At 44.2% G+C, this 254,998-nt stretch overlaps 2 protein-coding genes and 2 long non-coding RNA genes across 4 annotated transcripts; all 4 read left to right on the top strand.

The window, feature by feature from the left end:
- Window positions 1–37,010: 37,010 nt before the first annotated feature.
- Window positions 37,011–49,402, top strand: LOC132576586 (uncharacterized). The gene is made up of 3 exons (XR_009555761.1): window positions 37,011–37,195; window positions 37,586–37,726; window positions 49,252–49,402. It is a non-coding gene; the product is annotated as an uncharacterized LOC132576586 (long non-coding RNA).
- A 30,624-nt stretch (window positions 49,403–80,026) lies between these two features.
- On the top strand, window positions 80,027–89,476 carry LOC132576593 (uncharacterized). The gene is made up of 3 exons (XR_009555763.1): window positions 80,027–80,118; window positions 83,761–83,958; window positions 89,370–89,476. It is a non-coding gene; the product is annotated as an uncharacterized LOC132576593 (long non-coding RNA).
- A 7,605-nt stretch (window positions 89,477–97,081) lies between these two features.
- LOC132576335 (dynein axonemal heavy chain 14-like) lies at window positions 97,082–173,019 on the top strand. Its single transcript, XM_060245435.1, has 15 exons — window positions 97,082–97,102; window positions 100,080–100,205; window positions 108,293–108,387; window positions 112,049–112,208; window positions 113,194–113,325; window positions 115,033–115,128; window positions 120,573–120,713; window positions 130,532–130,747; window positions 135,372–135,602; window positions 136,717–136,838; window positions 147,985–148,229; window positions 157,779–158,215; window positions 158,318–158,513; window positions 170,203–170,403; window positions 172,988–173,019. Exons 1-15 carry the CDS (start codon window positions 97,082–97,084, stop codon window positions 173,017–173,019), a joined length of 2,451 nt encoding a protein of 816 aa, XP_060101418.1.
- Window positions 171,580–254,094, top strand: LOC132576570 (dynein axonemal heavy chain 6-like). Its single transcript, XM_060245865.1, has 14 exons — window positions 171,580–171,673; window positions 183,857–184,013; window positions 184,523–184,733; window positions 194,584–194,686; window positions 198,379–198,606; window positions 199,330–199,527; window positions 216,697–216,896; window positions 237,779–237,948; window positions 238,662–238,858; window positions 240,792–240,904; window positions 242,064–242,197; window positions 244,531–244,688; window positions 245,774–245,920; window positions 253,770–254,094. The coding sequence occupies exons 2-14, from the start codon at window positions 183,962–183,964 to the stop codon at window positions 253,980–253,982; spliced, it is 2,124 nt and encodes a 707-aa protein (XP_060101848.1). The 5' UTR covers window positions 171,580–171,673; window positions 183,857–183,961; the 3' UTR covers window positions 253,983–254,094.
- Window positions 254,095–254,998: the final 904 nt, after the last annotated feature.

Below are 254,998 nucleotides of genomic sequence, written 5' to 3'. Positions count from 1 at the left end.
ACCTGTCGTGGATGATAATGTCTTTGACATTATGCAAAGGGACACATCCACAGCAGTCACTTTGCCGGTCACCCAAGTGATTCTGCAGGCAGTCAAGGAGCCCTGGAAGAAACCAGCTTCGACTCTGGTGTCATCCAGAAGGCTGGACCACATGTACAGGGTCCAGGAGACGGGGGCTGAGTTCCTTTTCACCCATCCGAAACCGAACTCAGTGGTCGTCTCGTCTTCCTCCAAGGCACGAAAGGTCCACTCATCCCCACCTGACAAGGAGGGGGGAAAGCTGGACAATATGGGAAGAAAGGTCTACTCCGCAGGTATCTAACTATGCGGCTTGCATGGCTAGATACCAGAACTCCGTATGGGAACAACTCACCCCTCTCCTTTCTTCCCTGAGTGAGGACAAAAAGGCTGCTGCTAGGAAGCTGCAGAAAGAAGGCTTTGCTGTGGCCAAGCAACAATTGGCTGCAGCAAAGCACATGGTGGACATGTCGGCAAAGGCCATCACGTCCGCTGTGTGCATTCGTCGGCACTCCTGGCTAAGGTCAACATCCCTGCAGCAGGACACTAGGGCTTTTGTTGAGGACTTGCCCTTTGAGGGGGATGGCCTTTTTAGCACTACCACGGACAATGCACTGCAAGAAATAGACAAGAGCCTGAAGACCTCCAGGAACCTGGGTGTGCAGGCCACCTCCAGGGCTCCCAAGGCGAAGCAGTGGCACAAACCATGGGCCAAGAAGCCTTACCAAAAGTTCTCGCCCGAACAGCAATAGCGACCTCGTTCCACCCAGCCTGACAGACCATCATACTCAGGCAACAACAGGAACCACTATGGCTCTCAGGCCACTGGCAAATCCAAGGGTGCTCGCCCTCAGAAGCAGGGCCTTTGACTTTCCTGTGGCACGTGTCATCACCCCTACTGGCTCAACAGCTATCCGCCTCCGCCCCTTCCTGCCTGCCTGGGAGTTGATCTCTACAGACAGGTGGGCTTTGTCCATCATATAAGAGGGCTACAAAATAGAGTTTGCTCAGATTCCGAACCAATCTGTGGTGATCACCACTCCCCCTTCCCCACCTCTGCTGGCGGAGGTGAACAACCTCCTACAGAAACAAGCCATAGAGAGAGTTCCAATAGAGGCAAGGACAGGAGGTTTTTACTCTCGCTACTTCCTGGTCCCCAAGAAGTTCCAATGGAGGAAAGGATGGGAGGTTTTTACTCTCGCTACTTCCTGGTCCCAAGAGGGATGAGGGCTTAAGACCAATTATGGATCTTCGGAATCTGAACAAATTTATTCTGTACCAGAAGTTCAGAATGTCCACGCTGCAAACAATCCTGCCCCTCATCAATCAAGGGGACTGGATGGCGACCCTGGACCTCAAGGATGCCTACATCCACGTCAGCATCCATCTGGCATTCAGGCATTTCCTCCGGTTTGCACTGGGTTCCCAACACTTCCAGTTCAAAGCCCTTCCGTTCGGCCTGTCCACTGCACCTCGGGTGTTTACAAAGATGATGAGCGTTGTGGCTGCCCATCTCCATTCTAGGGAGTTGTCGTTTTTCCATACATCGACGACTGGCTCCTTGTGGCAAAGTCGAGGGAAAATTTGTCAACACACATTGCCATCACTCTACGTCTTCTCGATACCTTGGGGTTGCAGGTCAATTTGGAGAAATCTCACCTTACTCTGTCAAGGACAGTGCAGTTCATAGGGGCTTTGCTGGATATAAATCGAATAAAATAAATACGAACCAGCATCGTGCATACCTGCCTCTGCAGAGAGCAAAGGACATTGTCGGTCTGGTACGGCTGCTACAGAGGCGAAAGTGGGGCACAGCAGCTTCAACGGATGCTGGGGCTGATGGCAGCGACGACAAGCGTGCTACTTTTCGCGAAACTGAGGATGAGAGGCCTATAGTTGTGGTTTCTTTGCCAGTTTCGCCCACTCAGAGACTCACCTCGAAAGAGGTTCATCATCCCATCCGGGACTCTCCAGACGAGGGGTCAGAGAACAACATCTGCCAGGGAGCTCCCTTCCATCTCCCACCTTCTGCTGTGACTATCTCCACAGATGCTTCCTTGTGGGGTTGGGGGGCTGAACTATCTAGAACTGCTGGCGGTTCACTTTGCCCTACGCTCTTTCCGTCCCTTAATGGCGGGGAAGACTGTAGCGCTACTTACGGACAATACCACTGCCCTGTGCTACATCAACAGGCAGGGTAGGACAGTGTCTCGTCAGCTCTGCGCATTGGCGATGGATCTCTGGTTGGAGTGTCTCCAATACGACATCTCCGTGAAGGTGTCAAACCTTCCAGGGGTCAACATTCAGGCAGACTCCCTCAGCAGGGGTGGGGCTTCCCCGCATGAGTGGGAACTGCAGTGGCATTTTCTAAAGCCTGTATTCCAGCTTTGGGGGTACCCGCAGCTGGATGTCTTCGCCACGGCCAAGAACAAGAAATGCCCCATGTTCTGTTCCAGAGGGGGAGCGGATCCAGCCTCTCTGGGAGATGGGCTCCTTGGGAGGGCCAGTTCCTCTACATGTTCCCGCCTCTGCCGTTGTTGACTAAGGTTGTCAACAAAATAACAAGGGAGAGACCATGCTGCATCCTGGTGACTCCCTGGTGGCCTTGCCAGAACTGGTTCTCTGCTCCAACTGTCGAGGGCGGTCTTCTATCAGTTCCTAGCAGAACCGGACCTTCTGTCAGCTCAGGGCGGGCATGTATTCCATCACAACGTGCCCCATCTGAAGCTGACAGCGTGGTTCATTGACCAGTAGGGTTCTCTGTCAGGGTCCAGCATGTCCTTATGAACAGCAGAAAACTGTCCACCCGCGCTTCCTATGACGGGAAGTGGCGGAGATTCACTAAGTTCTTAGTTGACCCTTCAGTCTCACCTAGCTGGGTGGGGTTGTCGGCAGTTTTTGATTTTTTGTTATCCCTAGTGGATGTGGGCCTGGTTTTCTCCTCCATCAAGATGTATTTGGCAGCAATATCTGCCTTCCATGATCAGGTGGAGGGGTACTCTGTTTTCGCACACCCTCAGTCCAAGAAGTTTTTGAAGGGGTTGTTTAGGCTGCATCCACCATTAAGATCGCCCCCACAGTTGTGGGACTTGACGTTAGTGCTGGACAAACTAACTCGTCGCCCTTTTGAGCCGATGGCCACATGCTCTTTGCAGCTCTTGTCATGGAAGACTGCATTTTTGGTTGCCATCACATCAGCACGTTGTGTTGGGGAGCTCATGGTGATGCATTGTGATTATCCTTATCTTGTTTTTCGAGAGGCTGGGGTTCCCTGGCTCTGGACATTAGTTTTCTTCCGAAGGTGGTCTCTCAGTTCCACCTCAATTTGGAAGTTTGGTTGCCCACTTTTTACCCTAGCCCTTCCTTGGATGAGGAACGTAGGTTGCATGCTTTGGACGTTAAGCGTGCTTTGCTGTTTTATTTGAACTGTTCAAAGAATTTTCGCAATGACAAGCAGCTTTTTGTTTTATATGCTGCTCCCAAGCTAGGTTCCAGGATTTCGTCTCAGAGGCTCTCAAAATGGCTCACTGAGATGATTAAACTCTGTTATTTGTTGGCAAAGAAGCCGTTACCTGGACCTGTTCATGGACACTCCACAAGAGTGATGGCCACGTCAGTGGCATTCCTGAGAGGTGTGTCCCTTACTGATGTCTGCAAGGCTGCCACCTGGTCTTCTCCGCATGCCTTCATGAAGCACTATGCGCTGGACGTGCATGCTCAGCAGAAGACTCGGTTGGGAACTGCGGTGTTGCAAGCTGTTTCTTCCGGTTGACCGTCTTCCCACCTCCAGGTATGTCTTGCTTGCTGGTCTCCCATGAGTGTGAAGCACAGAGACCACGAAGAAGATAGACAGGTTGCTTACCTGTAACTGTAGATTTTCGAGTGGTCATCTGTGCATTCACAATACCCGCCCTCCTTCCCCACTGCTGACGGTCTCCCTCCAGTAGGAGCTTCCAGCGGTCAGGAAGGAACTGGCGGGATCCCCGTGCTGGCGCCGGTGAGCAGGCATACTGGGAAGCCTGCGCATGCCCATTGGTGCCGAGCACTGAAAAATCCCGGGCTTTTCAGGTACCGATTCGGGGATCGGCGCAGGCGCTCTATCCCATGAGTGTGAATGCACAGATGACCACTCGAAGATCTACAGTTACAGGTAAGCAACCTGTCTTTCCTCCTCCTCCTCTGTCCAGCTGCACTCAGTTCAGCCCGGCTGGCAGCCACTGCTGCTGCTGCTGCCTGGGCCAGCCAGGGAGGCCATGGTGCATGCACGCTCCACCCTGGGGCTAGCGTCACAAGCAGGGACGAGAAGGCAAGGCATCAAGGGCAAGTGGCCCCAATGCCAAAAAGGGTGTACGTCCACCCGGCTGGCTGGGTGGCACTTATGCTGCTACTGCAACCCCTGCCCTCAGTGGTGAAAGGCTCCACAGCTGCAACCCACTATTTCAGCTGGCAGCTGGCCTGCTGCTTAAAGGAGGGGGAGCTGGAAGATAAAGGTGACAAGTGAAGGCAGAGTCAAGTAGGGGGTGCCCAATTTGGTGCCCCTGAGGGCTGGTGCACACTAGGCAATGGCCTAAAGTCACCTAATGGGTCCACTGGCCCTGTTAATTCCTTCTTGTTTTATTGAAGCTTTCCAGTTCTCTCCTGGCATTCATGAATTAATACTTCATTATCACTTTTGTTGGGAAGAAATTTCATTTAGTTTGCATCAGTAAGACCATATCATTACTTTGTAATAGTGTTACAATAAATTAAAGAATGGTAGTTTTGGCTTGCTAAAAAAGGAAAAAAAGGCCTACATTCCCTGCCCCCCCACCCCACACACCCAGTGAATAGCATTCAAGCATTTTTCGTGAGTACTGGGAAAGAACCAGCAAACCCAAATTAATTATCTTGAAATAAATATAATACATTCCAGACAGAAGTAGAAGCTTTGCTGAAAGGGATTTGCTTACAGTGATATATATAATAAAATCCTTTCTGTGGGAGCTGGATTTTTATGGGGAATCAGTGCTTTAATTAAACATAGCAAATACCTAAATTATACCTGCCTCAAATCACTTCCTCTAACCTAGAAATTATCCTCTAATACCAGGTGAGGGGGAAGCATATGTATTGCATGTTTGCATTCTGTGAATTCAGAGAATTATTTTGGACACAACTTTATTTAGCTCCTCTCAAATACCTAATTTATCTGAATTGAGAGGTGTTGGGAGTTTAAAAATATGTGGAAAATGGCTCCTAAAACATTTGCTTTTTAAACACATCCCTCAGTATGATTCTTCTTTAGTCCTCTAGTTCTAACCCCAGTGGGTGGGTTTTTTCGGGGGGGGGGGGCAAGAGGCAATCTCAGAATATTATAAATCTCACTCCAGTTCCCTTCTAGTTATCACTATGGACAATAAAGAGAACAGAAAGAAAAAAAGAAAGAAGCAAGGGATCCATGGAGAAATAGTAAAGGGGCAAGGTGGATGAGAATTAATTTAGTCAGGAATGCATTAATTGACTCATCTCCAGAGTCTTGCAGCTGTCCCTCACCCATTTGTTTCCAAATAACTGGGACAAAAATAGCTTGTATATTAGCAGGAATACTCCCTCTAAGCTGTGGAGTCTTGTGAGCAAAAATTCTACTCTTTGAGCTGCTGGCATTAAAGTTGTGAGCAAGTGATTTGGCTGCTGCATAAATTAATTTGCTCTAGGGCCATCCTTCCTGAAAAGTGTGAGCTGGAGGCTAAAAATCTGTGAGCCAGCTCATGTTAACTTAGCTTAAAAAGAACACTGGCAGGAACATTAGCTAGACATGTATTTTGTTAAAATGAAAGCTAGGAATTCAGAAGTGAAACATGACATATTTAGGAGAGTGCTGCCTTCAGTACTTCTGTCAGCTATAATGTATCAGTTTTTCTCAGTGGAGTTCAGGGCACTACAAAGAACTTAATGCAATTCTTTCCTTGTTAATTTTAGTGGAGAACAGTTGTGGTTTTGGCAGAAGCAACCAAGTAAACTATTTGTATTGTTGGGGAAACTTTTCATATTTGCATTTACTTGGGCCTTTGGAGGGATTTTAAAGCGAGAAGATGAACATGAGGGTGAAACTCTAATTGGTATAAACACTACAAATGAAGATCTTGCAAATCTGACCCAAGACTTCAATTTCCTCATTCGTGATATATTTGAAAATCATCCCCCTGCAAGTAAGTTCTATAATGTTCTTTTCACAGTATGTAATTGTATTCATTGTGTTAATACAGAATTAATTTTAAACAGTGAACAAAGTTAGAACAGTCCAAGAACCTTCTAATCCTAAAACATCCAACATGCAGCCTGTGGGCCAAATGCTGCCTACCTGACAAAGCGTGCAGCCTACTGGGGTTTTAAACTTTTTTTAAAAAACTAATACATGAGTTGGAATGCCAGTAGAGCCTAACCACCTGCATGTTGCAACCATTATGACTAAAGGAAAGTAGACATGAACAAGTGGAGAGCCTGCAAGGACTTCTGGAGGGAGAATCTCTTTCCCTCCACCATTACTTCCTCTACTCCTTCCTTGAGTCAAAACCCCTCATAGCCTCTCCCCTTTTACTGCTTCCTCCTTTGTTTTCCTCCCACCAGCAAATTTACCTTTCATCTTTAGTCTTCTGTGCAGTCCCATATTGGGGACTACAAATGCCAGCAGCAGAGAGGAACTTTTTTAATAATGAAAGTTGGACATCTGAGTTAATTATAGAATCATAGAGTTACAAGAGATCTCCAGGCAATGTAGTCCAAACCCCTGGATAATGCAGGAAATTCACAAATACTTCCCACACACACACTGACCCCTACTCCATGCACAGAAGATGACAAAAAAAAAAAAACCCTTCCAGGATCCCTGGCAAAACTGACCTGGAGAGAAATTGCTGATTGACCCCAAAGTGGCAATCAGCATTTCCCTGGGCATGTAAGAGGGGGCCACAAGAACTAAGCACTGATGCAATCCTTCCTGCCCTCCTTATGATCTGCCTAATTCACAGAATCAGTATTGCTGTCAGATGGCCATCTAGCCTCTGTTTAAAAACCTCCAAAGGAGGCTAGACCACCACTTCACGAGAAAGCCTGTTCCACTGAGGAACTGCTCTAATTGTAAGGAAGTTCTTCCTAATGTAGCTGGAAACTCTTTTGATTTAATTTCAAATTGCTGGTTCTGGTCCAACCTTCCAGGGCAACAATTCCGCACCATCCTCTATATGACACCCCTTCAAGCACTTGATAATGGCAATCATATCACCTCTAAGTCATCACTTCTCTAGGCTGAACATACACAGCTCCCTCAACCTCTCCTCATAGGACTTGGTCTCCAGACCCCTCACCTGTTCTCCAAGAATTCTCAGAAATAATGGACAGAGGCCCAGAAATTACATCCACATGTTCTTTTAGTACCCTTGGATGCAGTTCTTCTGATCCTGAAGACTTAGTTTCATTTCTGTAAACTGCTGTGCTGATCTTAGGCTGCAACTCCCTCATGATGTGTTCTGTTTTTGCCATGTTGAACACTGTTTCCCATGCAAGAGAAGACTTAGGAAAGGTAAGAATTGAGCAGTTCTGCTCTATCTTTGCCTGTTACAATTTCAATTTCTTGTCCCCACAAGGGGCCTGCTATATCCTTGATCTTTTTCAAACTGTGAACATAATAAAAGAACCTTTTTTGTTGTTTTTAGCATTTCTCACTAGCCTAAGCTCATACTGAGCTTTAGCTTTTCTAACTCTCTCTGCAAGCACTGGTTATTTGTTTATAAGGCCTTCCTTCCACTTCCAGAGTTAATGTGTAGTGGGTGACATGCCCAGATTCTGGATGAAACCCAGTCAACCAGGTCATTTTGCCACTGTTCAGGTTTTCATGATCTGAAAATAGGGAGGAAGTGGGGACTGAAAATGTGAAAAGGGTGTGGGGGAAGGGTTTTGTTTTTTTTAACACACCTCACATACTGCAGCCTTGAATTTGGGACTCCTATTATTGCTGATTGTAGTTTAAGAACATCTCCTATCATCACATTTAAACCCTTACTTATTTTTCCACTGTGTTGATTTTTATGACAGGGTGTTGCCTGATCAAATGATATCAGATTAACAACATAAGAAGAGCCCTGCTGGATCAGACCAGTGATTCATCTAGTTCAGCACCTTGTCTCACACAGTGGCCAATCAGTTCTTCTGGAGGACCAACAACAGGGCATAGAGGCAAAGACCTTCCTCTGATGTTGCCTCCTGGCTCTGGGATTCAGAGGTTTAGTGCCTCTGAATATGGAGGCTCCCTTTAGTCATCATTGCTAGTAGCCACTGATAAACCTATCCTCCCCAAATCTATCTAATTCCCTTTTAAAGCTGTCTATGCCTGTGGCCATCGCTACATCCTCTGGCAGTGAATTCTACATATTAATCACTCTCTGTGATTATTTTGCTTACTGTGATTTCTTGTTGCGTATCCTGAATATACCACTGAATCAGCTTCAGTGGTTACCCTTGAGGTATAGTATTTTGGGAGAGGGAGAAAAAGTTATTTTATAAACCTCTACCGTGTCCCCTCTTAGTTGTCTCTTTTCTAAACTGAAAAGTTACAGACCTTCAGCCTTTTCTCATAGGGAAGGTACTCCAACCAATCATCATGGTTGCCCTCTTCTATACTTTTTTCCAGGTCTACAATGCCCTTTTGGAGATATGGTGACTAGAACTGTACACAGTATTTCAAATCATAGATCTATACAGGAGCATTATAATATTGGCCATTTTATTTTCAATCCCTTTCCTAATAACTTCTAACATGGAGTTTGCCTTTTTCACTACTGCAGCACACTGGACTGACACTGAGCTATGTACCATGACCCCAAGATCTTTTCACCTTTTACTCTCAGGAAGTTCAGACCCCATTAGCTTATGCGTGAAGTTATGCTTACTAACATTGAACTTCATTTGCCAGATTGTCACCCAGTCACCTAACCTGTGGAGATCCACCTGGGGCTCTTCACAGTCATCCTTTGTTTTCAACATCCTGAATAATTTTTGCCATCTGCAGATTTGGCCACTATACCACTCACGCTCAGTTCCAAATGAAATAGTACCAGCCCCAATACTGATCCTTATAGGACCCCACTGTTTGCTTCCCCCCATTGTAAGAACTGCCCATGTATTCCTATTTTTGCTTTCTGTCATTTAACCAATTTTTAATCCATAACAAACCCATCCTCTTATCCCATGACTGCTTAGTCTGCTCATGAGTCTTTGGTGAGGTACTTTGTCAGAAGGCTTTTGAACATCTAAATGTATAATGTCTGGCAGGTCACCATTATCTATATGCTTGGTTGTTTTCTCAAATAACACAAAAAGTTATGTGAGGCAAGACTTCTCATTGCAGACATCATTCTGATTTTCCCTCAGCAGGATTTTGTTCTCCTATGTGCCCAAATTCTATCTTTGATTATAGTTTCTACTAATTTTTCTGGGACAGAAGTTAGGCTGACTGACCTGTAATTTCCTGGTTCCCCTCTGAACCCCTTTTTAAAAATTGGTGTAACCTTGGCTACTCTCCAGCCTTCTGGTATAGCAGCTGAATTTAGTGATAGGCTACATATGTGGGATAGTAGATCAACTGTCTCACATCTGAGTTCCAGGTGTATGTCATCAGGACCTGGAGACTTAACAGTTGTTAATATCCCCAAAAGACCTTAGCTTCAATTGTTGTGGTTTTAAATAGCTTGCAGTAATCCTCTAGTGATTTGGCTGTCTTGTGTTTCTCTTTCAGCTTCCTTTTAACTATTCCCTCTTCTTCTTCTTTTGAAGAATTCTTCTTCTTCTTTTGAAATCAAATGTTACTGTTTTGAACTTCACGGGTAACTTAGGAGTACTTTTCAAGAATTATGAACTTAATAGCATTGTGGTGACTGTTCCCAGTTGGTGCAACAATCTCACCAGATTTTGAGTCCAAGTCCAAGATCATCTGATGAGCTGTTCCAGTGCACAGTCTCTTATGAGGTTTTGCAATCTTATTTCTACAGTATAACTTGAGCTCATGTTTACCCAGTCAATGTGAGGGTGGTTGAAGTCTCCCAGTATTATTGCATTATCTGCTGTAGTGACCTCCCTTATTTCCTTCTCCATCTGAAAATAAGCCTCAAGGGTTTGATCAGATTATATGCCTAGTATATGTATCCTCTACACCGGAACTCTTTTGCACTGATACTTTTGGTGATTCTATTTCCATACCAGTTTGGTGTAGTGGTTGAGTGTGTGGACTCTTATCTGGGAGAACCGGGTTCGATTCCCCACTCCTCCACTTGTAGCTGCTGGAATGGCCTTGGGTCAGCCATAGCTATCACAGGAGTTGTCCTTGAAAGGGCAGCTGCTGTGAGAGCCCTCTCAGCCCCATCCACCTCACAGGGTGTCTGTTGTGGGGGGAGAAGATATAGGAGATTGTTAGCCGCTCTGAATCTCTGATCTAGAGAGAAGGGCGGGATATAAATATGCAGTCTTCTTCAATACAATATAACTCTTTTTTTTCCCTTCATAAATCCAGATATTCAATTTCCATCAGGAGACAGAACTGTTTTTGATTACTTTGTAGATCTGCAAACAGGAGAGTTTGTAACATGGGGAGAATTAGTTCCTTCTACACAATATCTTATTCAGCAAGGTGAGAATAACTGCTGTTTATCCCATATTATTGTAATTCTTTTTTAATGTTCCTGGAAATGTTTTTGCTTAGCAACATTAGGGTTCAGAAATACACTGAAAATTATGGTTTGTAATATGTAATAGGTATTTTTAAAATGGTAATCCACCTCAAACGCACACAGAGTTAGGATACAGATGTTTTATATAAATAAACTGGTTGTGTATTAGCCATAGAATATTTAGTTACTCCAAAGATAGCTGCACAAATCCAAAGAAGGGTGCTTCTTCCTCCTGCATTGTCATTCAGAGCCCAGTTGAGATCATGGAAACATTAAAAATGCCTTTCCCCACAGCTGCCATGTTTCCGTGGGAAAATGAAATTGAGTCTGGGAAACCTGAACCCAGCTCATCAAAAAAACATAACTTTTAGTTTGGCCCTGACATCTATCATCTTAGATGTTATGTGGTTTTATTTAGGGAGAAATTAAGACACAAAATAGATGCTGACCATTCTGACATGGATCTTTTAGAATCATGGAATTTGAAGGAACCTCCAGGGTCATCTAGTCCAACCCCCTGCACAATGCAGGAAACTCACAAATACTTCCTTTTGATGGAAGAAACTTTCTAAAACTTACTGTATCAGCAACAAGCTAGCTAAATAGGTACTTACAGAACATTAAGTGAAACAAGATTACTCGCAAGTTTCAAGGAAACCTGTATCACAAACGGATTTTGATTCAAGCACCGCAGTGAAGTACCACATTACCAGGATAACATCAAGCCGTTAATTTGTTATGAGCTGCAAATTCAAAGTTCATCAGAATGATCAAGCCAAATGGTCAAGCCAGTTTGGTGTAGTGGTTAAGTGTGCGGACTCTTATCTGGGAGAACCGGGTTTGATTCCCCACTCCTCCACTTGCACCTGCTGGAATGGCCTTGGGTCAGCCATAGCTCTGGCAGAGGTTGTCCTTGAAAGGGCAGCTGCTGTGAGAGCCCTCTCCAACCCCACCCACCTCACAGGGTGACTGTTGTGGGGGAGGAAGGTAAAGGAGATTGTGAGCCGCTCTGAGACTCTTCGGAGTGGAGGGCGGGATATAAATCCAATATCTTCTTCTTCTTCTTCAAACTACAAAGCTGGTTTGAATCAGTAATGAAATTCCAGGTCTGCCTGTTGCAGTCATCAATGTAATGTTTTCAAATCAGGAGGAGAACTACGTAATAGGGGCAGCAGCAGACTGAGAGCCCAGTGGAATAGAACACAAAGAAAGTATTAGAAAAAATTGCTTCATGAATTCCATTTATTTAGGTAGGGGAAAGATCAGGTATATAAAATATAAAAAAGCAAGAAGTCAAATATTTTAGGGTTTTTTTTCCCTTTTAAATTTAGAAACAACAGATCTTTCAGATTCATCCAACTCTGATCCAAAAACGGATGGAAATCAAGATATAAAATCATCACCCCTTGCATTTATTCCCAATATTGATACAATTCGGTACACTTTCTTAACAAGTCTTCTTTTATTGAATAAACATCCAGTACTCGTTATAGGTAAGGTCATTCTTAAGAACTATTAAACAGAAAAAGTGCTTTCTGATTTAAAATATTAATTGTTTACAGGTATAAAAGCCGGTTTAATTACTTGTGATGTTCTTAATTAAATGTGTTATTAGAAAAGTCTCATTCATAAATACATCTGGGTGCAAGAACATATTAAATTGGTTATATGGGTATAGAATTTAAATACAGATATCAGGGATCTCTAGGTCTGTATTACTGATCCTATAATTAATGTCTTGTATTATTTTTGATTGATTTTAAAAATTCACATATAAATGCCTAGAAGCAGTACATTCCATCAGCTCCCATTCCCACACCCACTCCCCATCCACTACTTGCTACCCCTCCATCACCTGCCATCCTTCCTCCACTCCCCTCTTCTCCAAGGGTAGATCTTTGACCCCCTCTATGAACACATCTTGGCATTCTGCAGCCAATAAGAAAGCTACTGTTGCTATTCAGATGTGCCAGTGGGTGCAGGGTCTGTTCTTTAAATGGGAGAGGGAATTCTATGCAGGCATGCAACATGCTTTCTGTGGCTGCTGGGCCTTTTGTGAAATGAAGAACACCCTGCAAACTCTCCCAAAATGGAGGGCCCCAAAGAGGCACTCTTTAAGCCCCACAAACTGGAGATGGGAGAAGAACCCATGTACGAAAAAATGGGGCCTGAGCCTTAACCTTTGAAAGACTCATTAATGTACCGTGTTCAGCACTTAATTCCTGAGGTAAACTTCCCTGACATATTTTGCCTCCCTGTCTGCTGTTTGCCGCATTCTTTAAATATACAAAACTTTAACTCCCCACATTAAGTGATTTAAATATGTGAGGTGTTTCCCTGTGTCTTGCTTAACTTTGTGATCATTAACAGCAAAGACTGGCCAATGGCAAAGGCTAGGGATAAATCTGCACACATTCTCACTTCATCTCATGAAAGCTGTAGCCTTCCTCTCTTCTTCTTCCCAAATCTGCCAAAATCGATCTCTAAAAGGTTTCTTAGAACCAGATAGGGTTTTAAAAACTGTATTCTTGCCCATCATGCCTGCCAAGAACATTATGGCAAATGGGGGAGGGTTGGAAAGAGGTGGATGGGGAGTGGAGAGGGGGTGTGGGCGGTGGGCAGCTGTCACTTTGATCAAATGTACTCCTAGAGTGTTTATTTTATGTAATTTATGTTGGTACCACTAAGGTTGCAATTCTAAGTGTAATTTTCTGAGAGTACCACTGAATAAAATGGGACTTATTTCTGAGTAGACTTGTTTAGGATTGTTCCCTAAATATTATAAAACATTGTTGACTTTTTATTAATTGGAGGAGCTGCTGAAGGACAGACTGAAATCATGGCTTGATCACCATTAGATTGGAATCTTCTCTGTGTATACTCCACCATCAGATGATTTAATTATTATTGTTATAAGCATTTGCTGTTCTTTGCTTAGTATTGTCAGAATTGCCACATATTTTAGTATTGGGTGTTGTTTACTCTGTTTTTTTTTCAAGTTTTTAAATTGTATTTTTGTTTTATATTTGGTATATTTTTTTACCATATTGACTTACATCCATTGGAAAAGCAACTTAGTAATTTAATACAAAAATAAAATTAACTTCCTGTTAATTTTAGGTGATTCTGGTAGTGGAAAGTCTGCTATGATTAAGAACATGCTTGGAAGACTTCACAAACAAGGAGGATTACAGATAAAACTCGGAACAATTTTAGGAGAGGTCTTTTTTCACACTGAAACTAAAAAAGCAAGGTTACTAATCTTCAAATGGCTGTCTAATTTTAGATTACTTTTCAATACTGAATGCAATTAAGATTGATAAAATCACATTGATCTTAAAGGCCTCCTACCTCTCATTTGTATGTTATTGGTTATTGTTCCATTCATTTTAGGCAATTCATTTTTATTTGACTTCATAGTGGTAGTCTTATTTTATACTCATGATAGGTACTCGGAATTTGTTTTATTTTTAAAGTGTTCATGTTTTACACATTGATATTCACATTTTATAATGTATGTTTATAATGAGGAACTTGTTCAAATTTGTTGGTATAGATTAAGGTTGCCAACTCCAAGTTTGGAAATTCCTGGAGATTGGGGGGGGGGGGTGGCACCTGAGGGAGCAGCGTTTGGGAAGGGGAGGGATGTCTGTGGGTTACAACACCATTGCTCCGCACTCCAAAGCAACTATTTTATCCAGTGGAACTGATCTCTATTGTCTGGGAATCAGTTGTAATTCTGGGAGATCTCCAGGCCCCACTTGGAGGTTGGCAATCCTATAATGGAGAAAACTTTTCCTGTTATTGTTCATTTATTGCCCTCTGATAGTTGCCAGTACTAGCAAACTATTAACAACACTCATGTAAAATGAATACTATATTTGTCATAAATTTTAGAAATAGTAAGCCAAAAATGTGATCAGTGATTCTGTTTAGCAGTGCTGACTCTTTGTGTCATGCTGCATTTTTTTTCATATATGTATATTATTCTTCCTAGCTTTGTGAAGAACTTTGGTAGCTTCAGAAGTGATCAACTTCAGAGTCCTGAAAGAACACCACAGACCTCAATGAAATATATATGTATGACATTATTAACTTTTTTGGTTATAAAATTAGACATTTTTTCAGGATCGGATTTATCTGCTACAAGCTTGACCTTTACCTGCATCTTCAGTTACACTTAAAGCAAATGGTGGGAGCAATTTAGACCTAACAAAACAGTTAAATTTCATTCAGTGAGGTTTAGATAAAATTGTAGTGGGCTGCTAACAGACCAGCACTTTGGGCCAACTCAGAGATGCATCTGAAATTGACCCAAAAAATCCTTCCACACACAAACATCTGCTGCTTGTCCTCATCCTGTACTCTGGCCTCTGCAGTGCAACTCAAAAAGTGATCACTTCCGAAATAGTAGCAAATTTTTGAGCCGCATGCCAGTCGCCTCCTTGGCGTCTGGAACCAGAAGGGCACAAGCAAGACGTCTTGGTGGTGTGAAACTGCCAAGCTGCCCCAAGTCACATCCGGCTTTTTAAAAAATAAGAACCGTTCAGTGTGCATGAGGGAAGCTGAGTGACAGGAATGGTGCACCACAGCCATCTGAACATGCTCATGTCACCACATGGACAGGATTGGGACAGCTTGCAGGGGAGCATGTGGAGGCTTCAGGATGGCTCTTTTTGAGACAGCCCAATTCAAGATGCCTCCCAACCGCCCCAAAATGCTGGTCTGTTATCACCCATGATGTCCCAGATTAACAGTAAATCAGGGAGCCTCCAATAAACAGAAGACCACCCCTGCAAGTGTTTTTCTTAAAGGACAAGCATGTGTCAGAGTTATAAGGATTTATTTCTTGTTCCTAGGTTTGAATAAATGTATTTTTGAGTGGAGGTTTGAAATAAAACCTTCACCATGAGCTTGTAATTTTTTTCTCTCTGGACAGAGAACAGGCAGGTGGGGGGAAGTCAGTTCAGTTGCTTTCCAACCTCAAGCTTTGGCTACCCTTTTTAGAAATGCTAATATCTCTAGCAAGAGACAATGGGATGGTCAAGTCCCCCCTCCCTGAGCAGGGAACAGATTTGGAGGTATTAAGTACCAGAAAGACTTCAGTAAGAAACTCCTGGTGATTTCAGGAAAAGCTTCTTTGACCCAACCTGACCTGGTCAGTGGGTGGAAAGGAGAAGATAAAGCTCCTGGAGCAAGGAGGAAGGGATTTTGTGGGTCCTGATTCCATTGAGGCAGATGGAACTCTTAATTGAGGTATGGAGGAGGTGGCCATTGCCATGTGCTGGCCTCCAGAGCTGAAGGAGACCTGAAGTTAATGACATTCCTGTAAAAGCTTTCTAAGATGAGGAGCTTGCCTTATATTTAACAACAGATAGGGCATGTATAGGCAAAGTGCAATCAGACGAGAGGTTTGGTCTGCCTAGCCATCCCTCCCCTCTGGATTAAACAGGCATGATCATACACATGCATCTGCCCCCCTCATCCTGTCCATCCTTATCTCATTGCAGGATAGGCTGGGACTGGGATAAACAACCACTGGGAACTTCCTGGTAGCAAATCTTTGAAGCACATGCATAGTGTGTTTCCTATCTGTCTGAAAGCATGCAATGTATGCATCCCGCACGTTACAGGAGCAGTCTGAATGCTCCTCTTGTGCATGTGCAGCCTGTGCCTGTTCCAGCAGCAGGGCAGGGGCTGTGTGATTGCTGCAGTGAGCATCAAAGAGCACCAGCTTTTTTAAATCTGGGAGACCACTACAGCAAATTCCCAATGTGATCACACCAAGAGGGACAGAGGAATTGCATTTTACCCTATTCTTTTGAATTCCTTGCAGAATCCGGGCTGTGCTAAAAGTATGCTTGTAAACATATTTTAATAAATACTTTATAATTTTTGATCCTAGTAGTATTCTCCGTGCTGCCTCCACAGTCTTGGACACACTATTTTAAAAGGAACTCCAGGAGGAAGGGGAGGGTGGTAGGCTTCCCAATCCCCCGCCTGGGCTGGGGACCCCCCGATTTGGAGCCTCTTCCCCTGCTCACCAAAAATAAGGAAGCAGGGGAAAAATGGCGGCCCTTCCCTTCCCACTCAGCCCCGATTGCAGCAGCTTCTCCTCTCCCCTTCCCTTCCCACACAGCCCCAACACAGCAGCTTCTCCTCGCCCCTTCCCTTCCCACCTAGCCCCATTGCAGCAGCTTCTCCTTGCCCCTTCCCCTCCCACCCAGCCCCAATCGCAGCAGCTTCTCCTTGCCCTTTCCCTTTCCACCCAGCCCCATCGCAGCAGCTTCTCCTCGCCCCTTCCCTTCCCACCCAGCCTCGATCGCAGAAGTTTCTCCTCGCCCCTTCCCTTCCCACCCAGCCCCATCGCAGCAGCTTCTCCTTGCCCATTCCTTTCTCTTCCTACCCAGCACCCATCGCAGCAGCTTCTCCTCGCCCCTTCCCTTCCCACCCAGCCCCGATCGCAGCAGCTTCTCCTTGCCCCTTCCCTTCCCACCCAGCCCCATCGCAGCAGCTTCTCCTCGCCCCTTCCCTTCCCACCCAGCCCCATCACAGCAGCTTCTCCTCGCCCCTTCCCTTCCCACCCAGCCTCGATCGCAGAAGCTTCTCCTCGCCCCTTCCCTTCCCACTCAGCCCCATCGCAGCAGCTTCTCCTCACCCATTCCCTTCCCTTCCCACCCAGCCCCATCGCAGCAGCATCTCCTCACCCCTTCCCTTGCCACCCAGCCTATCTGTCTGAAAGCATGCAATGTCTGTCTGAAAGCATGCAGAAGCTTCTCCTCGCCCCTTCCCTTCCTACCCAGCCCCATTGCAGCAGCTTCTCCTCTCCCCTTCCCTTTCCACCCAGCCCCATTGCAGCAGCTTCTCCTCGCCCCTTCCCTTCCCACCCAGCCCCAATCGCAGCAGCTTCTCCTCGCCCCTTCCCCTCCCACCCAGCCCCAATCGCAGCAGCTTCTCCTCGCCCCTTCCCCTCCCACCCAGCCCCAATCGCAGCAGCTTCTCCTTGCCCCTTCCCTTCCTACCCAGCCCCCATCACAGCAGCTTCTCCTCGCCCCTTCCCTTCCCACCCAACCCCGATCGCAGCAGCTTCTCCTTGCCCCTTCCCTTCCCACCCAGCCCCATTGCAGCAGCTTCTCCTCACCCCTTCCCTTCCCTTCCTACCCAGCCCTGATCGCAGCAGCTTCTCCTCGCCCCTTCCCTTCCCACCCAGCCCCATCACAGCAGCTTCTCCTCGCCCCTTCCCTTCCCACCCAGCCTCGATCGCAGAAGCTTCTCCTCACCCCTTCCCTTCCCCTCCCCAGCCCTGATCGCAGCAACTTCTCCTCGCCCCTTCCCTTCCCCTCCCCTCCCACCCAGCACCATCGCAGCAGCTTCTCCTCGCCCCTTCCCTTCCCACCCAGCCTCGATCGCAGAAGCTTCTCCTCACCCCTTTCCTTCCCTTCCCACCCAGCCCCATTGCAGCAGCTTCTCCTTGCCCCTTCCCTTCCCCTCCCACCCAGCACCATCGCAGCAGCTTCTCCTCACCCCTTCCCTTCCCACCCAGCCCCATTGCAGCAGCTTCTCCTCGCCCCTTCCCTTCCCCTCCCACCCAGCCCCAATCGCAGCAGCTTCTCCTTGCCCCTTCCCTTCCCCTCCCACCCAGCCTCATCACAGCAGCTTCTCCTCGCCCCTTCCCTTCCCTTCCCCTCCCACCCAGCCCCATCACAGCAGCTTCTCCTCACCCTTTCCCTTCCCACCCAGCTCCATCGCAGCAGCTTCTCCTCGCCTCTTCCCTTCCCACCCAGCCCCATCACAGCAGCTTCTCCTCTCCCCTTCCCTTCCCACCCAGCCCCATTGCAGCAGCTTCTCCTCGACTCTTCCCTTCCCCTCCCACCCAGCCCCAATCGCAGCAGCTTCTTCTCACCCCTTCCCTTCCCCTCCCACCCAGCACCATCACAGAAGCTTCTCCTCATCCCTTCCCCTCCCACCCACCCCCATCATAGCAGCTTCTCTTTGCCCCTTCCCTTCCCTTTAGGCTTCCCAATCTCCAGGTCCCAGCGGGGGATTCCCGGGTTTTACAGGCTTTCCCCAGCCAGCTGGCTGACTAGATCTTGGGCAGGACCTGCAAACAGGTACAGTTTTAAAATGTGTGTGTGCCTTTAAATTGGAGCAGGAAGTACTTCATGGGGAAAGGTTAGCAACAGCAGACCTCGTGAAAGTGCAGCCCCTCTGTTTGTTTTGCTTTCCTTTCGGACAAGTAAGTGTGTGTATAAAAGAGCAGCATAGCCCCTGTACTTTCCAGACCTGGTTCCAGACCAGAGACTCCTGTTTTGTTCTACTGCTTCAAACCAACACGGCTGCCCACTTGCACCAGAGATAGTTAAGCGTGTGTGAGTGAGAGAGAGAAAACGGGGGGAGGGGAGGGAACTCTATTATTCCCTATGGAGACTTATTTTCATAGGAAATAATGGAAAATTGATCTGTGGGTATCTGGGGCTCGGGAGGGGGCTGTTTTTTGAGATTGAGGCACCAGATTTGCAGCATAGCATCCAGTACCTCTCCCCAAAATACCCCCCAAGTTTCAAAAAGATTGGACCAGGCGGTCCAATTCTATGAGCCCCAAAAGAAGGTGCCCCATCCTTCATTATTTCCTATGGAGGGAAGGGATTTAAAAGATGTGTGGTCCCTTTAAATGTGATGGCCAGAACTCCCTTGAAGTTCAATTATACTTGTCACACCCTTGCTCCGCCCCAATGTCTCCTGGCTCCACCCCCAAAGTCCCCAGATATTTCTTAAATTGGACTTTGCAACTCTAGAGGGCGGTCATTTGGCCAGTAGCTACTCTCCTAGTAGTACACAAGGCAATAAGTGGTCCCATTGTTAATTAGGCACTGACTAGCAGAAGACGAAAAGGCAAGGCCTCAGAACTTGTAACAGAAGTTGGGACCCTGATCTCCTAGTGGGCAATTTCTAGAAAGGTGAGGAAAACCCAGGAGGACAGGGTGAACAGGGACTGCAGGCCAGAGCAGGACCGTTCTGCCACTGTCACTTTCTTTATAAAATGTGCCATAGAAGGGTCTGATCAGGGTTTCTGCAGATGGCTTCCAGTCAAAAGAGACTTTATATTTTGTTGATTATAACTTGAATGCTGGGCTTCCTATTTTATATACCATTCTGCCTCTAGCTTGCCTTCTCTTAGGTGTTTTCCAGAATGCCTTAATGTTCCATTTTCATTCCCTGATGTTCATCTTTGTGTCTTCCACATGGGACTGCTTCAGAACAGGCCTGCCACAGAGAAATTTTCTAACAGCATCTAGAATTTTATAGTTGATTTCTCCCTGCTCCAGGCTCTGTTCCTCCCCAAATGATCATGTGATGAGGGGCAGGGAGAGTCAGTTTGGTGTACTGACCCAGTTTGGTGTAGTGGTTAAGTACACAGACTCTTATCTGGGAGAACTGGGTTAGATTCCCCACTCCTCCACTTGCAGCTGCTGGAATGGCCTTGGGTCATCCATAGCCCTTGTGGAATTGTCCTTGAAAGGGCAGCTACTGTGAGAGCTCTCTGAGCCCCACCTACCTCACAGGGTCTCTGTTGTGGGGAAGGAAGATAAAAGAGATTGTGAGGCGCTATGATACTCTGAAATTCAGAGTGGAGAGAGGGGTATAAATCTAATATCATCATCATCTTCCCTCAGTCCTTTTTCTGCCTCTGTGAAGAAGAGACCTATGACAGCTTTGCCCAGTTTCCTCAGATAATTCCATCAAAGAAATTGTATGGTCTTTGCCACATATTACTCTTTACTACAAATGGCACTCTTTAAGAAATGCATCATTCTTCTTTGGCTTGACTTCACGAATGAAGATTTAAGAAAGGTGCAGTAGTCCACGTCTGCTGCAGGCTCGCTGGTGGCTGACAAGACCAATGCGGGACAGGCAGGTCTGGCCACAGTGGCTGCAGGGAAAAGTCTGATTTGGGGTTGGTGCTGTAGCAGTACGATTCTTCCTCAATCTCCTTTTGTCCTCAAGACCAGCTATGCATGCGTTCTCAAAGGAAGAGACAGCCTGGTGAATGGTGTGCCTCCATGCTTTGCGATCTGAGGCTAAGTCAGACCACTGGTGATGGTTAATGCAGCAGGTACCAAGGGATTTTTTCAAGGAGTCCTTGTACATCTTCTTTGGTGCCCCTGTATTTCGATGGCCGTTGGAAAGTTCGCCATACAGGGCAATCTTGGGAAGGCGGTGGTTTTCCATCCTGGAGATATGCCCTGCCCAGCGCAGCTGTGTTTTCAACAGCAATGCCTCGATGCTTGTAACCTCCGCCCGCTTGAGGACTTCAGTGTTGGTCACAAAGTCACTCCAGTGGATGTTGAGGATGGTGCGAAGGCAGCGCTGATGAAAGCGCTCAAGGAGTCGCAAGTGATGACGGTATAAAACCCACGATTCGGAGCCGTAGATGAGGGTTGTCATCACAACCGCTTTGTAAACATTGATCTTTGTGCCTTTTTTCAGATGCTTGTTGCTCCACACTCTTTTATGCAGTCGGCCGAATGCACGGTTTGCCTTTGCCAGTCTATTGTCAATCTCCTTGTCGATCTTGGCGTCTGAGGAGATGATGCACCCCAGGTAGCTGAACTGCTGGACTGTCTTCAGAACTGATTCACCCACAGTGATGCAAGGAGGGTGATAATCTTCCTGGGGTGCAGGCTGGTGGAGAACTTCTGTCTTCTTCAGACTAACTTCTAGGCCGAATAGCTTGGCAGCCTCTGCAAAGCAGGACGTCATATGCTGCAGAGCTGATACCGAGTGGGAGACAAGTGCAGCATCATCAGCAAACAGTAGCTCTCGGATAAGTTTTTCCATTGTCTTAGAGTGGGCCTTTAGTCGCCTCAGGTTGAACAGGCTACCATCGGTGCGATAGGGGACGTAGACACCATCGTCATCATCTAAATCTACTGCAGCTCTTTGAAGCATCATGCTAAAGAAGATCGTAAAGAGAGCTGGCGCGAAAACACAGCCTTGCTTTACATTTGTGCCTATTGGGAAGGGCTCCGAGAGATCGTTGCAGTGTCTGACTTGGCCTCGCTGGTCTTCATGTAGCTGGATGACCATACTGAGGAACCTTGGGGGACATCCTAAACGTTCCAAGATTTGCCACAGGCCGTTCCTGCTAACGGTATCAAAAGCTTTGGTAAGGTCAACAAAAGTCACATATAGACCCTTGTTCTGTTCGCTGCATTTCTCTTGGAGCTGTCTGAGAACAAATACCATGTCGGTGGTGCTCCTGTTAGCTCTGAAGCTGCACTGGCTCTCTGGGAGGAGTTCTTCTGCAATGGTGGGCACCAGTCTGTTCAGGAGTATTCTAGCAAGGATTTTGCCTGCAATGGAGAGCAGGGTTATCCCCTGGTAGTTGGAGCAGTCTGACTTTTCCCCTTTGTTCTTATGTAGAGTAATGATGATTGCATCGCGAAAGTCCTGTGGTAGTTTGCCTTGTTCCCAGCAGGTGACAAGTACTTTGTGAAGTGTGCTATGTAGTACTATGCCCCCATTTTTCCAGATCTCTGGTGGGATTCCATCAACTCCTGCTGCCTTGCCACTTTTCAGTTGCTTGATGGCTTTAACAGTCTCTTCTAGGGTGGGGATCTCATCCAACTCTGTTTTCACTGGTTAAAGTGGGGTGAGGTGGATTGCTGAATCTTGAACTACGCGATTGGCGCTGACGAGAACCTGAAAATACTCCGACCACCGGTTCAGTATGGATGCCTTGTCTGTGAGGAGCACTTGGCCGTCTGCACTACGCAAGGAACTCTGAGTCTGATATGATGGAACATATACTGCCTTCAGGGCTTCGTAGAACCCTCTTAAATCACCAGTGTCTGCACACAGCTGTGTTCTCTCTGCAAGCTTGGTCCACCACTCGTTCTGAATGTCTCGAAGCTTGCGCTGGAGGTTGCTACATACAGCGCGAAAGGTTGCTTTTTTCCCAGGAGAGGAGGGCTGAGCAAGATGTGCTTGGTAGGCAGATCTCTTTTTTGCCAGTAATTCTTGGATCTCTTGATTGTTCTTGTTGAACCAGTCCTTGTTCTTCCTTGTGGAGAACCCGAGGACTTCTTCAGAGGTCAACAGGATGGTAGTTTTTAGGTGTTCCCAGAGTGCTTCTGGAGAAGGATCTGTGAGGCAACTGGGGTCCTAAATTCTTGTCTGGAGTTTCGCCTGGAAGGCAGCTTTAACTTCGGCTGATGAAGGCTGCCAACCTAAAACTTCCTCTGGGGGATACCTCTTCTCCTGGGTGTAGATTTAAAGTGAAGACGGAGATTGCAGCGTACAAGATGATGATCCGTATGACATTCTGCGTTACTCGGGTGTGTAAGACATCTCTAAGGTCTCTCTGGTGCACCAGAATGTAGTCAATAAGGTGCCAATGCTTGGACCGTGGGTCCATCCAGGTTGTCTTCAAACTATTCTTCTGCTGGAAGATAGTGTTGGTAATGGTGAGCTGATGCTCCGTGCAGAATTCTAGTAGGAGGCGCCCGTTATCATTGCATTTGCCAATGCCGTGTTTGCCAAGTACTCCTTTCCAGGCTTCCGAGTCTTTACCTACTCTGGCATTGAAGTCGCCAAGGATGATCACCTTGTCCTCTGTAGGGGTCTTCCATACGAGGTTACGTAGGTCAGCATAGAACTTGTTCTTTTCTGCAGGATCTGCTTGAAGGGTTGGGGCGTACACACTGAAGAGTGTTGCATGCTGCTTGTTTTGAAGTGGGAGACGCATAGACATAATGCGATCTGAATGACCTGTTGGCAGGTTTTCAAGTTTAGAGGCAATGGAGTTCCTGACCATGAAGCCAACGCTTCAATTGCAGAACAAAAATGGCACAAAATGATGACCATGACTATTCAATTTATCCTTACTTGGATGACTGGCTTCTCATTGGTCAATCAAAATCACAACTGGCAGAATGGATATCTTTAACAATATGCACCCTAGAATGGTTAGGGATCCTTATAAATTTCCCAAAGTCCATTATAGTTCCTGCTCAGTAAGTGGACTTCATTGGAGCGAGGCCCAATTCCATTTCACATTAAGCATACCTTTCAGTGAAGAGCCAGAACAATACAAAAATGGGTATCATGATTTTCTCACTCAAGATTTCAGAATGTCAATCCCATCCTCACCCCTCAATTTACACCAGAGTAGATGTACTGAAGCAAATGGGGCTATTCTCATGTAAGGGGATAGTATCCTGTCCATGTGTTCCAGGGAAGGCTTGGGTGATGCTGACAACTTCATCAAGTTAACTCCAAAGTAAGGCCCAGAGAAGGGAACTGGAGTAAGGAGCCTCTCCCCCAGGAAAGGGCGCACGTACTGGAGACCAAGGCAAGCTCGTCCCGGAAGCACGATGGTGTGTGATGAGCAAGAAATTGTACTTTAATGGGTATTGCACAGCTCCCTTGAAGCTGCTCAAATGCTGCAATACTTCTGTGCATGCCCACCCTCCCCCCCCCCCTAAAAAAACCCCACTGGAAAATCAATCCTCAGTGTGAATGTGAATAGATAGAATAATGGTGGGGGGGGGGGGAGATCATCGGAACTCCCATAATACCCACAAAACCCCCCGAAAGGCAGCTGCAGTGTGGAAAACACCTTAGAGAATTGTAATCAAGATGCATTTCAATCACATTTAGAACAACAGAACAGTTAACTTTATTAGCACTTGTTTTCTGTGGATATGGTTCCATAATTTGCGTATGTGGTTACTTATAGATTTATTGTCTAACAAAAAAATATATATTTTATTTTAAATGAGCTCATTATCTCAAAGAAGTTCTTTGTCTGTTGTTCTGGGAACAGATCTGATGTTTGATCATTTTTCATTGTGCTGCCAGAGACAAGTCTCTGTCTAACTTAATGGGAGAATTTTGTGTAGCATGCAGCTAATGAGACTTTTAACTCTCCCAAGAGCTGAATTTAGTGTAGATCTCTAGATTGTGTGGATAAAATAATTCATCACAGGCATCCCTGTGCATTGGGGAAACCTGAAAAATCAGGCCTTTATCTGCCTTAGACTGGCAGCAGTCCCCTGCTGACAAACAGGGTAAAAATGGCATGAAAAATGAGAGGGATGCCAGCAGCGTCCCAACATGCTGCTGTCACTCCCTGTGTACTCAAAAATGATATCAGCATATTGCCAACAATGCTGGGGATGTCCCAATATTTGAGCAAAACTCTATGGTAAAACTACATAGAGATGTGTCACAGATTATATTGCAGTGTTGCTGGCCTGGGTCTGCCCCACCATTGGTAAGTCGCCCCCCCCCCCCAGTCCCCTGGTGGCCCTAAATTGTGCCTTTGAATTGCATGCATTCAGTACAATGTGTGAAGGCTGGAGGCAGAATTGGTTGCTGCAGTCCCACTTCCTCTGCCATGCATATTCCTTGTACCCCCTTCGGAAGCCTGAACATGACTTTGCATTGTATAAATCATGGCAAAGACTACAGATACATTTATAGGTTTTCTTAGTGTATAATTTTCTAAATGGAATCATTAAAATATTTAATGCACGCCAGCTCGCACTGGATGCTATTGTTCCTAGGTTTATCCATCCTGTCTTAAGAGTGCCTGTTATAACCATTTTTACAGATCCTGCATCCTATCAGTGTCTGACATACAGTAGTTAAGAAAATCAGCTTCACAATCTTAATTTTGGCTTGTGAAATTGCTGTTAAATGTGTAGGATCAGGGTCAGTAGAAAGGGCAGAAAACCTAATTTTCCTTCCTGTCTTGGGACAGCACAGTATGCTAAATTTAGTAGGCAAAAGAGAAGTATTTTAAACCACAATTTTCATTAGGAAATAAACTAAAACTGGCACAGTCAATAGTAGTAGTGACATCCAACTATAAATTAGAATGCAGAGATATATGTTTATTGATTCCACTGTTTATTTTATCTAAGATTCAGCTGTGAGCTTGCCAAAAGGGATTCCTGATCCAGATAACCCATATCCAGAACATACAAAAGATGCTGTAGTTACCACACTACAGTTTAGTGCCCACACCAGTGCTGCCCAAACGCAGGCTTTGATTCTTCAGAAACTAGTACTGAGAAGTAAAGACATCCTTGGTGCTCCACGATCAAAACAGGTAAGAAATGGAAGAGAAGCTATTATTATAATGGATGTAGATGATGAATGTACCTTTGGTTCATCATTGTGATTTCTTTACAGGCAACGGGTTCCTATTGGGGCGGGTGGTACAGAGGACAGGGCAGTCAATGGTAGGAAGAGCCAACAACAGGGAGCCTGCAAATTCTAGGTTTGTCCCCATGTTGCTGTCCTGCAGTGATCCTTAAAAAAAAAAAAAAAGCACTGCAGAACAGTTCCTTAACACTTAACTGATACTTATACAAGTGCCAACCTAATGCAATTTAGGAATACTGTGTAGGGGGAGGGAGAATCTTGCCACATGCCCCTCATTTCTTAATAATCACTACTGAGCACATTAATCAGAATAACAAGGTTTAAGGAAGAGGCTGTGTGCACTGTTCTAATAAGGTCTCACTAAGCAGGAGGGTAAGCTTAAATATTTTGGCCACCAAATGAGAAGGGAGCGCTCACTGGAAAAGATCCTGATGCTGGGAAAGACAGAAGGCAAAAGAAGAAGGGGACAGCAAAAGACAAGATGGCTGGACAGTGTTACTGATGTAACAAACATGAATTTGAGCAGACTTTAGAGGATGGTGGAAGACAGGAGGGCCTGGTGTGACCTTGTCCTTGGGATCGCAGAGTCGGACTCAACTGTGCAACTGAACAACAACAACAACAAAGCAGGAGGTTCTTCTTTTCTACCATGAATTCATATCACCCCATTGGGTATGTGAATGCCAACAGGAAAACACAGACATCAAGGTGGTACTGATACAAATTAAATGGGTTATTGTAGGACACTCATGCAATATGTTACAAAAGCAAACTTTGTGATACACAGATAAATGGTAAAAGGTGTGGCTTTTTAAAAAATCCTCAAATATCTATCTATCTATCTATCTATCTATCTATCTATCTATCTATCTATCTATCTATCTATCTATCTATCTATCTATCGCTACACTAAATAATAAGAGCCCCATGGTGCAGAGTGATAAGCTGCAGTATTGCAATCCAAGCTCTGCTCACAACCTGAGTTTGATCCTAGCACAAACTGGGTTCAGGTAGCTGGCTCAGGGTTGACGCAGCCTTCCATCCTTCCAAAGTTGGTAAAATGAGTACCCAGCTTACTGGGAGTACAGTGCAGATGACTGGGCAAACCACCCCATAAATACTCTGCCATGAAAACATTGTGATGCAATGCTACCGCAGAGTTGGAAATAACTGGTGCTTGTACAGGGAACTACCTTTACACTAAATAATATGGGATGCATAAACAGACAATAGGAGCCCCGTGGCGTAGAGTGGTAAAGCTGCAGTACTGCAGTCCAAGCTCTCTGCTCACGACCTGAGTTCAATTCCGGCAGAAGCTGGGTTCAGGTAGCCAGCTCAAGGTTGACTCAGCCTTCCATCCTTCCGAGGTTGGTAAATTGAGGTCCCAGCTTGCTGGGGGGAAAGTGTAGATGACTGGGGGAGGCAATGGCAAACCACCTCGTAACAAGTCTGCTGTGAAAATGTCATGATGCGACGGTAAAGCTGCAGTACTGCAGTCCAAGCTCTCTGCTCACGACCTGAGTTCAATTCCGGCAGAAGCTGGGTTCAGGTAGCCAGCTCAAGGTTGACTCAGCCTTCCATCCTTCCGAGGTTGGTAAAATGAGGTCCCAGCTTGCTGGGGGGAAAGTGTAGATGACTGGGGGAGGCAATGGCAAACCACCTCGTAACAAGTCTGCTGTGAAAATGTCATGATGCGACGTCACCTCAGAGTTGGAAATGACTGTTGCTTGCACAGGGGACTACCTTTACCTTTTTAAAACAGACAATAACTAAATTAAAATGTCATGAATCTTTAGTACAATTCTAAACCAGACACTAAATAGTGGAAAGATGGACAGTAACTACTGTGCATTCCAAATAGCCTTGAAGCAAAAGGTTGCAATATGACTAGAGCAAGCATCATCTGTATTAGCTAATGATTTCCCTACCACCATCCTGCCCTTTTAGTTACAGCTCAGTTTCCTAGCAAGCATGCTAATACAATTTCATAGCTTCCTGTCCAAGGATCCAGAAAAAAATGGTGTGAGTGTGGATGTTAGATCATGCTTAACTGATGATCCTATTACTTCTATACATCATTCCAAATATTCTTTTTATGCCTTTACACTTCAGTCACTACAGACATCCCATCAGCTACTTTGCCTGAATGAGTCTCCTCTGTTTTTGTCACTATCAAGTGCACATCCCTCTAGAAGCACACTGCACTGTTTTGCCTAAGGATTCTACCCTGCTTTTTCCTATGCATGGTGACTATTTTTTAATTTTAAAAATTTTGTTGAATACTGCTGCACATATGGTATTCAATATATGCATGAGCAAATGGGGAGAAAGTGACACTTGGAAGCTTTTCTCCAGTGGTTCAGGGTGGGGCAGAATTATCCTATGGAAGTAGCTCATCGCTGGAGGCAGTCAAGGTTGCTAGCCTATTTTCATGACTCTTGATAGGAGGGAATTTTTCCTCAATCACTCAATTTCAGCCCTACCTGGCTTATAAATAGGTAATTGCCAGCCATGCTTGTTAAAGAGTATGGTTCCACCTGTCTCACAGCCTTTCTGTAATCTTCTCCCTCCATTTTTCTGTCAGAGAGAGATTTGGAGGTTCTGGTCCTCATTTCTGCTACAGAGCAGCCTGGATCAAGACTCCCCAAGTGACACCTTCCAGTTTGTGTGGCATGGCCCCCAGAGCTTTGTTTGTAGAAAAACTCCAGCAGGAACTCGTTTGCATATTAGGCCACACCCCTTGACATCACCATTGTCTCACATAGAACTTTTTGTAGAAAAAGGCCAGCAGTACCTCATTTGCATATTAGGCCACACACCCCTGACACCAAGCCAGCCGGAACTGCGTTCCTGTGCATTCCTGCTCAAAAAAAGCCTTGATGGACCCCTATTTTATATTTTTTCCTTGTTTCGCATCCTCCACAATGTGGTAGTCAAACTGAATACTAATAGCCCCTCATTGGCCAAAGATGACCTGGTTTCCAAAGCTTTGAAGCATATGAAAGGGCATGCTTAAGAATCTCTCAGTGGAGGAAGACCTCCTTCACATAGGCCCAATTCACCATCCTGAAACTCAGATAACATCCGATGTGGATTATGAAAGCAGCACTTAAGACTTCTACTAGAAAATCTTAATGATTATAAATGGCCTAAGTTTTGTATATGGGCAATGGACCATGGCTTCATTCCAGAGTCGTGTTCTATATTTGAATACCTCCTTCAATTAAAAGATGAAGGTCTAGCAACCACATCAATTAAGGTTTATTTGGCTGCCATTTTGGTGTTCCATGAGGTAGTGAATGATTCCACTGTATTCTCTACTCAAGATTCTAAACATTTTCTTAAAGGTGTATAAAAACTATAACCTCCTGTTATACACCCCATCCCTCAATGGTGTTGAAAATACTTTTTCAAGACTGATATATAAAGCATTTGAACAAATGTGTGCCTCAGATTTGTCTTTCCTTCAAGACAGCCATCATATCAGCCAGAAGGGTGGGAGAACTTAGCAGAACTTAGCAGAACTCTGTAGCAGAACTTAGCTCTCGTTGTTGCGACCCTCCCTTCCTGAGGTTTTACACTGAAAAGTTTGTCATGAGACCTCATTTGGAATTCCTCTCTAAGGAGTCTCCAGCTTGCACATGGGTCAGGACATTACCCTCCCAATTTGCCCACCACACCAGTGTCCTCATCTGAAAGGATGATGCATACATTAGAAGTCAGGCATCCTCTCCTATTTTATTTAAAATGCACATAGGGTTTCAGGATAGATAGGAATCTATTCATATGTTTCATAGGTTCAGAGGATGCAATTTTTCAGAGTTATTAATATGTTTCAGAGGATGCTATAGAGATAAATCTGTCTGCACAGACTATCTCAGTAGATAGTGCCAGCTTACATTGAGTCAGGGAAGCGATGTCCCCTCACTGTGTCAGCACACTCCACCAGGGCTCAGGCTTTTCAACAGCCTTCTCAACTGGTCAACCTCTTGAGGCTGTCTGCAAGGTGGCGATGTGGTCAACATCATCAACAGTTGAGAAACATCGACTGCGGGGTGACATGATAGAGGTTTACAAGTTAATGCATGGGATGGAGAAAGTAGAGAAAGAGGTACTTTTCTCCCTTTCTCACAATACAAGAACTCATGGGCATTTGATGAAATTGCTGAGCAGACAGGTTAAAACAGATAAAAGGAAGTACTTCTTCACCCAAAGGGTGATTAATATGTGGAGTTCACTGCCACAGGAGGTGGTGGCGGCCACAAGCATAGCCACCTTCAAGAGGGGTTTAGATAAAAATATGGAGCAGAGGTCCATCAGTGGCTATTAGCCACAGTGTGTGTGTATAATTTTTTTTGCCACTGTGTGACACAGAGTGTTGGACTGGATGGGCCATTGGCCTGATCTAACATGGCTTCTCTTATGTTCTTAACATTTGTGAAGCATTATTCAATGGACATTGACTCAAGGAGCAAGACAGATGTGGGAAAAGTGGTGCTGCAATCAATATTCCACTGAATCAACCCACACCCTCCTCTTCAGTAGGTGATCTTACTACTCTCTCATGTGGGACTGCACGGAAGCCACAATAATGAAAACAGGGTTGCACTTACCTGTAACTGTTGTTCAGCAAGTGCTCTTCTGTGCAGGCACACATGCCTCCCTCCTTTCCTCGCTGTAGGCTTCCCAATTTTATCTTGCTCTTTGTTTCTGCTGAATGAAGGACTGAGGGCAGAGTGCTCACTGCTCCCACATCACATGGCATTGAGTGGGAAAATGCACACTGAGTGATGGTGAGAGGGGGAGCACTCTTGGGAGTCTGAAAAATTCTTTAAAGAAGCTTGCTAGCTCCTCTCCATGGCTGGTTTGTGGAAGTGTAGTACCATATGTGCCTGCACAGAAGACCATTGGATGAACAACAGTTGCAGGTAAGTGCAACTGAGTTGTCCACAGTGGGATTCTAAAAAAGGGTGACAGACCTTCTATTCAGTATATTGTATTCCTTCCCTCCTCCCAAAAGTCTTTCATAAGACCCTTCCCAAGATTCTGCACATTGTTGAGATTCCCAACAATAGGAAAGAGGAATCTAATTCTGTCTGTACAGGTTCAGCAAAAAACTTCCCCACATCATGTACATAAAATCACAGAATCATACAATTGGAGGATCTTCTAGTCCAACCCCCTGCACAATGCAGGAGCCTCATATATACCTCTCCCCACACACACCCTTCTTAACCTTCTCATGATCTGCCTAATTCAAAGAATCAGCATTGCTGTCAGATGGCCACTAGCCTTTGTTTAAAAACCTCCCAAAAAAGGAGAGTCCACCACCTCCTGAGGAAGCCTGTTCCACTGAGGAACTGCTCTGTCAGGAAGTTCTTCCTGATGTTCAGCCAAAAACTCTTTTGTTTTAATCTCAACCCATTGGTCCTGGTCTGACCTCCTGGGACAACAGGAGTCTATTGACCAGGTGCAGTGTTTTTACATATCCAAAGTGGCCCGCCAGCTTGCTGCAATGGCAATACTGTAGGACTGCCTGACGGAGGGTTTTAGGAACGTACCATATGTGCCAAAATCCTCCCTCCCCTTTCACAACCTCATCTGGTCTGCTTGTTCCTTCCCCCTCCGTTTCCTCGATCAGTTTGCTGCCCCCCCACAGCTCTGAGGGCTTCGTCTTCTTTCCCTATCGAGTGGTCACCGCTCTCGCCACGGTGGAGGGGGGAATGATAGAGTCTATTACTTCCTCCCTCTGGCTCTCATGTTGAGGCATCCTAGACTTGACGTCAGCTAAAAAGTTTTTAGACCCTGGGATGTGTTTAAGGGTGAAATCAAATTTGGCAAAGAATCTGGCCCACCGGATCTGTTTGGCCGTCAGTTTCCAATGCCTGGTGAGAGCCTCTAGGTTTTTGTTGTCCATCCAGATCTTGAATGGAACCCTCACTCCCTCTAGCCAAGACTGCCAAGTCTTCAAGGCAAAAGTCACTGCGAACGCCTCTTTATCCCAGACCGACCAGTTACGTTGCTCTGATGAGAATTTTTTAGAAATGTAGGCACAGGGTCTCAGCCTCCCTTCTGCATCCCTCTGCATTAATATTGCTCCTACAGCCACATCGGAGGCGTCGCACTGGACCACAAAGGATCTTAGCTCGTCCGGGTGGGCAAGAACTGGCTCACTCGTGAACAGGCGCTTCAGTTTATCGAAAGCCTTTTGGCACTCTGGTGACCAACTTAATCGCGCTCCAGTCTTTTTGGCCTCCGTTCCCTTCCCCTTAGTCTTAAGCAGATCCATCAGGGGCAACATCACCTGGGCGAACCCCTGGATGAACCCCCTGTAAAAATTTGCAAACCCGAGGAATGATTGGAGCTGTCTACGTGTCCTCAGAGGTTCCCTCTCTAACACTGCCTGTATCTTGGCCGGGTCCATCACCAACCCCTTTCCAGAGACTCGGAACCCCAAGTAGTCAAGTTCCGTCTGGTGGAATTCGCATTTAGACAGTTTCACATACAGTTTGTGCTCGTACAAGGTAGATAGCACTTTCCTCACCAACTGGACATGGGAGGCTAGAGCTTTCAAATAGATAATGATGTCATCCAGGTACACCTCCACCCCCTTGTACAAATATTCTCTCAGCACTCCATTGATAAAGTTCATGAACACTCCCAGGGCCCCCTGGAGACCGAAAGGCATCACCAAGTATTCAAATTGTCCCATTGGCATGTTGAACGCCGTTTTCCACTCATCCCTCTCCTTGATTCTCACTTGGAAGTAAGCATCCCTTAGGTCCAATTTGGTGAATATAGACCCTTCCGATACCGTGCTTAACAAGTCTCTGATTAGGGGGATGGGGTAGGCATTCGACATCGAAATCCCATTAATCCCGCAAAAGTCAGTGCAAAGTCTAAGGCTCCCGTCCTTCTTCTTCCGAAAGAGGATGGGTGCAGCATGGGGTGCCGTAGCTGGTCGGATGAAACCCCGCTTTAAGTTTTTATCAATGAACTTTCGCAACTCTGCCTTCTCCGCCCACCCCATGGGATATAGGAGCTCCTGGCCCGGGATTAGTTTGATAGCACAGTCAGTACTGCGGTGGGACAGTAACTCATTGGCATCCTCCTCACTAAACACCTCACTAAACACCTTGCACAAGTCCCGGTACTCCTTTGGAATCGATCTGATCTCCTCTACCGACACACACATCTTTTCATTTTTGGGAGGTGGGTTCGGCCCCCATTGTCCTAACCAGTGGTGATGAGTGCACTGCTTATCGGTAAAGTCTATGGTTTGCGCTCCCCACTGTATATCTGGTTGGTGTCTGGCTAGCCAGCCCACCCCAACACCACACCGAAGGAGGAGGAAGGGTCGATAACAAAAACTTCCACCTCAAAATGTTCCTCTGTCCCCACCGGTAGGCCCTGGGTCTCTTCTACACACGGTTCCCCTCGCATTACTGACCCGTCCATCTGTTCGAACTGGATCGGGTGGGATAGAGGGGTCCGAGACAGTCCAAGGGCGTTCACCAGTCTGGGGGTTATAATTTCCCGGGTGCACCCAGAGTCGATTAGAGCTCGGGCGTGCATAAATTGTTTAAGCTTTGGATTCAGTAAAGTCAAGGGGACAAAGAATAGGGCCCCAATTATTCTCACCCATAGTGGTGCCGTTAAATCCACGACCTGCCTTCCGGCACCCATCAGTGCAGGTCGCTCTCGTTTCCCGCCGGCTCAGACTCCCACAATTCCTCGCTCAGGTTGTCGACAATTATAGTATCCTCGTCAAGCACCATCGAGGTGGCGGTGCTACCCCGACAGGGTTCTTTGGACTTGGTTGGTACCTTCTTCAGTCCTGCCGCCATTGGCTTCAGGTTCAGGGAGGGGCTCGAGGTTTCTCCGGGCAGTTGGCCGCTAGGTGCCCAGGGTCACTGCAGCGGAAGCACTTTCGACCAGTGGTGACTTTGGGGGTCCCACCCTGGGCAGAAGCCTTTTTTGCTTCGGTCTTTGTGCCCGACTGAGCCTCACATCCCCCCCTTCCCCCCTTGCTGCTGTTGCCATTGCAGGGCTATGCGCTTCATGTTGGTGTTCGCGTGGATCTCGTCCCTGAGATCCCTTTACATCGCCCTCATCTCCTTCCTCATCTTTTCCATGATGTCCTCGTCCTTCGGGAGGCTTCCATTTTCACCCTCCAAGTCGGTTCCTTTACCCCGCTCCTTGTCCGACCTGATGGGGTCTCTTTCCCCGCTGTCGCGGTCTGGGTTGAACTGATTCTAATCATGACATGGGCAGAGATTTATCTAACATTCATTAAGAAAGTCCACAAGGCAGGGACATTCAATGGCATGGTGGACAAGCTCAGTAAATGGCACTAAGCTCAGATGGAATGGATGTTGCGCCTCAAAGTATTCCACATAGCTTGCAGATGCTTTGGAAAATCAAGCATAGATTTGTTTGCAATGATGAACAATCATCAGGTCATTAAGCTCTTTTAAAGAACCAGATGTTCTCAAGCTAGGGGAGTAGATGCTCTGATATGTAAAAGGTCAAACCAGCTGCTGTATGCATTTCGTCCTGTTCAGCTTGTTCAAAAAAACATTGCAAAGGATTGTAAATATCAAAGTAGAAGTGGTCCTGATCTCACCAGTCTGAACTCATCAGGCCTGATTTCAAAGCCTGATGGACTAATCATTCAAAGACCTTTGGGGTCTTCCAGATAGGAAGGACCTGTTGTCCCACAGCCCTTCTCCCATCCTCAGCCAGAGATGTTAAAACTAACACTGGTTGTTGAGCAGCAGCAGCTTAGAAAGGGAGGCTACTCAATTAAAGTGTTCTTGACTTTTTCATCTTGTGAGACAGGGCTGTAGCCAGAATTTATTAAGGGGGGCTTTTGAAAAAATCAAGGGGGCATCTGAATTTATAAAAAGTGCCCTCCAACTAAAAAATCCCCACTAGCCACTGACCTTCCTTCCCCACCCTGCCACAACTTGGCAGGAGTAACCACCAGCTTCCAGGAGCAATTCAAAGACCCCACTCACCAGCTGGTCAGTTGTGTCTTTAAATCACATGTGGAAACCGTGGGCTGCTCCTGCCACCCCTCTGGTACATTTAAATGGTGGGGGAGGGAGGAGATAGCCCTGAAGCCATGGCGGAGGTGGGGAGGGAAGGCCTCAGCTGCCACCTCCCCCCGGGATTCAAATCACACGGGAGGGGTGGCAGGCACAGCCCCCGGCCTCCACATGTGGATTTAAAGACGTATGATCAGCTGGTCAGCTGCAGGCTCTTTAAATTGCTCCCAGAGGCCAACAGCTACTTCTACCACTCCTCCAGTGCAATTTGAATTGTGGGAATGGGAGGAAGTGGGGGCAGAGGCTCCACAGCTGGTTGGGGACCCCGAGTCAGGGGGCCCCACCCAGAAGTTGGGGTAGGACTCCCACTGCCCCTCCATACCTACAAGCCTGTTGTGAGAGGGCCTCCAGAAGTAGAATTTATAACAACACTTGGCAGGCTTTTCAATTATGATGTGAGGAGAAACAACCCATTTAGGCACAAATTTAGAGGGTTCCTTATATCAGCTAAAGGCATGTATACTTACCTGAAGAGTCAGGTTGTGGCTCATCTGGCCATTGTGGAAACCAAGAAGAGATTAGATTTACATTCCACCCTTCACTCAGATTCTCAGAGCAGCTTACAATCTCCTTTCTCTTCCTCTCCCCACAGCAGACACTCTGTGTGGTAGGTGGGGCTGAGAGAACAGCTCTTTCAAGCACTGTGACTGACCCGTGGTCACTCAGCAGGTGCATGTGGAGGAGTGGGGAATCAAACCCAGTTCTCCCAGATTAGAGGCTATGCACCTAAGCTCTAGACCAAACAGGTGGAGTTTTCCTAGCCACCCACATGTCAAGAGATTTATCAGAGGAACTGCCTTCTGAACTCCCCAGTAGTTCATAGATTCCCTACTTGCAGTTTAAACACAGTATTGAAGGTTCTTTCCAGCCCCCCACTTTGAACCCATGTCTACCTGTTCCCTTAAGGAAATCATTTTAAAACCATTTTTTCTGGTGGCAATGACATCAGCCCCTAGAGTTTCTGAACATCAGGCTCTATTTGTTGACATAAGAACCCATGTTGGAACAGGCCAATGGCTCATCCAGTGTGTGTTACACGGTGGCAAAAAAACCCAGGCCCCATCAAAGAAGAAGGATGAGCAAAATGAAACAATGTATTTGAATCAGGAAAGCTGCATAGCTTTTCCATGGGTTGTAAATTCAATGTAACCATGTGAAAATGTCCATTGTGTTTGAAGAAGAAGAATTGCAGATTTATACCCCGCCCTTCTCTCTGAATCAGAGACTTAGAGCAGCTTTTGGTGACCTCTAGTAGACAGGACAAGAAAACTCTTACAAAGGGGCATTATGGATTAAAGTGGCTTTGACTGTAGACTCACATAGGATGAACCAGGTAAGGGAAAATCAGGCAAGGTGTGGGAATGGGTTAGCTGTACTGTCTTTTCTGGAAATTAATCTTTGGCATTTATGAATTTAAAAGAGGGAAGAGATCTGCCAAAACCCAGACCTTTGCACCTTTAGGATCACTTTTCCCAGACAAGCCTCTGGCCAGTATTTGATGATATACATTCCATGTGATTGTAGGACCTATTTTGATCCTATTTGCAGACCAGGTGAAAGTCTTGAGGAGTGACCCTGTGAGATGTTGAGAAAGAAGGTTGTCTGCCATCACCTTGTCCAAGGTACTAGACTAGTCCTTTGAGGGAGGTCCAAGCATAAGACTTGCCATTGCCGACCTGTTTGGTGAGGGAAGGAACTGCTTTTGCATTCAGGCCTGTTGTTGCTGCCTCTCTGGCAGTGGCACAGCAAGCAGAGGGTGGGGGAGAGGAGGAACCAATGTTGTTCCTGCTATTGTCATCACCATCCTCACAGTTGCTTCCTCCCCAGAAAGAAAGAGAGAAAATAAAAGAGAGAGAAAGAGTGAGAGAGTGGCAGTAGACTTCTATTTGGGGAAGTGGGTTGCTGTATCTAAGCCAACTTTTGGCACATGTCATTTGAACATATAGTTCTCTGGAACAGATTTTGATAATGAAAATGCTGTGGGTGATAGCTGCATATCCAGTACCTTTTAAAATATATATTATGTCAGTACACTTCATGTATGGCTGGTAATATTCTTATTCTAAGGTGTTAGTATTTATTGATGATCTGAATGTGCCAGTACCAGAGGAGTATGGGGCCCAGCCACCACTCGAGCTTATCCGACAGTTTCTGGATTTGGGAGGATTTTATGACACACATCAGCTTGTATGGAAGGTACTGATCTCTTCATAATTTCTAATATTTTGTAGAAATCATTATAAAATCTTAATGTTACTCTGTGCCCTACTAATGCGATTCTTTAGTTCAGCAGTCATAAATACTCATACTAAATGTGTTACATCCATATTCAGAAATTGTTTTTAGTTTGTACTTTTTATAACTTGCAGATCTTCATGAATTTAAAGGCATTTCTGCTAATTTTTATAGCACTTGAAATCCTTTATGTAGTATAGGAATGTGAAAGCTTGAGTTTTCAAATGTGGGAAAATAGGCTAAATTTTCAAAATGCATAAATATATTACCAGTAATTATCCTTATCTAGTAAAATTACATTTAAAATAGTTTTCCATGTTTTCAAATTATCCTTTTTCATATTCCTCACAGCATGTCCAGGACATGTCCTTGGTAGCCTCTTGTGCAGCTTCAAGTGAAGGAAGAAATCAGATCAGCACTCGTCTTCTAACACATTTTTGCATGTTGGCTTTGCCTGCAACTTCCTTACAATCTTTGCAGCGTATTTTCCAGGTAATGTATATAATAATTTAGGAATTGTTTTAAATAAAATTCTATCATGCATAAAAATCAAATGTGTTTCACTCAGGCCTCATTTTGGGCAAGAGCTCACAGGAGCAGAGCTCTGGAACCTCTAAATTTTATTGTGCTCTTTCTTTCTTACCCCACCTCCCCAATACTTGCTTTTGGGCTCCATTGTTCAAACCCCCTGTGAGAATTTTGCTGAACTGTAAGGACTGACAGACTTTGTAATATTTTTCCCCACAAAAATTGGGAAAATAACCAAAACATATATAGCTGACAGATGGAAATCATCATCTCACTGTGGCCACATAGGAGAAAGTAATTTTTAAAGTATGATGAGAGTAAGGTTTTATTATGTCAATTATAATTCAATAAGCATTTTAAGGTAGATGCTGAGCGATACAATTTAGTGCACCTTCCTCTCATGTCAGGGGTGTGTGACATTTGCAAATGAGTTGTGCTAATGAACTCCAGCACCTGTTTTTCTACTAAATGACCCCTGGTTTCTTTTGATAGTATTCTGTCTCAGGAGCCATTTATAGTTTATCAAAATTAGTGAACAAGTATTTCTGTCACTTTGCTGTCATTGATCTCTGTAGCAGCACAGACAGCTGAGTTTTCAAGAGACAGCTAATATAGTTCTGTGAGGTGCTAATAAACCAGGGTCCTCTCTGGCACTACAGTGCTCTTCAGAGTTCTGCTGCTGTGAGAAAGTCAGACTCAGTGTGGGCGGAGCAAGGTTGAGGGAACTGTTTCATCCACAGCTGACTGTCCTTCTAGCTGGTTTTAGTCATCAGAAACCCTCCAGCCACTGTCCTTTTCCTTGGCTGCCTGAGCTCCTTTTTAAGAGTTCCATTCTGTAATGTCGTAGGCCCAGGCCAGCCCCCAAGTAATCCAGCAAGCAGCATCACCTGGGAAATTCCTGGGAGGACAGCCTGCATTTGCTAATGGGGAAGTCCCCAACCCTCTTCGAGGCTAATAAAATCCAGCTGACTTAATCTGAAGTGGTCATGCCTTGCATTTCCTTTCCCTTGTCAGCTATAGAAGTAGCTTCTTGGGGCCCCTAATAGGGCGTGGCTGCTTATCACCCCAGCATTTCCTGGGTATTGTTCACCTTTTAAGAGCTTGGGAATAAGTCAAGTCAAGTCAAATTTATTTTTATATCCCGCCCTCCCCCGCCAAAGGCGGGCTCAGGGCGGCTCACAGACATGGAAACCATGATTTAAATAAAATACAATACAATGTAAACACGAATTTTAAAATACAGTTCAAATACACAGATTAGTTAAAATAAGTAAAAACAGGTGTTATAAGGTGCTATAAAATTACAATCAAACATAAGATGGCTAGATGGTCACAGGACAACTCTAATTTCGATTTAGCCAGGTTCTATCTCAAAAGCCAGCTGGAAAAGATAGGTTTTGCAAGCCCTGCGGAATTGATTCAGGTCCCGCAGGGCTCGCATCATTTCTGGAAGTTGATTCCACCATCGAGGGGCCATTGCTGAAAAAGCTTGCTCCCTAGTTGTCTTCAGTCTAGCTTCTCTTGGCCCAGGGATTTGTAAAAGGTTTTGAGAACTGTGCTCTCTGGGGGACATATGGGGAGAGGCGGTCCCTAAGGTAGGCAGGTCCTCGGCCATATAGGGCTTTAAAGGTAATAACCAGCACCTTATAGCGAACACGGTAGATGACCGGCAGCCAGTGCAGGTCCCGCAGCCCAGGCCGCACGTGTTCCCACCAAGGTAGTCCCACCAGCAGCCTGGCCGCCGCGTTCTGCACTACCTGGAGCTTCCGTGTTCGGTATAAGGGCAGCCCCATGTAGAGGGCATTGCAGTAGTCTAATCTCGAGGTGACCGTTGCGTGGATCACAGTTGCTAGGTCGCCGTGTTCCAGGTGCAAGAGTTTAAGATAACCTTGGAGGAATAAGGAGTTTGGAGGATAGGCCTTTGGGAAGAAAAATGTGGTGTCCTCCATTGAGTGTGGAATGTTTTTGTTCCTGCCTAAAGAGACTGATAAACACATCTGTAACAAATACCACTTGGTAACCTGTTGGAGAAGATGAAAAGGCTGGAGGGGCAGCTAGTCATCCTGAGGAGTATGAAGGCAGATGAACAATTTATAACTCAAGAACTTCATACAACAACAGATCCAAACTAGAAATGTTTGAAGGGTTTTGTTTGTTGACAGGATTTTAATTAATGCATCTCACTGAGCTGGTGACAGATTTTTTTAAAAAGGGCTGCAAACAGGGTTTCCTGTAAACACAGGAATGCAGTTCCGGCTGGCTTGACATCAGGGGGTGTGGCCTAATATGCAAATGAGTTCCTGTTGGGCTTTTTCTACACACAAGCCCTGTGTGAAACAATGGTGATGTCAGGGGTGTGGCCTAATATGAAAATTAGTTCTTGCTGGGCTTTTTCTATAAAAAAGCACTGGCTACAGACAATTATAAACTTGGAGGGAAGGGGGATAAAAGCGCAGTTTATTGAACTATGGTGATTTTGCCCTTTTCTCCCTTTTGAAAGTAGCCTGTTATCGCTTCCCTTTCTTGGGAAGTTTTTTTGCTTTGCTACAAGATTTAGCAAGACTCTGAACTTTGGATTGCCTACCGGACTCTGCATTGAGGTGCTCCTGCGTTTTTCTGGGTTGTTGTTATATTTTTGTGACCGAACTTCTTGGAATTTATGGCTCCTAGCCTCATCTACTCGTGAAGTTAATATGAAACATTACAAAAAACATTTAAGGAACTGTCTCACTGAATAAGACTCTTATCTCTTAAATAATAAACAATGCTAAATAATAACTACTAATTAGTACATATTTTTTATTTTAGTAGTACTAGGTGCTAAATACACTATTAACAGATCAATATTACTAACAATATATGTATTTTTTTGCTCTTGGTCTCTGATAACCTATATCTTCTGTGTGGAATAAGCTCTTCCATTTCCAAAATAATATTTTATTATTTTGTTAATTGATTGCATATATTAAGTATTTTGAAGCATTTTGAAATAACTTGAAATAATACTCAACCAAAGCTACAATGTTATGAATTAAGAAATTAAGATAAGATACATCTCTTGACTGTGCAGAAATTGTTGAAGTACAAGGTCCACTAAATGTTGGAAAGTGGCAGCCACCCCATGAAGGCCAAAGGGCATTTTTGTAAATTGGTACAAACTCGAAGGGGAGGCAAAAGCGGTTTTCACCTTATCCTCTGGCATCAAAGGTACTTGCCAATACTCTTTGGTGAGATCTAGGGTGGAGAGAAATTGGGTGGCCCCTAGTTTGTCTAATAGAAGGTCATCCTTGGCATAGAATAGGCCTCAAACTTCGATACCTTGTTCGATTCCCTGTAGTCCACAAAGGAGTGCTCCCATCAGGTTTTGGGACTAAGACCACTGGACTGTGCCATTCACTCCTTGAAAGTTCAATCGTTCTCAGTTTCAACATCTCAGTCACTTCCTTCTTCACCACTTCCCACCTTTTCCAGACTATGGGCCTCCATATCACCCATGCTACCTGTCCTGGATCAGTGGGAATTGAGTGAGATATTACTGCTGTGTGTTCTGGTACTGTGGAGAAAACTAATGAAGAAGATTCCACCAACTGTTGTGTAGTGACTTTGTGATTTTCTTCTAGTTCATCATTAAGGATAGGTCGTTAAGGGGAAGTACAGGGTTCCCCCTAGGGAGTCTCTGGATCTGCCAGTTCTGAGGGAGGTTGGGCCAAGGCCATTAACGGGGGTCTTCCTCTCCACTCCATCCCTTTAACAGGTTTACATGTAGAGATTTCTTCTGTTTAGGACCCTTTTCTACCTGAACCTCATAAATGAGTTCTCTGAGAACTCATGTGATGGGAAAGAGGCCATTCCACATGTCTGTAGTCCTTTCAGGTAAGGCAATTTGATGGACTAGGACCTGATCCCCTACTCAGAAGGTCCTCAACTGTGCCTTCTTATCATATTGATTGGCTTAAGCTTCGCTCAAATGTCTCCTAGCTTCCTGTCTCGCCCATTCTGCCCTGTCTCTCATTTGAGTGACATATTCAGAGGGATTTTGTAGGAGTCCCTCAGTTGAGGGATCCCAATGTTCCTTCATAACTGTGTTATGGGCAGTTTTCGTCCTATAAAAGAAAACTTCCAAACAAATGAACTTTTAGCAGCAATAAGCAGGTTTTATTGGTATACACGTCTGCAGGCATGGAGAGAGCACCACCTGATAGGTGTGGTCTCTGAAGTCTGTGTACAATACAGCTCATTTTTAAGGCTCCCAACGCCCAGCCCCTAACTGTCCCTTTGACCAATCACAGGTCTTAGACGAAGGGCTCCCATTCTGGCTTGTAACTGACGCTGGTGACCCTATATGGACATTTGCCCCCCTTTGTCCGGAATGATTATTACTTGCTGAGCGAGAAGAAAAAAACACAGATTTGCAGAGATAGCATTATAAGATTTGGGACTTTTCCATGAGTAATGGTGAGAGGAATAAATAGCTAATTGCAGCGATAGCAATTTTAACCAAGTTTGGGGGTTTCCATGACTAATTGCCCGCAAGGTGTTTTTACCATCTGGTCTTATCTTGAGCAATTTCCGACATGGTCTGCTGTATTTCACATGTCCAGGCCACTTACTGACAGAGCCTATAATTTAGTCTAGTAACCAGTTTAGGGTGTGGTGCCCCCAAGAGACCTGTTTTTTATTCTTATCAATTCCCCCATTTTCTTTTTAATTCCTTTCTCTTGGGCACCACTGGGCAGCATATTCACTATCTTCAATAAGATAGTAACATATTCACTATCTTCAGTTTCCCTTTCCTCTGAGAGGGAAAAACTCGGGATGGCAGGGAGGGGGTGTCCCCTGCGAATTCGTTTCATCACTTGCAAGTGCAAGAACCTAATGGGTTCCTGTTTTCCTATGGCCGCTTCCACAGCTTTGGTCACTATGGACCAAATCACTGGGATCAAACAAGGCAGCATCATTAAACCTCCTAAGATTAATACTCCCATCAAAAAGGCCTGTTTCCAATTAGTGAAGAGACCCCATAGCCACCTCTTCTTATCTAACGCTCCAGTCCAGGCTTGAACTGGCACATGAACAATTTTGCAATCTCTGAAGCGATGTCTTGTACAACTTTTCCATTATTATCTATATTAAAACAGCAATTTGTAAAATTAAATTTTCCACAGACACCACCTTTTTCAGCCAAGCAATTTTGATATATGGCAGCATGCATCTGAGTCTGTTGTTTAGCCAACAAATCTAAAGCCATGGTGGTCTGAGTGCTTATGATTTCTATCACAACCTGCAGTCTAATAATACAGTTAAGCATATCTAAGTGTTCCATATCTCCAAGATCCATCCTGTGCCCAAGTAGCTGGTCCATAATATTCAATTATGCGCTGTGGGGGCCATTTATTTCCCCACTGCCTCCCTCCAATATCTAGGGAACGTTTGGATCTAATGTAAACAATGGATCTAATGTAAACAATGGAGTCCTTAAGGCAACTTCAACATTTAATGACAAAAGAAAGAAGCTGGGACGTATTGTTCCAATGAGGCAAGTCTCTTGCCATCTCCTGGGCAAAAGTATATAAGCTCTTTTCCCACAGATCCAATACAATTCCTCAGGAGCCCTCCACTGCTCAGAGGGATTTGAAGCATTTTTTTTTTTATTTTCTCGAATACTGGTTTATACTACTAATATTTTCCATAGCTGAAAATTCTCTGTTATATTGCCCTCTACCCCCACCCATGCTGGTTCTGCTTTGGTGCTGTTAACTAGCAACATCTGGTGGCAAAAAGAGTGCTTAACTTCCTTTTCGTTTGTTCACAACCCCTTCCCGAAAGATACACAAGTCTTTATTTTAAACCAGTGGGTAGAACCTCGATGTTAATTTAAGGCCACCTTTTATTCATAAGGGGACCTTCCCACAAATGAAACAGTTTGATTGCCCAGCTAGGGCTAAAAAAATAGCTGCCAGGCTTTTGGAATGACAAACCTTTCATCTTAAGCCTTTTTTAAAAAATTTAGTGTTATATTTTGCTTATTTTCTTGAACCAGTTTGGGCTTAGGGGTGGACACCACAACAATTCAGCAAGGCACAACAACATGCATGATTAAATTTTATAGCAGATAATAAAATAACAGACTCATAGTTGAACCCCTAAGGATTGTTTTCCTTTGAGGAGTCTTCTGTGTCCTCGGGAAGAAAAGTTACTTGAGTTTAGGACACTTAGTTGAGTTTAGGACTCCCTGGGCCACTCCCTTTAGAAACCAGGAGTGCCCATCGGAGAATAAAAATCCTTTTTTCTTTTTCCTTTTTCCAGTCTACCTCTTTTTAAAGCATGTCAACCTTCCTTATTGCCTTCCAGTTTTACATTCCTCACTACAATTTTCAACATACTTTATTTCCTTCATAATTATGTGCAAGCTTTTTCTCCTCTGAGGTCTATAACATTAGCTAAACAGTATGAAAAATTTCAACACTTATTCACATCATTGGCTTGCACCTCTGTACCGCTTCAATTCCATTTATCCTTTCGATTCCCTGGGCCTGAGCCCTTTTTTCTCCTCACCACAACCTTCTGAGCCTCATTTACCAATCCCAAAACTGTCTTATTTACCAACCCATCTATTTTATAGCTTTTTCTGTATATTTTGCATAAGAGCCAGGAATGAATTGCAACTTTAAAATTGCTTAATTCTCCGGCAATTTAGGATCCAGTCCTTATGGGACAAAGGTGGCCAAAAAGGGCCATTGGGGCTGGGGGCCCCAGGGCAGCCTGCTCATCTGCCCACCGGTTTCCCTATGCCCTAGGACTGGACCCCTTTTGATATGCTTTTACATAAATCACAGCCACCTGGGCTGGTCCCATTAATACTTCCAAAAACCTTTTGATAATATCCACATGGGCCACAAACTTCCCCCAGGAACTTAACAGACTTCTTTCCCCTTAATTCTCTCCAAACACACGCACTACCCCACACACATATCCAAACTCTCAATAAACATTTATAATGCTCTTACTTCCTCTCTCCAAACAATCCCAAAGCTCTCCGGACCGCCACCAATCCAATCATTCAAGCCGACATGGCCGGGGGAAGGGATCCTGATTTGATTTCTTGTTCTCCCCCGTCTACTATAGCATATCTGCTGTATTGTTTTCCATTAATCACTCTGGAGGATCCATCCACACATCTGTTACTCTTCTAAATGGGGGGTTTCCTCCAGGTCTTCCCTGATTTTAGGTTGTAGTCTTATTACATCTATACAACAAAAATTTCTGACCCCATTTCTTTGGCTGTTTCTGGAGATAGTCCTAACACCGGACTAGGTCTCTCTGAGGTGGCTAGGGTTAAATCAAGGTGTTCTAACAAAATTGCTTTTAATTAGGGAAGTTGATCATTTGTCATACACTGCCTTGTAGTGTGAGTTAAAAAAAATGCTTTGTATCTGGTGAGGGAGGGAAATGCATCACCAGGACTTCCTGTCACACAAATTTCCTAATCATTTTTACTGTTTGCACAGCAGCTTACACAAGCGTGCAAACAGTGAGAGCCACCCCTGTACAACAGGATTTAACATGCAGGGAAAATAAGCCACCGGTTGTTCCTTCCCCTTTTTCTTAAATCCTAACTGCAATCACAAACTCCTCTTGAGTGGTGACATACAGATGAAAGAGCTTCCGCATGCTGGGGAGCCCTAGAGCCAGGGCACAGAGGATGCTAGATTTTAATTTCTGGAATGCCTTCTCTTCAGCTATTCCAATTTGTCAGGACATTCATCTCTTAATTTGCTGATGAGGAGAGAGGTTATGACTGTAAACCCCTCTACCTTAATTTGCTGATGAGGAGAGAGGTTATGACTGTAAACCCCTCTACCCAATTTTTACAAAAAAACCTTTTTACCAAGCCAAAAAACCTTGTGGCTGTCTTTTGGTGAGGGGGAGAGGTAGGTCCTGGCTCCCCTGGACTTTTTCGGGGTCCAGGAGTTTTTTCCCCTCTTTTAACAAATGTCTTACATACTTCTCCTGGGGTTGGCAAAATTGCACCTTCGTCTTTGCCACCCGCCTTTTCTTTTTGGCTAGGAAATTTAGAAAAGGCTCATCGGAGCCCTCTTAGACAGCCTCCTCTCTTTTCCCCACTTTTCAAAAGACTGCCCACGTACTGGGTTAAGGAGACCCCCAGAGGGGGCTGCCACTCCCTCAAAACCTGGGTTAATATTTCCCTAACAATTGTGGGGGATTCTGTATACCCCTGGAGAAGTCCACACCCTTAAAAAACCAAATTACAGTTTCCACATGGGGGTGTGGTTATTTAAAGGCAAACAAGTGGCTGTGTCCACTAGAGGCACACAAAAAGGCTGATTTCAACTTTACCACTGTATATATTTCTCTGTTTTCTCGGGGATCCCATTGAAGACAATATAAGGGTCAAGGACAATGGGGGCGCTAGGGACAATTATGTGGTTGACCTCCCTCAAGTCCTAGACCATTCTATAAATACCATTCACTTTTCTGTCTGGCAGGATGGAGGCAGATTCTTCAATCAAGCCATCTTATAATAATTCTGTATTTACTGGCTTTAACCCTTCTTCAGCCTCCCAGGATATTGGGCACTGCCGAACTTGCACTATCTTTGGATCTTTTAATGTGACCATGACTGGTGCAATATGTAAAGACCCAGGGTTTTCTGGAACAGCCCAGACACAGGAGTCAATACTATGCATGTCCTCCTTCTGTAACAGTTCCTGAAACACTTTACACTTATTCCCCACCATCCTGATCCATAGTCCAAATTTTCCCCACAAATCTCTCCCCAATAGACTAACCCCACTCCTGGGCATCCACAAAAAATCATGAAATAATTCACCCGATTGTTGGGGTAGGGACACTCTTAATGGTGCCAAAATAGGCAGTATTAACTGCCTACCTACCACCCCAACAATTGTTATTCTCTCCTGTGTTTCTTCCATTCCTTTTATACTAATGGCTAATGTGGATCTATATGCCCCTGAATCCACCAGAAAAATAACAGACTCTCTCTCTGGCCCTACCTCCAAAATTACCCTGGGCTCTGCGGAGGTTGGATCATTACAAAATCCGGGTCCTTGGGGCGGTATATAAGGGGGAGGTAAATGGTCCAACGGGTCCCACTTGGCCAAAGTGGGAGCCGCAGGAGAGACAGTCGGATCTTTCACAACTGCCTTTATTACTTCATTTGTTTACGGCTTTGGCTGCTGACACTTTTTTGCCAAAACAAAATGTATCCACTCTAGGATATATGGAATTTCTATGACTGCCTGCTGGCTGGGTAATTGTTCTAACAAAAGGACATAGACTTCTGTACACAGAGAATAATCACATGTTCCAAATTTTGGCCATCTATGTCCTGAAATTAGTGGCAAATATGACCACACCTGAGTCAAAAGATGCACCATTTCCTCTTTTGACAATCCACTGACCCCTCCAGTGGATTCACTGGCCTTTCCAGTGATCTCCCATGGGGCACAAATCTGCCCCAAGGGGGTATTTTTAGGAATCTCTATCTGTTTCCATCCAGACGGGGCGTCCCGCACGAGACCCTTCTTCTTTGACGTCTTAAAGCCTTATTACCCATTATATCTAGGTTCTACCATAACCAATATTACTCACCAGGATTCTGTCGAGGCCTCTCCTCGCTTCCTCTCCGGCAACCTGGTTGTTGCTTCCACAATATGGGTTCTTGGCCCCACAGCAGGGAAGGCAAATGAATTGCAGAGGCTGGATCCAACAAGGGTTCCAGGCCCCCCCTCAGACAAGTTACTCACATTCTCCCACCAGTGGGCTAACGGAGGGCGGGAGCCCCTGATCCAAAAGGACACAATCCCACTTCTGACACCAAGTTGTTTTGGGCAGTTTTCGTCCTATAAAAGAAAACTTCCAAACAAATGAACTTTTAGCAGCAATAAGCAGATTTTATTGGTATACACGTCTGCAGGCATGGAGAGAGCACCACCTGATAGGTGTGGTCTCTGAAGTCTGTGTACAATACAGCTCATTTTTAAGGCTCTCGACACCCAGCCCCTAACTGTCCCTTTGACCAATCACAGGTCTTAGATGAAGGGCTCCCATTCTGGCTTGTAACTGACGCGGTGACCCTATATAGACATTTGCCCCCCTTTGTCCGGCATGATTATTACTTGCTGAGCGAGAAGCAAAAAACGCGGATTTGCAGAGATAGCATTATAAGATTTGGGACTTTTCCATGAATAATGGTGAGAGGAATAAATAGCTAATTGCAGCTATAGCAATTTTAACGAGGTTTGGGGGTTTCCATGACTAATTGCCCGCAGGCATTTTTACCATCTGGTCTTATCTCATCTTATCCGACATGGTCTGCTGTATTTCACATGTCCAGGCCACTTACTGACAGAGCCTATATTTCAGTCTAGTAACCAGTTTAGGGTGTGGTGCCCCCAAGAGACCTGTTTTTTATTCTTATCAACTGCAAGGATACCCTTATAAAATTCTTATCAGCAGCTATAATAGCTATAGCATCTTGATGGAAGGCTAAGCATCCACTCACAATTGACTTGTGGTCTGATGCACTATGGGATATTTATATTATGCAGAAGATAGCTTATCATAGTAATGGTTGTGTAAACTCTAGGGAAGACTGTTCGGGTTTTGTGGAAATATGGTGGCAGTACCTAAACTATAGGGTGTCTGAAGGGAAACTGCCAGATACCTCCTTGCTTGTAGATGAAATTAATTTCTATTATTCTTACAGACATTATTAATTTTAATAGGTTTTTGTATCTCTTTACTGGGATATAGCTTTGTGGTTATTGTTGTTGTAGCTATAATTTTTTATAAATAATTTAGAACTGTGTCAGTTGGCTAACCATATGCTTAATGCTCTCAAAGAACTCAAAAAGCTTGTGTCAATATTTCCCAAGGATTTACTTGCTTGGTTTATAAATAATAAAGGCTATTTTGTTTTAAAAAGTGATGTTCTAGATCTGTTTGACCAATTTAAAAGTAACAAGTTACCTAAGAAATTCAAATATGATCTCCTAACAAAGATGTTTAGCTTGTTACTAAAATCATCATCCCATCAAACAATTTGAAGTAGCAGCTATAAATAGTAGCTTTTACAAAGGGAACAGGGTGGGTGGCTGTGTCTGGGAAATCAGGGCCAACTGTTCCAGGTAAATTGCTATAAATCACTAAATGAAACAATAATTAAGCATGCAGAGGAATAAACCATACTGAAGAAGAATCCATGGAAAATCTTGACTCACAAGCTTTTTGAGTTCTTTGAGAGTATTAAGCATATGGTTAGCCAATTGACACAGTGTACTTGGACTTCTAAAAGGCTCTTGGGAAAGTTCTTCTTCAAAGGGTTATGAGTAAACCTAACAGGAAGGATTAGAATTATTTAAAAGAAAGCAATAACTTTTCTAAATTATTTTTCTAAATTAAAAAATGTGGAAAATGACTAAAAGTTATATATTTTGTTCTTATAGGTACGTCTGGGAATATACTTTTATAACAACAGATTCTTGGCAGAGGTTCAGAAGTGCATTGATCTTTTAACATGCTGCTCTATAGCTCTGTACTACAAAATGTCTTGTACAATGCTTCCAACTCCAACCAAATGCCATTACACATTTAACCTGCAAGACCTTTTTAAGGTTTGTTAAACTGAGATGTGTAGATTTATCATATATATGTTTTCTGTTTAGTCAATGGTGAACAACATGTACCAAAGAGCTCAAAGATCACTCATAAAGTATGCTGCATGTTAAGATAGACAAGCAGCAAAGTTGAGACTAAAGTAGGATCTATTAGTTAAAATGGGGCAAAGTGTCACAAGGGTGGAATTTTTTTACCTATACCACCACTTCTGCAGGTATAACATAATAACTGAGTATGGGAGCAACTGGAATAGCATAATGTAGGCTATGATACACATGTTTGGGCTACTGGGAATTATTGAATTCAGCAGAGCCATAACTAGCTAATTTGGCACCTGAGGCAAGAACATAAAATTGTTTCCCCTATACTTTCACAGTAGTTACTTTGATAAAAAGGTAAACACATAAATAACAACACTAATAATAACACAATGCTTATTTTAGTCATCATATACTTTTTCTGCATCCCTCAGCATGGTGCGCCTGAGGCAATTACCTCACATGCCTTGCCCTTTGTGCAGCTGTAGAATTCAGTAAGAAAAAGGGAGTTAATTGGAGTAGGGCTGAAGAGAGAAGCATGTTCTGAGATAAGGAACGCAATAGTTTTACCTTTATTCCTACTGAAATATTTTTACTCAACTGGGTTGTTTACGTCTAATTTGCTTATACATAATTTGTTTAAGAAATTCATGTGTGGTCTTTCCAGCAAACTGCTTGAGTATGAATTACACTCAGTCTGTTGGTCTGGCTATGGTTTATACTGCTAGCTCCATATACATCATGGCAATTCTATGTATTTAATGGCTGTGTTCTAGGTTTGTTTTTCTGTATTTCTTTTTCTATCCATCCTGCTGAATATTCTGACGCTTACAGCAAAAAATCACCTACAATGTGGCAATAGAAACATGTTTATATGGATGTGGTTTTGATCTAAAATTTACAGCTTTTTTTGACATTGTTAACAGGTTCTCCAAGGATTGCTGCAAGCCCACAGGTCTGTCATTGTCTCAAAAGAAACTGCAGCATTACTCCTTGTGCATGAATCAGCCCGGGTTTTCCATGATCGTCTCATTGAACCTACAGAACGAGAGATTTTTTATCAGTTTCTTTCTAGTGAGATCCATAACTATTTTAAAGTAAGAGATTTTATTATGTGGTTTTAAAGAAATTGTCTATTAGGTCTTTTAAAACAAATACTTTGTGGATTTTCCTTGAGTGGATTTTAATTAGAAAATACATTGGGCAGCTGGTGAATAATGGTATTCTTGTTTAAGTTGAAATACTCAGTCAAATTATGCTTCATAGGTGTTAACTTATGAGCCCCTGTAGTGGGGGGGAGGGGTGGGCTCCCTCTTGGGTATCCTGCCCCCCCAGGGAAAGTGTATGCGCAATACATAGCCTCTCCTTCCCGGTGTAGTGAACGCCGCGTGGTCACTGTCCGGCTATGCCTGGCAGATGGTCACTGCAATGGCCTCTCCTGCATTACTGCATCCATGGAAACACCTTCCCGCTGGTCCCCTCCGTTTCTCACAGAGTTTGCCACGTCATGGTGCGACCGAATGTCCGGCGGTATAACCGGATGGGCAGGCTGGGCTCACCAACCTCGCCAGCCAAGAGAAGGAAAACTCTAACATCAAACCCAGGCAGAAAGAGCTCGTTAACGTAACACCTACCACCTGGAGGACTCGCTGCCGGCGTCCCGGCTTACTGGGCCATGGCAGATGACCCCAAGGTGAAAGGGTGGAGCCAGTACCGTGCACACTGCGCTTCACCTAAAAATTCCTCTGCGCAGGCCTGAAGGGCATAGCCACATCCACAACCCACAACACACCAAGTCCTGCAGCGATGGGCAAGGGGCGAAACGGCAGGTGGAAGATGCCACTGGAAGCCGCAGTCCCGATCCTGCATGTAGGCGGTTCAGGGTATTGGTCGCCTGATGCTGACCCGGAGACGAAAGCATCTTTCGGCAGCACCCTGAACGACCAAGCAGCCTTATCTAGGGACAGCACTGCTTGCTCCACACGGAGAGGGGCCTAGAAAAGGTGGCCTAAACAAAGCTCGTCTCCCCCACCCCAGTTGGCTAGCCGCGGTCAATGGGCATCCTTACTTGCGGTCAAAAAATAACAACAAAGAAAAGGCATGCACCTGCCTCACAAAGTGTGCAAAGACGTAAGCTTGTGTGTTGGAACATCAGAACCATGCTTGATACAGTAGACAGTGGTCGCCCTGAACGACGCTCTGCTCTAGTTGCCCACGAACTTCTCAGGTTGAATATTGACATAGCAGCTCTCATTGAGGTCGGTTTCCCTGAGGAAGGTAGTCTTCAAGAACATGGTGCTGGCTATACCCTCTACTAGTCGGGTAAGTCAAAGGCTGAGAGCCGCCTTTCTGGCATTGGCTTCATGGTCAGGAACTCCATTGCCTCCAAACTCAAAAACCTGCCAACAGGTCACTCAGATTGCATCATGTCCATGCGCCTCCCACTTCAAAACAAGCAGCATGGAACACTCTTCAGTGTATATGCCCCAACCCTTCAAGCAGATCCTGCAGAAAAGAATAAGTTCTATGCTGATCTATGCAACCTCGTACGGAAGACCCCTACAGAGGACAAGGTGATCATCCTTGGCGACTTCAATGCCAGAGTAGGTAAAGACTTGGAAGCCTGGAAAGGAATACTTGGCAAACACGGCATTGGCAACTACAATGATAACGGGCGCCTCCTGCTAGAATTCTGCACGGAGCACCAGCTCACCATCACCAACACTATCTTTCAGCAGAAGAACAGCCTGAAGACAACCTGGATGCACCCACGGTCCAAGCACTGGCACCTTATCGACTACATTCTGGTGCGCCAGAGAGACCTTCGAGATGTCTTACACACCCGAGTAATGCCCAGTGCGGAATATCATACAGATCATCGTCTTGTACGCTGCAATCTCCGTCTTCACTTTAAACCCACACCCAGGAGAGGAGGTATCCCTCGGAGGAAGCTTCAACCAGTGAAAACAGAGTTGGATGAGCTCCCCACCCTAGAAGAGACTGTTAAAGCCATCAAGCAACTGAAAAGTGGCAAGGCAGCGGGAGTTGATGGAATCCCACCAGAGATCTGGAAGCATGGGGGCACAGTACTACATAGCACACTTCACAAAGTACTTGTCACCTGCTGGGAACAAGGCAAACTACCACAGGACTTTCGCGATGCAATCATTATCACTCTACACAAGAACAAAGGAGAAAAGTCAGACTGCTCCAACTACCGGGGGATAACCCTGCTCTCCATCGCAGGCAAAATCCTTGCCAGAATACTCCTGAACAGACTGGTGCCCACCATTGCAGAAGAACTCCTCCCAGAGAGCCAGTGCGGCTTCAGAGCTAACAGGAGCACCACCGACATGGTATTTGTTCTCAGACAGCTCCAAGAGAAATGCAGGGAACAGAACAAGGGTCTATATGTGACTTTTGTCGACCTCACCAAAGCTTTCGATACCGTTAGCAGGAAAGGCCTGTGGCAAATCTTGGAACATTTAGGATGTCCCCCAAGGTTCCTCAGCATGATCATCCAGCTACATGAAGACCAGCGAGGCCAAGTCAGACACTGCAACGACCTCTCGGAGCCCTTCCCAATAGGCACAGGTGTAAAGCAAGGCTGCGTTCTCGCGCCAACTCTCTTTACGATCTTCTTTAGCATGATGCTTCAAAGAGCCGCAGTAGATCTAGATGATGACGATGGTGTCTACATCCGCTATCGCACTGATGGCAGCCTGTTCAACCTGAGGCGACTAAAGGCTTACTCCAAGACAATGGAAAAACTCATCCGAGAGCTACTGTTTGCTGATGATGCTGCACTCGTCTCCCACTCGGTATCAGCTCTGCAGCATATGACGTCCTGCTTTGCAGAGGCTGCCAAGCTATTCGGCCTAGAAGTTAGTCTGAAGAAGACAGAAGTTCTCCACCAGCCTGCACCCCAGGAAGATTATCACCCTCCCTGCATCACTGTGGGTGAATCAGTACTGAAGACAGTCCAGCAGTTCAGCTACCTGGGGTGCATCATCTCCTCAGATGCCAAGATCAACAAGGAGATTGACAACAGGCTGGCAAAGGCAAACCGTGCATTTGGCTGACTGCACAAAAGAGTGTGGAGCAACAAGCATCTGAAAAAAGGCACAAAGATCAATGTTTACAAAGCGGTTGTGATGACAACCCTTATCTACGGCTGTCGTGACTCGAGCCTGGGGTAGGAAACGGCGGCTGCTAGCGTCCCGGCAGTTAGCCAGAACTTTTGCAGCCGGCTGAGGTTTTCAAGTAGCAGCACAGCAGTTATCTCAAACAGTCCAATTAGTCAAAACCATAAATCAGTCCGAGCCGAGGGATAAAGCAGGAAGCGTAAACACAGGAATGCTGAGGGTCTGGTAACCGGAGAGAATAGATACGAACGAAGCCGAAATACCAAAACAAGTCCACAGAGCAGAGTCACAGTCCAGAGTTCCGAAGTCCAAGGTCCAAGCCGGGTCAGAAATACGCGGGTTCTCACAGAAGTCACGAGGGTGCAGAGCGCGGTCACGTTCCAGGAGGATCGTTCGTTGCCAGCACAGTTTGCCAAAAGGCCAGGGTTGCGGATTTACTGTGCTGGCTTGTTAACCCATTAGTATGCCGGGCTTAGATCTCTCCTCCCCCTCATGCGTGCTTCGCTTCTCCTGTTTCTTATCTCCTGCCGTCTCCTTTCATGGAGCCGGCTAACAGGTGGTGGAGATTCAGGAGGGGATGAGCTGGGGCCCGGCGTGGCCTGATCAATTCCAGGTGGTCCTGCTGCCGACTTGCCTCCTCAGGACTTACGTCCAGAGCTGTTAAAGGCGCCTGCTCTGAGCTAGCAGGGGCTGGGTCAGGAGCGGGCATGACAACGGCTCCGAATCGTGGGTTTTATACCGTCATCACCTGCGACTCCTTGAGCGCTTTCATCAGCGCTGCCTTCGCACCATCCTCAACATCCACTGGAGTGACTTTGTGACCAACACTGAAGTCCTCAAGAGGGCGGAGGTTACAAGCATCGAAGCACTGCTGTTGAAGATGTAGCTGTGCTGGGCAGGGCATATTTCTAGGATGGAAAACCACCGCCTTCCCAAGATTGCCCTGTATGGCAAACTTTCCACCGGCCATCGAAATAGAGGGGCACCAAAGAAGAGGTACAAGGACTCCTTGAAGAAATCCCTTGGCACCTGTCGCATCAACCATCACCAGTGGTCTGACCTAGCCTCAGATCGCAAAGCATGGAGGCACACCATCCACCAGGCTGTCTCTTCCTTTGAGAACGCACGCATAGCTGGTCTTGAGGACAAAAGGAGATTGAGGAACAATCGCACTGCTACAGCACCAACCCCAAATCAGACTTTTCCCTGCAGCCACTGTGGCCGGATCTGCCTGTCCCGCATTGGTCTTGTCAGCCACCAGCGAGCCTGCAGCAGACGTGGACTACTGCACCCTTCTTAAATCTTCGTTTGCGAAGTCAAGCCGAGAGAGTGGCTCACACAGCTGGAGAGAGTCCTATCTGCATCTCCATCTCCCTGTCCTTCCACATCAGACATATTCGTGCTTGAAAGGAAGTTCTGCCCTCCCTTCATCACAATGCTATTTGCTTTGCATAGGGAAACTGTTGGAGGCTGGAGGTCGAGTTCCCGGAGCCTAATTGCTAGGTTCTTAAGACTTCAATCTGAATAACAGAGAACTAATGGGAATGCATAGAATAGATATGAATGTCTTTCCTAATCAAATGTAGGGTGAAGTATTTGGAAGAGAAACTGTTATGTATATGAACTCAAGTGAAAACTTTGGGTGTTCCTGCCTGGCTCATTGGAGCCATACAGATTAAGCTTGGGGACTTGGGAACAATGGGCTGCAGGAGCTAAATCTCTGCCACCCTGGACCGATCACAAGCCCCCACCGGTTTGAATGACCCAATAACGTGCTTGCGTGGGAACCAAGAGATGTATATAAGTTTGTCCCCGTTGCCCCAGTTCCCTGTCTTGTAGTGCAGCCACCTACTATGCTGTACGCAATAAAGAGCTTGTTATCACTTATACTTCGACTCATCAGTGCATTGAACCCACTATATAATAGTGACAACGAGGATGGGATCTGGATGAGCAAGGCCTAGAGCCAACCAGCATCGCCCAGTGCACCCAGCTCCAATACTACCACGCAACACGCACCACCGCCTGGCCCAACCATGACCACCGTGTCTGGATCACAAAACTCCATTCCAGAGTTTGACACGGCTCAGCTTGAGGTCTGGGAATCTTGGGTCAAATGACTCAAGTACCACCTCGTGCCCCAAATAATCAAAGATGATGAACCAGAGATGAAGAAGGCCATCTTGCTGAGCAACTGCGGCATCACCATCTTGCAGCTCGCAGAGAGCCTGGTCGCGCTGGCAACTCTAAAATCCTCTTCCTATAACTAGATCATCAATGCGCTGACCGGCCATTTCATTCTGAAGTCAACACACCTCACCCGACAGTTGCAGTTCCTCGACAGGAATGAAGAGCCAAATGAGACTGCCCTGGACCAATCACAAGCCCCTGCTGGTTTGAATGACCCAATAATGTGCTTGTGCAAGAACCCAGAGATGTTTGGCCCCATTGGCCCAGTTCCCAGTCTTGTAGTACAGCCACCTACTATGCTGTACCCAATAAAGAGCTTCTTATCACTTATACTTCATCTCATCAGTGCATAGAGCCCACTATATAATAGAAACAGAGAGGAGTGTTTCAGCATTCAAAATGTTTAGCAGCAGCAAATGGTCAGGGAACAGGAGGAGCAGGAGGATAAAGCTATTATGTCCTCCTTTCAGTTGGAAAGGATAATGTGAAAGTGGTTTTTGTTGTATGTGCTTTATTTGAGATTCAGTAAGTACAGAAATACATTAATTGCAAGCTTTGCTCACAGCTTAGTCACCCCTCCCTTGACAAAATAATGGCAGCACCAGATGATGTTCAACTCCCTCCCTTTATCATCCTTAGTGTCAGGGTATACAGGAACTACGTTTCACTTTTATCTCCCAGGCAGCTCAGCCTGATTTCTGTTGGAGTCAGTGGTCGTTTTCGCACTCACCTTAATCAGCAGCGACGACCCTCTTCACCGTGCAGGATCTGCGCGGATTTCGCACTAATTGCCACAGAGCACCCAGAAGAGCCGGAAAGTCCCGGCGCTTTTGCGGCGCAAACGGAAACCGCCAAAAATACAGTTTACGTTTGCGCCGCAAAAGCGCCGGGATTTTCCGGCTCTTCTGGGTGCTCCGCGGCAATTAGTGCGAAATCCGCGCAGATCCTGCACGGTGAAGAGGGTCGTCGCTGCTGATTAAGGTGAGTGCGAAAACGACCAGTGAGATTCCAAATACATAGAATTATTCTGAATATCCATAATCATAACATTTGAATTCAGAATGATTTAGAATATTGTAAATATTTTCTTCTTTGGTGAATTATGAATGGGTCTGAACTGAACATCTGTGAAATACCTGCCATGTCCTGCACATTACCCACCTTGAATAACGAGATGCTGAGCAGAAAGGTGAGAATATAAAACTCTTTGTGGTCTCTGTGCTTCACACCCATGGGATAAGGCACCTGTGCCGATTTTGATCGGTACATTAGAAAGCCTGGGATTTTTGCACCCCAGACACAGTGCGCATGCTCAGAGCCCCACTGCGCATGCCCACTGAGTGGGGCATGGATATCCCGCCAGTTCTCTTCTGACCACTGCACTGAACAGTCATTTCTTCTTATTTATTTATTTATTTGGGATTTATATCCCGCCCTTCCCACAAGTGGCTCAGGGCGGCTCCGGTCGGTACTTACCCTAGATGTTTGCCCAATTTCTTTTTGTATTTCATCATTTCTTCTTCAACTTTCATCCATCTCCACCCCCCCCCCAAAGTAGAGATTTGTTACAGACTCTCTATCTGCCCTTCGGGGTATTCCCCCCTCCCCTGCCTTGACCCTACGTTTCGCTGCCAACTGTCTATGGAAAAGCATTCAGGGTTCTTCAAACGCTATGTGCGTTGTGGCAGTAAGATTGCCCCTCCTGACAGGCACTCAATCTGTCTGCTATGCCTTGGAGAGAGCCACCAGGTTGACTCCTGTCCCCCACTGTGCCAGGTTTTCAAAACAGACCCAAAAAACCCGAGCAGCCCATCTTTCAGCTGCACTTCTCGAGTCAGCTCTTACACCAAAGGAGGCGAAATTACAGAGTACACGGGCACGGGCCTTCTCTGTTATAGCCCCGTGCCTTTGGAATCAACTTCCGGAGGAGGTACGGGCCCTGCGGAGTTTGGACCAATTCCGCAGGGCCTGTAAGACCATCCTTTTCAAGCAGGCGTTTGTAGAAGTTGATAGGATGGCTGTTTAATTACCAACGATTTATCTAGTGACCCCTGCCATAATACAAGTGTACAGATAACATCAGGAAGATCACCGCTGTTTAAACTATGGAATGATCCAGACATTTGGAACTGGTTTTAGATTGTTGTTTTAAATCAATGTATAACTTAAATGTTGTTTTAAATTACCTTATATTGTATATTTTATATTGTATAATTTTATCGAACTGTTGTCAGCCGCCCTGAGCCTGCCTAGGCGGGGAGGGCGGGATATAAATAAAATTTATTATTATTATTATTATTATTATTATTACTACCAAGGAAGATGACTTCAACCCCTTCGACACCAGCTGACATGATGCTCGTTCCATCAACGTCAGCTTCGACAGTGACCCCTGCAGCCAAGATCTCCTGATCAGCCCTGGAAATCTCACTCTTATCATTCAGGAAACAGATCATCCTATGATAATAAGAGCAAGTTTTTATCGCCTTCTGGACAGCAACCTAGATCTAAAGGCCTAAACCTAAACAGGGCCTTTGACTTGCCCATTGTGGCCAACCCTACCTCCCCTCCCCCCTCCTCTGGACCCACGCACCTCCATCAGTACTTACCAGCTTGGCATTCCATTACGTCGGACCAATGGGTCCTCACCATCATAGAGGAGGGCTATGTGATAGAATTTGTACCGCCTTTGTTCCTTTAATGGCCATGAGGATGATGGGCAACTTCTCGTCCCAGTCCTTCCCAGTGCATCGCACAATTTTTCTGAGAGCTTCCTTTAAGGTGCGATTTGTTCTCTCTATGGCTTCGAATGACTGTGGGTGTGCAGCAATGTGAAATCTCTGTTTTATTCCCGGAGCCTTACACAGTTCTCTGGTAACTTCCCCAACGAAATGTGAGCCCAGATCTGAATCAATGGCACATGTGATGTCAAATCTACTGAAGAAGTTGTTGAACAAAATTTTGGCTGTGGTTGCTGCCATGTTGTTGCAGCAGGGAGATGCCTCAACCCATTTGCTAAATGGATCTATTACAGTCAGGCAGTATTTATATCCTTGTGGAGTGCTAGGAAGAGGGCCAATGAAATCAATTTGGATCCAAGCCCACGGCCCTTCAATCCTTTGATGCTGAATAGGGGCTTTTCTGCCAGCCGGGTCTGCACATACCATAGTACAGGAGAGGCAATTATTAACCCACTGTTCTACGTCCTTGCGCATGCCTGGCCACCATCCAGTTTCCCTTACTCTTTCTAAGGTGGCATCTTTGCCTTTGTGTCCTTGTTCATGGACAAATTGGATCAAATCTCCCTGTTTCGGTAGGGACTACCCAATGAGGATTCGCTTCACTGTCTATGGCCCAATACACTCCTTCCTTTTTCTCTATTACATACTGGCCAGTGGGATCCTTCCCTGCCTCAGCTAGCTGCGTTATCATGGGGTCTCCGTCCTAAAGGATGACCAGGTCCAGGTACGGGAAAAATCGGGATGCTTACCTTCTAGTTGTAACTGCACAAACTGGGAAGAATTCTTCCACTACCTCTGTGTCCAGGTCTGCATAAGCGGCTGCCTTTGCTAACTCGTCTACCCTGTTGTTCCATTGACTGGTAGGGGATGAGTCCCTCTGATGTCCCTTGACATGGGTAATCCAGGTTTGGACGGTCCTGGCTAGAACATGCCCGGCCACACTGCCATTTGTCTTGGTGTGATATCAGTTTTCCCCCTGAATTCATTCCATCATTCTCAAGCCATCCAGGGAGCCACATGGTAGCGGCTTTGGCCACCCACTCTGAGTCTGTATATATTGCTAAGGAGATCTCTAAGGGCTCAAAGAAAAGAACCCTCCAGAGAGCCTCTATTTCTGCTGCTTAGCTGAACTGGGGACATGCAGAGCCGGAAAGCTCATATCCGTCCGAGGTTCTAATTGCTTCAAATTCTGTCACAGCTGTCCCTCCTACATGTAGTGAGGAGCAGTAACAAAACCAACATGTGAAACCCTGCAGCAGCACTTCCTGTAGGGATCCTCCCCACACCGCAGACCATGTATTCCTTTTAAGTTCAGGTATAGGGCATTCGTGTTCTGCTCCTACAATCATCAGACCATAAGAAGAGGGTGGCTCTTTTGACTTTTTAAAAAAATAGCTGCCTTTGCTTACCAAGGCTACCGTCCTCTGTGCAATACTACTGTTAGTGACCTGCCCGTTCTGAATTTTTCCTGACAGAATATACTTCAATGGGGTGTGTGTGGTCTGTACTATAACTTTCACTCCCCCGATGATGAACTCCCAATGTTCCAGACTCCATATTAGGGCTAAGCATACCTTCTTGCAAGGGGTGAAGCATTTCTCTGACTGTGACAGGTTGCGAGACGCATAAGCCACAACCCTCATGGCCCGTTCTGCTTTTGACTCAGGGTAGCAGCGATACTTTGCTCAGAAGTAGCCTGTTGAATGTAAAATGGTTTCATTATGTCAGGGTGCGCTAGCACAGGGGCTTGTAGAAGGCTTTTCTTGGGATTGGCAAAGGCTATCTGCTGTTCCTTCTCCCATTCCCACTGTGCCTTTTTCTTAAGTATTGCATAGATGGAAAGGTCTTATCTGCAAAATTCTCTATGAAGGCGCGCGAGAAATTGAACGTTCCTTGCAGAGCTCTTAGTGAATGCGAATCAGTGGGGGCAGGGAGCTTTGAGATCATGTCTACCCTTTGTGCATCTGGGGTTTTGCCTTCTGCTCCTAGTGTCAGTCCTGGGTATTTTACTTCTGTTTTTACCAGTTGTGCTTTCTCTCGGCTCACCTTGAAGCCGGTGTCCTGCAATAAGCTCAGTACTTCCTGCGTGATTTCACATGTCTTTTCCTGTTCGTCTGAATGAATCAGGATATTGTTCACGTAACTGATCATGTGGTCACAGGAGGAGGGGCTTAGCTTCTCCCACATCTGTACTACATGAGCATGACAGATACTAGGGCTGGAATGGAAACCCTGCAGCATGCGTTTGAAGGAATACTGTTGTCTATGGAATATAAAGGCAAATTTGTACCAGCAAGATTCATGGAGCCTGAAGTCCGAAACGCTGTAGTACCTTGACCCTGCCGCTATGGCTGCCAGGATTTCATTGTACTTTGCCACTACAGGAGCCACCGTGGGAGTGACGGCATTTAGCGCTCTGTAGTCTATTGTCATTCTCCACGTCACCCCATCTGCCTTCAGTACTGGCCACAGAGGTGAGTTACATATGGACTGCATGGAGAGAATTATATCCCACTTCAAAAGACCCTTAATCGTTTTTGCAATCCTGGCTTTGACCTCAGCCGGGTATTTATACTGTTTTTGTGGTGGGGGATCCCTTCCTTCAATCAGTACACAAGCATTTTTAACCAAGCCACACTCCGCTTTGTCCTGAGCCCACACATTGGGAAAATCAATAGTCCATGGGTCTGAGGTGAGAGGCGCCAATGGGAATGGTGAAGGGCAGTGCATCTATGCACAGCATTAATGAGAAGAGGACTGTCTTTCAGCTGCCACAGCAGTCCATTAGCTAAATCTACGGTAAGCTTGTTTATTCCCAGAAAAGGCATTCCCAGAATACCAGGCTCTTTGTCGTCCTCACAGGCTTGTATTCTCGTATGCAGTACTTCAACACTAATGGAAATGTTCTCCCAGAGCTTGGAAGCATGGGAACCCTCAGCAAAGTCTGAAAGGGTCACAGGCACATGGGCAGGGTTTCCAGCTGCAACAAGATCTGGGTGAAGTACATTCAAAGCAGCGCTGGTGTCTACTAGGAGATCTGCGGTTTGAATATTCCCCAGGGTCCCTAGTACCATCAATCTTCCCCAGTAAGGCTTAAAATGTGCCATGACTCCGATGGGAAGAGAATGGGACCCGGGGCACCCCTATTTATACTGGCTTAGATCAGGGTACAGCTGCTGAGGAGGGGAAGAAGTGGTAATGGCAGCCACAGGAGCATTCACAGGGGTCCGCTGCATACCTAGCTTCTTTTCCCATTCTTGCACAGCTGCCAGGAGAACGTGGGTGGGCTTCTTATCATACAGGCTCATGTCCTCTCCTATATCCTTAAGCCTTCTCCATGCATCATTCCTTATGCTAGAGGTGTCTGGGGTGTGCTCTTTCTCCCGGACCCCTGTGTTTCCACTTTGTTGGGGCATGGAGAGAGGGGGAGGCAAGGGCACCGTTGGAGCTACTGAGGGTTGCTGAGGTGCATACATTCCCTGGGGAGGAGATGCTGGGGCTGAAGGAACATGAGAATTATAGGGGTTCGGCTGCTGCTGCATGTATTGGAGGCAGCCCGTATCCTTCGTTTTGGCTAGGGTGGCTGTACTGGTTTGCTTGTAGGGGAGCTGGCATATGCGGGCCCTACAGTCCTGCTTTGTGGTTTCGTCTAAAATCCTGGTAGTCTCTATTTTCTCCTTGGTCTTTGTTCTACTCTGCTCGGGCTTGATGGACTCTGTTTCTTTCATGCCTTGGCTTAGAGTGTGGCCCATTGTTGTCATATGTTATAGCCTGTATAAGCTCAGCCTGCTTAGTCTCTTGTATTCTGCGGGAGGGTTTGCAGCCAGTTTTGGGTGCACGTTCCCTCATTAAGTCTGACACATATCAGATTTTCTCATTAAGGTCCAGCCGCGTCATTAAATTGTGCTGGATATGTCCCATAGCTGTTCTGATTTCCTGATCCAGTCCCCTATAAATTGCTGCCTTAAAGTCTGGCTGATCAAAATTATACACTTTGTTTACAGCTGGGATTCTGTCAGCTAGAATGGCTAGTATTTTCTTCCTGCCTAGGTAGCTCTCTGGACTCTCCCCGGGGCGTTGCTTGTCTTCAAAATACATTGCTGTGGTGTCCATTCCAGGCCACATTAGGGGAATGACAGCCTGCATCCATCCTACTTGGTCTCTTGCTAAATTATGGGCATTGACCCCCGGATCAAAAGAAATGGCATTGGCCCCGTTTATACAGATGTGCGCTAGTTGTGTCAGGTCTGCCCTTGTAGCCGTAGGGTAAGCTATAGCTACTTTTGTCATCCAGTCTAAACTGTTCTCTCTATTAAAGACGCCCCCGGAGTCGGCTACAGCCTTCACTTCATGTGGTTTCCAAGGGGCATATTCAGTAATCTCCTGAGTGGTGACTCTTCCCTGTTCCACTTGTGTGTTCACTATCTTAGTGTGGATTGGTCTTAAGGGCACTCCTGCTTCCTCTCCGCTTTCCACGGGAGCAGACTGGGGGGGCCCTCATAACTCCTGGGTTTCCAATCAGGATTGAAAGGGGAGGTTGCCTGGGCATCTTGAGGGATCACGTCTTCTGACATTAGTTCCATTATACCCTTAGATTACATATGTTTAGGTTTTATGACTGCGATGAAGGCCGCTTGCTTTTTGAGTTTTCCCTCCAGTTCTTTCTTCTCGGCTTTGCCCTTATCGTGATTGACCTCGTCATAGACATTGATCTTTTTCTGAGCTATGTGCTTTGCCAGCCTCTCTGTATCCTCCAATTCCCTCTGCAACTCTTCTGTGCGTTCTTTAGCCTTGCTATGCTGCATAGACAGCTCTTCATACTTCTGTTGGTGGGCCAGGAGGGTCGAGTTAAGGACTCTCTGCTCCATCTGGTTGTTAATTTTGGCAGTTCTGAGTTACTCCAGCTCTTGTATTAGGGCTGCCCTTTGATCGACAAAATCTGCTTCTAGATCCCTCTGGTTGGCATCTAGCCGTGCTCCTAGTTCCACATTCAGATCCTGTATCTGGCGTTGCGCGACCTCAAGTTGAGCATTACAACTGGACCTGAGCGACTCCATCTCTAAATTCCTCATAGTTAATTCCTTGTATCTCCTATCTATTTTGGCCATTTTTTCCCTCCTTTATGGTCATCTCTCTATCTTTTTCCTCCTTCAGCAAAGTCATCTCCTTATCTTTTTCCTCCTTCATCAGTCATCTCCTTCTCTATCTGGGTAAGCCTGGAACTTAGTTCTTCATTCCAAGCAAGTATGCCTGCGACAAAGGAGGTGGCATCCTGGAGTGCAATAAACATTCCCCAGGCAGCCAACTCCTGTCTTTTTGACTGTCCAATTTTCCCTTTCTCACAAGACTTCTGGAAAGCTTCCCTGAAAGTCTGAAGAGGGTCGAGACTCTCAAAGGACCCGGCCTCCCAAGTGTTCTTTCCTTGCTTTGCCATCCACTTTCCAAACTTATCCAGCTCTGGCTTCTGACTCATCTCTCCACACTTCAATCATGATCACTATATTCCAATCTACTCTATCCAACTCACTCTCAAGTTCTAAGATCCACAGCTCTATCCTTATACCTTTTAATTCAGTAAACTACTCTACAAAGTCTCACTCTCTGCTCTTTCCCGGCCCCGTGCCAGCTCCAGTGCGAGGGAGACAGTTCAAACAAAACTTCCCACTGTTTTTCCACTCTACATGCTTTCAGCAGAGGTTTTTACAAAGATTCCAAATTTTGCTCTATTTCTAAAGGAGGGTCCACCTTTTTCCGACCTCATGTCAGCTCCAAGGGGGGGAGTGAGGGGGGGGGTCTGGAAACAACTCTCAATCTACACCTTTCCGACTTGCGCCAGCTCGGGTGCTGGGAAGAGGGGGGGGGGAAGAATCCTGGGGAGCAATCTAGCAACAATCTAACCTTATATCAAACTACAATCACACCGTTCCAACTTGCGCACCAGCTCAGGTGCGTGCTATGCAATTTCTAAACAATAATCAGAGAGCTTGATTTGCCTGGGAGGGGTACCAGTGTCCGCAGTCCAGGGAAAAATGTCTAACCCTAACACACCAAAAAGAGGGTGAGCTGCTCACTCTGGCCTCTTGTCTCTGTGAGAGCGACCCTAGGAGGACTTGATGCTATACTTCTTGCAAGATTTTCCTTCTTCTCTTTCCTTTTAAAACTGTGGGCAGGGGAAAGGGGCTATAGTGCTTCTTTTACAGTCTTTTATATATGCCTATGTGTGTTGGTGCAAGTTTTCCTAACCAGAGAGCCGAGCCTGTTTCCTCCTACAAAATAGTCATGTTTAGAAGGCCTCAGGGGCGGCCAGGGACTTGGGGATCTTTAGCCACTTGCGTTCGAACTATAGTCACAGATTGAGACAAACCGCAATCCTTGTGGAATAGTTGGGGCGTTTTGCTAAAAATCCTTGCAAAAGGTGAGAGGGGAAGCCAACCCACAAAAGATCTGCTCGACTAGAGCCACTCACTCACACACATTCACACTGTTTTAATATTAGCCTTTATGATCAAATTCTGGAGCTATTCTGCTGAAAACCTTCCCTCTACGTTCTGAGTGCTGAAAGACACGTGTGCATTCATGTAATCCAGACATTCAGGAAATGCCCGCATTCTCCACCAATTTGTTACAGGCAGTGCTTTAAGTCTCTTATTTTGATGGGGAAATTAGCTAAGAGATTTGGTAGAGTGAATGCTTTCAATAATACGGAATTCAGGTTTTCATCCGAGAATACACCAAGCAATTGCATCTTTTATATTGTTTAATTAAGATATATATCAAGAGAATTCATACAGACACACATTTGTACAAGCAAACAAGAGTCTAAGAAAAATAGAGGTTATCGATAGAGGAATTCAAGGGTCATTGAAGTGGATAATATTCACCTGTTCCAGAAGAGGAGACGTCCATCCAAAGGAAAAATACACCAAGAGGAGCGCAAACAACCAGCATAACGCGCCGTATAGACCCAATTACAGGAGTAACGGGTGGTACAGATTGCAAATGGCGCCCTACATAATGCACACCGAGGTGGGGTTCTGACCCACACTTTATAGGGGTACGACAGATGGGGGTCGGTAGTTATCAGAGGGGCTTTGGTGTTTCATAGATGGCTATCTTGGATCGCTATGTTAGGAAACTTCGCACATTTCGCTAGGATGATAAGCTTGGAGGGACTGCATCATTTGTTACCAGGTTTTGTCTGACACTTGGAAAAAGAGATCAAAGACTTTAAAGGTAGGATCAATCAAGTTATGCATTTGATTGGATTTAGCATGGTAGAGGTGAAAGATTGGAGGAGGAGACATTTGGCAAGTTCCAGAAGATCAGAGTGAGAGTACTACTTACCCGCAGTTCCCATGCCATTATGCATCCCGTTTGGGCGGGGACGCTGGAGGGGGAAATGGGTGAGATTACACTGAGATACAGACTGCAGGCGCCAACCAAACCAGGCTCTCTACTGGGTCCACGCCACCCGTTTAGATGGAGTGCTGTCTTGGCCTGTATTTTATTTATCAAGAATAGGAGACCCTCTCTCTTTATTTGCACTGGGGTACTCCGTTTATATCAGGCAGTGCCTCTCAGTAACACCGTTTGTGGAATTCCCGGCACCTGGACATCTGGGTTGGCCAGGGCAAGAAGTGCTCTGTAAGCTTCTCCATGATAACCTGGTAGGTTTTTAGTGTTATCCTTGTACCACAGCATTGTCAGTCAGTGACACGAACAAGATCAGGCTCTCCACTAGCTCCAGTGTGTCCTCTCCACAGAGGCTGAGCAAAAGCTGTTTCTTCTTTAGCTCATGCGTGATGTTGTGTTAGAGGAGATAGAAGTTTAGCCTCTTCTCCCATCTCTCCCACTGCTCCAGGTGAGCAGGATTGAACTCCAGGAGGTGCCTGTGAGGCACAAGCACAGCGGCCTGGTCGGACCTGGACCTTGGAGGAGCTGTTGCAGGTGCAGATGCACTGGTGTCTGCAGGAGTGCTCATCTTCAGTTCCTGGCGTGGCAACGTTTTTTAGAGACAGCGGTGCGATGTGCGGGGCTGCGCTGCATGATGCGGTGCTGGTTGCTGGATCGTCCACCAGGATCCCATGCTCATTTCCACTAGAATATAGTGGATTCAAAGCATTGAAGAGACAAGATTTACTTAAGATAAGGTAGCAGTGATAACAGATCTTTATTAGAAGCAGCATGGTAGATGGCTACACTAACAAGATTGCTGAGAGCCAACAGGGCCAATTCTATATAAAATTCCTGGTTCCCGTGCAAGCACGTTATTGGAGCATTCAAACAGGCAGGGGGGCTGTGATTGGTGTAGGGCAGCAGGTATTTGGATCCTACTGTCTATTGTTCCAAAGTCCCCAAGCTCTGCTCTCATGGCTCCAATGAACCAGGCAAGGATACCTTAGCCATCCCATACTCAAACAACATACATAACAGAGCCCTTCCCCTGCAGCCATTGCAAGCCATTTTCCTGCCTAAACAGTCACATGACTCAGTTAGGGGCCCCCACTCTCCATAAGTTCCTTTTTTTGCCACCATTAGAGTACATTCTCTTCAATAGAACTCATGAGGCTGAGGTAGAACTTCTTTCTTTGTTTTTTAGTGTTATCCTTGTACCAGAAAAAATAAAACACAGCATTTGGAAATGAGATTAATTCTCCTCTACTTCCTGGCCATTGCTTTTAAAAAAAAACCTAAGAGAAAGAGCCCAAAAGGCTCATGTTTGAATTGCTTAATTACTTACTTTCTTAAGTCTAAACGGCTGCCTTTGCACCCTGACTTACTTTACTCGAGGGTGCTTGTCATTCTGAAGGAATTATGGCACAAAAAGCCTTATTCAAGATGCATATCAAATGTGATGCAAGAATGCCCCTTTCTGACAAACTTAGCTTTAGTTTCCTTCATTTGGGCAAAGAGTATAATGTGGCAGCCTGCCAGATGTGCTGGCAGTTCACATCAAAGTCTAGAAACAACAGAGTATCCTGCTTAAAGCCTGCCTTATGGGAGAAAGCTCTATCTTCTTCCGAAAAGCCCTCTCAGAAGGCTCCATCGTTTCCACCATGTTGGTTCCATCAGCCTTCCTTTCTGAACCTAACCAGTTCCAATCCATATCTCCATCATGTCAGTTCCTAGGAGTGTATCGTAACCACCAGTCAAGAAAGCTAAGATTAAAACCAAGCATAAGGATAAGCCTAAATCTTATACCTGATCCCATTGCTCCTGATCAGTTCCAGAGGAACCAGTGCCTGAGATATCCACTTCAGAATCTCTGAGAACTCCCTCAGACTATTCAGCTCAACTTTAGAAGGTGCTCATGCTCAACTTTAGAAGGTGACATCACCTTGGAACTTGTTCCAGCCACAGATCTGAAGTCAGTGTACTATAGTTCCTATATATATATATCATCATCATCATCAGAACTGTCCTTCAGCTTAATCATTGATTCCACTGCAACCATATCCTAGGAAGTTTCCATTTGATGTTGATCAGGGCTTTTTTTTTTAGCAGGAATGCACAGGAATGCAGTTCCGACTGGTTTGGCATCCAGGGGCTTGGGCTAATATGCAAATGAGTTCCTGTTGGGCTATTTCTACAAAAAAGCCCTGATTCTGGTGAAAGAGAAAAGGAAATATTAGCTGGTTCCAAGCATAGTCCAGAAATTCCATCAGATCCAATGAGCAGTAGAGGACTCTGCACAATATCTCCTAATGAAGATTTACACCTATATATAGAACAGGTGGTGAAGATAGCTAAAGCTTTGGAGATTGTCAAAACCCAGAGGAAAAGATCCTTGGGCACTTATATACAGATTCACTGGGTACTATGCCATTCCCAGTTAGAAGGGGTTTAAAGAACTATCCAAAGATGTCTAGAAGAAACCCGCTCCAGCACCTGCCACCTCCAGACACATTGAAAATCTCTGTAGCAGTGTTTCCCATTTGCAGTCTCACTACTGGGCCACAAGAAAAGCCAAAGCTGGCCTGGCTCCCATCAAAGCATGACCTCTGCTCTGCTTCCTTCCTTCCCTAGTGTCTCTGTTGTGCAGAGAAAAGCTAGCCTTGAAGACTGACACAGGCTGCAAAGCCTGAGTTCTGTTTGGTTTCCATCCTTCCTTCCCCCGTCTCTGTGTTGTGCAGAGAGGAGCTGGGCTGCCTCTCCTTCCTTCTCCCCCCCTCCCAGTGTTTAAGAGAAAAGCTGGAGTCCACTGGCACTTTAGACCCGTGAAGTGTTCTTCAGGGTATGAGCTTTCATGTGCCTTGCAGTATGCTCTTTTGAGATTTCCCCGGGAGGTCTGGGTGGCAAAGAAGTAGTAGTAGCTGAAGGAAGGGCCTACTAAATATTTCAGCATATTTTGAGGTAGAGCAGCTGCCAGGGCCCAGTGTGGGTGATACACAGTGCTGTCATTCCTGATGGCAATGGCAACAGCACTCCCAACTGCATACATGATGATGATGATGATATTGGATTTATATCCCGCCCTCCACTCCGAAGAGTCTCAGAGCGGCTCACAATCTCCTTTACCTTCCTCCCCCACAACAGACACCCTGTGAGGTGGGTGGGGCTAAGAGAGCTCTTACAGCAGCTGCCCTTTCAAGGACAACCTCTGCCAGGGCTATGGCTAACCCAAGGCCATTCCAGCAGGTGCAAGTGGAGGAGTGGGGAATCAAACCCGGTTCTCCCAGATAAGAGTCCACACACTTAACCACTACACCAAGCTGGCTCTGTGCTGTTGAGGAAGGGGTGTGTCAGTGGTGCAGGCAATTGAACATGGGTATTAGGAGTGCTTGCAAGCTGGAGAAGAACACACAACAGATAGGTGCATGCAGGTGTGGGAGTGGAAAGAGAGGACCACCCACTTTCCACCCCCATTTTGGCTCAGCATGAGTTTCAGAGAGATTTTTCTGAAAATGAAGTTACGTCAGAAGAAGAGGGAGGTTTGGGGGAGTGCCCTGGAAGTGACATCACAGGAAAAGGTGGAGTTTTGGTTCAGTGTGCCCCGGAAGTGACATCACTTGGCCCTTGACACCACAGGAAATTATATAATTCCTGTCTTCTGGCTCCACCTCCAAATTTTAGTGGGCCACGAAGGAGAAGTGTAAAAATAACCGGGCCACAGGAAAGAAAAGTTTGGGAAACCCTGCTCTATAGTGTAAAACAGGAGGAATCAGTTTTTGTATTCACCCACCCTCCACCATCTTCCTTGATAATCAAAGAGCTGCAGGCCAAGTGATGCTCCTCCTACCATGTTGCACCTACAAGATAAGGGAAGAAAGCTTGATAGTTTGGGTAGGAAGACCTATTCTTCAGCGGCTTTAACATTCAAAATTTCTGATTATTAAGCTATAATGGCAGCATACCAGTTGTTTTTTATGGCTGAAAATGTCACTATATTTAGAAGTTTTCACTGACAATAAGAAAATTTGGCTAAGATCCTCCAGATTGAAGCTGTTAAACTTTTAAGGCAGCAGATGCAGATCTGTGCTGCACAGCACACATTTGATTTCATAATCTGAACAACTGGATCCTCCATAGTCATCTGTTACCACACATGGTTTCATTCTACTGCTCTTCCTACTGAGACAAGAAATAGAATAGAAGATTTACCTTTTGAGGGCACTACTCTGTTCTCAGAGAACATAACAGCCTTGCACAAATTAAGAAGAATGCCCAGATGGCAAGATCTTTAGGGGCCATGTATCCTGCTTGCATTTACCTTAGACATGCTCATCCTCGTTCAGACACTGGTCTCCACCCACAAAGGATATTTCTACACTTCCTCCAAATATCAGTATCCTGTTCAGAGGTCATTCTCTCCCCACCAGTCTTCTTCCAAGAGACATAGCGGATTAAAGCAGAAGATGGGGCATCAGTCCTTCTCCACTAAGGATCCTTAGGGTCGCCAATCAAAGTCTACCTTTGACTAGAACGGTTTCATTTTCCTAGCCCTTCTTTTAGGGACATATTATGACCATTCTTTGCTCATTGGCAATGCATCACTAATGATAACTGGGTCTTGTCCATTATAGCCCAAGGTTGTAAGCTGGAATTTTGTTCCTTACCACAAGTTCAAAGAGTTTCACTGGTGATAAACAATCTTTTACCTGAACTGTGGCCTCAGCTTCTATCTTTTAAAAGGAAGTAGTCAAAGAGATTGTGGACTTAGTATTTACTTTTTATTCTAAGTTTTTCCTGGTAGGTAAAAAAGATGGTGACTCCATCCTATCCTAGATCTCCAAGGGTTAAATGCTTTTCTCTGGTTGACAAATTTTAAGATGGTTTCTCTGTTATCTGTTTTACATTTATTAAAGCACAACACTTGGTTTGCTGTAATTGATTAACAGGATGCCTATTTTCATTGTAATATTTTTTATTTTATAAATTAAACTTCTAGACTGCTCTCTCCCATGTACACAGGCTCAGAGCAGTGAACAGCAACATAAAGCATATTCATATTAATAAAAATAATTCATACACATATTTAAAATGTTACCAGATAGCCCAAAAACTACAAGTTGCTCCCCTGCCTCATGGAGTGCAGAAAAACACAGGGGGAGGGGGGGAGATGAGATAGCACCTGTCACTGTCCTCAACCAAAAGTCTGGTGGAACATCTTTGCCTTGCACGTCCTGAGGAACTGCATAAGGTACTGCAGGAATTGGATGTTATTCGGCAGAGAGTTCTAACAGGTTGAGGACAGCCAGATATCTTTCAAATTGGGGAGATTCTTCTCTGCCAAGTGCACTGCTCTTTGGGAGGTATACCAGAGGAGGCGGTCCCAAAGATACATAGTTCCCTGACTTATTAGGGCCTTGAAGGACAATATCAGATATACAAGGAACATAGGAAATACCTTTGTTTCCATTATGAGGGGAACTTCTATCAATGCATTGCCTTTTGGATTGACAACTGCCCATCTGAGTTTTTGCCAAGTGCATGGTTCCAGTTGTAGCCTATTTATGCTTTCAGAGATGCGTTATCTTTCCAAATCTGAGTGACTGGCTTCTAGTTACAGATTCAAATAAATCATTATTAGCCACATAGCTCTCACACTGAAGACCTGCTACCATTTCGGCCTTACTATAAACTGGAAAAATCTAAGAGCCTGTGCAGAACAGTCAGTTCATTGGGGCAACATTAGATTCCTTAACTGCTAGAGGCTACCGCCCTACCAACAGAGGTTCTGTGATAAAATCTTTAGTTCAACATTTTTCACACTGCCATTACCACAGGCCCAATGTGGGACTGCACAGAAGACTGACGATGAAAACAAGGTTGCACTTACCTATAACTGCTATTCATTGAATTGTCTTCTGTACAGGCACACATTCCCTCCCTTCTGCTCTGCTGTGAGTTTTCCTTGTCTCTGTTGGTAGGGTAGTAGCCTCTAGCAGTTAAGGAATCTAATGTTGCCCAAATGAACTGACTGTTCTGCACAGGCTCTTAGATTTTTCCAGTTTATAGTAAGGCCGAAATGGTGGCCCTTAATGGTCTGGGACCAGCATACCTCCAGAATCACCTCTCCCAGTATGCCCCCAAAGAGCCTTGCACTAAGAAGATCAAAACCTCCTGATAGTCCCTAGTTGAAAAGATATCTGACTATCAGACCCAGCACAAACGTTTTTGTTGCCCTAGGCTACAGGTGCCCCACCAACTTCCTGCCCCCCTCCCCGTGTAGGAATTTACCCCAGTCCCCAGTGTGTGCTTGGGTGGGGGGGCTGGAGGCAATGAGGGTGAGCATGGCAGTGGCTCAAGCCAGGGGCATCCCTGACCTCAGCATGCTAGGGGGAGGAGTGCACCTGCTGCCATGCCACCCCTGTCAGGAAGGGGCAGGTAGCCCAGCAGGTGACACTCAGTGACACGCTGGCCCGTCAAGTGACACTCAGAGGAAATGTGAGGTCCCAATTTACACAGGAGTACTGCTTGACCCTTTCTCTCTTTTACTATCTGCTGTGATCTTAGAAACCTTGGAAAGTGGTTGAGCCCAGAACCATGCGCCTTCAGGCTTCTGCTTTGCCTTTCAAGAAAGCTCAGGTTCCAGAGGCTACCACCATTCAGATAAACAAGTGGGGTGGGCAGTGGAAAGCTGGTTGCTTAGAGCTCAGAGAGGTAAAGGAGTTTCACAATGGCTGCAAGGTGAACACACACCTCCTTTCCTACTGGAGTGGGTCGACTGCAAATCGCTCCACAGCCCCTTCACCCCGGGGAACAGCTTCTTTTGATGGGGCAGTTAGCTGCTGTGCCTTCAACATAAGGGGCTGCCTGCCACTCCTCCCCTTCTTGCAATGGCACTCTGCACAGGCCCTGCTCCCTCCAAGCTCTTTTATTACTTCCTGGGTATCAGGGTTGGAACCTTGGCTTCCCAAGCCAAGTTCCAGCACTAGAACTCCCTAATTCACAGTTTCAGCTTGACTCTAGAAGGGAGGTTTTTTGCAAGAGAAGTCTGAGAGGAACACCCATCATTCATGATGCTTGGAAATGGGATGTCTATCTGCCCCTCCTATGGAGGTCCCTCTTTTTCCATCACGAAGCCCCCAGGGATGTTTTAGCTGCATTTGGAGGGGAGGACAGGGCACTGTTTCACTTTTGTTTAAGGTGAAAATGCATACTTTTACCTTCCGGTGTGTTCTCCCCTCCCCATCTCAGACTCTTTTCTGGAATCTGCCTTGAGCCACATGTCTTTGGAGCGTGCCTTGCGAATTGCAGTCAATACCCTCACTGAACACCTTTGTGTGACAATTCCTGGTCCTGTTCTATACCCAGCCATGATTGCCGCCACTGCTGCCCGGAGCATGTTGGGTAGCTGCGCCATCAAGGCGGCCAAGGGGGCATGCTTGAAGAGGGGGGCAGGGAGCTTCTAACTGTGGCTGGTGAGTCTCAGCTGGGCCAGCGGCACCTCTTTTATGCAGGGAGGGGGCACCTGCCACCCCTGTGGCCAGGTGGCACCTGTAGGCAGCTGCCTACTTTCCCTACTGGGATGCACCGGCCATGCTGATTGTCCTCCAGCTTGATGGAACTGTCTACCTGGTGACATTCACACTCTGTGGGACCTTGTTCAGAGGCTCACATTGTGGCTGTCATTATGGCCTTCTCCATGACTGGTCCCTGATCCACCCAAGGAAGGGAACGAAGCACAATCTTGTGCCATAGTTAAGTCCTGTTATTTTTATTGTAAACTGAAACTGATTGTTCAGTGTATTTTAACCTGTTGTGCACTGCCCTGAGCCCCTTGGTGAATGGTCATCTATAAATGTAATTATTATTATTATTAATAATAATACTGAAGAGTATGAAATCTCCCATAGGTGTATGGGCAAGATTACTAAAAGATACAATTATCACATAGAAAATCATTCATAAATCTGCAAGAATTGTCAGAGAAAGCAGGACTGCTGCCTATTACTATATAAATAATGAGGTTATTTTGTGGTGTAATGTCTACAGATAATTTGGTCAAAGGAGAAATTGATGGAAGATTCACCCTTCTTTGTGGATTTTCTTGATTCAAACACACCCGTGGAAAACAGAATCTATAAACATGTTACTAACCATAAGCGGCTTCTTTTGGTACTGGAAGAAAACTACAATAAAATGCAGCTGATGAATTCTGAGGTAAAGTTAGCAAGTGTCTAAATTTTGAAGCATACCTGTGAATTTTGTGCATTCAGAGATCTTTATTCTTCAATTAAAAACATGGACATGTGCCCAAAATATGGACATGTGCAGTCAATATGCATTGAGCATTTTTATGGAAGTTGTAATACCATTTCCATATGCAGAAGTATATTTTGAACATGTAGTTTGTGACAAGGGAGTATGGTGAACGAAGGACCAAACTGCCACAAAACAGTGCCACATCTTTGTTGCAGCAGCTCCCAGAATATTGTCACTTCTGGATACAGGGACCACAAAGAAATTAACAAGAATAGAATCACAGTCCCTATCCCCAATTCCAGCTTTCTTGCTCCCCATCAAGTGTTGTTTCTTCAACCATGAACAATAATCCTATGTTGTGGCTAGGCATATGTTCTTTGCAATGGGCAGATTTGAGCCTGTATCCCCAAGACTCTTTAAAGGAAACTGTAGAGGTAAGGAAGGAGCCTGCCCCAACTTGTTGCTTCATTGAAGTCCCTGTGTGATTCCCAAGTGGTATTGGAAACAGAGAGTTCCAGTTTTCCTGACTCCATTGCCAAACTACTGAAAGCTGACACAAGTCCATGAGTCCAATGCATGGGTCATTAACAAAGTCACATATGTCAACTGTGTTCAGTCTATAGAGACTCCCTGTGTAAAAATTTCTGGGTGGTAGATCACACTGCTGCTGCAGACTACCATAAATCGCTAAAATTTCTTGATCACTTTTTACATGACCCATGCAGCAAAGCTATGGTAATGTTTGGTAATGCCTCCTTCCTTCAGTGCTCATAACACAACCCTACAGTCTGAGATTTTATCTGGGATGAAGAATGAAGTGTCAACTGGTGTACCCAAACTGAAAGAACTATGGATGTGAAATGGAATTGAAATGCCAAGTAGATGAGGCCATGAAATGATGGCTAGTGGACCTGGGGCTCTCTATTAAGCTGGACATCCCTTACCATCTCTTCTTGGATGCAAGCAATAGTTGATGAGGCAGCTGGGAGGAAGAAGTCCCACAGATATACATAATTCCTTTTCCTGGGATTTCAGTGACCTAACAAGCCTTCTGTAAGCTCCAACTCTCTTCCTTATTGCCACCGTGACCATTGTAGTTCCCAAAGACTTCTTCCTTTCCTCTTCTACGAGCTGGTAAGCTATGTGTGGGGGTCCCCAAAGACCGACTTATTTAAATATTAACATAGCAAATTAGAGAAAGAAAATTCCCCACTCTGATCCACCCAGCCCTCCCATGCCCTCCAGGCTGCAGTAGGTGTAAGACAAATGGTCCACTTTCCAAGGAGCACCTGTCCCTCACTCCTGACTCCCAAACCCATGCAAGGAGCAACAGAAGATATATGCTTATGGGTAGAAGCTGGCATTTTGATAAGACTGCCATGGGGGTATTTAAATGCCATGTTTAATAAACAGGTTTTTTCTGTCTCTTTTTAATCATGGCATTACACATGTTATATATATGTTTGAAATCACTGACAAGGTAGCTTTAGGGTTGAATTCAGAATAGATTTTCCCATGACATAATGGAAATTTCCTCCTGCCCTCAGCAATCTTTGTGCAATTCTACTGGAGTATAGGGAAGCCTGAGGAATGTCATGAGGGGTCTTCAGCCGAAAGAGGAACTCAGAGGGAATTGTCAATTTAGTTTGGATCCAACCTATCATATCTGTTTTTCAGGTGCCTCCTTCATTGCTGGTTGTTGTTGTAAACATTTAAGCGAACAGTTTAATGTTTGGTTTCCAAGAGAAAGGAAGTCTTAATTGTATTAGCACAGTACTCTCTGCTGAATCTTAGTCTTCTTGCCGCAGTGCCTGGCAAACTATGGCAAACTAGAAAAATAAATAAATAAAATTATAGTGACATTTTAAAGCTTAACAAGATTTTATTCCAGTATAAACTTTCATGAACAAGATCCCACCGTCTGAGAAATTGGAAATAGTCTAAAAAAGATTACTCTGAAACAAAACCACATTATTTTTAAGTGCCAATAAACTGTTTATTGTTGCAGCAACAGACTGCCATAGCTACCCATTTAGGGCTCCATCCATGTGGTGAAAATTCCTTGTATATCTTTCATTACTGCTGCAAAATGTATAGGAATTTGCTGTGGCAAAGTAGCATCCATGCAACAGTTTTCTACACATTCTTTTTGCCTAACCCCTCTATGGCTCCATTCCCTCTCTCTTGTGCCATTGGAGAACTTTGTTATTTTGCCGTAGTCAGATTTAGAAAAGATCAAAGCGAAGTAAGGGAAAATTTGAAAAACAAATGTAAAGTAAAACTTTAATGTTACAACAGCTTAGAGAAAAAAAAATGTTAATTGCTCCTTTGAAAGTTGAATGCCAGATGCCAGGAATATTGTTTCTGTTATTCAAACTGAGTATTTCCTCCCCCTACTGAAAACAGTTTTTTCACTTTTTTTGTAAAAAAATAAATCAATTTCTGTTTTAAGAAATCAATCCAGGTTTTCAGAAATCAACCCAGTTAGCAGTAGATTAACTGATGCTGGTACTGTCATACCAGCATCTTTGGTAAACTTTATTTCACAGGCCGACATCAAAGGTCAAGTTGATCAATTTTTTATTTATTAATTTATATGTTATGTTTATAGTTTACCTTTCTTGCTGAAACTCAAAGCAGATTTTAAGAAGTGGCTTCTGCAACATTCAGGGCAGGTGCGTCCATTGAGCCGCAGTAGGCGGCTGCCGGGAGCACCAAGCTGAGGAGAGGGTGCCGGTTTGGGCCCTTCATCCCACTCATGCTTTTAAGTGGACTGATATAGAGGCTTGCCAGAGGCGTGTTTAAAAGGCCACAGTTGAGTTTCTTGACTTTCTCCTGTTGTCCCTTTTCCTGGTTCTGGTTTTGGCGGGGGGGAAGCTGGCACCTGGGTGAGAGACCCAGAACCAGCAGGCTTGTTGTGGTTGGCCAGCTCTCCCTGTGTTGTTTGGGGCAGGGCTGGAGAGCTGGCATCTGTAGAGTGTGTGTTCTGTGGCACGGAAGCTGGCACCTGGGTGAGAGACCCAGAACCAGCAGGCTTGTTGTGCTTGGCCAGCTCTCCCCGTGTTGTTTGGGGCAGGGCTGGAGAGCTGGCATCTGGGTTTGCTGCAGCCAGGTCTGCAGAGCAGACCTTGAGCAGGTTGTGTTTTTTGTGGCAGTGACATTGGCAACTGGGTTTATATTGGTTCCAGGCCTGCAGGGTTCATAGAATAGATAGAGGGATGTAGTGCATTTGGGTCCTATAGAGATTATCTGGTTTGAAGTTAGGTTTGGCTTTGGTGCCCCAGGAATTGGACCCCTTGTCCAATTTTTTTTTGGCCTTGTGGGTTTTGTGTGGGACAGTGCCCTGAAGCTGCACAGCAGTTTGGGGGGCTCTCCTCAAAACCTCCTGCTCCCCAGAGCCACTTTTCCCACGACAATTACAGTGAGGAAGTGGCTCTAATTGGTTTTTTCTCACCATTGGGAGTTGTGTTCCTTTTGGGGTGCCCACAGATGGGTGCAGTCTTTTTGGGCCAGGGGGGTTTCATGCTGGGGAGTCCCCTGAAGCTGCCCTGCAGTTTTGGGGCCTCTCAATCAATCAATCAATCAATCAACCTTTAATGGCATGTAAAAACAGGTTAACAGAACAATGGGTTGAAAAACAGAAAATAGGTTAAAATACTGGACATCAGGATTAGAGTACATTTACATAAGATCACAGTTAAATGGGACAACAAGACTGTTCCTTGTCTTGACGAATCTTTTTGGCCCAGTACAGAAATAAGGCAGTATTTACAGTTATGTCAGGAGTAACATCTTTCAAAAGAAACTGGACCTTATCTGGATCAGCCAGACCCATCTTATTTAAGAGAATAGGATCCAAAAATCGACCATGAATACTTAGATAAAATGGACAATACAGGAGAATATGTGAAATGGTTTCAATAGATCCAGACTTACACGGACATAGTCTGGCCGGGTAGGGTATGTTATGATATCTACCATATAGAACTGCTGATGGCATAACATCAAATCTTGCCAATGAAAAGGCCCTACGCTGTTGAGGACTTTGCAAAGAATAGAGATAGGAAGCCATATGGCCAACATCAAACGAAAACCCTAGACTCACGGGAGAACAAGTTTTATTAGCGGCACTGTGGAGATTTTGTAATTCAATATCCAGAATTCTGTCTTTAATCATACGAAATGCCTCTGTTTGTGAGAGCATGGATAATGACTCTAAAGATAAACCAACAGTGCTAATCTTTTTCTCGATGGAGACTAGCCAATTAGAGTACGTAACTAGATTCTGAGAGCATTTGAGAGATAAGACTGGAAGGATCGAAATTATAGTGTATTCACAACCAATATTTAACAGTTAAGAGCCATGTCAAGACAGTGTGCGATTGCAATGAAAAAGGCCAATGCCATGCTGGGAATTATTAGGAAGGGAATTGAAAACAAATCAGCCAGTATCATAATGCCCCTGTATAAATCGATGGTGCGGTCTCATTTGGAATACTGTATGCAGTTCTGCTTATCGCACTTCAAAAAGGATATCATAGCATTGGAAAAGGGGCAGAAAAGGGCAACTAGAATGATTAAAGGTTTGGAACACTTTCCTTATGAAGATAGGTTAAAACGCTTGGGGCTCTTTAGAGAAACGTCGACTGCGGGGTGACATGATAGAGGTTTACAAGATTATGCATGGGATGGAGAAGGTAGAGAAAGAAGTCCTTTTCTCCCTTTCTCACAATACAAGAACTTGTGGGCATTCGATGAAATTGCTGAGCAGTCAGGTTAGAACGGATAAAAGGAGGTACTTCTTCACCTAAAGGGTGATTAACATGTGGAATTCACTGCCATTGGAGGTGGTAGCAGCTACAAACATAGCCAGCTTCAAGAGGGGGTTAGATAAAAATATGGAGCAGAGGTCCATCAGTGGCTATTAGCCACAGTGTGTGTGTGTGTGTATAAAAATTTGGCCACTGTGTGACATGGTGTTGGACTGGATGGGCCATTGGCCTGATCCAACATGGCTTCTCTTATGTTCTTAATAGTGAAGCTCCTGGTGTGTCAGTGTGCATACTGCCACTGCCTGCCGTTGCTCTGCCTCTCGCGTTACAGATGCAAGAGGCAGAGAAATGGTGTGCAGCGGTGGCATGCACACTGACAGTGGGAAGCTCTCTGCAGCTGCATTTGCCATCGCTGGTGCTGACAATGGGGTGGTGGAGGCGCCTTGCCTGGGGCACTGGCTTCAGGCTGGTGTTGTAGCACTGCCACTGGAAATGTTGTGGAAGAGCTTAAAAATAGAATATAACTTTGGTTATCAAAATATATCTTCCTCACAGTACAAGAGTACATAATAAAGTATCATAGGTCATTGCCTCTGAAGTTCATAACAGAGGCAGAATTTTAAAAATCTTTGCATAGTATGGAACCATTATCTGCCTTCTGAAACAACTGATGATAGATAATATAAAATAGTTTAAAAATACTACTACAGATCAAACGGATCTCTCCTCCTGAGTAAAGGTAACAGGCTGTGTCTGTTAACTGGCCATTAGTAACTTTAATTATCATAATGTCATACATATGAAAACTTCAATGCCCAACATTAACAGTAATAGCCAATTGCTACTGCAGTTCATTTAGAAATATGGGTGCACAAATTATGTCATGAAGGTGTATAAATAATGTTATTCTAAAAAATCCATTTAAAGTTTCAGAGCAATGCCTTGAATCCCTAAAGTTCTGTTTGAAACAACTACTTTCTAGTTGAATTAGCAAATCATAGTATTTCTATCCCTTCTACTTCTTTCACATTGGAGGAAAGTGTTTGAAATTTACACTCCTTATTTCCTTAGAGTACTTCCATAGTGTTTTTTAAAGAAGTTGTACAGCATATAACACGGGCTGCTAGAATTTTTCGACAAGAAGGTGGTCACATGACAATGGTAAGGATACCTGCTTTTCATAGTTTTATTGTTAGATTATGCGTCAGATCCAAGTAGGAGTTATTTAAGTTCAACATCAGCATTTGTTTTAAATCAAGATATTTCAAAGGTTTTTAAAAATCCATTTGGCTTCATAAAGCAGATTTAAGTCAGATGTTAGTACTTGCACTCAAGAGGAATATAAGTTCACTGACAGCAACAAACTTTCCATTTTCACCAGTTTTGTGATGGATAAGTTACCCAAATAGGCTCCCATATAGGGGCTGTAATATGCAAAGTGTCCTTTACTAACACGTGTTGCCTGGGCAATAAACTTTGGGGTCTTCTGGCTAGGTATACCAGTGTTGCACACAACCCGTGAGCCAAATATGCTCCCCTGCCCAATTCAGAGCACACTTGGAGTCCTGTGGGAAAATGGAAACTGATTAATTAATTGAGAGAGAAACTGTACAAAGGGATAAAGATCCTCAGGAACCAACAGTTCTCTGAGGAATACAGAAAGTACAGGTCATTTTATACCTAAAATGACATCACCCAAAATTATACAAAACAGTTCTAATTGGTCCAACGGGTGCCTGACCTGATGACCTTTCCTTATCTGATTGGATAAGTCCCCCTCAGGTTACTTGAGCTGATGCAAAAATGCTTCTCTTGCATTTTTCAAAACTGCATTCCCCAATTTGATACATTGCACATGCACCAAGATGTATCTTTGCTTGCAGATTCCAAATGCCACATTCCTTTGTCTTCTTCTCACTTTTTACTCGCCTCTTGAAATATCCTGCTGCCAGGGAGTCTCAATTAAAAATGTTATCTAGCAGTTCCTGCAGCTAGAACAATGGCCCCCTCAGGAGTGCTGACTGCTGTCTTAACAGAAAGCTAGTTTCAGTAATCCAGCTGGAACTACACATGAAAAATGAATTCTAACACAGAGATGCTATATGCCTAATCTATATGTCTCCCATATTCTGATGTGATTCTAAATGTGAAATATGATTTCTTGATGAGCTTTTAGCTAAAATTTGCAAATAAGTCCTGTAGCAGTGCGATTACAGGACCAACCCTAAATCAGACTTTTCCCTGCAGCCGCTGTGGCCGGACCTGCCTTTCCCACATTGGTCTTGTCAGCCACCAGCGAGCCTGCAGCAAACGTGGACTATTGCACCCTTCTTAAATCTTCGTTCGCGAAGCCAAGCCGAGAGAGAGAGAGCAAATAAGTGCCCATGTCTATCACCAGGGTTCCCATTTGGGCAGCCCTCAAAACAAGGGAGTTAGTAGTTCTTAAGTGAGGAAACTCTTTAATCCCATAGTACACTACAGAATGGCAAAATGGAATGGGAAGAGTGGCAAAAAAAGACAGCAAAGTAGTTGTATACCATAAACAAATAAATGCAAAACCTTCGTATAAGCATTCCTGCTTATGTGCTATTGTCTATAGAGGAAAAACTTGTGGAAATGGGGACCACTAAGGCAAGTTGGAGTGTTTTGGCAGGGGGGAAGAGGAAGAAAGGAATCTGATCCTAAAGAAAGAAGTTGGCTTAGGGTCCAGTTGATGAGAATGAAGAGAAGTAGAAAAAGGGATGAAATAATGCAGTGGGCCAGCTCCATGAGCTGAGAAAGCAGGCTTGACAAGATAAGTGGCTGCAAGTTTGGGGAGGCTCAGAGTTCATTTTTATGCATCCTGAGCCCAGCGTTTGTTAATAAACAACAATATAGGGCTCCAAAGGTATCAAACCCAGTACAATTCATATTAACGCCTGGCACATACTATAATTCAATAAACAGTATTTTCAAATATTCCGTAACTAGGGTTGCCAAGTCCAATTCAAGAAATATCTGGGGACTTTGGGGGTGGAGCCAGGAGACTTTGGGGGCGGAGCCAGGAGACATTGGGGGCGGAGCCAGGAACAAGGGTAAGACAAGCATAATTGAACTCCAAGATGGGCAATTATGCCACTGATGGACCTCTGCTCCATATTTTTATCCAATCCCCTCTTAAAGCTGGTGATAAGTCCTCAAGTGACATGTGGATCCACCCCCCAATGCAAATCTGCAGTCCGCCATGGTCCTACATCTGGGGGGGGTGGGGGTGGGGGAAACTGCTTCCCGCACTGCTGAGTCAGCTGACCAGAGGGGGAAGCCCCGTCCCCAGAGGATCATGGGCTCTTCAACTCTGGTGTGTATGTGTTGCTGTGAAGGAAGGCACGATGGGCAGCTGGTCCCATGCTCTGTTGCTGCTTCCCTTCTGGCACTTGCTCGCTCGCCCTTCCCAACAGTCTGTGCCTTCCCCCACTTTGGCCAGGCGACTGCCTGTCCCCCAGCTTCAAGTGCCCAAGGCAACCCCGGCACCTTCTTTTCCGAGTCCGACACCGCCGCTCCCGCCTGCCCATTGATTAAGGGCATTCCCCTCCCCAGCAACAGAAGCCGCCCACTCGGCTGCCTGCCTGCCTGCCCACCCACACCAGTTCGCCACCGGGAGTTCACCTGCCCTCCCTCGAGTCAAGGCAGTCAGAAGAGCCAGTCCCACCGAGTCCCGCCACCCGCATGCAGTCCTGTCACCTGCTGGCTCCTGTAGAAAGCGGCTGCTCTGCCGGGGGTTTCCCCAAGTGGCTCTGCTGCGGCCCCTGGTAGGAAGCGAGGGCGCAGGGGTTGGTGATGCGGCTGGAGCTGTCGTCGCTGCAAAGTGGCTGCGGGCGCCAAGGCGGCGAGCGCGGCCAGCAGCAACGAAGCTCACTTTTCTTTCATTTGTTTTGCCGCCACAGAAGAGGCCCACAAGCACGCTTCCCTCCCTCCTTCCGGGGACAGCCGGCCCTCCACCACCAGGGCGCGGAAGAGCCCCCAGCCAGCTGGGCTGAGGCGGGAAGGGAAGCTGCGCCACCAGAAAGAAAAGGGCTCTGAGAAGGAGCGCCCAGCTCCAGCGGCGCGAGACCTCAGTGGGCAGCCAACCCAGCCAGAGGCCCGCTTGCGCTCGGCTCGTCTTGGTGGGAAGGGCCACCATTCTCCCCCGCTTTCCAGATTTTTGGCGAGCGGGGGGGGGCAGGCTCCAAATCGGGGGTCTCCCGCCCAGGCGGGGGATTTGGGACCCCTATTCGTAACATTAATAATGATTTATATAAGGCACAAGTAGGCACAAAATATTCTTAAACAATAAAGCACATCACCATACATGCATACACCAAAGAAGCCAAGACTGCTCCCAGTAGTTAAAAGTCCAAAGTCCCTGTGTAGCTACCAAAGTGGACTCTCATCCAGTGCCACAATGGGAATAGCAACAAAATGTCTTCAGCTGACCAATGCTCAATGTAAATCCAGTTTCAATGTCATGATCTGCAGCTGAGTGTTCTATGGAGCAATATCCTCTTAAACTGGAAATGCAAGAAAATGACTGAGGTAGCTGTTTGCAGCAAGTCAAACTTATTGTATCTCCATTGTAGATTTTTGGCAAGAACTTATTGTGGATTTTTGGCAAGAACTTTTTCTGGACACTGTAATCTATAGAGAGAAAAGAAGTAGGTGTTGTACAATATCTTGCACAATCTTAACTGCGCTAATTCTATTTATGTTTACCCCTGTGCATCACTGGATAAAAGTTATATTTAGCTAACCATACTTCACTGGTCTAAAACAGATTTTTTTTTTCAGGTTGGTCTGGATGGATCTGGGAAATCAGCCTGTGCATCCTTAGCCTGTTACTTATCCTCATGTTGCCTCTTCAAGTTATCTATTTCCCGTAATTACAATCATGTAAATTTTAGAGATGATCTTAAAAAAGTCTATAAGCAGGCAGGTCTGGAAGGCAAAAGGACTGTTCTTCGCATCAATGACTCAGACATAATTCAAGTAAGCCTTTCAGCACTGTGTTTTCCTCATACTTTTTAAATGTCCCATGTTGATTACAGAACTGGTTACAAATGCACACCCTGCCAAGTGTACACCCCCAAATTAACAGATCCAAATGGTTTTAGAGTCACAGCGAGAGCCAGGCACAACATATATTAAAGTACAGTGGCTTATTTAAAGGCACGGTACATGTAAATACACAAGAATCCTAAACTGTACAAATTTCAATAAGCAGTGCACAAAATAATTTTTCAGGCCAAACAAAGGCACTATGCAAAAATCCTTCTAATCAGATTGTAAGTGTTCTAGTTGCCAAGTGCCCTTGGAGGAAATTCACAAGCTGCACAATTCTCAATAAGCAGTTCACCAGTTTTCCAAATAACCGAAGGCACCAAACTCTACAAAAGTCCTTATAATCAGACTATAGGTCTTCTGGTTGTCAAGTGGCCCTGGAAGAAGACAAAAAGATGCATGTCTCGATTCTAAACGTGTTTTGTTTCCTTTATCGATCACTTCTTATGATTGGAACCCAAATTTTTGAAAGTTATATCACAGCATCAGCTTCAGTCAAGTTATAATGGGTATATAATGGGTATAATGAGAACCCATCACACCTTGAGTTTCCAGCTAAACATCACCTCCTTAAGCAGAAAGAAAAAAAAAAAGCAGGAGAAAACAGAGTCCACCCCATTCTTCTCTCCCAGCTGGAGTGTTAGATTTCTGATTTTAAACAAAATCAAGTACATTCGCTATTCCTAGACCTTGCTCCAGTTAGCTGGATCTTGTCCTTCTTAACTCAAAGTGTGATTGTGATAGGGTTTGCTGGTATGTAAATATGCACAGCAGAACTGCAGCATTAAATTCCCTTCTTCACTTCATCTTTCTGATTCTCGCACACCCAAATACATCCAGCATCTATCCCTTTCCATTTACCAGCACCAAATGCCCCCCAATCCCCTGAAATTATCCTTACCCAGATCTAGGGGCTACCAACTTTTTTCTTACTAATGCCTACTCCTGTAGGTCTTCACAGCAGCTTGCAGGAACAAGCCAATAATAAGTGTTTGCTCTGTTTTGTCAAAATTTCCCTTGCTGATTTCTATAGCGCAGGCTGCCATTAAAGGCACTGGAGCAAACTAACCCTTTTCCTGGTCAGTTGGCAACCTTATCTGGAGCTTCCACTGCTTTTTAGACTCTGATCTTTCTTCCCGTGATGTTCATTCTGAGCAACTGCCTGGAAACTTTTTTGCATCCCAAGCATGAGTATTAACAATCCTGCCCTCTCCATCATATCATTCCCTAGGGCATGAGATAATTGAGAAGCCCACCCTCTTCCCACCTCTTCCACTGCCTCTAGCTAGGGCTCATCTACCTGTGGGCTTTTTGCAAGGCAGATCATGCAAGGAAGATGAAAACAGACAAGGGACTGGCAGCTCCATGCAGATAATCATACAAGGGAGAAGGAGCTCAGCACCAGTGTGAGGCTGACTGGCTACACAGACACAGGAAGAGGGCAGGCAGGAGGAACTGAGTAAGCCCCACAGCATCCATCTCTCATTCTAACTCTGTCTGCGGGGGGGGATGAGTTAGGGGGGGGGGGGCAGAGCAGAAGCATTCCAGGGAAAGTGAAACTCTACTGTGTTGACTGTTGGAGAGCCCCAGCTGGGACCCCTCAAGCTGACATGGCCCCCCATGAATTTTGTCCTCCCCATCTCAGTAAAATTGTTCAAACTGGAATTTTTGCTACAAGTATTAGCCAGAAATTAATGGGAGTACAAATCAGATAAGATCATAGAGAACTGTGAAGATTCTTTGGGACTTCCAGTTCCAAACAGAAAAACACCTGGAGCATAACACCCCTGAGTCCGTTCGAAATGGGCGGGATATAAATGGAAAGTAAATAAATAAATATCACAATTGTAGAAAAAATAGAAACTAGGTTTGAATAATTGACATTGAAAACCCAGGGGACAGCAGAATAGAAAAGAATAAGAGAAGAGTGCCTCAGGGAGAAGATCACCATTGCAATTGTGTAATTCCCCAGTAGTCATTATGCTTGCACCTTGTGTTTGGCCACTTTTCAGGCCTTAGCAGCCAAGCTGGGGAGTTCTGTTGGCACAGGAAAAGACAGAAGGCTCCTCCATATGGCTGATATACCCAGGAATCATACTGTATTCAGTTAATTGCACCTCCTGCATACCTGGTGACAAGCTGGCAGTTATGCAGGCTTTTTTGGCTCAGATTATTGACAGCAGGAAATACACATTGATGGAATTCCAGGCATTCCTCAGGCACCCAAACTTCACTGCAGGGTTGTATCATCAGGGTGGGACTTCTGTGCTTGGCTCACCTAGGCCACCTCTGGGTTTTCATCCCTGCATCACTGAAGGCATGAAAGAGGACCTTCAAGTCTGACTCTGTATCCCATCAAACTTCAACATGGTTTCCATTTAGCAGTCACGGCTTGGCCTGGGTGCAGGTTTACACAGACATGGTAGGCAGTTTGGGTTCTTGTACTAACCTTGAAGGTTGGTGGTGTGCCCAGTGAACATAAGAACATAAGAGAAGCCATGTTGGACCAGGCCAATGGCCCATCCAGTCCAACATTCTGTGTCACACAGTGGCCAAATATATGTATATATACACACACACACACACTGTGGCTAATAGCCACTGATGGACCTCTGCTCCATATTTTTATCTAACCCCCTCTTGAAGCTGGCTATGCTTGTAGCCGCCACCACCTCCTGTGGCAGTGAATTCCACATGTTAATCACCCTTTGGTACTTCCTTTTATCCATTTTAACCTGGCTGCTCAGCAATTTCATCGAATGCCCATGAGTTCTTGTATTTTGAGAAAGGGAGAAAAGTACTACTTTTTCTACTTTCTCCATCCCATGCATTATCTTGTAAACCTCTATCATGTCACCCCGCAGTCGACGGAAGCATGACCACCTTCAAGAGGGGTTTAGATAAAAATATGGAGCAGAGGTCCATCAGGGCTATTAGCCACAGTGTGTGTGTGTGTGTGTGTGTGTGTGTGTGTATGTATGTATATATATATATATATATATATATATATATATATATATATATATATATATATATATATATATATATATATATAAAAATTTGGCCACTGTGTGACACAGAGTGTTGGACTAGATGGGTCATTGGCCTGATCCAACATGGCTTCTCTTATGTTCTTATGTTGTACACAGACATTCTATTCCTATTTGTTCCCAAGCTAAAATCAAGCTGTTGGTATCAACGTTACAGAGTTACTATGAAGTAGGCAGAGTTACTGAGGTCTAAACCTGTTTAAATCTGTTGTCTTAGATTCAATCTATGGGGTAGATGACCTTTTTGTGCTGAAAAATAGTGTTTTCCCAGAAATAATATATTGCAGATTTCCCTGCAACTGAAGCACTGCCTTGAGCAAAGTGACAGCATAGGGTTGCCAGCTCCAGACTAGGAAATACCTGGAGATTTTTGAAGTGGAGCCCAAGGAGGGGAGGGATTTCACTGAGGTCCAATGTCACAGAGTCCACCTTCCAAAGCAACCATTTTCTCCAGGTGAACTGATCTCGGGAGATGTTCAGCCATCACCTGGAGGTTCTGTAACCAACAGGGAGAGCCAAGGAGGTTGGCAACTGAATGACAGCATCTTACTGTATGGCAATATCTTACTAATTAGAAATCACTACATAGGAAAAGGTATTAGGGTTTTGCACTAAGGAGTCCAGATGGCCTTTGGTAGGAATCTTTCCTTTTCAGGATGGACAAAAAGAAATACTTCTTTACAGAGAGATTAAAATGTGGAATTCACTGCCAGAGGATGTAGTGATGGCCACAGAAGTAAATAGTTTTAAAAGGGGATTAGATAGATTCATGGAGGATAAGTCTATCAATGACTACTAGCCATGGTGACTGAGGGGAACCTCCGCATTTAGAGGCCCTTTCTGCATTTGTGTTTACAACAGCTCTCTCCTTGCACCTCTGTAGCTTCAAAAACTTGCTTCTATATTCACTCATGCACTCACCTCACTCTCCCATTGGATTTTTGAATTCCTTTCACATCCTTTTCCAAGCATTCTGTTGTCACTCTGCTGTATCGTCATAGTTTCTAAGAGTGTTTTTTCAGAGTATTTCCCTCTCCTTCTTTTAGTTCACTTCCAAGCCTTTAAAAACAGACACATTTCCTTGGATTTTCCCTCCTGCCTCCCCTGGCAGGCTAGTTGGTCTTTCCTTATTGGTCAGCTTTGTACTAGGCATGTCTTGAAATAGGAGATTAGGAAAGTAGTTGCCTTTGTCTGACTTCTTTGCAGAAATAGCCAGTTACCTCAGTTTGTTAAGGTGCAGTGCTATTGACTGCAAGGTTTTTAGTTAGATTTTCCTTCTGGGCAATTTTGTATTTTGGAAAAAAAAAGTTTTCTTTTAAATTGACTCTGACTACAAACATTTCAAACATGAGGATAATGCTGCAGAACCTACTTTGGGGTAGCAGCAGCCTGTTTATTTGTTTTAAAGTCTGGTCCATCTCTACATCTTGTCTTCCCCTTTTAATTTTTAAATAACAATGGGGGGAACTCGAGCTGCAAACCATTGATGTCTCCACCTCCCCCCTCATGAATCACATCCTCTCTGGCCAAGTGGGTGGCATCTCCTCTCACTAAACTTTTAAAGCAGTCCCTGTCAGTGATTTTTTTTCTCCAGCCATCTTGGATTAGTGTTAAACTCCTTGACAACTGATAAAGGAGGGGGGATAACACTAATGGCAACCTCACAGTAAATTCAGCTGGAAGAATCTCCTATTTCAAAAGACGCACCCAGTACAAAATTACCAAAATTAATCAGGAGAAACCAACACCACAACACTACTTGGGTTTTCTCATTGGTATGCAGAATATATACACTGCAATTCTCAATAGAAATTGGAGAGAGAGAAAAGATGCAGAATGCAGGCACAGCATTCAAAGTAAACCCTAACCGACTCGATTTCAGTGAAAATCAGAAGTAAACTGTGTATGCAGAAAGGGCCAGAGGCACTAAGTCTGAATTGCAGAGCCAGGAGGCAACATCAGGGAAAGGCCTCAGGCACCCTATTGTTGGCTATCCAGAGGAACAGGTTGGCCACTGTGTGAGACAGGAAGCTGGACTAGATGGACCAGTGGTCTGATCCAGTAGAGCTCTTCTTATGTTTTCACAGAAGGTCCTGTGAAAAAATAGAATGCAATTATTTAGCTGATACTATCTTTAGAATGGAACGTTCAGTAGCCACAATCCAAAAGTAAGCCTGTTGAATTCTTAGGTTTAATAATGCTTAGCTCTGCACTGAATTGTAGTCAGTGTGTTCTTATGTGAAAAACCCATTAGATATGCAGATTACTAAGGAATATAATTTGTTTCAGGAGTCATTTTTAGAAGACTTGAGTTGCATTCTGAACTCAGGACAAGTGCCTGAATTATTTCAGAAAGAGGAATTGGATAATATTATTGTAACACTTGCACCTGTTGCTGAAAAGGCCAACTACTCCAACAGCATAGAAGACATCTACTCAATATTCTTGCAGGTAGAATTTTAATATACTTGAGAGGATTTTTAAACACATCTTAATTTCATCTTTACTTCAAGGGTCAAAATATTTCAAGATATACATATTTTGCATATTAGAATAACTTGAGAGTAATTTAATGATACTGATTGGACACTTCACAAGGTTTTTTGTAAAAATTGTAAAAATTACTGTTTGAATTGAAGTGTTTGAAATTTCTAAAGCTCAATATAAATGCTAATTTGTTGTTGCAGCTATTGCACAGTCTTAGTTATAAAGAGTATCTCAAGAACTAATTTAGCCAAACTTTCATATTCAGACTTGCACTTATACTTCTAGTTAATGGCATACTTACCACTACTTACGTTAATGGCATACATGGTTTCTGTTAATTCTGTAATTATGAGATTATTTAGTTGGATGTAGTTTGTTTGTTGTTTTGTAAGGTTTTTTAATGTTGTAAGCCACCCGGAGCCCGCTTGCGGGATAGGGCGGTGTATAAATTAAAAAATATATATATTAAATTATCATGATGTTGCAGGGAACATTTGACAAAGATGGAGGTTATAAAAAATGAGCTATTTTCCCAACTTTGGGAGAAGATAGCTCATGCTAACTGAATCCAATTCTAGGTCAAATGGGAGTTCGCCCATTACTAGCAAGCACTTTTATTTCTAACTTTCTAACAGCTTCTGCAAGTGGTTAACTTGATTGTGACAATATAAATATAAGTCATCACTGCATGCATGTATTGTAAATGTGGAGCATGTTAGTATAGTTTTAATCGATTCAATCTTTATTTCAGAGAGTACATAGCAATCTTCATGTAGTTTTGATAACAAGTTCTGCAGGACAGACTTTCCGTCAACACTGCCGAGCATACCCTTCTATTGTTAATTGTTGTACAGTTGACTGGTATGAAAATTGGCCTGAAGAAGCCTTCTGCCATGTTGCAAAAAGCTATTTTACCCATGATTACACACTTGAAAATGAGGTAATTAACCTTTTGTTGCACATCTCACTAATGAGGCCTTGAATTTTCAATAAGAATTTGGTACAAATACATACTTTCCATGATTATTGTAACCTACTTTGGAAGCATGTTATAGTGTAAAACAACTTCACTGCATTTGCAGATGGAATATGTTCATTGGAATTGCAGATGGAATATGTTCCTAAGGGGAGGAGCTGTGGCTCAGTGGTAGAGCATCTGCTTGGGAAGCAGAAGGTCCCAGGTTCAATCCCCGGCATCTCCAACTAAAAAGGGTCCAGGCAAATAGGTGTGAAAAACCTCAGCTTGAGACCCTGGAGAGCCGCTGCCAGTCTGAGTAGACAATACTGACTTTGATGGACCAAGGGTCCGATGCAGTATAAGGCAGCTTCATATGTCCATATGTTCATATATATCCATATGATTTCAGTAGACTTTAATTACAAAAACCTGTTATCAGATTGCAGCGTTTGTCTTTTAGTAAATCATTTCCCTTTTTGAAAACAAAGGTATTAACAGTGCTATATTTCACAAAACTTATTTGTGTGTAAATAAAAATTGTTATAACCATAAACCATTATTAGTCACAAGTGAATGAAGAAATGTTATTTCATATATTTCTACCTTTCCTATACTCAGGATGACTCACAACCATATTTATTAACCTCACAGATCCATAGAAATAATACACCAGAACAGGACAAACATCTAAAGCAAATTAAAACCAAGAAGTGACAGCATAATCATCCAAAATGCTTCTTGAAAAAGATGAGTGTTATAGCCACTCCTGAACTCCGACAAGAGTTCATATTCTGAGAAAGTATTCCAGAATGTGAGGCAGTTGCTGAGAATGCTGTCCTTTTTGCAGAGGTTATTGCCACTTCCTGATGACACATGAAACAATATTATTACTATGTACACTTGCACTGCATATTTCCTTTGTGCAGGATCGCATGTGACATAATTTGGGAACTTTATCACATTAGGTACTGCCAACCTCTACCGACCGACCCCAATATCAGCAGATTTAACATCTAGTTTTCCTTCTCTTTGTAGGTATGGAGGTCATCATGACTTGCCTATCTAAGTTAAATCTTGTGCTTCTCAACACAATAAATAAAGAGGGATAAGTGGCTGTCTAATCTGATCCTCTGTTTCATTATCTTTCTGTCCATTGTTCTTCCCTATTCTTTCTCAGGGATGTTCCCATGATGGGGTAAAATTACTAATATTCTAATTACAGTTTCGAAGCTTTTAAAAGTCATCCTATTCATAGTATTTATAAATCATTTACTGTAGTACCGACGCAGGAATTTGGGGGCTAGCCTTACAGTGGCTTTCCTCCTTCCTTGAAGGTCAGGGACAAAGGGTGGCGGTTGGAGGAGAGATGTCCCGGAGAAACCTACTTAACTGTGGTGTGCCTCAGGGGGCAGTTCTCTCCCCAAGGTTGTTTAATATCTTTATGCGCCCCCTTGCCCAGATTGCCCGGAGACATGGGCGGGGTTGCCATCAGTACGCTGATGACACTCAGCTCTATCTATTGATGGGTGGCCGGTCCGCCGACACCCCTATAAATTTGGACCGGGCGTTGCAGGCCGTGGCAGACTGGATCAGGCTGAGTGGGCTGAAGCTGAACCCAGCAAAGACAGAGGTCCTTTGCGTGGATCACTGCGGGCTGGGAGGGGAGATCTCCCTACCAGCCTTTGACGGTGCGTCACTGATACCAGTGCGCAGGGTCAAGAGCCTGGGAGTGCTACTGGAGCCCTCCCTGACAATGGAGGCACAGATAGCAGCCACCGCTAAATCCGCCTTCTTCCATCTTAGACAGGCGAGACAGTTGGCCCCCTTCCTAGAACATAGCAACCTAGCAACAGTGATCCATGCAACGGTCACCTCGAGATTAGACTACTGTAATGCCCTCTACATGGGGCTGCCCCTGTGTCGAACTCGGAAGTTGCAGTTAGTGCAGAATGCGGCGGCCAGGCTGCTACTGGGACTACCTCGGTGGGAACATGTGTGGCCTGGGCTGAAGGAACTGCACTGGCTTCCAATTATATTCCGAGTTCGCTACAAGGTGCTGGTCATTACCTATAAAGCCCTATATGGCCGAGGACCTGCCTACCTTAGGGACCACCTCTCTCAACATGTTCCCCAGAGAGCACTAAGATCTAGCTCCCAAAACCTTTTAAGGATCCCTGGACCAAAGGAGGCCAAACTGAAAGTAACGAGGGAGCAGGCCTTCTCTATAATGGCCCCCCACTGGTGGAATCAACTACCGGAGGAAGTGCGAGCCCTGCGGGACTTTAATCAGTTCCACAGGGCTTGAAAAACCACCCTCTTTCTGCAAGCTTACAAGGAACCCTGAAAGCGATATCTAGCCATCGGAATACATCTATTGAACATAGCACCTTAATTTATTGTAGTTTTAAATTTTTATGTAACTGTTTTTAAATGTATTTATTAACTGTATTTTAAAATGGTTTTATACAAATCATGGTGTAGACCATGTCCTGTTAGCTGCCCTGAGCCTGCTTCGGCGGGGAGGGCGGGATACAAATAAAATTTATTATTATTATTATTATTATTATTATTATTATTATTATTATTATTATTATTAGTGCTTCTTGAACTAAGAAGGCAAATCTCCAGCCAGAAGAGAGGCAGACATTTGTCTTGCCTCCAAGTCTAATGGAATTGTCATTAATATGCGTATCATACCTCTAAAAAGAAAGTATTCTGCTTTTTGCAATAAACCCTTTAAAATATTATAAGCAAAAATACTTAAGCAGAAATGTATAATGTGCAAATATGGTCTTTAAAACTTTTAACTATCATACATACTTCTTTCCAGAAATTAAGAAACTCGCTTGTTCCTGTGTGTGTAAACATCCACCAAAACATATCTATCATTATTGAGAACTATTTGAAAGAAACTAGAAGACACTACTACATCACACCAAACAGTTACTTGCAATTCATAAAAACCTTTGCAACCATATTTCAATCAACAAAAGAGAAAACTCTGAGTGACAGGTGAGAAATATAACAACCAGTTCATTGAAACATGCAATGTTATTATTATTCTCATAAATACAGATACCTTAGTCTGGAAGTGTGGATTTCTAAGGATGTATTTTGTTTATTTCAGAAGCTGAATATATTAATATCTCCTATTTTACTTATGTCATTTTCCAAATTAGTATGATTCTGACATTCTATGAAATGGCTAGAAACTGCAGGTGTTCACTTCCACACCTGACTCATTTTAGCCACAGTCACATGGAATTAAGAGTTAGCTTGTCCCTTTTAGAGGTCATGCTGCCAAACCCCATCACAGGAATTGGGTGGACTTGCATGCAATGGCTACACAAATACTTTTACAATGCAGGAAGTTTCTGTATAAAGTATCTAATACCAGGGATCGTTTTGTAGAAAAATAGGTGATGGAGCTCATCCAGGGATCGTTATGCAGCTGCACATACTAAGGAGGCCAAGGAGGTGGAACTCTCAGAAAGAGGAGGTGGAACTCTCAGAAAGGTGCAGGAGCTGTGCTCCTGTGAGCTCTCACTGAATTTGAGGCCTGTCTAATACCAACAATACTTTTACAATGCAGGAAGTTTCTGTATAAAGTATCTAATATGGTCTGCCCACAAAGTGATCCCAATGAAGAATGCATTATCCTCTACTTCTGGCACAGGCTGACCCACTGGCACTGCAATCCCAGCAAAAGCTTTACTTTGGCAAATTTTCCTAAAGCCCCGCATGGCTAGAAATGCAAAATGATTATCAGCCAGTGACAATGAATGTAATAGAAAGTTCATGCTGTGGTTTGATGTTAATGTTTTTTTTTTAAACTTTCAGAGCTTGCTATCACTCTGGTCTGACCAAAATCTTAGAAGCCACTTCACAGATTACAGAAATGCAAGATGAGTTGCTTGTCCTTGGTCCTCGAATAAAGAAAAAGTCAGAGGTACCCCTTAAGTCAGAATTGCTCTGTCTTTTCAAAATATTCAGTAATTGACTCATGACTTCATTTAAAAAATATAAATTGCATTTTAGATAACCTGCTAACAAATATTCATTAACATAACAAAAAATACAAGCTAGTGACCAATTTACTAGTAGTGTGGTCGATTGGCTTGTCACCACACTACTTTGGGACTTGAATGTACATGTTTTGGACATTTGGACTGGTTTCTATACATTTCTTAGTAAATTGGTCGCTAGCTTATATTTTTTGTTGTGTTATCCATTATAGTGACCTCTCTCAGATTGTATTCTCTAACAAATATTCATTTGCAGAATGATGGCTGTTCTAACAACAATAAATAATATACTTTACATGATTTATACCTCGCCCTCGGCGGGGAGGGTGGGGTATAAATTGAATTAAACATAAATACAAACATTCACATGCACAAAAACAGAGAGAGATTGGCTGTAATTGCAGAGGGATAGAGATTGTATAGTCATAATATAAATGGTCACTGAACTGTATGGGTTGGATCTCATGGAGGATTTCCATGGATGAAAGAGATTTCCATCCATATAGCACAACTTTCTCACCTCACCCCTCTCACTGCAGTCAGAAGTCGCCCTGGAAATGCTGTTGTCCCCACCCCACCCCAGTAGGAATAAAGAGGAAGAGGAATAAAGAGGAGGCCACAGTAGGAATGAAGAGGAGGACACAAGAGCTGGGATTTACTAAGGTCCACTTTATTGATTATTGACAACAGGGGTGGCCAAACTTGCTTAACATAAGAGCCACACAGAATAAAGATCAGATGTTTGAAAGCCACAAGACTTGAACACCAGGGGGGGTGGGGAGAAGATGGGGAGGGAAAGGTAGAAAGAAAGCAACTTTAATTTTAAATGCATTCTCCAAGCCCCCCACATCAGCTGGCTTGGCTTTAAGGAGACAAATGCCTTCTGAGCCAGTTTGGTGTAGTGGTTAAATGTGTGGACTCTTATCTGGGAGAACCGGGTTTGATTCCCCACTCCTCCACTTGCACCTGCTGGAGTGGCCTTGGGTTAGCCATAGCTCTGGCAGAGGTTGTCCTTGAAAGGGCAGCTGCTGTGAGAGTCCTCTCAGCCCCACCAACTTCACAGGGTGTGTGGGGAGAAGATATAGCCGCTCTGAGTCTCTGATTCAGAGAGAAGGGCGGGGTATAAATCTGCAATTCTTCTTCTTCTTCCAAGCTGGCCAATGGAGTGGTGGGAGATTCGAGAGCCCCACAATATGTGCGAAAGAGCTATATGTGACTCTTGAGCCACAGTTTGGTCACCCCTGATTTACAATCATTGCCCTGGATGTGAGCCATGCCACCTGGCTTGCCCCCAGTGGGCAATGCGACTAGAAACCAACCTGTAAGGGCCCAGCCTTCCCAGGTCATGAAGCCAACAGAAGGGCAAAGCCCTGCCAGAGCAGTTCTGAAGGCATCCCCCATTCCCCACCCTGGGCCATGAAGCTCACAAGCAGATCCTGATGGACCCCTTTTCCCCAAGTCAAGGTAGATGTTCTCTGGTGCTCACCATATCCACTTTATCTCTTTCCCAATCTGCTACCACCAGGGCCAAGCCTCTATTTAGGACCTGCACCCACCAGGCAACCCAAGGCAGCCCAAAGCTCTTACTGCTAGTCCTTCAAAAAGATATCACTGCCCTTCTCAGACAGGTGCACACCATCTCCATGCAACGGTCACCTCGAGATTAGACTACTGTAATGCCCTCTACATGGGGCTGCCCTTGTACCGAACGAGGAAACTACAGCTAGTGTAGAACGCAGCAGCCAGGCTGCTACTGGGACTACCTCGGTGGGAACACGTGTGGCCTGGGCTGCGGGAACTGCACTGGCTGCCAATTGTGTACCGGGTTCGTTACAAGGTGCTGGTTATTACCTATAAAGCCCTATATGGCCAAGGACCTGCCTACCTCAGGGACCGCCTCTCTCCATATGTTCCCCAGAGGGCACTGCGTTCCAGTTCACAAAATCTTCTGGAGATCCCTGGGCCTAAGGAGGCCAAACTTAAAACAACTAGAGAGCTGGCCTTCTCCATAAAAGCGCCCCAATGGTGGAATCAGCTCCCGGAGGAGGTGCAGGCCCTGCGGGACCTCAACCAGTTCCGCAGGGCCTGCAAAACTGCCCTCTTCCAAGAAGCCTTCAAGATGTGACCAGACTGAATATTACGCCGCCAGGATAAACAGAGATTGTAGCACCATATTGTTTTTAGCTTTTTAATATTACAATCCCATGCCATGCCCTTTGTAGCAGGATGGCAGACCACACCAGCATCACACCAGGCCACTGGTGTCTGATGAGATCCAAGCCAGCTTTGGCTTGCACTATGAACACTTTTCCTTTTACAAGGCCCAAATTATTGTTGCCTGGTGGATAAGTAGTACGTGAGGTGGAGGACCATCCTCCCCTCAAACAACAGCAGGAGGAGCTTTGGCCATCAGAGGCCCTAGCATCCCACCAATCCCACCGTGGCCACTTTGCTGAGTCTCAGTTGGGTACTGACATGGCACCTCTGGGCCTGATGAGCCACACAAAAGACCATACTCCTGGCAGTGGGACATGCCTTCAAAGAAACAACAGGTAATAACCAGTCCCCCACATCACAACTGCAGCGGGTGGACATAAAGCTCCACAACTTCCACCACCCCAGCTGCCAGATATCTGGCATGGAGTAACCCATTATTGCAGCAGTGGAGGCAGCCCCAATCTTGAAGGAGTGCATCCCCAAATGGATATAGTCCAACCCCAATACCCCAAGCACCTACTTGGTCATTGTCCAGAATTGCAAGGCGGTCAGTGGGCTGGCATTGCCATGCACAAACAAGCCGCCCTCCACAGGGCCCCACATGGCCAGATACAGTGGGCAGTTACTGGGCAGAGATCTCCACCCTTAGGTGCCAGTCAGCTCCGCGGGTGGAGAAGCCACGTTCTTGTGGGATGGGATAGCTGGAGTTTTTCAATGGAAGTTCACCCATGAAAATCCTATGTGGGATGAAGAAGAAGATATTGGATTTATATCCCGCCCTCCACTCTGAAGAGTCTCAGAGCAGCTCACAATCTCCTTTCCCTTCCTCCCCCACAACAGACACCCTGTGAGGTGGGTGGAGCTGGAGAGAGCTCTCACAGCAGCTGCCCTTTCAAGGACAACCTCTGCCAGAGCTCTGGCTGACCCAAGGCCATTCCAGCAGGTGCAAGTGGAGGAGTGGGGAATCAAACCCGGTTCTCCCAGATAAGAGTCCGCACACTTAACCACTACACCAAACTGGCTCTCCATATGTGGGATCCAAGTTAATACACTATAGCTATTAAAAGCAGAAATTCAGTGTTAGGAGTTATTAGGAAAGGAGTGGAAATAGCAAGTATAATGCCGATTCATAAATAACTACATTGTGAATACCTAAATATCTGCATCTTTCGAGTGATACAACTTAGCTGAATAGGGCATCGATTAGTAATTTAGGACGAATTTCATACAACTCGCTCAAGAAATGTATTGCCACAAGATATAAAGGAAGATGTGGCCAAAAAACCCAGTATCTTTTTAAAGGGGTTAAACAAAATTGTGGAAGATGTAACTTTGTTCAAAGGCAATGTAAATTTTTAATTACCTGGGCCTTTTCTGCATGAGTTGTCTTCTCAGGGTTCAGTGCTTAAGGGAAGTGGCATTTCCTCCCCACTCTACTGAAGGGGAGACGTGGTTTAAATTGGCTATTTCATATTGTTGTATTGATATACTGTTGTAATAATAGATGTTAAAAAGTTCTCTGAAATCCCAGCTTTCAGGTTTTAAAAGTCTTTCAAACCCTATCATTATGGAGCTGTAAGGGAAAAGACATATCTCTGCAACAGAAAGGGTTAGAGATTTACTTTTTTGGGGGGAAAGAAAGAACCTATTACATATATTGTTGTCACCGTATATTGTTAACACTACAAAATTGTTACTTTAAAAAATGAAATCAACCCAGGGAAGTAGGATGGCCCCTACTGGGGGACTGAGGCAGAGAAACTGGAAGGAAACCTGTGCTGCATTGGCAGTCACACTGGCAACAGGAAACTGTGCAAACCTGTTCTTGGCTGTGGTCACACTCACCATTAAATCCATCCCTAACCCGTCGCTATTATACCCTGCAGCTTTTTAACAACGAATTTCCTGATCAGACATCCCTCCATCCTTAGGTTCTAAGCAGCATTGGTCCCGTCATTGGTTGATCAGAGGTCTCAACCGGACCTCATTTTTTGAGATGGCATTCCACACTCGCGCAAGCGCAGTACCGTGGGATATTGTGCTTGGCTTCTTTAAAAAAAAGTGCCAGAAAAGGTGGGCAATCTGACACCCCCCTCCCCCCAATTTAAACACCCGGCCAGGGAGGGGAAGCCCAGGAGTTCTCTTTGCTGTCTCTCTGCCTGGCGGGGAAACGGCAAAGGTGGGTCATCTTCCTCCCCCCCCCCATTTAAACGGGACAGGGTAAAAGCCGGAATGGGCATCAAACAACGTAGACTGTCACAAAAAATGAACACCCCACCAGGGTGTTTAAATGGGGGGGAGCACAGGAACTCTCTTTGCTGTCTCTCTGACTGGTGGGGAGAAGGCAAAGGTGGCCCATCTGACTTTTCCTCACATTTAAACACCCACCTCGATGTTTAAAGGGGGGGGGGGTGGGAAGCCCGGGAACCGCCTTTGCCATCTCCCTGCCTGGCAGGGAGACAGCAAAGGTGGGCGATCTGCCTCCCCCCCCCCCCCATTTAGGAAAGGTCCCCTGTGCAAGCACCAGTCGTTTTCAACTCTGGCATGATGCTGCTTTCACAAAGTTTTCATGGCAGACCTTTTACGGGGTGGTTTGCCATTGCCTTCCCCAGTCATTACACTTTTCTCACCAGCAAGCTGGGTACATATTTTACCGACCTCGGAAGGTTGGAAGGCTGAGTCAACAATTGCTGGTGCAATGATATCATTTGGAGTGGGCTCTTGCAGGGAAGAATGTGGATGTGCGCTTGCGGATGTGCGCTTGCGACGAGTCGGCTACAATGGAGCGTTCAAACATAGAAAGTACGTGTGAGAGTCGTTGGAAGCATTCTTATTCCGGATTTAATGTACTATCAAAAAAGTCCTTGTCTCAGTCGTGGCAGTTCGGGACACGAACGAGCCAACGACCATTGCCAGATGCTAATGTTTGGACAACCGCATAAAATCCGACATGCATCTGGCTTTCATCCATGCCCATCTCGTCAGTTTATGTGCGTCTGACCTCGGCCCTTGTGTAGCAACTGCACAGGTGAAAGGACAAACCATGGAGAATGGTTGTCCTCATCACACTGTCCTTATAAGCTTTGTAGAGACTTTTACCTTTTCTTTGTTGCAGAGAAGCACTGGAATAGATAGCCTTTTGGTCTTATTCAGCAAGGTATATTCTTATTGTGTGTGCTTTCTTTGCTATCTTTTAAAGTGAAAGACTTTCTGGTTAGTTTGAAAGATATAATTTCTGTTTCTAAAATAAACTGATTATTGTACTAGAGAGATGCTGAAATAATATTTTGCTTTTAAAAAATCCCCTATCAGGAAATAGAAGAACTTGTGGAAAAGCTTCACAGAGATTCATTAGTTGTAGCGCAAGTTCGAACTCTTGTTAAACAGGATGAAGAACTCATGGCTGCAGAAACACTCATTGTGGAAGAATATGCTAAGGTACAATATATTTCTACTATTTTTCCATTTTACTTATATGCTGGATACTTGCCCCTCATTAGCAAAATAACTGATCAGATGTAGATGCTTCCACAGGATAGCAGATGAGTCACAGTGTTTGTCGGTGCGGGTGTGTGCAGAGTGAGAAGTGAGATATATACAACAGTGAGCTCCGGTAAGGAAGTGAGCCAGACACCTGCACCTAGTATTAAAACAGTGTATTTACAAGCTATATACAAAGTAGTTACTAGTGCAGTGACAAACATCAATCTCAGCGACAAAGTGCTCCGCCAGCATCTATCTCTACAGTGAGAGGACTGTGCACTGGCAATGCAGTCCTTATATATTTACACCAGCCAATCCAGGCAGTCCATAATCTTGCTGACACCAGCAGGTACTTTCCACTTGTCCTTAACTAGCCAGAACCGGCTCGCTGACAAGGCCACTGTGACCTGACCTGTCAGTTACATCTCCTGCTGGCATGTTGCACCTGTCATTCTGTGTAAAGGAAGACTCATAATATCAACACACCTCCTAGTCTGACGTACACAGTATATACAAACATTTTGCAACTTTACAACTTCTACAATGTTTGCAGTGTTCACTCACATGCCTTTACATTGTTCACTGGTCAGCAGTATTACAAGCATACTTTTTGCACTTTATTATTTGCATCTTTCAACCCAGGTACTCATCAACATCATAGTCCTGGTCTTCCATTTCCTTCTGGCATTTGGCCTCAGCCTCCTTTTGTCGTTCCTTGCACTCTGCACACCAAGCCTTCCATGCTTCAGCTTTCTTCTTCAACATTTCTTTAAACCCTGCAGGCTCAGGCACAGTAACCAGTGTTACATTCTCTCGGCTTGGCTTCGCGAACGAAGATTTAAGAAGGGTGCAATAGTCCACGTCTGCTGCAGGCTCGCTGGTGGCTGACAAGACCAATGCGGGACAGGCAGGTCCGGCCACAGTGGCTGCAGGGAAAAGTCTGATTTAGGGTTGGTGCTGTAGCAGTGCGATTCTTCCTCAATCTCCTGTAGCAGTGCGATTCTTCCTCAATCTCCTGTGGATATGCCCTTCAGGCCTGCACAGAGGAATTTTTTAGGTGAAGCCCAGTGTGCGCGGTACTGGCTCCACCCTTTCAGCTGGGGGTCATCTGCCATGGCCCAGTAAGCCGGGACATTAGGAACTCTGTATCTTACAGGAGGGATACCTTTTGTAGCTCTGGAAGATACCCGTGGCCCTATACTAGTACTAGGCTCATCAGCATTGGGCTCACTTTCTCCAGGCTTATTGCTTGCCACTTCCTGGGCTGGAGACTGTGGCAATACCACCTCCTGAGTTGGCAACACTACCTCCTGACCTGGAGGTCCAGGCTCTTCCACCTCCTGCCCGGGAGATCTTGGCTCCTGCTTTATCTCCCCTGGCTCTGTTCCAGCACTGTTATCAGTACATGGCAGCAAAACAGTTTCACTTTTAGCACCATGTAACTATGACTAGCTGTGCTGCTCATTAAAGCTAACTGAACAACTGAAAGTCAGCTTGGCTTTCTTATCGCAAAAGCGATAAGACTTGGTTCCTGGCTCGTATCCCAGAAAGGTTAGGCGCACTGCCCGGTCACCTCCCTTCCTCCTATTCTTTAAGGGAACGTTAACCCATGCCTGGGTGCCGAACACTTTAAAAAATTTTAACTCAGGCAGCTCTCCATCTCTCTCTCTCTCTCTCTCTGCTTGACTTCGCGAACGAAGATTTAAGAAGGGTGCAGTAGTCCACGTCTGCTGCAGGCTCACTGGTGGCTGACAAGACCAATGCGGGACAGGCAGATCCGGCTACAGTGGCTGCAGGGAAAAGTCTGAATTGGGGTTGGTGCTGTAGCAGTGCGATTCTTCCTCAGCCTCCTTTTGTCCTCAAGACCAGCGATGCGTGCGTTCTCAAAGGAAGAGATAGCCTGGTGGATGGTGTGCCTCCATGCTTTGCGATCTGAGGCTAGGTCAGACCACTGGTGATGGTTGATGCGACAGGTGCCAAGGGATTTCTTCAAGGAGTCCTTGCACCTCTTCTTTGGTGCCCCTCTATTTCGATGGCCGGTGGAAAGTTCGCCATACAGAGCAATCTTGGGAAGGCAGTGGTTTTCCATCCTAGAAATATGCCCTGCCCAGCGCAGCTGCGTCTTCAACAGCAGTGCCTCGATGCTTGTAACCTCTGCCCTCTTGAGGACTTCAGTGTTGGTCACAAAGTCACTCCATTGGATGTTGAGGATGGTGCGAAGGCAGCGCTGATGAAAGCGCTCAAGGAGTCGCAGGTGATGACGGTATAAAACCCACGATTCGGAGCTGTAGATGAGGGTTGTCATCACAACCACTTTGTAAACATTGATCTTTGTGCCTTTTTTCAGATGCTTGTTGCTCCACACTCTTTTGTGCAGTCGGCCAAATGCACGGTTTGCCTTTGCCAGCCTGTTGTCAATCTCCTTGGTGAACTTGGCATCTGAGGAGATGATGCACCCCAGGTAGCTGAACTGCTGGACTGTCTTCAGTACTGATTCACCCACAGTGATGCAGGGAGGGTGATAATCTTCCTGGGGTGCAGGCTGGTGGAGAACTTCTGTCTTCTTCAGACTAACTTCTAGGCCGAATAGCTTGGCAGCCTCTGCAAAGCAGGACGTCATATGCTGCAGAGCTGATACCGAGTGGGAGACGAGTGCAGCATCATCAGCAAACAGTAGCTCTCGGATGAGTTTTTCCATTGTCTTGGAGTGAGCCTTTAGTCGCCTCAGGTTGAACAGGCTGCCATCAGTGCGATAGCGGATGTAGACACCATCGTCATCATCTAGATCTACTGCGGCTCTTTGAAGCATCATGCTAAAGAAGATCGTAAAGAGAGTTGGCGCGAGAACGCAGCCTTGCTTTACACCTGTGCCTATTGGGAAGGGCTCCGAGAGGTCGTTGCAGTGTCTTACTTGGCCTCGCTGGTCTTCATGTAGCTGGATGACCATACTGAGGAACCTTGGGGGACATCCTAAACGTTCCAAGATTTGCCACAGGCCTTTCCTGCTAACGGTATCGAAAGCTTTGGTAAGGTCGACAAAAGTCACATATAGACCCTTGTTCTTTCCCTGCATTTCTCTTGGAGCTGCCTGAGAACAAATACCATGTCGGTGGTGCTCCTGTTAGCTCTGAAGCCGCACTGGCTCTCTGGGAGGAGTTCTTCTGCAATGGCGGGCACCAGTCTGTTCAGGAGTATTCTGGCAAGGATTTTGCCTGCGATGGAGAGCAGGGTTATCCCCCGGTAGTTGGAGCAGTCTGACTTTTCCCCTTTGTTCTTGTGTAGAGTGATGATGATTGCATCGCAAAAGTCCTGTGGTAGTTTGCCTTGTTCCCAGCAGGTGACAAGTACTTTGTGAAGTGTGCTATGTAATACTGTGCCCCCATGCTTCCAGATCTCTGGTGGGATTCCATCAACTCCCGCTGCCTTGCCACTTTTCAGTTGCTTGATGGCTTTAACAGTCTCTTCTAGGGTGGGGAGCTCATCCAACTCTGTTTTCACTGGTTGAAGTGGGGTGAGGTGGATTGCTGAATCTTGAACTATGCGGTTGGCACTGAAGAGAACCTGAAAATACTCCGACCACCGGTTCAGTATGGATGCCTTGTCTGTGAGGAGCACTTGGCCATCTGCATTACGCAAGGGACTCTGAGCCTGATACGATGGGCCATATACTGCCTTCAGGGCTTCGTAGAACCCTCTTAAATCACCAGTGTCTGCACACAGCTGGGTTCTCTCTGCAAGCTTGGTCCACCACTCGTTCTGAATATCTCGAAGTCTGCGCTGGAGGTTGCTACATGCAGCGCGAAAGATCGCTTTTTTCCCGGGACAGGCGGGCTGAGCAAGATGTGCTTGGTAGGCAGATCTCTTTTTCGCTAGTAATTCTTGGATCTCTTGATTGTTCTCGTCGAACCAGTCCTTGTTCTTCCTTGTGGAGAACCCGAGGACTTCTTCAGAGATCGACAGGATGGTAGTATTTAGGTGTTCCCAGAGTGCTTCTGGAGAAGGATCTGTGGGGCAACTGGGGTCCTCAATTCTTGACTGGAGTTTTGCCTGGAAGGCAGCTTTAACTTCGACTTACTGAAGGCTGCCAACCTGAAGCTTCCTCCGAGGGATACCTCCTCTCCTGGGTGTGGGTTTAAAGTGAAGACGGAGATTGCAGCGTACAAGACGATGATCCGTATGACATTCCGCACTGGGCATTACTCGGGTGTGTAAGACATCTCGAAGGTCTCTCTGGCGCACCAGAATGTAGTCAATAAGGTGCCAGTGCTTGGACCGTGGGTGCATCCAGGTTGTCTTCTTCTGCTGAAAGATAGTGTTGGTGATGGTGAGCTGGTGCTCCGTGCAGAATTCTAGCAGGAGGCGCCCGTTATCATTGCAGTTGCCAATGCCATGTTTGCCAAGTACTCCTTTCCAGGCTTCCGAGTCTTTACCTACTCTGGCATTGAAGTCGCCAAGGATGATCACCTTGTCCTCTGTAGGGGTCTTCCGTACGAAGTTGCGTAGATCAGCATAAAACTTGTTTTTTTCTGCAGGATCTGCTTGAAGGGTTGGGGCATACACACTGAAGAGTGTTGCATGCTGCTTGTTTTGAAGTGGGAGGCGCATGGACATGATGCGATCTGAGTGACCTGTTGGCAGGTTTTCGAGTTTGGAGGCAATGGAGTTCCTGACCATGAAGCCAATGCCAGAAAGGCGGCTTTCAGCCTTTGACTTACCCGACCAGTAGAGGGTATAGCCAGCACCATGTTCTTGAAGACTACCTTCCTCAGGGAAACGGACCTCACTGGGAGCTGCTATGTCAATATTCAACCTGAGAAGTTCGTCGGCAACTAGAGCAGAGTGTCGTTCAGGGTGACACTGTCTACTGTGTCAAGCATGGTTCTGATGTTCCAACAGCTCTCCATATAACCTTCTGTAAGGTATATCACTTACAGCCCTGGTCCAAACTCTGTTATAAATGTACACTGCAGAGCCCATGGCTTCTGCCCAATATGCAAAGGGTAAACTGGCATCCTCCAGCATTGAGTACATAAATTGTTGTAGAATGGCTCCGTGCCGTTCTGATAACCCATTTTCCTGGGGGTGGTTGGATTTGGCAGCCTCTGAGCAATGCCTTTGCTCTCCAACCAATGTTTGAATTCATTAGAGGTAAACTCTCCCCCATGGTCACATTGAATGGCCTTTATATTCAAGTCCAGCTCCCTTTCAACACCCTTAGCCCATTTTGTGAAGCATTTATACACCTCTGACTTGTGCTCCATAGCAAACACCCATGAATACCTTGAATGGTCATCGGTTGCCACCAGGCAGTACCGTTTCCCAGAGAGACTTTTGGGAAAAGGGCCAAGGACATCTAGATGTATCAGCTCTAGAGCCTGTTTGGTCTCCCTGGTACTTTTCTTTGCCACAGCACAAGCTTTACTCTTGGTCTTTTTACAGACTTGACAGTCTAAGAAACACTTACAGGGCTTTACCTTGATACCTGGCATCATTTGTAGGGTTTTCTTTAATGCATGAATCCCACAGTGCCAAAGCCTCCGGTGAAATAGGTGGATACATTTATCATGCACTGGCACATTGGAAACCTGTGCTGCATGGGCACAATCACTCCTAATCACATACACATTTCCATCCCTGGTGCCAGTAGCCAGCATCTTCCCCCCACCTCCAAGAATCTTACAGCACTCTTTCTTAAACACCACTTCAAAGCCGTCATCAATTAAAGTACTGACGCTTAACAAGTTAGATCTTAGAGAGGGCACACACAGTACATTTTGGAACGTGCATTTCAACACAGGAAAATGAACACTCCCAACACAATTTACAGCCGCAGACGATCCGTCGGCTAATTGCACGTGGGAGAGATTACAATTGTCAACATCTCTCAGCAGACTCTTCTCACAACAGAGATGGCTTGTAGCACCGAAGTCTAAAATCCACAGTGACCCGGCACTTGCTCTTGATGAAGTGACCAGCTGGGCTTCCTCCTCACGGCTGCTGGTGGTCCTCTGTCTCCACTGCCCCCGTCCACGACACTTCCCTTTCTCAGGGCAAACACGTAAGAGGTGCGATGCAGAGCCACATCCAAAACAACGCCCTACTGACAACGCCTTTGGCTCCAATTCAGGCTTTGGTTGCTTGCCAGCAGCACAAGCCGGCTCCTGCCTGGACGCCTTCCCAGATGCTCCCACAGACTCACGCTCTCCAGCCGATACTCCCGGATGGGTCACAGCTGCAATTCGCTCCTGGAAGTCATAAAGGTGCGCTCACACATACTCCATGGTCAGAGTAGCCACGTCAACCGTCTCCAGGGAGGTAATGAGCGGCGAGAGCTCCGGCGGCAAAGATGATAATAGGATATACACTCTATCATTGTCAGCAATCGTTTTGCCCCGGGTCTCAAGTTCAACAAAGCAGTCTGTTAGGTTTTTAATGTGCTGCCTTACACACCCTCCAGCCGGCATCAGCGTGCGGAACATTCTTCTTGTCAAGGCCATTAGGGAGCCTGCAGTGGTTCTAATGTACACACCACTGAGTGCATCCCAGGCAGCCTTGGCAGTGTCCTTGCCACGCACATAGATTAACTGGTCATCTCCCGCAGCCAGCACAATATTAGCTAGTGCTTTCTCGGCCAACACAGTCTCGGCTGGAGATAACACAGCAGGGGGGTTACTCACGTATAGCCACTGACCCTCACGCTTCAGGTAGTGTTCCATTCTTAGGCTCCACACCGCGTAGTAAGCTGATGTGAGTTTCTCCACGGCCACGGCAAGCTGTTGCTGAGCCATCTCACCGACTCCTCCAGACAGCTGGCTGCCGTCCTCCCCCTCGCTCTCAGACAAAGATAGCTGGAAATCTTCATCCTCCACGGCGTTCCTCGCCACCGGCTCCTTCACAATGCTTGGTCAGCTCAACACTCTCGACACTCCTCCGCGCAGCGGAACCGCCCTGAGCCCATAACCCTGTCGGTGCAGGTGTGTGCAGAGTGAGAAGTGAGATATATACAACAGTGAGCTCCGGTAAGGAAGTGAGCCAGACACCTGCACCTAGTATTAAAACAGTGTATTTACAAGCTATATACAAAGTAGTTGGTGTAGTGGTTAAGTGTGCAGACTCTTATCTGGGAGAACCGGGTTTGATTCCCCACTCCTCCACTTGCACCTGCTGGCATGGCCTTGGGTCCGCCATAGCTCTGGCAGAGGTTGTCCTTGAAAGGGCAGCTGCTGTGAGAGTCCTCTCCAGCCCCACCCACCTCACAGGGTGTCTGTTGTGGGGGAGGAAGGTAAAGGAGATTGTGAGCCGCTCTGAGACTCTTCGGAGTGGAGGGCGGGATATAAATCCAATATCTTCTTCATCTTTTTCTAGTGCAGTGACAAACATCAATCTCAGCGACAAAGTGCTCTGCCAGCATCTATCTCTACAGTGAGAGGACTGTGCACTGGCAATACAGTCCTTATATATTTACACCAGCCAATCCAGGCAGTCCATAATCTTGCTGACACCAGCAGGTACTTTCCACTTGTCCTTAACCAGCCAGAACCGGCTCGCTGACAAGGCCATTGTGACCTGACCTGTCAGTTAGATCTCCTGCTGGCACGTTGCACCTGTCATTCTGTGTAAAGGAAGACTCATAATATCAACAGTGTTCTCATATAAAATTGCTGATGTGGGCCAAGGAAACCAAAATGATTTCTGGTTCCACACCAAACCAGGATGCATGTTGCAGCTGCCTGCAAGTGGTGTAGATGAGACATCTTTAATATCAGTATATGCTCTCCCATCTTCATTATGTTGTATGCTACTTTGCTTTTCATCCTCTAGCTATATGTATGGATTGATAACTCAGTGTATCTGAGGAAGTGTGTGTGTGTGCAAAAGCTCATACCTTGAATAAAACTTTGTTGGTCTTAAGGGTGCCACTGAACTCCAACTTTGTTCTAATGTTAGGCTAGGTTTCAGAAAGTGGTATTCATAATGTTATGCATTGTTAAAAGAAAGCATCAAACTCTAGCTTTTCTTCATCTTATTTTTAATTTGTACAGCAAGTAACAGAGGAGCTCAATGCTGTGTTGCCATCTCTAGAGAAAGCTCTGGCTGCTCTTGATGCACTTGACAAAAATCACATTGCAGAAATTAGGTAGGTTTGTCGATGTTGGTTGGAAGTTCTGCACTGTTTAAGGGCTTTTCTGCATGGGTATTTTTCATCAGTTTTGGCCCCATGCTGCTTACGTTTGTATCCTGATTTCCATATACATTTTTGTGCCTTTACATTTCACTATGTTTCCCCCACCCCATTTCTTTTGAGGCCACTTTGATCTTTTTCTGGAAACCAATTTTAAATAGCCTTTCTCCTCATGTGTAATGTTTCTGTCAGTTTGCTTGGTTCCACCCAATCCCACCCACCTCCAATCCACATTTTGATTATTAGACTGTTCTTATCAAACTATACCCTCTCCCCATCTGCCCTGGGTTTTTTTTATTTCTTTAAAATAGGCAATAAAATATCAATATGTCAATATACTGCTGTAATGATAGCTCAAGTGGTTCTCCAACTTCTTAGGTTTCATTTTTTAAAAAATGTGTCTAGCTCCTTCCCTCATGGAGATATAACAAAATAGGCATATCTCCAAAAAGGAAGGGCATAGAGACTTTTAAAAAAATGAAAGCTGGGAATTCAGAAAACTGCTTGACCTATTATTACAGCAGTATATTGATATATCAGTATTTCAATGCCTTTTTAAAAAAAATGCAGCTATGATATCAATAGAAGCACGCACAAGAAATAAAAGGGAGGGTGCTGTGAAGCCACCAATGATCCCACCAATGACAACAGCACCCTCCCTTGAAAATTCTGATTATTTTCTTCCTCACATGTCGAAGATAAATAAATTGACTCTAAAAATGCAGAGGGAGGACAGACATGCAGAAGAACCATGCTCAAACTGTTCCAGTGTTTGTGGATCAACTCCTAAGAAAATTAGGAGTAAGTTGAGTGTGTGAAAAGGCCATTAATTAAAATGTCTATAGTAGGGGTGTCAAATATGCAGCCAGGGGGCCGAAACAGGCAACTGGCTGTCATCTGCTTCCTTCTCCCTCTCTCTTGCTTTCCTCTGTAGCACTTGTTTTTCCAAGCTTGCTCAATCACACAGGAGCTACAGAGGAAAACTTCTATTTTCTCCATTGCCTGAGGCTCCTCCCTTGGGAATGAGGGGGGGGAGGGATAGTTTGCTTTGCTAGGCTCTCTCAATTGCACAACAGAACTACTGAGCCAAGCCTTTCTCCCTTCTATTGCTTGAGGCTCCTCTCCCTCTTGGTCCCCTGAGGGAGGAAGGAAAGAGCCAGAGCTTTCTTTGCCCTGTTCCCTGGATCGCACAGGAGAGATACAAAGAAAGCACCTTTAAAACCAATAAGTGCTGATGTTTTGAGCATGTTTTAAGTTTTTTAATATCTTTAATTGTGTTTGTCTGTGTGCTTTATAAAGTTTATATCTCTGCTACCTGGCATTACATTACATTCATATATATATATATATATATATATATATATATATATATATATCCCGTCCTCCCCACCAAAGGCAGGCTCAGGGCGGCTAACAAACCAAGGGTCAACACAAACACATCAGTGTGACCAATACAATAAACGACAATAAAAACATAAAAACAATTTTAAACATTTGAATGTGCTACTATCATAATTTCAGGCAGCGATTTAAATTCTGGTGGTTAGCTATACTCAGAAGTCTCAGGATTGCCATAGCATAGTGAAGTAGGCTATTGGTGGTGTTCTTATGGGCCAGTCCCATTGCTGCAGATGTTACCATTCATGTAAATGCCTGGTGGAAGAGTGCAGTTTTGCAGGCCTGCGGAACTGTAAGAGCTCTCGCAGGACCCTAACCTCCTCTGGCAACTCTTTCCATCAGCTAGGGGCAGCAATGGAAAAGGTCCTGGCTCTCATGGTTTTGAGCTTCGCTTCTCTGATGCTGGGAACTGTCAACAGGTTTTGAGACCCGGACCAAAGTGCTCACTGGGCGTGTGCAGGGAAAGGCGGTCCCTAAGGTATGCAGGACCCTGGCCATATAGGGCCATATGGCCTGGCCCAACAAGGTCTCATTTATGTCAGATCCAGCCCTCATAACAAATGAGTTTGACACCTCTGGTCTATTGTTCTCAGACATTGCTAGGCAAATAGCACAAAAATAAAATTACCTTTAGGTATGCTAGCACTTTCTTACTCATCTTCATCCTTACAGCAAATGAATTCTTATGGATTAGTTAGTGCCAAGACACACATTTCTGACAACTATTGTAGTGACTTAGTTTTACGTATCACATACTAAACACCCTTCTAGGAAAGAAAAGTGAAGAATGCTTCCACCAGAAAGGGCTGGGTGGGGAGTGTGCCAAGCATTCTTTCTCAGTTCTGAGTGTTTGGAGCTGAGAAAGAATGACATGCCCCCTGCCCAGCTCTCTCCAAGCTCAGAGAGGGCTGGGCAGGGGGTGTGCCAAGGTTCTTTCTCAGCCTCGAGTGCTCAGAGCCAAGAAAGAAGGATGTGCCCCCCAAACATCTCCCTCCAAACATGGAGAGGGCTGGTTGGGGGGGTGCCCAGCGTTCTTTCTTGCAGGGCTCTTTTTCTAGCAGGAGCTCCTCTGCATATTAGGCCACGTCCCCCTGATGTAGCCAATCTTCCAAGAGCTTAGAGGGCTCTTAGTACAGGGCCTACTGTAAGCTCCAGGAGGATTGGCTACATCAGGGAGGTGAGGCCTAATATGCAGAGAAGCTCCTGCTAGAAAAAGAGCCCTGCTTTCTTGGCTCCGATTGCTTGGAGCCAAGAAAGAGCGCTTCAGAAAAGTGCCTGATATAATGATGTCACTTCCAGGTGATGTCATCATGCAGCACACATGTGCTTTGCACACACGCAAATGGAGCCAAGGTGTGGCATGGGGTTCTGCCTGGAGTGGCAGAGCCTCTAGCGCCAGGGCTGTGTGCATGTACAGACTTTTTTTTTTTATTTGGGGAGAGTTTAGCCCTCAATGTGTTTTTTTAATTATCAGATTTTTCTGCAAACCTAAGGGATCTCCCTTGTTTAGGGCAAGTGTATCCCTTATCTGCAGATTTAAATATCCACAGATAAGGGGCACCATTGGGGATATATATATATATGAATGAAATCTGGTAACATGATCCCTAGGAAACACCACAGTGACCACATATTTTACTTGTATGTTCTCCAAATTAAACAAATAAGAAATCCATAATGGTGCAGAGGGAAGGAGTTCAGCCCATTTCCCACCATGCTGCACTCCCAAACTGAATCAGCTTTTATAGAAAAGAGTAAGGGTCCAGTAGCTTACTCTTTTTTACTGCTACAGACAGACTAACATGGCTACCCATCTTCATCTGAATCAGCTTCTTTTTACAAAGAAAAAATGCTAGGAAGATCCAGTCACTGATTTCACCAGTATCTTGTCTAGTTGTGTGCTAAAGTGTGTTTGCTTTACAGTATAACTCTCAACAGAATTACACCCTTTCTCTCGCTTCTTTGCTTGGCTCTGGCAGAAGTTGTGGCTTTAGTATAGGGAGGGGAAGCAAAAGATTGCTGCCTGACCTTCACCCCATATAGTGGGGCATAGGTGGATCAGGAAAGCAGAAAATCAGTCCTCATGTAGCTTCTTTTGCCCAACCCAAGTAACCTTACCTTACATTAGAATAGTACTCTACTTCCTTAACAAAACTATTTTGAATATTTCAAACAGTATAGTTCGCTTTCCAAATATCTTCTTCTTTATATTATACAGAGTGTATGCTCGCCCTCCTCCACTTGTATTAACTGTTATGAATGCAGTTTGTGTTCTTCTTCAAAAGAAACCGACTTGGGCATCAGCAAAATTACTCCTTGCAGACCCTGGATTTCTCAAGAAGTTAACTACTCTTGATAAAGATAATCTGCCTGAAAAGGTAAAAGAATGAAGTGCCCAGTTAATTGTCTTTTTCTTCAACTAGAAATGTTCAAAAGGATGTCTTCATTTCATAAGAACCAGTGACTGTTTTGTAACTTTATATGCTAATATTGTATGCTATTGTTCTTTTCAGAAAGGATAAAGTGCATATGAGAAAATTGTTTCCTGGCCAGTGTAACTGTAAAAATATTATCTGAGGAAGCAGAATGTTTCGTAGAATACTGTCTGTTTCCTTTTAAAAAATTATTTTGGAGAAAAGTTTTGCATTAAAAATCTTAGATGTTACACATTAGAAAAAACTTTCTCCGTGGCCCTATCTCACACTCCTTCCCCCTGAGCTCACTAGGGTTGCCAATCCTCAGTTGGGGTAAATAAGGGGGGGAAACAGAATAGGTAGAAACCTGGAGATAACCGTGCAAAAATATTAAGTGCAACACTTCCATATATTGAATACCATGTAACAAGAACTATTTCTGAATTTGTTAACAATTCCAGTATTGATATTAAACACAACAGTCTATTAAATAAAGAATTAAATAATGTTGCAAATTCAGTCTCTGTTGTTTAAGGATATAGAGTCCCCAATAGATGAAGAGTTCCTTTTTTCTTCAGTACAGAAGTACCCAACAGGTGCAGACATTTTCCTTCAGAATAGGAACAAGCTTCAGAATTAAAATGACACACTTCCTAGGTAAAATGGGGAATGTTTTGGTCGATCCTTCGTCTGACAATTAATCACTTTTCTGGAACCAGTGCTCCGTATACTAAATGCAAAGGCAATAATCAATTTAATTTAACGGGCACAAGCGGTTCTCCGCAAGCTTGTGCCTGGTGAATGAAATTGACTATTGCAACCTATTGTATAGAACATTGTGGAGGAAAAGAATATAGGAAATTACACCTATTTCCTTGATATTTAGTCCTGAACACATCAATTTTTAGTTTTGTTTCTGTTGGTTGTAACTGATCTGTGTTCATTTCAGGTGCTTCTACAGCTGAAAAAATATGTGAGGTCACCTGACTTTAGCCCAGCAAAAGTGGGACTTGTATCTGTTGCCTGCTGCTCCATCTGTCAATGGATTTTAGCTTTAGATAATTACCGTATAGTAAAAAAGGTATCTTTACATCTACTATTTCCAAATCCTTCTAGAAATATTTTCCTCAAAATAAACTCCATTATTAGAATTTATCTGATGAAAGATATATATTAACATTTTAATATGAGCTCAGTTTTGCAAATATATTTTATCCAAAAGTAGAGTTAAAAAACCACCATTTTTCTGAATATTATCTTTCTCATACAGAGTGTAATCCAGCCGCTAGCCAACATGTAAAAATGTATACTTTTAATTCCACATCATATATACAACTCTGTGAATGTGGGAGGGGTGCTAGCTGAGGAAAGGGAATTCCTTCTGCACTCATCAAGTCTGATATGGAGAAGACTGCAACCATGTTACTGCTTTGCAAATATCAGAAATGGGGGTATTCCTTGCACAAAGGCTTGAGCAAGTGGATTTTTTGCCATGGATCTGGTTGAGAAGCCAGTGAGGCAGTCTGGAGATAAACACCTAGATTGTTGGAAGAAGAATGAGATGGTGGAAGAAGTCCACTTGGTCAGGCCTTGTGTGCGTATTTTAAGCCTTTTTCTCTTCCCTCTTTGACTGCTGAACAGGTGAGAATCCTTGCAGAAGTCAGTTGCCTTTTTAATGTAAAATGCAAGAGTTAAGTGGGTATCAAAGGCATGTAGCACCCTTTCAACATTCAAAGAGAAATTTTTAAAGAAAACAGGCAGGTTTGTATTTTGGCTTCATTGTCAAGTGAAATACAATAAAATTATTTTCCCACTGCACCGTGTTTTTCTTCTCTACATTAATTCTGCATTGGTATCCACATAGGGGATCCATCAGAGCCAAAAGAGAGCACTTGGTAAGGAGTAGATGGGGCAGACTTCCTAAGTAAATTTAAGATAGTGATGGCAGGAGATGATTTGATGCTGTTGACCTACTTCACTTACTTGATGGTGTTCACGTTTCTCCCACTGGAGACAAAATGTGTAAAGGTAATTGTCTGTGCCATTTTTAAAAATGGAGAAATGAGGGGTTGGGGACTTAAGCGACCCCGTCCCCCACCTCCCCCTGAACATAGTCTAATGAAAGGGAGAAATGACAGTATCTGAAACAAAGGAGAAGAAAGAGAAGGTTGTGTGTCTATGATATGGAGTTTTCTGATAAAAAGGGACCTAGTCACCTAGCTCTTAAAAAAAGTTCCTCATGGGCTGAGTCCAGACCGGCATTTGCACCTGCACAGGGAAGGGATATGGGTGGACCAAAAAAGCATGGCCAAATGCATGCATCCACCTCCTATCCTGCTCCCACCCCTGAGCCCCGCCACTCGCACCACAAAAGCTACCACTTCAGAAGTGGTAGCTTTTTGCAGCACAAATGGGACGGGCCCCTCGGACGGGTTGGGAGTGGGAGTGGGACAGGAGGTGGATGTGTGCATTTGGTCCACCTGTGTCCCATCCATGTACCAGCTCAAAATGCCAGTCTGGACCCAGCCATGAAGTCTGTTGTGTAGCAGTCAAAGAACTGCGTTGGAAGCACAGCTCTCCCCTCTCTGAACATGTGTGCTGCTATCCTTTACTACTAGTAGTTGGAGGCACCACTAAAAAATTCTTTTAAACTTAAGTCTAGAATTTTATCTAAATTGAATCTGTGCATGCTTCAATTCCCATGTGTATAATGCTCAGAAGCCATGAAGAAGATCAATATGCACTTCAGTTCTTAATTTACATTGAATTATAAATATATCTTACTTAGTTTGTAGACCCGAAACAAGCCAAAGTAACAGAAGCAGAGGATGCATTAAAGCGTGCCCATGAAAAACTGGCTGAAAAACAAAGAGGTTTAATCTTGGTAAGATCGTTCTTATTGTCATATATTACTATTATTTTATTATTTGTTAAATAAGATACAATTCAAATACACCTATTGTATTATATTGTTTTACTATAAAGTTCACCTGCCTCCCAAGGTGCATGTTATGGGAAGAGGAAAGGAATGTGATTGTAAGCTGCTTTAATATTCCTTAGGGTAGAGAAAAGTGGGTATAAAAACCAATTCTTCTTCTTGGCCAAATGCTAGAGCAGGGGTAGCCAAACTTGCTTAACGTAAGAACCACATAGAATAAACACCAGATGTTTGAGAGCCACAAGACATGAACATGGCTGGACTCACTCTGGCCACCAAATCATGAGACTCCAACCATGCCCCCATCTGATTCTCTGTACATATATTATTACACACACACACACATAGAAGGAACATCAGGCAAGAATAAAAGCAGCCTTAAGCTGCTGGCACAGCATCTTATTAAAATTTTTAACTGATCTTTGATGGTAATATACTAAACTACTAGATAACTAGAATTATTTGTTTCCTTAAATTTTTCTTGAAAGTTATATATTTTGGCAAGCATTCTCTAGCTTCCTCAACTGGAAACAAATGAGAAGGAGAGACAGAAAAAGAGAGGGAGAGAAGTGGGACGGAAGGAAGGAAGGAAGGAAGGAAGGAAGGAAGGAAGGAAGGAAGGAAGGAAGGAAGAAAGAAAGAAAGAAAGAAAGAAAGAAAGAAAGAAAGAAAGAAAGAAAGAAAGAAAGAAAGAAAGAAAGAAAGAAAGAAAGAAAGAAATTTAGGAGGGAGAGGTGGAAAGAAAACAACTTGAAATGCATTCTCCAAGCCCCCCATGCTGGCTTGGCTTGAACAAGGGATTTAAAGAGACAAATGCCTCTCCAAGCTGGTCAACAGGGTGGTGGGGGCTTTGAGAGCTGCATAATATGTGTGAAAGAGCTGCATGTGTCTCCTGAGCCGCAATTTGGCCACCCCTGTGCTAGAGATGTCACTTCCAGTTGTGCCATAAATGATACCATCAAATCCAAAAACATCAATATATTACTGACATAGAGGGGCCCTCATCGTTGAATCTCCTGGTTACCAGCCTCGTCCTGGCAACCCTACTTAGCAGCTATATTTAGAAATGCAGTTATTGCCTTTATTAGCTAGAGTGAAACAAGTATTCTCCTTTAGCCTTTTCCATGAATCTCCATTAAAAGATAGCTTTTTCCATTAATCTCCTCTTCCACATTCTGGAGATAACTCCTTTCTCCCATATCCCAACTTCCAGTAAAGTAGTTCAGCAGGAGTGAGAGGAAAATGTTATATAATGCCTGGAAGCTATGGAAGGAACTGCTGGAATCCTCCCCTCCACCACCCCCGATCTTGCAGAGTATGAAATGAATGGAGATAGTGAACTGGGTTGCAGTCTAATGGCTGCATGGAGGTATGAACTAGCGTTGCATACTTTCCCCATGAAATCAGCTTTAAAAATAAACTATTCATTCTTGAGATACATTTTTCTTTTAGTTGTTTTCTCATCGTTATACTGTTTTTTCACAAGGAAAGGAATGATCTGTCGTGCATTGAGGCTAAAGGGAGAAACAAGGGGACAAAAAACCCCACTATACTTTTCCTGTTCTTGCTGCCATCATTACAGATATTCCGTTGCCAGTGGCAGACATAAGAACATAAGAGAAGCCATAAAAGGGCCATCTCCCTTTTAGCTGGAAAGTAGCCAGGTACAGCCTCACCACCTGCCTGTGACTAGTCAGCACTTTCACAGAGGGGGGAAACTTTCATCACAGAATGCCTTGGCCTTAACAGGCATCATCATTGAGACCCTGGAGAGCCGCTGTCAGTCTGAGAAGACAATACTGACTTTGATGGACCAAAGGTCTGATTCAGTATAAGGCAGCTTCATATGTTCATATGTTCATGTTGGATCAGGCCAATGGCCCATCCAGTCCAACACTCTGTGTCACACAGTGGCAAAAAAATTTATATATACACACACTGTGGCTAATAGCCACTGATGGACCTGTGCTCCATATTTTTATCTAAACCCCTCTTGAAGGTGGCTATACTTGTGGCTGCCACCACCTCCTGTGGCAGTGAATTCCACATGTTAATCACCCTTTGGGTGAAGAAATACTTGCTTTTATCCATTTTAACCTGTCTGCTCAGCAATTTCATCGAATGCCCACGAGTTCTTGTATTGTGAGAAAGGGAGAAAAGTACTTCTTTCTCTACTTTCTCCATCCCATGCATTATCTTGTAAACCTCTATCATGCCACCCCGCAGTCGACGTTTCTCCAAGCTAAAGAGTCCCAAGCATTTCAACCTTTCTTCATAGGGAAAGTGCTCCAGCCCTTTAATCATTATATATATATATGTGTGTGTGTGTGTGTGTGTGTGTGTGTGTGTAATTATATTTTATGTAATTATATATATATATGTAATTATGGTGTACATATATTGTACTTATTACTGGCAGTATACCAAATGTAAATACAGATCGCTAGCCAGTGTGTCAGCTTGCCCGATGGCAAGTGGGCCCCTGATGAAGTGGGCCCCCTTAAACATTAGACCAGGACTCTTTTTCTAGCAGGAGCTCCTCTGCATATTAGGCCATGCCCCCTGATGTAGCCCATCCTCCAAGAGCTTACAGAGTTCTTCGTACAGGGCCTACTGTAAACTCCAGGAGGATTGGCTACATCAGGGGGGCATGGCCTAATATGCAGAGAAGCTCCTGCTAGAAAAAGAGCCCTGCATTAGACAATATGTTAAAAATGTTAAGGACCTTTTAGTAGCTTGAAAATATATTAGACGTTCCAGTATTATTACTGTAATGCAGCTAAAATTTACTTATTTAGAGTTGCCAACCTCCAGGTGGAGCCTGGGGATCTCCCATTTTTACAACTGATCTCCAGCTGGCAGTGATCAGCTCCCCTGGAGAAAATGCGATCTGTATTTACATTTGGTATACTGCCAGTAATATGTACAATATATGTACACCATAATTACTATATATATATATTCCCACTTACGCATTTTTTTAAAAAAATATTTATTTATTACAAAAATTAAATGATAGTCTTATAGTTGTGGATGGACCCCCTATGTCTCCTGGCAACTAATATTTTTAGACCCAGTCCACCACTGTCCGTTGCCACTTCAAAAGTTTTTAAATTTTAGATGGTATTTCAAAATTCATTTTTACCCTACTATTAAGCTTATGCTTTAAATTCCTAGTCTCTTTAACATTTTAAAGTTATTGTAATAATTATTATCATACATTTTAATTGAAAGGCAGAATATAAATATTCTAAATGAATAAACAAATCACTGACTTAATTTGATGACAAGGTAAGTAAATTGTAGAATAAATTGTGTGTAGTCAAATTAAAAACACTAGAAGCACCTATGATATAGTAGAACCTGGAGCCTGGCATCGGCCAGGATAAAGCAATCCACAAATTTCAGTAGTAGTAGTAGTAGTAGTAGCTGTTGTTGTTGTTGTAATAGTTGTAGTAGTAGTGTTGAAAGTTACCTGCATATGGACCAATTCCTATAGATACCTGTACGTTTTCTAAAAGTTAGATCTAATAATAATAGCAGTATCTATTATATTGAAAGAAAAAGAGCAAGGACATGGGAGGCCCATTGTGGGGCAGGAAGGTGAAATTGTAACAGGAGATGAAAAGAGGGCAGAACTGCTAAATTCCTACTTTTCCTCAGTCTTCTCTTGTGAGGGGAAAAGGTGCTCAACATAGCAGAAATAGAACCCATGATGAGAGAAGGGAGTTGCAGCCTAGGATTGGCATAGTGGTAGTACATAAACACCTAATTTCTTTAAATGAAAAGGTGAAAAACAGAGTCATCAGAGCCAGATAAATTGCATCCAAGAGTACTACAAGAACTTGCGGGTGTAATTTCAGAGTCTCTGGCAATTATTTTTGAGAATTCTTGGAGAAGAGGTGAGGTGTCAGAAGATTGGAGGTGGGCAAATGTTGTCCCCATCTTCAAGAAGGGGGAAAAGGAGGATCTGGGAAACTACCAACCCGTCTATACCTGGGAAAGTTTTAGAACAAATCATCAAACAGTCAGTCCTTGAGCATTAAAAGAAGGCTGTTATTACTAAGAGCCAGCATGGGTTTCTCAAGAACAAGTCATGTCAAACTAACCTTATCTCCTTTTTTAAAAAGAAAGTTACTATCTTGCTGGATCAGGGGAATGTTGTAGACATAGTTTATCTTGATTTCAGTAAGATTTTTGATAAGGTTCCACATAATATTTCTGTTGACAAGTTGGTGAAATGTGATTTGGATCCTGTTACTGTTAGATGGATCTGCACTGGTTGATAGATCACACCCCAAGAATGCTTGTGAATGGTTCCTCATCCTCTTGGAGAAGAGTGACAAGTGGAGTGCCTCAGGGATCTGTCCTGGAACCTGTTTTGTTCAACATCATTATAAATGACTTTGGTGAAGGAATAGAGGGAATGCTTATTAAATTTTAACAGGGATAAGCGTAAAGTTCTGCATTTAGGTAGGTAAAATTAAAGGGAAACTTGTCTCGTCAGTAGTATGTGTGAAAAGGATCTAGGGGTCTTAGTAAACAATGTACTGAAGATGAGTCAGCAGAGTGATGCAGTAGCTAAAAAAGCAAATGTGGTTTTGGGCTGTATCAACAGAAATATAGTGTCCAGATCTTGTGAAGTGATGGTATCTCTTTACTTTGCTCTGATTAGACCTCACTTAGAATACTGTATTCAGTTTTGGGCACCACAATTTAAGAAGGATATTGTTGTGTCTGGGGTTCCTTGCACTTTGGTGCTCATACATGGGCTCAGTGGAGCTGAAGGACTGAGCTTGGGACTCACATAACAATGGGAGCAGGATTCTAGTTCCTGCGCTTCCTTGACCATTCAGGGTTTCCCCTGCTGGTTCAAATGGGCTTATGGTGCACCAGAGTGGGAACCTGATATGTATACAGCTGGCCCTGTTGGCCCATTCAGTTCAGATCAGGCTTCCTCAGGAGGTGGTGGACTCTCCTTCGTTGGAGGTTTTCAAAAAGAGGCTAGATGGCCATCTAAATCTGAGCTGATTTTATGAATTTAGGCAGATTATTAGAGGAAGGACAGGAAGGGTTGATTAGTGCTTAGTTTTCATGGCCCTTTCTTACACACCCAGGGAAATGTTGTTCGCTGCTTTGGGGTCAGGCAGCATTTTTTTCTCCAACCCAGTTTGCCAAGGGATCCAGGAGGTTTTTGCCATCTTCTAGGCATGGAGCAGGGATCGCTGGGGATGTGAGTGGGGGGGAGGTATTTTTTTTTAATTTTCTTCATTGTGTAGTGAGTTGGACTAGATAACCCTGGAGGTCTATTCCAACTCTATGCCTCTATTATTTTATCTATTGCTAAAATACATTTTTTTTCATTAGAAATAAAACTTCTAACTTTTCAGATTGAACAGCATCAGCAAAATTTAGAAGCAAGATATGAACAAAGTATTGCTGAACAAGAAATACTAGCAATTCGAAAAGATCAGACAACACAACGTTTAAAAAGTGCATCTGTATTAAGCACAGCTCTGAAGGATGAGATGGTATTTTTTCAGTTTCTTTCATTCTGATGTAATAACACTGGATCTTATTGCAAAGTACTGGTTCCCATGTAAATATTAGAATGCATGCAGAAGAGCCAGGTATAAAGGAGAATATCTGGGGAAACCCCTAGCTTGGCAGAAAAATTCAACTTCCTCCCCTTAGCCCCTAATTGGGGCACTGCCCCCATAGGATCTTGCAATCTGCACAAGTGTCTGGGTCACATCAATGCATAGAGTCAATTCAGAGCAATGGTACTTGAGCTCTTGTGCAAGACTTCAGGCACCATTTTGCATTGCCCAAGCAACCTGGCTAGAGTTTAAGACCACAGATTATCATTATGCCATGGAACATGTGGTTATTGCATAACTTTGGCCAAAGATCAATCATAAGTGAGATACTGATGCTTTGCTGGGATAAAATCTTCTCAAGATGGGCCTCATGGCACCATGGGAGCCATAACTCTTTTTAAATTTGACAACCCAAAATAGCATCCAAAATGAAAATTCTAGAGTTGAAAAGGATTTTTCAGTGGTGGCTCCACATAGTAATAAGGAATAGCAGCGCACATAAGAACATAAGAGAAGCCATGTTGGATCAGGCCAACGGCCCATCCAGTCCAACACTCTGTGTCACACAGTGGCAAAAAAATTTATATATACACACACGCTGTGGCTAATAGCCACTGATGGACCTATGCTCCATATTTTTATCTAAACCCCTCTTGAAGATGGCTATACTTGTGGCCGCCACCACCTCCTGTGGCAGTGAATTCCACATGTTAATCACCCTTTGGGTGAAGAAGTACTTCCTTTTATCCGTTTTAACCTGCCTGCTCAGCAATTTCATCGAATGCCCACGAGTTCTTGTATTGTGAGAAAGGGAGAAAAGTACCTCTTTCTCTACTTTCTCCATCCCATGCATTATCTTGTAAACCTCTATCATGTCACCCCGCAGTTGACGTTTCTCCAAGCTAAAGAGTCCCAAGCGTTTCAACCTTTCTTCATAGGGAAAGTGATCCAGCCCTTTAATCATTCTAGTTGCCCTTTTCTGGACTTTCTCCAATACTATAATATCCTTTTTGAAGTGCGGCGACCAGAACTGCACACAGTACTCCAAATGAGACTGCACTATCGATTTATACAGGGGCATTATGATACTGGCTGATTTGTTTTCAATTCCCTTCCTAATAATTCCCAGCATGGCGTTGGCCTTTTTTATTGCAATCGCACACTGTCTTGACATTTTCAGTGAGTTATCTACCATGACCCCAAGATCTCTCTCTTGGTCAGTCTCTGCCAGTTCACACCCCATCAACTTGTATTTGTAGCTGGGATTCTTGGCCCCAATGTGCATTACTTTGCACTTGGCCACATTGAACCGCATCTGCCACGTTGATGTCCACTCACCCAGCCTCAACAGATCCCTTTGGAGTTCCTCACAATCCTCTCTGGTTCTCACCACCCTGAACAATTTAGTGTCATCCGCAAACTTGGCCACTTCACTGCTCACTCCCAACTCTAAATCATTTATGAACAAGTTAAAGAGCATGGGACCCAGTACCAAGCCCTGCGGCACCCCACTGCTTACCGTCCTCCACTGCGAAGACTGCCCATTTATACTCACTCTCTGCTTCCTATTACTCAGCCAGTTTTTGATCCACAAGAGGACCTGTCCTTTTACTCCATGACTCTCAAGCTTTCTAAGGAGCCTTTGATGAGGAACTTTATCAAAAGCTTTCTGGAAGTCAAGGTAAACAACATCTATCGGGTCTCCTTTGTCCACATGTTTGTTCACCCCTCAAAGAAATTTAACAGGTTAGTGAGGCAAGATCTTCTCTTGCAGAACCCATGCTGAATCTTCCTCAATAACCCGTGTTCATCAATGTGCCTACTCATCCTGTCCTTGATAATGGTTTCTACCAACTTTCCAGGTATTGAAGTCAGACTGACTGGCCTGTAATTTCCCGGATCTCCTCTGGAACCCTTTTTAAAGATGGGGGTGACATTTGCTACCTTCCAGTCCTCAGGAACGGAGGCAGATTTCAATGAAAGATTACAGATTTATGTTAGAAGATCCACAAGTTCAACTTTGAGTTCTTTCAGAACTCTCGGATGTATGCCATCTGGACCCGGTGACTAATTAGTTTTTAATTTGTCTATCAGTTGTAGGACCTCCTCTTTTGCTACCTCAATCTGACTCAGGTCTTTCAACACCCCTTCCAACATTAGTGGTTCTGGGGCGGACAAAAAGTTCTCATCTTCCACAGTGAAGACAGAAGCAAAAAATTCATTTAGCTTCTCAGCCATTTCCCTATCCTCCTTCAGTAATCCTTTTACCCACTGCCTCCCTGGCTGGTTTCCTACTTCTAATATGTTTGAAGACATTTTTATTGTTGGTCTTTATGTTTTTTGCAATATGCTCCTCATAGTCCCTTTTTGCCTGCCTGATCACAGTCTTGCATTTGATATGCCACAGTTGTGTTCCCTTTTACTAATCTCACTTGGTCTGGTTTTCCAATGCTTAAAGGAGTCCTTCTTACCTTTTACAGCTTCCATTACTTTGTTTGTTAACCATGCAGGCCTTTTCCTATGCCTGTTTGTGCCTTTCCTAACTTGTGGTATGTATTTTATCTGAGCTTCTAGGATTATAGTTTTAAATAGTGTCCATATAAATGAAAATCCCATAGAAGTTACACCTTTATTATTAACAAGAATACAAGAGTTTGGGGAGCTGGCGGGACTCTATATAAATAAAGAAAAATCAAAAATTTTGTGCAAGAACATGCAGGTAAATAGACAACAAGAATTACAAAGACTAACGGGTTGTGAAGTTACCTCTAAGGTAAAATACCTAGGGGTAGAGATAACAATGAAGAATATTGATTTGTTCAGAAACAACTATGAGAAGCTATGGCGCAGAATAGAAGAAGATATGTTAAAATGGAACAAGCTCAACTTGTCATTGTTGGGCAGAATAGCTGCAATAAAAATGAATATTCTACCAAGGATTATGTATTTGTTTCAAACTATTCCTATTGTGAAAGATGCTAAACAGTTCTTTATAAGTTGTAGATATAGTTCTGCTACCATATGTTACTAATAAAATTGTTTACCACTAAATAGTGTCCAGGTTTCCCCAAGGGTTTTGACCGTATATACCTTTCCTTTCAGTTTCCTCCTCACATGCCTCCTCATCTCAGTGTATTTACCCCTTTTAAAGTTAAATGTGGTTGTGGCGGTCTTTTTGGATAACTCCCTATTTATACAAACGGTGAAATCAATAACATTATGGTCACTGCTCCCAAGCGGTGCAATCACTTTTACATCTCTCACCAAGTCTTGGGCATTACTTAGGACCAAATCCAGGATCGCACCACCCCTGGTAGGTTCTGAGACCATCTGCTCCATAGCACAGTCATTGAGAGCATCAAGAAACTCAATCTCTTTCTCTCGACCAGAACACATACTGACCCAATCAATCTGCGGGTAGTTAAAATCACCTATTACGACACAGTTTTTACGTTTAGCCGCTATCTTTAAGCCTTCCATCATATTATAATCGTCCTCTCTCTTTTGATTTGGTGGGCGATAACAAACTCCCATAGTTAAATTTCCTTTTGGGCCCTCTATTTCAACCCAAAGCATTTCTAAAAGTGAATCTAATTCTCTGACCTCAGTCTTACTGGACCGTATATCCTCTCTGACATACAGAGCCACCCCACCTCCAACCCTTCCCTCCCAATCCTTCCGATATAGCTTATATCCAGGAATCACCGTGTCCCACTGATTCTCCTCATTCCACCAAGTTTCTGAAATTCCCACAATGTCTATATTTTCTCTCAACACTAAACATTCCAATTCACCAATTTTACTTCGAACACTTCTAGCATGCTCCATATTTTTATCTAAACCCTTCTTGAAGGTGGCTATACTTGTGGCTGCCACCACCTCCTGTGGCAGTGAATTCCACATGTTAATCACCCTTTGGGTGAAGAAGTACTTCCTTTTATCCGTTTTAACCTGTCTGCTCAGCAATTTCATCGAATGCCCACGAGTTCTTGTATTGTGAGAAAGGGAGAAAAGTACCTCTTTCTCTACTTTCTCCATCCCATGCATTATCTTGTAAACCTCTATCATGTCACCCCGCAGTCGACGTTTCTCCAAGCTAAAGAGTCCCAAGCGTTTCAACCTTTCTTCATAGGGAAAGTGCTCCAGCCCTTTAATCATTCTAGTTGCCCTTCTCTGGACTTTCTCCAATGCTATAATATCCTTTTTGAGGTGCGGCGACCAGAACTGCACACAGTACTCCAAATGAGACCGCACCTCTTTAAATGCTGTTTGTTTAAGTGGCTCCCCTTCTGGAGGGTCAACTTACCTTACCTTAACTTACCTTATTGGGAACTTACCTTATTGGGAGAACAAGGAAATCAGGGATCTGGGTTCCTGGTCCTTAGGGAGCCCCCAGGCGATTAGCCACAGGCCAAGAGCCCTTTAGCTCTCGCCCTTTGGCAAGGCGCAGCTTAAAATGCAAAGAGGGTGGAGCAAAGGCCCTCCTCAGCAATCAGCAGCAATCACTCTCAATCTCTTTCACCCTTAGCCCAGTCAACCAAACAAAGAGCAGTCAAGCAAACAAAGAGCAGTTCCCCAGCTATCACACCTCAGAATTTTAGGCAGCCCCCAAACCTCAGAATGAAGTCCTTCAAAACTCAGAAATTCTCAGCAATTTCTCCAGCTGTCTCAGCTATCAGAGTTGCTCTGCTCCTCTCAGACCTCTGTGAGATGGGTGAGGACAGTGAGGACAGAGCTGCCTTCCTTTGCAGTTAACTTCTCACTGCTTTGATAGTGCTTAATAAGTGGTTACCTGTAGTCACCTCCAGTCTAGTTTCCAATATGGTCACTCAGGCATCTTCACTTTGTTGGGAACATTCTCACCAGTCCTTTGGTAACAAGTTAGAATTGGGGTCTCTTTTTGAAGTTGACTTTCAAGCCAGTTCACTGACTTGATGACAATGTTGACTCAGCATGCACCACTGCACCACTGTGGAGCAGTGGTGAAAGAGATGAGCTCCATGCTAGGGAGTTATTAGGAAAGGGATTGAAAATAATATGACTAATATTGTTAATGCTCTTATATTAATCTATGGTGTGGCCCACATTTGAGCTGTGTTCAGTTCCGATTGCCACATATTAAAAAATAAGGGGACAACTTTCTTATGAGGAAAGGTTAGATAATCTGGGCTTTTCATGTAGATAGATCCAAGAGGGCAGCCGTGTTGGTATGAAGAGGTTGAACAAGGCAGGAGTCAAGTTGCACCTTTAAGACCAACCAAGTTTTATTGAGAACGTAAGCTTTCGTGTGCTCTCTAAGCACATTTCATCAGATGAGGGGATCAGGTATTGTGGGCTGAAATACATGCAGTTTGTTGTTTAAGAATGCAAACTGGCTGTGGTCACATGATACAACAGTGTGGCTTGGCCATTTGATCTGGATAGCCATAAAAGGTAATAAAGTTCCCTGCCAATTGATGTTTTTGCAAATCACAGAAGGACATGTATTTTCTAGTTGTAGGCTACCTAATTTATTTATCAGCATCAATCTATACAATCTATGAATAGCCAATATCCCTTATTTTAGTTCTGTAATTCCTAATGTCAGATTTGTGTCCATTTATCCTTTGGCACAGGGTTTGTCCTGTTTGCCCTATGTAGAGAACTGAAGGGCATTGTTGGCATTTAATGGCATATATAATGTTGGAAGATGAACAAGTGAATGAGCCTGAGATGGTGTAGTTACAGAACTGAGAAATCTGTGGGAGAACACTTTAACCTTCCAAAGCATTCAATGAGTGACCTCAGGGTAGCTGTTTTACTGCAAAGGAACTTCAAGAACAGAACAGAGAGAGAAATTGCTGAATTACAAATTATTATGAAACTTGGAACAAACACCTCCCCAGGACTGAACAGGGATATTGGTTTTTTATCTCATTACATACGCTAAACCCACTCTCAATGAGTATAGCTATACATCCACAGTATTCCAATGTATTTCTCTCTTTTTAATAGTGTATCAGAATAATGTTTTATATTGACATACTCAGATAAAGGATATTGGCTATTCATCTCATTACATATACTTAATCCATTTTCATTTTATGTATTCTTGTTTTCTAATGGTAGACTAGAATGATGTTTATAATGTATAGATTGATGCTGATAAGTAAATTAGGTAGCCTACAACTAGGAAATACATGTCCTTCTGTGATTTGCAAAAACACTAATTGGCAGGGAACTTTATTACCTTTTATGGTTATCCAGACCAAATGGCCAAGCCACACTGTTGTATCATGTGACCACAGCCAGTTTGCACTCTTAAACAACAAACTGCATGTATTTCAGCCCACAATACCTGATCCCCTCGTCTGATGAAGTATGCTTAGAGAGCACACGAAAGCTTACGTTCTCAATAAAACTTGGTTGGTCTTAAAGGTGCACCTTGACTCCTGCTTTGTTGGTGTCAGGCTCTGTTCATTTACAATATTGATAAAAGCTGTTACTATCCATATTGATCAATGCCTAGAAACGCTCACTAACATAGAGGCCAGGGTAGCAAGGAGGGAGGGGGGAAAAGTAGAGAGTAGCTTCCCAGGAATATCAAAGGTTGCCAAGGTCTCTTTGAAGTAGACAGTATGTGCCAGATTCTCACCTCCTCTCCAGAGGCACCAAGGACATTGCCTCTGGGAAATGTAACCACCAACTGAAGAGATAAGGGGGGAGCGTTGGGAAAAATCTCACATGCAAAAGCAACCTTTTGTTTTGGGAAATGAGGGAAAGAAAAGATTGCTTTGATGTAGAAGGTTAAATGCCAATGATTTGAACTGATCTCCATCAGTTCCAATGCCTGCCATGCTGGAGTAACTCTGAAGTATCCAGTAAATGCAACTTTGTTCCAAAATACCAAGTCTGCTTGCTTGTGAGCTTCAATGAACCCACGCCTGACATTTTGGAACTGATCCCTACGAAGGTTTATCAGCGCGGGTAATTTTGTAGCGGATGGCTGAAAAAGCACCCGGCGACCGAGAGCCATCAGAACCGATTAACATCTCGAAGTCCCCGGTGAGGCACGTTACCAAGAGGGGAGACGACGCACATACAAGAACCCTTCATAACCTCGAGAACGTGGTGCCCCCGCACCTCGACCACCCTAATGGACGAGGCCATGATCCGGCACGAGGCCATCCTCAACCGACCGGGCCCGAGGGGGAACCCAGGAGGTGGTGGGGATTCGCCACCAGGCACGTACAGTCCCCCAACCCCGTCGACCAGCGGTCGGAGGATGAGGATGACGAGACCTTGCTGAAGTGCCCGGAGCCAGTCGAGGTGCTGAGGGGAGAGGTGTCCACTCTAGCCCGGGATCTGAGGCGCGAAATGAAGGAGAACATGGCCCTGATGCTGCAAGAGGTCCAAAAGTAGATCGACCGGGCCCTAATGGGGGGAGTTGGGAGACTGACTCGACTGCCACCCGCCGCACCCCCGGCCGCTCCAGCAGCGCCAGCAGCCCCGGCCATCCCGGGCGTGCCAGTGGCCCTAGCCAGACTGGGGAGACAAGCAAAGTCCTGAGAACTAGACACTATGTTCGATGGGAACCCGGAGTGAGTGGAGTACTTCATAATTCAAGCAAACAGCTACATGCATTACTGGGGGGACACCTTCCCAGACGAGTTCAGCCGAGTGGACTACTTGGGGTTGAAGATGAAGGGGGCTGACCAAAGATGGTACATGAGCCTGTATGAGACCAGGGGGCCCGAGCTAGACACCATGGGGGGCTTCCTCCAAGCCCTGCTGTCCCAGTACGAGGACCCGCTACAAGGAACCAGGGCCATTGTGACGCTCCAGAACCTACAGCAAGGGACGATGACCATCCGGGAGTACATTGCCGAGTTCCGGACCCACTGCGCCAAGATCCGAGGCTGGAGCGAGATGATGAAAATAACGGCCTACCGACGGGGTCTAAACGCTAGTTTGCTGGATCGGGCCCTGGGGCAAGCGAGACCCACCACATTGCTCGGGTGGATACAGCTAGTGGGCGAGGTTGAAACCAACATGAAGATGGTGGCCCTCCAATGCCAGCAGCAGCAAGGGGGCAAACCCGGGCGGGAGGCTAAGCCCAGCGCAAAGCCGGAGGCCAAAAAGGGCCAGGGAGGAGGGGGAGCAGCAAAACCCCCTCCATCAACCCGCAAATGCTACCGGTGCGGAGACCCGAATCACCTGGCGGCCAACTGCCCAGAGCTCCCTCCCCGGGGGCCCCCCCTGACCTCCAAGCCGGGACCAGTGGGGGCCAAGAAGTCAACCAGACCTAAAGAGCCGAGTCCGAGCAGCACCGCTCTATCGATGGTGCTAGACAAGGATTCTATAATGCTGGAAGATCTAGGGGAGGACCCCTGGGGAACCGAGCCGGCAGGAAATGGGAGCGACCTGCACTGATAGGTGCCGGATGGCAGGTCGTTGAAGTCACGGCACTGCTGAGGGTGAGCATATCTGGCTCACTTTTATTTGTCCCATTGACTTTGTTGAATGTGAAACTGAAAAGATTCGTGTATGCCAGAGCCCTCATAGATTCAGGGTGTATGAGCGAGATCATCACCCCCCCGGCTAGTGGAAATGCTAGAACTGCCCCGAGAACCCCTCCCCCGCCCGATCCAGTTTGAGCAAATGGACGGGACAGTGATGAAGGGCGAGCCCTGTGTGGAAGAGACCCAAAGGATCCCCGTGGGGATCGACGATCACTGGGACTTGGAGATTTTCGTGATTGCCCCAGTTCCAATGCCTGCCATGCTGGAACAACTCTGAAGTATCCAATAAATGCAACTTTGTTCCAAAATACCAAGTCTGCTTGCTTGTGAGCTTCAATGAACCCACACCTGACAGTTGGTGCTTTTCAGTTTAAATAAAAGATAACTGGTGCGGGGCACAATAGAGGTTTTTAAACTTATGCATAGGATGTAGAAAGGGGATACATATTTTTCTCCCTCTCCCATAATACTAGAATTCAGGGGCATCCAGGGAAGTTGAATGGCATTAAAGACAGAGGCCGATTTCACACTCACCTTATGCCGCTCTCATGTCCGTCTTCTCAGCACGGCATCCTCCCAATTTCCCACTATTTGCGTCAGGGCTGCAGCAAACATCGTGGTTTTCGCACAGCAAAAGGAAACTGGTTTTTAGCGGTTTCCATTTGCTGCACGAAAACTGCGATGTTTGCTGCACCCCTGGTGCAAATAGTGGGAAATCGTGAGGATGCCGTGCTGAGAAGACAGACGTGAGAGCTGCATAAGGGTGAGTGCGAAATCGGTCAGACACTTGATGGGTAATTACATTGTGGGATTCACTGCATGGAAAACTTTAAAAGAGATTAGGCAGATTAATGGAGAATTGAACCATCAATGGCTACTAGATATGATTACTAAAGGGAACCTCCATGTCCAGAGATGATAATGGCCTTGAGTCAGCCATAGCTTTCACAGGAGTTGTCCTTGAAAGGGCAGCTGCTGTAAAAGCTCTCTCAGCCCCACCTACCTCACAGGGTGTCTCTTGTGGGGGGGGGGAAGTAGAGGAGATTGTGACTGCTCTGAGACTCTGAAGTTCAGAGTATAGGGTAGGATATAAATCCAATATCTTCTTCTTCTAAACTCCTGAATCCCCATGCTAGGAGATCACATGGAGGATCTCTCTGTTGGTGAAGTGGTTGGTGAAACAAGATGCTGGACCACTGGTTTATATTTTGCTTGGCTATAAATATTTTGTAAATTTTTATATTCTAGGAACGCTGGAAAGAAATGGTTAACAACATGGATCAAAGACTTCAAGGGATTGTGGGTGATGCTCTTATTTCAGCTGCATGTATTGTCTACAGTGGAGTGTTAACAGCAGAGTATCGTCAGCAGCTAGTGAATGTTTGTCTAAAACACTGTAATGAAAGCAATATTCCTGTATCTTCAAATTATTCACTAGTAAACTGCATGACTGAAAAAATTGAGGTAGGTAATGCATGGGTTCAAGGAGGGAGTTGTATAATTGATTAGCATTTTTAAAAAGAACTTAATATGACCGGTATTGCTGGTATTTTTTAATTTAAATTGTAGTTTCTCTTCAAAACTAATTTTTATAGCTAATAATGGCAAATTAGTTGAGTAGAGAGTCTATTTTTGCTTCAATCTTTTTGCTTCAATCTCTCTAGAAAATGATAGTTTATCCTGAAAAGCTTACATTCCCTCCATTCCTCCTCTTATATATGACCGGGATATTAAAGATTAACCAATACACAGCATATCTTAGTGTTTTGTGATGCAAAGCAACAAACTGCAGTATGTTCTGTAGCCTACAAACTAAAATTCCACACTGTGTCATTGTCTCTAGGTCCCAGATAAAATGAGACCTGGACCTGCCAAAGCTTTCCTCCTTGCCCCCTTCTTTCCACTGCAGCCCAAAATGTAGGGAACATTTTGAATAGTACTGGGGCAAGGAGAGGCAAGAAAGTCTTGCTGCAGGGATGGAAATACTGCTGCCCATGGGAAAGTTCTGGATTTTATTTAATTATTTATATTTAAGTATTTTTACCCCTGTTTTTCTTCCCAAAGGAACCCAACATAGTATACAACAGAGGAAAATACTATATAGAATCATAGAGTTGGAAGTGACCTCCAGGGTCATCTAGTCCAACCCCCTGAACAATGCAGGAAATCCACAAATACCTCCCCCTAAATTTACAGGATCTTTATTGCTGTCAGATGGCCATCTAGCCTCTGTTTAAAAACCTCCAAGGAAGGAGAGCCCACCACCTCTCGAGGAAGCCTGTTCCACTGAGGAATCGCTCTAATGCTCAGGAAGTTCTTCCTAATGTTGAGCCAGAAACTCTTTTGATTTAATTTCAACCCATTGGTTCTGGTCCTACCTTCTGGGGTCACAGAAAACAATTCCACACCATCCTCTATATGACACCCCTTCAAGTACTTGAAGATAGTGATCATATCACCTCTCAGCTAAACATCCCTAGCTCCTTCTCCAGGCTAAACATCCCCAGCTCCTTCAGCCTTTCTTCATAGGATTTGGTCTCCAGACTCTTCACCATCTTTGTCGCCCTCCTCTGGTGTCACGTTCTCAGGGCGCAGGCAGGAGGGAGTCTAAAGCCAGTCCAAAGTCAAAGAAGTCAATCAGGAGCCGAGTCACCACAGCAAAATTGCAAACCAGAAGCAGAAGTCAGTGTCCAAAGCCAAAGGGTCAAGGTGCCAAGGAGTTCAAACCGATCAGAAACTGGAATCAGGAAGGAATGTGGATGCAAGCCAGGGAATCGACTTGTTGCTTCCACAAGGTTGCCAAGTCCCGGGTGTGAGCTATATGGGTGCCTCAATCAGCCTGCTCTCTGAGTGGCCGTAGTTCTCCTACTAATGGTGATCCACGTGACGGTCACCTCAAGATTGGACTACTGTAACGCTCTCTACATGGGGCTGCCTCTGTACCGGACCCGGGAGCTGCAGCTAGTGCAGAACGCGGCGGCCAGGCTGTTACTTGGTCTCCCAAGATGGGAACATATACGGCCGGGGCTGCGCGGACTGCACTGGCTGCCAATCGTATACCGGATCCAGTACAAAGTGCTGGTCATAACCTTTAAAGCCCTATATGGCCAAGGACCGACCTACCTGAGGGACCGTCTCTCCCCATATGAGCCCCAGAGAGCACTGAGGTCAGTGGGGAAAAGCAGACTGAATATCCCTGGGCCAAAAGAAGTTAAACTTCAAAGCACCCGCACTCGGGCCTTTTCCGTTGCGGCCCCACAACTCTGGAACCAACTCCCAGAGGAGGTGCGGGCCCTGCGGAACTTAGACCAGTTCTGCAGGGCCTGCAAGACCGCCCTCTTCAAACAGGCGTTCACCAATAACTGAATTTAATGTTTACCGCCAGATTAATAACGTTTACCGCCAGTGTTAATTTAGGAATGTTTTAATTAATTATTGACTATTGACTGGTTTTTAATGTGAATTTTAATGTGAATTTACTGTTTTTATTATTGTATTGTTTACTTGAAATGCTGTTAGCCGCCCTGAGCCTGCTTCGGCGGGGGAGGGCGGGATATAAATAAAATTTTACATTACATTACATTACATAATCAGGGCAAAGAGATTGGAAGCATTGGCGTGTGTCTGTGCTCTGTCAGTGTTTGTCGAAGATGGCTGCACATTCTTGAGATGGGAGGGGAAGAGCTTGGAAGAGACTGATTGTCAACAGCCGGCACAGGTGCCTGGAATGTGGGAAGAGTGATTGATGGGCCAGCTGTTGGTTCTTCCTGGTCTGTTAACCCTTCCAGCTCCCCCTCCTCAGGGCTCATGACACTATCCCCCCCCCGCAGGAACCCCCTCCCCAGATGGGCCAGGCCAGTCAGGGTAGGCCGTGTGGAACTACTGCATGAGGTCAGGGGCATGTAGGTTGTTCGTCGGTTCCCAGAAACGGTCCTCGGGGCCATAGCCTTCCCAGTCCACGAGGTACTGAAGGACCCCATGGTGGATTCAGAAGTCCAGGAGATGGTGGACCTCGTATTCATCCTTGTCATCAAGCAGGATGTGTGGAGGCCATGCTGGAGGCGCCATTTGGATGGGATCCGGTGGTGTAGCAGGAATAAGGAGGGAGTGGTGGAAGACCAGATGGATGTGGAGGGTGGCCGGAAGCTGTAGCCAGAAAGCAAGGAGTTTGATTTGGTCCATGATCAGGTAAGGCCCCGTGAAGTGAGGATCCCACTTGTAAGACCGGCCAGGCAGACACAGGTAATGGGTGGAGAGCCAGACGTGGTCCCCGGGCTTCACCTGTCGCTTTTGGTCGGCAACTGTTCTGTAGGCCTCTTTAGCCCATTGGAGCCGCTCTCGGAGCAAGTCCTGGAGAGCCCGGAGTTTCTGCAGGTGTGCATCGGTAGCAGGGACTGCTATGAGGGTCAGGAATGCAGGGAAGAAGCGAGGGTGATATCCATAGGTGACTGCAAATGCGTGGACGCGTGCACGGCATTGTTATAGGCAAACTCGGCCAGGGTAGCAAGGTGGCCCAGTCATCCTGCTGGTAGCTGGTGTAGCAATGCAGGTATTGTTCCAACGCGGCATTGGTGCGTTCGGTCTGCCCATCCATTTTGGGATGGTACGCTGAGAACAAATGCACCTGGGTGCCTAAGCTGGAGTGCAGGGCTTGCCAGAATCAGGAGGGGAACTGGGGGCCTCGGTCTGAGATCGAGTGTGCTGGGAGCCCGTGCAGGCGAAAGATGTGCTGGAGGTAGAGCTGGGCTGTTTCAGGAGCCGTGGGCAGCTTGGGACATGGAACAAAGTGAGCCATCTTGGTGAAGAGGTCCACCATCACCAGGATGCAAGTGTGTCCCCTTGGACCTGGGGAGCTCGGTGATAAAGTCCAGTCAACCAGTTACAGAGCCACCTATAGGTAACAGGATCCAAACCTCTTTTTACCAACTTGTCAACAAGGATAGTATGTGGAACCTTATCAAAAGCCTTACTGAAATCAAGATAAACATCTACAGCATTCCCCTGATCCAGCAAGATAGTCACTTTCTCAAAAAAAAGAGATCAGGTTAGTTTGACATAACTTGTTCTTGAGAAACCCATGCTGGCTCTTAGTAATCACATCCATTCTTTCTAAACGTTCCAGGACCATGTTGATGATTTGTTCTAAAACTTTTCCAGGTATAGATGTCAAGCTTTATAAAGATGTTGAACAAAACAGGTTCCAGGACAGATCCTTGAGGCACTTCACTTGTCACTCCTCTCCAAGAGGATGAGGAACCATTCAGAAACACTCTTTGGGTGCGATCTGTCAACCAGTTACAGATCCACCTAACGGTAGCAAGATCCAAACCACATTTTACCAACTTGTCAACAAGGATAGTATGTGAAACCTTATCAAAAGCCTTACTGAAATCAAGATAAACAACATCTACAGCATTCCCCTGATCCAGCAAGGTAGTCACTTTCAGGTTAGTCTGACATGACTTGTTCTTGAGAAACCCATGCTGGCTCTTAGTAATCACAGCCATCCTTTCTAGATGTTCCAGGACTGACTGATGATTTGATTATATAAATAAACAAAAAATCTCACAAAATTACAGAGTACATCTTGGACTAATCGTGGGCTCATTGGCTGGCTCATCCAAAGGCATTAGATGTGAGCCATGAGTCAATAGTCCAAGGGCTTGTGCTTCTGACCACCCACAAGATTTATAATATTTGGAATAGGAAGGGGAAAAGAGCACATCTGCAAAATACAACTGGTAAAGATATTCCTCCCACTCTTTCCCTCCGTACTAAAGAGTCTCTGCCACACCCAATATTTTCAAGTATCTGGATCAGGAAAGATAGCCCATAGCTTGTTGTTTTGTCCATTTCATACATTACTGCAAACTGATTTATTGTTAAGACATGTAGGAGAGGAAGGAGGAAAGCAAGTGTGTGAGCTCAAGGAGTTCCAAGACTGTAATGACAATAATGACCTCTTGTTGTACTTGAATACACCCAGTGTTTTATGTGATTCTTTATGTGCCACTGCAAACTTTTTAAACTATGGAGCAAAAAAAAAGGCCAATATTATGTCAGTATTTAACACTAATTATTTTTATAGGTCCGTCAATGGCAAAATGAAGGTTTGCCACTTGATCAATATTCCACAGAAAATGCTATTCATATTAAACATGGACAACGATGGCCTTTACTAATTGATCCAGAAAGACAGGCTTACAAATGGATATGTCAAATGGCAAGAGGCTGTTTACGACAGATTCGTGCTACAGATTCTACTTACTTAAGAACACTTGAAAATTCTATGCGTGTGGGTGAATCAGTCCTTCTTGAGGTATCTTGGCTTCCATGCATGTTAGTCATGCTGTAATTTAACAGAAATAGAGAAAACATAAAGTAGTAAATTTAAATGTTGAGAGAGGTGCAAATGGGGGTGGAAATTTTGCAAGTGTGCAGATCTATTTAATGTTTTTAATGTTAGATGGATAAGAGGTTAGAATTGTGGATTGATTTCCTTCTTCCTTACATCAGATATCAATGCAGAAATTTACTTCCCACACTGTGAAATTAGGAATGATAAATTCCAAGAAAGCAAAATAGTTTAGAATGCAATGAGCACCAAAGGAGGGATTTCTTGTTCAATTTTGTGAATTTAAAAGGACAGAACATTTGTTCAGGTACTCCCTGTTCAGCAGGAGGGGTAGGGTAACCAGATACTGAGCTTTACTACTTTTCCTATTACCAGCTCAGGTCATCAAGTCATGGCTTGGAGGTAATATCTAGTCTTTTCAGTTTACTTAGGCTCTAAGTTAAGACTGCAACCACTATGCCTTCTGCCAAGCTCTTCCCTTGGTCCTCTCATCCACACTCCTCTTCAGACTGCTGTGGGTGAAGTCAGTCCTGGTGTCCACGATAGCTACTTACTCTAAGGAGTGGAGGTCCAGTAGATTAGTCAAATCCATAGGCAGCATCTGTGGGTGAGACCCTGGTGACTTTGCTGTTGAGCCAGTTTGGTGTAGTGGTTAAGTGTGCGGACTCTTATCTGGGAGAACCAGGTTTGATTCCCCACTCCTCCACTTGCACCTGCTGGAATGGCCTTGGGTCAGCCATAGCTCTGGCAGAGGTTGTCCTTGAAAGGGTAGCTGCTGTGAGAGCCCTCTCCAGCCCCACCCACCTCACAGGGTGTCTGTTGTGAGGGGAGAAGACATAGGAGATTGTAAGCCGCTCTGAGTCTCTGATTCAGGGAGAAGGGCGGGATATAAATCTGCAATTCTTCTTCTTCTTCTTCTTCACTCCAATGAACTCAACGAGATAGGTAAGTTGTCAGCATTTTTGTTGTATTACTAATGCACAGCTACACAAATCCCTGTGAAGCTGGCACCATTTGGAGCAATGGGGAGCTACTGACAAGAATCATTATGACTTTATTGTGGTTTTGACTTTTTTAGGATATTCCTGAAACACTGGATTCAAATATGAAACCGATCTTAAGAAAAGACATCTATGGAAGAGGAGGGCAAACATTTATCAGAATAGGAGAGTGTGAAGTTGAGTACAATGAAAATTTTAGGTAACTCTTATTGGTAATATTTATCTATTCTTTGTTTAGTATTCTGTAAAATTTAAAGTATATTTATGGAAGTCATTGTGTGCTTGTGTGTTAGACAAATAGACAAAGAGACACAATTACTAGTATTTTCCTATAAACCTACTCAGGGCTTTTTTTGTAGAAAAAGCCCAGCAGGACCTCATTTGCATATTAGGCCAGATCCCCTAACTCCAAGCCAGCCAGAACTACATTCCTCTGTGTTCCCGCTTGATCAAAGCCCTGAACCTATGTGTCATGTTGGAGTCAGCTAGTGCCCCCCCCCATTGGATAATATTTTTTATTTTATATAAATACAGACATTGGGGGGGAAAGTGAAATAAAACAGAAATACAACTGTGTCTCATTTATACACAGGCAGTCATATTTTGATCAACAAAACATAAATATCAATAAATGAGAAAAAAAACATTTACAATGATCAGTATTGTCTAATCAATTGTAACTAACAACATTTTTCTATCTATAAAATTGTTAGTTTAAAGAATTTTATTAATAACATATGGTAACATTATCCATTAATAACTTTTTTTATCTTCCCCATATGCTATTTTCTAAATCCCCCTCCCCCCGTTACTTGACTCCCGCCGATGTTATAAACTTAAAACGTTAACACTTAAAGGTACCCTTAAACCATATGAACCATATAAGCCTAGATTCATGTTCTTCTTTTTTCTAATACTTAATCATTATTTAAAAATTGTCCAATGTCCTTTTATTTTCCATTGTTTTTCTACATAAGCTCTAAACTTTTTCCACTCCTTTCTATAAACTTCCAAATCATAGTCTCTTAAGATTCTTGTTAGTTTATCCATCTCACTCCATGTTATTACTTTTGTAATCCAATCCCATTTTTCTGGTATTTTTTCTTGCTTCCATAACTGCGCATACAGTGTCCTAGCCGCTGATAGCAAGTACCAAATCAAGTTCTGTCTTCTTTTGGAAATGTTTCCATTTGTAATCCCAACAGAAATGTTTCTGCTGCTTTCTTAAATTCATATCCCAAGATCTTAGAAATTTCTTGTTGAATCATCTGCCAATACTTTTTTGCTCTTTCACAAGTCCACCACATATGGTAGAAAGAACCTTCATGTTTTTTACATTTCCAACATCTATCTGACATCTTATTGTTCATCTTTGCCAACTTTTTAGGGATCATATATCATCTGTACATCATTTTAAAACAGTTCTCTTTAATACTCTGACATGTTGAAAGTTTCATAAGAACATAAGAGAAGCCTTCTTGGATCAGGCCAACGGCCCATCAAGTCCAACACTCTGTGTCACACAGTGGCAAAAAATTTTATATACACACATACACTGTGGCTAATAGCCACTGATGGACCTGTGCTCCATATTTTTATCTAAACCCCTCTTGAAGGTGGCTATACTTGTAGCCGCCACCACCTCCTGTGGCAGTGAATTCCACATGTTAATCACCCTTTGGGTGAAGAAGTACTTCCTTTTATCCGTTTTAACCTTTCTGCTCAGCAATTTCATCGAATGCCCACGAGTTCTTGTATTGTGAGAAAGGGAGAAAAGTACTTCTTTCTCTACTTTCTCCATCCCATGCATTATCTTGTAAACCTCTATCATGTCACCCCGCAGTCGACGTTTCTCCAAGCTAAAGAGTCCCAAGCGTTTCAACCTTTCTTCATAGGGAAAGTGCTCCAGCCCTTTAATCATTCTAGTTGCCCTTCTCTGGACTTTCTCCAATGCTATAATATCCTTTTTGAGGTGCGGCGACCAGAACTGCACACAGTACTCCAAATGAGACCGCACCATCGATTTATACAGGGGCATTATGATACTGGCTGATTTGTTTTCAATTCCCTTCCTAATAATTCCCAGCATGGCGTTGGCCTTTTTTATTGCAGACGCACACTGTCTTGACATTTTCAGTGAGTTATCTACCACGACCCCAAGATCTCTCTCTTGGCCAGTCTCTGCCAGTTCACACCCCATCAACTTGTATTTGTAGCTGGGATTCTTGGCCCCAATGTGCATTACTTTGCACTTGGCCACATTGAACCGCATCTGCCACGTTGACGCCCACTCACCCAGCCTCAACAGATCCCTTTGGAGTTCCTCACAATCCTCTCTGGTTCTCACCACCCTGAACAATTTAGTGTCATCCGCAAACTTGGCCACTTCACTGCTCACTCCCAACTCTAAATCATTAATGAACAAGTTAAAGAGCATGGGACCCAGTACCGAGCCCTGCGGCACCCCACTGCTTACCGTCCTCCACTGCGAAGACTGCCCATTTATACTGACTCTCTGCTTCCTATTACTAAGCCAGTTTTTGATCCACAAGAGGACCTGTCCTTTTACTCCATGACTCTCAAGTTTTCTAAGGAGCCTTTGATGAGGAACTTTATCAAAAGCTTTCTGGAAGTCAAGGTAAACAACATCTATCGGGTCTCCTTTGTCCACATGTTTGTTCACCCCCTCAAAGAAATGTAACAGGTTAGTGAGGCAAGATCTTCCCTTGCAGAACCCATGCTGAGTCTTCCTCAATAACCCGTGTTCGTCAATGTGCCTACTCATTCTGTCCTTCATAATGGTTTCTACCAACTTTCCCGGTATTGAAGTCAGACTGACTGGCCTGTAATTTCCCAGATCTCCTCTGGAACCTTTTTTAAAGATGGGGGTGACATTTGCTACCTTCCAGTCCTCAGGAACGGAGGCAGATTTCAATGAAAGATTACAGATTTTTGTTAGAAGATCCACAAGTTCAACTTTGAGTTCTTTCAGAACGTTCGGATGTATGCCATCCGGACCCGGTGACTTATTAGTTTTTAATTTGTCTATCAGTTGTAGGACCTCCTCTTTTGTCACCTCAATCTGACTCAGGTCTTTCAACACCCCTTCCAAAATTAGTGGTTCTGGGGCGGGCAAATTTCTCGTCTTCTACAGTGAAGACGGAGGCAAAAAATTCATTTAGCTTCTCAGCCATTTCCCTATCCTCCTTCAGTAATCCTTTTACCCCATGGTCATCCAAGGGCCCCACTGCCTCCCTGGCTGGTTTCCTACTTCTAATATATTTGAAGAAAGTTTTATTGTTGGTCTTTATGTTTTTTGCAATATGCTCCTCATAGTCCCTTTTTGCCTGCCTGATCACAGTCTTGCATTTGATTTGCCACAGCCTGTGTTCCCTTTTACTAATCTCACTTGGACTGGTTTTCCACCGCTTAAAGGAGTCCTTCTTACCTTTTACAGCTTCCATTACTTTGTTTGTTAACCATGCAGGCCTTTTCTTATGCCTGTTTGTGCCTTTCCTAACTTGTGGTATGTATTTTATCTGAGCTTCTAGGATTATAGTTTTAAATAGCGTCCAAGCTTCCCCAAGGGTTTTGACCGTATGTACCTTTCCTTTCAGTTTCCTCCTCACATGCCTCCTCATCTCAGTGTATTTACCCCTTTTAAAGTTAAACGTGGTTGTGGCGGTCTTTTTGGACAACTCCCTATTTATACAAACGGTGAAATCAATAACATTATGGTCACTGCTCCCAAGCGGCGCAATCACTTTTACATCTCTCACCAAGTCTTGGGCATTACTTAGGACCAAATCCAGGATCGCCCCACCCCTGGTAGGTTCTGAGACCATCTGCTCCATAGCGCAGTCATTGAGAGCATCAAGAAACTCAATCTCTTTCTCTCGACCAGAACACATATTGACCCAATCAATCTGCGGGTAGTTAAAATCACCTATTACGACACAGTTTCATAGAGTTCTTCCAAAGATATTCCCATGTATCCATCTGTATTTCTTTATTTACATTGATTGCCCATTTAATCATTTGAGATTTTACTACTTCATCTTCTGTTGACCATTTTAAGAGTAACTTATATATTTTTGAAATTAATTTTTCATTATCTCCAAGCAGAACTTTCTCCATTTCTGTTTGCTCTTGTCTTATTCCTTCAGCTTTAATATCATTTTCCACCAGCTTCTTTATTTGTTGCATTTGAAACCAATCATATTTGTTATTCAACTCCTCCGTGGATTTCAATTCTATTTTACCACTTTGTATTTTTAATAGTTGATTGCATGACAACCCTCTTTCTTCATCGATCTTAGCTGTTATTTTTATCACTTCTTCTGGAACTATCCATAATGGCTTTCTCTCATCACCATACTTCTTATACTTCATCCATGTATTTAACAGATTATTTCTTATATAATGGTGAAAGAAAAGAACATCCATTTTTTTCTTTCCATAGTACATGTAAGCGTGCCAGCCGAATTTATTTCCATGACCTTCCAACATTAAAAGTTTTTTATTTGACAGCATCACCCAATCTTTTATCCATACTAAACAAACTGCATCATGATATATTCTTAAGTCTGGTAGCTGGAATCCTCCTGTCTCTTTAGCATCTGTTAATATTTTCATTTTAATCCTTGGTTTCTTCCCAACCCAGACAAATTCTGAAATCTTCCTTTGCCATTTATTGAATTGTTTACTATCTTTCACTCACTCATTCATTCATTCACATTCACATTTTATTTATATCCCGCCCTCCCCGCTGAAGCAGGCTCAGGGCGGCTAACAACAAAAATTCAATACATACATTGAGTTATAACTAACAATATAAACCTACAGATAATTAAAAACTATTAAAATTATAAAAACAATAAATTAATATTAATATGTTAATATGTTGGTGCTATTCAGATGGTGAATTTACTTAGCAGTTTAATCAGTGAAGGCCATTCAAAAGAGGACGGTCTTGCAGGCCCTGCGGAACTGTTCAAAGTCCCGCAGGGCCCGCATTTCTTCTGGAAGTTGATTCCACAGCTGTGGAGCCATAACGGAGAAAGCCTGAGTACGGGTACTCTGGAGTTTTACGTCTTTTGGCCCGGGAATAGTCAGCAGGTTCTTCTTTGCTGACCTCAGTGCACTCTTGGGTTCGTACGGGGAGAGACGGTCCCTAAGGTAGGCAGGTCCTCGGCCATATAGGACTTTAAAGGTAATGACCAGTACTTTGTAACGAATCCGGTATATAACTGGCAGCCAGTGCAGTTCACGCAGCCCCAACTATTCACAATCGGAATAGTTTGAAATAAATACATTATTCTCGGCAAAATGTTCATCTTAATTGCAGCTGTTCTACCCAACAATGTCAAATTAAGTTTATTCCATTTCATCAAGTCTTCATCCATCTTATGCCATAGCTTTTCATAGTTATTTTTAAACAAATCAATATTCTTCATTGTTATCTCCAAGCCCAAATATTTTACTTTGGAAGCAACTTCACATCCTGTCAATCTCTGCAATTCCTTTTGTTTGTTTGCTTGTATATTTTTACATAATAGTTTCGACTTTTCTTTATTAACATAAAATCCCGCCAATTCACCATATTCTTGTATCTTAGTTAACAACAAAGGTGTTACTTGTGTAGGATTTTCAGTTATAAACATTATGTCATCTGCAAATGCTCTATATTTGTAAATAGATCCTCTGATTTTCAGCCCTTCTATTTCTTTATCATCTTGTACTTGTATCAGTAAAATTTCGAGAGTCATAATAAACAACAGTGGTGAAAGCGGGCAACCTTGTCCTGTACTTTTACTAATCATCATATTATCTGTAAGGTCTGCATTTATACACAACTTTGCCCTCTGTTCCGTATATATTGCTTTTATCATTCTTATAAAGTGCTCTCCAAGTTCTATCTTTTCCATAACTGCAAACATAAAGTCCCAGTTCAAATTATCAAAAGCTTTCTCTGCATCCGCAAAGAATAATGCAACTTCCTTTTCTGGATGTTTTTCATAATATTCTACAATATTAACAACTGTTCTTATTATCTCTTATTTGTCTTTTAGGGAGAAATCCTGCTTGATCTTCCTTTATAAAGTTCATCAAATATTGTATAAGTCGTTTTGCCAGGATTCTTGTGTATATCTTATAATCAGTATTTAATAATGAAATTGGTCTATAGTTCTGTATATTTGTGACATCTCTATCTTCTTTAGGTATCAACAAAATTACAGCTTCTTTCCAGGTATTTGGTATTTTCCCTTTTATTCTTATCATATTCATCAATTTTTGTAATTTTGGTACTAATTCTTCTTTAAAAATTTTAAAAAATTTAGCCGTATATCCATCTGGCCCAGGGACCTTAGCAATTTTCATTGCATTAATTGCTGCTTCAAATTCAATTTTCGATTGGATCATTCAAAATTTTCTTCATATTTTCCATTAAGGGTGCTATTTTAACATTTTGCAAGTACTCTTCAATCTTTTCTTTTTTTTAATTTCACACCCTTAAATAAGTTGGCATAATACTTAAAAAATTCTCTTTTTATTCCTTCTTTATCTACTATCTCTCTTTCACCCGTCACAATTTTACTAATAGTTTTACTTTCTCTTTTTTTCTTCAGTTGCCAAGCTAAATACTTTCCAGGCTTATTTGCACCATCAAAAGATTTCTGTTGCAATTTTTTCAAATTCCATTCAATTTCTTTGTTCAGCAAATGTCTCATTTGAGTCTGTAATATAGTAATCTTCCTTATAATTTTCTTTTTCCCTGGCCTTTTTTTCAGTTCCCCTAATTTTTTCTTTATTTTATTTTGAATGTCCAGCATCTGTTTTTCTTTTGCCCTCTTGTCTTTATTATTCAAAGTAATCAATATTCCTCTCATTACTGCTTTATAAGCATCCCATACTGTCTGAAATTCAATATCTTCTTTATCATTTATTTGGAAGAAAGCTTTAGTTTTGTTTTCTAGAGATGTCACTATTTCTTTATTCTGTAGTAAATCTTCATTTAATCTCCATCTTCTTGATTTTTTTGCAATTTTGTAATCCATAATTTTGGGTTATGATCAGCACATATCTTTGGTAAAATCTCTACTTTTTTAGTTATGAGGCCCAAATCTTTAGTACCCCATAACATGTCAATTCTGGAATAAGTGTTATGTCTCGCTGAAAAAAAAGTATAGTCTCTTACTTCCAGGTTGAATTTTCTCCAGATATCTTTCAAATTTTCTTGTTTCGCCAGTTCAATAAAAGATTTTGGCAGTTTTCCTTCGTTGTTGTTACTTTTTTGTCCAGACCTATCCATTTTGTTCTGTATTGTTCTATTAAAGTCTCCCATCATCAATATCTGGTCATAAGTCACTCCATCAAGCTGTCGGGTAATGTCCTTGAAAAAAGCATCTTTTGTGCCATTTGGTGTATACAGTCCTAATAACAACATTTTCTTTGCATTTTTCATTATCTCTACCGCCACATATCTTCCATCCTTGTCTTTAAATATCAATTTTGGCTCTAATTGTTGATTAATATAAAAAATCAAGCCCCTTTTCTTTTGTTCCACCAATGAAAAAAAATCCAATCCTAATTGTTTATTCCATAAATATTTGTAATCCTGTTGTTGTGTATGGATTTCTTGTAAACAAATTATATTACAATTTTGCTTTTTAATCCAATGAAATGTTGCTTTCCTTTTTTGCGGTGAATTTAGTCCATTTACATTCCAAGATAATAATTTGTAATCCATTATGGTGCAAAGGCTTTATTCTGTTCATAGAAACTACACAGCTTATGTGCATTCGTAATTGTAATCCTTCTTCCATGTAGCTCAAAACTCAAACCTTCAGGTATTATCCATCTGTATCTTGTTCCATTAACACGCAGTTTCTCTGTCAGTTTCTTGTAAGATTTCCTGTCATTTATCACTTATCTTGGCAACTCTTTCATTATTCTAACTCTACTCTCTCCTACTGTCAGAATCTTTTGAAAACTTTGGTTCAAGATTTTTCCTACCATTTCTTTTGTCATAAATCTTATGACTACATCTCTTGGCAGTTTTTTTTGTTCGTGGCATATGATGAGTTGACTCTATACATAAAGTCATACATATTTCTAGTCCCTTCAGGATCTTCCTCCAAGAAGTCAGCAATTATTTTCACAATATATCCCTTTAAGTCAGTTCCTTCCTCCTCAGGTACTCCTCTCAGATGAATTTGGGTTTCCATCAGTCTGTAGTCATGGATTGTCACCTTCTCTTGCAGCTTTAACAAGGTAGAAGCATGCACTTTAACTTTCTCCTCTACATCCTGGACTTTTTCCTTAACCACCACCACCACCACCACCTCATTTTTAAAGTCTTCCATTTCCTTTTTAAGTTCTCCAATGTCTTTTTAAAGTTTTTTTTACAAGCCGTTAACATCTTCTCAAATCCTTTCATTATCCTAGTTTCCATTGCTTCTAGTTGGTCTTGCATTTTTTCCAAGGAAAGAGCTCTTGCACATGTTGCTTTTGATTCTAACATTAAAATAACCCACGGAAATTTACGCGTCTTAAAATCCAAATCCAAATATCAGATTCAATAGCTTAATACTTGCCCTTTTAAATGAGCCTAATTTCACTGTTCTTTGATCTTCCTAGGCTCAAATATTAATTTTAAAAGTTTTATTTTTTTTCAAAATGGCAAACGCAATTTCTCTATTGTAAAAAACCTTAGTGTAGGCCTTCTTCTTGTTTGTCTCTCTTCTCTTATTACTTCCTTCTTTGCTAGGAACAAAATCACATTTTCAATGGTATCCAAATCTCACAATCTTTATTAGTCTCTCTTCCCTTATTACTTCCTACTTTGCTAGGCACCAAGTTCCGTTCTCAATGATATCCAAATCTCACGATCTTTGACGTACTTCCTGTTTTGCTTGTAGGGAATGCAAAGCTGTGATGGTGATACATTCTTCAGTGACCGCAAGTAATCCAAACAATAACTTCTTTCCCAGTTTTTAGCAATATCCTTCTTTTAACAAAGTCCAAAATTCAATCTTTCTTTTCTTCTTCTTCCCCTCTCTCTAAATCCCTCCTTCCCACCTTCCAAAATTATTTTATTTGCTTTAAAAAAGTTCTGGAGCAAAAGATTGTAATCGGTACCTCTCCACTGATATCCACCTTAACATCGATCTTTCCAACTATCAGATGTTCACCAGTTCCAAAGAAGATTAGGATCTCACCAAGCTTATGCCAATTGATTGGCTCTGAAAACTTCTGTAGATGATGAAAACACCACTCTTCTCCAAGGGCCCCTCAAAGCCTCAAAAGAGCCCCCAACGGAGCTTTCTATCAGCCAAGGTAAACCTCCTCTGAGTTCTTGTGCGTATCTTGGACAAATCTCTAGCTGAGAGATGTAGGTAGAAGGCCAGAAAGAGCCTTTTCCTACCCCAAACAGAGGCGTCAGTCTGTCCCCGTTAAAGAGACAGGTCAGCTCGCCATTTCCCTAATCCCGGAAGTCCTATCTATAAAATTGTTGAACAGATCTTACTTTATTAGGGTTTGTAGAATCTTTCGGGCTCAAGTGCCGTGTTCTACTGGAGAAAGTTTTCCTTCCAGACATTTCGTTCTCAGCTGTGGAGAACATCCTCAGTGGCGTTGCAGCTGGAGCAGGCGTTCTGACCTTCTTGGCTGCTGTGCATTGAGTGGGGCCAGGGCTGCTGGAGAGCTGCTATTTCTAGGCTGGAGGGGGTGTGGTGAAAGGGCAATTGGTTTGTGTATGTGCCCATTGTTTGGTGGGGCTTCCTGGAAGGGTAGTGATAAGAAACTGGCTGTTGAATTGTTCTGTGTTAATTGCTGGGAGGGTTGGAAGAAGTGTGAAGATAAGGAAGATGGTTGTTGACTGTGCTGATTGTTCTGTGGAATGTGCTGGTTGTTCTGTGACTTTTGCAATTTATAGTCTGTAGGGTATTTTGCAGAGCTGGGTACCAAGATTGGTGGATGAAAATGCCAGTGTGAATTGTATGTACCTGAATAGTTGCATGTATTTGTAAAGAATTCTGGTTCACCACAAGTTTTGCTTGTTGTAAAAACTTTAACTCAGACTTGTGGCCTACAAAATACTTTCTCACAGAGATACTTAAAACAACATAGCTGTGACCTTCAGGCAAATTGCTTGTATCTGGCCAAGGAAAGTACCATCCTCGCCTGGGCTTCTTAATTAGCAAATTCCAAACATCTGAAGAAATGGTCTTGTGCCCGCATGAAAATGGACAGCTGATCCGCAGTACAGTTGTCATGTGTCTCAGAAACAAGAAGAAGGTTACATCACTTCTTTGATTCTGATTGGTTTCTCTGACCTGAGGCCCATCAGAAACCTTTCTACAAGTCAGCCAGCCTTTTGTCTTGCTCTTAGCTTGGTGATCAGTTGGCAAGGACTATGTCAGTGGTAGCTCAGCTCAGCCTTGTTTGGGATCCATCTTGATGGCTGTTCCTGTGTCGGCTGATGCCCTGACTTGTCTCTGGGAACCAAAGTTTGATGCTGAACCTAGCAACCTTGTAGACTACACTGGTAATTATTGAATATTGTGTTAGCTATGCTGGATATGCTTAGATCTGCTATTTTTATCCTTCACAGTCTTGTCCTTTAAAATATACCTTTGCACTTTAATAAATCAATTATATTTTTTAACCTGGTGTGGATTATTGTCTCCTATCGCCTCAAAAATTACTGAGTCCAGAAATCTTGGACCCGTCCACCTACTGGTAACATCTTAGTTTGGAAACTCAGACTGTAAAGTCAACCTTGCAGGGATGATCTTCCTATTAATACCCTGAGAAGCCCAGAGTCTAGTCTCTCCACTCTGGTGCAGTTGGGAAATAGTCAAGGATAGACTGGTGGCAGATACCATTTTAGACTGGAGTGAGAATTATTCTCCCTGGAGTATTTTTGTAATTTGTTTTGCCTTGCCTCTTGAACCATGGGTCCTCCCCAAATGTCTTGAGGTGAGAGGAAACCTTGACAATATTTATGTCTGCTTTGGAGCCAACACATAAAGTTTGTGGAATTCTGGAATTCTGCAGCATCTCTTAAGTCCATATTTTCATTTGCAGCTCATAAGTGAAAGGACAATATTTGCTTGTCTAGTTATTACCAATTTTTTTTTTTACTGAATGGATTTCAGCTGTTTGCAATTAAATACAGTGTATGGTTTTATTTTATTGTTAGCTTCCTTGATCATTTATCAGAAAGTTTGGATATAATTATTTTAAATAAGTAAAATTAAAAGAAATAATAATGCATAGTGCATGCTGAGAGCATATCAACAACCTTCTACTATTTTTTAAAAAAATCTATTTTGTTTCAGACTATACATGACAACCCAGAAAGCTAACCCCCATTTTCTACCAGCAATATGTAAAATGGTGACAATGATAAATTTCACCGTAACATTCCAAGGTTTGCAAGACCAGCTTTTGACTGCAGTTGTTATTCATGAAAAACCAGAGCTTGAACAACAGCGTTGTACATTGCTGGAAAACATATCTACTGACCTAGTTACACTTCGGGAACTTGAACAAAAATCACTTAGACTTCTTCAAAAAACAGATGGTAAATATAATATTTACAGAAATCTTTTGATATATTATCAATTTGTTTAAATTGTGTCATGCATCCAAATGGGTTCAATTCTACCTCGCCTCCTTTTGATGCACCCTGGATAACACTAAAGAGCTAGAATTTCTGGCTGACAGAAGGGAAAGAGATAGATTTCTTAGACCATGATGTTACAACTGATCTTATAAACATCCTGTGTAAAATGCATGCATGCACAAATTTTATTACTTGTGCAGGTTTCAAAATGGGAAGAACCATCTGCTCTTTGTCCTCACACTGGAAATACGGAAACCAGAAAAATAGTCCAACCATGTTCCTCTCAAATGCTAAACAGGACACACAGTTTCATTGCAGGCATAGAGCAAAAGGAAGCACTTGGTAGTCTTTATTTTAATAATGTTGAGATAAACTTCAGGTGATGTGCAAGGTATAAAAGTCAATTAAAGCTACACTGGGTGATTTTAACTTGCATTTTATAAAGTCTTTCCCAATGTTTTATTTCATTCTATTGACCATTCCCTTTCTTTCTACCTTGAAGTAGAATATATAGAATAAACTGTAAAAAGCTGTATTGGGCCATGCAATATCCAAAACAAAGAACAAAACCCATGTAATTGACACTTATACCAACATTTCCCTAAGTTGTGTGGCAGGTCCAAACATGGAATAGAAAGGATTGTATGATGAGCACATGGTAATCAAGTTCTAGCATCTCTGAAAATGAATCACCCAATAACATTATTATTATCCATGATCAACTCCCTAATTGTACCATGGAAACTTGATGAGTGACCTTGGGCCTGTTCTACTCTCTCAGCTTAACCTATCTCACATGGTTGTTGTGAGGATAAAATAGATGACAGGAAAAAATGTAAGCTGCTTTTTGTCCCCATTTGGGAGAAAGGTGAGTTACAGTGAATTAAATAAAGAAATAAATTTATATTAGATTCCATTCAGTTCTAAAATATATCACACCAAGGCCTGAGGAACCTGAAGAACTGCTTCCTTTGCAAGTATCCCATCTCTTCCCCTGGCAGCCACTGTTTCTTCCCCACCTTTCTGATACACTCTTCCCTCCTTCACCCTTCTTCTTCTCCTCCTCCTCCTGTTCCTCCTCCCCTGTTCCTCCCTCCCCAGTTTTACTCTTCCAATTCCATCCCATCTGATCACTTTCAGTTTATTTTTTCTTCCCCAGTATTGTTACTGAGGCTGAGAATTCTCACCAAAGTTGGAAGTAAGATCCATGTTGTTTTAATCTTAAAGAAATATGTCCTTACTCTACTTGTATGCATATCTCAGTGAATATTATGTCCTTGTCTATTTTCACTGTTGGGCAATGTTGGATGGGCATACTGGCATAGGGAAGAAACGAAGTATTAACAGGATCTTCTTTTTTTTCAGTTTATCCTTGATTTTATCCCAAATTTAGATGTTTAGAGTTTTAAATGGCATTTTCTTTTATTATATAATTGTATTGCCTCCTACTTCCTACTACCTGGATTCCTATGAACAAATGCCTAATAAAGGTTTCAGTATCAGTAACATACAGGTTTTTTGAAGACTTTTCCTTGTAAAATGTTACATCTGAAAAAAAGTTTACTTTTGGAAAAGTTTTAACTGCTCCGATTTGATTCATTAAATTATGTGGACAAAAAACAGCAGCTAATTTTCTATGAAGCTTGCATAGCCTGTCAAATTTTTGTGCAATGCCAGCATCTGGCAGAAGCTAATACTCATCAGAAAGTACAGTCTACTACTGTGGCACAAGAGCAATCCAAAACACACTGCATCCGTCTAAATCTGTTGACGTCATTGTATTTAAAAGGGTGTTACTTTGTTTTTAAGATTATATTGAAAGTCAACTTGCAGTTTTGTCTGTTGAATGTGAACTTGCAAAATAAATTGACTTTGTGCATTTATGATTTTGTACTGAAAGAGTGTGTGATTAGATGAGCAGTTTGGCTAGCTGTAGCCCCCCTCCTCCCTGGATAAAATGAGCATGATCACATGTGCACATCTGGCTCCTGTGGCCCACTTGCCTTTACCTCGCAGTAAAATGATTTTTGATTATTTTTAGAGAGAGAATTCACCTCAAATACTGTAACAATTATGTATTACTATCTGCTCTTACATTACAAATTATTAAATGATTAAGACAATATCTAGGTTCTTCAGGATGATTTAAATTTAGTGCAATAATTTGTTTAACTGTAAAAGATGTAACCTTTGTATCATTAATAGAATGTTGCAACCAAGAAAATTCTTATCTGTTCCTTTAAAGAGTTAACTCACTTCAACATACAGTAATAATGATGTTTTATTATCTGCTTTCACATGTGAAAACATCATTGTGTTTATTAGCTTTATTCTGTATGAAAACTGAAATAAGATCTCTTAAACAGTTGACTTTACTTGATTTTACATGTTGTATGTAACTATTCATAACATCTGAAAATTATTGGTGAATTTATACTTCCCCCTTTTTTCTTTATACTCCCCTTTTCTTTTGAAAAAATGAAAAAATTAATCACTAGAATGACTCCCATGTGGATTAAATGGCCAATGGGAAATTCTGGTGGCTTCCCTGGAAAAGCATTTCGATCGTGGGTTTCCAGCCGTCTGATCACTCCAGGGCGCTATGGAAATGCATAAGTAGTGTGATCATCTCACTCAGTTTCCGGTGCTGTCTCCCCCACACACACACTGCTACTTGAACTTCATTGCCCCCATAAAACTTGCCAGGAGCACATGTGTGCTTGTCTGTTTCTGCACACATGCAGTGGGACTTTGGGGAAAAACCGAACCCAGCAGCAGATCAATGGTTGCAGTGTGTTAGCAATGTGAATGACCAACTATGGGCCCATGCCACTTAGCAGCTGCCATCTAATCGAGGTGAAGTGGCATTAAATCAAGAAGCTTTTTAAAAGCCAAGATCCTATCATGACAACTTGCCTGTCTGATCACGCCCAAAGTCAGCAAAGATCTGTATGGACTGTGTGCAAACATCACAAATGGATCTGGATTGTTCCTGTTGAGAACAAGCCTGGTTTATCCACAGCTTCTGTACTCGTTCCATCCTTTGTGCATTCAGATGAGATTGTAGACCTCCTGGATTACCTGCAATTTTCTGAACCCTTGCTTCGAATCCCAGTTCATAGGTAATAAACAACCCACAACTTGTTAAAGTGTCCCATTTGGATATAACAATAAATTGCAACTTGATTGAAGATTCTTAATCTTCAATCTCTGTTCCATGTGAAAGGGAGACATTGTGCAAGCCTGAGAATACACTAGGCTCATTCTTTTCATGTTTGTTGAATGCAGCAACAGTCTCTTATCTCATTTCAAAAATAAAATGATTTCCTCTCCCTTTCACAATGCATGAGATTATATGTACAGGATTGTGCTGTTCAGGGAAATGGATGGGTGGCTTAAAAGGCCAGAAAAATTATGCTTGGACGCTGTGAGTGAGACATGAATCAGCAACAACCCTACAGGAGATGTTCTGAGCCTCTGCTGCTCAGCAATAGGTTCCAGGATCTCCCCACAGTAACTGATTCTGAACCATTGGAACTAGGGCTACTTCCCCAGCCTCCAAGAAGCTTGAAGAAAGTTTCTCAGGATCCTGTAGATAAGAAGCCTGGAGTTTCTGCTCCCAATATAGGAAGAGGAAGGTGGTAGTGATTGGGGACTCCTTGCTCAGAGGGGTGGAGCCTAAAGTGTGCTGACCAGACTTGTCATCCTGAGAGGTCTGCTGTCTGCCGGGTGCATGTGACAGAAAGGATTGGAAGATTTATCAAGCCCATGGATTACTATCCTTTCTTGCTGATCCACGTAGGAACGAATGATACTGCCTGTCATAGCCCTGAATGTATTAGAAAAGACTATGTGGTTCTGGGTCAGAAGGTGAAGGTGATGGGCGCACAGGTTGTGTTCTCATCAGTGCTTCCTGTTGAAGGCCGTGGCTTAGGATGAGAAAGAAGAATACTTCAAACAAACGACTGGCTATGTCGATGGTGTCGTCAGGAAAGGTTCAGATTTCTGGACTATAGCTTATGCTTTCAAAATGGTGGTCTTCTATCAGGAGATGGTTTGCACCTTATGGCGGTAGGGAAAAGGGTGTTTGGTAACAGCCTTGCTAACCTAATAAGGAGGGCTTTAAACTAAATTGTATGGGGGAGCAAGACAATAATTCAAAGCCTCATATGATGCCAGAAACTGGGAATAAGAACATTAAAGATTTGCAGAGAGCGGCACATATGCTAGGTAATGTGATCTTGCAGGTTTGTACGGAAACTAAGCCCTCAAGATGCACAAAACGTGGTTTCTGATGTCTCTACACTAATGCACAGAGTATGAGAAACAAACAGGAGGAAATGAAAGTTTTAATACGGGAAGGAGACTATAATACAATAGGCCTTACTGCAACTTGGTGGGATGACACTCACAACTGGAATATTAGGATTCAGGGGTACAACTTATTTAAAAGGGACAGGCAAATGAGAAAGGGCGGAGGCGTAGCAGTATATGCGAAGGAGATATATACTTGTGAGGAAATATGTGAATCTGAACATGGTAGCTCAGTTGAGAGTCTCTGGATAAAAATAAAAGGAGTAAGAAATAACTTACTGATATTATTGTGGGGGTCTGCTATAGACCACCAAGCCAGGCAGAGGACTTGGATGAGATACTCCTACAACAGATTGCAAAGTTTTCCAAGAGAAGGGATACAGTGATCATGGGAGATTTCAATTACCTGGACATCTGTTGGAAGTCCAACTCTGCTAAAAATGAAAAGTCAAATAGATTCCTGACTTGTCTTGCTGACAACTTCCTTTTCCAGAAAGTGAGGAAGGAAAGAAGGGGATCTGCTATCTTGGATTTGATTCTCACCAACAAGGAAGAATTGCTTGAAGAAGTGGAAACAGTGGGCACCCTGGGCAGTAGTGACCATGTGATTTTGGAATTTACAGTCTTAGGGAAGGGAAAAGCTATACGTAGTCAGACTTATAGGTTGGACTTCAGAAAGGCAAACTTTGATAAACTTAGAACTATGCTGGGTAAAATCCCATGGTCAGAAATATTTAGGAAGAAGGCAGTTCAAGAGAGGTGGGAGTTTCTTAAAAGTGAAATACTGAAAGCACAATCACAGACGATTCCTATGAGAAGAAAAAATGGGAAAAGCCTAAATTTATTTTATTTATTTATTTATTTAGAATTTATATCCCGCCCTTCCCACGAATGGCTCAGGGCGGCTTCCAACAATAGATCCCACATAACAATAAACAATATTTAAACATGTGAGGGAATAGACAATTAAAACAGATAAAACTCTAAAAACTAATAAATATTCAAGTATATATAAAGGAAATCTGGCAAGTTGCATTAGGTTCTCAAGCTAGGTATGGGCTAGCCGGAAGAGGGTCGTCTTACAGGCCCTGCGGAACTGAACAAGGTCCCGCAGGGCCCTCACCTCCTCCGGCAGCTGATTCCACCATGTAGGGGCCATAACAGAGAAAGCCCTTTCTCTGGTAGATTTCAAGCGGGCTTCTTTCGGCCCAGGGACAGTAAGGAGATTTTGTGTTCCTGACCTCAGTACTCTCTGGGGAACATGCGGGGAAAGACGGTCCTTCAGGTAGACAGGTCCCAAGCCATATAGGGCTTTAAAGGTGATAACCAGCACCTTGTACCGGACTCGGTATATCACTGGAAGCCAGTGCAGGGTCCGAAGACCCGGCTGAATGTGTCCCCACTTTGGGAGACCCAATAACAGCCGGGCCGCGGCGTTCTGCACCAGCTGCAATTTCCAAGTTCGGGACAGGGGCAGCCCCATGTAGAGGGCATTGCAGTAGTCTAACCTCGAGGTGACCGTAGCATGGATCACTGTTGCTAGGTTGTCGCGCTCCAGGAAGGGGGCCAACTGCCTTGCCCGCCTAAGATGAAAAAACGCGGACTTGGCAGTGGCTGCTATCTGAGCCTCCATCTTTAAGGAAGGTTCCAATAGCACCCCCAAGCTCCTGACCCTGTCCGCCGCTATCAGCGGTGCACCGTCAAAGGCTGGCAGGGGGATTCCCTCTCCCGGGCCGCAGAGACCCAAGCAAAGGACCTCTGTCTTCGCAGGATTAAGCTTCAGCCCACTCAGTCTGAGCCACTCAGCCACGGCATGTAATGCCTGATCTAGATTTTCCGGGGCGCAGGTCGGCTGGCCATCCATCAGTAGATAGAGCTGGGTGTCATCAGCGTACTGGTGACACCCTAGCCCATGCCTTCAGGCAATCTGGGCAAGAGGCCACATATAGATGTTAAATAACATCGGGAAGAGAACCGCCCCTTGTGGTACACCACAATCAAGTGTGCACCTCCGGGACAGCTCCCCCCCAACTGCGACCCTTTGTCCCCGACCTTCCAGGAAAGAGGAAAGCCATTGTAAGGCCAACCCCTGAATCCCTGCGTCGGCGAGGCGACCCTTCAGTAGCCGATGGTCGACTGTGTCGAACGCAGCCGACAGGTCTAACAGCATCAGCACCACCGAGCCGCCCCGATCCAGATGCCGTTGAAGGTCATCCACTAGAGTGACCAGCACCGTCTCCGTCCCATGTCCCGGGCGAAAGCCGGACTGAAATGGGTCAAGGACGGAAGCATCCTCCAGGAAAGTCTGTAGCTGCATCGCCACTGCCCTCTCAATAAGTTTGCCCAGGAAGGGCAGATTTGAGACCGGCCGATAGTGTGCCAATTGGGCCGGATCTAAAGATGGTTTCTTTAAGAGGGGACGGACCACTGCCTCTTTGAGCGGTGTTGGAAAGTGCCCTTCCATCAGGGATCTATTTATGATATCCCGTATAGGATATCTAAGGTCACCCTGGCAAGATTTAATAAGCCAGGAAGGGCATGGGTCCAATTTACAAGTAGTTGGGCGAGCAGTTAAGAGAATCCTGTCAACTTCCTCCAGGCTGAGGGGGTCGAAGCCATCCAGTGTATAATCCGAAGACAGGCTCGGAGCCTCGATTTCGCTAACTGTCTCAAAATTGGCCGGGGGTCGGGGCGGAGTGACGCGATTTTATCCACAAAAAATTTCGCAAAAGCCTCACAGAATTTCGCAAAAGCCTCATTAGAATTTAGTCTGCCTTGCGGGAGCGTTGTAAGTCCTCTAATTATGTCGAACAATTGTGCCGGGCGCGAAGTTGCGGACGCAATCTTAGCCACAAAGAACGCTTTCTTTGCGGCTTTGATTGCCATCTCATAGGCCTTCAAATTCTCTCTATAAGATGTTCGGGTCACTTCGTCTCGAGTACGCCGCCATTGCCTCTCCAGTCGTCTGAGTCCCCGCTAAATAAGCCGTTGGCTCCATAAACAGCTCTCTAAAGACTTGAGAAATAAAAAAGACTCCTTTAGGAATTGGAAGGAGGGCCTTATAACCAAGGATGAATATAAACAAATCACCAGTGCTTGTAGAGAAAAAGTTAGGAAAGCTAAAGCTCAGTATGAGCTTAGGCTGGCCAAAGATGCTAAAAACAACAAAAAAGGGTTCTTTTCGTATGTTCAGAGTAAGAAAAAGAGCAAAGACATGGAAGGCCCATTGTGAGGGCAAGAAAGTGAAATTGTAACAGGTAATGAAGAGAGGGCGGAACTGCTCAATTCCTACTTTTCCTCAGTCTTCTCTTCTGAGGGAAATGGTGCTCAACATGGCGAAAACAGAACATATAAGGAGGATATGAAGTTCCAACCTAGGATGAGCATAGGGGTAGTACATAAACACCTAGTTTCTTTAAATGAAACTACGTAAGTCCTCAGCACCAGATGAACTGCACCCAAGGGTTCTAAAGGAGCTTGCAGATGCAATTTCTGAGCCTCTGGCTATTATTTTTGAGAATTCTTGGAGAACAGGAGAGGTACCAGAAGATTGGAGGCGGGCGAATGTTGTCCCTATCTTCAAGAAGGGGAGAAAAGAGGATTCGGGTAACTACCGACCCGTCAGCTTGACGTCTATACCTGGAAAAGTTTTAGAACAAATCATCAAACAGTCGGTCCTGGAACATTTAAAAAGAATGGATGTGATTACTAAGAGCCAGCATGGGTTTCTCAAGAACAAGTCATGTCAGACTAACCTGATCTCTTTTTTTGAGAAAGTGACTATCTTGCTGGATCAGGGGAATGCTGTAGACGTTGTTTATCTTGATTTCAGTAAGGCTTTTGATAAGGTTCCACATACTACCCTTGTTGAAAAGTTGGTAAAATGTGGTTTGGATCCTGTTACCTTTAGGTGGCTCTGTAACTGGTTGACCGGATTGCACCCAAAGAATGCTTGTGAATGGTTCCTCATCCTCTTGGAGAGGAGTGACAAGTGAAGTACCTCAAGGATCTGTCCTGGGACCTGTTTTGTTCAACATCTTTATAAACAATTTGGATGAAGTAATAGAGGGAATGCTTATTAAATTTGCAGATGATACTAAATTGGGAGGGGTTGCAAATACAGTAGAGGACAGAAACAGGATACAGGGTGACCTTGACAGGCTGGAAAACTGGGCTAAAACCAATAAAATGAATGTTAACAGGGATAAATGTAAAGTTCTGCAATACGGTAGGAAAAATCCCATGCATAATTATAGGATGGGAGAGACTTGTCTTAGCAGTAGTATGTGCAAAAAGGATCTAGGGGTCTTAGTGGATCATATGCTGAACATGAGTCAACAGTGTGATGCGATGGCTAAAAAGGCAAATGTAATTTTGGGTGGAAGTATAGTGTCCAGATCACTATACTCTGTTCTGGTAAGACCTCACCTGGAGTATTTACTCAGATTTACTCTGTTCTGGTAAGACCTCACCTGGAGTATTGTTTTCAGTTTTGGACACCACATTTTAAGAAGGATATAGACAAGCTGGAACGAGTCCAGAGGAGCGCGATGAAGATGGTGAGGGGTCTGGAGACCAAGTCCTATGAGGAAAGGTTGAAGGAGCTTGGAGAGGAGGTGGCTGAGAGGTGATATGATCACCAACTTCAAGTACTTGATGGGCTGTCATCTAGAGGATGGTGTGGAATTGTTTTCTTTGGCCCCAGAAGGTAGGACCAGAACCAATGGGTTGAAATTAAATGAAAAGAGTTTCCGGCTTAACATTAGGAAGAACTTCCTGACCATTAGAGCAATTCCTCAGTGGAGCAGGCTTCTTTGGGGGGTTGTGGGCTCTCCTTCCTTGGAGTTTTTTAAATAGAGGATAGATGGCCATCTGACAGCGATGAAAATCCTGTGAATTTGGGGTAGATATTTGTGGGTTTCCTGCATTGTGCAGGGGGTTGGACTAGATGACCCTAGAGGTCACTTTCAACTCTATGACTCTCTGATTCTATCTCCTGTAACATCTAAATATGACCTAGTGGCATGTTTAAAATACTACTATGCAGGGCTTTTTTATTCTATATAGAATAGAACCTCTGATTTTTGTGCAGTAATGATATAGCTCGTAAACATAGCAAAGGTTTTAAAACATCATTGTGTTTATTTGCTTTATTCTGTATGCAAACTGAAATAAGATCTCTTTAAATTTTAGGACACATTTTAGATGACCAGGACCTTGTTAATAATTTACAGAGAACAAAAATCACTTCAACAGAGATATTTGAACGTGTTGAAGCATCAGCGAGAACAGAAGATATAATAGAAAAAATGCGTAAAAAGTATCTTCCTATTGCAACTCGAGGTGCTCTGCTGTATTTTATGGTGTCAGATCTTATCCACATAAACCATATGTATCAGTTTTCATTAGTATGGTTTCATAAGATCTTTGTGAATTCCATGGAATATATTAGCAAGCTAAAAGCTCGTATTTCTCTGAGTGAGTCACATATTCCTATAACTGGAACTGTTCGAGCCCTAAGTAGGCAAAGAAGACATTCCACCTCAGAAGAATGGGAAGGATGTGAGATGGATAGCTTCAACAGACGTGTTAACAATATACTTGACAAGTTAACTAGTAGTGTTTATAAGGTACTCTTACCTGAATCTACTATAAAAATTATTTTTACTCTAGTAATGTATTTGCAGTATATAGTTCATTATCATGGTTGTTGTATGTCTTATCCCCCTCAGACAGTTTCTTCAGCTCTTTTTAGTGAACATCAACTATGCTTTTCTTTCTTGCTGTGTGCTGCAATCATGAAAAATAATTGTGGTGAAAATCAATTTAATAACAATCTTGGATTCATACCAGAGAAACAGTGGAACTTCTTTCTGTATTCTAGCATGATGGCAAATATTAAGGACCCACAAGACTCTGAGAATATTGGTAAGGAAAGCCAAATTTAGTTAAAATTAAATAAATATATAAGACAAGTGCTCTTACAAGGACATATGCAAATAATCATCATCACTAAGGGAGCAATTGCTATGCATATACAGCATTTGTCTCAAAGTAATGCCAACAAAACAGCGCTTCTGCCAACAGGGAAGTTTTCCCTGATTCCCTCTTCCTGCTCAAACAACTACTTCAATACCTAGTGTTGTTCTTGATGTTCCCCTTAACCCAGGTTGGGGGAGCTTGTGGAGTGTGGTGAATGAAGGTGAGACAAGAACCATCCCATGTGTGCATTAGATTAAATCCAGTACCTTTAATTTGCCATCTCCATGTTTCTGCTGCTTGAAGTGATTTAGAGATTGTAGAAATTGCTATATTTTCTTCTTGTTCATTACAAAATGAAAACCTGTCACTGAGCAGAACTAAGCCTATGTGAAAAAAGCAGCAGAGAATTTTGTAATACTTTTAAAAAATCAGTGTCAGAGTTAGAGGAGACCACCAAAGTCATGTAGTTCAACCCCCTGCTAACATGGGAACTACAGCTATAATATTCCTGACAAGTAGATATCCAATTGGGAATTAAGTTGGCCATCTTGTTTCATGGTGCAGATCTGCCTCTCCAATTTACATCTGCTGTTGGGATTGGCAGAGGTATCTGGACATTTGGGGGGCCCTCAGGAACAACTCAGGCTTTTAAAAAGCTGCTGCATTAAGCTGTGTGGTGACAATGAAGTAATGATTGTTGGTGTGCAAGACATGCAGCATCCCACTGGTTAAACTGCTACCTAACCTGTCACAAGATGGGGACTTCTAGGAAGGGACTGAGAAGTTCAGTGGACCATGTACACCCATGCCATATTTTCTTCAAAAAGAGTGAGGAGGAGGCCAGTGAGGGGCAGACAGATGGCTGCCCATTTCTGGCTATGGTGGAAGGATTCAAAGGGAGGTGTAGGAGGAAGAATACCACTTCCCCATTCTCATTAGTCATTTGGGCAAGTGTTTGCAGGACGGATTTGAAATTGCACATATGGTGATTGGCCACATTTAGATACCTCTCTGGTATGTGAAAAAAGCTCATCAGTTTTTCATTTTACTTTTGTATATTGTAGCAGGCTACCATAACTTTTTTCTTTTCTATTGCATATTGAAAAAGGGATACTACCATGAATAGAACTAATATAGGTGGAGTGCCTCAAGGATCTGTCTTGGGACCTGTTTTGCTCAACATCTTTATAAATGATTTGGATGAAGGAATAGAGAGAATGCTTATTAAATTTGCAGATGATACTAAATTAGGAGGGGTAGCAAATACAGTAGTAGACAAAGTCAGGATTCAGGATTATCTTGAGAGACTGGACATCTGGGCTAAAACAAAAAGAACTTCAACAGGAATAAATGTAAAGTTCTGCATTTAGGTTGGAAAAATCAAATACATAACCATAATATGGGGGAGACTTGTCTTGGCTGTAGTATGTACAAAAAGGATCTAGGGATCTTAGCAAGCCATACATGGACCAGGCTTCCTACCTGGATCTATGAGTCAGCAATGTGTGGCCATAGCTAAAAAGGCAAATGCAATTTGGGGCTGTATCAACAGAAGTATAGACAACTGAGAGGTGAAATAATAACCATCTTCAAGTACTTGAAGGGCTTTCATATAGAACAGGGATGTCAAACATGTGGCCCAGGGGCCAAATCAGCCCCCCAGAGGGCTCCTATCAGGCCCCCAAGCAACTGGCTGTCATCTGCTTCCTTCTCCCTCTCTCATTCTTCCTTCTGCATAACAGCTTGCTTTGCAAGGCTTACTCAATCACACATAGGCTTCCCAAACCTCCCGCTCTGGTGGGAGACTTCTGGGTTCCCAGCTTCATCTCCCGCCCTCCAAAAATTGGGAAGCGGGGGGTGGAGGGGGGGAGAACATACCTGTAGGCTTCATGCTGTTAGCTCCTGAGCAGTTTGTAAAATGCCTGCTCCTTTAACGCTGGGCAGGAAGGAGGAAACAGGAAGGGCTTCGCTTGGGAGAACGGCCCCTCCCTTTCTTTGCTTTAGTTTTCACAGCAGGCAGAGGGAAGAAGACCCGGTAAGTATTTGTGTGTGTGAGAGAGGGAGGGGGGATTCCCTGGTATGGAGGCCCTTCCCCCCCTTTAGAAAGTGTGGGGGGGAGGGAAATGTCTACTAGGCACTCTATTATTCCCTATGGAGAACAATTCCCATAGGGAATAATAGGGAATTGATCCGTGGGTATTGGGGGCTCTGGGGGGGCAATTTTTTGAGGTAGAGGGACCAGATTTTTAGTATAGCATCTAGTGCCTCTCCCCAAAATACCCCCCAAGTTTCAAAACGATTGGACCAGAGGGTCCAATTATATGAGCCCCAAAAGACAGTGCCCCTATCCTTAATTATTTCCTATGGAAGAAAGGCATTTAAAAAGGTGAGCTGTCCCTTTAAATGTGATGGCCAGAACTCCCGAGGAGTTCAATTATGCTTGAGTTCAATTATCCTTGTTCCTGGCTCCACCCCCAATGTCTCCTGGCCCCACCCCCAAAGTCTCCTGGCTCCGCCCCCAAAGTCCCCAGATTTTTCTTTAATTGGACTTGGCAACCCTAATCACACAGGAACTACAGAGCAAAACCTATATTTTCTCTGTTGGCTGAGGCTCCTCCCTTGGGGAGGAAGAGGAGGAGGTCAAGCTTGTTTTGCCAGGCTCTCAATTGCACAGCAGAACTACTGAGCCAAGCCTCTCTTCCTTCTATTGGCTGAGGCTCCTCCCCCTCCTGGTCCCCTAGGGAAGGAAGGAAAGAGCCAGAACTTCCTTTGCCCAGTTCCCTGGATCCCACAGGAGAAACACAAAGAAACCACCTTTAAGACCAATGAGTGCTAATGTTATAAGCATGTTTTAAGATTTTTTAAAAATTGTTAATTGTGTTTGTCTGTGTCCTTTTTGAAGTTTATATCTCTGCTAATCTTAAATAGGTACACATATGGTTTGACCCAACATGGCCTGGCCTGACAAGGTCTTATTTATGTCAGATCTGGCCCTCATAACAAATGAGTTCGACACCTCTGATATAGAGGATGGCGTGGATTATGTTTTGTGTTGTCCCAGAAGTTCAGACAAAAGCCAATGGGTTGAAATTAAATTAAAAGAGCTTTTGACTAAACATTAGGAAGAACTTCCTGACAGATTGGTTCCTCAGTGGAACAGGCTTCCTCGGAGGGAGGCTCTACTTGTGTGGAGGTTTTCAAACAGAGGCTAGATAGCCATCTAACAGCAATGCTGATTCTGTGAATTTAGGCAGATTATGAGAGGGAGGGCAGGAAGGGTTGCATCAGTGCTTAGTTCTCATGGCCTTTCTTACACACCCAGGGAAATGCTGTTCGCCACTTTGGGGTCAGTCGGCAATTTTTCCCCAGGTCAGTTTGGTAAGGGATCCTGGAGGGTTGGGGTTTTTTTTGCCATCTTCTGTGCATGGGGCAGGGTCACTGGAGGTGTGAGGAGGGGAAGGTATCTGAGCTTCCTATACTGTGCAGGGCGTTGGACTAGATTACTCTGGAGGTTCCTTCCAACTATGAGTCTATGATCGTACTTTGAATAGTTTTAAATAAAATAAAAATACATCTCTTTTTTGTTTTAAAACAATTTATTAATAACATATGGTAACAATATCTAATTATATCATTACTATCCCTAACCCATATGATATTTTTCTAATCCCCCCTCCCTCCTTTACTAGACTTCCGCCGATGTTATATACTTAAGTTCACTTATAAAGGTACCCTTAACCCATCAAGGTTCAATTTCTCCCTTTTCTTAAAGTCATTATTAAAAAATTGCCCAATGTCCTGTCAAATTCCACTCTTTTTCTATATATCCTCTAAATTTCTTCCATTCCCTTTTAAACACTTCCAAATAAAAGTCTCTTAAAGTTCTTGTTAGTTTATCCATCTCACTCCATGATAAAACTTTCACAATCCAATCCCATTTCTCTGATATTTCTTCTAGTTTCCATAACTGCGCATATAATGTCCTAGCAGCTGAGAGCAAGTACCAAATTAGAGTTCTATCTTCTTTTGGAAATTTTTCCATTTGTAATCCCAACAGAAAAGTCTCTGCTACTTTCTTAAAATCATATCCCAAAATTTGAGATATTTCTTGTTGTATCATCTGCCAAAACTTTTTCGCTTTTCCACAAGTCCACCACATATGGTAAAAAAGAACCTTTATGTTTCTTACATTTCCAACATCTATCTGACATCTTTTTACTCATCTTTGCCAGTTTTTTCGGAGTCATATACCACCTATACATCATCTTGAAACAGTTCTCTTTAATACTCTGTCAAAGGCTTTTTCTGCATCTACAAAAAATAACGCCGCCTCTTTTTCTGGATGCTTCTCATAATATTCTACAATATTTACAACAGTTCTTACATTATCTCTTATTTGCCTTTTAGGGAGAAATCACGCTTGATCTTCCTTTATAAAATTGATCAAATATTGCTTAAGTCATTCTGCCAAGATTCTTGTATATATCTTATAATCATTGTTTAGTAATGAAATTGGTCTATAGTTCTTTACATTTGTGACATCTCTATCTTCCTTGGGAATCAACGAAACTACAGCTTCTTTCCAAGTATTTGGAATTTCCCCTTTAATACTTATCGTATTCAACAATTTTATATAATTGTAATTGTAATTACCATGTATGGTTTTTATTGTACATTGTAGCTATGTGTTGTGTTGTGAGCCACCCGGAGCCTGCCCCGGCGAGGAGGGCGGGACATAAATAAAAAGTATTATTATTATTATTATTAAAATCACCCATCATCAGGATCTGGTCATAGGACACTTCATCCAACTGTCGATTAATGTCTTTAAAAAAAACATCCTTTGCTCCATTGGGCGCATATAATCCTAATAACAATGTTTTCTTTGCATCCATCATCACTTCCACTGCTATATATCTTCCATCTTTATCTTTAAATATCAGTTTTGGTTCTAATTGTTCTTTGATGTAAAAGACCACACCCCTTTTCTTTTGATCCACCAATGAAAAAAATTCCAATCCCAATTGTTTATTCCACAAAAAATTATAATCCTTTTGTTGTATATGAACTTCCTGTAAACAAATTATATTACATTTTTGCTTTTTAATCCAATGAAATGTTGCTTTTCGTTTTTGTGGTGAATTTAGTCCATTTATATTCCAAGATAGTAACTTGTACTCCATTATGATGCAGAATCTTTATTCTCTTAAAAAAAACTGTACATCTCTTGCTCATTCCTTATTGTAATCCTTCTTCCACGTTGCTCAAAGTCCACACCCTCGGGTAGTATCCATCTGTATCTCGTTCTCTCTGCACGCAGCTTCTCTGTTAATCTCTTGTATTTCTTCCTGTCGTTTATCACTGTCTTGGCAGCTCTTTCATTACTTTGATTCTACTCCCTTCCACTATCAGAGCTTTTTGAAAACTTTTATTTAGAATTTTCCCTGCTACATCCTTTGACCTTAGTCTTATAACTATATCTCTTGGTAGGCCTTTATCTTCTGCATATGATGAATTAACTCTATAGACACTGTCCAACATGTTTCTGAAGTTTTCAGGATCTTCCTCTAAATAGTCAGCAATTGTTTTCACCATATAATCCATTAAGTCAATTCCCTCCCCTTCAGGTATTCCTCTCAGACGCACTTGAGTTTCCATTAATCTGCAGTCATGAATTGTTACATTCTCTTGAAGTTTTAATAAGGTGGAAGCATGTACATCAACTTCTCTTCAACCTCCTTGACCCTGTTTTTAACCATACCCAGTTCATCTTTAAAATCTTCAACTTCTTTTTTAAGGTCTCCAATATCCTTCTTAAGCTCTTTTTTGCTAGCTGTTATCATCTTCTCCACACCCTTCATAATCCTGGCTTCATGGTATCAAACTGGCTTTGCATTTTCTCCAAAGAATGAGATCTTGCACGAGTTAATCTTCCTTCTGACATACCCCCCCCAAAAAACTCAAAAGGCTCCAATTCTAAATCCAGCACCAAATCCAGTAGCTTAGAACTTGCTGTTTAAAATAAGACTAATTTCGTCCTTCTCCTACCTTCCTGGACTGAGATATTGATTTTTAACAGTTTTTGGCAATTTTCCCTCTTTCAAAATGGCAATCGTAATTTCTCTATGGTTAAAAATCCCTAGCAAAGACCTTCTTCTTGCTCCTCTCACCTTCAGCTTTTACTTCCTGGTTCACTAAGCCCAGATCACGTTCTCCAACTATCGCGGTCTTTACTTGTTATGTTGATTGCCAGTACACCTTCAGCTTTTACTTCCTGGTTCACTGAGCCCAGCTCTCGTTCTCCAAATATCACAGTCTTTAAATACTTGTTATGTTGATTGCAAGTACAGAGCCATAACACAGAAGCCTATGTCATTGACCACAGGTATTCAAAACAATTTTCTTCTTTCCCAAATTCTATCAATGCCTTTAATTTAACAGAGTCCAAGTTTCAAAATTTCTTCTCCACTTTCTTTCTTATTCGAGCTTTCCCACCTTCCACTGTTATTTAGATTACCGTATTTTTTGCACCATAAGACGCACTTGTCCCCCCCAAAAAAGTGTGTGCGTCTTATGGAGCGAAGGTACCGGTACCTGCCTTCCAGGGGGGGGCGATCCGCTGCCTCCGATCCCGGCGCTTCCTCTGTGCCTGCCTGCCTGGCTTCAGCTCTGACGCTTACAGCAAGCGCCAGGATCACTCCCTCTGCCCTCCGATCCCAGCGCTTGCTGTAAGCATCAGAGCTGAAGCCAGGCAGGCACAGAGGAAGCACCCACCCCCTCCACAAACCCAGCGCTTTGCGAGCGCCGGCTGTGGAGAGGGCAGTGTGCTTCCTCCCTGCCTGCCTGGCTTCAGCTCTGATGCTTACAGCAAGCACCAGGATCGCTCCCTATGCCCTCCGATCCCAGCACTTGCTGTAAGCATCAGAGCTGAAGCCAGGCAGGCAGGCACGGAGGAAGCACCTGCCCCCTCCGCAAACCCAGCGCTTTGCGAGCGCCGGCTGTGGAGGGGGCAGCGTGCTTCCTCCATGCCTTTCTGCCTGGCTTCAGCTCTGATGCTTACAGCAATCGCCGGGATCAGAGGGCAGAGGGAGCGATCCTGGCGCTTGCTGTAAGCGTCAGAGCTGGAGCCAGGCAGGCATGCACGGAGGAAGCGCCGGGATTGGAGGCAGCAGATCGCTCCCCAGGAGGAAGGTGCGTCCTATCATCCGGAGCGCCTTATGGTGCGAAAAATACGGTAGCTTAGAAACGTCCCGGAGCGAGAGATAATGATAAAAGTACCTTAGCGGCTATGCTTTTTAAACTTCGGTCTTCTTAGTCTTTCAGATGTTTATCAGTCCCAAAAGAGAGTGAGATCCAAACAGGCTTAAGCCAATTGAATGGCTCTTAATCCTTTGTAGATGGTGAACGATGCTCCTTTTCCACGCTGGATCTTCAAAGCTTCAGAAAAATCCCCTTCGGAATCAATCATCAGCTGAGATCAACGGCTCAAAGTATTTGCATGTAATCCTGGGCAAATCTCTAACTGAGAAATGCAGGCAGGGAGTCCGTTAAGGCTCCATACTACCCTGAACAAAGGATTAAGTTTCCCCCTTATTCAGGAGACGACAGCTCTGTTGGAAACTCACCCCGGAAGTCCAAAATAAAAATACATTTCAATCAACATGTTGGCTGTAACACATCTTTATTATAAATCTTAGGACAGAGTAAATTATCAAGAAAATCTGTCAAATCCCTTTATAGAAAATACATACGTATATGTCATTTTAGGAAGACTTGGAAAGTTGTCAGGGATGACTTTAAAGAAACTGTCCAGCTTTAATTCTAAATTTAACATTTTCTTGAATCTATACCATGGTGATCTAGTACATCTTTTTGACAAAAATTCAAACAAAGTGAAATAATTGTTGATGATATAGCAGTGTTAACAATTGTAGTTATAACACATTAGAACCATAGAGTTGGAAGAGACCTCCAAGGTCATCTAGTCCAACCCCCTGCACAATGCAGGAAACTCACAAACACCTCCCCCTAAATCACAGGATCTTCATCGCTGTTAGAACATATTAACTTCTCTACAGTCTTTACTCTTCAGTCATTGATCAAACTAAATGGAATATATTATAGTTACAGAATCACAGGGTTGGATCTATATATTTTTGAGGGGGACAAGAATAAAAAAATGCACCCCCACTCAATAAATGCTGGCTCCCCCACCCCAGGGGAGGGGAAAACTCAGGGCTGCTTTTCCACCTTTGCTGATCTGCCTCCCCCCCCATTTAAATGGGAGGGGATGCAGATCTAGGCATGGGGCTCTTTTCATTTATTTATTCATTTACTTTCCATTTATATCCCGCCCATTCCAAATGGACTCAGGGCAGCTAACAATCAAAATAAAACCAACATCTCAGTTTCAGATATAAAACAATAAGACATAATAATTTACAATTTAAAACAAAATATTGGTGCTTTACAACATATTAAAAGCTTAGGTCGCTCAGATCGTACTAGGCTTTCAATTTATCTGTTGGTGGTCCTTCTGGTGGAGTTGCCCAGCAGCACAAAAGTGGCAGCCTTCTCCCCTCGTTGTTATAGGCTTGTTTAAAAAGTTCGGTTTTACAAGCCCTGCAGAATTGGGAGAGATCCCGCAGGGCTCTTAGGACCTCAGGGAGAGCATTCCACAGCATTGCTGCTGCCACTGAGAAGGCCCTAGCCCATACAGAGCCCAGTCTGGCCTCCCTTGGTCCGGGGATGGACAGTAGATTTTGAGTTCCTGAACGCAGTGTTCTCTGGGGAACATATGGGGAAAGGCAGTCCCTTAGATAGACAGGTCCTCGGCCATATATTGCTTTAAAGGTCAATACCAGCACTTTAAAACAGACTCAATACACAATAGGCAGCCAATGCTGCTCTTTCAACACTGGTTGAATGTGCTCCCAATGAGGGAACCCCATTAACAACCATGCTGCAGCATTCTGCACTAGCTGCAGTCTCCAAGTCAGAGTCAAGGGCAGCCCCATGTAGAGGGCATTACAGTAGTCTATTATTGAGGTGACCGTAGCATGGATCACCATTGCTAAGTCGCGGTGCTCCAGAAAAGGAGCCAACTGCCATACCTGCCGCAGATGGAAAAAGATGGACTTGTCAGTGGTTATTACTGGGCCTCCATAGACAAGGAGAACTCCAGGAGCACTCCCAGGCTCTTGACCTTCGGGGCCAGAATTAGTGGCACCTCATCAAAAGCCAGCAAGGGGATCTCCCTCCCTAGGCCACCGTGGCTCAGATAGAGAACCTTTGTCTTTGTTGGATTCAACTTCAGTCGACTTAGCCTGAACCAAGATGTCATGGCTTGTAGTGCCAGGTCCAGGTTGTCTGGGGCACAGCCGGATCGGCCACCCATCAATAGATAGAGCTGACACCCCAGCCCATACCTCCTGACAATCTGGGCAAGGGGGCACATGTAGATGTTAAATAACATCAGGGACAGAACTGCCCCTTGCAGCACACCACATGTGAGTGGGCGCCTCTGGGATGATTCTTCCCCTATCACCACCTTTTGTCCCTGACCTTGAAATAAAGAAGCCAGCCATTGTAAGGCAGACCCCTGAATCCCCATGTCGGTGAGGCGGCTAGACAGTAGCTGGTGGTGAATGGAAGATGAGATAGTAAAATCTCAAATTATTAAGTAGGCAATCAATGTAAATAAAGAAATACAGATGGATACATGGGAGTATCTTTGGAAGAACTCTATGGAATTATCAACATGTCAGAGTATAAAAGAAAATTGTTTTAAGATGATGTATAGGCCAGTCTGAGAAGACAATACTGACTTTGATGGACCGAGGGTCTGATTCAGTATAAGGCAGCTTCATATGTTCATATGAACCTTATCAAATGCGGTTGACAGATGTAGCAACAACAGTACCGCTGAGCCGCCTTGATCCAGATGTCGCAAGAGGTCATCCATGATGGCAACCAAAACCATCTCCGTCTCATGACCTGGATGAAAACCAAACTGGAATGGGTCCAGTGCAGAAGTATCATCCAGGAACCCCTGTAACTGAGTCGCCACAGCCCGCTCTATAACCTTACCCAAAAAGGGTAGGTTCAACACTGGCCGATAGTTCGCCAATTTGGCCAGGTCTGCAGTTGACTTTTTTAAGAGGGGGCATACCACAGCCTCTTTAAGAGGTGCAGGAAAGATCCCCTTGGAAAGGGATCTGGTGATAATCACCTGTAGTGGTTCACGTAGCATCACCTGGCTAGCTTTCACCAGCCAAGACGGGCACAGATCCAACCCACAGGTGGTAGGACACACAGTAAGAAGAGTCCTGTTGACTTCTTCTAGACTGAGTGGAGTGAAGGAATCAAAAAAATGGACCAGAAGGCATTCTCGGTGCCTCGAGTTCACTCACTGTATCAAGTGTGATGGGCAGGTCAAGTCAGAGTTTTATTAATTTACTGTTTTAATCCTTATTATGTAAATGTCTTTAAGATAAACTTATGTAAGTTTGTGTGTTGTGAGCCGCCCTGAGCCGCTTCGGTGGGAAGGGCGGGATATAAGTCGAAATATAAATAAATAAAGAGTGATGAGACCTTATCTGTGAAAAAACTCACAAAAGCCTCGCAGCCTATTTCCAATTTCCTAACATTTTGTTTACCTTGTGATAAGTTTGTTAATGATCAAATTATACTAAATAATTTTCCTGGGCGTGAGGTCGCAGATGCAATCTGGGTCGCAAAGTAAGTCGTCTTTGTGGCCCGGACTGCCATCTCAAAGATCCGCATAAATAATAATAATAATAAATTTTATTTATATCCCGCCCTCCCCACCTCGGCAGGCTCAGGGTGGCTAACAACATTTTATAAAAACATACAATAGTAGATAAAAACCTTTAGATTTAACAATATAAAACATTAAAACATTATAATAATAATAATAATAAATGATCTGTAAGATGTTCTCATCACTTCATCAGGAGTACGTAACCACTGCCTCTCTAGTCATCTTAATCGCTGCCTCATCGATTGCAACTCCAGGGTATACCACAGTGCCAATCATAAGTGAGGACAAGGAGGACGCCGGGGAGCGATCTTGTCAATAGCTGTGGAGAACTGGAGGGAGGCAGATTGGCTCCTTTCACTGCGTCACCACTTCTCTGCCTTGAGGAGAGGCAGTGAAAGGAGCCGATTTGCCTCCCTCCCCATTTAAATGAGAGGGGAGGCAGATCCAGGCACGGGGCTCTTTTCACTGCTTCTCTGCCTCCCTCCCCATTTAAATGAGAGGGGAGGCAGATCCAGGCACCGGGCTGTTTTCACCACCTCTTTGCCTTGCAGAGAGGTCATGAAAGAAGCCAATCTGCATCCTTTCCCATTTAAAGACCCCACCAGCCAGCTGGCCTCTGGGTCTTTAAACGGGGAGGGAGGCAGATGGGGGTGCCGGGCTGCTTCTGATGCCTCTCTGCAAGAGAGAGAGGCAGGAAAAGCAGCTGCTCTGCTAGGCATCACTGGGGGCAAGGTACCCCATGTGCCCCCCCCTAGATCCGGCCTTGCAGAATCAAACGTGCTTAATAATACTAGGTGAAAATGTATATAGATAAAATATTTTCTAACAAAATGAATAATATTATTTGTTTAGGTTTTTGTGAAATTCTGGAAAGTCCTCCTCTCTGGATTACAGACCTTATGTGGAAAGAATGCCAGTACATGAGCACTCATATACCAGCATTCAGCCTATTGTGTAATTCCCTTTTATCAGATTCTCACCAATGGGAAGCTTTTCAAAATAGCCAGAATGTATATGATTTGCTTAGTAGCCCAGTTTCATCAGCCAAGCAAGGTAAGTGCTAAGTTTTAACATAATGATCCAGACCACCTTCATAAGGCTGGATTTTTTTAAAAAATTCTTACTATGTTCTTCCAATATAAGCTTCACCGAAGTTCCTATTATGTATGCATCTGAATATATACAATTTTAACTACTGGATCATATGAATAGTCACAAATGCTTTTAGCTGAAGTCATCTCCCTCTATTAAGCCAATGTTAAACCGTTTAATGTTTCAGTGTATACTTTACTCTTTCTTTTTACATCACCCATCCACTTATTCCATATGAAGCATATTCAGTCATTGCATGCACACATGCCCCACTGTTATATCGAGTGCATATATTTCTTCATACCATAAATATTCACTTTACTTTCTTGTATTTATTTATTGAAATAGTTTATCTCACTTTTCAAAAGAATTTCCAGAGTGTCTGATATGTACATTATTTAGGCATTCACCAGCATACATGTAGTTGGATCTTTTTCGCTTTGCTCCAAGCACATCCTTGTAACCCCAGAAAAGTTGATGCTGCAGTGAGGAGGAATTAGGCAAAATCACCCCTCATCATCTCTTCTGCTAATAGATGTTTGAAAGTTGTTCTTTACAAATAGATAGGTACGAATGGGTACAGATCATAATAGGAAAGATTACCAAATTAATTAGCCAAGAGTAAAGGTGCCATCATGTACTCAAAAGTCTGGGTTGAAATGCCCCTAGAACTGAATTACCCTTAGCCAAGTGCATTTTATCAGTGCTTTTTTGGTTGAAAAAGCCCAGCAGGAGCTCATTTGCATATTAGGCCACACCACCTGACGTGGGAGCACATGGCTGCCACATGGTGGGTCAGGTCAACCAGAGCCCTGGCCAGTCCAGGTGAAGCTCTGCTCCTGTGGGCTCCAGCAAAAAAAAAGCCCTGCATTTTATTATTCCCACATATAAGGCCCATGGGTTGCTCAGTTATTTACTCAGGGTTAGTCCACACCAGCTCTCTATGTATATTAATGCTTTGCATTTAATAGAAGTAAAATTATTCTTATTTCTGTTAATACAAAAACAACTATCATCAAAAATATATCCCCATAATATTGAAATGTACTGTAAAAAAAATTAGACACATTTCAGCATTTATGATTGTATATTCAGATGTTCAAATAGTATGTTGTCTGTTATTTAAATCACAGAGTTGCAGTTTGGGGTTCCAAAAGAAAATTATGATCAGGATTGTGCATCTTTAAATTTTCCTTGGGAGAATCTTTCTTCATTTGAAAGACTTATTTTGGTAAGTAAAGTGAAATATTTTTGTTTAAGAAGAAGGTCATGCTAGAATAAATGGTAGTGTTTTAGATGCCCCAGACTTATGTCTGTTTTGTCAAAATAGACTAACCCATCTGGTAGATTATCCTTCTTCAATTAATTTATTGGCTGAAGTGTAGCAATTAAAAATAGCTTTTGTATTTTTAAAGAAAGGCAGGAAAAAATACCTTGATGTGTGTTCAATACATGCAATCATTTGACGGGTTGAGGGTAACCTGAATTCACAGTGCAGTTCTAAAAAAATGTTACAGCCTTCTAGGGCCATCCACTTCAGCATTAGAACATAAAAACATAAGAGAAGCCATGTTGGATCAGGCCAACGGCCCATCAAGTCCAACACTCTGTGTCACACAGTGGCAAAAAATTTTATATATACACACACACTGTGGCTAATAGCCACTGATGGACCTGTGCTCTTAAAAGGGTGTGACTCTGCTTGTGATTGCACTATTAGTCTCACCACAGAAATTGAGAATCAAACTGCACATTGCATGGCAGCCCATTTTTCCTACATTTAGAGCAAAGCAAAATAAATCTTCATGAATTAAGGATGGCAGCTTGCCTTCCCCTGCAACAATTTATTTTCCTCCCATAGGTGAAGACACTGAGTGGGGAAAAGCAAAGGATTTCATGTAATGTGTGTCTTGAGACAGAGCCTTTAAGTACATTTTTGGCTGGTTACAGACGGGTGGTTTAAGCTGCCCGGGGGACAGCAGGTGAGCACCCCAAAAAAGTGTTTCTACACACACACATCTGCCTGTTGTCTCCATCTCGCCCCCAAGCCATCCCCGACTTCCCAGGAGCCAGATTAAAAAGGCACCACTTTTCACTGGAGTGCCTCTGAGGCACTTCCCTGACCATCTGAACAGCCAGGAAGTGCCCAGAAAGCGCCCATGGAGCTGCAGATGGGGTGCATGAGAGCCAGTTTGGTGTAGTGGTTAAGTGTGTGGACTCTTATCTGGGAGAACCGGGTTTGATTCCCCACTCTTCCACTTGCACCTGCTGGAATGGCCTTGGGTTAGCCATAGCCCTGGCAGAGGTTGTCCTTGAAAGGGCAGCTGCTGTAAGAGCTCTCTTAGCCCCACCCACCTCACAGGGTGTCTGTTGTGGGGGAGGAAGGTAAAGGAGATTGTGAGCCGCTCTGAGACTCTTCGGAGTGAAGGGCGGGATATAAATCCAATATCTTCTTCTTCTTCTCTAGGCGCTCCCCAGGGCTCCTGGGGCCCATCCCTCTTTTGTGGGTCATCAGGATGCTCCTGGGTGCTCCTTTTCCGTCCAGCTCACTTCCAGGCTGGCTTGATGCCTCCCTGAGCTGGCCATCTGTTAGTAGCTTTTTTGTATATTTTTCCTATTACCCTTCTCTCTCCCTTTCCCCCATCTTTCTGTTTTTGCTTCCTTGATATTGAAAACTTGTATTTTTGTTTATGTTATACTGTGCTATATTATAAAGAAACAACATTGCCCCATCTTTCTTCTGCCTCAGAAAAAAGAAAATATGCATGTTAGATCACAATCTTTATTATTTTGTTTATTTTAAACATTTGTATCCTGCAAACGCTCAGCTGAATTTGGTTTTCAAAACTATGTTAGAAAAGTCATGGTGTTTACAATAGCAAACATTTCTAAACAGCTTTGAATACCCTTTGAAGTAAAACATTTTTTTTTAAACTGCCACAAATGTTCTTATTGTAGTGTGGGCATCTATCTCTAGATCTTCACATGTAGCAATTCTTGGTATGCATATGAAGACATCTCTGCACACTCCAACAGAACTGATGACTAGCACTGGGAGTTAGGATACTGAAGACTGTGGCACAATCTAGCCTCAATTAAGCACTTTTAAATTGCACTGGTTTCTAAACAACATAAATATACCTAATTCTCAACAGGACCAGAACTGTAGATACTTAGCATAATTTAGCTCACAGGATTGTTGTGAGAATGATATAAGCTACATAGGGTCCCCCTTGGGAAGAAGGGTGTGGTATAAATGAAGTAAATATTTTTTTTAAAAAAAAAAAGCTGAAGAAGGGGGTGCAAATAAAAGGTCAATTGGTGGGTAGGTGGGAAGGAGAGAAGGAAATGGGGGAAGATGAGGATATGATAGTTGCCCAGAGGAGGAAAAGAGGAAATAGCTTGGGGAAGAGGATACAGGGGAAAATATTTATTTATTTATTTATTTATTTATTTCATTTATATCCCGCCCTCCCCCACCTTGGCAGGCTCAGGGCGGCTAACAGCAATCCATAAAAACACACCATAATAAATAAAACATTAGAATTACATTATAGAACAATAAAACATTAAAACATTAAATTAAAAACCAGTCTAGTAGATACAATTATACTGCGGTATAGATCTTTGGACCGCATTGGCGGATCTTTAATTACCATTTTTCTTAGCAGTCCGAATATGCTGATTTAAAAAGGATGGTCTTGCAGGCCCTGCGGAACTGTTCAAGGCTCCGCAGGGCCCGCACCTCCTCGGGGAGTCGGTTCCATAGGGTAGGGGCCGCGATCGAAAAGGCCCGTATTCTGGTGCTCTGATATTTAACTTCCTTCGGCCCAGGGATAGTCATTAAGTTTTTCCCCGTTGACCTCAGTGCTCTCTGGGGTTCATATGGGGAAAGACGGTCCCTCAGGTAGGCAGGTCCTCGGCCATATAAGGCTTTAAAGGTAACGACCAACACTTTGTACTGGACCCGGTATATAATCGGCAGCCAGTGCAGTTCACGTAGTCCCGGCCATATATGCTCCCGTTTCGGGAGTCCCAACAACAGCCTGGCCGCCGCGTTCTGCACTAGCTGCAATTTCCGGGTCCGGCACAGAGGTAGCCCCAAGTAGAGGGCGTTACAGTAGTCTAGTCTTGAGGTGACCGTTGCGTGGATCACTGTTGCGAGGTCCCGGCGCTCAAGGAAAGGGGCCAACTGCCTTGCCCGCCTCAGATGGAAGAATGCTGACTTGGCAGTGGCTGCTATCTGGGCCTCCATCGATAATGAAGGCTCCAGTAAAACACCCAGACTCTTTACCTGGCGCGCTGCTTTCAATGGCGCACCATCGAAGGCCGGGAGAGCTATTTCCCTTCCCAGAGCGCCGCGACCCACGCATAGGACCTCTGTCTTCGCTGGGTTCAACTTCAGCCCACTCAGCCTGAGCCATGTCGCTACAGCCTGTAATGCCCGGTCGAGATTCCCTGGAGCGGGGTCGGGCCAGCCATCCATTAGTAGATAGAGCTGGGTGTCATCTGCATATTGATGACAACCCAGCCCAAACCGCCGGGCAATCTGGGCAAGGGGGCGCATATAGATGTTAAACAGCATCGGGGAGAGAACTGCTCCCTGGGGCACCCCACAATCCAGTGTGCGCCTCCGGGACCGCTCGCTCCCGATAGCCACCCTCTGTCCCCGACCTAGGAGAAAGGAGGAAAGCCATTGCAAGGCCAACCCCTCGACCCCAATGTCGGCGAGGCGGCGCGTCAGTAGCCGATGGTCGACTGTATCAAATGCAGCCGACAGATCTAACAGCATCAGTACCGCAACGCCGCCCCGATCCAGTTGTACTCCATGCAAGTCCTTGTGGATTCCCCATTGTACAACTGGGGTCAGCCTAGTGGCAGGCACAATATACTTGGACTATAGATTTTCCAGGTAGAAGGTGGGTGGTTAAAAATGTACAAAATGATAGAAGCAGTGCCTGCAGCTTTAAAAAAAAATGAATGCCCTTAGTGGCAGTTGCTAGGCAACCACAACAGTATCACTGGCTTCAAAGCTTGGTTTCTTTCAGAAAAGGGCAGGTAGGATAGGGCAGACCTTTTATAGGGTCTTAGAGAATTAGTTGAGACCAGGTCTGCCAGCACCGGGTAACTTGATACCACTCAACTTGCGAGACTCACCCAGGTCTGGCTGCTGAATACTGCAGCCATCCCACAAAAGCCAGTACAGTGTAGTGGTTAGAATTTCAGACTAGGATCTGGAAGACTCAGGTTCAAATCCCCATGTTGCTGTGGAGGTTTGCCGGATGGCCTTGGGCCAATCATACATTTTTCAGACTAACCTACCTTGTAGAGTACAAGGCAAGTCCCTGACCCAAAGAGCTAATGTCAAGTGCCCAATGCTAGCAACAATGAGAGCCTTTGTATTTTCAAATAGATTCATTTATTGAATGCCAAAAGCAGAGCAAACAATATATAGATGAGCAGTAGCCATTAGCGAATGGCGGTAACATTCAAACTTAAAGGTTAAAGGGTTATAATAACATTGCTAGTTTACTACAAAGTTCTACAGAGCACTCGGGAACTGATAACAGACCTGAGAAATTTTGGGGAGGGTTACAGCCTTCGACATATCGCATTCTTCTGAAGACACAACACAGGACAAATAAAACAAGGGCTGTAATTCCATCAGAGCTGTAAACCAAATGGGATGAAAGAACAAGGGACTTGACATACTGCCCCCCCACACCATCAGGCCTCTGAGGTTTGAAGGGATATTTCTTATAAAATTGTTGAATTAGTATTGGAGTCTCAACCTGGTTCGAAACAACCCTCTCATCTTGGTAAGGGAGGAAATGCAACCACCTAATCAAGTAATATAGAGTCCCTCGTTTAATCTTGGCATCCAGTATTTCTTTCACTTTTTGATGGTTTTTGGTTTGAAATAATTTTATTAATAACATATGGTAACAGTATCTGTTTATATCATTACTATCCCTAACCCATATGATATTTTCTGATCCCCCCTCCCTCTGTTACTAGACCCCCGCCGAAGTTATATACTTGAGTTCACTTATAAAGGTACCCTTAACCAATCAAAGTGCAATTTCTCCCTTTTCTCATACTCATTATTAAAAAATTGTCCAATGACTTTTTACATTCCACTCTTTCTCTATATATCCTCTAAATTTCTTCCACTCCCTTTTAAACACTTCCAAATCATAATCTCTTAAAGTTCTTGTTAGTTTGTCCATCTCACTCCAAGATAAAACATTCACGATCCAATCCCATTTCTCTGGTATTTTTTCTTGCTTCCACAACTGCGCATACAGTGTCCTAGCAGCTGAGAGCAGGTACCAAATTAGAGTTCTATCTTCTTTTGGAAATTTTTCCATTTGTAATCCCAACAGAAAAGTCTCTGCAACCTTCTTAAAGTCATATCCCAAAATTTTAGTTATTTCTTGTTGTATCATCTGCCAAAACTTTTTCGCTTTTTCACAAGTCCACCACATATGGTAAAAAGAACCTTCATGTTTCTTACATTTCCAACATCTATCTGACATCTTTTTACTCATCTTTGCCAGTTTTTTCGGAGTCATATACCACCTATACATCATCTTGAAACAGTTCTCTTTAATACTCTGACATGTTGATATTTTCATCGAGTTCTTCCAAAGATACTCCCATGTATCCATTTGTATTTCCTTATTTACATTAATTGCCCATTTAATCATTTGAGATTTTACTACTTCTTCTTCTGTAGACCATTTCAACAATAATTTATATATTTTCGATATTAATTTTTCATTATCTCCAAGCAGAACCCTTTCCAATTCCGTTTGCTCACATCTAATTCCAACGGATTTAATATCATTTTCCATCAAGCTTTTTATTTGTTGCATTTGAAACCAGTCATACTTGTTATTTCGCTCTTCTGCTGATTTTAATTCAGCTTTATCACCTTGAATCTTTAATAGTTGGTTATATGACATCCCTCTCTCTTCATCAGATTCAGCTGTTATTTTTATTACTTCTGCTGGCACTATGCAAAGCGGCTTTCTTTCATCACCATATTTCTTATATTTTATCCATGTATTTAGTAAGTTATTTCTAATATAGTGGTGAGAAAAAAGACCGTCCATCTTAGTTTTCCCGTAATACATATAAGCATGCCAGCCAAATTTGTTCCCATGAGCTTCTAACAATAAAAGTTTTTTTTATTTAACAGCATTATCCAATCCTTTATCCATGTCAAACAAACTGCATCATGGTACAGTCTTAAGTCTGGAAGTTGAAAATCTCCCCTCTCCTTTGCATCTGTTAAAATTTTCATCTTAATCCTTGGTTTCTTCCCAGCCCATACAAAATCAGAAATCTTCCTTTGCCATTTATTGAATTGTTTGCTATCTTTCACAATCGGAATAGTTTGGAACAAATACATTATTCTTGGCAAAATATTCATCTTGATTGCAGCAATCCTACCCAGCAAGGACAAATTAAGTCTGTTCCATTTCATCATATCTTTGTCCATCTTGCACCATAACTTTTCATAATTATTTTTATACAAATCGATATTCATCATAGTTATTTCTAGACCTAGATATTTAACTTTAGGAGTAACTTCACATCCTATCAAAGTCTGCAATTCTTTCTATCTGTTTGGTTGCATATTTTTACATAGAAATTTCTCTTTATTTATATATAGTCCTGCCATTTCTCCGTATTCTTTTATATTAGCTATCAACAAAGGTACCACTTGTATCAGATTCTCAGTTATAAACACATTTATACACAATTTTGCATATTGATCCGTATATATTGCTTTCGTCATTCTTATAAAATATTCTCCCAGATTTATTTTTTCCATTACTGCAAACATAAAGTCCCAGTTCAAGTTATCAAAGGCTTTTTCTGCATCCACAAAAAATAATGCCGCCTCCATTTCTGGGTGTTTCTCATAATATTCTGCAATATTTACAACAGATCTTACATTGTCTCTTATTTGCCTTTTAGGGAGAAATCCCACTTGATCTTCCTTTATAAAGTTAATCAAATATTGCTTAAGTCGTTCTGCCAAGATTCTTGTGTAAATTTTATAGTCATTGTTTAGTAATGAAATTGGTCTATAGTTCTTTACATTTGTGACATCTCTATCTTCCTTGGGGATCAACGAAATTACAGCTTCTTTCCAAGTATTTGGAATTTCCCCTTTAATACTTATCGTATTCAACAATGTTTGCAATTTTGGTACTATCTCATCTTTAAGAATTTTATAAAATTTGGTTGTATATCCATCCGGTCCGGGAGCCTTACCTACTTTCATTACATTTATTGCTGCTTCAATTTCAATTTTTTCTATTGGGTCATTCAAAATCTTTTTCTTATACTTAGTCAGGGGTGCTATCTTAATATTTCATAGATACTCTTCCATTTTTCTTTTTTAATTTTCACACCTTTAAATAAATTTGCATAATATTTAAAAAATTCTCTTTTGATTCCTTCTTGATCCACTATTTTTTTTCCATTTGCCAAAATTTTGTTAATGATTTTATTTTTTTTATTTTTCTTCAGTTGCCAGGCTAAATACTTCCCAGGTTTGTTCGCACCTTCAAACGATTTCTGTTGCAACTTTTTAAATTCCATTCTAGTTCTTTATTCAACAAAAGCCTTACTTGGGATTGGAGTATTGTAATTTCCTTTATTAATTTCTTTTTTCCTGGTCTTTTTCTTCGTTCCCCTTCTTTTTTCTTAATTTCATTTTGTAAATCTAACAACTGCTTTTCCCTGGCCCTCATCTTTATTATTCAATGTGATTAATAGTCCTCTCATAACTGCTTTATAAGTATCCCAAACTGTCTGGAATTCTATATCATCACTATCATTTATTTGAAAGAACGCTGCAGTTTCCTTTTCTAAAAAGGTCACAATATCTTTATCTTGTAGCAAGTCCTCATTTATTCTCCATCTTCTTGTTTTCTTTTGCAATTTTGTAGTCCAACATATTGGGTTATGATCTGCACAAACCTTTGGTAGAATCTCTACTTTTTTAGTTATGAGGCCCAAGCTTTTGGAGCCCCATAACATATCTATTCTGGAAAAAGAATTATGTCTTGCTGAAAAGAAGGTATAGTCTCTTATTTCAGGATTAAATTTTCTCCAAATATCTTCCAAACTTTCTTGTTTAACCAGCTCAAAAAATGATTTTGGCAGTCTTCCTTCTTTATCATTCCTTTTTTAGCCCAATCTATCTATATTATTTTGTATTGTTCCATTAAAATCACCCATCAGCAGGATCTGGTCATATGACCTTTCGTCCAACTGTTGATTAATGTCTTTTTAAAAAGTATCTTTCGCTCCATTGGGCGCATATAATCCTAATAACAATGGGTTTTTTGCATCCATCATAATTTCCACTGCTATATATCTTCCATCTTTATCTTTAAATATCAATTTTGGTTCTAATTGTTCTTTAATATAAAAGACCACACCCCTTTTCTTTTGATCCGCCAATGAGAAAAATTCCAATCCCAATTGTTTATTCCACAAAAAATTATAATCCTGTTGTTGTATATGAACTTCCTGTAAACAAATTATACTACATTTTTTGCTTTTTAATCCAATGAAATGTTGCTTTTCGTTTTTGTGGTGAATTTAGTCCATTTATATTCCAAGGTAATAACTTGTACTCCATTATGATGCAGAGTCTTTATTCTCTTCAAAAAAACTGTACATCTCTTGCTCATTCTTTATTGTAACCCTTCTTCCACGTTGTTCAAAGCCCACACCCTCGGATAGTATCCATCTGAATTTCGTGCCCTCTGCACGCAACTTCTCTGTTAGTCTGTTATTTTTCTTCCTATCATTTATCACTTGTTTTGGCAGCTCTTTCATTATTTTGACTGTACTCCCTTCTATTGTCAGGGTTTTTTGAAAATCTTTATTTAGAATTTTCCCTGCCATATCCTTGGACCTTAGTCTTATAACTATCTCTCTTGGTAGGCATTTGTCTTTTGCATATGATGAATTAACTCTATAGACACTGTCCAACATATTTCTACATTTTTCAAGATCTTCCTCTAAATAGTCAGCAATTATTTTCACCATATAATCCATTAAATCAGTTTCCTCCCCTTCAGGAATTCCTCTCAGATGCACTTGAGTTTCCATTAATCTGCAGTCATAGACTGTTACCTTCTCTTGAAGTTTTAATAAGGTGGAAGCATGTATATCAACTTTCTCTTCAACCTCTTTGACACTGTTTTTAACCATACCTAGTTAATCTTTAAAATCTTCAACTTCTTTTTTAAGATCTCCAATATCTTTCTTAAGCTCTTTTTTACTAGCTGTTATCATTTTCTCCACGCCCGTCATAATCCTGGCTTCCGTGGTATCAAACTGGCTTTGCATTTTGTCCAAAGAATGAGATCTTGCACGAGTTAATCTTCCTTCTGACATAAAAAACCACCCAAAGACTCAGAGGGCTCCAAATCTAAATTCAGCACCAAGTCCAGTAGCTTAAAACTTGCTGTTTAAAATAAGACTAATTTCGTCTTTCTCCTACCTTCCTGGGCTGAGATATTGGTTTTTAACCATTTTTGGCAATTTTCCCTCTTTTAAAATGGCGATCGTACTTTCTCTATGGTTAAAAATTCCTAGCAAGGACCTTCTTCTTGCTCTTCTCTCCTTCAACTTTTACTTCCTGATTCACGTTCTCCAACTATTGCGGTCTTTGTAATCCTTGTTACATTGGCTGTCAGTACACCTTCAGCTTTTGCTTCCTGGATCACAAAGCTCAGATCTCATTCTCCAAATATCGCAGTCTTTGAATGCTTGTTATATTGATTGCAAGTACAGAGCCAAAACACAGAAGCCTACGTCACTGACCACAGGTATTCAAAACAATTTTTTTTCTTTCCCAAATTCTATCAATGCCTTTAATTTAACAAAGTCCAAATTTCACAGTCTCTCCTCCTCCCCTCACTTTCATTTCTGTTCAGGCTTTTCCACCTTCTACTGTTATTTAGATTAGGTTAGAAATGTCCTGGAGTGATAGATAATGATCAAAGTACCTTAGCGGCTATGTTCTTTAAACTTCGGTCTTCCTGGTCTTTCAAATGTTTATCAGTCCCAAAAGAGAGTGAGATCCAAACATGCTTAAGTCAATTGAATGGCTCTTAATCCTTTGTAGATGCTGGACGACGCTCCTTTTCCTTGCCGGCTCTACAAAGCCTCAGAAAGATACCCTTCGGCATCAATCTTCAGCTGAGATCAATGGCTCAAAGTATTTATGGCGTCATTCTGGGCAAATCTCTAACTGAGATATGCAGGCAGAGAACCCGATAAGGCTCTTTACTACCCTGAACAAAGGATTAAGTTTCCCCCTTATTCAGGAGATGACAGCTCTGTTGGAAACTCACACCGGAAGCCCCCACTTAATGATGGTTTTGATCCCCTACTGGGATCGGGTCCGGAGCGTCTGTGTGAGGGTGCCACTTTGATCCACCCGGGTCCCTGTGGAGGAGGCGAGAATGGAAAACAGGATGTACTTTACTAAACATTTTATGCAAGTCCAGTTCTACAATCACTTTATTTATTACTCTTTTGATGCAAAAACACCCCAGAAACTTGTATGCTAGTTTCTTAGAAGGTTGATGCAAAGGCAAATTTTATGTAGACAGAAACACTGTGTCCCCCACTTTAAAATCCCAAATTGGGGGATGATGCTTATCATAGTTTTTTTATAGGACTTTTTAGCTGCCTCCATATTAGTTTGGATAATCTTCCAAGAGTCACTAAACTTGGACCACCACTGCTCAAAACTCGAAGGAGTCTCAGATGTTTCTCCCCCTGGAAGGAGGGGAAATGCCTTTCCTTCATAGCCATTCACTATAATCATAGGGGACGCTTTAATAGAGCTATGCACACTGTTATTATAGCCATACTCTGCAAAAAACAGCAACTCCGCCCAATCCGATTATTGATGATTTATGAAATACCTTAAGTATTGCTCAAGACGGCCATTGGTTCGTTCCGTTTGACCATCTATTTGAGGATGATACCCTGAGCTAAGTCCTTGCTCTATTTGCATTAGTTTGCAAAACTCCCACCAGAAGTTGGCAATGGACTGGACCCCATGATCACTAATTATCTTATCTGGAAATGACTGTAGTTTTACCACGTGCTGGAAAAACAATTGGGCCAACTTCCGGGCTGTAGGGATTTTCGAGCAAGGTATGAAGTGAGCTGGCTTGGAAAAGGTATCCACCACTACTAAAATTTTAGTTTTCTCCTGGGTAGTTTGACAATAAAATCCATTGGCACAACTGACCAAGGATGGTTGGCTGTTTCCAGTGGTTGTAAAAGCCCTTGGGGTCTTCCCTCCCCTTCGCTTAGTCATTATACAAACGGGGCAGGAGGCCACTTACCCTGAGATATCTTTTCATATGTGGCCACCAAAATTGTCTCTGTATTAAATGCAATGTCTTTACATAACCAAAATGTCCTGCTACTTTGTTGTCATGACAGTGTTGTAGCACCTCTTTGTGTAGGCTCTCGGGAATGTAAAGTTTATTATCCTTGTATCAGTAGCTGTCCTTTCCCCACGTTACTTTGATGGGCTGTCCTTCCTTCTCCCTTTCCACTGGCTCTTTCAGTTTCTCCACCCACAGACTCTCTACTGGTGGGCGGAGTTTTTCAGAGCAAGTGGTAATGGCCCCTCCCAGATGAGAGGGGGAAATCAGAGAGTCTATGACTTCTTCCCATTGGCTGTTGTGTTGAGGAAGACGAGACAACATGTCGGCGAGAAAGTTGCGTGAGCCCTGGATGTGCTTCAAAGTGAAATCAAATTTGGAAAAGAACCCTGTCCACCAGATTTGTTTCATTGTTAGTTTCCGGCGGCCCATTAGAGCCTCTAGGTTCTTATGATCTGTCCATATTTTGAACGGTACCCAGACTCCCTCTAACCATGGATGCCACGTTTCAAGTGTGAACTTAGTGGCATAAGCCTCCTTGTCCCACATGGACCAATTCTGCTGTTCCAAGAACTTTTTGAAATGTAAGCACAAGGGTGGAGGACCCCTCCCTCATCGGGTTGTAATAAAATTCCTAAAATTTGACCCAAAGGAGACAACAAAGCGGAGAGATGGAAACAGTAATTAGTAGCGTAAAATGTGTGTTTGTTACAGTTACCATTGCTTACATTTTAGTCTTTGTGCCAACGTCTTTATAGAAAAAATGGATTTTGAATTGGAGAGGAGGTATCAGACAGCTAAGGGGCACTCCCAGTTGTAAAGATTAGCAAAGGAGAAAGGACAGAGTAGTTTGAGGGAGTGAAACGCGTATTTAATTTTCCCTTTGAATAAAAGTCTTGAATTTGCTTATTTTGAGTGAGATTCATAGATTCAGTTTATAACTTAACCATCATTTATGTTTATGGTAGATAAAAGTTCTTCGACCAGAATGCTTAAGCAGTGCACTACGAGAATTTGTATCTGAGAAACTTGGATCCAAGTATCTTCAGGCTGGAGGCATTAATCTGAAAGAGATGTATGAAGAATCCGATTGTACAACTCCCCTAATTCTTATCCATACTCAAGGTGAGTAACATATATTGATGATGAGCTGTTTGTGAATTATTCTTTTTCTTTATTGTTTATATATTTAATAATATGATCGCAGTCATGACCAAGGCTCACTGACAGTATATAATCTTAGATGCTTAGTTGAAGGGGAGCTCATGTATACAATATTTCTACTGATAATAGCTTAAATTGATACATTGCATTGAACAACTTTTGCTTAATTACTTCTATTTGCATTCTGTTTATTTTTACTTGTGTACCATAAAGTAAACAACCTCTTAGCAAGGTAACACAGAAGAAAACAGAGGTACAAATCATTCTCTCCTCAACAACCATGTAAACAGCCAGTTTTATAGCAGTCTTAATTAAATATGCTCTGTTAGGTCTCCAGTAGTTCTTTAATATGGTGACAAACATTTTACATAGAATGTTCACTCCCGCTTTTTTCATTAGCCAAGTCTTTTAAGATGTGATGTTGCTAAATCTAAAGTTGGAAAATTAATTAAATCATTATTATTACACAGGAGTGGATGCTGCAGCTCTCCTGTTACGCCTCACTCAAGAAATAAAAGGAAACAGTCAGCATGTTAAAATGATATCTTTGGGACGGGGTCAAGAAAGCAAAGCTGAAGAATTGATATATAAAGCACAGATACTTAATGGACAGTGGGCATTCCTTCAGAATTGTCATCTCGCAGCATCCTTTATGCCTAGGCTTTGCACAATTGTTGATTTGTGAGTGCAATTTCTATTTATTCATATCTGCAGTTTGTTTTCACATGGGTATTTAACCAGAGCTGGCTAACCTTAATGCTTCATAACACTTGAGACTTAGCTATGTATGGAGCTTTTTTTGTAGAAAAAGCCCAGCATGGACTCATTTGCATATCAGCCACACCCCCTGACACCAAGCCAGCTGGAACTGCATTCCTGTGCATTCCTGCTCAAAAAAAGCCCTGCATATGTGCATCTTTCCCCCCAAAGTCCTATGCATTCCTTCAAAAAATGATATAAATTCATCAGTTGACATCACAACTGCATTTATTGATGGATATGATATTTGCTATACAGAAATCATTGTATTTTTTTAAAGAAGTTGTTACTATTGATAAGTCATTGATTGATCTGCAGCTGTTCATCTGAAATTGCCTGCAATTGTTTCAAATTGCTGCTAGAGACTATAATGGTGATCACCCAGTTAATAGTGAATAGTGTTTGCTCAGTGATCCATAAGGGAAGTACAATAGGAAGCAATAATATCAATATTCAAGAAAGAATGGCAGCCTTATCTGGAATGGTCTCACAGAGTCCATATTTTATATCAGTTCCTTATGGAATAGCTAACAATTTTTCGTTTGGGCTCTTTAATTTCTTCTTTTGGTAGAAATTTTGATGTTATTAGATGAATAAAACTAGGAAACATACAAAAGAAAAAAATAAGAATTAAAACCATGCAAAAACATCAATGAAATACAACATAAAGATCAAAAACAAAAAAAAGAAGGGGGACATAAAAGGCTTCTGATTTTCTCTGCAATAAATATACTTTTGATTATAAATATTTTCCTTGCTTATATATAAAAACAAGACCTCTCTCTCTCTCTTTGTTTCCCCTTATACAATTTTCTTATTCAGAAAATCCACAAATAATCAAGCCATCCTTATCTTTTTCATACAAAAAGCCAATCCCTAGTAAGTAAAATAATTATTTTTTCCCTAACCAATATTATAAATGTAGCCAGAATTTCAAAGTCCAACATCTTCTATAGATGTTCTTCTATTGAAGGTATTGTCAGACATTTCCATTTCTATGCATGTAACATTTTCATTGCCATAGTTGAATATAAGAATAAAAGTTAATAATTTCTTTCCAACTGATTGACCATAAAACCTAGCAAAAGACTAGTGCTGGGCCATTGAGCACGCACCAGCAGTTGCCCACCCCCCACTCCCTCAGATGGAATTGCAAGGGTTGGGGAGCCTATACAGGCCCAGTGTGGGAGAGCTGGCCAATCAGGGGGTGGCTGGCCAGCCAGGCCTGGCAGCTGCTGCCATCCCCTAACCATTCCAGTCCAGTATGAGCTCCCCATCTTTACCAACTCTCTTTTAAGACCATTTGGGATTAGTTAGTCACTGGTTATGGAACTAAGCAGGAATTTTTTGGGCCTTGCTTGGATTGGCTGTGAGAGGGCCTTTTTTTGGCTGCTTCACATGGTCAGTGAGTGATGAGGCATAAATAGGCCTGATATCACTGGTTAGGCCCTAACTGGGATGGCAGATAAAAATCAGGTTGAAGGTGTTTCAAGCTGGCAAGCACCCTGAGATATCAGTGATGGGAGGGGGTCCTCAATCAGGCTGCCTAGAGGCTTGGTAGTTCAGGTGGCCCATTTGGAGGCCTCTTTGGTGTCAGGGGAGCATGTGACCAGTCTTAAGGTTTCACGGCCATGGCTGAAGGCATGCCCTCCCATCCCCTCTATGCACTGGCATGCGGACCGTGATGAATAGGCTCTGAGCCAGGATGGGTTTGCCCTGTTAGGAAGCTTGCTTTGCAAGCTCAATACAACCTGTGCTTTAAGATGTTGTGCAATGTTGCAGAACAGCTTATGTGTAAATAAAATTCCCAATTTAAACCATAACTTGAGTAGTGTTTCAGTCGAGGGGTGGGTGAGCAAAAAACTCTGGTTTCAGCTGTATCTTACAGCACAATCCTAAAGGGCCCCCCCCAAAAGTGCTCTGGAAGCAAACTAACTCTTACATGGGTGTAAGTGCCAGTTACGCCAGTCTAAGTCATGTTATGCCAGTGCAAATGGGAGTTACATCAGTGCAGCTGCACCCAGGGACTCAGCCGCTCATGGCTGCTGGTGTAGGGGCACAGCAGCCATGTGGACTTAGACTGAGGGGCAAGGCACTTCAGTGGTGGGTGATGCACAGAGAGGGCACTTAGACAGTACAGGGTGAGCACTTTGACATGCAAGGAGGAGAGTGAGGTCTTTACTCAGTGGCTAACCTCTCCCATTTCAGAATTCCAATAGGTGCCCAACCTCCAGAGGCTCAGTGCATACAGGCGGTTGGACACAGACAGATAGGTACAAACAAGCACCTCAACTTGTTTCCCCCCTCCCCTCAGTCAAGGCTGGATGGTGACCTCTCCAGATATATCTCTCCCCACCTGACTGTCACATGCAGCAGCACCCGCTTGAGGTCTGTGTTGCCCCTCCCCTCCTACAACCCCAGCCTTGACAGTATGCCAAGAGTCCATGCTCCACTGAAATTACCATAGCGACAGCCTTGCATGCGCTTTCCCCCCTTCTCCACTCCAGCATAATTTAGCCCTTAGGGAGTGGACTTGTGGCACCTGAATTAAGCCTACATTCAAATGGCCAGCCACCCCATAAACCAGGATTACTCTGCCTGTCTTTAGAATCTTCTGCAAATTTCATATCTTTCCTCTTCCCTTTGTAAAAAATTGGTCAAAAGTAATATAACCCTCTCTCTGAAGTCATCAATTTCTTCTTCGGTAACTCTGTCTCAGTCAATACTACTTTTCTCTCAAGTCTATAAAATTAGCCAAAAGTGATACAATCCTCTCTCTGAAATCTTCATTGATTTCTTCTTGAATACCTCTCAGTTTCAGACCATACCCCTTTCAAGTCCATAAGGACTGATAAATCCACATGCCTCTTGAGTTTCTTTGTCAATCTCTTTTGTTTTGTTTTTTACAGCAACCACTTTATCGTCGATTTGGTTAACTCCAAATTCTTTCTCATCATCTTTTGTTTCTTGTTTAGATTTTCCTAGTCTGATTCATTCTTTTCTTAAAAGTCTCTATTTTACTCTATTCTGCATCCCATTTGTTTGAGAGATTTCTGCATTATATCTGATGTGACAGGTTGGTCTGATGAACCTTTGCTGTCAGGATCTATTCTGGTACTCATTACAGAAAAGGACTCAAAATGCAAGAAGATAGAAATAGAGATATAACATTTTCAAATTATGTCAGTAGTTGGTGTCCTTTCACCATGGCAACAATTTTTTAAAAAAAACAGGTACTCCTGAGTGTTTTCCAATCAGTTACTTACACTTTTGGCCATCTGCAATTTGTATCCTTTTCACCATGGCAACCAAGGTCAGATAGTCCCAGAATATCTCAGAGTCTTGTCTTCTGTTGTGTATAGTTCTCTAGAAACAAGTAATCTTCTAAAGTAAATAAAGGAATAGTTTCATGGCATGTCTGTCTTCACAGCCAAACAACTTTCACACATATGCACTTTCATCAAGAACAAAATTAAACAGTAATTAATCCCTCATCCAATTAACTTTTGTAATTTCACAGTATAATTTGTAGTTTTCCTGATTTCTGAATTACATTTGTTGCTAAAGTTATTTTTTCAGAAAGTTCTTTAAAAGTTTTAATAAGCCTGTGAGAGAGGTTACCTTAGCAGGGATTGTCTCTTTTGCCTTTGAGAAAATCTCTCTTTGGCTGTAAATAATGTCCATAAATCTGGAGGAGGTCAGGCTTTAGTTCTTATCAGGATTTCAAATGCAGTTTGGAGCAAAATTGTACATTCTAAAACCTTAGATCACTCTAACTCAGGAGGTGTCTGTAAAGCTATCACAGCACAAAATACCCAAGGAGAAAGCTTAATATACATGGCTTATCTCTTTGAATAGGGAGATTTTGTCAACCAGAGAGCTCCCCTAGTCCATAATTAACTGAGTTGTGTCTTCACTCCCTGTGAATATATCAGCCTACCATTACATCTCTATTTGGTACTTTCAGTGTTATGTTTCTTATTCCAAAGTCTTTTATCCTTCCTTACCATTAATTTTGACAGCTTTTGCACTTAACTTTAGGCATAACTTATATAATTTCTTTTTTTCACATGCTGTTGTCATAAAATAGTCATTTGAACACAATGTAATGTGAATTCAGCATATATGTGACTAAAATAGAAGTAATTTTGGTGATTGGGCCACTTGAAAAGACAGTCACCATCACAAAAATTATTGCCTCCATCAAAGCAATCAATACATATTAAAGTTTATCAACACAGTTGCTTACCTAAATAAAATGTGTTGCTTGTTTGTGTGAAATCACTCTTAAAGACTAAAGGTTAAATATATGCTTTTTAAAAAACCTGAATTTTTTATTGAATTAGATTCTATGGCAAACATTAACACAAATTATTAACCACCATCTTCCATCAATCTACTATAACATACATCCGCATTTTACAATAGAAAACATTTTTCAATTAGTCTACATACAATTAATAAACCTATACTAACCAAGACTGATTTTCTATTCTGAACCCAATCCAATCCAAAAACCTTTATTGGCATAGAAGTAAAAAGTACAGCATGGCAAATTTACAGAGTTTCAGTTATAAAAACTAGTCAAGCATCAAGAAGGGGAGCTAGTCTTTTGCTCCCCGACTGTTATGGCAGCCAAAAGTTACTTTGCAACTAGGCTAGTGGTATGGGAACATCGGTCAGATAGCAGAAAGAAAACCAACTTTGCCTCAGGTAGTACTTAAAGGTTAGACAGGATAGGTTTGATTATACAGTCCTGCACTTCCCGATAAAATCACAGTGAAGTAAGACATGGGTGACCGTTTCAAGGTGCCTTCCATTACATGGGCAGAATATTTCCTGATAAGGGATATTGGCAAACCTCCCAGACAGTACCGCTGAAGGTAAAACATTAAGTCTTTCTAACATAAAAGAGCGGCGTAACTGGGGTGATGTAAGCTGGGAACGGTAGGCAGCAGGCAGCCCATAATTTGGAAAGATACCAAATGCTAAAGGGAAACAAGTTTTATGTTCAGAGGAACAAAGGGACTGTTTCTCAATATCTAAAATCCTCTGTTTCAGAGTTCTGAAAGCCTGCATTTCACTTAGCATCCAGAGGTTGTCCAGGGAAACAACTGAATTTTTTATTGAATTAAATTCTACAGCAAACATTAACACAAATTATTAACCACCTTCTTCCATCAATCTACTATAACATTCATCTGCATTTTACTTTATTTATTTATCTTAAATTTCTATCTCGCCCTCTCTGCAAGCGGACTCAGGGTGGCTAACAGCATTTATATTTACAATTTAAAAACCAATAAAATACAGTTACAATTTTAAAACCATTATGTGGTGCTGTACCACGTCAATATAAGTGAGTTCTTCTTTTCTGATGGTGATCATGTAGTATCGTAGCTCTATAATGATGTGGGACAGCAGTCCTCTCCCTGATAAATTTTAAAGGCCTGTTGGAACAGTTTAGTTTTGCAGACCCTGCGGAAAGTAGAGAGATCTTGCAGGGCCCTTATGGCTTCTGGGAGAGCATTTCACATTTCTGGTGCTGCCACCGAAAAAATATGTAAATATGCATCAATTTTTTCCTTATCCACCATTTGACTTTTAAACAGCTTGGCATAATATTTATAAAATTCTCTTTTTATTCCTTCCTGGTCAACAATTTCCTTATCTCCCAAAATGATTTTATTAATAATTTTATTTTCCCCTTTTCTTTTCATTTGCCAGGCTAGATATTTTCCAGGTTTATTTGCTCCTTCAAAAGATTTTTGTTGAAGTCTTTTTAAATTCCATTCCACTTCTTTGTTTAACAAATGTCTCAATTGACTTTGTAATATTGTAATCTCCCTTATAATTTTCTTTTTCCCAGGCTTCTTTTTGAGCTCCTCTTTCTTTCTGATCTCATTTTGCAAGTCTCTCATTTGTTTATCCTTGGCTTTTTTAACTTTATTGTTCAATGTAATTAGGATGCCCCTCATTACCGCTTTATACGCATTCCACACTGTTTGCAATTGAATGTCCTCATTTTCATTTATTTGAAAAAAGGATTTGGTCTCCTTTTCTAGAGATTCTACTACCATCTTATTCTGCAGCAAGTCTTCATTTATCTGCCACCTCAAAGTATTTTCTATGGGTTTTGGAAACCATATTAATGGATTATGGTCAGCACTTACTTTAGGAAGAATCTCTGTTTTTTTTGTTGTAAATCCCAGATTTTTTGTAATCCATGACATATTAATCCTTGAGAAAGAATTATGTCTTGCTGAAAAGAAAGTGTAGTCCTGTACTTTAGGGTTAAATTCTCTCCATATATCCACCAAACTCTCTTGTTTAACTAGTTCAAAAAATGACTTTGGTAGTTTTCCTTCATTGTTTTTCCCCCCCAATCTATCCAAAATATTTTTAACCATTCCATTAAAATCTCCTATTAGCATAATTTGCTCATAAATCACTTGATCTAAATGTTGCTTAATATCCTTTAAAAAAGAGTCTTTTGCTCCATTTGGGGCATACAGTCCCAATAACTAAGTTTTTTTATGATTCAATGTCACTTCCACCGCAATAAATCTACCATCATCATCTTTAAAAATCAACTTTGGGTCTAGTTCTTGCTTCACATAAAAAACCACACCTCTTTTTTTCTCTTTAGCCAATGAACAAAATTCCACACCAAGTTGCTTATTCCATAAAAATTTGTAATCCATTTGTTTAATATGTACTTCTTGTAGACAAATTATATTACATTTTTGCTTCCCAATCCAATGAAAAGTTGCCCTTCTTTTTTGTGGTGAATTAAGTCCATTTACATTCCAAGATATTAATTTGTAATCCATCATGGTTTTCTGTTTTTAGTCTGTACTCCCAAATTCTTTATGCTCCTCCAAAAACTTTGTCGTGTTTTGAGTGGTTGTGATGATAAATCTCTTCCCTTTGTATTCAAAACCCAGGCCCTCTGGAAGTATCCATCTGTATCTTGTTTCACTTTCTCTCAGCTTGTCAGTCAGTTTTTTATACAATCTTCTGTAATTTATAACTTTCCTTGGCAATTCTTTCATAATTCTTACACTACTACCATCCACCTCCAGTTTGTGCTCAAACTGTTTGCTTAAGATCCTACCCACCAAGTCTCTTGTCACAAATCTCACTACCACATCCCTTGGTAGTTTATTTCTCCTTGCATAGTCTGAGTTGACCCTGTAAATGTAGTCATAAAAAATCTGGTTTCATCAGGGTCATCTCCCAAGAATACAGCAATGATTTTTATTATATATGTCCTTAAATCAGTCTCATCAGACTCAGGCACCCCTCTCAAACGTATCTGATTGTTCCATTAACTTGCAATCTTGTAGTACTGCTTTCTCCTGCATTTTTTTTTAATTGTGGAATCCACTGTATTAATTTTAACATCATGGTCTTTTACTTTTTCTTCAACTTCCTGCATTTGTTTTAACACTGCTTGGAAGTCTTTACAGAGAACTTCTATATCTTTTTTTAATTCCTTCTTACATTCAGTTATAGATTCTTTTATCACTTTAACCAGTCTTGCCTCCATGGCATCCATTTGCTCTTGTGTTTTTGACCTCTTTACTTCTTCCAACGTCTTAGCTCTCATCACAATCTGCTTTGCTTCTGACTTGTGGGTAGACATCACTGCCTTCCCATTGTAAATATAGGATTTAAGGTTAACCTCACCAATTCACTTTTCAATGGTACAGTCTTATAGATTGGGACATGCCCTTTCAGATGAGCCCAAAATCATCATTCCCAGAAGCCCCAGAGTCAAGATATTATTTTTTTTTAATTTAATTTCCTTCAAAATGGCATCCGAGGCTTTTCTGCCCCCCTTTTTTTCTTTACTTTTAGAATGCTCCAAACTTAGTTCCAATCATATGATCCAATAAATCCAATCCTCTAACTGAAATATTTGCCAGCTCTACTAACTTTTAATGTCCCATTGTATTTTTATTTTTTTTAAAACTTTTGACCTTCTTTCAATGGCCACTGATATTTCTCTATGATTGTAGTCCTAGAGAAGGCCAGAAGGCCAAGAATTTACCCTTCTCTTAATGACCACTTCCTTCCTTTCTTGCCAAGAAGCCTCATTTTCTATGGTTAAGAAGTCTCATGATACTTCTATGACGGCACTTCCTGTGACGTCCTGTTGATCTGCAGATCTGTTTCGTTTCTGAAGGGGTTGTCTGACCACAAGTATGCAAAACAACTTTTGTTTTTCTTCTATTTTAACGTTCTCTTAGTTTCTTAGTCCAAATTTACCCCCTCCTTCTTCTTCTTTGCTTTAACGTAATATAGATATATCCAGACCTTTGTTTTTTCTCCAAATAAATCTTATTTTAGTCCCGGAGTGATAGATAAAAATCTTTACCTTTAAAAGTTATGATCCTTTCAAGCACAGTTCTCTTCCCAATCAGATATTAATTAGTCCCAAAGAAGCTTTGGATCATGGTGAATTTAAGTCGAATGAACAACTCCAGATACCCTCTGTAGACATTGTTATGCAATTCTTCTCTGGGGACTCTTCAAAGCCAAAAAGAAACCCCACTGGGATTCCTCGTCAGCCAAAGTAAATCCCCTCAGAATTTCCAGAGCATGCCTTGGCCATCTCCTTGCCTAGAAGATGTAGACAGCAGGTGTTTAGGTCACCTTCTCGGCCCAGAACAGAGGCACTGGTCTGCTTCTCTATGAGAAGCCCCAGCTGCCTCTCATTCTGGAGCCAAGAGAATTGGGGGGGGGGGGGCAGAACCCTCCCTCCTGTTAGAGAGGCTATTGTGGGAAGGCATTTCTATATAATAAAACTCAAAAACATTACTAGTATTGCTTAATAACCTTAAAACTTTCTGGTTAATATTACTCAAAAAACCTTATATCTTTCACAACATTTTAATCTTTAAATTGCATCCTAAATTATTCTTAACAAACATTCAGAACTATGTATTTTTTCACTACCTTCTATAATTTTGTACATGCTGCTATTGCTAACAATTTCTGTCCAGATAATTCCTCAAAGGCTGTATAAGTTTTGCCTTTGAATATATGTCTTTGATGCAAATCAGTGTTTTGGAATCCTGGGTTTTGATCTGCTGCGATATGCTGTCTTTCATTGGAGTGCTTGGATCTTGTTTTTGAGGCACAGAAAATATTCTAGCATCCCAGCAGGTAATACTATCCCTGAGCAATACTCCCTCTATGCTGTGGAGTCTTATGAGCAAAAATTCTACTTTGTGAGCTACTGGCATTAAAGTTGTGAGCTACTGCATAAATTAGTTTGCTCTGGGATCATTTTTCCTGAGCTAAGACAAAAATGTGTGAGCTGGAGGCTAAAAAAACTGTGAGCTAGCTCACACTAACTCAGTTTAGAGGGAACACTGCCCCTGAGTATCCTTAGGAGTTAGGCAAGGAGAAGCCTTAAAATCATTCAAAATGGTGAGTGTGTGGAAGGCAGATGTGGGAATCCAGTAGGCACAACTACATGAGAATCTTCTTTTCTCAGGTTGCTCAGAAAAAGCCCTGAAAGAGACAAATGTGTTCTAAGATCTCTTGATCCAGCAGAAGCCTGATATCATTGGGCTGAAGATGAGTAGTCATTTAGGAGATGATCATATGGGAGTGGGACAGTTATTGCCCTTATAACTAAAGAAAATCGCTCTTTTGTGTAACAGATAACATTGTCAGTTAAATGGCATAGAACTTTATTCACAGCAGCTTTACAATCTGTTGCAAAGCAGTTGTGTTCCTAAACTGTTTCTATTCACAGGTTTACCCAAGCAAATACAAACATAAGCCCTCAGTTTAGATTATGGTTAAGTTCAGTGCCAGATCGTTCTTTTCCTGAGCCTATCTTGCGGAAAGGCATTAAGGTAAGATGTGAAATAGTTCCTACAACAGAATAGTTACTGTTTTGTCTACCAAACTGAATATTTTTGCTTTCACTAGTTTTTCTTAGCTAATTATTGTGAAGGGCCCATCCTCATATAAGATTATGTGCCTCAAGTTAATTCTAAAATGAGAACGTTTCTCTATAAATAAAGATCATATTTTAGACAAATGCTTTGCAGTATATAAGCTCTTTGGCCTCAACATATTTTGCCCCTAAAATATGGATTAACCTATCTTTCTTCTTGAAAAAACCATAAAAGTTCATGTGATGGACTGTGTTTTAGAAGGTCATAAGTGCTATGTAACTTCTGTCTGTGTATTGTGAATGTAACACAGTCTGATGGACTGTGAAGGATTAATGCTTCACAGAGCCAGAGATCCTTTGAGTGACAGACAACTCAAATGGAATTGAGAAGAAAGAGTTGGAGACTGACTGCTGGAGAGAATTCAGTTTAGTGCCAACTAAGGAGTGGGAAGGTTGGCAAGGAGGAGTGGGAGGATCATGGAAGACCCCCCACCTTTTTCAGGCCAGAAAAAGTAATAGATCTTAAAGTTTAGATAAGTAATTCACTACCCAGTTGTAAAGGGAGATAGCTCAAAGAGAAGAATGATCCCTGGTTTGTTTAGAGAAGGAATTTGGGTACTTGGTAGTGTATCCTTGCCTTCTGAAATCTGAAGAGTCAGTTAAACTCAAGAATTTATACTAGAGTGTTTAGTGGACACTGAAAATAAAGCCTCTCTTTACTCAGAGACCAATTTCGCACTAGGGCTTTAATCCTGGTTTAGCCCTGTCCCTAAACTGACATTCTACACTAAAATCATAGAATCACAAAGTCACAGAGTTGGTTTATCCGATTCTCTGATTCTAGTGTAGAATGTTAGCTTGGGGACACGGCTAAACCAGGATTAAAGGTCTAGTGCGAAATTGATCAGAGATTCTAAAACCTTGTAAAAAGTTAAAACTTTCATTTGCTGGAAAATATGAGCTGGCATTTGTGATTATAATAAATTACCTCAGAGTTATATTTGATTCATCTCAGACATTTCACCTGACCTTTCCCCCTCTACATTGAATAAAATAGTTTATTTTTTAGTTTTCCAAAGCCTGTTGTATGTCGTTTTCAGAAGTTTAAGTTAAGAGGGTAATCCTGTATTTTCCTCAAGTTCCTGGGCTTGAGCCAGCATCAAAATACAATAAGTAAAAGGGTGGGACAGCCATATCTCTTCAGATGAGAATAGAAAAAGGGGCTGCTCAGTCACAAAAGACAAAAAAATGGAAACCCCTGCAACTGACTGAGGGAATGGAGTAGGGTTGCCAAGTCCAATTTAAGAAATATCTGGGGACTTTGGGGGTGGAGCCAGGAGACTTTGGGGGTGGAGCCAGGAGACACTGGGGCGGAGCCAAGATCAAGGCTGTGACAAGCATCATGAACTCCAAAGGGAGTTCTGGCCCTCACATTTAAAGGGACCACACACCTTTTCAATGCCTTCCTCCCATAGGAAATAATGAAGGATGGGTCACCTTCTTTTGGGGCTCATAGAATTGGATCCCCTAGTCCAATCTTTTTGAAACTTGGGGGGTATTTTGGGGAGAGGCACTAGATGCTATACTGAACATTTGGTGCCTCTACCTCAAAAAACAGCCCCCCCCCCAGAGCCCCAGATACCCGCGGATGAATTCTCCATTATTTCCTATGGGAATACATCTCCATAGGGAATAATAAAGTTCCCAGCAGACATTCCCCTCCCCTCCCCCCCGCTTTCTGATGACCCTGAAGTGGGGGGAGGGCCTCCAAACCAGGGGATCCCCTGCCCCCACCTGGGGATTGGCAACCCTACAATGGGAGGAGGAGGAGGAGGGCCCAGACCCCCCTCGGGCGACCCCTACCCCCCCGGGCAGGGCGAGGAGGGGATACCTTGCTCGCTGGGGATGTCATAGTCTTCCTCCAAGATGAGCTGGTCCCCGATCCAGATGGCGGCGGCAGGACCAGCCATGGCAGCAGCCCGCCCACCAGCGACTCCCCCCTCACCCCAAGTGGACCCAGGGGGCAGGCAAGGAGCCACCCCCACCCACCCTCCCTGGGACCCACGCTCCCACCCCCCAGGAGGCCAAGCCAGCAGCTGCCAGGTGGCGGGCGAGCGAGCCTCTGCTTGGCGTTGCCCCGGAGACCGAGCAGGAAGGGGAGGCACTTCCGCGCGCAGCCTGGAGCGGCCCTCTTGCTTTTCCTCCCCCCCCTCCCAGGAGGCCGCGCCAGAAGGTGGCGGGCGGGCAGCTAAGGCATCTGACTTGGGTTGCCCAAGTAGGAAGAGGAGGAGGCACGTCCCAGCGCAGCCTAGAGAGGCACACTCTCTCTGCCACCACCACCCCGCCACGCTCCTGGCCCGCCCCCCCCACTCCACCTCAGAGGCGGAGTGGGCGATGCCACTGCGCCGCCGCCCCCTCCCCACCCCATCCCAGAAGCGGAGAAGGGGCAGCTCGCCGCGCTCCTTCGCGCAGTTTCTTCCCCCGCTTCTGTTTTTGGGGGGAGCGGGGGAAGAGGCTGGAAAACCTGGGGTCTCCCGCTAGAGCGGGAGGATTGGGACCCCTAGAATGGAGCTAGGTCATCATAGTTCATTATCTACTTTTGGAGGGGATGTTATACATTTTTTCAAATGTTCAGTTCTACATTTCTGTTATTTTGGAATGTCTGTATCAATTCACTTTTCAGAATTTAGGAAAAAACTACTAGCTTATTTATGTTGCTATTTCAAAACAGCTAAGGTGTTTCATTCAAAATTGTATGGCATCATTGTCCACATTACACCTGCTCTTTTTTTCTGTCCTGTTGCGGCCTTTGGTCAAATTGGCTTTTAAGGTTTCTATGCTATTTCAAACAATAGATGAGAACTAGTTTCTAAAAGAAGGATCAGCACTGCTTTAGTAGATCAGTATAAATGAAATATGGTGTGACTATCAAGCACTCCTACTTGATAATGCTCATGATGAATAGCATGTCCACTGCCACTATTCTCAGAATAATTTCGAAAGAGTCTAGAAAAATTTAAGAAACTTTTCTTCTAGTACCCTTTGCTAATGAGTAACCTGTCATTGTGAGTGAGAGCAAGTACTGACATTTGTGGATCACTGCTCAGTTGACATTTAGAAATGTTGCAGAGGCAAAAAAAAATTGGTGAAATCTTGTTGTGGTACAGAATTCAGACAAATGGATTCAGGAAAAAAAGTAACTGCCATGAGCAGTGTGGATTACATAATTTTGTTTTGTAGTTATGAAAAGGACATTGTAAAAATGTTTTAAATAAATAAGTAACATACCCAGTTATATCCTTAAATTCCATTGATTTCAGTGGAGAATATTGACTTCCTCTGTATTAGGTCCAAGCAGAAGTAAGTCACACCAGTTTCAGGAACTTCCATGTAATGAAAGTCAACTTATAGGTGATTGACTGTGCAATCCTAAACAGAATTGCACTTTATGTCTGTTTAAGGCCTTAAAAGGTAATGTAACTCTGCTTAGGACTGCACTGTTACAGGTGTATTTAGAATCTTACTCTGGTCTATTTGATGGGACTTATTCTCGGGAAAGTGTTCTCATTATTACATTTCTAGTAAAAGTGATATTTATCTTGCTTGCTTATATGCTATATTAATATACCTTCTGCTTATTATTTAAAGATAGTAATTGAATCCCCACAAGGACTGAAGGGAAAATTACTCCAAACATTTGGGATAAGTGGTACTGGAGAGGTAACAGAAGTTATATTCAACAAATCTACCTGTGGGCCATCATGGAAAAGGCTATTGTTTAGTCTGTGTTTTTTCAATGCTATCATCCATGAAAGAAAGAAATATGGAGCCTTGGGCTGGAATATTCCATATGAGTTTAGTTTTTCAGATCTGGAGGTAAGAAAAGATGGCAATTTAAATTGTATTTATTTGTTTGTTTAACTCGTTGATACTCCACTTTCTCCCTAATAGGAACCCAAAGTGGCTTATATCATTTTTATCCTCTCCATGGCAAGCTTCCATGGTAGAGTGGGGTCTCTCAGATCCTAGCCCAACGCTATAACCACTACAACACTCTTAAACAAGGTTACACAACATAAGGGGCTGGGACTTCAATAGCAGTGGTATGAAGAGTCCTACAATATCACAGATAAGGAAACCATTCTCTGCCTATGCAATGCATGGGTGTCAATACAATCTAGCTACTATGGCTGGGGAAGATGAAGCAGCTGCTTTAGTATGTATGTGTAACCTGTGTCAGGATTGGGGGGGGGGGGCATGGTAGCTTGGGACTGTGAGGGAAATTCATGCATTTGGAGTTTGAATTTGGTTGGTGTGAGGTTTGGAAGAGACAGTGAGTAGAATCTAAACCTGTAAGTCTAGATGGAACCTGGTGAGGACTGGTATGGGTTTAAAGTTATTTTGGATCCTACTACTGTAAAAAAAAGTAAGGGATGCAAAACTGGTGGCAACATTAGTGAATGGAACATTTGCAGACAGAACATGCAGACATTTGCATGTAGGTTTAATGTTTAAAAAAACTATAAGGACAAGAAATAAGTATAGGATTAATGTTGAAGTTGTAAACACCTTTCCCAATTTTAACGTTTTCTTCCCAAGGTTTCTATCCAGATGCTGGAGATACTTCTTGACAAGCAAGAAGATGTTCCTTGGGCAGCACTCCATTACTTTACTGGAGAAGTAGTGTATGGAGGCCGTATAACTGATGACTGGGACCGTCGATGCTTGCTTAGCACTCTGAAAAATTTTTGTAATCCTTCTTTGTTGGAAGAGAATTTTGTTTATACTATAGACTGTGTAAGAAGGGTTTTATTTGTTTAATATTTTCCAACGCCACCTACATTCTTATTATATATAGGCTTGTCTGGGCCTTATTCACTGTCTAGTTGATTCACTTGCACAGAAGATTTTAAAATGTTCAGGTACTTCCAGCATAGATAAATCAGTCAACTTTTCAGTGGACTGGAAGCCAAACCACCTCCCTAGCAAGACATAAGATTGGCATATTTTATCTCAAGGGCAACTATGTCAATGTCATTTGACACCAGTGTTTCCCTTGAAGATATTTATAAGCAATAATATTGATGTCTACCTTAACATTTGTCAGACAGAAAATTACTTCCAAAGGTCTAGGTCTTTTTCCCAACAACAGCCTCAAAAGGATCCATAACAGGACCAAAAATCCTCCTTCTGTTTAGTATATGTTCTCAAGATCTTCTTTGTGGTCCCTGTGCAGTCCCCACACTTGGGGTTCGGGCCCTTCACAAAGCCGTCCTCAGAGAACTCCAATAGCAGCATAGCTTTTTCTCCGCTCTGGGGAGCAGGCACACAGTGTGCATACCAAGAGCTGAGGAGAAGCTCCATCTCCCACTCAGTTTCTTTTTTTGCCAGACCTTGCTGCACCTTGCTCCTCTCCTCAGCATTTTCTTCACCATCTTCAATGTCTTTTTCTTCTTAATCTTTGTCTACTTCATCATCTTTATTCCTGAAAAATTAAAAAACAGAAGACCCTTCATGAGTGTTCTTTGTATTTTCTTCTCCCCTCCTGATCCTGGCAGACAAGAAAGGGACCATCATCTTTTTTAAAAGGTGCCTTAAGTGTTGGGCCAAGCTCCCTTCAAAAGACAGACACTCTTATTGTTTGTTGTGCTTGGGAGAAGGACACAAGGTCGACAGTTGTGTCCATTGTAAGGGCTTTGGGAAGAAGACGCATAAAAATAGAGCCACGAGACTCCGTATTTACCTGTTAGAAGCATCTCTCATGCCCCACTCCGACACTTAAAAAAAATCACCACCTTCCCCCCAAAAAGAGTGGAGAGATTCGGCTTCCTTGGCAGCTTCTCATTAAAAGAAGCACAAGTCCAAGAAATAGAGCTATGACTCCGAAAGACACCACGAAGGCATCTGAAACAGCCAAGACTGCCTCATCAACAGTCGATACCCAGCCTTCAACTTTGCAACCATAGCCTTGGCTTCTACAGTTTTCAACTCCTAGTGCCTTGACTTCGGCCCCAGTGACTACGCAACAAGACATTCCAACTGATGCTTCTGCTATCAGAACGGCTCTGCTGGATTTCGCTGCCTCTGCAGTAATTGTGATCCCTGATACTGATGCCTTTGAAACAGATGCATTGATGTCAGCTGCAGCCTCGCTAAACAAAGTTTTTGACTCTACCTTGACTGCTACCCACTTACACCAAATCGACACTCAGCTTATTGCTACCCACTTACACCAAATCGACACTCAGCTTATTTCTGCCATAGATCGTTCAGCTTGGTTCTGAGAAATTCTCTCTTCCGTTACAGCGTCAGTCTCCGCACTGTCCCCATGTACAGTGTCATTCACACCAAGACTCTCATGGCCAATTCTACTCAAGGTCTAGATCTCACCATGCATCCTATTTGAGGTCACGTCATCAAAGTTGGTCTTCGCCTTGACATCTTGTTGCTCAACTTCGAGATCTTCTTGCAGAAATCACCGCCATTCCCAGTCTTGTTCAACATCACGATACTGTTCTTCTGGGCATCAACGCCACTCTTCAACACCATCTAGATCATCTTTCCCTAGGTCTTACGAGCACTGGTATCACCATCACCATTTCATGATGACCAGCACTGTGCTCATTGCTTTGATGCCAGTGTCTGTGAGAAACTCCATTTACTCCAAGCTGCTACCTCAAATACTCAATCAACTCTTCCTTTGAAGCTGGCGTTTCGTATTGCAACTTCCAAGGCTTCTGCAGTTGCAGGGGTGCCTTCTCAATCACCTGCTCCAGTTGTGCATGACCCTCCAATTTCCATGCCTGATGATCTTCTCCAGAAGGATCCTGTTCCATCTCACTCGGTGTAACGTACTCGAAGCGGTGACAAGAGTAGGGCAACATGGTTTAATAGGAGCACGTTGCAAGACAGGGAACACGCGGGCCGGGTCCCACTTATATACAATCCCCGGTACAACCTACAGGGTTTGTCAGGCCAATCCTGACCCGTTGAACTTCCCGCCACAGCTATTGATAGGCGGGGAGATTCGCGCCCTGCGCTGGGGCTTCTGGGACGGCCCAGTTGCCCCTGCACCCGGTCGCATATTATTTACTGATACACTACACCCCTCCCCCCCTGGTTAATGAACATAGTCTTGCAGATATGCGGGAGGTCGGCGCTCTCTGGTGGATCATCTGAGGAGGTCCTGTGGGGGAGGCGCCGCCACCGCATATGATGCTGCGGGGGCCCCTGGTGCGGCCGGTGGCGGCCGGACTGGTTCTTCGGCACCTTCGGGCTCTGGCGGTTCCGGTGCTACCTGGGCCGGTGTTAGGGGTGATGGGGCCGCGTCCTCCGGTCGGTCCCCGGCGAGCTCCTCCCCGGCGCTTGCCTCTTCTGTGTCCGCCAGTTCCTCTGGTAGCGTGCGGCGCCTCAATTGGTCTATGTGCCGCCGTAGTACCTGGCCCCCCTCAGTTGATATGTCATAGTGGCGGGACCCGGTGACTCGTAGCACTCGGCCCGTCACCCAATTGGGCCCCCTTGTGTAGTTCCGGGCGTAAACCGGGTCGCCCGCGAAGAAACCCCTGACTGCGTCCCGGACCTCGGGGCTCTCGCGGGTGTCTGACGCCCGGTCAGGGTGTAGTCTGTCCAGCCGGGTTATGAGCTTTCGTCCCATGAGGAGCTCGGCCGGGCTAACCCTGGTGACCGGGTTGGGGGTGATCCTATTGTCGAATAGGAATGCCGCTAATCGGTGGTCCCAGTCTCCCTGTACAATACGGCCCAGGGCTTCCTTGGTGGTGCGGACCATCCGCTCTGCCTGACCGTTGGTGGCTGGGTGGAAGGGGGCCGACCTTATGTGCCTAATAAGGTATCGCTGGAGGAACGCCTGGAAGTCTGCGGACGTGAAAGCGGTCCCATTGTCCGAGACTATGGTGTCCGGGATACCGTGTGTGCTTAAGACCCTGCGTAATGCTCGGATTGCGGCTGCGGACGAGGTGGACCCCACGGGGATGACCTCGAGCCATTTGGTGTAGGCGTCCACAATTATCATGAAGATCTGCCCCTGGAATGGCCCCGCGAAGTCGAGGTGGAGTCTCGACCATGGTTTCCTGGTGGACTCCCACCTAGTGGCGGGGGCGCTGGGAGGCTCGGGCCGCGACTCCTGGCACGTCTGGCACCTGCGGACCCAACTCTCTATTTCCCCGTCCATTCCCGGCCACCAGACGTAGCTTCTAGCTAGGGCCTTCATATGCACTATGCCAGGGTGGGTCTCATGGAGGGATTCTAGAACGCGTCTTTGCAGCGGGGGCGGAATCACCACCCTACTACCCCATAGTAGGCACCCCTTGTGGGCCGCTAGTTCCTCCCTCCTGACCTTATAGGGTTTGAAATCTTCCCCCATGTTCCCCTCTGGCCACCCCCTCACCACCCAGTCGAGCACCCGTGCAAGTGTCTTATGTTTCTGGGTGGCCTTGGCGACCTCCGCTGCGTGAAGGGGCGGCTCTGGGAGGCTCTCCATCAGCATGACCTGGTGTGCGGGGGCGGGGTCTGGACCCATTTCTGGGAGCGGCAAGCGGCTGAGCGCGTCAGCGTGACCCATGGCCTTGCCGGCCCGGTGTACCAGTGTGTACGTGTAGGAGTTGAGGAATTGATTCCACCTCAACACGCGCTGTGACAGGATTTGGGGGGTTTGTCGATCTGGGGCCAGCAGACCTAAGAGGGGCTTGTGGTCCGTGGCTATGGTGAACCTCCGCCCATACAGATACTCATGGAACTTGCGGACCCCCGCCACGATCGCCAGAGCCTCCTTGTCTATCTGCGCGTAATTGCGCTCTGCCGGTGTCAGTGTGCGGGAGTAATACGCTACCGGCACCTCCCTCCCGTCCGGGAGTTGGTGCCCCAGGACTGCTCCCACCCCATACGGCGACGCATCGCAAGCCAAGATGACGGGGAGGCCCTCGTCAAAATGGTGGAGCACCGCGTTGGACACCAGAACGTCCTTGACCGCCTGAAACGCGGCGGCTTGTCGTTTTCCCCAAACCCAAGGGGCTTTTTTATCCAGTAGGCGGTGAAGGGGCTCTGCCAGGGCTGCCTTGTGGGGGAGGAAAGAGTGATAAAAGTTAAGGACCCCCAAGAAGCTTTGTAGCTCCGCTTTGCAGGTGGGGGCCGGAGCTTGCACGATGGCCCGTGTCTTTTCTTCCGTGGGGTGGATTCCCGCTGCGTCCACTGCGAACCCCAGGAACTCCACCCGCGGCACCCCCAGCAGGCACTTCTCCCTCTTGACTTTGAGCCCCGCAGCCTGGAACCGGCGGAGCACCTCTCTTAGGCGGTTGCCGAATTCTTCGGGGTCCGGGGCGGCGACTAAAACATCATCGAAGAATGGCTGGACTCCGGGGATCCCTTTAAGGAGAGCGTCCATTATACTCTGGAAGATCCCCGGAGCGACGCTTACCCCGAACTGTAGCCTCCTCACCCGGAAGGCCCCCCTGTGCGTTACTATCGTCTGGGCCTCGGCCGTCTTATTGTCTACCGGGAGCTGTTGGTAGGCCTGGGCCAGATCCAGCTTCCCGAAGATTTTAGACCCCGCGAGGGCAGCCAGGACGTGGCTCACCACCGGCACTGGGTAGGGGTTATCCTGCAGTGCCCGGTTTATCGTGCATTTGTAGTCTGCACAGATCCGCACCTCCCCGTTTGGCTTAAGTGGGGTTACGATGGGGGTCTCCCAGGGGGCGTAGTACACTGGCTCCAGGACTCCCTGGGCTGTAAGGCGGTCTAGTTCGGCCTCTATTTTGGGCTTCAAGGCGAACGGAACCCTCCTTGCCTTGAGCCGGATCGGCCTGACCGTGGGGTCTAGGGGCAGTGAGATGGCCGGCCCCTTGTAGCTTCCCAGGGACCCATCGAATACTTCGGGGAACTCTTTGCAAATCTCCCCGAACCCGCTGGGCGTTAGGGTTTGCCCCACCCCCTCCACGCGTATTCCCAAGGGTTTGAAGCAATCCAGCCCTAGCAGGGTGGCAAGTTGGCGCTTTACCACCAGGATGTCCAGCGGCCCGTAGAAGGACCCCCTCTCGACTTGCACCCGCGCCCACCCCGCAACTTGCACCGGGTTCTTCTGAAAGTCCCGGAGTATGAAGTTCGCCGGCCGCAGTTGCAGCCGCTGCCGGGGGCACAGTTCCCTCAGGGTCTCCTCCGCTATGAGGGAAATGGAGGAACCTGAGTCCACCTCCATTTGGCAGGGGTTTCCTTCGATGAGGACTGCCACTTTAATTTTATCGGGGGTGGCGAGGGGCAAGTTCAGTACCTGTAGGGACGTGGAGTCTGCTGAGTGGAACTCCGCTGACTCGTGGTGCGTGGTCGGCCTCCGGCGGTTGAGCTTGGCCCGGCAAGCCCTGGCGATGTGGCCGGTCTTCCCGCAGCTCCGGCAGTCCCAGGTCCGGTACTGGCAGTCTCTCCGATCGTGGGCGTCGCCGCAGCTGGCGCACTTGGTGGTCGGAGCCCTCTCCGACGCCGGTGGTCGATCGGCCGCTCGGGGGCGTTGGGCCGCTCTGTTGGGTGGGCCGGCGGGGCGACGCAGCTGGTAGGCTTCTCTCTCCTCCATGCGGTCGTGGTCCAGCTCCTCGTGGTGGACGGCGTCTGACCAGGTCTTGGGAAAGGTCCTGGAGGTCCTCTCGAACGCCACCGCTTCGCTGAAGGCGCTCTGGAGGGTGAGCTCCTCTTTGGCGAAGAGCTTCTGCTGGAGCCTCTCGTCACGGAGGCCCCACGTGAACCGGTCGGCCAGGGTGTCTTCCAGCTGGGGGAAGTTCAGTTCCCGGCGATCTTGCGGAGGGCTGCCAGATAGTCGGCGGCCGATTCTCCTGTCGCCTGGTCCCTCCTGTGGAACAGGAATCTGCGAGCCACCCGTGAGGGCTGCGGCAAGAAGTGGCCCGTGAGGAGTCTGATGATCTCCTCGTAAGATTTCTCCGCCAGGCGGGCGGGCGCCGAGAGACCCTTTGCGATCTCAAACGTGGCAGGCCCGCATACGCTCAGGAGAACATCCCTCTTTGCTCCGGCGTCGGTGACCTTGTTGGCCCGGAGGTAGAACTCGACCCGTTCCGAGTAGGACTCCCAGCCCTCTGGATTAGCAGGGTCGAAGGCCTCGAGGTAGCCGGTGATTCCGCCCTGGTTGGCCATGGTGGCGGCGGCAGTCGTGACCGGTCGTTCGTTGCCCAAGATCTCCGTCGTAGCCGATAAGGCTAGTATCCCATCCTCGTCGCCAGTGTAACGTACTCGAAGCGGAGACGAGAGTAGGGCAACATGGTTTAATAGGAGCACGTTGCAAGACAGGGAACACGCGGGCCGGGTCCCACTTATATACAATCCCCGGTACAACCTACAGGGTTTGTCAGGCCAATCCTGACCCGTTGAACTTCCCGCCACAGCTATTGATAGGCGGGGAGATTCGCGCCCTGCGCTGGGGCTTCTGGGACGGCCCAGTTGCCCCTGCGCCCGGTCGCATATTATTTACTGATACACTACACTCGGAGTCTTCATCTTCATCTTCGTCCTCTTCAGAAAATGATGATTCTTTGGTACCTGACCAACCTCAAGATCTCACTCCTCCCTCTCACCCTCAGATGGTGCCAAAACATACTTAGAGTTAATTACTCAGATGTCAGAGGTTCTGGACATCCTTATTAACAGACAAACCAGAAGTGACGGACTTGGGGGTCACTGCTTCTGCCTCTTCCAACAAATCCTACAAGCCAAGACAGTGGTCTTCCCAGGAGAAACAATACACTCCCAGGTCATCTGATAGCTGGAAATGCAAGATGTCTTCCTCTTAATCGAGACCTTCTTTCTCAACTAAACAGAAGTCCAACCAGTTCAAACGCTCTTCACCTGCTGCCTAGCAGTCTGTTTGATTTCTCTGCCCATCCGGAACTTCTTCAATATCCACCAACCCCCTCCCCTGAAACCAGACTCTTTCCCTTTCAACACCAATGGGAGAACATAACATTGGACGTCTGGATCCTCACTATCATCAGAATGGGGTTCAGTTTTCAGAATTGCCTCAGCTCCCCCATTTCCTCCCAACTCCATCCTCTCCAGTTCTCGATGAAGAAGTCCATTCATTGTTGTCCAAAGGAGCAATAGAGCCAGTGCCTTCCTCAGAATTCAGGACAGGGTTTTACTCTCGCTACTTCATTGTCCCAAAGAAAGACAGAGGCAAACGTCCCATTGTGGACCTGAGATGATCCTGCAACTTTTATTGAAAGACTTGTGGCTGGTGTCCTTGGATCTCCAGGATGCCTACTTTCATATCACCATTTGTCCACAACACTGCCACTACCTCCGCTTCACAGTCGGCTCTGCTCACTACCAATACAGACCACTCCCTTTTGGGCTCTCTACAGTGCCCAGAGTGTTCACCAAGTGTATGGCTGTGGTAGCAGCAAAGTTGCATCAAGAATCCATTCAAATATTCTGTACATCGATGACTGGCTGATGGTTTCAACTTCAAAGGAACAACTTCTTCAGGATATATCCACAACCTTGCAGCTGTTTCAGAATCTAGGCCTTTCGTCAGCCTTGTGAAGTATCATCTGCAACCCACCCAGACTTTGCACTTCATAGATGCACTGCTCAACACAGTAACCTTCAAAGCCTACCTCCCTCTGGACAGAACACAAATTTTGAAGGACTTAATTGCAGTCTTTCTTGCCAATTCTACACAGACAGAAGAGTCTATACAGTGTCTTCTGGGTCTCATGGCAGCAACAACAGCGGTTATTCAATTTGCTCACCTGAATACGAGGATGGTACAGTTATGGTTTCTTCACCACTTCAAACCCACCCTCCATCCTTGTACAGGTTGTCCTACGTTTACCATGAATGGCACTTAATAACCTCTGATGTTTGGGTTTTGTCTATAATACAACAGGGTTTCAAGTATGAGTTACCCCCACTGCAGACTGCAGCCTACACTTCCAGCAATAGTATCCCCTAACTATAGGCTGAGGTGTACTCTTTAGTACTTAAGAGTGCAATTCAAGAGGTCAAGGACTCTGATGGCCTTTATGGTTTTTTCCTTCTTTCTGGTACCTAAAAAAGATGGTGGACTTTGCCCTATGTTGGACCTCCTCAGTTTGAATGCTTATCTTATTGTTAAGAAATTTAGGATGGTTATTTAGTTCAAGGTTTTAAGTTGCTTGAATTAAATAGTCGGTTTGCTGTTTTAGATTCACAAGATGCATATTTCCATGTCTCTATACATCCTGACTATCAGCAGTATTTACACTTGAAATACAAAGGGATTTTCTTCCAGTACATCACCCTACCATTTGGTCTTGGTATGGCCCTACATGTTTTTGCTTAATGTCTGGCAGTGTTGGTAGCACATCACAGGACTACGAGATGTTCAATATACTCCTAAATGGATGACTGGTTGGTTATTTGCCATAGCTGTCCTCCCAAGGAGCAAACATCTTTTAATTTCATGGTCACCATCTGCACTGATCTTGGATCCCAGAAATATGAAGTCTGTCACTACTTCCATGTCTTCCCCTTCTATTTGCCAAGGTGTGATGGAGCCAGATGCCATGATCTTAGTTTTTTTTTATGTTGAGGTTCAAGCCTACTTTTGTGCTCTCCTCTTTCACCCTCAACAAGAGGTTCTTAAGGTCCTCCTCACTTTCTGCCATTAGAGCGGTGTCATCTGCATATCTGAGGTTGTTGATGTTTTCTCCGGCAATCCTAATTCCATCTTCTGCTTCATCCAGGCCAGCATTCTGCATGATATACTCTGCATATGAATTAAATAAGCAGGGTGACAATATACATCCTTGTCGAACCCCCTTTCCTATTCTAAACCAATCAGTTGCTCCATATCCCGTTCTGACAGTTGCTTTTTGACCCTTATATAGGTTTCTCAGGAGACATGTGAGGTGGGTTGGTACTCCCATCTCTTTAAGAACTTGCTACAGTTTGTTGTGATCCACACAATCAAAGACTTTAGTGTAGTCAATGAAGCAGAACTAGACGTTTTTCTGATACTCCCGTGCTTTCTCAATAATCCATCGAATGTTGACAATTTGATCTCTAGTTCCTCTACCTCTCCGAAACCCAGCTTGAATTTCTGGTAATTCCTGATCTACATACTGCTGAAGCCTAGCTTGTAAGATCTTTAACATCAGCCTTGCTGGCATGTGAAAAGAGTGCAATGGTGCAATGGTTTGAACATTCCTTGGCATTACCCTTCTTTGGGATTGGAATATAAACTGACCCTTTCCAATCCTGTGGCCACTGTTGCGTTTTCCAAATTTGTTGACATAATGTGCACATCACTTTAACAGCATCGTCTTTTAGGACTTTGAATAGCTCAACTGGGATACAATCATCTCTGCTTGCTTTGTTGTTAGTAGTGCTTTCTAAGGCCCATTTGACTTCACACTCCAGAATGTCTGGCTTGAGGTCAGCGATTTCACCGTCATGGTTGTCAAGGACATTGAGATCTTTCTTGTATACCGTATTTTTTGCACCATAAGGCGCTCCGGACCATAGGACGCACCTTCCTCCTGGGGGGCGATCCACTGCCTCCGATCCCAGCGCTTCCCCCGCGCCTGCCTGCCTGGCTCCAGCTACTTCCAGCAGGCACTGGGACCGCTCCACGCTGCCCCCACCGCAAACCCAGCGCTTTGCGAGCACCGGCTGTGGAGAGAGCAGCGTGCTTCTTCCGTGCCTGTCTGCCTGGCTCCAGCTCTGACGCTTACAGCAAGCGCCAGGATCACTCCCTCTGCTCTCCGATCCCGGCGGTTGCTGTAAGCATCAGAGCTGAAGCCAGGCAGACAGGCACGGAGGAAGCACCTGCCCCCTCCGCAAACCCAGCGCTTTGCGAGCGCTGGCTGTGGAGAGGGCAGCGTGCTTCCTCCGTGCCTGTCTGCCTGGCTTCAGCTCTGATGCTTACAGCAAGCGCCGGGATCAGAGGGCAGAGGGAGCGATCCTGGTGCTTGCTGTAAGCGTCAGAGCTGGAGCCAGGCAGGCAGGCGCGGGGGAAGCGCTGGGATCAGAGGCGGAGGCAGCGGATCGCCCCCCCCCCAGGAAGGTAGGTACCTTCGCTCCATAAGACGCACACACTTCCCCCCCCCCACTTTTTTTTGGGGGGGAAGTGCGTCTTATGGTGCAAAAAATACGGTAATTCTTCTGTGCATTCTTGCCACCTCTTCCTAATCTCTTCTGCTTCTGTTAGGTCCCTACCGTTTTTGTCCTTTATCATGGCCATCTTTGCATGAAACATTCCCTTGATTTCTCCAATTTTCTTGAAGAGATCTCTTGTCCTTCCAATTCTATTATTTTCTTCTATTGCTTTGCATTGTTCCTTCATGAAGGCCTCCTTATCTCTCCTTGCTGTTCTCTGGAAACCTGCATTCAGTGTGTGAATTTCCATTTTCACTTTTGCCTTTCGCTTTCCTTCTTTCCTCAGCTATTTGTAAAGCCTCAGCAGACAGCCACTTTGCTTTCTTGCTTTTCTTTTTCTTTGGGATGGTGCTGATTGCTGCCTTCTGTACAGTGTCATGAACCTCCGTCCATAGTTCTTCTGGCACTCTGTCTATCAACTCTAGTTCTTTAAACCTATTATTCACCTCCACTGTATATTCATAAGGGATGTGATCAAGGTCAAACCTGAATGGCCTAATGGTTTCCCTATTTTTCTTCAGTTTAAGCCTGAATTTTTTTCATGATCTGAGTTTATCTTACCAGCTTTTTAATGGTGTACTTTGTTTTATGAATAGCTTTTATGCTGCTTACGTCTAATGACCTGTGTTTTTAACAGCCTGTAGTTTTGTTATGTCTCTTGAATAAGCCTCCACACCAGTCTTCAAGTCTGTTTTATTATCTCCACGTCAGTCAATACACACAACATAAAACCATATCCTACAGCTGCAATGACCACTCCCTACTTCCTACTTAACTTATATATAACCCTCTTAAAGGGACATACACCACATCTCCCCCTTTGTCAATTCATAACATAGTCCTTCATCCGAACAGGTGATCATCTTGTTCTTCTCGTCCTCTCCGTTGCTACAGCTGGCGATGCCTCTTGAGGTAATGGTTGTGGTACTAGTGTCTCTTGAGATGTATCTAAGAGTTCCGGCTGGTCCCTTAAATTAGTCCCCTCACAAACAGGACCAGCCTTATTTTGAATCCCTGGTAACAAGAGAGAGTCAATTCATAACATAGTCCTTCATCCAAACAGGTGATCATCTTGTTCTTCTCGTCCTCTCCGTTGCTACAGCTGGCGATGCCTCTTGAGGTAATGGTTGTGGTACTAGTGTCTCTTGAGATGTATCTAAGAGTTCCGGCTGGTCCCTTAAATTAGTCCCCTCACAAACAGGACCAGCCTTATTTTGAATCCCTGGTAACAAGAGAGAGTCGTCTAATTTAAAACTCCTTCCACTAGAATGTGCAGGTACCAAATAAGACGCATTCCATACTCGCCCATCTGCTAATTTATAAGTATGTGGTCCTCTCCTCTCAATAACTTCGAGGGGTGGGGTGAACCGGCATTCCGCCTTTCGTAAGATTCCCGGTCTCTTTACTCTAACAAAAGAGCCACACTCAAACTTAACATCCTTAGCACCTCTACGCCTATCTGTATATGCCCTATATTTTTCTTGCTCCTGATTCACTCTTTTCCTCAATTCTGAATCTGACACAACATCAGTCCTTGCCTTTAAAATCCCAGTAACATTTAACTTAGTACGCATCTCCCTCCCATGCAACAATTCTGCTGGGGATCTTTGTGCTGTGGCATGCCTTGTTGCCCTATATACTTGTAAAAAATCAGTTGTAAAGGTAACCCATGCCTTTCCTTCCAGTTTAGCTGTTTGCAAGCTATCTTTCAAACTTCTATTAAATCGTTCAATCTCTCCATTAGCTTGTGGATAATACACTGATGACCTCCTATGTATAATATTCCGCTCCGCAAGGAATGTTTCAAACTCCACGGAAGTAAATTGGGTGCCATTATCAGAGATCAACTCCTTAGGGTCCCCTTCCCTACTGAAAACTACCGCCAAAAACTTAATCACAGCAGCTGACGTGGCCTGTGATGTAAATGCTATCTCTGGCCACTTACTAAAGTAGTCTATCAATGTAATAGCATAGCGACATTCAATAGGGGCTGTATCAAAAGGTCCCACAATATCAATAGCAACTTTTTCCCAAGCAGAATGTGGGAATGCAACCGGCTGTAATGGTGCGGGATGTGTAACCGCTGTCTTATCATGTAACTGGCAGGTGACACAAGCCTTAATGGCTGCCTCCACTTGTAAATCCATCCCAGGCCACCAATACAAATCACGCAATCGTTGTTTTGTGCGTACAATTCCTTGATGTGTATCATGAGCAAGGGCTACAAATGTAGGTTGCAATTCTTCTGGGACAAGCAACCGATGTGTACCTCGTAAAATACAGCCATTTTGTAATGAGAGTTCGTCACGTACTCTAAAATAAGGCAACAGTTCTAACTCCATTCCCTTATCCCTACTAGGCCATTTATTCATCAAAAATCCCCTTAGTTTCTGCTGAACTGGGCATGCCAAACATGCAGCTTGAAATTTCTCTTGTGTGACTGCAACCGGAATGCCTGAAAGCAGTGCAACTACTTCTACATCCTCTTCTGGCAATGCACCCGAGGATGGCAAGGGAAGCCGCGACAAACAATCAGCTGTTACATTTTCTGCTCCTGGTTTATATTCCATCTCATAACTAAAACAAAGCAGTCGTGCTGACCACCTAGCAATTCGATTTCCTGCTCTTCCCAATCCTTTTGATGTCAACAATGTTATCAGGGGGCTATGGTCAGTGCGTGATTTAAATTGATGACCCCACAGATAAGTTCTCCACTTTTCTGTGGCCCAAACACATGCAAGAGCCTCCTTTTCAACCACAGAATACTTTCTTTCAGCCTCAGTCAATGTTCTTGATGCAAACGCGACTGTCTTTTCTACCTTGCCTTCATGGAGCTGAGTCAAAACAGCTCCCAGGCCATATTCAGAAGCATCAGTTGTTATAATAATAATAATAATAATAATAAATTTTATTTATATCCCGCCCTCCCCGCCTAGGCAGGCTCAGGGCGGCTGACAAGAGTTCGATAAAATTATACAATATAAAATATACAATATAAGGTAATTTAAAACAACATTTAAGTTATACATTGATTTAAAACAACAATCTAAAACCAGTTCCAAATGTCTGGGTCATTCTATAGTTTAAACGGCGGTGATCTTCCTGATGTTATCTGTACACTTGTATTATGGCAGGGGTCGCTAGACAAATAGGCAAAGATGGATCAAACAACGCCAAAGCCGGGCTATGAATGATCAAATCTTTTACAGCCTCAAAACTAACCTGAGCTGCAGATGACCATATCAAGGCTGTACTTCCACGCAACAGTCCTCTCAATGGCTCAGTAACTGAAGCATACATTTTGCATACCATGAAGTTAGCCCCAAAAAAGAACGCAACTTTTGTAGATCAGTTGGAGGTGGTGCCTGCATAATTGCTTTAACATGATCTACATCAGGTTTCAACCCCTCTGCTGAAACACTATGTCCCAAAAAAGGAAGTTCCACCTGCCTAAGTTTACATTTCTCCATATTAATTTCCAGTCCAGCTGAACTAATACGCCTCAATACTGACTGTAAATTTCTCTCATGTTCTTCCGGGTTCTTTCCAAATACAGTATTATCATCCAAATAGCACTGCACCCCATTCTGCCCCTTAAGTATTAAAGACATCATCTTTTGAAAAGCAGCAGGGGCCGAGGCCAATCCATATGGAACACGCTTAAATCTAAACAACCCATCATGTGTAATAAATGCTGTAAGGTCTCTACTTTCTTTATGCAACATAACTTGGTGATATGCACTCTGCAAATCCAAGGTGGAAAACATCTTAGCTCCTGCCAATTCAGAGAGCACTTCTTCTATATGTGGCAATGGATGACTATCAATCACCACAGCCTTATTAGGTTCTCTCAAATCTACACAAAGACGTATACTTCCGTCTTTCTTTCTTACCGCCACTATGGGTGAGACCCATTCTGATGAGTCCACCTCCTCAATAATATCCTTCTCCATCAATTTCTTAAGCTCTTCTGACACAGCATCTCTCACAGCAAATGGCAATCGTCGTAACTTCTGTTGCACAGGGATCACATTAGACCTTACTTTTACTTTATGGACAAACCCCTTTGCACACCCAATCTCCTGTACCAAGGTATTCCCACTCTGTATATACTCAGCCTCCAGTTGTGGGGCCACAACACAGCCATCCACTACCATCAGCTTTAATGCAGCAAACAAATCCCTGCCAAGAATAGGGGTATCATTAGGCACAACATAAAATTCTGCAGGTGCACAACTTGCACCACAATTCACTTCAGCATATAGGCAACCACATAAAGGTATTTGGTTCTTTAAATAACAAACCAGTTGTAATTTTGGTTCCACTAATGGTACATTCCCAAAATATTGCAAATACAATGCCTCAGATAGTATAGAGACTGTTGACCCAGTATCTAACATCAACTCAATTTCAGGACTCTCCCCCAAGGGACTAACAGTTATCTTAACAGTACACATAATTCTTTTTGCCTCAGAGGTACTTCTATTTCTATTCACGTTCAAAACATTTACATCAGGTACTTGAATTACATGCACCTGATGATTATTCTGACGGCTATAACAGGTCTTAAAAAAATGTCCTAATTTTTTGCAATGACTACATTGTACTCCTTTTGCAGGGCACCTAGGGTCATTTGCCAGGTGTTATATAGAACCACAACGGAAACATGTTTTTATTGGCATTCTGTGTCTCTGGTTTCCTGGCTTTCCAGCCTGTTCCTTCAGTTCTTTTACAGAGTCTTGACTTTGTCTTGCCACTTTCTGCAACGATTCCACCTCTTTTATTCCATCTCCAGTGCCCAAACTTATCATCTTGGTTTCATTCAAGGCTGCTTCGGTTTGGGTTGCTATTGTTATAGCTTTATCCAAAGAAAATTCTGGTTCCAAAAGTAGCCGCTCCCTTATGCGAGGTACAGCTGTCTTTTCAACCAGCTGGTCTCTAATCATCTCATCAGCCAACACTCCAAACTCACAGGGGCCAATTAAGTCTCTCAAAACTGCAATGTATTGTAACGTTGACTCACCCGGTTTCTGTTCACGCTGACGAAATTTATAACGATTAGCAACCACATTAACCTTGGGCACAAAAAACCCCTTCAGTGCAGTGAGAGCCGTCTCATATTTATCATCCACAAGAGGGAGTGTATAAAAAATACGCTGTCCTTCTACTCCTAGGGAGTGAATAAGCAATGCAAGCTTACGTTCTTCAGACACTGCAGTGTCACTAATTGCAAGCAGGTAATTGTCAAACATACGAATCCATGCAGTAAAAATAATTGGAGGCTCACCCGGATTTTGCAAAAAAGGTACCGGTGGATTCAGACGCAAAAATGCCATCCCAGCTTCATTGCCAATTTGTTATGTCTCTTGAATAAGCCTCCACACCAGTCTTCAAGTCTGTTTTATTATCTCCACGTCAGTCAATACACACAACATAAAACCATATCCTACAGCTGCAATGACCACTCCCTACTTCCTACTTAACTTATATATAACCCTCTTAAAGGGACATACACCACAAGTTTTTAACTGTAAGCCATCTTAAGCAGAATTCTGAAGAGGTGGCATAAAAGTATTATAAATAAATAAAAAATGCAACCAAATTCACCAAAACAGATCCTTCACCAAATACATGCTAAAATAAAACCATTTTACATACCTTCTGGAATGTAGTAAGTGAAGGCACTATTGTATAGTCTGAAAAACTGACCCCAGGCAGGAGTTTTGCCATTGCAGTTAACTGATTGAAGCTTCCAAGTAGTTTTCAAAAGCAGCTCTGCATACAACATGTTACAGTGATCCTGGAGTTTACAGTAACAAGGATCAGCATGGCTAGGTAGGAGTGTGCACACACAAAAAATGTGGTATTTTCTGGATATTTTTAGTATGGTATTGGGATTTAGGAAACATTTGGGGTTGCTCCATTATATCCTATGGAGACTATTATAGTCAATGGTCACCAAAGGCTATAATAGAGAATTACTCTGGGGCTCTGGAGGGGCTTTTTTTAAAGGTAGAGACACCAAATTTGCAGCATAACTGCTGGTGCCTTTCCTCAGAGCCCCTCCAGGTTTCAAAAAGAATGGACCAAGTGATCCAATTCTATTAGCCCCAGAAGGCAGTACCTCCATTGTTTCCAAAAGAGGGGGGGGGATGTTTAAAGGGATGTGATCTTTTTACATGCATTCTTCAAGCCATGACACAACTCTACTGTGGCACATAAACTTCAAAGGCATTTAACAAGATTGCAGTCTATTTAAATACGTTGAAAGGTCACTCCAAAGGCATTTAAATGGACTGAGAGTCCTTGGAATTCCCTGTAACTGTGGCTATCCAGCAGCTCTGAAAAATCTGAAATATTTTCAGGTTTTTTGGGGGGCGGTTATTTCAGATAGCCAAATCACCAGCCCCCTCAGTGATTGGCTGAGAAAATACTCAATAAATACCAATAAGGTATTTATTGGGGGGGGGGGGAGGTTTGACTTGGTTTATGCTGAGTGCACACCCTTATGGCTAGGTCAGCAGAGTCTAAATAAAAAATAGCATTGAAAATTATGTGTCATTCAGAAATCTTAATATGATTCTTGCTGGCTTTGTGCACAGACTTTTAATGTATTTATGTTGTGGTACTCTGATATTAAAGCTGGTTTCTGACTTATCTTGAGTATCAGACCACAGAGTTTCAAACATTCTTGTTTGAGGAAGTGTGAGGGGAATAAGCAGTAAATACAAGCAATTTATAGGAAACAAAGTGTGACAGATTTTCAGTTTACACTAATGTATCATGTAAAGAAGAAAAGCATTATTCATTCTGCAGGTATATCGGCCTATCTCTGAAGCTGATACTTTAAAAGATTGCAGAGCATATCTACAGACTCTCCCAGAGGCTGATTCTGCAGAACTGTTTGGAATGCATCCATGCGCTGAACGAGCATTCTTAAAATCTCAAGCACAGATGTTTGTTGACACAATTGCCAATACACAGCCAAAAAGCCTCACAGATGCCTTCATAACCAGGTCAGTGATGGAAATTTTCTTCATCTGAGTCTAGAAAATGGTCTCAACCTAGTTGGCTACTGTATCTTGCCCCAAGTACTGTTTCAAGCATAGGAATTTGTTGCAACTCAACTTCCTCTCCATCAGCCTCATAATTTTCTAAATTTCATAACCTGCATGAAATTTGGTGGAAAACTTAATGATATTAAAACAAGATACACTATCAATACTAATTTGTTTTCAGATGGCCTGAAATAGCCCCCCCCCCAAAAAAAAAAAATAGAAAAAAGCCTCTGGAAGATGGTAAAAGCAGTTTGGGGGGAATTAGCAGCGAAATAGCAAGTGCTAATTAAAGAAAAACAAGATGAATTTTAAAAGTGGGTTGCCAGATTTCATATCCCATGGTTAAATCACCATCTTTTAAAATGGATGTTTTATTTCATAAATTTACTTCTAAAATATACTTCCATAGAAAGTCCATCATAGTTCAGGAAGGATTGGTGGATGTTAGGGATGTGCACCTGGAAAAATTATATTTTTTTGAATTCAGATTTCATTAAGGACACAAACATCAGCATTTGCATCTTTGGGTGGGGATTCCAGAATTACAGCCAAAGCTCCATGCATGAGATCTTCTACTCATACTTGTAGAAGAGATGCTTGTAAGATGGTGACTGGAGTGGAGCCTTGAGAAAGAGTTCTGTCCATATCTCTTTACCGTCTTTGGCTGATGAAATTTAAGAGAGTCCAGTTTACCCTGACAAGGGAGGGACAGTGGCTCAATGGTAGAGCATCTGCTTGGGAAGCAGAAGGTCCCAGGTTCAATCCCTGGCATCTCCAAAAAAGGGTTCAGGCAAATAGGTGTGAAAAACCTCAGCTTGAGACCCTGGAGAGCCTCTGCCAGTCTGAGAAGACAATACTGACTTTGATGGACCAAGGGTCTGATTCAGTATAAGGCAGCTTCATATGTTCATATGTTCAAGACCCCAGGGTGGACAGAAACCCCTTGGGGATCCTGTAAAACAGTGGTGCCAGCTGATTCCAAATGTGAGAAGTTGAGGAGAGGAAGATGGATGTGGGCGTTTTTCAGTGGCATTCTTGGAGTATCCTGAACATCAGCCCTGCACTGTGACATTTTCTGATTCACCACCAGTGCCCTCCATCTCTACCATGGCATTTCTCCACTCTACTGCAGTGCTCTCCACACCAGGCACAGATGGGCAGGCTGTGGTGATTATCAGCTTGACTGCAGCAGATTCTATCAACGCCACATCTTTTATGCTCTTGCTTCTGTTGTGGGATTTCTGCTGTTCCCAACATCCCTTGTCCCAGTAGGAACTTGTTTCGTCCCAGGGAGCTGGCAGAGATACAGAGATTAGCATGGCATGCTTATGTGGACATGCATGCCAACGATGGTTGGACTTGGACTACTTCTGGAGCCTGGAGTGGATCTGTGAGTGCTCAGGGTGGAAGGAGGAACTTGGAGGCCTACATTGTATGGGCCCCAACTCTGCTGGAGTCCAGAATATATCTGACCTTTTCTCATCTTTGTCTGCTCCTGCTGCATACAGAACATTTACTGGCCACCCATTAACATCTAGTGATGTGATGAATTTCTCAAAGCATGTAAAGAGTTTTTAGGTTAGAATTAGGGATTTAGCTTAATTAGATCTAATAAGACAGTGGGGCAGGAAGATTTCCCTTATCCCCACCCATCATATAAATTAATTTAGTCTTACTAGTGCTAGGGAGGGGAAAGTAAGTCAAGAGGTCTGGGTGGGAGGGTTGTTAGTAGGGATGTTGTTTATTCTGTCTAATTGGATTGTATGTTTTAAGACCATCGACTGTAATTAGCATTATTGTTATTTGGCTTTAATTCTGTAGAACTCTGGACGGTGTTGGTGTTGGTGGTATTGAAAAACTGGAGGGATGAGTTCTGATAACATCTTGTTGGGTGCCAGCCTTGGGCTGGGGGATCCTGATGATCGGGGCAGAGGGAGGCATGGCAGCAGGAGAAGGTCTTTCATTGGAAAAGATGGAGTTATAGACACACTCAGTCCCTTTCTAGTCTTCATCCCATCCCATCCTCTTCAACACTGAAGTTGTGCAATATCAGATCCATTAACAATAAAACCAGGATGCTTGCAGCACAGAATGTGGATCTGGCTTGTGTGACTGAGACCTGGGTTAGGGAGGGCAAAAGAGCTGCCTAGAAAAACCTGTCCTCTCAAGGTTGCTTGGTCCTTTATCAGTCCTGAACTTGGGGGTGGGGGTGGGATGGCTTTACTCATCCAGGAGGCGTTCTCCTTTAAACCACTCCCCATTGCAGAGATCATAGAATCATAGACTTGGAAGGGACCTCCTGGGTCATCTAGTCCAACTCCCTGCACAATGCAGGAAACTCACAAACACCTCACCCCTAAATTCACAGGATCTTCATTGCTGCCAGAAGGCCATCTAGCCTCTGTTTAAAAACTTCCAAAGAAGGAGAGTCCACCACCTCCCAAGAAAGCCTGTTCCACTGAGAAACCGCTCTGTCAGGAAGTTCTTCCTAATGTTTATCTGGAATCTTTTTTGATTTAATTTCAACCTGTTGGTTCTGGTTCGCCCTTCTGGGGCAACATAAAAGGACTCTGCACCATCCTCTATATGACAGCCCTTCAAGTACTTGAAGATGGTTATCACATCACCTCTCAGTCACCTCCTCTCCAGGCTCAACATGCCCAACTCCTTCAACCTTTCCTCATAGGACTCGGTCTCCAAAGCAAAGCAAAAGCAAAGCAAAGTTTATTAAAAACAGTCATAAGACCAGCATACAAAATAATATAAGATAATACAGTATAAGAACATGGCAATAGACAGTTACAGCCATAATTCCTAAAATTCCGGACCAAACTAATCCTTCACTAATAACTTACAGTACGATCTACGCTTTTTAATTACCAGATAACAATACCTAGCAACCTTGCGTAAGACGGATTCATAATTGTCAGCCAATAAAAACTTAATCACTTATTCCTCGGCATATTTACAATAATTTGCCAGTGGTTTAAAATGTGAGAGAAGGGGTATCAGCAGCTGCTGTCTCTCTTCATCATACACAGGGCAATGAGGAAATATATGGGCAGCTGACTCCACCTGATTCAACACACAAAAACAAACCCTCTGATGCTTGGGAGTCCGGGTATATCTACAAAAAAGGACAGCTGATGGGAGCGCATCGAAACGGGCTCTAGTAAATGCCCATCTGTAATTAGGATTTTTTATAAATCCAAAATAAGATGCGGATCTTAGGCTTGGTCCCAGTTTCAGTTTCTTGTAATAACAAGGTAGGGCTGCATAATCATTTTGTGCTTCGATATCCTTAAATCTTTGAGAAATCAAACTCCTTGCATACTTCTGCCCTCCCTCTAATAAATTTTCAGGATCAAACCCAATTGATTTCAGTTTATCAACTACTCTATGAGATCATTGGGGATAAGGAGTTGATGTCAGAAAATCAGGGATAAGCCCCAAGGGGTTCAGATGTGTCTTAACCCAATAGTTACACCTCTGAATCCAGACATTCAATGTGACTGTAGATAAACCAGCTTCCTGTCTCAATATCAAACTTGGCGTACCTTTCGGGGTATAAAAAAGTGCTCTAAGAAATTTAGATTGCACTAACTCCAATTCTTTAATTTTACTCACAGACAATATTTGCATTCCATAAGTCATCTGAGGGAGAACTTTGCTCAAATAAAGTTTAAGAGCAGCCGGCACATACTGAGCTCCCTCATTCCTAAAGAAGTGCAATATAGCATTCGCGCTTTTTTGTGCTGAACATGCTGTATATTGAATATGACTGGAAGCCCTGCCGTTAAATGTAAAAGTTAATCCCAGATATTTAAAATTTTTAACCTGATCTACCTGGACCCCATCCATTATCCATTTAATTTCTTTGTATTTTTTATGGAAGCGCATAATCTTTGTTTTTTAGTAATTTATTGCAAATGACTCTTTTTGGCATTGCGTGCTAAATTTTTCCATTGCCCTATTTAGACCCCCTCTAGATAATGAGAGGAGCACGGCATCGTCTGTGTACATTAGGACAGGAATCTTTCTTCCTTTGCCTAAAATGGGAGCTAAACTGTCAATTTCATGCAGGTGGGTTATCAAACAGTTGACATACAAGTTAAATAGAAAGGGAGCAAGAAGGCAACCCTGCCTTACACCTTTTTGCGCTTGAATGGGTTTCGATAGCTTACCATCTGCTGTATATCGAATTTTAGAGCTGTGTTTTTATATAAATTAACCATCAAAAGTAGTAATCTCTTGTCTATGGTAGTCTGATTTAATTTAGCTCATAATCTTTCCCTCACAACCGAATCAAAGGCTGCTTTCAGATCGATAAATGCAGCATATAAAACTCCCTTATGGTTATGCGTGTATTTTTGAACTAAATAATCTAGAACAAGACAATGATCTAGGGTGGAACGGCCTTTTATAAAACCCCACTGTTCAGGTTTAAGGATCTTTTCCTGCTCTAGCCATCTACATAATTTCATACATAAATGTTTGGTGTACAGTTTACATATATTTATCAAGCTAATAGGTCTATAATTATTGGGATCGGATCTGTTATTTTTCTTAAATATCAGAATTATTACGGCCAGCCCCCATCTCTCTGGAATTTGTCCTGTTTGATCAATATATGTAAAGAAGTTAGCCAAAATCGAGGTCCACCAGTCTAAATTAGCTTTTAGAAGCTCTGCTGTAATATAATCACTACCTGGGGCTTTTCCGCTTTTAAGATTTTTAATATAAAATTCCACCTTCTCGGATGAAACTGGATCCCAAGTTGTAGTAGTATTCAGATCCCTCAATGGGAAAGGTTCCCAGTTATCTCCTTTATATAGTTCTTCAAAATGATTTTTCGATATTCTTGCAGGTATTATATACTCCCTGTTGGCATTACCTACTTTCTCTCTCGGTCTCCAGACTCCTCACCATCTTCGTCGCCCTCCTCTGGACCCATTCCAGCTTGTCTATATCCTTCTTAAAATGTGGTGCCTAAAACTGAACACAATACTCCAGGTGAGGCCTTGCCAGAGCAGAGTAAAGCGATAACAACACATCACGTGATCTGGACACTATACTTCCAGGCCCGTAGCCATGAGGGGGCCTGTAGGGGCACAGCACCCCGACTTCTGGGCAAGGCCCCCTGACTGGAGGCCCTGACCAGCCTCTGCCATGGCTCTGGGGGCTGCCACTGGCCCCATGAGCAATTTGGCAGGCAGGGGCAGAAGCAGTCCCAGCCTCCTGCTGGAGTTAAATCAGCTGTTTTGTGAGCCCTTTAACTGGTGAGGGGAGCCAGGGACTACTGCTGGCTCTGCCGGCTGTTTTAGTGGTAGGGAAGGAAGGGAGGGTGGTGACTAGAGTTACAGGAGGGAAGAGAAGCGTCTTCTCTTCCCTCCCTGCCGCTCTTGCCGTTGCCCTCCCTTCCCCGCCATTTAAATAGCATGTGCCCAGGGCCCCGGCAGAAGCAGCCCCCAGAAGCTGCTTCTGCCACTGGTCTCACACGCTATTTTAATGGCAGGGAAGGGAGGGAAGGTGGCGGTGGAGAAAGCAGCAGGGAGAGGAGGGAAGGGAAGCTCTTCCCTGCCTGCCCCTCTCACCTTCGCCCTCCTTTCCCCACCATTAAAATAGCGAGCAGAAGCAGCAGCGCCATCTGCCGGATTCCTCTCCTCCCCCCAAAACAAGTGCGGGGCTGCCTGAGTGTCTCCCTCCCTCCTGCCTTCCCTCCCATCCACCCCCACTTCAGGTGCCACCACTGCCAGGCCCTCACTATCTAGCGTCTTGACTGTGGGGAGGCAACGCTTGTACCAAGGACTTGGAAAAGTCAGATACAGCTGCCAGGGTCTTCTCGCAAGTCACAGCTCTCCCCCCCCCCAACTCCGAAGCTGGAAAGGTCCTGTTGCCGCAGAGGGGGAGGTGGGGTGGCACACCAAATGACCAGGGCAGCACAAAGTCACCAATATTAGCAAGCCGGCTGCTAAATTGCTCATACCTTCCATGTGCCTCACTCCTTACATGTTTCATCTAAAGAAGGGGGCAGTAGCCCTCAAGCTGGCTGCAACAGATAATAGCAGGGAGGGGATTCACCCTTGCATTGGCCCTCTGCATTAATATCTCCCTCCAACAACAAATGGTCCCTTTTAGATTGCCTGTCTGAAAAAGAGGAGCTGGGTGGAGAAAAGCTGAAAATCATGCAGGAGAGAATCCCTAAAGGAAGACTGTAATATGTGTCTTTCTAGTTCCCGGGATGCAAAAGTTCAGAGCAGAAGGGGGAAGGAAAACTAAAGAGAGCAACTCCGAACGAGAGAGCAGAGACAAAGCGACAGCAAAAGTGACAGAGAGAACAATAGAGAGTGACAACGAGTGAGAGAGAGCATGAGACAGAGTGACAACAAGAGTGACCATGTAACGTACTCAGTCTGGAGACGCGAGTAGGGCAACATTCTTTATTCGGAGCACGTTGCAAGAGAAGGAACACGCGGGCCGGGTCCCGCTTATGTACAATCCCCGGTACAGCCTACTGGACAGGTCAGGCCAATCCTGACCTGTTAAACTTCCCGCCTCAGCTGGTGATTGGCGGGGGATTTAGCGCCCTGCGCTGGAGGCGCCTGGGACAGCCCAGTCGCCTCTGCGCATGGCGCGTATGGCTGCCGATACACTACACCCCTCCCCCCCGGTTAATGAACATAGTCCTTAAGGTACGCGGGAGGTTGGCGCTCCCTGGTGGACCTTCTGGGGAGGTCCGGGGGAGACGGCGCGGCTTCCGCTGCTGGTGCGTCGGTGGGCCGTGGTGTGGCCGGAGGCTGCGGGTCTGGTTCCGCCGGTCTCTCGGGCTCTGTCAGTCCCGGCACTTCATGCGGCGGTGTAGCCGGTGTTGAGGCCGCGTACTCTGGTTGGCCCTCGGTTGGCTCCTCCCCGGATCTCGCCCCTTCTGTGTCCGCAGGGTCCTCCGGTAGCATGCGGCGGCGTAGCTGGTCTATGTGCCGCCGTAATACCTGGCCCCCCTCGGTTGATATATCGTAGTGGCGGGACCCCGTTACTCGTAGCACTCGGCCTGCCACCCACTCAGGCCCCCTCGCATAGTTCCGGGCATATACTGGGTCGCCCGCAAAGAAACCCCTGGCCGCGTCCCGGACCTCGGGACTTCTGCGGGTCTCCGAAGCCCTGTCGGGGTGTAGTCTGTCCAGTCGGGTTATGAGCTTGCGCCCCATGAGGAGCTCAGCCGGGCTAACCCCTGTGACCGGGTTGGGGGTGACCCTATTATCGAAAAGGAACGCGGCCAACCTGTGGTCCCAGTCGCCCTGCACGATTCGGCTCAGGGCTTCTTTTGTTGTGCGGACCATCTGCTCTGCCTGGCCGTTGGTGGCCGGGTAGAAGGGGGCCGACCTTATGTGCCTAATCAGATATCTCTGGAGGAATGCCTGGAAGTCGGCCGAGGTGAACGCGGTCCCGTTATCAGAGACTATACCGTGTGTGCATAAGACCCTGCGCAGCGCTCTGATCGCTGCTGCGGACGAGGTGGACCCTACGGGAATGACCTCCAACCATTTGGTGTAGGAGTCCACGATTATCAGGAAGATCTGCCCCTGGAATGGCCCCGCGAAATCCAGGTGGAGTCTCGACCACGGCTTCCTGGTTGACTCCCACCGTGTGGCGGGGGCGCTGGGGGGTTCGGGCCGCGACTCCTGACATATCTGGCACCTCCGGACCCAGCTCTCGATCTCCCCGTCCATCCCCGGCCACCAAACGTAGCTCCTGGCTAAGGCCTTCATGCGGACTATGCCGGGGTGGGTCTCATGTAGGGATTCCAGAACACGCTTTTGCAGCGGGGGGGGGGGGGACCACCACCCTACTTCCCCATAATAGGCACCCTTTGTGGGCTGCTAGTTCCTCCCTCCTGGTTTTATACGGCTTGAATTCTTCCCCCATGTTCCCTTCTGGCCAACCCCTCACCACCCAGTCGAGCACCCGTGCCAGTGTCTTGTGTTTCTGGGTGGCCCTGGCGACCTCCGCTGCGTGGAGGGGCTGCTCCGGGAGGCTCTCCACTAGCATTACCTGGTGTGCGGGGGCAAGGTCTGGACCTAATTCAGGAAGTGGCAGCCAGCTGAGTGCGTCCGCGTGACCCATAGCCTTGCCGGCTCGGTGGACCAGTGTGTAAGTGTATGAGTTGAGGAATTGGTTCCACCTCAACACACGCTGTGATAGGATTTGGGGGGTTTGTCGGTCTGGGGCCAACAGACCTAGGAGGGGCTTGTGGTCCGTAGCAATAGTGAACCTCCGTCCGTACAGATATTCATGGAACTTGCGGACCCCCGCCACGATTGCCAGAGCCTCCTTGTCTATCTGTGCGTAATTGCGCTCGGCCGGAGTCAGTGTGCGGGAGTAGTACGCTACCAGTACCTCCCTCCCGTCTGGGAGTTGGTGCCCCAGGACTGCTCCCACCCCATAAGGTGATGCATCACAGGCCAGGATGACGGGGAGGCCCTCGACAAAATGGTGGAACACCGCATTGGACACCAGGACGTCCTTGACCGCCTGAAACGCGGCGGCTTGTCGTTTGCCCCAAACCCACGTGGCTTTTTTGTCCAACAGCCGGTGAAGGGGCTCTGCAAGGGCTGCCTTGTGGGGGAGGAATGAATGGTAGAAGTTAAGCACCCCCAAGAAGCTTTGTAGCTCCGCTTTGCAGGTGAGGGCCGGGGCTTGCACAATGGCTCGGGTCTTTTCTTCCGTTGGGTGGATTCCTGCTGCATCTACGGCGAACCCCAGGAACTCCACCCGTGGGACCCCCAGCAAGCATTTCTCCCTCTTAACCTTGAGCCCCGCTTCCTGGAACCAGCGGAGCACCTCTCGTAGGCGGTTGCCGAACTCTTCGGGGTCCGGGGCGGTGACTAAAACGTCATCGAAGAACGGCTGGACTCCGGGGATCCCTTTAAGGAGAGCGTCCATTATACTCTGGAAGATCCCCGGAGCGACGCTTACCCCAAACTGTAGCCTCCTCACCCGGAAGGCCCCCCTGTGTGTCACGATCGTTTGGGCCTTGGCCGTCTTATTGTCTACCGGGAGCTGTCGGTAGGCCTGTGCCAGATCCAGCTTCCCGAAGATTTTAGACCCCGCGAGGGCAGCCAAGACGTGGCTCACCACCGGCACTAGGTAGGGGTTATCCTGCAGTGCCTTGTATAAATGCACAGTGCCTTGTGCATTTATAGTCTGCACAGATCCGCATCTCCCCGTTTGGCTTGATTGGGGTTACGATGGGGTTCTTCCAGGTGGCGTAGTCCACTGGCTCCAGGACTCCCTGGGCCATGAGGTGGTCTAGTTCGGCCTCTATTTTTGGCTTCAAGGCGAACGAGACCCTCCTCGCCTTGAGCCGAATCGGCCTGACCATGGGGTCTAGTGGTAGGGAGATGGCCGGCCCTTTGTAGCTCCCTAGGGAACCATCGAATACGTCAGGGAACTCTTGGCATATCTCCCCGAACCCTCTGGGCGTTTGCCCCACCCCCTCCAAGCGGATCCCCAAGGGTTTGAACCACGCCAGTCCTAGCAGGGTGGTAAGCTGGCGCTTTACCACCAGGATGTCCAGCGGGCCGTAGAAGGACCCCCGCTCGACTTGCACCCGCGCCCACCCCGCGATTTGCCCCGGATTCTTCTGAAAGTCCCGGAGTATGAAGTCCGCCGGCCTTAGTTGAAGCTGCTGGCGGGGGCACAATTTCCTCAGGGTCTCCTCTGCTATAATGGAAATGGAGGAACCTGAGTCCACCTCCATTTGGCAGGGGTTCCCTTCGATGAGGACCGCTATTTTAATTTTGTCTGGGGTGGCGAGGGGCAAGTTCAGTACCTGAAGGGACGTGGAGTCTGTGGAGTGGAACTCTGCCGACTCGTGATGCGTGGTTGGCCTCCGGCGGTTGGGCTTAGCTCGGCAAGCCCGTGCAATGTGGCCGGTCTTCCCGCAGCTCCGGCAGTCCCAGGTCCGGTACTGGCAGTCTCTCCGGTCGTGGGGGTCGCCGCAGCTGGCGCACTTGGTGGCAGGAACCCTCTCTGACGCTAGGGGTCGATCGGGCGCTCGGGGGCGTTGGGCTGCTCTGTTGGGTGGCCCGGCGGGGCGACGCAGCTGGTAGGCTTCTCCCTCCTCCAGGCGGTCGTGGTCCAGCTCCTCGTGGTGAACGGCGTCTGTCCGGGCCCTGGGAAAGGTCCAGGAGGTCCTCTCGAACACCACGGCTTCGTTGAAAGCGCTCTGGAGGGTGAGCTCTTCCTTGGCGAAGAGCTTCTGCTGGAGCCTCTCGTCGCTGAGGCCCCACGTGAAGCGATCGGCCAGGGTGTCTTCCAGCTGGGGGAAGTTGCAGTTCCCGGCGATCCTGCGGAGGGCCGCCAAGTAGTCGGTGGCCGATTCTCCGGCAGCCTGGTCCCTTCTGTGGAACAGGAACCGGCGGTCCACCCGTGAAGGCTGAGGCAAGAAGTGGCTGGTGAGGAGTCTGCTGACCTCGGCGAAGGACTTCTCCGTGAGGCGGGCGGGGGCCGAGAGACCCTTGGCGATCTCGAATGTGGCCGCCCCGCAGACGCTCAGGAGAACGTCCCTCTTCATGCTGTCCTCCGTGACCTTGTTAGCCCTCAGGTAGCATTCGACCCTTTCCAAGTAGGACTCCCAGGCCTCTGGATTCGCTGGGTCGAACGGCTCAACGTGACCGGTGGTTCCGCCCTGGTTGGCCATGGTGGCTGCGGCGGCGGTCATGGCCGGTGGTGCCCTTGGTCTCCGACGTAGCCGATGAGGCTAGAATCCCACCTTCGTCGCCAGTGTAACGTACTCAGTCTGGAGACGCGAGTAGGGCAACATTCTTTATTCGGAGCACGTTGCAAGAGAAGGAACACGCGGGCCGGGTCCCGCTTATGTACAATCCCCGGTACAGCCTACTGGACAGGTCAGGCCAATCCTGACCTGTTAAACTTCCCGCCTCAGCTGGTGATTGGCGGGGGATTTCGCACCTCGTGCTGGAGGCGCCTGGGACAGCCCAGTCGCCTCTGCGCATGGCGTGTATGGCTGCCGATACACTACAGACCAAGAGCACATGAGAGAGAGAGAGAGAGAGAGAGAGAGAGAGCACAAGTGAAAGAGAGCACAAGAGAGCGACAGTGACAGTGAGAGGGAAAGCATGAGAGGAGAAAGCACAGCAAAAGAGAGAGAGAGTGACAGTGAGAGACAGAGAGAGAGCTTGGGCCCCACGGCTGGCCACTGGAAGAAGCAGCCAAGCCCCATGCACTCCCTACCCAAAATTTTATCCCCTGGTCCCCCTCCCCCCAAAAAACTTTCTGGCTATGGAGCTGCAGTAATGCCAGCAGCAAAAGCAGCCCCCAGCTCCCCCTGCCAGTTAAAGGGCCCACAAAACAGCTGATCAGTGGGCCCTTAAACTCTGATGGGTTGCCCGGACTGCTTCTGCCCCTGACCTAGATGCAATTTGGTGGGGGGGAGGGGAGGGCAGCGGAGAGGGAGAGCAACTAGAGGCAAGGTCCTGTGGAGTGCTTGGGGGGCATCAGTGCCCCCCGAAAAATGTAAATGCCCCCTGACCTTCCAAATCCTGGCTATGGCCCTGTATACTTCTGTTGATACAGCCCAAAATTGCATTTGCCTTTTTAGCTACCGCATCACAATGTTGACTCATGTTCAGTGTTTGATCCACTAAGACCCCTAGATCCTTTTCGCACATACTACTGCTAAAACAGGTCTCCCCCATCCTTTAACCATGCATTGGATTTTTCCTACTGAATTGCAAAACTTTACATTTATCCCTGTTAAAATTAATTTTATTGACTAACCCAGTTTTTCAGCCTGTCAAGGTCATCCTGTATTTTGTTTCTGTCTTCTACTGTGTTTGCAACCCCTCCCAATTTAATATCATCGGCAAATTTAATAAGCATTCCCTCTATTCCTTCATCCAAATTGTTTATAAAGATGTTGAACAAAACAGGTCCCAGGACATATCCTTGAGGTACTTCACTTGTCAAAATAATAGCTAGAGGCTCAGAAATTGCATCTGCAAGTTCTTTCAGAACCCTTGGATGCAGTTGATCTGGCCCTGAGAACTTAGTTTCATTTAAAGAAACTAGGTGTTTATGTACTATCCCTAGGTTGGAACTTCATACCCTCCTTATATGTTCTGTTTTCGCCATGTTTAGCACCGTTTCCCTCAGAAGAGAAGACTAAGGAAATCACCTGCACTGATCACCAGCACTGATTGTGTTGGCTTGGTAAGGGACACTGAGGAGAGCTTGGCAGTCTATTGTACCAACTGCCTAGTGTGCCAGCAGACAGCCTTCTGAGTAGGGTTGCCAAGTCCAATTCAAGAAATATCTGGGGACTTTGGGGGTGGAGCCAGGAGACTTTGGGGGTGGAGCCAGGAGACACTGGGGGCGGAGCCAGGAGCAAGGGTGTGACAAGCATAATTGAACTCCAAGGGAGTTCTGGCCATCACATTTAAAGGGACAGCACACCTTTTAGAATGCCTTCCTTCCATAGGAAATAATGAAGGATAGGGGCACCTTCTTTTGGGGCTCATAGAATTGGACCCCCTGGTCCAATCTTTTTGAAACTTGGGAGGTATTTTGGGGAGAGGCACTAGATGCTATACTGAAAATTTGGCACCTCTACCTCAAAAAACAGCCCCCCCCAGAGCCCCTGATACCCGCGGATCAATTCCCCATCATTCCCTATGGGAATCGTTCCTGAAGGTGCATAATGGCTATGGGGGTGGAGCTTCCCCCGCCGGCCAGCTGGCTGGGGGAGGGGGGAAGCCTGTAAAACCAGGGGATCCCCCGCTGGGACCTGGGGATTGGGAAGCCTACTTCTGAGCCTTTTAGAGGTGGTAGCTGAGTGGGCCTTGGAGTTCCCAAGATTGTTAATTTTTGGAGATTTGAACATCCATGCAGATGATGTGGCCACCTCTACTCAGGCTTGGTGACTTCCATGGCTGCACTGGGCTCTCCCAATTTGTTTCAGGCCCCATACATCAAGCAAGTCACACCCTAGATTTTTTCTTTGGCATGGGGTGAATGTGGCTGTGACTTCAAAGGAGAAAGTGCCGTAGTTGGACCACTTGGTTTTGAAGGCCCAGCTGGGTATCTCTACCCTCCTGCCTAGGTAGCAAGATAATTTATGCTCACCTGAAGAGACTAATGTACTCAATTGGGTTCCAGAATTCCTGTGGGATCTGAGGCCTTCCAGCGCTCATTAGACAAATTGGTAGAGGACTGAAATTCATGTCTCTCTGAAGCCATCAAGGTTGTCCCCTGACATCCTCTATGCTCCTATGGCAAATTATCCCCCTGGTATACAGTTGAACTCAAGGGGATAAAATAAGAAGTTAGACAACTAGAGCAAGTTTGATGGCACACTCTCAGTGAAGCTACAAGAGCATCTTATGAAATTTTATGAGATGGTGGTGAAGGCTGCAAAGAGAGAATTCTATTCAGCCTCCATCACATCCATTAGCTCTTGCCCAGCACAGTTGTTTAAGGTGATTAGATTACTGATGTCCCTCAGTGAGAGGCATCAAAATATATATAGAACAGCGGCATAAGGGACTGGTTTTGTGGAAGATAATTTCTCCATGGACTGGGGTGGGGGCAGTGGAGATGGTTTCAGGACGATATAATTGTGCACTTTATTTCTGTTGGTTTGGTGTAGTGGTTAAGTGTGCGGACTCTTATGTGGGAGAACCAGGTTTGATTCCCCACTCCTCCACTTGCAACTGCTGGAATGGCAGAGTTGTCCTTGAAAGGGCAGCTTCTGTGAGAGCTCTCTCAGCCCCACCTACCTCACAGGGTGTCTGTTGTAGGGGAGGAAGATAAAGGAGATTGAAAGCCACTCTGAGATTCAGAGTGGAGGGCAGGATATAAATCTAGTATTGTTGTTGTCTTTATTATTATTATTATTATTAGTAGTAGTAGTAGTAGTATTATTATTACATTGTAATATATAATGAAATAATAATAATATAATGAAATAATATAATAATAATGAAATAATAATAATAATATAATGAAATAATTATACAACTCACGAACCAATACTGGTCCATAGCCCAGAGGTTGGGGACTCCTGATATAGAAAATTGGCTGTTAGCTCTGAAGCATTTGCAAACTTTTTCGCAGATAAAGTCTTGTTGCTCCACCACAACCTACCTGACAATGTTGATACAGTACAAAAACTGGAGGCCCCTTGGCTATCTTTGGATTCAGTCGTTGATTCCTTCAGCCTGCTTGGTTAAGCTGACCACGTCTCTCTTTGAACCATGAAGCTGGTTTAAACCAGGATCCAAAAGAAATCAGCCCAGTATCAGCCTCAGTGAAGCTGGTTTAAACCAGGATCTAAGAGAAGTCAGCCCAGGATCAGCCTCAGCTGGGTCTGGCTCCTCTTGTAGCTCAGTTTAAACCAGCTGGGGTGGTGGGAGCTTAAAGAAGGGATTTGAATAACAATCACTCCGTCAGCCTCAAATACACCATTCTTGAGCTAGGTATGCTTCCTCAAGCAAGGGATGCTTAAAAGGGTTCTTTTCTTATATTCAAAGTAAGAAAAAGAGCAAGAAATAGTAGGCCCATTGCAGAAACAGTAAAGTGCAATTGTAACAGGTGATAAAGAGAAGATAGTGATGGGGGACCCCTGAATAATTAATGAATACCCCTATAATAATGAATAAAAGCATGCTCATGCCTTCAAAAAGAGAATGTCTGATGCAATGTTAGAAGCATACGGCCTCAAGTGAGTGTGGATTCAAGGTTGTAAAGTAGATAACAAAGAGGCCTCGGAGAAGCTTCTTGCACGAGCTGATAACACATAGAGACAGGACGTATGGAAATATACTAGAAGTTATAGGAAGGTGGGGCATGTTGAGTTAGATAAGCTTGGGGGCCTGCTTGCTTGTTTTGGGTGTGAATAAAAACAGTCTGAATGAGAATAACTTTAACTTAGTCAGTTTGGAGGCTTATGACCGGCTAAGTTGCCCCACTCAATGCACAGCAGCCAAGAAGGTCTGAGCGCCTGCTCCGGCTGCAACGCCACTGAGGATGTTCTCTGCAGCTGAGAACGAAATGTCTGGAAGGAAAACTTTCTCCAGTAGAACACGGCACTTGATCCTGAAAGATTCTACAAACCCTAATGATGTTACCAGCCGTGAAAACCTGAAATTTTTGATGGCTAAGTTCTGCCTTGATATCAAAGTAAAAATTCGTTTCAGCACAGTGATGAGTGCAGACCTCGTTATTTCTCTGCTTCAATAGAACTGCTCAATTCCTATTTTTCCTCAGTCTTCTCTTGTGAGGGAAAAAGTGCTCAACATGGCAGAAACAGAACATATGATGATAGAAGGGAGTTGCAGCCTAGGATCAGCATGAGGTAGTGTGTAAACACCTAGTTTCTTAAAATGAAACTAAGTACTTGTGGCCACGTGAACTTCATCCAAAGGTACTAGAAGAACATGCAGATGTAATTTCTGAGCCTCTGGCCATTATTTTTGTGAATTTTTAGAGAACAGGTGAGGTGCCAGAAGATTGGAAGCAAGCAAATGTTGTCCCCATCTTTAGGAAGGGGAAAAAGGAAGATCCAGGTAACTACTGACCTGTCAGCTTGACATCTATACCTGGAAAAGTTTTAGAACAAATTATCAAACAGTCCATCCTTGAGAATTTAGAAAAGACAGACTAAGAGCCAGCATGGGTTTCTCAAGAACAAGTAACGACAGATTAACCTTATCTCTCTGTTTTATTGCTAGATCAGGAGAGTGCTGTAGACATAATCTATCTTGATTTCAGTAAGACTTTTGATAAGGTTCGACATACTGTTCTTGTTGACAAATTGGTAAAATGTGGTTTGGATCCTGTTACTGTTAGGTGGATCACACTCAAAGAGTGCTTGTGAGTGGTTCCTCATCCTCTTGGATCTGTCATACACTGATCATGAGTCAGTGGTGTGATGCGGTAGCTAAAAAGGCAAATGAGATTTTGGGCTGTATCAACAGAAGTATAGTGTCCAGCTCAAGTGAAGTGATGGTATCACTTTACTCTGCTCTGATTAGACCTCACCTAGAGTATTGTGTTTAATTTGGGCATCACAATTTAAGAAGAAGATAAGAGACTGGATTTATACCCCACCTTTCACTTAGAGTCTGAGTGGCTTACAATCTTCTTTCCCTTCCCCACAACAGACACCCTGTGAGGTGGGTGAGGCTGAGAGAGCTCTGACAGAAACTGCTCATGAGCAGAACAGCTCTGAGCGAGGTGCAGCAGATGTTTGTGGAGGAGTGGGGAATCCAACCAGGTTCTCCCAGATACGAGTCCAGACACTACACCAAGCTGGCTCTTAAGAAGGATATAGACAAGCTGGGATTTGTCCAGAGAAGGGCTATGGAGATGGTGAGGAATCTGGAGACCAAGACCTATGAGGAAAGGTTGAAGGAGCTGGGTATGTTTAGCCTGGAGAGGAGGTGACTGAGAGGTGATGTGATAACCATCTTCAAGTACTTGAAGGGCTCCCATATAGAGGATGGTGCAGTCCTTTTATGTTGCCCCAGAAGAGCGAACCAGAACCAACAGGTTGAAATTAAATCAAAAGAGATCCCAGGTAAACATAAGGAAGAACTTCCTGACAGAGCGGTTTCTCAGTGGAACAGGCTTTCTTGGGAGGTGGCGGGCTCTCCTTCTTTGGAAGTTTTTAAACAGAGTCTAGATGGCCATCTGACAATGATGCTGATTCTGTGAAGTTAGGCAGATCATGAGAGGGAGGGCAGGAAGGGTTGCTTTAGTGCTTAATTCTTGTGGCCCTTTCTTATGTGCCCAGGGAAATGCTGATCACTATTTTGGGGTCAGGCAGCAATTTTCTCCAGTTTTGCCAAGGATCCTGGAGGGCTTTGTGTTTTTTTGCAGGTATCACTGGGGGGTGGGGAGAGGTACTTGTGATTTTCCTGCATTGTGCTGGGGGTTGGACTAGATGACCCTGGATGTCCCTTCCAACTCTGTGAATTTATGATTCTGTGATAAGGTGATTGAACTAGTGGTGGCAGATTTGTTGTATAATTTCCAATCTGGAGGCAATTTTGGGATGGATGAGGCCTAGTGAACTGAAACTTAACCCCAACAAAATGGAGGTGCTACTGGTAGGAGGATGGATTGACCCAGGAATTTAGGCATCTCTTGTTCTGGACAGGATTTTACCCCACAAAGGGGTGTTGCTGGACCTGGGCCTCCTGTTGGATAAACAGGTAGCAGCAGTGGCCAGCAGTGTTTTTTACCAGCTTTAGCTGGTGAGCCAGCTGCTGCCTTTTCTGAGCAAAAAACGGTCTTGTCACTGTGGAGCAAGTCCTGGTTACATCTAGATTAGATTACTGCAGTGCACTCTACATGTGACTGCCCTTGATGAGTGTCTGGAAGCTACAGTTGGTACAGAATGCTGCTGTGACTAGAATGGATCATTGGGCCATGGTACTCTAGTTTTGTTCCACCTGCACTGGATCCCAGTTTGCTTCCTGGCCAATTCAAGGTGCCAGTATAGACCTTTAAAGCCCTAAACAGCTTGGGATCAGCATACCTTGCAGACTGCCTATTTCTATATTAATCCCTTATGGTCATCTTCAGGTGCCCTGCTTCTGATGCCCTTGTCATCTGCACCTAAAAGGGTGGCAGCCCAACAAACAGCCATCTTAGTCATGGTACCAAAACCCTGGAATTTTCTTCCCAAGGAGATTTGCCTATCTCATCGTATCATTGGCTTCTGCCAGCAGGTGAAGACGTGTTTGGCATGCCCTCACTGACCATCATTTTCATTTATATATTTTGTTTAGTTATTGTTTAAATCTTGCGTATGTGTAGTTTGGTTTTAATTTTTTTTATCATTTGCCTCCCTGAGTACCCCAAGTTGAGTGGAAAGGCAGCATAAAATATTTTAAGTAAAGAAAGTAATATATCAAAAACATCCCAATATGACCCATGTAAGGAAAAATCCAAAGTGCCCCCCCCCCCCAAATCTCACACCATCCCCAAGCACTGGCACAGCTTAGATTGCCTATAATGAAGTGGTTAATGCAGCAGCCTGGGTCCTTACGGGGACACTGTTAACTGCATACATCCAACCTTGTGCTTCATCAGCTGCATTGGCTCCAGACTGAGTACTAGGTCAGGTTCAAGGTTCTGTTTTTGACCTTTAAGACCCTAAGTGGTCAGTGATAGATGTACCTGCAGGATGGCCTCTCCTGGTATGTCCCCCAGAGAGCATTGCACTCAGGAGAACAAAATCTTCTAGAAGTTTCTGGCCCAAAGACTGTCTTCAACCAGAGCCAGGGCTTTCTTGGCCCTGGCTCCAACTCGGTGAAACTCTCTGCCAAATGACATCAGGGGGCTGCAGGACTTGTTACAGTTTTGTAGGGTCTGCAATGCAGAAATATTCCATGAAGCATATGGATGAGGGCAGCAATGGTTTTTAATAGCAATCACCCAATCAGTTGCCTTCTCACTTTCCCTCTTGCCATTGGGGGGGGGGGGTCAAAATTGTACTGTGGCACCCTATAGGTTTTGTGCTTTATGATTTCTTGCTGAGCAGACAGGTTAAAACGGATAAAAGGAAGTACTTCTTCACCCAAAGGGTGATTAACATGTGGAATTCACTGCCACAGGAGGTGGTGGCGGCCACAAGCATGGCCACCTTCAGGAGGGGGTTAGATAAAAATATGGAGCAGAGGTCCATCAGTGGCTATTAGCCACAGTGTGTATGTGTGTGTGTGTGTGTATATATTTGGCCGCTGTGTGACACAGAATGTTGGACTGGATGGGCCATTGGCCTAATCTAACATGGCTTCTCTTATGTTCTTATTTCTGTATGTTACCTATATGTTTTATACAGGGGTGGCCAATGGTAGCTCTCCAGATGTTTTTTGTCTACAACTCCCATCAGCCCCAGCTACCATGGCCAATGGCTGGGGCTGATGGGAGTTGTAGGCAAAAAGCATCTGGAGAGCTACTGTTGGCCACCCCTGTTACGACTTTTGTACTTCATATGTATGCATAGATTAGTAGGCTTGATTTTTTTTAAAATGTAAACTGTTGTGCACTGCTCTGAGCCCACTCTGTAGGGAGGGATGATGATGATGTTTGCAGCCAATCACAATTCTCCATAGTCCTCCATAAATCCCAGCTAGGAACCTATGTCTTCATCTTTCTTATCACATTATCTTAGTGAGCTGTTCACATTATATAGAATTTCAGCACGTGAAACCATGTTATGCAATGCTCTTCACTAATTGGCACAAGTGATTTGAATGCACCTGTCAGCTCAAAGCTGTGTGTGTCTTGGAGGCTGAACCACAATTCTAATTTTCTAGTTCTAGTCAGTCATACTAGAACCTGGTCAGAATTAACCTAATATCTTGCTTGTTGTTTAGATGGCAGTGTTTCCAGTTTTTAATTCAGTAAAAACTTCTGCTAGTGACATATATTTATGTGATATAACAGTTACCCACTTTGTGTAATTATAGTGAATATAAAGCATGAAGAATGGTATCCAGCAAGCAAACGATGCATATAATGGTCCCCTAATCATTGCTATTGACCCATAACAAACAGAATTTCAGGCATGCCCACATATTCCCAAGGGAGAAAAGACATTATGCAAAATCTTCTTCCTACACAAAGATTTAGAAGATTTTGGATTTATATAAAAACATAACATAAGAGAAGCCATGTTGGATCAAGCCAATGGCCCATCTAGTCCAACACTCTGTGTCACACAGTGGCCAAATTTATACACACACACACACACACAGTGGCTAATAGCCACAGATGGACCTCTGTTCCATATTTTTATCTAAACCCCTCTTGAAGGTGGCCCTATACTCTGAATCTCAGAGTCTCAGAGTGGTCATAATCTCCTCTACCTTCCCCCCCCCATAACAAACACCCTGTGAGGTAGGTGGGGCTGAGAGTGCTTTTACAGCAGCTGCCCTTTCAAGGACAGCTTCTATGAAAGCTATGGCTGACCCAAGGCCATCTCAGCAGGTGCAAGTGGAGGAGTGGGGAATCAAACCCGGTTCTCCCAGATAAGAGTCCGCGCACTTAACCACTACACCAAACCGTCTCTCTTTAATTTCTTGGAACACTGAGTCATGATAGAGATTGTTTAGAAAATAGTAAAGAAACAAGAGATATAACATTTGGCAACCTATACTTTTTAAATTAAGAAACACTTGGTTGCCACTAATTCCCCTCCAAATATCAACATTGGTATCAATTTCTGAAAAGTAGCCAAACCATCATGTGAAAAATTTGGCAACTCATCTTTTTGCACTCTGCAAACTTTCCCAGTTACAAAACATTTGCTTGCTGCTAATACCCCAAAACATCTTCATTTCCCAGAAATCTATCCATTGGTAAAACTGAAACTCCTTTCAAATTTGTGTGTGATATGTGTGTATGCTTTTTATTATGTACAGAAAATATGCATGTATGTTAAAGAGACTGTTTAAAATTTGGATTTGTTGGAATTGACAAGTGAATGACCATCCCAAATAAATTTTAAGATCGTTCCCAAACTGGCAAAATGTGCCACCAAATGTTGACAGTCACTTAAAAGTGGTATATTTTATGATGTTTTAGTCACTCACAAACTCATATATATTCAGGAATTCAACAATTATATTGTAAGCAGTCATGTGGGAATATCAACATTCAGTTAATTATACTTTTATGTGAGCAAAATTAAACTCAGATAACCTTGGGATGTTTCTTTGCCAGGAAATGATGAGCAATAAGATACAAAAGACCGAGGAATTAACATGATATGCTTATAGTGATAATCTTAACTAATATTTTCCCCCTAGTGGTGGGAAGACCCAGGATGAAATAGTACTGGACATGGCATCTGACATACTAACACGATTACCACTGACTGTAGAGGATATAGGACTGGCAACAAAAACTGAAAGTACAACAACTCTTAGTAGCTTTATGTCAAGCTCCATTTGGACTGCTCTTGTGAATGCTGCTAAAGGTCAGAGTTGTAGTTCATATAATACAAAATTAAGCATTATGTTGTAGAAAGTATAATCAAACTATATGATGGTGGTGGACATGGTGGTTGTTATGACTTTATGAAGTGAAATACAACCAATCCATACTTTTAAAAATACGGAAAGCCCTATACTGTTTGATTATTTCCATGTATGTAGAAAAATTCTCATTAGCGGTTTGGCCCTTAGATTTAGTATGCAGGATGCTGATGCAGATGCAGATGCAACAGTATAACTGGTAGTACTAAACTAGCATTGCAACAGCTTGGAGCTGAACGACTGAGAGGTGGGTCATAGAGGCGCAGTGGGGCAAATGAGCATCTTAGAGAAGTGAAGGGATGCTGTATTAATGGCTACATAAAGGTGCTGTCTGTATGAACTGGCACCTCTCTATGACTCCGTTATACAAGCTAAATGCAGATTGTTCCCTTCAGTTTTGTACAAAACAGATGTTGTCACATGAGATAACTGCTATCAAGCATGGCTAACCAAAGAAATTCTTAAAGTGTGTGTGTGTTTGGGGGGGGGGGAGATCCAAGTGATTCCCCTGCAAATAAAAATACCACAGGTTTATGCTTGGGGGTTGGGGGTAAGCTGTTCAGGCAGAAGTAGCTGCCTCCTTTTGCATGAGAATTGGACTTTCCATGCTGTAAGAATTATGCTGATAACATGTGGATATTTTCTCTCATCCTAGGCCCTGGTTTTTATGTCAGTACCCCTTTGATAACGGTGTTGCATCAGGAGATTGACCAGTTTAATCATTTATTGTCCTTAATAATTCAGTCATTACATGCACTTCAGCAAGGTATAAAAGGCAAGATTATGTTCACCACAGATCTAGAACAGCTTTATAATTCACTACTGAAAGGCAAAGTGCCAGACCTTTGGCAGGTAATTGAACAGTCTCACTTGCCACAAAAGTAGATGTTTGTGTTGTTTCCTTTAAAGTTTGTGATTGGTGATTTCATTTTAATATGACTGGTTTTAATATAGATTGTAAATTTCTTTGAGTCACAAGGGAAAGATGTAATACAAATATTTGAATAAATAGTATAGCAAGCCAAACCATTTTTTCTGGGTCAGTAGCTCACAGTTTACACATCAGCCTAAACTAGAATAAAAGATGCTCCTGTCACTGTTAGGATCTGAGCATGCAAATGGAGTGATGAATCCAAGAGCACCGCAGCCTGTCTCCCAGATTTGTAATGGAATCAGTGCAGTTCCATCCAAAACAGGTTTATCCCATTTCTCAGTCTAGCTGAAGCACCAACCATATCAGGGGTGTCAAACTAATTTATTAGGCAGGCCAGATCTGACACAAATGGGACTTTGTGGGGCTGAGCCATGTGAGTCAGAAAATGTAATGCGAGGTAGCAGAGATATAAACTTTATAAAGGTTAAAGATATGTTTTAACTTAAAATACAAACATGCTTAAAACTCTTGCAATATTTTGCTTAAAATGGAAAGGTGGGGGAATAGTGGGATCTGGCAATACAATGTTTAAAATAAAACATCAAGAAAAAGCACAAGGATCACAGCAGAAACTAAAAATATAAAATGCTCTGGGCCTGGGGAAACAATGAAATGGCATTGCAAGCTTTTCTCCCCCCCCCACCCCCCACCCCTGGTCTACTCAGATTGGCAACAGCTCTTCAGTGTCATATCCCCCTATGGCTGTGGGTTCCCAAGTTGGAGTATTCACTAGGCACCAGTTCCCAAGTCCACTGAGCAGAGACAAGCTGGCTCAAAGCATCAGCCCTTTATTTGCAAAGACATAACTCCAGGAAGCATGAGCTTCAGCCAGGCTAAAGGAATGCTGAAACAGCACAAAGTTGCAAGGAAAATGTGAAATGGAATTTTCATTAAAGTCTCTGGGCCCTATCTATCTGGGTACAAAGACCTTAATGGAAAATTCACTCCACATTTTCTTTGCAGCTGTGTTTCATGCTGCAGCCAGACAAGGCAGAAAGAGAAGGGAATTTCAGCAGGCTTGGAGCTTCAAAGGGTAAGGACAGGAGCGGGGGGGGGCGGGGAGAAAAGAGCCCAGCGGGCCTGATTAAACCCTGTGTGGGCTGGTTCTAGCCCACAGGCTGGTCATTTGACATCCCTGATAGAGAACTTCCACTGTATGATTAAGCTTGAGCTTGTTCACCTATATCCAATCCACTGTTACATTCAGATCACAATTTTGACAGCTTCCTACAGTTTGGAGAAAAAGACAGAGCAGTATGTCATCTTCATATTGGTGATACCCTAAATATTTAAATGACCTTCCCTAACAGTCTTATGTTAATGGGAACAGTATGGAGGTCCCCATATGTCATAGATTATGTAAGGAACAGAAATTGTCCAGCATCACCTATTGGAGCTGTCCCTTGAGCTAAGCCACTAAAGTAAAGCACCAACCGGTCCCATTCCTTCAGGGCGCTCTGGAAAAATACCATGGTCAGTGATACTGGCAACCTCCTCATCAACATAGTTGTACTTTCCCTAACCATGCTGTGGCATAGGCAATCCACCAGGGTGACCAAGACTGTTTCAATCCTGAACTTGCATCAAAAGCTAGATTGAAAGAATCTGAAAATGCTCAGAAGGGACAGAATTTCTGAATAAACTGAATGCAAGTGGAACAATGGACTGAAAAGGTTCCTGTGGTCTAATGCATATGCATACTTGACTTTGCTACATCTCACCAACCAGACTGGCATGTTGCTTGCAAGCTGTCTATAACTGTATACGCTATTTAGGAACAGGCAATAAATTATGTAAGTCTTGATTTAAAAAAAAAATTGAGATTGCATTTTATCTGCCATTACTCAACAGCAGTATTCTTATGCGTCATGTAAACCTCTGGGCTCCTGGACTGATGATCTCATTCTCCGACTGAACTTCTTTGCTATGTGGGCAAATCAAGCAATCACCTGTATGCAGGCAAGGTAAAATGCAACACAATGACAGAATGAAAACTGAGCAAAGTCTGTAAATATCAGGAAGCGTATTTTAGATATAAGAAGTTTAAAATGTCAAGGTTAGTACAATAATTTTGAATGTAATAGCTACTATGAAAATCCAGCTGAAGACAATTAACATAACATATCCTTTGCAGGTAAACGCTTCTTTTGAGTCAGATGTGTATTGGAAAAAAATGCTTTAAATCCTGGCTTTCCTTTATAGGATTGCCCTTCCCTTGTGGGTAGAAGGTGGGGCCAGTTTGCTAATCTACTTCTTCACTGAAGAAAGGTCTCAGCCTCCCAGGCAAATGCTGCCTTGACACAAGAACACAAGAGCTTAGCTGAGCTTCTCAGAACTGATCCTTTCTTCTAGCCTTTTCTATCTCTTCCCCGCCCGTTTAACTTCCGATCCCTGCTTCCATTTTGGCAATCCTAGGCAGGTACAAGAACATTTTGAGAGATGAAGAGTTTATTTTCTTTTTGTAGCCTATCAGATCAGAGCAGTCTTTCACACAACCTCCAGCTGTGCCTTCTCCTTTACCTTGGGCTGACAGGGGAGGGGGCCTGGCTGCGTCAGCAGACACCTTCTTCTATGAGATGCCAGCACTAATCCATGTGCCCTTGTACCTGCTCAGAGCCACTCTTCATCATCAATTTTTACTCCATGTGGCACCAGGAATGAGCATGACTGCATAACAGGTGATGCTTTAGCCCACCCATTTCTCCATACCTCCAGCTCTGCTCACTCTTCCAAGCTGGATGGGTGTGAGCTCTCCTCTGTAGGTGAAAACAGAAAACTAGCCCTGCCTTCTCTCAGAATGGGTGTGGCAATCCACAAAAATCAAAAGTGCCCTCCAGACTCTTTAGAGAATAGGAATTTATAGTAAGAAATATGTCTTTTAAAGATCTGAACTTTATCTGACCAGTACCAGCTTACCCCACATTATATATTTGTGTACTGCATTCCTTTGAATCCTTACATTTTTGTAGCAGTTATAGCATTATCTGAAACAATGAATAGATATTCGTATTATTACCTAATTAGTTTGGCCATTAAAAATGATCCAGCACCTCCTTATTCAGGAGTGAGCTGGTGGCAACTTTTAGATTTAATATAGTTATGGGTTGCCTGTGTTTTCCACAGACATAAATATTTAGTGAAGCTTAAGAGGCAAACTGGAAAACTGCTTCAGCCTGATGAAGATCCTGACTCCTTTGCTGACAGCAATCAGGGACACCCCAGTCGTTTTTGGCTTCCAGGTTTCTTTTCCCCACAAGGTACAGAATTCCACAGGCAATTATTTATCTAGCTACCATTATTTAAAGTTAGTATGGGGCATGTACTATATGTAGTTATGCGGTTTTAAGCAGTTTGTGCTTGATAACCAATGAGACTGCCTGCCTTCAATCCAGAGAAAAATACAGGTGCTGTGGTCATCCAACAATAAGGGGAGTTTCAAAATAGGGTGATGGTGGTGATGTGGAATGATGGACTGCTGGTTTATAACCTATTAAATGCCCCTTGGCAATGTCCAATCCTAGGTTTAGTTGGTTTATTTTATTTCAGTAGGGAAATACTTTTGCTTAAGGAAGTGGCACCTTGACCTTGATGGCCCCTGACTAGCCTGATCTTGTCAGAACTTGGAAGCGAATCAGGGTTGGCTCTGGTTAGTATTTGGATGGGAGACCACCAAGGAAGTTCAGGGTCATTATGTAGAGGCAGGCAATGACAAACATCTCTGAATGTCTCTTGTCTTAAAAAAGCTTATAGGGGTCACCATAAGTCAGCTGCAACTTGACAGGCACTTTACACAACCAAGGAGATGACAGTATGTGACATTCAAACTTAAAAAAAAAAACAAACACAGGAGAAAATGCAGCTTGGGGAGGTACGATTTAAAATAGTGATTCTGCAGGTGAGAAAGATCTCTGTTTTCAGAAGATACTTCCAGACATTACTAACACCACCTTTAATGTTCAGTCACACTGTCACTAGATACATAGGAGATAATAAGCAACTCCAGCTGAGTACAGTGCAATTTAAGTGGAATTGACTTTGGCTTGAGATCACTGCTTTATAAATAAATATGAAGTGTCAACTTGATGGATTATAGGGTGTTGCCACAGATTTTTCCAGTTCTTCAGGGGCCACTTTGGTTAATGTTGGTTGCTTTGTGATATCTGAACATAACAGCAAAAGACCACATTCTTGAAAATACTTTTGCTTTGTATCAGTCTTAAAGACATTGTAATTTGAGTCAAAATGAACATATTTCAAGGTGGAGTTGCAACCAATTTATGGCAGCCTCCCAAGGTTCTCAAGGCAAGAGATGAGCAAAGGTGGTTTGCCATTGCCTTCCCCTATTAGCAGCCTTGGAGAGAGAGAGTTTGGTGCAGTGGTTAAGTGCACGGACTCTTATCTGGGAAAACCGGGCTTGTTTCCCCACTCCTCCACTTGCAGCTGCTGGAATGGCCTTGAGTCAGCCATAACTTTCACAGTTGTCCTTAAAAGGGCAGCTGCTGTAAAAGCTCTCAGCCCCACCTATATCACAGGGTGTCTGTTGGGGAGGGGAGAAGGTAAAGGAGATTGTGACCACTCTGAGATTCAGAGTGTAGGGCGGGATATAAATCCAATATCATCTTCTTCTTCCTTGGCAGTCTGCCATCCAAAACTTAACCATGGCTAGCCTAATGTATTTTCAAGCTCTGACAAGCTCAAGCAACTAGGCTGTTTTTTGAGTAAGCTAGCCTATATTCATCACCTTTGTTTTCTTCCATCTACATATGACTGTTCAGTAATTATCTCCTCTTTAGTCCATTAGCCCACTTAAATGGAGATATTAATGGCTAATTTTCAAATGAAAGATGCTTTATTGTGTTGTACACAAATATGATATATACACAAACTGAATGTATAGTGAGGCTGGCTGTAAGAGGTAAAAAGGTAAAGGTAGTCCCCTGTGCGAGCACCAGTTGTTTCCAACTCTGGGGTACTCACAACGTGGTACAAGACAATATAAACGTGTCTGCTATCAGTTTATTTTTTTTTGTTCTCCCCTTTAAAATCCAGCAAGTAAAAATGTGTGAAATAACATCACCATAGTTTTTATAACACCCCTGTAGGACTAAGGAAACTTGTAGCGGACTTTCATGTAACATGTTTTTATTTATTTGATGATGTAGGCCAGAAAGAGACAGATAAGTAGGCTGTTTTCAGACATGTTTAGTCACATTCTATATAATCATGAATGCATTTTATAGTTCACTGATTTAATAACTGGATTACTAACTTGATGGCAAGTGATGTTACATTTTGGGACTTGCCACTCATTTTTTCATTATGGAGACTAAACAAGGGGCAAACTTGATAATGGGTGTTCCATTCCTAGGCCGTTTATCAATCATGCTTTTAAAGAATTTAGCTGTACATGTCCATAAATTATGTGGGTAATCTACATAATTTAAGGTCAAGTACAGCTATTCTTAAAGATGTGATTGGTAAACTGGGCCTAGGAATGGAATATCTATTACCAAATTTTCCCTTTGCTAGTCCCACATTTCCTGTTCCATTGCATACTATAGCACTGATATTTGTTTTTGTATTCCTACAGGATTTCTTACTGCTGTTCTTCAGAATTATGCTAGGTTGAATAAAATATCAGTAGATTCCCTTACTTTTATTCATAAAGTTCTTCCATTTGCTCAGAATAAAGAACAAGATCTTAGAAGTGTAAAGAGAAATGAATATATATTAAACAAAGCTTTTCAGGTAAGAAAACAAGAGTTGGAGTTCCATAATGGTTAAAGAACTTCTGTTTTGGAAGGGCCTGGTTCAAGTCAAAAGGTCAGCCATGAACTCAGTAGGGGGCTGTAGGGCAAGATACTCTTAGTATCAGCTTTTCTCTTCCCCTCCACAGTATGGGGAGAATACTGGCTATAAGTACAAGCTAAGTGTAAACATTACTGAGAATATGTGAGGTACTTCAAATACTTAGGAAATGTGCTAAATAAATATTGAGGGGTGTCTCAAATATGCATCTGGAACCTCATGCAGAGGAAAGTCACCTATTCCCTTTCTAGAACACCTAGGTAATCTGTGGCTGGTAATCAGACCTGGGTTACCTGTGGCTGGTATGGTCAGCAGGAGATGGCATGTCACACAGGTGCATCTGGGCATTGAGTAAATTCTTAGTAATTGTCATGAAAACCTTGTTTCCCACCCGGACTAATTCTGAATCCTACCAATGGTACCCATACCACCAGTTGAAAACCACTGGCCCACAGCATAAGTGCCAGTTTGGTATAGTGGTTAAATGTGGAGACTCTTATCTGGGAGAACTAGGTTTGATTCTTCACTCATCCACATGCAGCTGGAGTGATCTTGAGTCAGTCATAACTCTCTCAGAGCTGAACAGCAGTTCTCTGAGACCTCTCTCAGCCCCACCTACCCGAGAGTGTCTGTTGCAGGGAGGGGAAGGAGATTGTAAACGGCTCTGAGACTCCAATCTCTTCTTCAAGTGCCTGCTAACTAGCCTCACTTTGATACTTTCTCTGCTTTTCTTCTGAGAGCCCAATGCTTGGTTGTCATGGGCATTCAAATACTAGGGGTTTTGGCAAAGCTTTCATGTAACTCCTTTTTCTATGTATGTTTGTAATTTAACATGCCTATCTCGATCCCACATTTTATGTAGATCAGAATAAGTGTTTATGACAGAACATTACCCCTTCTAGCTGTGGGGCTTGGTTACTGTAATTAAGATAGCTGGGCTGTTTTGCACTGCGTCCTCACTTGTGCCTATGCATGCTTCTACATATATATTTCATTATAGATTTTTTTCCCGTTGATGCTTTTAGGAATCTTCTGCACCAAAAACGGGGGTTATAATTTTTGGATTATTCATAGATGGTGCATGCTGGAGTCCTACTAAGGAAGCACTGGAAGAGCCTGACCTGCACACAAGATTTTACCCACTACCAGACATACTTTTTTTACCACAACAGGTAACTGTATTTCATCTTAACAAGAACTTAGTAATTTCACTTTATATTCATTTATATCTCAACTTTCTCCCCAAAGTGGCTTACATCTTTTTCCTCTCAACACTGAAGTAGATTAGAATAAAATAGTAGATTGGTCTAAAGCCAACTAAAAAGCTTCCATGGCAGAGCAGGTATTTCAATGTAGGCCTCCTAGATCCTAGTCTGACACTCTAATCACTATGCCACTTTGCTATCTTGTACACTACTGATTCTCCCCATCCCCCCAAATTTAAGTAAGGATTGCAGGTTATAATGCTATATGTATTAGCATGCTAATAGCATATATTTGGACATAAACTGTAATTATATGGTAGTTGCTAAGGGGCATTATTGTACAATATTAAGCAGAAAATAGTGTGTAAACATGGTAGTTCAAAGATGCCGAGGAATGTATGCCTAGTCCTTGCCCCATCCACCCCCAACTTCCCAGGTGAAGAGAGAACAGGTTGCTTACCTGTAACTGATGATCTTCGAGTGGTCATCTGTGCAGTCACACTGATGGGATATAGGCGCCTGCGCCGATCTCGATCGGTATTCTTGAAAGCTGCGGATTTCCGCGCCCCAGGCCCAGTGCGCATGCGCAGAAGCCCCACTGCGCATGCCCACAGGGACTGGAGCGGACATCACGCCAGTTCCTTCTGACCGCTGCGTAAGCCCTTAGAGATGGACCGGCAGCGGAGGGGAAGGAGGGCGGGTAGTGTGACTGCACAGATGACCACTCGAAGATCATCAGTTACAGGTAAGCAACCTGTTCATCTTCTTCGTGGTCTCTGTGCATCACACTGATGGGAGATTAGCAAGCAGAGTCCTACCTGGAGGAGGGTGCAACGGTCCATCATCGAGAAGCCTCTTGAAGCACCGCACGGCCCACTGATGAGCGTCTACGCCAGTCCAGGTCCAACGCATAATGGTTTACAAACGTATGCGGGGAGTACCAAGTGGCCGCATCACAAATGTCCTTCAGTGGGATTCCTCTCATAAAGGCTGCCGATGTCGCTAGGGCTCTAGTGGAGTGAGCTCTAATCTGTCTTGGCAGGGGCCTCTTGTTTAACAAGTAGCATAGTTTTATCGTCTCAGTTATCCACTTGGAGATCCGCTGTGACGATACTCTTACACCTTGTGATGTTGTGGAATATGAGACAAAAAGTCTAGTGTCCTTACGTCCAGGCCTCACTCTATGTAAGTAGAACGAGAGTGCCCTTTTTACATCTAGAGTGTGAAGTTTCCTCTCCCAGTCTGAACTTGGGTTTGGAAAGTACACGGGTAAGCATATTTCTGCATTCAGGTGAAAGGCAGATGTCACTTTCGGAAGGAAGGTTACGTCCGGGCGCAGCCTCACTCCTTCCGCGCTGAATTTCAAGTATGGGTCATCGCAGCGCAACGCTGCCAGTTCACCGACCCTGCGGGCTGAGGTAACGGCCACTAGAAAGGCTGTTTTCCAAGACAGTAATTGCAAGGAACATGTCGCCATTGGTTCGAAGGGTTTTCCCGTTAACGCCTGCAACACTGCTGGAAGGTCCCAGGCCGGGGCTGGGTCACGTACCGTAGGGTACAATCTTGCTAAGCCCTTTAAGAACCGTTTAGTATCAGGGTGAGAAAATACCGAATGGCCTCCCAATTGTTCATGGTTAGCCGATATAGCTGCCAGGTATACCCTCAGCGATGACACCGTTAGTCCCTTGTCCATTAGTGAAAGCAAAAAGTCTAATAGTAGTGGCAGGCCTGCTGTCCTAGGTTCTTTATTAGCCTTGTTAACAAATTGGGCAAACCTTGTCCATTTATACTGATACGATTTTCTCGTGGATAACTTTCTACTATTCAGCATGACGTCAAGGGCTCTGTCCGACAATCTCGTCACTCCAGCCGCCAAGCTGTGAGTTTCAGGTGGGGTACATCGTGGTGAATCACCCTGCCGTCGTGAGATAGTAGAAGGTCTGAGCTCACTGGAAATTGGTGGAACCTCCCGTGAGACAGCCGCAGTATCGGGGAGAACCATTGTTGTCTGGGCCACCATGGTGTGATGAGAATCCCCTTGGGGCGTTCTAAATGAATCTTGTGAACCACCCTCGTGATCAGTGGGATCGGTGGGAAGAGGTACACGTGCCGGCGGGACCATGGGATCAGTAACCCGTCTCCCAACGATAGGGGGTCTGCCCCCCCTCTGCAGCAAAATTTTTCGCATTTTGAGGTGCTGCGTGTGGCAAACACGTCCACTTCCGGTGTGCCCCATTTCTGGAACACCGGCCGAAGGAACTCCCAATTGAGTTCCCATTCGTGGAGAGAGGCCCCCCCTCGACTGAGGTAATCCGCACAGGTGTTCAGATTGCCTGGCAGATGTGTGGCTACTAGAGTTGTGTCCAATTCTCTGCAGATTTCCCAAATCCTTAGGGCTAGAAAGCACAGTTTCCTTGAAACCGTGCCGCCTTGTCTGTTCACATAAGAGAGGGCAGTGGTGTTGTCTGTCAAGATCGCTACCGTTCTCCCCGTAATCAGGTGTTTGAAGGAGAGGACGGCATGATGTATGGCCAGCAGCTCCAGGAAGTTGATGTGGTAACGCAGAAGATCCTGAGGCCATTTGCCCCCCACACACATGTCGTTCGCGTGTGCACCCCAGCCCCACAGGGATGCATCCGTGGTTATAGTCAGCGTGGGAGTCTGCCTGTGGAACGGGGCTCCCTGGAGGAGGTTCTGTCTCTCCTGCCACCAGGGCAGGGTCCAGAGCACCGACGGTGGGACCGTCAGTTGGCGTGAAGGGGGGTCTGTTTGGCAGTTGAACACACGTAGGAACCACAGTTGCAGTGTCCTCATGTGGAATCTGGTGAATCTCAGTACTGCCGTGGTCGCTGCCATCAAGCCCAGGAGGCGTTGAATTTGGAACGCCGTGACTGTAGGGTTGGTCAGGAACACGTGTATTAGAGATATGATGTCTTCCGCCCTTTGTGTCGGCAGGAACGCCCTGCAGGCTTTTGAGTCCAATATGGCCCCTATGAATTGCACCCTCTGGGAGGGCTGCAACGCCGATTTCTTTAGGTTGACCTGTAGGCCTAATTTTTGCAGAAGGGCTAAGGTGACTTCTACGTGCCGTGCTAAAAGTATTTCCGAACTCGCTACCAGCAGCCAGTCGTCTATATAGGGAAAGACAATTATGTTATCAGCATAATTCTTACAGCATGGAAAGTCCAATTCTCATGCAAAAGGAGGCAGCTACTTCTGCCTGAACAGCTTACCCCCAACCCCCAAGCATAAACCTGTGGTATTTTTATTTGCAGGGGAATCACTTGGATCTCCCCCCCCCCAAACACACACACACTTTAAGAATTTCTTTGGTTAGCCATGCTTGATAGCAGTTATCTCATGTGACAACATCTGTTTTGTACAAAACTGAAGGGAACAATCTGCATTTAGCTTGTATAACGGAGTCATAGAGAGGTGCCAGTTCATACAGACAGCACCTTTATGTAGCCATTAATACAGCAGCCACCACCACCATGATCTTTGTAAAAACTCTCGGTGCCGTAGAGAGGCCAAAGGGCAAAGCTTTGTATTGGTAGTGGGAGTCTCCAATTGTGAATCTGAGGAACTTTCTGTGGCCCTGATGTATGGTCACATGGAAGTAGGCATCTTGCAGGTCTAGTGTGGCCATCCAATCCCCTTGGTTCAGTAGGGGTAGGATGTTCTGTAGGGAGACCATTCTGAATTTGTGGTTTTGTATGAAATTGTTTAGGCCTCGTAAGTCCATGATGGGTCGAAGGCCTCCATCCTTTTGGGGGATGGTGAAATAACGGGAGTAAAACCCTCGCCCCTCTTGGTTGGTTGGCACCTTCTCTATCGCATCTTTTTGGAGAAGCGATTGGACCTCTTCCTGTAGAGTGAGAGATGCTCTGGTGTGAATGACAGTGGGAACTGTGGGGTTTTCTCTGAATTCTATTTGATAACCCTCGCGGATTATCGACAGAACCCATTTGTCCGTAGTGATTGTGGACCATGCCGGAGAGTATGGGAAAAGTCTGGTATGGTGTGAGTCCGAAAGGTAGGGGGCAAAACAGGGGGAAGGGCAGTCAAAGACCCTGTTTGGACGGTCTATTCCCCTTTTGTCTGGATGGCTGTGACGAATTAGGTGAGTACTTCGTTTTCGGGTTGTACGGCGGCTTGGAGTAGGTTGAGGAACCTTTGGGCCTCCATTGTTGCTCGGTGGGTTGCTTGGAGAATGGCTTCTTACTCCAAGGTTTGTTCCAGGAGCGTTTCCCCTGGGTTCTAGATGACATGGGAACCCCCAAATTGCGAGATGTTTTGATGCTTTTGTCCATCTCTTGCAATATGGTGTCTGTGGTGGAGCTGAATAGCCCACTTCCGTCAAAGGGAAGATCTTCGATGCAGGATTGTGTATCCGGCTGGAGTGCCGTCGACCTCAACCAAGAGTGGCGTCTTAAGGTGATAGCTGAGGTGAGTGTTTTTGCTGAGATGTCACCTGCATGTTTAGCCGAATTAATTTGCTGCTTAGCTAGTGCTATGCCTTCCCTTTGAATTTTCTTGAGTGCCTGTTTGGCTTGTTCTGACAGGTCCGGAAGTGTTGATAACTGATCCCATAGGGCGTATTGGTAGCGGCCCATGCACGCGCCATAATTTGCCACCTTTATTCCCAGCGAGCCTGCCGTATAAATTTTTCTGCCTAAATTGTCCAACTTCTTTCCCTCCTTGTCTGGAGGAGAAGCATGTGTCTTTCTGGCCTTTGACGAGGACGCCACCACCACCGAGTTTGGCTTCGGGTGGGTAAACAAAAACTCGGCTGTGGATTCCTGGACTCGATACATGTGGTCGAGTCTTCGGGAGCTTATTGGTGTTGAGGCTGACTTGTCCCACGATGCTTTTGTCGTGTGTAGCATCACCGTAGTAAGCGGTAAAGCTATGGCCGTCGAGGTATCCAATTGTACGACATCGAACACGTTATCGGTAACCACCGGCTTGGGTTGGACCGTCGGTAGCGATAGAGTGTGTGCCATCCTTTTAATTAAATCTCCATATGATTTTAAGTCCTCTGCTGGAGATATGGGCAACTCATCGCCTACCTTGCTGGATGGAGCTGGCTCTTCCGGCGAAGAAATTTCCTCTCGGGGAGAGTCTTCCCCGGATGTTGGGGAGCCTTCTCTGGATCCTGAGTGCTCCGAGGAATGCTTGGGTGTTTCTTGGGCCCTTGGTGACTCGGGAGTCTTCCGCTCGGGGCTCCGAGATCGTGGGGTAGTTTTCGGCTCTTTCGGTGGCGTTGCGTCCGGTGGTTTCGACACCGACGCCGACGGTGTGTGTCGAGGTCGGTATGACGTTCGGGATCTGACAGATGCTTCCGATTGTTGGTCCCAATCCAGATGTCTGGGAGGGAACCAGGGGAACATAGAAGGCATGGGGCAGGACCCGTAGAGGTACTGCCACTGTCTTTGATCCCACGACATTGTAGGTGGCTTCGGTGGAGAACGATCCCTGTTGCGAGATCTCTCCTCTGAATCTCTGGATCGATGCCGATACCGGGGAGCGTGTCGAGGGCTTCTTGAACGGTCGCGCCCGCGGTCCTCCCTCGGCGTGGTAGATCGATCTTCCTTGGGGTGCTGGGTTTGCCGACGATCGGGGCTGACTGATGGTTCCCTGATCGGCGTTCGGGGTTGAGCGGTGTCCTCCACTGTGTGTATCTCCAGTGGGCTGCTCTCCGCTCCCGATCTCTGGGATAGCTCTAAGTCGCGATCCGAGTCGGATGAAATGGCGATCTGCGTCGACATCGATGCCAACACCGGGGGGCTTAACCGGCGGCGTGGGGAAGCGAACAGCTTCAGTGGCGGTACTCTCGCCGTCGATCCCGATGGTGACGTCGGTAGCGAAGTTGCGGACGATCGATGTTTGTCCGATTTCTTCTTTTTCTTCGCTTCCGGCTGCAGTCCCTTCTCCTCCCTTGGCCGTTTTGCAGGAGTGGAGGAGGCGGACTTTAATGCCGAGCCCGATTTTGTGGGGCGTTCGGCGTCGGAGGTGCTCTTGTCGGCGCCGAGCGACTCCGATGTCGACGGGGTGTGCGTCGCTGCCGACGTTCGTTTAGGCGACAGTGCTTTCTCCATCAGTGCCGCTGCTAAACGACCCACGCGGTTCTTTTTCGTCTGGCGGGAAAATTTTGCGCAGTGGACACACGCGTCGGGGATATGCGTTTCTCCCAAGCAAAAAAGGCAAAGAAGGTGTCCGTCTGTGGGGGAGATCTTGCTACCGCAGTTCTTACACCTTTTGAAAAATCCCCACCGTTTTTCCATACGGGGGGGGGGGGGTGAGGGAAAGGCGGGAAAAAGGGGGAAAACTGAGGGAAAAGTTTCGGAAAATGCTTTCGCCTTCTCCCTCCCTAGTCTTTAAAAAGACTGTTGTGTGGTCTATGCCAAGTAAAGTTCTATAACGTTCAAAATCCAACAACTAGCAACTTCCAAGAAAAGGATTTCTACCGACCGTGCGAGAGATCGACCGATCCAAGCGGCGGTCAGAAGAGAACTGGCGGGATGTCCGCTCCGGTCCCTGTGGGCATGCGCAGTGGGGCTTCTGCGCATGCGCACTGGGCCTGGGGCGCGGAAATCCGCAGCTTTCAAGAATACCGATCGAGATCGGCGCAGGCGCCTATATCCCATCAGTGTGATGCACAGAGACCACGAAGAAGATCAAAAGAATTCTCACCTGGTTCCTTACAACCTCTCAAATGGCTCTGTGCAATTGTATTCTCCAAGTGCAAATATTAGCTGCAGAGCTATTTCAAGCACATGAGAAAGAATGAAAAGGCTCTGTAGTCCCTGATGTCTGAGTGTTTTTAGTGCTTGTGTGCAGTACTCAGTGCAATCCAGTTTGTCTGATGTTCATGCTGTGTACACATACCTTGTCTGTTGTAAGCATGTGATGTATTCTATCCACCTGTTTCTGGTGGCCCTGGTGTGTCTCCCTGTGTTTCAGATGTCCTGTGCCTACTAGTCCATCTACCCTTTGTTGTGCTAGAAATGAAATCTATGGAACACTCACTTTAACATGCTGGTGCTGCAAACCCATGGTGGAAGATCAGACACACAGCACTCAACTTTTGACATGGATATTTTATGCAGAGCCTTGTACATGCTATAATCCATTCCCTGCAATTCTTTCAACTCAAAAAAGGGACAAGGACTTGTGCTCTTGCTATAAATGCTTTGCATTCCTTGAATGTATATGAATAGCAAGTACAATGCTTTCCACACTGTTCTTCACTGAGCCCTCTATACAGTATGCCAGAGGTCCCCAACAATCGGTCCATAGCCTGTTAGCAACCAGGCCATGAGTTATATAATTATTTCATTATATATTACTATGTAGTAGTAATAATAATAATACATTGGATTTATATCCTGCCCTCCACTCCAAATCTCAGAGTGGCTCACAATCTCCTTTACCTTCCTCCTCCACAACAGACACCCTGTGAGGTAGGTGGAGCTGAGAGAGATCTCATAGAAGGTGGCCTTTCAGGGACAACTCTGCGAGAGCTATGGCTAACCCAAGGCCATTCCAGCAGCTGCAAGTGGAGGAGTAGGGATTCAAACCCCAGTCTCCCAGATAAATCTGCACACTTAACCACTACACCAAAACAAAGTGCACAATTGTATCATCCCAAAACCATCACACACACACATCACCGCCCGGTCCATGGAAAAATTGTCTTCCACAAAACAGGTCCCTGGTGCCAAAAAGGTTGGGGATCACTCCTGTATGGTATATTTAAAATGTCATTAAAGTGATTTGTTTTTATTTACTTCAACAAAATGGTTTTTTTCAGATTGGGTCCCATCAAAGTTCCCATTACCTGGAGGAGGAAGCACAGTTTCTACTTTATGAATGTCCATTATACTGGACACCTCAAAGATCTGGAATACTGTCCACTACAGGAATATCATCTAATTTTGTAACCTCAATCAATCTACCAGTTCTGCTAACTCCCAGCCACTGGATAACAAGAGGTGTAGCACTGCTGTGCCAATTAGATGACTGAGGAATGTAAAAGAAAGAACTCCAAAATATTTAGCTTTCAGCAGCTAGATGACTTATGTAAACTCTGAATGTATGGTGATAAAATGCAAATATATATATTTTTCTTGCTGCTTTATCTTTTCATCATTTATCATCTTATTTAGCAGCACATTATTGTAACATTACAATCTCTGCTCACCTTTCCTCCCTTCTCAAATTTATTTCAGATCTCTTTATGGTGGCAAAATCCTTAATTACAAAGTATATTCTTTTCTTAATCTAATGGTCTCACAACCTAGTGTTAGGTCAAAAACTGCTTATATGTTTCTAAGCTTGCCCTTCTGTTTTCTTCTCTAACCACTGCCTTCATAAAGAATGTGCTTTATCATTTTAGTCATCCTTCCCTGAACTATTTTCCAGCTCCTACAAAAGTGTTCCTCAAACTTTCTGGGGTGGGAATTTATGCTTACTGGATCCACCACACTTCTTGGTATCACACAGCTACCTGCATGACAAAAGGCTTCCGAATTAAAACTAACCTGTTGTTTAAATCAGTGATTTAACTTTCAGTGATTTAACTTAATAATAATAATAATAATTTTATTTTTATATCCCGCCCTCCCCCGCCAAAGGCGGGCTCAGGGCGGCTCACAGACATGGAATTCCATGATTCAATAAAACAATGCAAACAGTCTCAAATACAATCAATTACATAATAAATTATTTAAAATAGATAAAATATATAAAATGGGTGCTAAAATACTGTAAGTCACTTAAATCAGTGATTTCTACTATACATACATATACTGCTGAACATGCACTGGCCACTTTCAAAAATCCATCTTTCAAGAATCTACATTTTAGCATGATTCTTGTAGATCTTTTGCATGCACACAGAATGCCACATTCAAACAAAGGACATTGTCTATTATTTGTTAACTTATTCCCATTACAGAGACAGCCATGAAGAAGAAAGAAGACTGGAGATTTATACCCCGCCTTTCTCTCTGAATCAAAGTCTCAGAGTGGCTTACAATC

The sequence above is a fragment of the Heteronotia binoei genome, chromosome 1, assembly GCF_032191835.1.
Source record: "Heteronotia binoei isolate CCM8104 ecotype False Entrance Well chromosome 1, APGP_CSIRO_Hbin_v1, whole genome shotgun sequence".
Taxonomy (NCBI): Eukaryota; Metazoa; Chordata; class Lepidosauria; order Squamata; family Gekkonidae; genus Heteronotia; species Heteronotia binoei.
Note: the sequence above shows the minus strand (reverse complement) of the source record. Positions and strands in the feature narration are given on the sequence as shown.

Bases quoted from the DNA above. Each gene is read 5' to 3' on its own strand.
- LOC132576335 (XM_060245435.1), top strand. From the start codon at position 97,082: ATGCCTTCAAAGAAACAACAG. The intron at 113,326-115,032 runs GTATCTTTACAT...TATCTTACTTAG, and splicing joins ATTACCGTATAGTAAAAAAG to TTTGTAGACCCGAAACAAGC. The intron at 170,404-172,987 runs GTAAGTGCTAAG...TTTTCCGTCCAG, and splicing joins AGTTTCATCAGCCAAGCAAG to CTCACTTCCAGGCTGGCTTG.
- LOC132576570 (XM_060245865.1), top strand. From the start codon at position 183,962: ATGTATGAAGAATCCGATTGTACAACTCCCCTAATTCTTATCCATACT. The intron at 198,607-199,329 runs GTAAGAAAAGAT...TTTCTTCCCAAG, and splicing joins TTAGTTTTTCAGATCTGGAG to GTTTCTATCCAGATGCTGGA. The intron at 240,905-242,063 runs GTAAAATGCAAC...TGTTTTCCACAG, and splicing joins ATCACCTGTATGCAGGCAAG to ACATAAATATTTAGTGAAGC.